Source organism: Lates calcarifer, linkage group LG7_1, assembly GCF_001640805.2.
Source record: "Lates calcarifer isolate ASB-BC8 linkage group LG7_1, TLL_Latcal_v3, whole genome shotgun sequence".
NCBI classification, from domain to species: Eukaryota; Metazoa; Chordata; class Actinopteri; family Centropomidae; genus Lates; species Lates calcarifer.
The window spans coordinates 5,784,020-6,072,377 of record NC_066839.1 but is presented as its reverse complement, the minus strand read 5'-3'; the positions used below and the strand labels follow the sequence as shown (position 1 = coordinate 6,072,377).

Genomic DNA, 288,358 nt, shown 5'->3' with positions numbered 1-288,358 from the left:
CAGTTAGTAAACAGCTTTATACCATACATGAGTGCCTCCAAAGGGCAGCAAAAGAGTTGGACATCCAGTGAGATATTTACTCTTGACTTGTAAGTTACATTATAGATTTTAAAGTGATATTTTATCATTGTTTTTCCCAGAAAGCTGGTTAGAATGGACCCTGTTCAAAACTTTCATCACGGAAACAGCTGCAAGGATTTGTGGCCAGAGGGTGGCCATTGCTTGTCATGGTGGCAACCCGAGAACCGGGTAGTGGACTCAGGCTTCTTTCTGAACTTGTAAAAACTGAGAAGCTTTTGTATTGTTGTGACACTACAAAGGTGTTGCTCCAATTAAATGATATACAATGACTTTTTTGGCCACTTGGGGGCAGCAGAATAAGCTGTAAACACAATGTTGACGTATTATCACCTTAGACTAGTTGATGTGGTGAATATGAGCAACATGAATTATGAATGTAAGTCCAATATTCACTCTCCTTTCTGTTTTTGTTTCCTAAAACTCCATCAAAATATCTCTAATATCTCTTTGCTGTGTTGTTTAACTGGTAAGATGGTGAGATACGATCCAGGAAGCCCAGTCCGAGTAACAGATTAATGTGCTCAAAGGTTCATCAGACTGCAAGATGCTCCAGAGCAGTTTGTAATACACAGACGACTCTGGAAAGTTACCATGGTGACAGCTATTTATACAGTGAGTTTATCAGAACTTTCCTGCTGTAAACACCTTAAGTGAGGTTGACGACAGCAGAGATACTGAACCTCAGGCATCCTTGAACATCATCTTGTGATGCTGTAGCATCTTGTTTCTTCTCAGCATTTCCTTCAGATGACGACAGGGGTCATCTTTATCTCAGGTGATGCTGCACACCGCAGTTGTGATATGCTGCAGGAAACCCTGTTTATTATCTTTGTGCAAGTTGGAAAATTCATCAGGAATCCATTTTCTTTGACCTTTGCCCTTATATTCACTTGTTTCCCACTAAGTCACTCTAATGGTTATACAGTCATGTCATCTAAAGATTGATTGATTTTGCGTCAGGACTGCGATTCTTAGAAGTTAAAGGAGCCGTTCCGGCCTGGTTCACTTTTATCACTAGAATGTCCTTGGCAATCCTCAGCCATTTCCAGCATCTCACGGCGGAGGTCCTAGAATGAGCAGCTTTGAAAGCATGCCAACAGAAGGTGGAAAATACTGTTGCATAACTCCTTGTTTTTCTTTGACCCTTAAAAAATGTAAATTGCAGCATTTCAGATATAAATTCATACACCACATTTTGGCTTATCTGTGTCTAAGTCCACACGAAGTGTGAGTCCTCTGCAAACAAACAAATGAGCTCAAAGACAGATGTCATGAGTCACCTCCCAGTTTTTAAGGTTTTGTTTTGAGACGAACTCACACATGCACACATCATGCAGCTTTGTTTTACGATGAACAGTAAAAAAAAAAAAAAAAAAAAAAAAAAGGCAAAAGCAGACCAACACATGTTCACCTTTGCAGATTTTTTTGCTGCCCACTGTCCAGAAAGCCTCACAAAATATTATGTGGTGCACATGTGGATTTTTACATCAATCCATGTACAGTATTTGTGTTTTAGAGATTGTCTGACCTTTGCTGAATTGTTTGAGAGCCCTATCTGTCTTTGCGAATGCTTGAATTTCGGCTTCATCCCCCCTGAGACTGATACTCTTGGGAATAGCCGAGGATCTCCAGCAGATGAAAAGCGTCATGCCCCTGTGGCGATGCTCAGACTGTCTGGCTCTGCCTTTGTCCCTCTGACTCACTGTCATCACACTCATCGAGCCTTTCCCTGATCCGCCATCCCTCTCCAAGCTTCTGTCTGGAGCCTTGCACAGCTAAGCTTTACTGGGGTTTGACTACATCTGGGTTGTCACCACTCGCCAAAGTAAAATACACTGGAATCCAGGCACTGACTTCCAGTTAACAATCCTCAAAGCTTTCCCACTACTTGAGCCAATAAACAAACAAAAATATGATCAAGAGTTTCGCGGGCAAGGCCAGAACTTTTCTCTTTAAGTCAAATATGATGCAGAATATTCTGGGGCTTTTATTCTTTTAACATGTCAGTTTTCAAACCGTGCTCCTGGAGATCCAGAGGAAACATGAAGTGTAGACAGTGTATAATCTGGGATGTCACGGTTCATGGAAATCTAAGTGAAATCTTGACATTTTTCTAAGATTTTCCACAAAGACTTTTCATCTTGACGCAGCTCTCCTCCATCATCTCGCCGTGGTGTTTTGAAGTGGAACTAACTGCCGGCGGCTGAAGCTGCAGTGGAAAAGCAGTGGTGCTGTTTGCAGAAGGACCTTCTCCTTTCTGGTTACAATTAAATGATTTATAATCTGGCCGCTCCTCTGCTGGGTGTCTGGGTTTCTTCTTCCTTTTCCCCTTTGCTCTCACGCCGACCACTGTAAAGTGGATGAGAGTGGATCTGTGTGTGTTCTTTGCCAGGTTGAAAAATTGTTTGTCAACTACACCAGGTCATTTCTAGTCAAAAGTATCTCTTCTAAAGGGATACATTAAAACAATGTACTCAGTGTGGCACAAGCAATGAACTCAGTCATGAAGAGAAGAAGAAACTACAGCCTCCCCCTGCTGCCTCATACTGCATCTCAAGAGGATCTATTGCGAGGGCAGTGTTTCCTCTTGCCAACACTTTTTTCAGTGCCTTTAATTTACTAAATAACTAAGGAATTATTTGTAATAACAGACATAAAAGCAATTGGACCAGAAAATAATAGTGACTGTGTAGTAATGCAAATCCGGATGTGAGTGCAGAAGAAACTATCTGGCTCATATTTGTTTTTCATTCCTGGATTTGAGTTATACTGACATCTTGGTGGTCTTTGTTGATTAGAAAGACCAAATGTTTTACAGTTGTCTTGGATGCTTTGTTACAGACAGCTTCACACATTCATATCCTGTCAGGAAGGACAGACGAGAGAGGCTTATCTCCTTCTGAAGGATGCAGGAATGTTGGGTTGAGACAGACGAGTCTGGAGCTGACAGTTGTCCTGACTGTGTTTGAAAGCTCCTGCTTCAGACTGAATATCATGCAGATATAGAGGCAGTGGTGTTGCATGCAAAGCCATTGGAAAGGTTGGATGAAAAGACACAGAAAAATGAAACAAAGATGTGTCCAAACAGTTTTTTTAAAACTTGATAGAGATAGTCTTTTTCTTTTTGTTGTCACACGCTCTTCTTCTGCATTTCCCGACTTACATAATTCTTAGTTTACCTCTTGTGCCAATCCTGAGGGTCATACAGTACATTTACTTAACTGCTCCAGTGTATCCATTAAAAGAATTCAGAGCTTTACAGACCAGATTTGTGACAAGAAAAAGAAAAGATCAGGAGTTTCTGGAAAGTTTTGAGTCAGAGTCTGAGCTGTATCACAAACCACATTACTGTTGTTTACAGTGTTGGTTAGTTTCAAGCTACAACTTTAATGTCAGACGGCAATGATGATGTAATAATTTAAAGGTGCTATATGTACATTTTTGTTATCTCTACATAGCCAATGTCAGCATTAACAACTGTTTACATATCAGTCTAGAAGAAGCTTCATTCTTCATTCACCAAGAGCTGTTTCCAGCAGTAGAAAGCAACGCCAGTGTTAGCTCTTGTTTTGCTTCTATTTCTGTCCCTTCTTTTCTTCTACTGAAGTTACCATGCTAACCAGCAAGCCCTGGCCTGGTGAGCCACTGTAGTGTCCAGTCTGCCCTCAGTCCAACATGAGAGGACATATTCTAACCTTTGTCTTGTAGATACACAATGGCTGAAGCTGTTAATGCTAAAATTGGTTATTTAGTGACATAAACTTACATATAGCACCTTTAAGTTTTGGGCTGTAGACCAATAAATTGTGAAAATTAATGCAGTCACTTCCTCTCTGTTCTTGTGGTAAGGCTGAGCCTTGCTCTTGATGACAGTACCACCATACAAGGGCACTTAAATTGGACATTTACTTTAATTTTACACCATTGCTTTATTGTGCATTGAATGCGCTATGAATTTGTGCTGTGAATGAACTGAATGGTAAGTATAAGGAACACATGTTTCATCTTAGCTAATTTTGATAATGGAATGTCAACATCCTTTGCAAAATTTAATCAGCAAACGTGTACGTCTGTGTTGATTTTTGCATTGAGTTACAACCTGTCAATCACAGTCTTATACCAACAATGTTGAGGTCAGCAGCAGGAAAAGGGGGGTCATGTAGGTGACCTGCTATCTTAGATGCACATTTTAGGAGTCTAGCTTCCATGCATTTTTTCCATAGGCCACAGTTCAGCTGCGTAGTCAACTAATTCTACTATTTAGCCGAGACGGAAGCACTCTTCCCTGATCATTGCCAGAGTGCAGAGTACTTAGAGACTGATAAGACATACTTTCTCACTATCAGATGCAGCCTAATTGCTCGGAGGTTATTATTGTGTCTACTTTGTCAGAGCATACCACTGCTGATTTACCCTAGCAGCTTCGCCCCAGATATTTTGTCCCAGAACTGCCATAACATTAAAAAGCAGGATGATGGGATAGAAATGTCCTCAAATTGTACATTCTCATGGTCAATATTATGGTGGAAGTACAATTTTCATGTCTGGGTATCATAAAAAATTGGGTTAAATTTCACATTTTCATACCTTAATGTCTATTCCATGATTGTGATATTTGTTCTTGAGGATGTCCAAATCCACCTTGGCCTGGTTCTGTCAATTAGGATTAAAATGGTATGGAAAAGATTCCAAAGGAAGTAAAGATGCTGTGGCTCAAAACTGGGTGAAATTCCCTTAAGCATGCTGAAGTGTTGTTACATAATAGGCCTAATGCATCACAGGAGCTGGAGAAAATCACTGTATTACTGCCCAGATTGGACAAGTATGCCTTTGATCCAGGGAGGCTGCCTCTGAGAGAAAAATAGGGGCTCCGGGCACAGTCAGCACTTCATCTGATCCGCCTGTTATTATAAAACACTTGAGACTTCCTCTGCAGAGATATTCACTTACACTTTCATGATTAATATTCATTTTGTAACAATGCAGTACATCAAGGCAACTCAAAATGTAAAATACAGTTTCATTTTTTAATTCCATAACCAGATTAGGACTGTTAAATGGCCGACCAGAAAGAGCTGTGTAAAACTAATCCAAAAGTCTGCTTTTCTGTTAAAGGGATTTATCATTTGTGATGTATGGAAGCATAAATTATTTCTAAAGAAGAGGGATTAAGTTCCTCTGAAACCTGTCATGATTGAGCCTGTACACGTATGTTTGGCATGACAGACTATGCTGGTGGTCTGGTTCATAAAAACTCATTAAAACCATTCATATAGACCTGAAATAAATCTGCATTCTCAGAGGGTCTCTCCCACACTGACTGTAGGTACCAGCATACACAACACTTCTTTATTATTGATTAGTCCATCCTTGTTAAACTAAGTACTGTTGTTGATTAATCTTGTGAAAAGGGAAGAAATGGCCATAAAATGTCAGAAAATAGTGACGGCTGCAGGGAAAGTAATGAACGTTTTTGAAAAAAGTCTCTGATGTGATGGTGATGTTGGTTCCAGAGACCAAACCAGACCAGACCAGGCCATGGTGGATTGCGTTACAGCTTTATGACTCCACCAGTCTGCTCCTAGTGACTCTCAGCAGGTTCTGCTGCAACTTAAATCTCCGCCTTTCTATCTCTGCCTCACCACTAGACTCAAACATGGGTCATACATGTGCTTTTGCTGATAGTCAGTCTCACCCTCAGTAACAGACTGAGCTGTTGCGGTACTCCCTGTTCTCCTTGCATAGAACAGAAGGAAGGAAGAAGTAAACTTGGAGCAGCTGCCCTGCTGGCTGGGTCTCCCTCATAAATGAGATTTGGAATCTCAATAAAATTGTACCTGGTTACATAAAAGAATGCTACAGCTTGATAGTGATATAAAGAAAGTTATATTAATTATTTAGTGGGGATTTTCTGCATAACATCTGTGTTTCATCTTATTCATCTTAAACCAAAGTATGGCTAAATATCATGGACCTTAAAGACACGAGACTCATGAATGGAAATTTAGTTGAAATTAGCCAAAGTCTGCCCTTTAACGGTCAGTGCGTATGTTTTCGTACTGCCCCATGGCACAAAATGATGATGTCTGCAGAGGGTTGTTAACATATAATTGCACTTAGCTTGATGCCAAGTATTACTCATAATGCATACATACATTACTTGAAAATGTTTCTGCAGAGATGAAGTGAATAATTCTGACATTCGTTTACATTTAAAACTAATTAAGACAAACGTACCAAATATGGACGGACATTTACCACGTTTCATTATCCTATAATAAAATACTCTGGTGTGTGTGTGTTCATACATGTGTGAGTGTGAATTTCAAAATGGATCAAACTGACGCAATTCTTTCCACAACCACATGGATCCAAAATGTCAGGGTCATCACACGCTCTCCGATGGGGGGCCACAGCAGAACAGAGAGTCCATCTCCCTGTCACACAGCGGACCTTGTGGAGGATGTAGTGAGCCATACATGTGGAAACATGATCATCATTTTGTGTTCAATTATTCTTGGGACAGCCTGAGCTAACAGCTAACATCTGGGAAAGCCATAACACACAGTGCAAACGCTGCCAGCTAGCAGCATAAAAAGATAGTAGTAGTTACTGATACATTACTGATGGAGGTCAGAGGTCAGGATCTGTCTGTACAGAGAGGGAAAGTTACTCTGTGCGTTCATGTTTTAACTAACAGATGTCGCTGGTGAACCTTTTTATCTATATTTCCAACTGAGCTGCTCCACTGTAACTGTAGTTTAAAAAAAAAATGAAAAAAAGGCAGCCAGTCTTGCAATAGGGGGAAACCCTTTGTTGTCTATGAGGAGGCTTAAGTCAGGCTTTCACTAGAGAGGAAATCAAAATGACTGATTTGTGACTTTCTGATGGATTTTGTTTTTCCTTCTTTTCAACTCTGGAGCTCGGTCAGAGCCTGTTCATATCACCCACTTCTATAACTTACTCTTGACCAGACATGTGGATGTGCAGGCCCCTGGAGCAACACTGGGCCCCTCTTGTTTTCACTTTGCTTCATAGTGGTGAACATGTTACATAATTTTTTCCATGTGGAAACTTATATCTGGCAAATTTGCAGATCATCAGCTATTTAAACAAAATCCACTTCCCATTGCATCCAAAGGTTGGACAACTTTAATGTGATTTTCCTTTGTAAAGTTCTGGACCATTTGCTCCTGATTTGATGCTTTCTAACACCTCCTGTTCCCACTCTCTCTACTGTTCATACTGTTTATGATGTACAGTTAAAGTATTTTTCTCTGGACTGTGGAGAAAAACTCTGGAGAGAGGGAGGCATGCCATTATTGTTTAAACAATAAAATTGCTTGTATAATTCTCAGCATGCAACAACAAATTGCCAAAATTGTACCTGGATTGAGGCTTGAAAGATGTTTTGTTAAACCAAATTAAGGTGTACTAAAATAGATTTGTGTGTTTATTGTTACCGTGCCATTGCTGTAAATATCCCCCGGATGACACAACTCGCTGTTAAAACACTTTATTACCTCTATTATTAAGTATCAGTTTTTTCATTCTGGATTTTATTTACTTTTTCTCTCAGCTGCAGCTGTCGTGTACAAATGTTCCTTCATGGATGTCACAAACAGTCTTAGGAAAAAGGAACAATCTTATTTTAGTTTGAGACTCACATACCATGTGTTATTTAGCCTTTGTTTTCCAAAAGTGTTTGTTTTTTGAGCAGATCCTCACGCGATGTGCCTGCACATCTGGCTGTTGTGCATGCCACTGTTCTGCTGCCTTTTGGCAATGTTCACATGACTGGAGTTTTTTTTTTTTATGACCAAACCAGCATGCTTTGTAGTTCTGCCGTTACACTGTTATGAAGTGATAATGAGATGGTTAAATATTTTGAAATTGGGGTTAATTCCCACCATAAATACGTCTTGGTTTGCCCAGGAACAATTTACTTTTACTGATAGCAGCACAGAGCAGAAATAAAACACTCAGATATTTGGTAAAACTGGGGAAAAAAATTGTAGAAAGTTTACATTTTGTATTTCCAACATATAATAGATTCTTCAGGATCTCCTGGAAAGTTTTTTTTTTTTTTTTTCGGCAAAAGTGCGTAAAAAGTGAGATCCTTTATACGTCATAGTGTTATTTGCAGGTTTACAAGAGGTACCACTGCAGTTGTGGTGGCTTGTCTACTTACAACTCTCAGATTGGTCTACATAGGCACACAATTACATTAACATGTGTTTTAAATCATTTATTAAAGGGGCTATTTGTACATTTCCTTTGCTGTCGAATGTGGTTTCTTGCTGGGAGCGGGTGGCGGTGATGGTCACTCGCCAAGAACTTAGAGTTTACAAGAGGTTAGAATACACCCTCTGAGCAATCCATTAATATAAAATCAAACTTTAAAAATCATGGATATGTGAAGATTCAAGATATTACAAATCATAAAATGTATTAGCTGTTAAAGCCAGTAAGAGAAGGAAGTACAGTCAGTCACTTCACTGCCTGCCATGGGTGAAGCGTGCACTTTTGGTACCACATAACACAGTGCTTCCAGTCTTCCGCAGGCCTGTCCTCCATCCTCATTTCTTTGTGTCATCACCCTCCATCTGGTAGATTCTCTCTGAAAAACAGCCTCAGGTGAAATGGCTCATGGTGCATGTGCCAGACAAGGATGCCTTGGATTACAGGCAGCTGCTGCGTAGAAGCCTACTGAGTGTCTGATCTGGACTGAGCTGAGGGGGAGGAGGAGGAAAGCAAAGGGCATTTGATGGAAGAGCATAAATCCTGTTTTGTAATAGACATCTTTGGCTTGAGATCAAATGGCATCTTTAAAAGCTTTGAAATTTATGGCTTAGAAATGTTGCAGTGGTCAAATGGTATTAGGGCTTAATCTTGTTATTTGGACATACAGCCATGTAGGGGAAGGTCTTTTTGTTTTAATGTCCAGATGAAAAGCTTTCACGAATGCCATTCAATCAAATTAAGTAATCTCTTTGGACATTAAAGCTTCACTAATCAGTATTTTCTATATTTATGATGGATTACAAGACTATGTAGTGAAAAACCACACAGGAAATGATCATCCAGCTCTGCTGAGCTTTTAAGCCTCTTTTAACTCATTGTTTTGGTTCTACAGGCTGCAAACACCTCTCTTGTTAACTCCATTTCCATCAGCAGCAGTGGTTGTTTTCAGCAACTGCATGCTCACCAGACAACAGACAAACCTGGTTGACAACTATTTAGTGAGCTAGAGGAGCAGTTAGCAGCTTGAGATCCAGATCTAGGTGTTGATGGAGACCAGAATTGAGCTAAAAGGAGCGTTAAGAGTGTTGGACTTACATTTACTCAGTTGAAGGAAGACTCTAAAGGAGCCACTACAGCCTTGAGGGTGATGGTCACATGACAGATGGAGGTAACTGAAGATGTCAGGAGGCTACTTTATGGTGGTTTACCAGTTAGTTGTGTGGAGACCTTTTCAGCTTGAAAAAGGTGAAGAAGAGCATAACACAACTGTCCTCTTAAGCATCATTTCATTATAAGATACTTTATGGTTTGTGTGTTACAGTTTTACTAACACAGAATTAAGAATGTGTGGGTCTGTTGCACAGTAACTGTTCAAGACGTCTGCCTCACGAAATATCAGGTAATGGAGACCGCACAGCTCAATGCTGCTGTAATAAAAGACAAGATGCCATCATTTTCTATACTAGTTTGATTATAGATGTATCCATTGCAACATCATGTCAACCACTGTAAAAATAATATATAATAACAGCATGCAGAGCCAGTAGCAGTCAGCCAGCAGTAAACATGCAAACAGATTAGCCTGCTAGCGGTAGTGCTAGCCCCTTGCAGATTATAAGGACTACACTGACGTTTTGTACCAATGCCTTGCTGGATATTGTACAAAAGATCAAACTGCCAGAGTGTCATTGCAGCCCCTTAGTTTCCCTTCCTTTCGATCCCTAAACGTTTCAGGTACATTGCGTCCGGACCTTCAGAGAAAACACTGACTTCATTACCTTAGAAACCAGGCAAACACACCTATTTCCCCATGCTGAGATAATTGGCTGTGGGTTTTTGCTGTATGAAGCCCAAAGCAAGGAAACTGCCACGCTGCTACCCAACATCTGACAGAGTTGGGTTTGTTTGGCGGTGCGGTGGGTGGCCAGGAAGAGCAGACCTGAGCTCTGGAGCATGTGTTCGGATGAGAGCACTGCCAAGCAACACAGGCAGGAGATAAGAGCGTATGTCCAGTGTTTAAACAGCGAGCATGAGATCACAAAGAGCACTTAAACCTGCAGTATGCTCTGTTTTGCTTTTCAGTTAATCAGTTTGACTTCATTTGGGTAGCCTGGTCGGTTGTTGTTTTAGTTTCAGTAGCCTCATTGATATGAGTGGGGAGGACAGAGAAATAGTGTCTGTGAATGTCTGTTTTCATATTTGTGCTTGTAGTATAACAACATATGTTCTCTGTGTTTGTGCTGTAGTAACATACAGGTATATCTGTCCGTTTCACATTCTGTATGTCATCAAATTGGATTTCCACTAGCTCGTCTCTGCTGCGTGAGAATGCAAAGGACTGTTTTCTTTTTTACGATCGTCCGGCAAGGCCACGCAGAAGTTGGCAGCACCCTTAAAATCCTCTCCCTCTCTCTCTCTCTCTCCCCTCTTTCTCTTTCTCTTTCTCACCCGTTTGGTCCGGTTTCCACTCAGCGCACTTGGCCGCCCCTCACTGACAAGGCGATGGAAAGGTCCACGCGGACAGACTCTTGAGATTGTCAGCGACTGTCAGAGCGAAAGGAAACAAGCGCTGTTTTATACGTCTCTGGCCCAAACGTGGCTCCACTTACTGTCAGGAGAATTTCCTCAGCGCGCGTGATGAATTCAAGGAGGATCAGTCGACTCGCTCGCGAGGATGGAGGAGGCCCGTCTCGACTGCTGCTACCAAAACAGTTCTCCTCACCCCGGAGAAGAGGGAGATCAAAGGCACAAGGAGAAAGGAGGAGCAGACTGCCCTCCCGCTTACTGAGTAAATGCAGGGAGTTCTACAGTATCTCTCTGAAGGGATGATTAGATTGTGGAGGACCCCATCAACTGTGTAAACACAAGTCACCATAGTGACCTGTGAAGAATCCTCTCCACACAGTGTGAGTGTTTTTGTGAGACTCGAGTTGTTTGTCAGATGGTTTGAGAATAGGGATTTTGTAGGCGTTTAGCAGTTTGTTGAACTTGACAGTTAAAGTCCAAAGTGTGTTTTGCTTATTGTTGCTTCCTTCACTGTGCAGAATGATGTATGTGCAGAGTTTGACACTAGAAGGATGTTTCCACATTCATCTCCTGTTTGATTTTTTTACAAGGCTATTGAACCTTTTTAGTGGAAAACTAATATCAGGCACAAATGCTTATTTAATGTCTTAAACCATCTCTGGAGGGAGATCTTTAACCTTTGTTGATGACAAGACAATCTGTGCTGTTCAGTTCAGATCAGGTCAGATCAGATCAGATCTTAATTGTTCCAGAAGAGGAAATTATTTTCACAGAAAGGAAAAAAAAAAACACAAACATGAATCAAAACACAATAAGACAATTGAAGACATTCAAAGTGCTATTACTTTGCACACAATTCAGAATAAAATAAAGGGTGAATAATGTAAGCAGTCAAAACAGCAACAAGAAGATTTAAGATAAGATATTATAAGCATTATATAGTCTGGGAACCCAAGTGCAGAAAACAAAGACAGAAGAACCGAGGGTTATTTATTAACTGGTTGGTCGTCGAGGCAGGGAATGAGCTGAGCAGAGCAGAATGGATGGTTTGAAGGGGGACAGGGGATGAGAGATGAGGAACAAGGGCTGGGGCAGGAGGACAGAGGAAGCAGAGCTTAGCAGGCTGGGGTCTTTGCAGAGGGGGACCCAGAGAGAGTGAGTCCAGTGAGGGCTTCAGGGGAGGCAGGAGTCAGACCAGGGAGTGCTGCACAAAGAGGGAGACAAGTATTAGCAAAAGGCTAACGCTAGGAATCTGCTGAATAACTAGACCTGACCTGTTGTGCACCTGTTTCCTCTCCTGATTCAAGCACACACAAGACAAGAAACAGAAAATGATAGAGGGAGTCAGAGCGAGTGGTGGCAGAGGTGGACAACCGGACAAGCAACATCTTCTTAGAAAACTCTGATGATATTGACATCAGCTTATGTCAATTTTTCACTTGGATATGATGAGCAGGTTCTTGATAACTGTAGCAACTAACTCTTTCCTCCAATTTCTTATAAATAGAAACTGCACAGGCATTTCTTGAAAATATTCTTGTAACTTCCAGCTAAATACCAGAACATTTTAGGAAAGTTTCAAGGAAATTCCCTGGAAAATACGGGATCTGTAAAATAAAACGTTTCAATGCAGTGAGGAGAATAAAAAATGAATTTAGTTGTAAATATCTGTGAAACAATGATTGAAAACAGAAAAAAGGTCTTGGTGATTTTTACTTGTGTTGACAGCGTCTGCCAGGCAGCATGAAGCACATTTGCTGGATTTACTGCACACTCAAGAGGATGTTTTTGTTGTCCGAACCAAGCCTGATTTGCTTATTATGACCAAAGTCAGATGGCTGGAAAAGAAGCTGACTGAGGCTGTTTACCGTGTTTGTTCCAGTCTCCATGTCTTTATGTGTTTTATGGGTGTGAATAATTTGTGTGTGTGTGTGTTTATGTTTGTTGTGGGTGTGCGCTCAAGATCCGAAAACATGATTCAGACCAGTTATTTAGCTCGTTTAATGGGAAAAGATTTTGACCGAGTGGAATTTATTCGGCTTTGGCATGGTCACTTAAGTTTTACTTTCTAACACTTTGTCACAACACTCAATATTTTACCACAGCCAGAGTTTAATTAACACAAACTACAGCTTCAGTAGAAGTCAAAACTGGGAAACAATCAATCATCAAGTGAAGCCAAGAAATTCATTTTGCCCCTTAATTCCTGTATGAAACCCTTAGTCATTGCCCCAGCTTTATCTCCTGACAGACTTGATTTAAGGTTTGACATGTGTGTGTGTGTGTTTGTGGCATGTTTCGACGTAACACAGCATAAACAGGAAATGTTGGTTTCTTGCCACGTGGAGATGATTGGCAGAGAAACTGATCCTTCTCAAGCTGACGAGAGCTGCTAACTGTTAGCAGATATTCAGTCTATAAACACCAAGTTAAATACATAACACTGCGATAATAAATGTCAATGAAGCAGCCAAACAGGCACATCCAAAGTCACAGCAAAAAGCAAAACATCTTACTTTTTTCTGTTCTAATAAATTATAAGGAAGTAATATTTCATGACATTCAGACAACTGCATATTCAGTTAAATTTTATACTATACAAGTCAAAAATGCACTTTTTTTCTGTGATTGAAACACAATTAAGTGAAAACAAACAAAGATCATGCAGTGGTTTGACAGATGTATTTACTGGAACAATTATCCATGAAATATACTGCGTTTTGTTCAAAGAAAGTGAAATAAGCTCCCATGTGAAAAATCTGATGAAATAAGGATGCAATTTATAATTCTGCTTTGTTTGAAATACAGAGAACTGAATAATCATCATTAAACACTGATGGCTCCCATGACTAAACAAAGAAAATAGCTCAGTGCAGGAAAAGTCAAACATCATCAGCAGAACCCTGACAACAAGGAGAGAGGTAACAGTGCTAATCACAGTGTGACTGAAATGATACAATGGAAATGTGAAGTACAGCAATGGACACTTGGAACCAAATCGGATACTTTAATCTAACTTGAAACCACAGCTCTAATCAATATTTTTATCATAACAATGCGTTAAATGATGTATTATGTGAAAGTGGGCACCTGATGGTGATGAATTATCACCTGACTCTATGGTTCTCCTCAGATCTACTGAATGTTTTAGCATCTTTCAGCCCATGTTTTGTTTTTCTGGCCTGTAATCTCACTGATTCAGTTCACTCTGAGCAAACCAGCAACAAACAACAAAGCTGGTGACTAGCTGGTGAACATAGTGGAGCATTTAACAGCTTACGAAGCAGATTTCCATCAGGACACTGTGGAAACAAAACCAGAGCTAAAAGAGAGTGAACATTGGACTTGTGTTCATCAGGTGGCCAAGAACACAACTCCAAATAAATGCTAAGGTTCCTAATTGATGCTAAAATGTTCACCATATCAACTTCAGTTGCTGATAATGTGTCAGTAGTGTATTCACAGCTTGTTGCTCTGTCACTCTGCCAAGTGGTCTAAAAAATCAGTCATACTTTTTGTTCCATGGAGTGAGTTCAGGCCACCCATTCACCTGCCCACCCTTCAGAGCTTGGCTTTCCAGTTGCAATCAACATTCACATTAAATATGACTATGAACAAAGGAAAGATATGAGAGCTGACTACAGTCATTAACAGTATTAATTTATCATTAAAAGGTCTAACACTGTGCGTCAGTAATTTGCTATTAGGGTGGATTTAGAGAGACATTCTTATGTTGAAGGTTTTTCCTCTGAAAAAAAAAAAAAAAACACTAGTTAGCTTGCTGGCTTTGGTTGCTCTGATCATTAATGTGATTACCATTCACACCTCTGCCAGTTGTAAAATGAGCTTCGCCTGTGTTTATATAACAAGTTCATCTGTAGCTTTCCTTCGAGGACGACCTTGGCATTTATTTCAGACAAGGGCAGCCACATGTGGAGGTTTTTGTGTGGAAATGTGTTGCAATAGCTCTGCAGTAGTGATTATAGGATCTGGAGAAAACATGGTATTTTTTAATTTTCTGTGTGGTACTGAATGCTAATACGATTGTGTTTTTTAACTGTGGTTGAGTTATATAAATTGTAGTGGCTCAAAGAAATAAGCCAAAGGGACCTTTTTCCAAGAGTTCTCATCTTATTGCATTACATTTAAATGTCATTTTATTTGAGTCAGGCAGAAATGGAAATGATTTCCTCTTTTACTGTGTGTTTTCCTTCCATTCGCTTTCTCCAAACGATATTAGGAGATCCAGTGCATGAAGCCAAGCTTTTGCATTAGGTCTCTAACTTTGTGGATAGCTTGATAAAACACTGATGAAGTAACACCCAGAACCCCCCCACCCCGTGACCTCTATTTTTCTTTCTAAATACAGTTTATCTTTGTGTAACTGTATGTTGGTGTGAGAACATTTGCTCTCAACACAGGAGTTGCTTCTATTCACAGGGTCCCCTGTGTATTTCCTGGTATGTATGGCTGGCTCAGCTCAAAGCCAACATCCCCCAGACACAGTGATGTCACTGATTAGTCTGTTAATCAGTGTTCAGACCATTTGATCCTCCTGTGAGGTTTTTCCAAGGCTGAGGCATTCATATCACCTAGACTAGAGTTTTGTGTTTTTCTTCTTCTTCTTGGACTCCCTGATAAGGAAACCCAAGAGACGCTGTACTTACCGGTATTTGTTCTTCTCTGTTATTGGGGCTATAACTGAGATATTTCCAATATGGATAAATATCTGCTTCTTAAGGCCATCACAAGAGTCAAACCCCATCCAAGTCCAAGGACACATTTTCAAATTTCTTTTGTCCAATCAACAGTCCATGGCCCAAGATATGTGCAGTATCATATCATCAAGAGTTTCTGCACTCAAATGATGTTACTTGATGATTGCTTAAATCGTTGTAGATTAATTTTCTGTTGATAAACTTATAAATTCAGCTGCACTCTGTCCAACTAACTGCTCAAAACCCAGTAAATCTTCATGTTTTAGAGGGTTGAGCAGCAAATGTTTGGCATTTGTGCTTGATAAATGACATAGTATGTTACTGTCTATGTGACAAATTCAATATCATTATTTTTCTCATTCATAAGAAATAGAAAATCATGTGTAAGCCCTGCTCCTTTATCATGCAAGAAAGAAATCAGTTAACGTTATTGTGCTTTTTGTGATGGCTACTGTGAAGTACAGAGATGACAACTCAACACAGGAGGACATCTGGGTATGTGCAGAACACATTAATGGGAAAAAGTATCATGAAAGTATGAAGCCACAGAAACCGCAGGGTCTGAATGGAGACTTTATAGACGAGCATATAAAATGTGTCTAATGTGTTAAATGCATTGGAGCAGACTGTCAGCCGATTGCATTTATTACAGGCTCACTTGCAGAATCAGCACATCTGACTTCCCAGTTACACTGAGGCAAAGCGACACCGAGATGTTCCCCTAACATTACGTCCAAAATGCTGTAATTCATATAACAGCCAGTAGCCTAGTGTTGTAACATTTCATAGATCCAATTCTGGCAATTCAAACCGCAAGTGGAGAAAGCAGCACCATGTTTCTCTCCTCCTTTCCAGTCTAGTTTATCACCTTACAACCCTTCCGTTATGAGATGATCTTGTGACACCTTCAGGGTGGTCCAACCCCCAGGTTGGGAACCTCTGCATCATTACACTATTCTGCATTTTTCTGGACCCCCCTCATATTCTGTTGCTGATAGCACAAGAGATGTGCTTCATATCATTCTCTGCAGATAAAATTTCAAAAGCAGCAAATGTCATTTTCAAGTTATTCAATAGATTGCGGGTGATGAGGAGGCAACAGTCTGAGTAATGGCATTTATGCACAGTGTCAGCATATCATACCAGAGACCTAGGGCTGATACAAAAACTCTCCAGTGGTTACCCTTGAGAATGACGCAGTGGCCAGGGAGTTGCAGATCAGATCCCTTCTACACCTCATACTGAATGAGAACAGTTGTGGTGTATGTGTACCATCACGTAACATGGTGCTGATTCTGGGGAATTCACACTCTGAGGTGAAAAAAATGGTGGAGTGGTCTTTTAAATGACCCATGTACCAGTGCCTCTGTATAATCCCACTCCTGTGCCCACAAAAACAAGCACAGGAAAGTCTAATTCTGTTTAGTAGTAAACAAAATGTAGGATCGTGTTTTAACTTGGCGTCGGGAAAGGTCAGATTCCAGGCCCACTGACCTGTGAGCACCCGCTGCCAGCTGCTAATCAGCCCCGGCCGAACCAGCTCACGGCAGCTTCGAGGGCCAGCACATCAACGGCGATGGGAAGCAAGGTTTCCACCACGTTCTGTCTAAACGCTTTCAGATGAAAAAGTCCCTGACGTAGGCAGGCTTGAGCAAACGCCAATTAGGCTGTATTCATGGCTCATGAGCGTTTTCCATCTGCCTGGAGTCGGCCACTCTGAGAGTTCAAATTCTTTATCTTCTGACAGGCTTTTTTTTTCCCACCCACAGTGAGTTTGTTGAGGTTTTCTCCTGACCCCATGTGAAATAAAGCTTTTGTTTTGGGCTGAATGTGTGGACTATCAGGATTGGAATGATAAATGATAAATATTCCTCGGTCCTTTTTGTTTCCACAAACAAATCAAGTCTTGAATATGGTCTGAGTTGTTGTTTATCAGTCTTGAGAAAGTACATCTTGTGTCTCTTGAACATTTTAATTAAGTCAATCAAATAGCAACTGTGATAGATTATAGAGGAAGGAAGCATGGTTAGAGCCTTGGACAGATTATTTGTGTTCTTGTGACTCAGCATGATTCTTGGATCCTAAAGATATATGCAGATTGTCAGGTTTTTGCATGGTAATTTTACATGTCTTCTGCCACGTCAGTGATTAGTGTTGACAGGATAATTAATGATAATTGGGATCATCACTCAGGGTACTCTCACTTCAAAACAAAAACAGTCTGTTCCGAAACAACACAGGGAGTGTGGAGAGCAGCAGCAAGGATCGCTGCCAGAGGGAACAATAGTCACTTTGTGTTTCTGGTTTAGCCTACCCAGCCTCACTGTGTTCCTGTGATCACCTCCTGTTTGTGGGCATTCCTAGCATACTGCAAGTCTGAACTTGACAGGATAGGACATTGGGATTACACGAGAGTTTGCATAATATATCTTTTTGATATTAACGTTGAATGAAGTGGGTGCTAGAGATGCCTATCCCACTGACAATCAGGACGCTGAAATTACCCTGTCCGTCTTAAAATGGTAGTCAACAGAGAAAAACAATTGGCTAATGACATCTAGAAATGTTTAGATAGAAATCCTATCACTTCTTTCTTTTACTGAAGTTAGCATGCTAACTAGCTAGCCCCGGATCGTTGATCTTGTATCACTAGTAACTCATTGGGGCATCCTGTTTGTCTCTTATCTTGTAAACGCAATGATGGCTGAAGCTCGTAAACAGCTGATAATGCTAATATTGCGATAGCAAAAACTTGCATACAGGGCTTGTATTTTAAGCATTATGCATCATTATGTAGCTGCAGTCAAGGAGGAAGCTCATCCTATCTGAGGAGGAAAACATGAGAGCACAGATATCACATATGTACAGTAATTGCAAGGGGGAAATATCAACCTGATACAGTATATCTGTAAAAACAAACAAAAAAAGCCTCTGTCTGGCCCAGCTGTGACATAACTGATGTCTTCCTCTCAGAGGATGACACTGACACTGCTCTCATTCCTCAGCACAGTTAACTGGATGTTTGGAAAACCCCTCCTGCCCATATAAGGACAGAGCCAGCTGCCAAAAAAAGGAGCTGTCCGTTTTCCCATGGAGGTCGCTCAGCTGAGACGGCATTCACCCAGAGGAACTTGAGTGACCCCCGCTGTCTTTGTCTTTGTTGCTGCAGAGGATGACTGTGCTGTTTTCTTTACACTGTCACAGAGTTGTACAGTCTTACTGTAATTTAGCTAGAGCTGTTTGGACTGAAATTAGGTGATGACAAGGACAGAGATGGAGGGAAAGATGTCTATTCTATTTTTAGCAACGGCCCTACTGCATGTTGGTGTGTTGGGTGGTCCACCACTGTGCTTCAGACTGACATTTCGCAACACCTTCTGGGTGGATTGTCGTGACATTTTGTACAGATATTCATCCCCAGATTCCCAGAGGATGAATCCTACTTATTTTTATGATGCCTTGTCATGTTTGCCACAAATTTCAATTTTCTCCATTACGTTGGTTTATGACAACAGCAACAGAGAACATGGTAAACATTTCACCTACTGTTGTATAAAGAAATCACTATTATCACCATTGAAAATAAGCTGGGATTTTGCAAAACTGTTGCCTTTTCTCTGTGTTTTGTGACAAATCAAATCTCACTCAAATTTAACTTTTCTCAAGCGATTCTACTTGGTGCTGGAGTGATTTTCAACATTTCAGTTGACAGGGCAGTTAAAACTCTGGGTCTTGCAGCACCGCTAGAGTTTAACTTTTTCTCCCTTTAGCAATGACTCAGTCCATAAAACACTCAGGAGCCAATTTCTGTGTAACACAAACCCTCATATATTTACTGTTTGAGGTTAACCTGCCAAACTGGATGTACAGTATACATACAGTACGTACAGTAAGTCCAAACTCAGCAGGAATCACACTGAAGCTGCCATTAATGTAAACATTGTGTAGAGCTGAAGTTTATGATGAATAATAATTGTGTTTATTTACATGCATCAGGCGTCTTCTCTGGAAAAGCCATAAAATGTGTGGCTGCCTTATTTGGCCTCCTGCTCTCAGGTTAGTGGGTTTCTGTTGACAGAAAGTGCCGACGCACGACCGAGATAAAGTTTAACAAAGCTGAGAAAACACGTGGTTGCAGGTGAACCCCACGCAGCGTTTGTCCACCATGTCACTGTTTCTGTTTCAGCGGGGGTTCACATTCCTGACTGCTGATTCAGACACAAGAATTGATACTCGAAACAGTTATTTCCACACTGGCACGCAGCGTGTCATATTTGGCATGAGCAGTATTTTCCCTGTGATACAGCAGTCAAACAACGCTACCTCAGGCGTGTAACCAGCTTAACTCTTGGGAAATGATTACACTGATGGCTGTCTGGAACTCTCCTTTTACTGTTTTACTCTCATGTCTGTAAACGAAATGATTCCTATTAACGAAAGCATCGAAATCTGACCACTCACATGCTTGGTTGAAGAGACACATGTAGCCAAATCCAAGATAAATCTATAGAAAACTGACTTTCAAGTCCAGATAATTGCTTTACTGATTTTATTTTCTTGTAATATTCAGCGAGTTGGACCGAGATCAGAACTACAATATAAATGAATTCATTGTTTGCTTTCCTGGAATACCATATTAATACTTTTCTGGGAAGAGGCACTTTATCATTCACAGCCACATCACATCCAAATGAATTGAAACAGTCACTTAGGATTCTGGTCTTTGGATTCATTTGGCAAATGACAGTGTCCCAGTGTGCAGGCCTCTCGTCCTCTGATATACCATTTAAAGCAACATTATGCAACTATTTTACCTTAGATTAACAGCTTCAAAATCATTTTGATGGTACAGTGACTTGTAATAGGGAGAACGGCGCCTCATTTATTCACACTCCTCGCCTGAATGCCTCCTAACTTGGGTTGATCAGGAACAATCTCCTAACGATCTAAAAATAAAACACTAAAAAGTCATTTAAAAGACAATACAAACAGAAACAAAAGCAAAAACAGGCAAATATATAGTTAAAGAATAAAAAAGAGGTTACTTAAATGTCTCCTATGACCTGAGGGGTCTGGATGCTTCATAACGTTCAGTTAAATCAGAGATGTATTAGGCCTGAGACCATTTGCTGCTTTATATTTTTATATTTTAAAACCTCTCCTATATGACACACATGAAGCCAGTGCAGTGATTTAAGGACTATTGCAATGTGCTCCACTTTCTAGGAACAAGAGACTTTGTTTCAGAGAAAGAAAAATACACCAGAACCAAACAAAAACAGCCCAAGACCACTTCAGTCTTATTTTTTTTAGCAGTTTGAATTATGAGGGGATTTTTCATTTACAAGCACTAGTCGAAAACAGCAGGAGAAACAGTGTTTTGTCTGATCCTCATGCTTATCAGAGCCACGTGATGTGCCCTCTTCTGCAGGTTCACTCCCACACCGTACACGTACATAAAACGTGCAGTGATTTACAGTCTCCCTGTGGCTATCACTATCCTCGTTTTCGGCTGCCCGGAGGTCCATCCACTACAGGTAAATTCCAGGAAACCGGGAGTCTATATGAACTCCATATTGGTTTTTATTAGCAGTAAAGCCTTTAACAGTCCTCCCAGACAGACCACTGCTTCAGCAGATCCTCTAGTCTATTTAAGTCAGGAAATAAAATGGTGGACTGATGATGGGGACACACAATGTGACTTTGATGACGCTCTTATGGATTTTGCTGAGGGTGAAGAGTTTGTAAATGTGGACTGACTGCCAGGTAACCATATAATACATGCCTGAGAGATGATGAGGTAATGTCATCTTCAGTATGTGGCCCACTTTAGCATGACGCCAGCGAGGTTTATGAGAACGATTCAAATAAAACCTTTTGAAAAGGTGGTTTTGGAACACCATTGGCCTTAGTTACACCACGTGAGACGTAGCCAGAGCATTTTATTTGACAAATACTGTATAAAACCACCAAATCTGGCAAATTTAATGCCAGACTAATGATTTAATGGCAACTTTTGGGAATATTTTAGTGAGAAGATTTCTGAAGCCAAGCTGGATTTTTAGTTTCATACCTCACATCACTAGTTTCACAACTCCGTAGAGGAGTGCTCCTCACCCCTGCTAAGTGATCCGTCATCTCATTTACAAATGAGAGTAAGTATTTCTGGTCATAAAGGGACACTCATGCGGTTTAAGCTTGCCCACTCAACTCCACCCGGCCCCTCTCGGCCCTGACAGCTTTTTTCCTTTCCACTGTGGGCAGGGTCACCTACAGTGCCTCCCGTGTTCTCTGCCCTTTGAAGCAATATTTTGATGGGGGACAGGGTGTTTTCCGTGTGTTAAACATTTCAAAGCCAGGGTGGCAGAAGCGATCAAAGCAATATCTGTTGGCATATGACTCCTGCTCCCTCCAGTCTCTCTCCTCAGCCTCGTAAACCTGAGAGGAAGATGTTTTGGTCAGACGCTTAATACCTTTCTTCCGCCTTTGTTTTCAGTGGCTGTAGCCTGATCCAATGTTGATGAGACAATGGTGGTGACACCTACTCACCCTGCTGCTGTCTTTTGATAGTAAAGTCACGGCTTTCCTGAGGAATCTGACCAGGCAGGGTTGTCTATCCTCGTCTTTGAACACGCAGCAGGTTCCCATTTGGAAGACTTGGGGGGAAACAAGTGGGTGTTGGGAAGAGGGAGAGCCCTTAACTTTATGAGGCCCACTCCTCATCCTATTGTTTTACAAAGACAGAGAGTAGTGGGGTATAATTTAGGACATGCAGAGGCAGAACAGATGCATGGAAATCCTCAAGCCTAAAAATGTTTGAACCCTGACATGTGGGGTGGGGATGGGGGGGTGAAAGGATGGGAAGAATTTATTGCTCAAAGAGAGATACAGGGAAGATCACTGCAGACTGGCTATTATAGTTGAGGAGGATGTCATGAGTGCACACTTCATAAATTCTCTGCAGAGATAAAGTATGCAAACCACCAGAGTTCCTGCATTTATCTCCATCTCAACATCCTAATATCTCTTTTTATCTAGAAATACGCTTAGACCATGATTTAGGAGTCATTTTTCTACCATTGTCAAACCCTAAGGGTGTCTATTTAGATTTTAATGGACTGATGTAGTCCTGTACTCCCATAACTCTAAAGAAATAGTTAGACATTTTTGGAAATAAGCTTATTTGTGTTACATTAGTTAGATAAGAGGATGTCTGTACTCTTAGTTCAGCATAGAGAACAAGAACAGGGAACAGCTAACTGCCTGCAAAGCTAACAAAATCTACCTTAAGCTCACTAATTATGCTTTTTACATCTAGTTTGTTCAAGCTATAAAACAACTGGATAGATCTGTAAAAAAGACTCTCTGGCAACCTCACAGTCAATCTTGTCTAACTCTTAGTAAGAAAGATAATAATAATATTTTTCGGAATGTCCAACATTTCCTTTGAATTTTCTTTCTCCTTTTTGCCACTTGGGGGCACCAGAACAAGCTGCAAACATAACAATGACCTATTATCTCCTTAAAAAGTCCTGTATGATTAATATGCTAGCAAACAGTTTAGTAGTATTTCTGGCCATCTGATAAATATTCACTCCCTTTTTAAAGCTCTGTTTTGGCTTCTAACAATTCCTAAGGGAAATAGCTGGCTCTTAAGCTGATAAATGCTCCACTATGCTCACCAGCTAGATGCTAAGTGTGTCCATCTGCGATGCTGGGCAGGTAGCATACAGAGCTTTTTCATTGGAAACAGCTGGATGGAAATGAAACTGATGACAGCAGTGAGAGTGAACCAAACAGTAATACTCGAGAGCTGTAAAGGTAAAACAGTGAGCTGAAAGATGCTAAAACGCTTTGTTGAGCTGAGGGAACTGCAGAGTTGGGTCGTAATACGGCTTTAAGTCTTTTTTAGTTGCATTATTGTTTTAATTATAAACAATACTGGTTTACATATTGGATTTACTGTTGACAATTGTTCGACCTCCAGAGAAACTCTCTGTACAGCTGTGTGCTTTCAGAGGATCTTGTAATTTTACTTCCAATTTTCCAATCAGAGCTCAAACCACAGCTTTTATGTAATCTAAACATCAACATTTTTGTACCTTTTCCGAAACACATTCATTCTTAAAAGCCCCCGTAAACTGCCTCGCAAATGTGTTCAGCTTTCACATGTCACCTTTGACCCTGCAGATGAGATAAAAATGAGAGAAAGTCTGCTCTCCTCCGCTGTTGGACAACGCATCCTCCATCAACAGAATCCCACAAGGACGGGTAGAAAACGTTCTCCAGAAAGGAGCGAGCCTCCAGGACGAGCAAAATCTCCTCACACAAAAACACTTTTTGAGTGTGAGAGTGAAAACAACTGGTGAAAGAAGGCTTAGTTTTGTCAGCCTTGCTGCATATGATAGAGGTTATCCACCGCTCCTCCCTCAGCAATAATTACCATCAATATGAAATTGATGAATAGACTCCAGATGTTGAATAAAACATTCCCAGCCTTCCCTGTGTGTTCGATTCACATGCAGGATTTTGCTGTTTTGCAACCTCTCGTTGTCATCCCCATTCACCGTCTCCTCCGCACAGGGACCGTCGTGCTCCTGCTTAGTCATAACAGAAGATCAGATGATGCTGCGCGAATTAGACCAATAACACATGGAGTCTGACATTTGGTGAAATTAGATGCTAGGGTGAAGTCAACACATTGGCCTTCTACTGCCTGAACACAAAGACCAAGGTAGAAAATGTTTTACAAACTAGTTAGGATCTCTCTGGGCTACTTGTATATTAAACCATTTAGGTATAAGAGAAATTGAAAATCCTTTACGAGCAAGAGGCTGTAACTAGAGAATTACATTTTTTTTTTTAAAGTTGTGAACGACTGACTTGAGTAATGAATTAAATGTGGTCTACAGTGAGCACTTGATGTATCTACTGTGCTGACTCATTCATGTACAGTGGATCAATCCAGACAGTATGTGTACCTTTACATTGCTCCAAACCACCTGAGTGAAACTTACTAAGTCTGAAATGTGGCTTGTTTGTATTTAGCATCCTGTCGATAAGGACAGAACGATCGTTGTGAAACGTGAAAACCTGCTTTGCGATCTTGACTGGAAATAGATGTTTACTTAAAACAGTTGCTGAAGGTTAGCAAAATACTTTCCACGAGCAGCAAAGAGAGGGTCCTGTCCATCTGAGCGGGAACGATACTGAGCCTGCGAAAGCGGATTTAACTTCCCAACACTGGGCCTGTGGAGGACAGAGATGATAGTGTGTGAATGAGGTTGATGCTGAAAAACATCTTACAGGCATCTGTCTCTAGTCTTAGATCCTATTAAATATAATAAGGCATTCATATACATACCTGTGTGCATTAATTAACTCTGTCCAACAAGAAAAAATTACTTTTTTAATTTCAAATGACTTGAGTGAAATGAAAACCTCCACAAAATTACAAATTCAACCCCTTTATCTGGCCCTGAGGGGACATACAGATTGTCCTATTGTATGTATGTATGGGATAATCCACAGAGCCATACAGTTACTGAAAAGTACTGCATGACATGGAGGCCAAGAGTAGGTTAGCCTACATTATTTTATACGGCCGCAATGTTTTTAGTGGATTATCCCACATATACAAGGGCCACCTGCCAGCAAACAATCATGCAATATAATACATACTGTGTTATTTCTTAATATTTGGAGGCAATACATTCTTTACATTGAAATGTCGTCAACCTTATAATGAATATTTCTTTATTGCTCAAGAGCCTAGTAAGAGCAGAAATGAGTATCCTTCCAGCTATGAGTATTAATTTACAAGCAGTAATCTGAAAATAATGAATATCCTCCAGCAAATCAGAGCAGAATCCATCCATGCTAGTGGGATGTAGACTCCATGCTGATGTTACAGAGGGCAGTATATACATGATATGGTTTTGCCTTTTTATTAAAAAAGTGTCAGTCTTTCTTTGGCTAATCTCAGTCATCTGCTATCATTCAGCATCTTCTGAGCTCAGGGAGTTGCATCTGACACATGGATGATTTCAGTGTCTTTTACTGGGTAAGCAGACTGTTGGACTTTTTCTTTTCCCTTGAGCTAAGTGTCTTTCTCAGGAGGGGGGCGCAGAGAGTACCTCCCCTCATGGTGGTGTGTTTCCCTCAGTTTCCAAACCACTTCATTGGCACTTTTCACACAATGTAGAGTCAATCATAGAGTTTATTTATTTAATAACAGTCCATTTTTGACCAAATAGTTCCATGCTGAATGAACTCTTGAGATCTGAAATTAGGAGCTAAAAGTCCCTTTCATGATTTCCTGTTTGTGTTTCTACCACCATGATAAGAAATGACTCTGATAAAGGGTCTAAAAATAACCAGTGTTTGAAATGTAGTTTTCACAGGAAGTACACTGAGTATTCACTATTGCATATGTTTGAAAGGAGTCATGCAGAGGTGAAAAAGATTGAAAACTCTCTTTAATGTGTAACCACAATGAAGCAAAAAGCTATTTAGACGTTACCGGAAATATCCATACCTTGTCAATACCTGATATCAGCAACACAAAGTATTCATCTAATCTCTGAATGAAGCTGAACACAGATTGTATCAGCCACAAGGTCTAAGTTTGGCCACTCCGCAACGTTCAGCATCGGATCATCAGAAATTAACATTCTTTTGATACAAGGACTTTTGGCACCAGGAGCTAAGGCTCGGAGATAAATTTAGACAGTGGTTTGTCCAGGCAGTATACAGGTAAAGGTTTGTGTTTATCTGTAGAAATGAGCTGTAAGTGTTAGTTCAAAAAGCCTGAGGGAAGGTGGAAAAAGTACCTAACCTCACATGGGCAAATGAAGGCGTTTTGAGTTTGTTTTTTTCCGCGGTTGCCGACTGCTCTTCTGTTGCTTTTGTGGGAAAAACAGGGAGAGAAACTGTGAGTGATAAAGGAGAGCTGGAAGTCAGCGTGAGACGAAAATGAAACAGAGGAGCCAAAAAGAAAATGATAAAGACAGAGAGAGTGGGGAGAGTCAAGAAACAGCTATTTTTTATTTCGTAAGAGAGCTGTCAGTGCGGCCTGTAGTTGAGTCCTGCCTCAGCCAACCAAAGTATGTTTGGCTTTACACAAAGTATCTCTAAAACTAATAAATCAATCATCCTCTTTCACACTCTTCTTATGATACATCAATGCCGTTTCCCTCTCCAGGTACAGTGAGTGTGCAACTTTTCTGTTGCAGCTAACCAAACTAAACACAACCTCCCTGTATTCTGGTTTATTTGGCCTCACAGCCATCAACTCAGCGCCCACATCCAGCAGCAGTTCCTGTGCACTCTGCCAGCAGCCGACAGCCAGAGACATGCGTTCGTACAGTACTGTAGGTCCGGATGCTTGGCTCGGGCCTGAAAACCCCTCTGTGTCAGGACTACCTTCGTCGAATTTCAAATTCACCCCCCAAGTTCCCTCACCCAGAACCGGATCAGAACCTCTCTGTGGAGCCATAACGGTAGAGCCTGCAATGTTATCTATGGGAGGTCTTCCTGGGTGTTGGATCAGCACTGGGAAAGCAAGAGGCAAATTGAATTTCCATATGGATATGTGAGGTTTGACCTGCTTCCTGTGAGTGGCCTCACAGAAGTTCTCATTCACCATTTTGGAGGTTGAGCTGTGGTAAACAACTCTCCCGGCACAAACAGATCCTTTCAACAAGACATATCACTGGTCCTGTCCTCTCCCATTATCATCCCCTGATACTTTAAACAAATTGGCTCACACTCATCTGAAAGCATTTTTACTGGCTGAGATATGGTTTACTGTCCCTTATGTTTACAGACTTGACTTGTCTGCCACATTTTCATCTCACTCGTCATCTCTCTCTTCACTTCCTGCCTCCCACAGAGGCCAGCAGTCACTTTTTTGGCTACTGTGTCATATTTATTTCTTGCCACTGTGAAGGCAGCAGCCAGTTTTACAGATAAGTGATGTTTTCTGTGTTCACAGCCCGGGGCATGCTGAAGCTATCGACTTAAGTATTTTTCCTGTCGGGAAAATCAATAAAAGATAATAATGTTATGATGCTGAGCAATGCAACTGTTTGATCCTGTGGCCTGAAACAGAGCGAGTCAGATGTTGTGGCATGTCTTAAAGCCCCATATTTTACACTTTTCCAGTGTTTTATTTGAAGTTTTCATATCCAAAAGAAGATATATTTATGGTTTTAAATGCCAAAAACCATCTCAATATAGTTTTATATCTTCTCTCTCACGCTTCTCTCTGGAGGTCCAACAAGAACAGGGCATTTTCTGTCTGTCTCTGAGCCTCTCTTCTAATTGGCTTACTGTTTTCTGAGTGATGCACATCCAGGCCAACCACAGGTAACAGATACTGGTAAAACTCAAAGGTAAATGCAAATGGCCACAGCCACTGCTGATGAAAAAGCAGCCTGTGCTGAAATGGGCCGAACAGACGGTAAAATCACTAAAAGAAAAATGAACGTAAGCCACTGATCTCTGATATCACTATCTTTGGGAAGGCTGTGCAATGATATGTTGGCCTTGACATGTTTCTGTCTCTGTACATTTCTCCACGGTTTGAGTGTTTGGATACTTTCACAGTATTTATATAGCACCAAAACCTGATTTATAATAATAAAAAAAGACATGGAAATCACATGTTCTATAATATGGGACCTTTAATGTAATCCAGTACAGTGTGGTTGATTGGCAGAGTTAAGCACAGAAGCACAGAACTACATGGATGTTTCATGGCAGAGAAGAAACTTAAATATTGTAAAGAAAAATATTTCTCATCAATATGAATCATAGGCAATATATTGGTCCAAGCATTACTGTATAAGCTGCATCATTAGCACACTGACCACAGTGGTTATGAATGAGTCATTGAAACCTATGATGTAAGGCCTGGCTCTGATATATTGTATACACTGGATAGTTTGTACCCAAATTTGCTACCACTGCATCCTGGGAAAACATTCAGTCTAAACCAAGCATGCAGGGTGTTCACTGTGCATGAGTCAGCTGATCGGTTATGTTGAAGGATAAGGCAGGCAATATTCTGCATTCTTCAAGTCAATAAGTCCCAAGAAAAGTTTTAAAAAGAAACAAGACGACAGGTCAATCTCTCAGACCTTCTCTTCACTGTCTGTTTTTAGAGTTACAGTTTGTACAACTTTCATTAAGTCAAACTTCATTTTTGATTCTGTTTTTGGTTGGCAGTTTTTGCCATTCCATTGTTCTCGAACTCTGTAATTACCTCTCTGTACAGTAGTTTTCATTGCTATTGGCCAAGTCTGACATTCCCATACAGAATTCTAATTGGGCTCACACAAAATTAAGCAGTATTGACACTACTCACTGTTTTTTATTCACTCTCCTGCAGCAGTATCAGAGCTGAATACTGCTAATGCAAACCCAATTTAGCTTAATCCTTAATCCATGGTTATCTTTTACAATGATTGTTCACACCTCTAATTCAAGGTTACCAGCTCCTTTTATTGTGCTTTGCTGTTGTATGGAAAACTACTCACGCACGTGCAGCATGAAATTGGGTCACAGTTGAAATTATTTTTGACTGATTTTATTTTAAAAATGTGAGTTTGTTTGGTGGCACTGTATAAATTACACCAGTTGCCAGCCTTTAAATGTGCAGAGCATCTGGTGATTTTCTTACACTGTAACTTAAGTCGTAGTTTAATTATTTCAGTGGTGGGATTTCCACGAGTTAGAAGACCACACACGCAAAAGCTGCCTGGAGAAAGTAGACTTCGTCCACTAGTTCCTTCACATTTTAGCTGTGAATTTATCATTTAAATTTCTTTCCAGACCATTTGATCTGGACTTTCTCCATCTCTTCTTTAAAGTGGAGCATCAGAAACTCTACATTCCAAATGTTGGACAGAGTTATCAGTCACAAGTCCATCAACCACCGGCTGGTGAGGAATTTCTGTTCCAAAACAGAATAAAGCCCTGGAAAGTTCATTTTGAAATCCTGAAAACTCACAACCTGGTAAAGCACTTGTTATGAGTCATTGATATTGATCAACAACCCCGTTAAACATCCGCAGAAATATTGTGGTCATTTTGAGTTATGGGGCAATGAAACATATTTCTCCTTCCAGCAATCCATAATTGTGATTCAAATCAGTATCATCACACTCATCAGGTCTGTTGAAAAAGATCTGTGTGTATTAAATCGCTATCAAAAGAGCAGTTCGAGTCGCAGCCAAATTACCAAATCTTTATAAAATGTATGTGTGTTTTAGACATTTTATTCTTTGACTTGCTCTCTCTTCAAAGTGAAGAAGATTTAGAGCTGAGAGAGCGACTGAAAGTGACTTCATGCATGCAGGGCTTCGCCAGATAAAATAAATCACAGTCATCTCATACTTCGTCTTCACAGCGGCTCTGATGAAGATGCATTGATCTCCAGAGGATGATTCTGGGAGGAGAGGCAGATTGGTCTCCTCCAGTGATAAATTACTTTCTGGCAGATAGGAAGAGTCTTCTCTCGTCCATAAGACCGTTATCCCTTTTTTTTTTCAGTCTGAGAGACAGACTTTAATTCACATCACCATGAACACAAGCCTTGTGACACTTCTGGTAATACAGCAAATAAAGACTTGTCAGCAACTCTGAGAGACAAAAACCAAACTGAGGTCTGTTTGTGATAACATGTTGTACTGAGTCTTTGCAGGGAAAAGTGTTGCTAACACCTAAATTGTGATATAGTAGCATCCAGGACCAGCTTCCACACAGCAGGAGAATACTACACAGTGGATGTGGTGTTGTGAATGTGGCTATTTTTTATGTATCCTTCAACACCACAAAATTTGGCTTTGAATGTAATGCTGGACTTGTAGTAAGCTGGTTATACTGGCATGCTAACGTTAGCACAGATAAACATAGTGTTTAATTTATTCCTTACACTTTTGCTCATGAGTTTTATGTTTTCAAACAGCACTTCAGCATATGGAGAAATTCAGAGTTTGACAGGACTACTGGGCTTGGTTACAGTTGCTAAGCTATGATTGGACAATCAACTGTTTGGAGGAGGGTTTTTGCGAACGATCAATTCACCATGTGTGTCATCATGTACACCTGGGCCTGAGCGTACAGTAGCCACCCCTGTGTCCTGCAGTGAGGGTAATACAGGTCCACTGTGGCAGGATGTTGACCCCAGTCTCCTCCACCTACTTGCCCAGATGGACAGTTTGTCTCCTCTGCAGGTGTGCATCAGCCTCATAAAGAGATGTCTGTGTGCATCATGTTTGCCCTCTGCCCATTTCATCATTAAGGTATTGGGATGAGAAAATAAGCACTGTGGGGGGAAAGTGGCCGGCCTTCTAGGTTTACCAATTTATGAAGTAGCTTTCATGAGCGAGGGGGCCCCCGCGGCAGTTCCTGTTGAACACACGGCTGTCTGTTTGCAAAGGGAGACCTCACGGTCTGCCCATCCTGGCTTGTTGCCCCGTGTCCATGCACTACCCCCTCGCTTGTAACCCCTTATACATACCACTAACTGCACATTCACTCTTTTTTTGTCTCTCACGCCTCCCCACAGCCTTACAATCCCTTTAATTCTCCCTCATTCCCAATCTTTCGTCCGCCTTCACCCTCGTCTGGAATGTTTTTACACAGAGGGAAAATAAACCGCCATATACCAACGCCCGGCACTCAAATCTCCTCACATCTACTCCATTTAGAGTGTGATTCGGGCCTTTAGGGATGAAGAGGGGAGGCAAGGAAGAGCTCACGGCAGCTGACATGCAATTGTAAACTTAGCTGCCTTGGAAATGTTTACCTGGACATCCAGTGTCATACTTTCCTTGGGTGTTGCTGTTCCTCTCTCTGCGCCTGCAGAATGGTGCCTTTGTGAGTGAGAGTTCAGCGCTCTGTGCACCCTCCTGGCCCCTCAGCTAGTCTTTCAAGCAAATGCTTCATCATATCCCGGCACGAGAGGAATGGCTCTTACCTGGGCCCCCAAAAATCCACCTAACGACCATCACCTCTGCACATATTTTGTCTAAACTCTTAGGAAATGTGTTTTTAAATCATCCTAATCCACCTTGTCTTGGCTCAGTGTGTTCTCATGTGTTAAATTAAGAATAAGTGCTTTTCAATTGTATTTACCTGTCAGGCTACGCAGTGTAGATTTGCTTTGGCACCCACTGAGCAGGGTGTTTCTTTATACAGGACCGGCTTTCATGTGTTACATAATGAAATGACAGATGAAGGAGTGAAAGTATAGTCAGAAATGGAAAAAGGATTTATCGTTGCCAGAATAATTTCCACACCATATCCATTGAGTTGAAGTCACAAACGGTTCCAGAGGGGTTTTAGTATTTTTGTCACAAGCCTTTGGCTGCACCACTCTCTGTGGTTCACTTTGGATCCGTTCTCATCTCTGTTCTGCTTCCAGTTCTTGGAATGGCATATATAAATGTAAAACGTCAATGTAAATTTAGATGTTTTCATTTAACGTGTATTTTCACCATCTAATCAAAGCTGAAAAGGAAACCATGGGCAGGCTTTGAGCTGTGAATTTTTAGCAGAGGTCATGAGGTATTTGTAAAGATGGTTGGGGGTTTCCTGTGAGGTTGCTTTGGTGGTTTATCTTTTGTCTTGAATATAGTGCTGGTGTGCAAAGAAGAGACAATCAAAAAAACAGTATGAAAAACCATTTAAAATTCTTCATGGAGCAGTGTGAACTCTGTACCCAAAACCTGACATGGGTGTTTGGGTGTATTGTGAGGATATCGATGTCTATTTCCTCTCATACCAGTAATTGTGTTTCATGTTTACTTTGTCCCCAACTCTAATTTTATTATCATTTAGGAACAACACAACAAACCATAATCAGACTACCTGACAACCCCAAGTCCTTTATTCACCATTTGTTCTGCTCTGTTTTGGACTCCACCAGCTGTGAGAAAAATATCTGTCTCTTTAGCCGCTAATTGCGCCACTGTGTTCACCAGGTAGTCGCTAAATTCATAGCGGCCGTTGGGTGGTAGATTTATTAGAATTTCTTTGCTGAGAACAGCTGCTTGGAAATGATGCTGATGATAGTGATGAGAAGCTGCGGGTCATAAAAACAAAACAAAGAGCTGAAAGATACTAAAAATGCTAGGTAATACACCGTAAGAGCATTATTGCAAGTGACTCCTTAAACATTACACATTGATTTAATTGATTACAGCAGTTTCAAAGCTTCTCATGTACAATTTGTATGAGATTATAGCATCTTTCAAATCTCTCTGATGGTTTATCTTTTGGTTTTGGTCATCAACTGACGTGAAAATCACTGAGATTAATTGCAGCCCAGGTGGTAGAAACACAGAGAGAAACTCAAATCTCAGATTCTCGGTGCACATCATTAAAGTTGTTGAGATCCTCTGATAACTATCAGACTCTGACTGATGCTGGGGCCAGGGGCCTCAGGGTCCGCTAAGTCTTCAGGGGCCTTCAGGGGGCACAAAATGTCCCACAGGCCAGGACCAACTTGGGTCAGTTTACCATGAACCAGTACTACAGACCCAAGGCCCATCAGATAAGATGTTCCAGGACATTCCTGAGTAGCGGGCCCCCTCCTCCAGGGCCTGAGCAGGGATTCCTGTGGAGCGCTGGGGAAACAGCTCCCTCTGGAATGCTGGGATTTGATTGATCCATTGGAGGATCAGGCTAAATCCACAGGGGCTGATCTAGACTCCATTCCAGCTAGTCCTATGTCCAGATAACTTAAACTAACATTATGAGAGATTAATTGTTCTGTATCGTCAGCACTGTAACATTTAAGAATAGTTTATATTTGTTCCAGTGATGAAAATTTGTTGGTTATACTCTGATTCAATTGAACTTGGTCTTTTGAGAGCAGGCATGTCCCACAAATGACCAGTCAGTCGAACAGGACACTGATTTCTGTGTGGTTTGAGTTTCTGACTGCACCATTATTCATCCATGGCGTTTGTTGCTGTTCATGGTAACAAATCAGTTGTTCTGCTCGTCTCCTTTCTGTTTATTCCAAACAATCCACTGTTGCTGCAGCTGGGAATATAAAATGCATTACAAGGGCTGTGGCGGGACTCATCTTCAACCCACAAGTGGAAGTTGTGTTCAAGTGTCAATAAGGACACAGAAAGAGAGTCATGGTGCACATGTGTGGCTTTCCCTGTGTTATGTAAATAGTTGGTTGGAAGTAGTTGGAATAGTTGGAAACAGGAGGATGGACATCTAAAAGTAGATATTAACTTGGATTAAGTCTGCATAGTCCTAACTGAATAGTTTACTGTCTAGGAGGTGGACCAGCCATAACTGATAGACACACCGCTAGGTATTTATGTGTGTGTGCGTGTGTGTTTCTCTGTTTGTGAGAGAGCTGCAGAAACTACTTCAGTGTTGTCGCTGCAAACCGTTCCAGTCATTTGAGTGTAAATTATAAGTTGGTAATACTGCAAACATTAGACTGTAGTCAAATTGTTGGCAGGGAGGATGGTATTTTTTGTTGCTGGAGTAAAATCTGATTTATTGATTAATTCAGATGTGTGGTGTGCGCTCTCCTTGGTACTGAAATGATGTTGTTTTTGCCATTTGGCATGTGGATTACTGCCTTGCATGACCACTGCTTTCATGGTGGTAAACTAGTAGTAGTAGTAGTAGTTGTGGTGATCCTGATGTGGGTGTTTTATGAATCAGATTTGGCTGCTGCAGACTGACAGACAAATAACTCTTTCCTATTATCTGGAGACACTCTATATAACATTATACATATCAAAAATACATTCCTCTCTGTTCTTTTAAGTAGCTACTCCTTATATGTACTGTACATCTTTCCTGTGGCAGATTATTTAACCAGCAGACAGTGGAAGTTTAAAATAACAAATGTAAAAGATTTAATGTTCTGGATACAATTACTATTATGTAACGAGCAATAAAGAGTCAAATTTCTATAAAAATGCCACAGATTATTTTTGTTAGTGTCAGTGTCATCTGCCACAGACTACACAGTATGTCAATCTTCATTTTTGTTTTTTAAAAAAGTATCCTGTTGTGTTCAGATGTAACACATCCCATTATAAAAGCACCACTCAAACTTGTTCACTGATCTCCGTGTTACCGGCACACACTTACTGTACTGTCTGTACAGTGGCAGGGTCTTCCTCTGTCTGGATCAGCGAGTTCATACCATGTCTGCTGTCTACTGTCTGGCCTCTCCCTCTCCCACGAGCCCCAGGGTTTACAGTCTGCATAAAAGTATCTTTGTGATAGCAGGATGCGTGGAACAGACTGATACTGTGCTGTACTGGAGCTCCTGCAGTCTCAGTTCTGTCTATGTCTTTCTCCTCTCCTGCTTTCTGTTTTCTCTTCGTTTTAATCTTCATTTTCTCCCCCTCTTTTCCTCACTTTGCTGTATGTTGTTGCAGAGAAATGGCAGAGGTCCTTTAGAGCTCCCAGCAAACATTAAACTCTCCACTCACAGCAGAATCTTTGAGGAGTTGATGGTGCTGGAAAAGGTATTTTACCTCAGCACCTTCAACAGCTGGAGGGAGACAGGCATGCAAACTGGTGTTTTTTTCCATCACATTTACTGGAAAATCCATAATTGCTGTAACAAACTGGGTGAAAGTAAATATTTAGTGCTACCAAAAGCAGTGACATTCACCTCCATCCTTCCGCAAACTGTCCTGTGCATGTCAGCTCAGCCTCAAACGCAGAGAAGCTCTTTGTGTTTCTTTGTCCAGCACATGCCACAGTTAAAACAAAGCACCACAGCATGTCCAGATCGATCACCTGTCATTTATGCAGAGTTTGTGGTTCAATTCCAGGCAACAGTTTTTGAGATCCAGATGCTGAGTCTGTGGCTGAGGCCTGTTACTTTGTCCAGGAGTGGAAATTAGCTTCAGCTTAGTTGTTTTCAGAACTGTGAAACCCTTCTTTTGTGATTAATAACAAAAGTAATGATTATTCTTATTATTATTATTATTATCTTTTTTTTATCAGTTCAAGTGAACACAAGAGATCATAGTACAGTAATCATAAAGCACAGGTAGCTAAACAGATAATATAAATCTGTCAGTCATCTATTAGACAAGTAAAATAAGCCAAACTAGAAAGCTAAGGGAAAAAAGATAAAAAGGGCCATAAAGTATAAATAAAATACCACATGAATGGGGTGGATGTTTTCCTATATAATGAGAAAGAATATTTTAACTCTGTTGTTTCTTTTTTATATCCATTAAAAAATGTGACCAAACTCCATAAAACTTCAGTATAGCTTATTTTCATTACTGATTAACCATTAAGTCAATAAATAATAGTTAAAAATACCATCACAAGTTCACAGACCTCAAGGATGCATCATCACATTTCTTGTTTAGTCCAAAAATATTTAATTTAAAAGGGAGAACATCAGCAAACAGCCTCTCAGTTTGAGAGGCCAGAACCAACAAGTATTTGGTATTCTCCCTCCATAAACGACTTAAACAGTTACTCATCAATTGTTGCCACAATTGCCCACAATTGTTGATGATAAATTTTCTTTCAGTCAACCAACAGCAGTAATTTTGATTCTGGATGTTTTCTGTTGAATTGGATGAGATCTGAGGAGTACTCATTTAACTTGACGTAAAACAAAACAAACTAATAAATGAAAACAGTCAGAGGATTTGGGAATGATTCCTAAAAGCACTAAATGTACCATGAAAGATCTTGAAACAGATACAACGTAAAAGTAAAAAATCCTGTATTTCACTCTCAGGCTTTGATTCATTTCAAATGGAACGCAGTGGGGAGTAGTACGTAATGTACTGTATGTGACTTCTGAAACATTCACTGTGCTGACATGCTTCACTTTAGAGATTTAGATGAATGTGTATGTGGGCTTTTCCAACAAAATGCCCAACTGAACAGACACGAGTGTAGCTTTCCTGCTGATGCCTGCATTAAGAATAATGGTACAGTCTTGCAGTAAATCAGTCAGATGAAGGCCAGGAGTTTTTCTGCACCTCTGCTTTGTTACCCAGTTCACAATGTTCAGGAGCTCTCAGGTGTTGAGGTTTTTGGAAGGCATATTTTTATACTCCAGCTGGTTGAAATCCTTTAATACTACACACAAGACTTGGTGAAAACCTGTCTGAGGTGGTTTATTTTCTTTGCCCACCAATAAAGCCCAAAACATCTGTAGACATAAATATCATTCTTTGTGAGTTAAGATTAGCATACTTGCACAAGACAGCATTTGGTGCAGTGGGAGGTTATTTTAAGTCAAAGGAAGTGGTATTGTTTCTTTTAAAAAAAAGAAAAGAAAAAGAAATGCTTGTGATATTTCTAGAAAGTCTCACACTAAGCTGAAACAGCCCGTTCCTGTTTGGTGAAACCGTGTGGTATTAGATGTGAAATTCAGATCAGCAGTGTCTCACCGCAAATTAACTTCACCTTGGATTTTATACATGGCTGCAAGCACTTTGTCTGTTTGTCTGAATGCCTAAATTTACAGTAAAATATTATCAAATGTAACTTATGCATGTAGTCAGACCCAAATAAGCAGCAGCATGTGTCTGTTTTACTTTTGCAGAGAAATGATGGAACCAGTGATAAGATAAAAACTAAATGTCATCTTGTTTTTGTGGGGGTGGTTGTGAAGACCTGAAATCGTTGTTGTTCACTTTCTTTTCAAACTTGCTCATTGCTGTTTCAGTTGACCCTTTGTGTTTTTCAATTGACTGTGTGCGCTGCACAGAAGATGTATTTTAACTTGAAAACTCAGTAATGGCTGAAGCTCTTGGTAAGTTAACAGCTGTTAATGTTAACACTAGCCATGTATCAATAGCAAAAACTTACATATAGCACCTTTAACGCTCAAAAAAAATTTCAACATTATTTTTACTACATGCCCTTCAGCATGTGGGGAAATCCAGAGCTTGCAGGCCTAACATGCCCTGTTATGATTCCTAAATTATGGACATGTCATATCATATTTTATTAAAACCAAACATTCACATAATGAAGACTTATGTTTGAATGTCAGAAAGCCATATGAGCATTATATAAATGCAGTAGGTTTCCATCAGATAAATCACAATTTCTGTAACTACTATGGCTGACAAACCATCCACTAATGTAAAAGAGTTAGTAATATCGCAGCAGCAACGCTAGTGTCTCATCATAAGAAACAAATTGGCCTTGTCTTTGCTTTGAGCTGCAGTTTACTTCACACATAAAACAAGGCACGAACGACGGAGGAGGCGGCGTGATCTGCTGTGTCTCCAAGTTCAGAGACGGAGAAAGTGCCAAAAACACTGAAGTTGCCAAAATACTTCTACTATGTCATCATAATCGCTAATATCCATTCATGTGTTGGAGGCTAAAACGTTACTTTTAACAGACGTTGATATAATTTAAGAGCAAATCCCTTCACAGTATCCAACAGGGAAATGGGAGAGTAGTCATGCATTTCAGGCAATTACTTTGATGGAAGATTTTCCACATTAATGCAAATGATACAGGATAGGACTGGATAGTGTAATATGAATACAGAGACCTTTCATATAAAGCTGCGGGACATCTTTGTGGATGGCTGCAAAAGGAGAGTACATATATTTACTTCAGCACCTGGAATCTCTGCAGTAAAAATTTAATCTAGAAATCAAGTGTATAAGAGAAGACAGAGCTTGGCTTTCTCCTCAGGCTAAACATCCATCTCTGCCAGTGCCATGTGGCCCTCGAGCATCAACAGCAGCTTTGTACGGGGAACCATGCAGCAAAATTGGCCCTTTGATTTGGTCTATTTCATGTGCAACGGCCTGTGCGCTGCAGGGTAGGTGTTCCAGAGTACATCAGTGCTTGGTGGCGTGACGTGCGGCGGTGGAAGGAACCTCGCTGCTGTCTGTGAAAGGTCAAAGTGCCTGTGAACAAGCTGAGCGACTGTCGAACAGCAGCAGCTGCTTGCGGCGTGACACGGCAGCATCAGCTGAGGCCAAGACTCAGAGGGGGTCAGATAACTGGAGGAGGAGGAGGAAGAGAAGGAGGGTGGAGACTCCTCTGGTAGAAGCCAAGTTAGCCTTCTCTTCATTGAGAAGGTCAGGTTTAGCATGTGACAGGCCTCTGTCTTGGCCACAGAGCAGCTTAATGCAACTGACATTAACCTTGAGTTAAAGATTTTGACCTCGTCAGCCTCTTATCCCTCAGCTAAGTGCTACCAGATGTTGATGAGTGTTAGATAATAGAGGTTATGGCCTCTTACATGATGTAATCTCACACCACATTAAACAATTAACACATGGGAGACCCTGTAGGGTGTGATCACAGTTAATATCATTTTAGTTCACGTGAACAGGAACCATAACATTTCCCACAGAAGCGACATCACAATGAAGGAAATTACCACTTTAACTAATAGCATAATGACTTTTACGTTCTTGTTAGCACACCTCCTGTTAGTGATCTTTATAAATTCCTTTGGTGGTCATTGCTCTGGGCTATTACACAAAAAAGTTGTTCCACTTGCACACATGCCACAGTGAGACCTTGAGTGTTTTACATTAAAGCAAAATATGTACTTACACAGCACAGGCACAGAAATGCACATTTTAAATGTATTTTCTCAGTGTATTGGTTTTCTAGGTGTTTGCTGATTGGTCTGCTTATATAAGACCTCTCTCTGAAGACCAAGGTGTTAATAGGTTTTTGACCAGTAACTCCTGGTCACCTCATGCACTCAGTCAACTGTTGACATTTTTACATTTTCAACCAGAGCTGACACTTAAACACAGAAACAGACCAATCTTAAACATTTGCTGTCACTTTACGTAACTGTGAATCAACCATTGCTTGTGTAAAACTGCATTTTATACTAAGATCTAGGCCAATATTTGAAACAAAATCCCTTTAAAAATCAAAATCAGATTAGTTCATTCTTTTATTCAGGTCACTGGTTCCTTGAGAGAGGTTGATACACTATCCCCATGTAATTATTGAACAATTAAATTAATAAATTGTGCAATGTAAACGTTGGTGGTCAAATAATTTGCACAACGTTGATTGGCCAGAGCCCACAAAGACCATTAAAGATCAAACTCAACCCAGTATTTTTGCCAAACTATATCAGGTTATATCAGTCTGACCCATGTAATAATTTATTTTTGTTGCAATCAGTGAAATCCAATCAGTCCTTTACCTCTGGAACCAAAATGAAGAGACCCACTCCACTTCATTTGAGTCGGGGCAGAGCAGACGATCACATCCTTGCGGTGTGGCACCGACCCAGTCCCTCACACCCTCTTCCTGCATACGGCATGAATAGCATATGAATTAGATTCTGTACATCTGAGGCACTTCTGTCTCAGATCTGGGTCAGCAGCATCGTTACTGTGGTTTATACAGTATCACTCTGTTGTATTTACTAACTGATGCTGGGCCAGGGCACATGTGCACTCACACGAAGGCACTGAAACACCCATAGTTCACGCCTCCGCATCACCAGGTCTGTAGGTGTACAGCACTAAGACCACCAGGGCTAAGAGTTCAAAACCTTGTCTAGCTCTATAAGTAGAGCACTGATAATGCTGATTCATGATTTAGTAAGATATGGATAGTATAATTTTTGACTTTTGATGCCAAATATCATGCATAGGACTGTAGGGTTCATTGGGTCAAAGCTTGCACTAAATGGTATCTGCCAGAACTCAGCTGCAAATATTTACCTGTCTGATTATCACAGCAGACGAAGCAATGTAGCGAATGATTGCAGCGTCTGTGCCTCTTGAATGATACAACACTTCTCTCTCCTTCGCACAGACACACTCAGTGACTCCTTCATTCGCTCACTCACACCCTAGAACTGTTTGGCACACGTCCCTCTGCCAGCTGACAACCACAGGCCTGTCTCGCAGCTCTCCCCAGCAGCCCTCTCCTCCTCCTCCTTCTCCTCCCCTTCCTCCTCCTCCTGCCTCCCTCCGAATGTGTTGACTTTACCCACTTTGTTTGGGAAGGAGGAAAAGAGAGCAGTGGGCCAGGGGGCCTCCAGAGAGAAAGAGAGAGAGACACACAACCCAGCCAAAGGCCTCAGTGAAGGAGCCTGAAGGCCAGCCTCTGTTCCCTGAACCCTCACCCTGACTGGAGAAGCACTGAGTGGACAGTGGACAAAAGAGAGGAGATGGAGTCTAATGGAAAAATGTTCATTTAACTTCCCAATGACAGGCACAAACACTGTTAATGGAGCAGCTTTCTCATGTACTCTCTGCTTGCATTCCAACATCAGTGATTTACAAGTTCTCGTTTAGCCTGAACCTACATTAACAACAACCTATAAGCAGAACATTGACATATTATCACCTCGTAAAGTTCATATGGCAAATGGCAGACATTAGCACTCATTTTGAGTTGTGTTTGTTACAAATGTACAGCAAGTGTAGTGTTTACTCTGGCTCTTTAGCAGCAAAAATGATCCACAATGTTCACCAGCTATTCATCAGGTTTATCAGTTTTTTTCACTGTCTGTAAATAAGGCTAAAGAGCAGTGAGACTATACCAAAACAGTGACGCTGTGGACCATAAAACCAAAACAATAACCTTAAAGACACTCAAACTATATAGTGTCCTCAAAAAGATGCACAATGGATCTATGCTACACACATGCGTAACACCACCAAATTTACTCTTTATACAAGCAAAACCTTGTTCCGTCTGAGTAGCTTGAAATATGCTGCAGTCACATAAAAATCTACACTTAGTGACTTTAAATCACAGTTTCTCAACTGTGACTATTTCAGCTTTCTCAGCACTGACCCCTCATTGTATTCAGTCCAGTGTTTGGGTCTGTCATGTTTGTTTTTCTACTCCTTCAACCTGACCACCTCCAAAGTCTGTTTTCAGAGCTCCAGGGGTTCAGTGCATGTGTGACATTTACACACTAACACACACTGAGGGGTCTGTTTTTTTGGAGGTGTAAATTGGGGGCGTACAGATGAGTGAAGTGAGTGGTCTTTGGTGTGTCTGTATGTCGGCTACCAGCTGGGGTTTTGTTTTGTTTTCTGATATTGCGCAGTGCCTTACGACACCCTGGTGTAAGGTTGTCTCCTCCGTCTTTTATCATGAACCTAAACAGTATGTGTGCATGTGAGTACGGCCTGCACACTCATTTAACATAGTCAGTACAAAGGCCACAGTGTTGTTGTCAGTCAAAGCTGTTTACAGTAAATCTGCACAGTTGTGTGTTAGTTTTCACACAGCGGTGAGAGCTGTGGCATCTCCATATGTTGAGAATATGCAGTAAGATGCTTTCAGTCATCCTTTGTATATGTGTTGCAAAACACTGTACACTGTGCTTTCAAAGTGAGTGGCCGTGGCTCAATCATAATATTTTGGCATGTTTATCTGTTATTTCAACAATGTACAGTAGGAAACAACTCTGTGATGTCCTTTATGGACTTGCTGTAACACAAAGTGCAAAGCTTTCAGAGTCCATATTTACAGCATGGTCCTTTAATTGTCATGCTGTGGTCTTCTGTGACTGTTCACTCTTTCACAGTGTTGGTAAAGGGGGAGGGGTCTTGGACGGCTGTGGCTCAGGAGGTAGCGTGGGTCACCCACTAATCAGAAGGTCAGCTGTTTCGATTCCCGGCTCCTCCAGTCAATGCTGAAGTATCCTTGGGCAAGATACTGAACCCCACGTTGCCCCCGATGTTTGTAACATTGGTGTGTGAACGTGCTAGAGCGCTTTGTAGTAGTGCAAGCGCTGTGTGAATGGGTGAATGTGACGCGTAGCGTAAAGCGCTTTGAGTGGTCAATACGACTAGAAAAGCGCTATATAAGTACAGTCCATTTATTTATTTCAGTGTTGACGACTGCTCATCTGCTATTGACAGCACAAAGACTGACCAACAAACACTGTTATCAGTCGGTCTCTGCTCCGTGGATGTGACTGTCCTCAACCAAACAGGAAATCTGTCAAAACTCCGAGAAGAGGATAAAGCTGAAGCAGGGGAAGGTAGAAGATAAAACAACAATAAAACAGTGAGAGGAGCTAAGAGATGAATCCATGAAAAGGATACAACATCGGACAGTGGAAAGTAAAGTTCAGGGAGAGGGAAAAAAGGCCATAATGTGTGCATCTGTATACTGTGTCTTTGTATATCTGTGCACATCTGTCACAGGGAGCAACAGAAAGTTGCACAGAGCCAGGTATGACAGGCTAGTACTACTCCTCCATCCTCAGCACAGCACTGCTCCTGTCAGAAGCCAAACCCAAAAACCACAGCCTCATTAAACGTTACATAACAGCTCAACAGATGCTCACTGTGACAGTCCTTTTACTGAGCTCTGCTGCTTCTCTAATAGACACTGATGGATGTCCCTGGATCACATGAGGCCCTCATGATGGAGCACATGTGGGGACTTCACCAAAACCTGGTGTGTCTCTGACGTCGCCACGTTTTCTCATTTCATTCAAATAAACCTACACTCTGCAACTTTAAATACCAAGAGGCTACAATATCTTTATATGAGGGAAATGATTATTAGATGGGAAGCCAACAGATACCTGATACTGAGCAGCTGAGGTGTGTCCTGTCCTGCCTGCCACATTGAAGGAAATGAGCCTTTTAAGTATCGAGCAGGAGCTGCAGATAAAATCCCAGTCCGCCGCTAAAAACACATGAGGTGGTGGGGTAAGGTATGATAGGGGGAGTTCACTTGGTTTCAGGCTTGCACACCTGCAAATGTAGCTCAGTAAGCATATAAAAGATGAATAGATGTTGATACAGTGTGAACCATCATGTAAACCATCTACAAATATAGATTCAACATAAAATGTGGAGGTTGTTCAAAGACACTATCCACATTATTTGTTTAGTTGGGATGTTTTTTCTGATATCAAAACATTTTCTTCAGCTGTTTTAATAAAGATGCAACCACTGCAGCTGAGTAGTGAAAGTCAGTGTGGAAGCTGCTACTCCTCTAATGGACAGTAAACGCTGATTCCAAGGAAACCAGATTGTACTGAAGAGAAAAGGTCCAATGTCCATCTTGGAAAAAGTTGGTTCTTTCTTCAAGGGTCCTGTAGTTAATTGACTTAAAGGAGGAGAGACTTTGCTACTCGAATATAGGAGGAAGACTACAAGAATTGTGAAAGATTACTGTTCAGTTAAAGGTGCTTTACTTAAGTTTTGGCTGTTGTTGCATAGCCTTAGCCATCATTGCATTTACAAGACAAGAGGTTGGAATATGTCCTCTTATTCACCCGTGGTATGATAAGGATATGATGGGTCTAGTTGGTTAGCATGCTAGCTTCAGTAGAAGAAAAGAAGATATAGAAATAGAAGCAAAACAACAGTAAACATTGGCGTTGCTTTCCACCACTGGAACCAGCTCTTGGCAAGTAAAGGAATGAAGTTTGATACTGAACTCACAACATTTCTTCTAGATTGGGAAGTAAACAGCTGTTAATGCTAAAACTGGCTATGAAGCAATAGCAGAAACATACATATAGCTCCTTTAAGCTCGAATAAATCCATGAGAAAAGTATATTTAGGAGATGTGTAGTCATGACAGTAGGTGAAGTAGAAGCAAGCTTATACTTTTAGATCCTCTTATTTTAAACCTTTAAAAGGAGCAACGGCTGTATTACAATAGTCTATGCATTTCCATTAGTGTTGTTGTAATGTACCTTGCAGCCACATGTGGCAGCACTGAACACAGTGCTGTTCAGCAACACCTCAATCAGTGAGCAAGGAAGAGATCCCAGGTCGGTTCTGAAATGATGTTTGTCTTACTTAACATCCATCTGGCATCTATTTTATTCCACCTGATAAGTCTGTAAGAATATTTCCTTTCCTGCTGTGAGTTTGTGTTTTAACACGTGTCCAGGTGAGCGTGCACGTGATTCTCTGCATCACGTACAGTACAGGTGGGTTACATTCATTCTTGAAAGGATATACCTGTGTTTGCCAGAGCAGGAAACCTAGATTTGACCACAAGGTCACTAGACAAGGTCTCTGAGGAGACCAAGTTCAGCTCAACAACAACAAAAAAAAAAAAGAAATATGCAGAGACCTGGCCCCCCTGTTTCTGTAGCCCCGGAGCATATCTGGTGGTAAAGGGGGTGGTGGCGGGGTATGTGAGGGAGTATCGGACCATAGCTGGCTGAGCGGTTCAGACAGAGAGGGGCATTGTATGAGTGGACTCACACAAACCAACACATCATCCGACACCCTCCTGCTCCCCACCTCATGCTGTACCTCAACGTCTGGCCTCTCTTCATTACACAAGATAACATTAATTCAATATTAAGTAAACTTGGAAATGAGGCCACATTTGATGCATTTCTCCGTCTTCCCTCTCAGTTTTCCATATTTAATGACCGTCTCTTTAAAAGCCTCCTCACATCCTGTCTTTAACTTTGCCCTAAACCTTCTGCTTGTATCCACTTTGCTCTGAGTCTCTATCACTTAACTCTCCCTTCTCCTCCATTAAAACAAACAGCTGCTTCCCCAGACCAGTGACCTGACTTGATGACACTATGATTTAACTGTAACCGATCACTTTAATTGGTTTTGGAAAATTTCTTTTCCTGTTTTGGAACACCTGAGCACAGAGAGAGAGAGAGAAAACGATCCACAGTTCAGACAGACTCCACAGCAAGTGGAATAACACTGAGCACTTACCTATTTGTTCAGTTCCATCAGTGAATTTAGACAGTTAAACTTTGATCCTTGGAAATTCAATATTGAGAATTTATGCAGCCCTTTACAACACTTGGGTTTGGACGGAGAGTCTTGCCTGCGGATTTTATATACAGAAGCTCCGGTGCCAGATGATGCAAGATGGCCGCCGCAAACCAGTGACAAAACTGTCTGGCCGATCCCGACAGGATTACATCACGTTGCCTGGCGATCCGTGGACCAGCTCGTGATGCTCAGCAGAATCAAAGAGCAGCAGTTATTTAAAATCTCATTGCAAAGCTCTGAGCCATGAGTTTGGCTTTCCTGGAATTAGTCGCTTAATTCGACCAGTATTGAAATTATCACAAGAAACTTGGCCATTGATGTCTGTTTCCCCACAAAACAGCTGTCAGTTGAAAACCCAACATCACTTGCGTCTGGAGGTCTGGGTATAAAAATGCAAAACGAAAATTCAATAATAAATAGCTTCAACAGAAACCATACACATCTGCAGAGAGTTATAAGATATTTTTTTCCTTTCATTCTGATGCAAATGACAAATATTTTCCAACCTGCCAATTCTGCTGAGATTCTGACGGACATGATTTAAAGACAAGTTGTTTATAATCACTCATTTGTATAACTAGGCCTGACATTGGTACTAGGAACTATGAATGACCTTTTTTATGCTCTCTTTTATCTAATTAATTAGCCTTTTCTCTCCCACATATGCAAATACACACACATTGCTCTCATTTTGCTGTTTTATTACCTAGTTTTCCAAAAAAAAAAAAAAAAAAAGAGCTCTTTGTTAAAGCAAAAATGATCAAAACCACATTTGATCTTCGAGGCAGGAGTCTTGGAGACAGATGAGGTTTGCTCGGATCTCAGTTGGATGTCTGACTTCAGATTGGTGCGGGGTAACTCTGAAGTATGAACAATAATTACTGCAGTGAGGTTGCAAAATCAACAGCAAGTGAGAAATTCCCTCAAGAATCCAAGAGCAATTTTAAGCCCTACGTCTGAAATTTCTGTGTAAGCAGGAAAGGTTTTACAGGTTTAATAACCAACAAAATACTTAGATTTCACATCTAATTAAGCTTATATAATACTCCATAAATGATTATACATAGAAGTACTGATCTATATTTGTCCTTCTTGGGTGTTTCTGTCAACATGAAACTGTAAACTTTGTGGCCTGACCACCGTGACTCAGCCTGGACACTCGCTGCTCACATTTCCTCATAAAAAACAGACTGTGAGGATCTTCTGTAAACCCTGGAGTAGATGGGGTGAAATATGTCAGATTTTCCACAATATTCTCTATCACAGTTTGCTCTGGTGTGTCGCGCTTTCAGGGCAAGGAGCCTCTGGACTGAAACAAGCTGCTCAGTGAGGAGGAATGCTCAGGCCTTCCCAGCAATCTCTCTGATGCCTTTTCCATTTGCATAAAACAATATTTGATTAGCAAATATCAAATGAAGCAAAACGAATGATGCATGCTAATGTAACATAAATTGCTTTTTTTTTTTAGCTACACTGTTACTTTATAACTGTACTGGGCTTTAGGAAGTCCCTTTAATTAATTCAGTTTAGTGGAAGGCTCATGCAATGTGTGGTCACAAGAGGTGGCAAAGAAAAATAACTGCAGATGTGAAGAATTTTGATTGATATGTGTGAAATTAAATGTTACTGCTGTAAAATAAGGAAAAAAAATCTTATTACTGAATGCTGCTCATAGAGCCAGTTGGACAGAAATAACCTCCTCCTCACCTTAACGGAGTAAGGAAAGTAACTCACCTAAAGAAGTATATTTGACAAGGGTCCTTTTAATTTATTTATTAAGAAACGTGTACAGATTTGAGAATTGTGTAATGTACTGAACGGGGACATTTTGCAGTTTAAGAAACAAACTTGTCAGTGCTCTCTAGTGGACAAACTATTTCAATGTTTTTCAATAGCGAAAAACATGTCATACAGAAAAAAACTCTTGTTCATGTTTGCCTCTTTGCCAGTGTTCCCAAACTAGTTAACAGCAACAAATTAAGTTAATCTCAGTACATAGTTTTCATCTGTATGAAAGGATGCAGTCACTGAGTATTACATAAACGACTAAACAAGAATGTTTACACAAGAAAAAAAAAAGCATCATGTCTGTGTGATCATCCAGGAGTTTTTAAGTGACTCTTTGATGCGCCGGCTGTGCAAATGTTACCAGCGCAGGTTGAATCTCTGATGGAAGGTAAACAGCTGAGAGCTGGCAAATAAGCAAAGCTTTGAGTTGATTTAAGCACAGACAGAGAAGATTAGACCTGCAGACAGAAAGGGATGAGGGAAGAGATGTCTTCTCAAAGGCCTCCTCAGTGGCACAGGGGTCCGGGTTCCTTCATGTGCTCCATATGAGGATCAGTCAATGTTTGTCTGAGAGGGTAACATACTACTTTTAAACAAAGTGAGCCACAGTGTCATATTGGTGGGTTTCAGTGGAAAAAATATCGTACAAAGGGGCAACTCTATTCTAAAAACAACTCTTAATGAAATCATCATACTAATTCAAGGTTCTTCTTTAAGTTAAGCTAGTTAATGGAGCAAGAAGATGACAGTGAAAGATTTAACAAAATCCTAAATAATCACAAAAGACTTGAGAAGACATAAGAGACTTGCTCCAGATCATATATAGATTTTACCCATTTTTTCTTTCTACATCCTGGTCTGTATTTTCAAAACATGATACAACAAACACAACAAAAACCTCCATGTTAGTAGTTCCCAGCTGATAATCACAGTGAATTGCCATGTTTTTGCATCTCATTCATTCAATTTAACATTGAGTTTTTTAGTTTTGAACCAACCAGTTAGGATGTATCAGGTCCATATTTCTATAGGTCATTTCACAACTACTTCAATAGTTGTTGTTTGCCACTATTTTGCAGGTGCAATAATTTAATTATACTGATATTTAAGCTCAAATTCTGTACAAATATATATGTGCAGTGGACTAATAAATCAGGTAAATGAAAAGTAAAGGATACTTTTATGACGATTGGGTGAGTTCTAAGCTCTGATTGGCCGACTTTTTGCCAGTCAATTCTGGCAGCACTGGTCTGAAACCAGGCTAGTTTCCAGTTTGTGTGAAGAGAACAAACGCTCTTCACAGCACGCTGCAGACCTTGCGGCTCCATCTGCCACCTTCACATTTTCCAGCATCACATGGCCTCTGAACTGTCGCCGTCGTCAGTTACATCATGTTTAATCATTGAAAAGGTCGACCTTTCATCGGCTCCCGGTCACGAGTCGATAACATGTACAGTACATGCCACATTCCTCCGGGCCTTACCTGGGTAATGTGATCCCCTGACTCCAAAATCCCGGCTCCATGAATGTCACTGATTAAGTTGTGTGTTTTCAACCCAGAGACCCATGGGGGCGAGAGTAACATGAGATCTGCCTCGCTGATTAGCGCCATGATAAGTCACTCTGAGCCCATTCCCCAGTATTATAAGAGTTTATCAGCAGAGCACTCTCATCCTCATGAGCAGCAGAGTAATTGTTAGACTGCAGTGCTGTTACTATGCAGTTTGTCTGATTTTGTATCTGTGAATGACAACTGTGGTCGTGTATGTGCATGAACATGTGTCATTTCTTTGCATGTGTGCAAGTTTGTGGCATTTAGCTGAGGCTACAATGAAGAACTGTCAGTGTGCACAATCATACTGTCACTCAATCTTAAGACAGTTAAAGAAAAATTTTAATTATTGTAATTAAGGGATGGACTTACAAGGAGGGATGATTGCACAGGGAGAAATCTGAAGGCTGTAAACAAACTCCTGAACTTGTTTATTGGTGACAAAAGAGGCCAAAATATCACGATACAGGTGTAACATTGCTGGATCCATCTTTGAAGTTTGACGTTTTAGTCTCGGAAAGCATTCTCGGAAAGCCTGGGATAGCTTGGTAATTCATTGCATTAATGGACAGAACCTAACAGTGGGGACCGGGGGGTCCAGAGGGCAAGAATTTGCTGGTGTTTAAGTCTTATGACTCTTACAATAATAACAGAGCAAAAAGGCTTAGTGACTGCTCAGGGCCAACAGGAATGTAGGACAGCTAAAGTGTGAAGGGAAGGGGAGAGTATGGGTGGGTCTGCCCCAATGTAATGTGTGTTGTAGCTTATCCTCTGAGTAGCATGTCTTCATTGATGAAGTCCTGAAATGTAGAATTACAGTATTAAAGTTTAATCACAACAGAATCCAAATTATCTTGAGAAATGTTCTTGCTACATTCAGTTTAACTGAGACCACAAAAGTATCCAGAGGGGATTTTTGTCACCAGTTGTTCGGTAGATGTGTTGTTTGGTTTGTCTGGACAGAGGAGGTTTACAGCACACGCTCACTACAACCTTCTACACATACACACACATAGGTGGTCTGTTTTCCTCCTCGGGTTTCTGGGGCTGAGAGATTAACTTCTGCTACAGTTCAGAGAGTCAGATGTTTGTTATTCTATACTCGGTCACCAACAGTGTGAAAACATGTCCCAGTAACTGAAACATGACAGAGTCTTTAGCAGTCAGGACCGGAAGATCTTTCCATGGAGCGATTAACTTTTGAAGATTTTGATGTTTGTGATTTTTAGCTGTGCAATTTCCCTTCATCCACCACATTCATTTCCTGTGGGCACAATGCAGCTAATTGACTATTATTATTATAACTGTGACGCCAAAGGTGCGATAGGCCTGCTGAAATAGTGAAAGTGCACTATTTCAGGGGACATTCCTGTGGGTCATATCAGAGGACACATTACATATATGGTCTCCCAGGTTGGAGGACTTGTTGTCTTAGATGGTTTGAAGATGATGATCCACTTGGGGTTGAACCCCAGTTTATCCATGGCTTTTCTGTGTGGAGTTGGCATGTTCTCCCTGTGCCTGTGTGGGTTATCTCTGTGTACTTTGACTTCCTCCCACAGTCTAAAGACATGCAGCTTAGGTTAATCAGTGACTCTAGCTGTGAGTGTGCACATGAATACTTGTTTGTCTCTATATGTCAGGCCTCTGATAGACATATATGACATCCTCTCCAGGGTGTACCCCACCTCTTGCCCAGTGTCAACTGGGATTGGCTCCAGCCCCCATGACCTTCAAAGGATAAGTGATAGAGCTAATGTGCCACTATAAAATGTTTAATACATGTTGCACCCATACACGTATAGCCTTACAACCTTTCTAATTCATCCTAGTCAAAGTTACAGCTGGTATGGTGGCTAGACTTCACACATGTATGTACTTGGATCAACTTGCAGTTCTACATCTCCACAGCTTATGTAGCATAAATCATGATTTTTCTGGTTCTTGAGCAGGAAACATCTGTATGTGTCCATATATTAATATGTGGATGCTGCACAAAACAGCTGTAATTTGCCACAGACCCCAGTTTGTTTTGAAATGTTTAAGGTTTGCATCAGGAGTATTATCTCTCAGCAGTATGTGCAGTGCACCGTGCCAACCATCACTCAACTGAACAGGTGGTATCAGTGCCAAGGCTGCATGATTGTAGTGTCTCATCAGGTCATTTGACCAAGAGGATGATCCAGCAGAAACTTGGCATTCTGCTTGTAAAGAATAAGGGTTTAAAGGAACGGCCAGGTGCTTTCATTACCTCAGCCTGACTCTCTTTCAGCTGACCTTTCCACCCGGTGTGACGGGAGCTCGGCATGCTGCAGAGAACGTGACCGGCGAGTGTTTTTTTCCTTCCTCTTCACATGGCCGTGTGTTGATGTGCTGAGTGTTATTCCAGCAGCACAGAGAGCCACGGGCGGGTTTCTCACATCTGCTCAGCATGTTGCTGTGTGCTCAGTTCCAGTCAGGAGGCTGTGCCGTCCTGTCTGACCAGTAGCTGCAGGTGACAGCGCACAGAAAAAAAAAAAAACAGTATAATGTGTTGGCGACCTGGTCAGCCGGTGAGGACGTAGTGTCGGCCCACACATGTTTAAATACTTTTTACTTTTTTTAATACTATTTTTCATCCGCACGCTTGCACGGCTTGAAACACCATCCAACACAAGTAAAGCTACAGTCTGTTCCTGATATTTCCATGTGGCTCATTGACAGAGCTGTTTACTTCTGCATGGGAAGTTGTAGCGTGCTCGGGTAGTTGTATTCACCGAGTCTGCCCCCTCTCCCCTCAGCTGTTTATTCCCTTTATCTTTGCCTTTTGGTACAAATTGTAGTCAGATATTTTTTGGTTAAGTGGTCCGTGATTCATGCTTTCTCCAGGTGTGTCTGATTAGTCCTCATTGAGAATTGAGGGGTGAGTGAGAGAGCAGTGGAAATCTTGTTATAGTCCAGCTGTGGACGGGTGGTACGGTGCTGAGAGAGAGCGCAGCAGCAACGAGGAGGAGGAGGCAGAGGACTGAGGAATGTCTGTGGGTCGTCATCCATCAAATTAATTTGGAGCCTCTAATGACACACAGATAATAATATGCAGAAGGTTAAATTAAGTGGAGTGACTGAATTTTGTCAGAATGTGTCAGAATGACAGCTGAGAATTTAAAGTGACACTTTTAGAAACTTTTCTTACCTGGAGTGCTTTCTTTTCATTATGGTTGTTTTTGGTAAGGCCTATCGCTGACACAATGAGTCAATTTAATAAAATTGGTTTAACCAGCAGAATCATCACTGATAGTCATTTATCATGGAAAGAACCTGAACACTTGCTAATCCCTACTCAAAACAGGAGAATTTCTTAGTTTTCTATGTGAGACATATTGAGACAGTACAAGCAATTTGAAGTTGTGATTGTGATACTGTAAATGATTTATTGATAAATCATAAAAGATTTGCCTCAACATTAACTACAACCAGTTCTGCTCGAGGTGCCATACAGAATGAATCTGAAAAACTCAACTCTTACAACTGAATGACAGAAAGTCAGTATCACTCAGAGGACTTAAAGTTAAGTTAAACAGTTGTTATGGCTGACACATCCAGCATTTATTAGGAGTCACATTTCTGGTTGACTAATTAGTGTACAATCAATATTCACCTATATCTCAATAACTCCTATGTCTGGGTTTTTAACTGCTAGCTCTACAACTTTCTTCACCAGCATGTTGCTAACCTTGTCAGTGTGTTTGGTCAGGTAGCATTCAGTCACAGTTAAGAGAAGATATTTATCTTGATTTTGATACATGTGGCTCTATTTTATAGCTTGAGTAAAGATGTTACACAAGAAAATTGTGTAATATCACATCTTGAAGGTATAAAACATTTTTGAGGCTATTCCCCAGACCCCCAAACAGCATCTTGGTCCTTAGCAGTAAAGAAAGCTGATTGGGAATGCTAGAATAGAATTTGATATACACGTGTGTTTTTCTTGTATTATAAAGTGATTTTCCGTCAGGTTGAAGAGTTGACAGACTGGTTGCTGACTCGCGGGGCAGTATATCAGCCTTCCTTGGCTCTAGTTTGGACATCAGTGTTTTGAATACCCGTGCAGTTTGAGACTACACTCAGCCAAAGAGATTAGCACCTGAACTTGCAAATGGTAGCTCCCTCCAGAGACCTGATGGAGCTGTCAGGCGAGGCACGTACCACCACCAGTGGGGAGGTATCCAGAAAGTAGCCAAATGGAAACTTTCTCCAACTGGCTTGCAGTGTTTTTCGAGGGAAACATGCACACTCACACACACTTAGACCACATGTGGAGGGGTGTAGTGTTTCATGGAGGTACCAGGCTCTGCTTAACATCTTAAGCCATTCAAACATGAATCTTTTTTATTGTTTTTACATCCCACTCCTCAGAGAAAATCAACCAGCTCTACACGACTGTCACGTAGAACATCACCAGTGTGGAGAGTCCTCTTTTCATGGTGATAAATGCACTTTTTATGGTGCAATAATTTGATTTGAGCAGATAAACTTTCTACATGTGACTTATTTTTGTGTTCTTGTCGCGACCAGTGGATGTTTTTATTTCTTTAAGGGTAACAAGCTTTATATTTTCTCATTGTTTCCAAGGACTCCCTTGGAAAAAGAGTAAAGTTAAATGATTTGTCAATCGAACAATTTATCAATCAACAAAAAATTAGTAAGCAAAATTTTTGAAAATTAATTCCAAGGAAGAAAACAATCATTTTCTTAGTCTAGCTTCTCTGAAATGAGGATTTGCTACATTTTTAAATTATTTTTATCATTAGAAACTGAATGTCTTTGGGTTTCAGACTATTGGTCCTACATAATAGACAAAGTTGTCACTTTGGGCTCTGGGAGATTGTGATGAGTATTTTTCAATATTTTGTAACCTCTAGACAATTATATGATAATACATTTTCATTTTTCCTATCCCTGTGAAATGCACTGTACTGTATAAATACAGTTTGCTGCTGCCCTGCCTTCATATATTTAAGCACAAAAGGGGCAAAAATTGCAAGAAGGGGGCAGAAATGCAAACCAGAAGACTCATGAATTTGGGAAAATATTTAAACAACTAATTGACAGTTAGTTAGAAGTTGCTACTACTTTGAGGTCAGCAGAACTAACATGAGAATGAGCTCTTATTAGAGGAGAGCACTGAATGTGAAATCTGAGTGTAAAATGCTACAAAAACAGACTACCTGCAAGAATCTGGTACTGCACCCTCTTCTTGTGTACAGGACCACCGTTGTACTGTATGTTCCCAGCTTTGGGCACATTGTGTGCAATATTCTCTGTGGTTTGTTTCATCCTGACCCTTAGTATTTGTAATTCAGTGTGTTTTTCCGTTGACAGAAGAGACTCTTCCCACCCTTTTGCTGCTTTATACCGTTGTGTGTTTGTGTCCATGGTTGCATGCATGCATGAATGCATACATCAGGATGTCATGATCATCCAAAGCCACATTAAAAGAGGAAAATCCAGACTGGCAAAGCAACAATAACCATCAGTGTCACACAGCCCAACACCCTCTTCCTGTCCTAATTTAAAAATTAAAGACTGTTTAGTGTAGTCAGTGGTGCAGATCACTCTTTCAGGGGACACTAGTAATGTTTATTCATCCGCACATACAGTCAGCAGTATATAACTGTGGAATATTGACTTCATTTCTAAATGCTGGGAATGGGACAACTAACCTCCTGTATGGGGCCACTCTCGCATGTCTCCTTTTGGACTGTAGGTTAGGGTGTTGGGATCCTGGGGTTACCAAAACAGGCAGCCGTCAGGCAGCAGCGAGGGAAGAGGTTAAGATGGAATTTACACTGCTCTTGTCAATCATTATAGAGCCTAAAGCAGCTGGAATCTATAAAGATATTGATGTTGATTATGTGAAATGCAGCAGCATTAAAGAAGTAAATGTTGCTTTGGACTTTAAACTCCAGAGTAGGGACACATGCGCGATGAAGTGTGTTGTTGTGTTTGAGATTCTAACAAGGCACATCATTTACTAGTGTCCTGCTGTTGTGACTCACAAACTGGTGAACTGATGTGGTGAATTTATGTGGTCTGCCACAGATTGGAAAAATTCTCCAACCTCTTGGATTAATAAAAACCCTTTCAAAGTATTTTTAACCAACTGACAAATGTATTGTGAAAAGCTGGAATGTAAGAGGTACAAACAAAAGTCATGCTCTTCTCAAAACAGCAGATCTCTCTAGAAGATGTCAAGAGGAAAACCGTACAGTATATTACCAAAAATCGGTCATACGGGACAAGAAGCAGAAGCAGTCAGACAATTGGTTGTAAGCGAGCTACAAAAAAGAGCTGCCGCTCTGTTTTCAAGGTGGAAATGGGAGTGAATGTACCTGTACCATTGCATAAGAAAACTATGAGTATGCACAGCTGCAGTAAGTACAATCAGTCAAGGTTGAACCAAGAAGTTGGTCTGTAAACTGTGAATGTGAATGTTTACAACTCGACAACTTGGGTTATAATTTTACAGTTCGCTTTGACTTTCTGATGTGAATACATTTGACTAGTGAGTGTAATGTTACTAAAAACAATAGAACCAATGACCAGAGTATGAGAATATAATCAAAGTTTATAATACATTTTACTTTTCCTTTAAGGTTGTCATTTCTTAAAGGTGCTATATGTAAGTTATTGCTATCGCTACATAGCCAACACTAGCGTTAACAGCTGTTTACTTACTAAGAGCTTCAGCCATCTCTGCAATACTACTTCTTCATCCTCTCATGTTGGACTGAGGGCAGACTGGACTCTACAATGACTCACTTTCACAAAGTGGTATTACAAGATGGGATGGGCCAGGGCTAGCTGGTTAGCATGCTAACTTTAGTAGAGGACAATAGGTGATAGAACATTGGCATTGCTTCCTACCACTGGAGACAGCTCTTTCTTTCCTCTAGATTGGTAAGTAAACAGCTGCTAATGCTAATGTTGGCTATGTAACGATAGCAAAATATACAAACAGCTCTCACTCTTTAATACTGTGTGCGTATATGTCCTGCCAAACTTACCATAGCCCCTCAACCAGCGCTACTTATGGCACTGTTAAAGACAAGATCAACCTGTAATCCAAATAGACCTGTCCCTTCCAGACATTCCTGTCTGATGTCCAGCACATAGATGCATCTATTTCCTGTCAATTTCATGCTCCAAACTACCAAAGTACAGAACATTTCCAAAGACCTCAAGCCAAGACATACATTCAACAAATTCAATCTATAAATCTGTGGCTGAAAAAATATAAATATGGGGAGAACTTCAGTGCGACCATATGTTCCATCCATGCTAAGAAATGTGGTTTGCAGCCTTCAGTGTGAGAGCACTTTATCATCATTTGGTCTGCGCACATGCTGTGAAGGTACACAAGTGTATTTTTACTGGCCAGACCTGAGTTTCACATCCTGAAATCAAAAGGTTATTGTGACTAATGTAGGCGTTTAATAATTTTACACTCTACAGCAGCTTTCAGGCAAGTACTCAAATGAGATGTATTATCATAGAATAATAAGCAGATATAGTGGAACACTTAAAGTGAAAATATGGAACATGTTAAAGTGAAAGAGGTTTGAAAGGCAGTCCAGGTTCAAAGGTGAAGTGTGAAGGGGGCAGCTGAGATTCAGGGTTACTATGTGAGCGTCAGCATGACTGTCATGGCCTAACGGAGGTTTGGCTTTGAGTTATTGCTTGCCAGGAGGTTCTCTCATGTCATGTTTTGATGTTGGGCTGTGGTGTAATTGAATTACTGAAAGCTTTGCCCTTTGTTCTGGTTGTAAATGATAAAGGAAGACATCAGCACAGCACATTTCACACAAGCCTCATTAATGGATTCTTATTCTTCCAAATTAAAAAAGTATGAATGCAGCCATCAGAGAGCCCACACCTTTTTAACAGCCCTTTAAATCAGATTTTCTAGTTGGATACATGTGCTTAAACCCCAGTTTGTAACATAACATTTAATGATGGCTTCCCACACAATCAAGAGCAAACAATTATAATTTTGTAATGCTTGTAAGACCCCTCCACACCCATGGTACACCCAACAAATGGTGTTTCCACTTACTGTGCCTGATTAGACCTCTTTACAGGACTCTGTGGGTGTTTACGGACTGTTCTTGATTGACATTTTCAACACTCTCTGGTTTGTCCTATTGTACCTCTTAGAACAATACTACTTACTACTTTTCACATATATCTCTATACAAAGGCATGGCTTCACTCTATTTAAACCCAGATCATTGGCTATTTGCCAATATCATGTGAAGGCCACAGAATTGCAGTGGGTACTAATAAACATAATGTATAACTTTTACATGGTTGACAACACCAAGAGAATAAGAGCTGGAGCAGATTAGTGGACAGAAAAATAACCAGCAACTATTTTGGCAATCAGTTAATTGTTTAAGTAATTTGTCAAGCAAAAATACCAAACATTCCTCCTTCCTATCCTCCTACTGTGAGGATTTACTGCTTTATGTGACAATAAACTGAATTTCTCACCTTAATAGCATGTGTGATTAACAGTTGCAGCCCTAAAATGAATATAGTTAAACATTCACTAATTGGCCACTTGAGGTCAGTGCAACAAGCTGCAATCACAACACTAGCTTATTACCACCTTATAAAACAGTATCTTATTTTAACATCCAGCAGACACCAAGGCAACATCATCATTCATTTGGATGCGTGTTTCTGTCTATCTGATGAATGTAAGTACAGTATTCACTCTTTTGGTTTGTTTGGTTTCTACCAACTCCTGTGGGAAACACAGATAGACAGCTGTGCTTGTCTATTGTTCGGTCATGAGTAAGTAGCATACAAACAGATTTTAGGGCTTTTTGCTGAGTGTTCCTGCTGGAAATGACTCATCTGAGAGCAGTGAGGGTGAATCAAAACTCTCAGCAAAAAGTTAAGTTGTGGGCTATAAAAGCAAAACATCAGCTGAAAGACACTAAAACTTTTCCTCAACAAAAAGTGTAAACGCATCTTAAACCACACTACCTGCTGTTGTTTGATAATCTAATAGAGATGCAACAGACATACCTGCTACCGTATGTGCCACCAGCACTTTATTTAAGCAGATATCCCTGCCCTTATCTCTACCTAACATGTGGCACATACCAGATGGAGCACAGTTATTCTTATTAGTACATACTGTAGAGTTTGGAACCATTAAATTCCTTGCATAGCTCCCACAAATGTAAGCCTGAAGTTGAGCTCAGACTAAAACAACACCCATGCTGGTGTATTGGGCCTTTAAAGGCACATTTTAAGCATGGGGTTCTTTTTAATTTGTCAACATATATGTAATGTGGAGATGCCAATGTGCAACTGATTGTGCCTGGGACCTGTATACAGTCAAATGAATAAGCATTTTACTTTGTCCATGTTTTTCCCACCAGTGCAGCTCAGAAGTGCATTGGTTGCTTAACCTCTGGCTATCTATTTGTATCCATCAAAGAACACATTTTAATGCAGGTATAAAGCCACATCTTTGCCATTTCAACTAGTTAGGTTCTTAGACTCTCAGAAAACCTGAGAGAGAGCACATCAGACCACCTTTTCCCTGCCATGTCTTGTGAAGCAGTGAGCCTCCTTTTTCACTCTGTACACTTTGTGACTTTCTTTACATAAGCCTTGTGGCTTCTTTGGGATAGAGACTTTGGCAACGCTACGTCTGAGTAAAAATCTTTGTGAGACCATCCAAGGTGGATTGAGCGACTGGATCCCACAGTGGCTGGCAGGAAACCCTTATGTCTAGACACCCAGTCAGATGTCCAGCAGCTACAGACACACACTGCCATCTAGTGTCGGAACTAGCTCTCAAAGGACGATGGGGTTCATACCTTCAGCATCTGTTTGCTGTAAAGGGCCACCTACATGGAGATCTGTATGTCCTGACTCACTACAACAAAAGGGATCTGCCACTCATCCAAACACAAATGAGAGGCTCAAATAAATCAGCACTTCAGCCTTAAATTGCAAACAAACTTGGCAGAAAACAGAACCAGACAGGCTGCATGATGAGTTACTCTTACAGGAAGAAATAAACATGCGACTTGTGCTTGTTGGCCTTCTGTGGATGTTTTGAAGCTGAGACACTCGATGAGTGTGTTTGGTTTCTTTATGAATGATTGTGGTAGGTCTAAATGTTCTGTACACCAGTGACTGTGGTGGTGAAAAGAACATATAAATCTGTCAGATAACCAAACAGTATTTGTTTTAACAAACATTTGTCCATTTGCAAATAAATTGGAGACAAACACTAATTATATGCAGATTTGTGGACAATTAAGTGTGCCAACTTCTTTTTCCCAAGCAATATCTCTTCTTTGTCACGAGGAAACAAAACTACAAGGGAGCGCTGCAATGTGCGAGATAACATCTGAATCTAAGCAACTTCAGCTTAGTGATTCGCTGAAGTCTCTGATTATTTGACAAAGTATGGAAACATTCCCACACTCAGCCATACAGCTGATGCGTGTTAGACATCGTTACTTCAATAAAATTACATCAGCATGTTTCCCGCTGGTCCTCCGTGGACGCGCTTGTGCTGCCTCATGAGACGAGGCACAGCACACATCAAAGGGTCTGCAGAGGATGGACTTCTGCAGAGGGTCAGCTGAAGTGCGGCTTTATTGGCTGGAAGAGTTATTAGACGGTTCCCTAGGGAACATCACCGTAAGACTGATGAGTCTGAACACATGCTTGGTTAGAGAAATTCTAAAACTCCAGCCTGGGCATCTGTCCTCAAATCATATGACAAGAATGCCGAAATCACTGCCATCTTTCCCTTCCTGAGATCTCTGCCATCCCTTTGATTTTATTTGGTTTGCCGTTTGTGGACGAGGACCCTGAATCCTTCATCATGGCAGAGAGCTGCTCTGAGAACAGAGATGCTGTGTATGAGGCACCTCTCAAAACAGTCTTATATAATGTCAACACAATTACCGACATTAAGCTCTGGTGGATACAAGTAAATTTAAGGGCAACAGGCCAGATCTTTTTCAACCCCTGATCTAAGGGGCTTTTATGAAGGGGTGGGGGCATGGAGGACAGGAAAAGACAAATTAGGGAACAAAGTTGATTGGTTTTAGCAAGTTAAGTAGCGTGTCCTCTTCCCTTCCTGATAAAAGAAAGTAGCAGATTAGTTTGCTTGTTTGTTGTGGGCCCCAAGGGAAGGAGCTCTGTGTGTTGCAGCTTGTTAATGTCCTCCACTGTTTCATACTTTGTGAAGTGCTTTATGTTGACTTTAGATCCTCATAGATGTGGCTATATAGGCAGGACTTTAAACTGCCAGTATGCTTTGTCAGATCTGCTTGTCGGATGGTTAAATAGCTTCAAAAATTGCATGTCCAAAGTATGCCTTTTGCATATCACCAGTGATTAATCAGAACAAAAATCAGGAATCTGATGGATAAGACCAGGCTGGATGTTCCCATTTATCAAGTTGGGAAGTTGTTCTTCTGACTTTGTTGTGTTTATTTTCTTTTAAGTTGTAATGTGGAAACAAGGTGGATGCTACAAAGAAGCTGCATTGTATTTTATTGTTCAAAACATTGATAGATGTTTCCAGTATTTGCATGACAACAAAGAGCAAAGTAAACAAACCAGGTGAGCCATAACATGAGATTCATTTCAAACATATAAACATTAATAATAAAAACCTCTGTGTTGGGCACTGATGAGATAAAGTCAATATGAATTAATTAATTAATTAATTTCTTACCATCAACTAAACATTTGTTTTCGTCCACCATGTTTCTGACGTCAACAATTCGGCAAGCTTCCCAGACTTTCCAAGTTGTTCTTCCAACTTAAGGGTTCGCTCGCAAGAATTTTACCAGTCGGGAACTAAACTAATTTTCTGATTATTCCAGCACCACATGAATGCACTATTAAATGCTGCCACAGGCCAAGTGAGTGCAATGTCACATTTTCAGTGCTGACAGTCACAATGGTAGTGAAAGGCCTAAAAGCACTACACCAACTTTTAAGGAGTACAAACTGTTGGTTACACTACCCAGTAACTGAAAGCATAGGAAGTCAGATGTGTGATCTTTCTGTAGAGTTTTATTCAGTTTGTCACATCACTTAGGTCACAGAGAGTGCTAATTAGCTAATCATTTTAGCTAATTTCAATAAGATAATCTCTATTCTGGTGGGTTTGTAAGCATTATTAGAATTAAATATCTATCCTGTATCATTACTGCCAAAACTTTCTCAATATGTTTCATTCATATTTCACTACAAACAAAACATTTTCTGCCATTACATGTCATGCTGCTTCTTAGCAATAAGCACATCCTGCTAAGAAAGACTTAGTCTTTCATGAGCATGAAGGGAATTTTTCCTGCGTCTCAGAAATTCCATCTTAAATTTTTTAACACCCACAGACTCTAACAAGCGCTCCGTTTTCATCTGGAGGAAACCTTGTCATATAAATCCTTCCTTGCTAATGTAAATCTCCTAATACTCTTACTGACTCTGTGGGTGGTTGCTTTTGTCTGAGTAAACCAGATTTACTGCTCAGTGTTTATCTCCAACTTGTTTCTGAGGGAGATGTTTACAAAAAGGCCCAAGGGACTGAAATTAACACAATCTGTGTCTCTCAAACTCTTTTGTGAGCTGATATATACAGCAGATAATCTCAACTCAACAATATACTGAGCACTGTAAAACAGATTTTAAATGAGCAGTGTCTTGTAGTTATCAGCATAGAAACATGTCACCCAATCAAGTGAATATCTCTGACATCTCTGTGTGGAGTCGGTCATAGAAGTTCACATCAGTATTTCTCTTGGGGCTGCACTAAATATGTATTTCAGTGTCACATTATTTTTACAACCTGCACTGATGCATAAATAAACAACTTCAAATGAACCATGAAGTATGAGTAATGTTTTGAATGTGCATATTAGAAATTACCTGTGGTTTGTGGATTTTAGAGCCTTTATCGTCTTGTACTTCTCTGAAATACAGAAGATATGCCCCGCTAACTTGCTGAGGGTTAAACCTAAATTGCGTTACTCAGTTACGATAATTAAATCTGCCTTATTTTTAAGCTAAAACATCTGTATGGTAATTTGTTTCAAAGCAAAACGATGCACTCTGTAATGGCTAACACGTGCTTAAGAGACTGCCCTGCTGCTAGATGTTGCAGAACCACTGGTGTGAAGTATACAAGGTTGCAGACACGATATGATGACCACCTGTACATCTGATGCAAACCACGACAGCCCTGAAATGTGTACAGTAATTTCACTTTAATTTTGGAGGCCAAAGTGGCATAAATGTACACAAACCCTGTTGCCCTGGATCGCTCTAAAGCTGCATCACTTCAAAACTTTTATGAAATAAAGGATTTCTCACATTACTCTGCCCCATATTGATATTCTGGGGTTATACAGGCATGTGTGCCTACATCTACATATACTGTGTACTTCTAACACTTGCACATACACAGTTTTGTTTCTATATGTCACACAATAAGTATACATATCTGTTGTGTTTGAACCTGATTTAAAAGCTGAACCAGCTAGAGTCCCCATTACATCTATTGTAGTCCCTCTTCCTGGTACAGTGTGTGCTTGTATTTTTCCTGTTAAATAAAGACATAAAGTTATTTAGTGTATTTGTTCAAGGTTTTCAAGACTTTTAAAATGGGCATGGTATTGTTCAGTCACTCTTTATTCAATTAATTACCCACCTTTTAAGTTGCCTGGGGTAAGTTATAGGCAACTGTGTGAGCACTACACACTTTCAGTCACCAGTAAGACAAGCACAGCTCTAAGAATCACTGTACATTTAGGAAGGTGTCTTATTTCCCACAGTTATAACCTGTATTTCACCTTTGTTACTGCACAACAATCTTGTTAACTAAAACAGATCTGTGTAACAAAAATAATGGCATGTTTGCAACTGAGAGTTTGAATTCCTATATGTATGCGTGGCCTCATTAAATGCTAACTCCAGACTGATCTGAGTCAGAGTACTTTTTGACGTGCCTGAAAAAGCAGTGCTGTTTTGATCCACAGCCTTCTATGGTGGTTTAAATGTGATTTAAATTCTTTAGACTACCACCGTACAACAAATGTAACAAAGATTTACCAAAATCCAATTATGCTTCCATCAAATGACTAGAACATTTTGTTTGGATGTTGGTCATATACACCATCAGCATGATGATTTGAATTTCTCTTACTTGGGTTTATTTTGATTTTGTAACTCCAAGAATTGGTATGTTTGGGTTGGTACGTGCAGCTGCACTCTGATTCTTGGACATGATAAACAGAAACAGCCATCAGGCATTTTCATTTTTGCGGCTGTCTGAGGAAAGAGACAGCCACAATTTCGAAGAAAGAAAGGAGAAAGGTACTGGCAGGTAACTGCCAAAATAAAGGAAACGCCAGCAAGCATTTTAATCAGGTTTTTGACTGCTGCGAGGTCCTTCAACGTACCTCGGCATGGATTCTACAAGTTTCTCAAGCATATTAACACCAAAATACTTTCTAGAGAAAATCCTGTCAGTAGTTTTGTTTGTAATTTTGGAATATGCTGTTTTCATTGCCACACCTGGATGCGGAAATTGAGTTGAGAAGTGGTGATGACGCCACCCATAGCAAGTATTTCACATTGTTTTCATTTTCATCCACCCTTTCAATTGCCACTTATGGCCTGTAGAGACAATATCATCCAGAGAAGATTCCACCTCAGGACAGAAACGCTTCACCATACGGTGCTGACGGCAATCACTCAGAATTGCTTTGTGTTTTTTGGCATTTATGTTGCCCACTAAGGGTTTCAGTGCACCCAAGACATGCCAGGAAATTTTCTTCCTTCGAAACATAACAGAGCAGCCACAACCACTCACTCAGCCTTGTGAAATGAAAGATATTGTGAAACGGATCTTGAAAGACAAAGTACAGGATCAAGGGTGTGCTACAGATATCTGTGATGATGGACAATGTTCACTCCATAAAGAACATGAATGAAATGAGTTGTATCTGCAGCAGGGGACTATGGTCGAGTCTCTTTAAAGCAACATTATGTAACCATTTTACCTTAAAATAACAGTTTCCAAATCATTTTGATGGTACACTGACTTGGGGAGAATGGTGCCTCTGTTATTCCCACTGGCTGCTTGAACGCCTGTTGTTGCACTGTGTAACTTTGGTGAGCGTGTACGATCTCCTGCTAACTGAGTGATAGCAGCTTAAACTGCCAGAGTCAGGCCCAACCATTACAAGAATAATGCTGAACTGTAGATCAGTTAAAAAGACTCAGAAGTTATTTAAAAACATCGTTCATGTCTGATATCCAGTGAGGAAACACTGAAAATATCAGTAATTTGGTGTGTTTGTTGACAGTGACTGCACTTCCAGCTCTGGAAGCTGGGGACCATGGGTCATATACACCATTCAGTCAAGTTTCAGTTCAGTGAGTGGGACTACACAGTTGGAGCTCTGCTCAAGTGATTGATAGGCTTTGTTTTCTGTTCATGAAAATTAGTGGCTCTGACTCCCAACCCGACAAAATGAATTGCCATTCACTTAGCTTTTGCTGAGCTCATTCCTATATTAATAGCACTTTCCACTGCTTTAATGTGACATTTAAACACTGTATGGATCTTTATTGGGTCTTCTTAAAAGCTTCTTTCAATTGATTGTCATTCACATTGTGTGACCAAGAGGGCTGGTTCCAAAATTTTCATCAAAATAAGAAAACTCTGGTATTTCTGTGTTTGTGTGTGTTGCTCATGCTTCAGCACACAGACAGCTGCAGATTAGCAACAGTCTGTCAGTAATCCATTTTGAGTGAGAGTGTGGCTGGGCAGGTGGGTCCTGTCAGAAGTCAGCAAGCTACAAATATCCATGCAAGTAAACCTGACTAAATATTTCCAAAACAAAATACCTCCGACAGCTGACAGAACTCATTTTTGAGAGACTGTGCTCAGACATATTTGTAAGCCTTAAATTGCCAGTTCCTATCCATGATTTAAATTCTGCTGCAGGAGAAAAGTTTGATGACCATAAACAATGACCAGATTCAGAGCTCAATTCATGAACAATTTGGTTCCAAGCAGAACAAAATAAATAAAACTCACATTTAAAGCAACATAATGCAACAATTGTACCTTAAAATAACAGCTTAAAAATCATTTTGATGGTACACTGACTTGTAAAAGGCTGAATGGTGCCTCTGTTATTCACACTGAGCACCTGTTCTTGTGCTGTATAACTTTGGTAAGCGGGTACGAGCTCCCACTAACTGGGTGATAGTTAGTGGCTTAAACTGCAGAAATCAGACCCAGCAATATCAAGAGTGATGCTTAACTGTATATCAGTTAAGAAGACCTAGAAGTAGATAAAAAACAGTGTACATTTCTGACTTCCAACAAAGAATTCAAAACGGCGTTTGGTCAGCAGATTCTCCGTTTATTGAATGGCTGTGAAGTGAAAACATGCAAAGAAAGAAAAAGTTCTGTATTATTTATCATCATTGTCTTGTTAAAGATATCAGAACGGGACAATATTATACTGACTGTAACAGATTTATATATAAGGGTTACTTAATGTGCAGTGTTTACATGTGGTCCTTCATGTATATTCATTGTCTTTTTGTCTTATATCTGCTGCAGGAAAAGCAAGAAAAAGAGTTAAAAACCAGACCACATCAGAGGTCAGAGGCTGAAACAGGAAAACATTACAGAACCAGACAGTATGTTGTCTCGGCTCCTTATTTAATCTGTTGTGTAACGTGTGTGTCTGTTTCCTTTCTTAAGGAAAATTGCTCAGGGTGTTGTGTTGTGACCAAAGGACCAGATCATTCAATTGTGAGACACAAAAAAAAGGTGGATGATCTGTATGGAAAAACCTTGTCAGCAGCAGACATTCAACCTTGTGTGTGCGTCTCAATAAACAACAGGTGTGTGGTTGCACAGTGTGGTAACCTCAGGCCAACTTTACATAAATAAAATGTAAATATAGCTCATGATAAAAATGTAAAAATTTACCAGAATTTCCTGCAGCTACACTTATTGAGAGCACTGAAAGCAGAAAGCTCACGTGTTTGCAAACAGTTGTTTTTCAGGATTTTGACAGAACCTATCTTTTCTGAAGAGTTTTTTTTTTTTTTTTTTTTAAGAAGAAACTTGAGTAAGAAATTAAAAAGGTAAAAGACAATAAGGTGGCTGGTTATATAATTTTGATAATTCAGAAATAGGCTTGATGTAAGTTTTTAAGAGTTTTAAGAGTCTGAAAATCTGATAAAACTGTATGTGTTGAATTCTGTTGTGTCTAGGACACAAAAATAAAACAAACCTCATTCATTTAACATATTTGACCAACAGCAAGATACACAAATTTGAAAAATATAATCTCTTTAAAGTATTTATAGAGAACTGTAGAAATGTTTTATGCTTTTTAGTTTTGTGTCTATAATGCAGAACCTTCAGGAGGTGTCTTTTCAGTTCCAAACTCACACTGCAACATAACATCAAGCCAATGTTGCAAAGACCAGAAGGATTCCTGCAACAGATGGTCTGGCCCCCACAGAGCCCTGATCTCAACATCATGGAGTCAGTCTAGGATTACATGAGGAGACATGAGGTACTTTAGTGCATAAAACATTTGCACAGTGCTAAGTATAATACTATGTATTGATTTAATTTCTTATTGATATATTCCATCGTTTATATATTTAATTTTCTCTTTGTTAATTTATTAACTAAGTCATTTATTCATTTGTTTTATTATATAATTATGACCTGCACAGCCCTCAATAGTCCTCATATCTCACCTCAGTGTTAATCAGTTTTCACTGATAAAAACACAAATTCATACTCAGAGAGAAGCCAAAGCATGGCACTCATTTAGACACTAGGTGGCGCCATGGCACACTACGACTTTAATTTTCGTAATGTCCAGCAGTCGTCGCTAAAACTCAGCTTTTCTTTGCCAAAATCAATCCCACAATCCTCGCTCTCACACCGGCGGTGTATTCATTTGAATGGTGAAACTCTGAAACGCTAGCAAACCTGCACAGAGAGGAGTTAACGCTTCAGTTCAACCAGTTTGTCACGTTTTGGATTTACACACCCGGGGAGACCTCAAGGCACTTCACAAAATGAGTCGGTTGGTATTGAACTTTAGAGTTTAACTACTGTCTGAGCTGCCACCCGTGAAACCATATGTTCCTAGTTGGCAGCTAGCTAACTAGCTAGGTAGCTAGCTTCCACTAGCGGCCCAGCTAGTTACTCACTCCGTCTCCGTGTATCCCTGATAGTTGAGCTAAGAGCTAACAGTTAGAGCTAACTGTAGGAATATGAGCTAACTTTAGCCACGAACCGTAACGAAATGCAGTGTTGCGCTCATCCAAACCTCGGATGTCTCATTTATAGCAGCAAAGAAACCATACAACCTTCATTTTAATCCACATATAGTGACCTTTGTGACTTTTGTTGCACCTCAGCTAGCTGACGTTAATGTTTAGTATCGCAGCAGCCAACGCCTTCTTAACAAAAACTAGCGTTTTAGTCTTGTTCATCTCATTTGAATGTTTGTTTTTAGTCTTTGTTAACCTCACTGCTGCATTTTAGATCACATGCTTCACCCAGCAAGTCCGACTGAAACTTATTAGGCCACGAAGATACTCTGACTTGTTGCAACTTATGAAATATAGATCTTTTTTTTCACACCAATGATTGTACCACACTTGTTTGTCCAACAGTGTCCCTTATTATGGCAGCTGGTGAGCATGTCTGGGATCGGAAAGTCTCTAAGGTCAACTGGAATGAATCCAATGGCTTTTTGTGACCCTGCCAGCACCTTTCTGCTGAAAAGAACATGAAGCAGGTATGGAGATGTGACAGCAAATACCATGACTTATTGTGTAAATAATTGTCCAGTTGTCTCTTAAATCCTGGTCACTGAGAAGTACAGTTCAGTGGTATTGTAGTAGTAGATATTGTAGTAGTGGCCTCATCCCCTATCCTTTTGTTTTAGGTGGATATTATAAATAAGGAAGAATTAGATAAAGACAGGTGAGTCTCTGATCCACATCTTGGGATTCATTTAATCATGATCACTCACTCACTATCTGTGTCCCACGGATCATCCCTCTTAGTCACTGGACCATTAATAAGGCACCTTTCCGTAACCATTATCACCGAGTCTGCGGCTTTGCATTATATGGTTTTCCAAAGCAAGACAGTTTTGCATCCGGTCCATCTTGATTTCCCTCTCAGCAGATTTCAAGTGCACTACGGAGTACACAGTCCCGGCACAGCGAAGCGATTGTCATCTTGCAAGAGGAAGGGTTGTCCACTGGTGGAGGTGGGCTTAAAGCTGCACCGCAAGGCATCAGATGTAGGCCGTGCCCGTGACCCCGGCATGGCCAACAAAGAAAATGAGCTGACGTGCTCCGATGATGTGCGGGGCATTCACTACAATGACAACTGCGGGCTCCCTGTGAACTCTGCAGAGGCCTCCAAGATGGCAGGGGCCAGCTCCAAGTACAGCGACTTTACTGAGGTGAGAGTCAGAGTTAAAGCTGTTACACCTTAGTGCTTTTCTGTCATAGTAAAAACTCAACTTTTTTCATTTTTTTACCGTTGCAGACTGAATTCCCTTTGTGCATTGTTTGTCTTTTTGTACAGCTATCAAAGGACCATGAGGCTATGACTCATGTCCTTTTTGGAAGAAACCTTCGACTAAAAGTGGCCCTAACACTATGGCGAAGAAATGCCAGTGAATTAGTGGCCTACCTAATAAGGTAATATTGACAAGTAGTATTGCATTTTGATGTTATACTCTTAAATTTTGACAACATACTTCATCTTTAATTATGTTTTTTCTTGGTTTCCCAGAATTCAAGACACAGGGGTGCTGCTTGACTGCTTACCTGTCTTAACAAACAAGTGAGTCTCATCTGATTTTTTTGATGTGTTTTCCCAATAAGAGCATGTAGCATCATAATCCAAATGTTGTTTTTGTGACATGACTTTCATGTATATGTAGATTAGGGTTAGGGTTAGGCAATAAGCCAAATTGATCAGTTAAGTTATCAACACTAGTTTCCTGGAGAGGGAAGTCCCTGTATGTTCCTCATGGCCTATGACCTATGATCTTTTAGTATTTAGGTAATAGATAATTAAAGAGAAGCTCACGCGCTGAAATCTGCTTCTCTTGATTGCAAACAAGCTAAAAGCAAAACCAATATTGCTGCTGTTTTTAACCTTAATTTTTATCCAGTGACTGTCGGAGGCTGAACTTACTCTACCCATGTGACCAGTGCACAGCTCTCTTGCTTATTTCTTCTTCTCATCTTTTGTGTCTCATCAGTCTTCAAACTGAAGCACCATGTTTGTCACTTGGCTGCTGCGTTGACCTCATGCCCCAAGTGAAAGTGATTCTTGCCAGTAAATACGAAGAGTAAGTGGCACAGAGGAATTGCGTACATGTTTACTGATCTCTATCTCTCTTTGACATTATATCTAGAAGAAGTGAGATTAAAGCGATTGGATTTGCTGTTTTATTCTTGAGGATGATGCACAACTCATCTAAGCTTTTCAACCTTTCTGATGAATAACTAATGAACTGAACTGAGAACTTATGAAACCTCTTTGATCAGTGGTGAAATGCCTTCAAGACTTTAACAGCAAAACCAGATGCCTTTGAGTTTGCAGTTCTAAATATTATATAGAATATATTTAACGTAATAATCTGATGTGTCTGCTTTTCACAGACACATAATGGTGGGTTTACACTGGGTTCAATCCGTCATCAGGAAATGGTGGCCAGAACTTTCAAAGAATGAGAAAAGACTGCGGGACAGTTGTTCAGAGGACAGGTGGGCACTGCATGCTTAAATACCATCTAAGACATGATCAAGGCTTAAAGGGTAGTTACAGCTATTTTCAACCATGGCCTCATTTTCCTAAATTTTGATTCTAAACAAATCTTTGTCATTGACTAACCTGTGCAACCAGTGGACAGTATTTCACTGGGTTAGAGGTAGAACTGAAACTCAAAACAGTTGCCACCAAAATGAGACACATCTAAATCTAAGTCAGTTAGTTGGAAGCATAACTTTCCTTTTAAAGCCTCATTCTGTTATGCAACCTGTTATCCTACCTCTGTCTGTGTTTCTTAGGAATGAAAGATGGCTTCAGATATGCTACTGTATTGATAATTAAGATTATTATTTACCCAACAAAAACTGCAACTAAATATTGCACTATGGCAAACGTACTTGACAGGTATTATAACTGAGTCTGTTGGCAGGTAAAGTAAATGTGTTACTCTGGAAGGAGTCAAGCTTGAGCAGCTTGCATCTTAGCTGTACTACTCCAGTACATGACTTTAAAATGTGATGATTTGAATGATTTTTGGTTTTCATTACTGGTACAAAAAAGACTACAAACATTGACTCATACAGTAGAAGATATTCATTAAACTCAAACATTTCTTTTTCTAGTCAGAGCTGATGGTGAAGTGCCACTGTGTTTACCATGCACTTGTTTTGAGTTGTTATCTGACTGCAGTTGTGGACTTGTAGCAGGGGCCAGGGGAGAGGGTGGTTTTGGGAGGGTCCTGTATACACCCACCACATGCTGCAATGGTAATGTTTGTATGTATGTGTTATTGCAGGAATATTGAAGTCATGAAGCAGCGGCTGAAGGACTTGTGGAAGGACGGAACCCGGTTATGTTTGGTTCCAGGATCTACAGGAGAACTGGCAAAGGTGAGAAGGGGTGTATTCATGATGTAGCAGCTGTAAAAGATTTGTTGAGAGTGGGAACATTACAGAAAAAAGGTCCTATATTTCTTCCTGTTAAGGACAAAACTAAATGAAAACAACTGCAGCTGAATGGGCATAACCTTGTAAAAGCTTTAAACACTGAACACTGTATCACATAGATATATATCTCTGAACTATTTTACCAGACTGCACAGGTGTTCCTACTGTTTAGTTTCTGCCCTCTGTTGATTTTGGGTGGACACGGCCCAGCCACTCCCATCCTAAAAAAACTTTAGTCCGCCATGAGATGAGAGTTTGTATTGTGTTTCATTTGTTTCCATCCACACATCCTGTTTCATGCTGAAATACAACAAAACACAAAAGAATATTATGATCAGAGCCAGTTCATGAGATCTCTGAAAGGAATTAAATTTAGTTTTAAGCAATAGATTGCAGAAAGCCAAATTAACATTGTTTAAATTCAAAGTTCACTGTGCAAATAATCCACTATGTTGTGTATAACAGAGTTAAGACTGAGAAATGTTTTTTCAGGGTCCTGTGATTTATTCATTGTTGATAATATGTAAAAACAAAGATTATTTTAACTCATACAGGATGCATCACTGGCTGTGACGACTAACGTGTTATCTTCACTTCATGTTGCAGGCCATAGAGGCTTATCTATCACAGCTGCCCTGACAGTTGTCAATGTAGCACTCTGAGGATGTGACCACTACTGCCTGGATCATGGCTGTGTTTGGAACTGATAATGATGCCAGAGAATTGGACTGGTTCATTCTGCCACTTAAACTCAAACCTCTTACTGGGACTGAACTTGATCATTCAGACAACTCCCTCAGTGAGAGCTGGAGACTCTTAAGGAGGGCTCTGAGAGCCTTTCTGCAAAAAAGAAAAAAAAAAAAAAAACAGCAAATGACTGCTTCACATTGAAGTGGACTGTCTTGTGAAGGGGCATGTTTAGTGGACCTCCATGAGACTGGGTGTTAACGTCGCTCTATGAAGTGCCAAGCTCTTTGTCTCTCACTACACCACTCTTTGCCATGGAATGCAAATGCACTTGTGGATGTAATGAATGCTCCGCTGTTTTGATGTTTTTTGCACCTGGGTTCTCCGGATTCAGGAACTTGAATCTGCAACAGTCTTAAGTTATTAGAGCTTGTTTTCATTTTGCCTCCTTATATGACATTTAACTGTATGATGTAAAATGTAAAAATAAGTGATTCTTTTAATCTTCTTTTAAATAAATTTGATAAAAATCAAAACTTGATTCTCTTATACTCTTTGTATTGTGTTTTATTGAGGTAATGTAGAATAAGAATGGGTTGTTATTTTGCAGGTGAAATTAAGCCTGTCAAGTGAGGTTCAAACAAATGTTTAGATATTCAGATGATTATTGCTTCAAATTTTGGTAAATAAAAGTTATGACATAGCATGCATTTAAGTAAACATATTTAATTGCTTTTCCCAAGTTGCTTAATAAGCATTTCAAAGTAGCCAAACAAGTTTTTCACCTATTCTTGTTTGCATTGGGTGTACTTTTTTGTCAAAACTTTATTAATCAATCACAAGTTTCCTGTTTTTCTTAAGATCCAAAAAGTAAATTAAACAGGGAATTCTTAAAGTCTTAAATTTCATTCACAACGGTCTTGAATGTTTTTGCTTGCTTTGTGTAGATCCTAACATTCATTACAACTTGATTATATGTGGTTGTGGGCTCTCAGGGGTAAATATACATCCATAAACTACAAGAGAAACCAGTGCAATAGACATTTGACTTTGTCATCCCCTGCAGAAACCCTGTTAAAGTAAACTAAGACAAAAAGGACCAGAGCAAGACGAGAATGCCACAATAACATTTAACTACGAATAAACTCTTTTCAAGGTGTCACTTCAGAGATTATCATACGTTTATATAGAATAATATTTCTAAAAAAAAACAACAAAATCATAACATTTGCAATAAAATTAAAATTATGTTGTTTACATTGAAAATAAAGTATGTAAAGTAGGACTTTTTGTTCAACAGTCCAACAGTTCAACAGTCGTCAAGTGTTATTGTTCGTTTGTACAATAAAGTTTTTTTTTTTTTGAAGTGACGTCGTTTTCCGCAGAGACAGCTGATGCGCCCAGTCCTCCGCTCCTTCTCCAAACTGCCCTCGAATACATGTTGACGCACGTATAGTTAGACCGACTTTTGATTTAGTAAAGATAGACAATATGTTGCACAGCGAGAGGATATCACTGTTGTGGGTTTTCGTGCAGGCTGCGGTCGTCGTGGCGTGGTGTTTCACTGACATGGAAACGGGGCCTGGCGCAGGTGTATCGACACAGCCGAACGGCGATCGCTTCAAAATCGAGGGAAGAGCGATAGTTCCGGGAGTGAAAACACAAGACTGGGTCTCCACGGCCAGAGTCCTTGTGGAAGGTGAAGAATACGTGGGGTTTTTGAGGTAAGAAACGGCCAACGGTTACATCTGCTAACTAGCTAGCCTGTTAACGAGGCTAGGTAGCATTAGCCTAGCCAGCTAGCCTAAACGGCTGCTGCCGTTGGCAGATGGCAGGTCCTGACTGTCCTAGCTAATTCACAGCTTAATAATAGTGGCTGTAATTCATGCCATCTGTTACAACGGCACGGCTGTTTCTTCATTACCGACCTGCCACTGAATTTAGCTTTTAATTCCACAATAAACGCAGGCCTCTTCGCTCGTGGTGTATCCAAAACAAACCTCGACTACAGGGAACATGACTGTTGTTGCTGCTAAACAATCTCTGATGTAGAGATACTGTGTAGAGGTACAGTCAGATTCATACTACCTGAATCATATATGGCGTAAAGTTCAAAGTTATCACCCAATGATGGAAATTGTTTGATTTTATCTGGCAAATACACAACGGCCATTCAAAATACTTAAAACAAAAACAGGAAGAGGAACAAACAAGCTGTACTTTAGATGTCAGATAATTGGGTACACCTCAGACTTCAGAAACACTGGATCCTAAACCTCTTTTTACTCTATTCAGTACCCTGTCCAAACTTGTTAGGGTTGGTCATCTTTTCTGTGGAAGTGCTTTAATATTTTACCCAGGTAAAAACAAAATGTGCAGCCGTACATGAGCACTGACAGGTCTGGAAAATAAAATATTGTAAATAATCTTGTTGCATTGTCTTGTTACAGAACTGATGGAAGTTTTGCAGTGAATGACGTCCCGTCAGGATCTTACGTTGTGGAAGTTGTCACCCCAACCTTTAGATTTGAACCAGTGCGTGTTGATATCACATCCAAGGGCAAAATGAGGTAAGATCTGTGTTTTCAGAGGCCAAAAACAGCACATGCACATGTTTCATGTTGAGTCAGCCTTGTATATTCTTCAGTGTGCTGTCAATTTAACCACATGTCATTTCACAGGGCACGTCTTGTGAACTACATCAAGACTTCAGAAGTAATTCGTCAGCCGTATCCTCTCCAGATCAGGGCTAGCGGCGCTCACAGCTATTTCATGAAGAGGGAGACCTGGGGCTGGACAGACTTCCTTATGAACCCAATGGTAAAAACACTGATGGAGTAATATAAAGATCATATTTCCAATGCTCTATATATTGTGTGTATGTGCACAACCTCTCTTTGAGTTTTTTCTGTCATGCCATCTAACAAATAACCAAACACCACTATAATTTAATGAGCCAAGGTATTTGATGTGAAATGTAATATTCAGTCTAACTATGCTGTTACACACTGGCAAAGAAGAGTATGCAAAAACTTTTTTTTTTCCTAAAAGGAAGTCAAGAATCATTCATATGTAATTAATTGAGTAGTTTGCTGTTGAGTATAGTTTTCCTTCACTTCAGAATCCAGACTGTATAGATGCTAATGTTAAAGATGAACTAACTACTTCTGATTCTCTTGGTTAAATGTAATGTGCTTGTTGTTCATGCAGGTTATGATGATGGTTCTGCCTCTGCTCATCATTGTTTTGCTGCCCAAAGTGGTCAACACCAATGACCCAGAGATGAGAAAGGTAAAGAATCCTTAAAAGCCCAAAGTGTTACTTATAAATATGGTTTGTACGTTGAGTTCATCATGCAGCTTTGCATCTTTGAATTGCATTCAATCCATTCTGATGAGTTCAAGAAGGGTTTATCAAGAGGCACTAGATAGCACAAGTTCCTTTGAACTTCATGACACCCTGTCCTTGTCTTATGTTGAAGTGTGAACAAGCTGTGAGATAGATTTTTAAAAACTGGTGATGATTTTGTTTCACTGCTGTCTTTACAGGAAATGGAGCAGTCCATGAACATGCTGAACCCCAACCCTGAGCTTCCAGACGTCTCTGAGCTCATGACCAAGCTCTTCTCTGGCTCCAAGGGCTCCAGTAAGGCAGGTGGCAGCAGCAAGGGCACCAGGCCGGCTGCCAAGAGGAGGTAGTACTACACTGTACACCTGTCTCCTCAGTCTGCCTAAAGAAGCACGAGTTATGCTGTGGAAGCAAGATTTTTAAGTGTCATTTTTTCTCTCCGGGTCTATTGTACAGTTTTCTTTATTAATAGATGTTTTGAGCACATCATGATTTCTATTATGCTATTGGAAACTGAGCAAAAATAAGATTTTTTTTCATACTGCACTGATAGAAATTTCTTAAACTCTGCAAAAGCTGTAATTCTTCATTTGCTCTATACTTTGTACAAGTGGCTCTACTACCCATCAGTCTTTTCTGTGCTAACCCTCTGGTGTGCATTTTTTCCACTGCTGCTAATTCCACTACCTGAAAGAGAACATATATACATACTCAGAGATTTTCTTGTTTTTTGGACTTCAGTAATACGACTGTGAATGAAGATTAATTGAATTTTAAGACTGATAAATTCTTATTTAAAAGCTTAGATAAATAAATTGCAATGGTTATATAACAACATTTGTTTTTATTTCATCTTATTTGTTTGAAAGTGAGCACATGGCCTTCTCATTTTTTGAATTATTGTGTGGCATACCGCATGGCCAGAATTCATATACTGTACATAGTATGTGCCTAAGTTGTATAAATTAAAATGATAATTACTGGCAGGTCAAAGAGTGATAGAGCTGTGTGGTTGCTTTCAAGATCTCTTAGAGTGTAACTGGCTTTACTTTTAATAAAGCAGACAGTAAAGTCCATATTAAAGTCACAATAACATGTGTCTGTGATAAATGTCCTGAATCACTGCTGGTTGCTGACAGACCTAGGGTTGCAGAGAGGTGGAAGGTTTCTGGTAAATTTCTGGAACCTTTTTGAAGAAGTTCTCCATGGGGAGTTAAACTGGGAAATTTTTGAAATATTTAATATCAACTGGAATAGGAATTAATGGGAAATTGTGGGAATTAACTGGAAATTTGGGGTAATTTATACAAACTGTATCATATATAAACATTTTCCTTAGTCATAAGCAGACATGGGTGCAAACTGAGGTACATTTTTAAAATGACATTTTTGGCTTTAAGCGATTCTTTAACTGAATAACAAGAAAAACAGTGTTGAATAAAATAAACATATGCAAAAAACAAAAAAGTCCCATTCTAAATGTAAAATGAAAGCATCTGCATTAAATCTGGTTGTTTTAACCAAGATAATGCTGTAAGATTTTTTTTTTTAAACTAAACTGCAATTTGGCAAATTTTCCAGTTTATTCCTGTTAATTCCCGTTAACTCCCATGGAAAGTTTCCAACTATGAAAATTCCTGAAATGTTGCAACTCTAGATAGAAAATATAAAATAATGAATGACTGATCATCATTATAACTCAATATCCACTGGCTAGCTTTCTTTTCCAGAGCTTTCGGCCACGTTACATTTTCTTTACCAGCTGTGTGTTTGCTCAGTTGTCATGGAGATGGATCTGTTTTCTTCCCAGCTCAGGTACTGAGTTACTGTTAATGCTGCTATATCGCAACACCCCTTAATACCAACATTCACAGCTCATTCATGAGTTTTTAATGGTGCAGGCCTGTGGCTCAGAGGAATATCATCAGTTCATTGTTGGTTTTGGTCTTTTCATGGGATTTGTTGACAATAAGAAAATACATGATGTCACCAGGCTTTATCCTTTAATAATGGAGTTGCATCAGATTGTTGTAATGCAAAATGGCTGCACTAACATGGAGTCTTGGGACCAAAGACACCTCTGATGTCCTCTGGGAAGTCTCAAGCTCTGTCCTCTACTTAGCAACAATCATCATGCTGTCTCCGTGTTATCCATGGCACGTTAGTTTAACTAGTCAACCGTTGGAGCGGGTGATCACTTGCTCAAAAGTACAAACCAAACCAGATCAGATTCAACATATTTGATGTTGACGAACGTATAATTCTGCCTTTGAAATTTGTATTCCACTGTTCATATCAGTACACAGACTCACTTTCACAAAAACTGCACGGACAATGAGCACAGATTCATTCACAAAGTACTTTTGCCTCTGAGCAGAACAAAAGGCACAGAGTTCAGGGAGATAACATTTGACATTACATCTTAAACAACATAAAAGTGCAGTAATTTACAACAGCATCACTCATCCATCAGAGAGACGTGGTGGTAGTCAGGCTGCAAATACCATTTTTTCTTTCTTTTTTTCACAATAATATGAATATTGACAGGAATAGAGTGTGTGAGCCATAAACAACCTCACATGTCATATTACCACTGTGAAACTAATGCAGTAGATGCACAGAAATGTACAGGTTAGCCCTTGATCACAAGATCAAATGTTGATAGCAAGAGCCAGAAAACAGAAGAAAAAACATTCACTAAACACTGATATATATATATTTATACTAAGTAATTTACATTTACAGTGTGTGAATAGAAACAGTGATATGTGTTCTTTATACTCTAAATGATTTTCAATGTGTAAGCCTACATTAAGTTCTTTATATACAGTGCAAGTGAGCATTAGAGTAAAGGAGAATTAGATGAGGTTTAAAGGACAGGTTCAGACATTTTCCTCACATGCTCATACAATATGTGCATTAAAAGTATGTTGTTACTCATCCCTGTGATGATTCTTGCTGGCCACATTCACTCCTGTGTAAGAGTTAAGGGACAAAATCAACAGTCCTTGCTCTGTGCAAAAATGCAGTTTGAAGTTGCATTTTGTTTTGGGTTCCTAAAAATTGTCCTGTGAGAGCCAGCTGGCTTAAATGTTTTGTATGGTCAAAGCTAGAAGGGTTATTTTGAGAGAATGGACACCTACGTCCCCTCCTTGTTTTAAAAAGGAGCTCAATGATGTGGTTTCCTGTCTTTATTTGGAACAAGTTAGGTGTTCTACATCTGACTCCTACTGTAAATGTGTTAAGAAGAGGGGTGCCTTTATTGATTTTATCAGGAGGCAAATGGTCGACTGCAGCTAAGAGGTGGATGTTGATGTACAGTGTGTGCCCCTCTTGTGTGTGGCTTATTGTAAAGTTTATTTGAACTGCACTACTTTTAAATCATATTTGCAGATTGTGACAGCATACAGACAACTCCAGCCTGTATGGATGTTTCCATCATGGCGGCTGTGGACTTTGGATAGGCCTCAACAGCCAAAACAAGTGAGTGTGTTGCAAAGTTATGTCTTTTTGATGGCAAATTCCCTCTTTGAGTTACTATCCTTAAACTACTCAATGACAAAACATCCTGAAATGTACAACAAAGATGTCAAGTTGTTGAATGTATATGACTGAGCTTATATAACAACATGTAGCAGAAATGTGTATATTAGGAAAGTGCTAGCACAGATGTGAAGAGGTTTTTGAAGGATGTAACTGATTACCTCTCATCTGTGTGTGGGATTTTTGTTGTTTTTTTATAATGAACATTTTATTGAAGATTTTAACAAGTTAACAAAGACAGACACAGATCATTTCGCTAACTAGGAGACCTATCAGAAATAAACACACACATACAGATCACTCAGAAAACAGCTTGAGAATGTGAGGAAAAAGCAAACATCAATACAGCTGTGCTTCTGGCAGTAAAATAGTGGCAGTAAAAAAGAATGGTTACAACAAAGAAGACGGAGCTTCTGAAAGTATTTACCCCCTTTGGAAACTTATTTTATGACTGTAATAAACTGAAATCACTTTGTAGAAATCTGTTCTCACATTGACATTAAAGGGTGTATTTCCATTGATTCTTTTTATATGGACTGAATGAAGCAAGCCGCTTATACCCTCATGGTAAACAAAGTGAATCGTGGATATGCATTAAGACATAATTAGAAACGAGAAAGAACAAAGGACAAATACAATATATAGGAAGCAGGGTATGGACGTTTTTCCTTGCCAAGCTCTAACCCCTGTATTTCTGTTATTGTATATACTGTGTGTGTTTAATGCTTAGATATATTGATGTTAAGTTCTGTTGTACATATCATGGTGTGTCACTTACTGTCTGCAGAAATCATAAAAATAGACGCCTCATTAACTTTGGCTTATTTTTAAAATGCATTGTTGCAGAGAACAAGGACTGAAGGTCTGATCTCTTACACTGGAGTCATGTTAGGGAAGGGGTCTCTGCATGGTCAGAGTGGAGAGGAGTGATCACAGCAACCAGTAACTCTTTTAATGCAGAGAATGTATAGGCATGCAAGTATTGTACTGAAAGAGAACTCTAAGGATTTGGCGTTGAATTATTTTTAAATTGTTGGACTCAGAATGAGCAATTGAAAAAAAAGGATCAAAATCAATACAGCAGAACCAAAGATATCTCTTATTTTATTTTTAAACTTGTAGTCTTCAGATCCAATCAACACTGACTCATGGGACATCACCTGAGGCAGTTTATCAGACTTCACTCTTCACTCACATAAACGTAAACGTACTTTGTCGATGGATTTCCCCTTCAAAAAATAGACTTGATATAATCTGAACCTGTCCTTTGACCTTTAACCTTTGTAAGAATGGGTAGCCACCTTCACTGGGTTTCTATTCTGTAATAATCTGGAGCAGCAGTTTAAAGTGCTGCATCGGGCTCAGCACATTTACCACCAACATGTACTTTAACACTAAAATCACATGCAGCGCTTCATGCTGAAGATGACCACTGACTACAGTATATATATCAAGAAAATCCACCTGTCGGCAAAAGTCTGCTCTGATATTTCAGAACCACGTCAAGTCATTTTATTGTTGACGTTTGGGTTTTGTCCACACCAGTACAGCTTGTCCTCCCCTCTCCTCCTCCTCCTCCACTGGCAGAGCAGCAGCATGCGGAAGGTCTTCTGGAAGGTCTTGTTGCAGAGGGCGTAGCACATGGGGTTGATGGTGCTGTTGACGTAGCACAGCCAGTAGCCCAGGTGCCAGAGGGACGTGGGGATGCACTCGGTGCAGAAGGTGGAGATGAGCACCATGATGTTGTACGGCGTCCACGTGAGGATGAAAGCCAGAAGGATGGCACTGAGAGTCTGCGCCGCCTTCTTCTCCTTCACCAGCACCATCCTCTTCCTCTTGGTGATCTGGTTCTTCAGGACGGGGTCCATGGGTTTGGAGGTGGTGGAGGAGGAGGAGGGGGATGGGTTTTTGGCAGGCTGCTCCGCCTCAGACGGGCAGGGTGCTGCAGGTGCAGGATTGCCGTTTTTACCCTTCGAGCCAGGTTTGAACTTATAAGAGATGCACTTTTTGCTGCTCTTCTTTTGAGGAGTGGAAAAATACCGGTCTTCTGTGTAGTCAGTCACCTGCCCGTTCTTATTACTTTGTCCACTGCTTTGCTCTTTGAAAGATCCCTGTGGGGTTTCTATTGAAACGTGATGCTCCTCCTCCTCAGACGAGGTGTAGCTGTTAAAGGAAGTGATCTGGTCTGTTTTCACCCACACCTCGTCTGACCTGGTGGTCGTCTTTGTGACGTTACTTTGGTTAGATGAGGACCAGGAGGCCTGACTCCGGTCTCTCCTCTCTCTGGTGAAATGAAAGCAGGAGTGAATTATAGTTTTCTGTGGTGTAGTCCCCTCTGGAACATTTTCTGTTGCGAGCCCTTGCAGCTCTGCCAGATCTTTGGTCCGTTTCTGCGTCTCCTTGTAGATCCTGCAGTACAGGATGGTCATAACAGAGACTGGGATGTAGAAAGCAGCGATGGCTGTTCCAAATGTGATCACAGGCTCAGTTAAAAACTGGATCTGGCACTGATCCAGAGGCACTTCTCTCTTTCCTACGAAGTACTGCCAGCACAGAATGGGTGGTGCCCACAGGACAAAAGACACCAGCCATGCTAGGCCTATCATGATGGCAGCTCTCCTTGGAGTCCTCTTTGCCCTGTAGGTCAGCGGCCTCGTGATGGAGAAGTACCTGTCAAAGCTGATGACGAGTAAGTTCATAACAGAGGCATTACTGGCTACGTAATCCACTGCAAGCCAGAGATCACATGCTAGGTTCCCCAAGGACCAGTAACCCATCAGTATATAAGTGGTGTACAAGTTCATGGACAGCACTCCTATGATGAGGTCGGCGAATGCTAAACTCAGCAGGTAGTAGTTGTTTACAGTCTTCAGCTGGCTGTTCACTTTGAAAGACAGCATCACCAGCACGTTACCAACCACAGTTATCAAGCTGACAATGGCCGACACTGTGGCGATGGTTATAACCTCCCAAAGGCTGTGAGGGGCAGCGTGGACATGTGATGTGTTGCCAAAAGTGGTGTTATTCATGGTGCTGTCTGTGCTGTTGGTGTCAGGTTAGTTTGAAGTGCCCCTCTGTGGCTCCATGTAGAATGAGCTGTTTTCCTGAAATGACAAGAAAAACAGTAACACGACTTTTTTTTTCCTCCAATAGAAATAGTTGGTAACTTATTTGTATCAGCTTGTGTTACCACAGAAACCACAGCAATTATACTGAAATTTTAAATGCAACTGTCTTGTAGAGCCACATCAACTCATATAATTATGAACTGTTGAAAACCAGTGATACATTTTTATTTAAAATATTTTATTTTTTTATTTCTACTCCAGGTGTAATGTGAATTTATATTTTGTTCAATATTGGTTGTTTTTTTTTTAAGTTTTGTTCTTGTTTTTCATCAAAATAATGACCTAAAATATGGACAATGAAATCTCAAACGTAAAACTGATCGTTAGACCCGGAACCACTCTATTGCCATTTTATCGTAGGACATCATTCAATGTTGCACCCCGTCCACAATATTACAGTGTCACATTCTAAACTGTCCGGCCACAGTAGACAGTAATGGAGGGTAGACCGAGCAGAGGCAGAGGAGGCAGTTGGAAAAGAGGTGGCCGGGGTGGACATGACAGTGACAGCTTTAGCGGTGAACACCGGGGCAGAGGCCGAGGAGGCCACCACCGTGGCCGGGGCAAAAGAGACCACCACCGCGGGCGTGGACGCGGGGGAAGCGCCCATGGATCGGAATTCCGTTACCAGATGAGAGAGCATGGGGTTTGTATTGTATTTATCCCGCCCTGCCAAACTGCATTGAAAACATAGTGAATAGCAGTAGTTCTCCTCGCTGCGGAAACGCACACATTCTGGGAAGATGATTTAAAACTAAGCCGTAATTCCTCTTTACTTCGGCCTAATTAGCTTTGATTCAGCGCAGCTGTCACCCGGTGGTGCTGCTAATTTGCACCAAAATACTCTGCAGAGAGTGCAGAGGTTTGGTACAGGGCGCTGTGAAAACCTTCAGATAGTCATATTTTGTTTTAAATAAAGGTATGCTTCGTGGACAATCTGAAAACTAACTTTCGGCTGAGTAAAACAGTTACAAAATGGGCATTATGTCATCATGGTTACATACACACCTCTCCACTGTACATGCATTACGCACACAATGATCCTCTGTCATCATGTGTAGAGTTAAATTGAACAAAATGAAACCTTAATGGAGTGTCATCACTGTGATCAAGCACATGAAATGTCTCCCACAGCACTTTAACGTTGTCATTGGACATTCTGGGCCTTGGATATGACACTAGAGGGTTCAGCTTAATTTCCATTGAGGTGTTCAGTCAATTGATGCTCCTGCCATGGTAACTACAGAATTAGAGGGGAAACAATAGGGGCTCTGTGATTGCAATCATAAAAATCTCCTTTGGTTCATAGGAGCTCCTTGATTGCAATCATAAAAATCTCCTTTGGTGCATCTGTACCTACCATGTGGTCGTTGATGATATTGTTGGAGGAAAAAAAAAGCACCGTAGTGTTTCGACATGGCACCAGAAAAAGCCACAGCTTTATCAGTCTGACACATCTCACGTTTCCATGACAACATTATTGAAAGGTTTTTTTTGTCCAGCTATGTGACAAAACAGGAAGAAATCTGTGACTCAGACAAATTTAATGAGTCTGGTTTTGGCACAGACGTCTGTTCTTTGTCATACAGTGGGCCATGCCTTTTACCTTGACCCTTTTGTTAGACTTAGATACCAATCATGAGTAACAGCTATGTTTTAATGACCACTTTACAAAATGCTCTTTGAATTGGACTCTGTGGAGCACCGTCAGTGGAAATGTTATTTTTGTCATGGGTAAGTCTGAGTCATAGTGCAAAGCATGTAGTTTAGGCTTTTTGAAATGAGTAAAAAAATGAAAAGTCCAAATTGGACATTGGATGGGATTTTGCTTGCAACCTGAAACGACTACAGAATGACCAGTATGAATTTAATATAACTTGAGTTGCGTGTTGGTCATTGTTCGTCTCCCCATGTTGTCCTCTAGGATCAAGATGAAGGAAACAACTTTGAGGAGGAAGATGACAGGAGGGAGGTTTTCTCCAGGAGGAAACTGGAGTCAAACTGGGATCGTTACAAAGAGTCGGAGAGACCGGAGCCTGATGATGACATGCCGACTCAGAGAGGAACTGATTACCACGTCCTGCTGGAGTCAGCAGGTAAGATGTGGGCCCTGAAAAGCTGGGCCAGAGTTTGTGTTTGGTTTGCCAATTTCAACTTGTAGTGCTCAGTCGTCTCTCTCAAGGAGTCAGGTGTTTGAGCTTTCCAAAACAATTTAATATTCCTGTAATGCTGACTTTTCTGGGCTTAGATTTGTGTACATGAAGGTGGAGGCATCCTGGTAGGACTTTGACAAATAATTCAGTTGAGGATTGAATTTTTGGACTTCAGTCAGTTTCTGGGATAGTGGCACAGTAAGCACGACAGAGATAAAGCCAATTTTCCTTAAAAGCTTAAATGAAAACTGGATTTTTTGTTTAACCAGAAACATCGCCATATATCACTACCAGACTCCATTGACAAAAACAGTAATTTTACTGAGCAGAACATGAGAGCTGCTGGAATACCACTGCTGCAGTCTGTTTTTTGTGTTATTGTGTGACTTTCAGTGATGGAATAAATAATCAGATCCTTTACTGAAGTAAAAATACTACACAATGGCACTTATAATGGCAATCCAAGCCTGTCAGTGGCAAAAACACAAGCATTTTAGATTCAAAGATTTTTGTTCTTATCAATCATTTACACCCAAAAACATGGGAAAATAAGGCCTAGGTTAACAAATACAATACAGTAACAAATTCTTAGTGTGTTTTTCCCATTTTCTATCACTGAACTAAATGAGCTGTGTATAGCAAGTGTATATGTTTTTGTGTTGACGTTTAATTTGTGTGTAGCCTCAGTGAAAATACACCCTGTGTCAAATACTCTGCTGAGTCTGATTGTGTTTCTGAAGTTGTCTCTGTATCCTAATTAGTTAAAAGGAAATGTCTGTCGTCTTAAGGGACTTTAATTGCTCTGTATGGACACTGCTGTCAGATGGCTGCATGGAAGATACTTGTTTGTCTTTGTTTGCTTATTTCAGCCTCAGTGGCCAGTGTTTGGCCCCCTGGGTTCTCCACAGTTTCACCCCCCACCCCCTCCCCTGTGTCTGTTGATATTTTTTTCCCAAAGGAGCACGAGTAAGAGAGCTCAGTGTGTCTTATTAGAGGAGAGCTTGAGACTTCTTCAAATGCAGGACTGAGTCTCAGGAAACAGCCCTGATGTTGGACTGTCACACTTCGCTCCTGCCTCAAGTTGAGTTAAATAAGGCAGAGGGTTAGTCCCCAAATCTGTCAACTGTGCTGTGTGTGCTGCCAGAATCTTTAAATATGACAGTTAGGGAAGCAGTCTGATTTTAGCAGCTCCCACGTGTGCAGTAATTTAGCCAAAGTAACTGGTGTGTGTGTTTAAACAGCTATAGCCATTGGCTCTCCAGAAGTTGCTAAGGAGTAACTCCTCTCTAGATTTTAGGAGGTGGTGAAACATAGTTTCACTGGCCTCTGTGGGCTGAAACCTATAAACAAGTCCAGGTTGTAGGCGGAAGTAAACAAGCCGCCATCACTGAGGCGGCATCTCACTTGTTAACCAGCACAGTAACACTGTAATGTGTGGAAGCTCTTAAGTGCTCATGCCAGTAAATCTATCGAGGAGGCTGCATAGAGCCTGTTAGCTGGATTATAACATGAAAAATGTAAACCTTTGATCAAACTTCAGTCCTGTTTTAATTAACAGACAGCTCAGTGTCCTCTGAGCTGTGCTGGTGTCACCTAAGCTGACAATAAACTTCAACTTCCACAAGCTCGTGCTCCATGAAATCAGTTTGACTTTCATAAATCTCCACTAAATCCTCATGTTCACTCTCCGAGCGGCATGCTGACAAAGGACAGACCAGGGACCAATAAAGACAGAGCGGTCCGCTACACGGGGCAGATGGTGATCCGCCTCCCCACTTATCTCTTCCCAGCTCTGAGCTCTTATGTTTTCCTGGCCGACGTTCTACTTTACTGAACTACTTTAGAAACCATCTAAAATAGTTCAGTTTCAGTGAGCAGCTTCTCTTGTGTGATTTTTAACAACATCTCAAGTTGCCAGCAGACTGAGTGTACTGAGAAATAAACCTCAGCGAACGCTGCGATCATGACCTCAAACTTCCCTCTGCGCTCAGACTTTCATGGTATATTTCGCTCTGGTTTTAATGGACTTTATTTGTGTCATCTATTTCTATGCACAGAGGCATCATGCACCCCTTGTGGTTTGGAAGTTAAGAATTTAAGGCTGTCTTCTGTATTTATGCCACTCTCCGGCTGGATTTTGCACCGTGTCTGTCAACTTCGACGGAGGTGACGTACTCCTCCCCAAAAACTATGAGATGCCGGGGCTCGGGAGATGCCGCACGAAGGAGGTGTTACATGGTCTGTGGAGAAGTGTGATTGGTGGGTTTAGGCTGCTTGTGTTTTCTTCTGATGCCGTCAGAGATTACTGATTCTGAATCTGATTCTGACACCTCGAGGAATGATGGAACACCTCGATATAGGAAGCACAAATCTCGCTTCGCTTTGTTTCCCTGTCACCCAGGTCTCCTCTCATCATGACTGAGTAGGTTTCATAACCTAACTGCTGCAGGTAGTAGAGCACTTCACTGTATCAACAGTCTACACCAAACAGCTTTGGTGTGGACATCTAAAAAGATAATCTAGTATCATTGGGATTTTAAAAACCAACAGGATGTGATTAAGATGCCATTACACCAACACACTGGCCTTGCAATGAACAAAAGTCAATCTGTAATGCTGAGAGTGAGTTTCCCTTTTTACAGCAGAGGCATACAAATGAACTGAAAAGCATTTAAAAAAAGATTTTACTTTCGATTCACATTTTAGGTATTTATTTTCAATCCAATTTTGTTTTGGTAAATTAGTTCTTTTAAAGGCCTGTCGCAGGAATTTATGTTTGAGAAAACAGTTTAATTCACTCTAACAACATTACAGTTTCTATCATGAAGGTAAAACTAGCTAAAGCATCGTCTATTAGCAACTTATGCCTGAAAAATTGGTTTAATTATCAGCCTTAAATTAAAATCTGCATTCATCGAGCCATGAGTTATGCATTGCTGATGGATGTGAGGAGTAAAGGGGCCATATTTGGACCAAAACTCAAATTCGACATGCTATTAAATACCGGCTATATGAATTTATGAAGCCCTTTTTAACTCAGGATGAGTGTTTTTCGAGCAGTAAACTGTGTTTGTATGATTGTTTTTTTCTCACGCCATTAGAGAGTTAGAGAGTGCTGAAGCGCCGTGTTGTCTCTCCTGTTCTCTTGTAGTGTAAATGCCAAAGGTGCTCTTGTGAGTTGTTTGACTCCTATCTCTCGTCTCTGTGTTTTGCCCACATTGTCAGATTAGTCATGCCGCACAGCAAGAGGCTGCCGCTCTCCAGAGGATACTTAATTGTACGTGGGAGGCGATGCTTTCAAGAGTCGTTTTTCTGGCCAATTAAGGTAGCCATGAAATGAGGAATTTGCCACAGAAACCTCCCTTTTCCTCTTGTTGAAAGTTGTTACAGAATACTTCTTATTGTGGAGCTTATGTCACCATCACTTTTTGTATCCAAGGTGTTGAAGTATTCTGCTTGTTTTATTGGCAAGATTGATCAGAAGTACGCACGGATGTTATGTATTTCAGGACCAAAACGGCCCTCAGCAGTGTTTCTCAACCTTTTGTATCTTGCAATTCTTATGAGATTTAAAATCCCAGAGCAGAGAGGTCAGGAGCAGAGCTGTACCTGCAGTGTGGTGGAGGTGGCAGGCGTGAGCTGAGCTGATTTTTACAGCGTTTCAATCAAACGGACACAATGTTTTTCCAATGCCACACAGCAGCATGTCTGATACTCTGAACTACAAGGATGCTGCCTGTCATAACAGCACACTTCATCTGATAATGTTGCCATCCAGTGATTTCAGAGCTGAGCACATGTGAACAGCCCAAAACAAAACTGTGTAAATATATATCTGAGTGGGTGGTGATTGTTTTTGTCTGACCTGACATTTAGGGGCAGAAAGCCTGAAAGCTTTGCAAAACAGACACTGTGCACCTTTTGAAAGAAGATATATAGAGCTGAAAAAATCAAATACTTGATTGAAAATGAATCTGTAACTGTTTTTACCCAGGTAAGCCAAAATGAGAAAAGTCCACTTGTTCCAGCCTCTGTTTTAGGTGATAATAAACCAAATATTTTTACATTTTGGACTCAAATAAGGGACTAAAATATGTCATCTTACACATTTATCACTGTTTTCTGACCATTTATAGACAAAATAATTATCAATCAATTGAGAAACCAGTGATTGAAGTTAGAATAATAAGAATAATCATTAGATACAGCACTGAGATCTTCCTACTAAACATTAAATTCATAAGCAACACTTCACCCTTGCTCAGTTTAGTGCATGCTGCGGTTCTGTCACACTAACGTTAATTGGTCTGATATGACCAGTAGCTTATGGCGGCTGATAATAGCTTGTATTAGCAGCTTTTGCAGTCTAACTGACATTACTGAGTCAGTGTGTGACTAATGTACTTGTTCTGCTACTGTTACACTATATTTGGGCAGTTAACATGACAGTGTTCTCACTTGTGCTATTTGGCAGAAGTTAACTGAGTTTGGCTATAAATAATATGACAAACACAGATTCCCACATTGGTTTTTACACTGTGGTAAATTTCTGTAAATAAATGAGACAGCTTCAGTCTTTAATGTTACACTTTACATTGTGTGTTAATTGGGTCAGATTTGTGTTGGGCTGTTTTACAGGGAATTACTTTATAGCAAAGCAGGTTGAGTGTGTCGTCCTTCTAGGAGGAAAAAAACAAGAGCTAAAGCTTTGAGTTTCTGACAGTGACAGAGGGTGGAAGGAAGCCTGACAGGATATACTGCTGCATCACTAGCTCTTCTTTCTGCTCAGGAGAGTGGAAATACCCCTTTCAACACCTTTAACACAGCACCTTTTTTTCAGCTATTAAAATGTAAAAACGAAGTGGAAAATAAAATGACTCTTCGGTAACTACCAGTCTACCGTGACAGAGAGAAACACCTCTAACAAAGCTCCCTTTTCTGACTTGTTAAAGCTCCTTTTGCTTCACATCTTCGAGTGCCAGTTCTAACAGATGGAGAGATGCAGTGATTGTTTTAATAAAATGGTTTCATTGCAGGCCAGGTTACTGAGGCTTCAAATACCAGTTTTATAAATATAGTTCCCAATGAGGCACAATCCACAGCTGTCAAGCTGTTGTAAAACACGGTCTCAAACAGTCAGTGGAGGTCTTCATGTGGTTTGTTAGTACGCGACTGAAGAAGTGAAGGGAGGAGCACCTGTAACCAGAGCTGCTATTCATCTGAAATCGTTATTTCATCTTCATCTCGATCAGAAATGTGATCACATGATGTGAAATATGAATACATTTATCATATAGTCTAAACAGCATTCTTCAAAGTGCTCAGAAAACATTGGAGAGAACATTTACATTTACATAACACCTTGGCAAACCTTATCTTACAGATGAAAATAATGTAATATGAACAAAATCTTCAGGACAACTACTAAACAGACCATTAGGTGAGATTGTTTTGTCAAGATTTGAAATGATACCAATCAAAATTTGGGTTAAGATTTTAACAATTGAAATCTGTTGAGGGACTTGAACCAAAGGGGGGTGGATTGATTCAGCAGTATATAACATAATTTAAATGAGTCTCACCTTTACCAGCTGCCACATTAAAGTGATTCTAACACATTAGATATGATCCAGTCATATAATATTGGCCAATTCTGTATAATGAGTACTTTTACTTCTGGTACTTTAAGTGTATGTTGATGCTAATGCTGTACTTTTACCTCTGACAGAGTATTTCCACACTGTAATGTGCTGGTTTTACTTATATAAAACATCTGAGTGCTTCCTCCACCACTGGCACTGTAATAGTGCTACAGTCCATATGTCCCATACTTTTCATTTATACATTAACTGAGGCTTCCCTGTGCAGAACCTGGCACTGTTGTTTATATAACCTCCATTTGTAAAACTTCACATTGTTTATATTTCATTTTGACTTTTTCTTCTGTTTAATGTATCTATATGAGTCTGCTGCTGCAGTGACTCAGCCTCCCCACAGACTGTTACAGGTTCATCCTATCTTTGCATGTATGTAAGTAAATGTGCAAAACTTACATCTAAATGGGAAATTTAACCCCAAGATTAACATAGGCTTTGTAGCTTATCAGTGAATTCAGTCTATTTAGATATGTATAATTGAATCGCTGGGACATACAGTGGCTGACTTTCTGTTTGCAAAAGCCCTATTGAAAGCTCTACTGTACTCGGTGTGATCAGGAAAGATGGAGCCTGACAGGGAAATTATGTAAACAGACTGTTTGATTTGAATTGAAGGTCGTGTTGATTTCTGTTGTTTTGTGGCCTCATGGACAGCTATTATGTAGCCACACCGCTTGTCCAAACATCCCAAGTGCTTTTAGCATTCATGTGTTTTGATTGACCCTGATTACACGTACTATTACATTCAATGCTAAGACTCACTGTGTCTGGAGGAAGCAAGGACGCAGCAGACCTTTTTTATAACTGTGGCTTCCAGGCTAAGGCTACTTTTCAAGCGTGAAACCTTGGCGCTTTTGATACTCAAAATATTTCAAGAACCAGTTAATTTGAAACTGCTTTTGCGCGTAAAGGTTTCTCATCACCTTGAGAATTTCAGTAGTCGCAAACCAGGGAGGAATCTTTGGTGAAAGGTGTATTGATTGAATTAAAACGCACCAAGTTGCCTTCGAGCCTGAAGGAATGAATTGCTGTCGACTGTTTTGTAACCCAGAGGCGATTTTATTTTGTCAGGTCTCGTCTCAGTCCTCACATTGTTGGGGGTTGATTGTGCTGTTGCTAGGGATAATGCGCACATGGTGCAATTCCCTTGTTCTGAGAGTGTGTCAGTGTGCCTGTAAGACTGAAGGGGGGTGAGGGTGGGGGGTTGATGGGCAGTTATTTACATCCCAACATGGTCATCTATCTGTACACATTAACACAGGGATCAATCCTCCTCCCCCGCAGCCGTAGTTTGCCAAGGCTGCTAATGGGCACCTATCAAGCCTCAATCATAATGAGACAAAAGGAAATCACATTAGAGCCTCAGTGATTCGGCTAACTAGATTGACAAACACAAGGACGTTTTCCTAACTGAGACGAATAGTCCCAATCATGCCATTAATTTGTATGTTCCTGTGTTGTTATGGATACTTGATTAGCCACGTAGACTGGAGGAGACTGGCGTCAAAGCAGAGGAATGAGGCAGGTCATGTACCGTCCGGTCGGCAGGAATAGGAAACAAAGCATCGCAGGTGCTTGGTTTGTTTCCCTTTGCGATTGCTGATGTGCGATTAAGCCAGTGGGGGATGGCGCGAGGCTAAATAAAGCAGCAGGTGGATCACAGACACTTCACTGAAATCATCCCACAGAACAGTCTACCCACTTTCATCCTTATATACCTGTGCCATTGTTTGACTGTCTGTATGTAGGTTCAGCTTAGGGCTGTAGTTATTTTCATCATCAGTTAAACTGCAGATGAACTTTTCTGTTAATTAAGTTGATAAAATGTCAGAAAATATTCAAAAGATGGACCTCATGTTTCCCAGTTTTAATTCTTGTTTTCTCAGACTTAAAGTCCAAAACCCCAAAATATTCAATTTACAGATGGAAAAAGAGAAAAGCAGCAAATCCTCACATTAGAGAAGCTGGAACTAATGAATATTTGACATTTTTCACTTGAAAAATGACCTAAAGCAGTTTCTTGATTATCAAAATTATAGCTGCAGCCACCAGATTTGACCATTATTGATTATTTTTTTCTGTTCAGCGATTAATTGATTTTTTCCAGAGCTCAGGCTAAAACCTTCGTATTGACTTGTTGTGTCCAATTTACAGTCTAAATCCCAATTATATCCAGTTGACTATAGAGCTCCAACAACTCTTTGAATAATCAATTGAACCAATATTAGTTGGCAACTATACTGGTAATTGATTAACCAAAAATACCAAACATTTGATGGTTCCATGTCTTCAAATGGCTTTTTCTGCTCTTACATTGAAGTAAACTGAATATTTTGGTTTTTGACAAACAAAGCAAGACATTTGATGACGTGATCTTGTTGATTTATAGGATAATTGGCAAATGAATCGCTAATGAAAATAATTGTTAGTTGCCGCAGTTTAAAGAAGCTGGAACAAGTGAATTTTTGGTGTTTTTTACTCAAAATCTTTGCTGATTAATTAATTACAGTCAGCTAATTGTGTAGTTTCACCTCTAGTTCAATTTAAAACTTGTTTGGATGAAGCTCCTGGTGTTTATACCTGTGTGTTGGGATGCCAGTCATGTGACTTGTCATCCCCACGATTTTTTAACGATACCTTTAAATCAAATCATCTTAACTCCTTGCATCTTCCACCATTTCCTGAGTAAGAAAATAAACACACACAACCATAGTGAAACATATTCAAGATTCAGGTTCAGTTTGATAGCCTTGGTTGGGTGTGAAAAGCCACTATTTTAGATCCACGCTGTACAAAATGTGCTATAAAGTTCAGAGTCTGAATTATAAAAGCTCTGGTGACAACTGATGATCCACAGCACTTGTTCCATGATTCATTAATATAATAACTCTGCTCGGCTGCATTTACAATTCAGTAATCAAAATTTTATAATGCTAGAATTTATAATATGACTTTACTGAACAGTAAGTAGGGTCAGTTGACAGCTGCTCCCGTGAACTGTTTAATTTCCTGCCATAGTATCTGCATCAAACAGAATACATACTCACCCTGTATGGCTCTGATAAAACACGATCCTCCAGCACTAAATGGGCGATTGGCCAGGTCTTTGATTCGTTGTTTTTCCTTTACTCCTTCTTCAGTCTGGCAGACTTCTGTCAGTTTCTTCTCCCTGTGTCTTTCTCAGCTTTGTGCGTCTTCCCTCTCGCTCTCTCTCACAGCTTCACACCTTCCCTCTCTCCGCTCTGTCTTCCCCTCCCCTGCTCCCTCTCGCTGACTTTTTCCCTCTGCGCTCCTCTCTCCAACGAGGTGAAAAACACACTTGTCAAATACAGGTAGGTCATCACACCGTGTCTCATCCTCACCAGTTGCTAAGTACGCGGCACTTTGTTGCAAACAAGTTTTTCAGCATCGTCGTGTGGCTGTGAGCTGTGGCTCCAGTCCAGTCCAGTCTTCTTTCTGAGACAAGATGGTAAAGGCAACAGCTGTTCAGTGTCAGTGTCCATGTGACAGAGCAGCTTAGGTGCCTCGATGGAGCTGTTCAGACCTTTTTCACAGAAGGGTGAATTACTGGAAACGGCTCCTCGTCCTCCTCAGTGATAATCAAGTGATGATCTCGTCAGAGCTTTTCCTTTTTCACGGACGGCAGCGACGTGAGCTCAGTGTCTTCTGACAAATCAAAGAAGGCAGCAAAAGTTGCAGTTTCTCACTTTGTCTGCAAAGTTTGAGCAACTCCACTGGCAGGGAAAGCGAAGTAAAGCAGCTTTGATCCTCAAGGCTGCACAGGCTGAATGACTTTTTGTCTCCTACCGGGCTCTTGCTGCGGATGAAAAGGCTGCTCGGATGCACGCTGCGCTAACATCCTCACCAACACGCGGATTCAACCGTGAGCCACTATTAGGAGAAATTCCCACATGGCCGGAAGCCTCATTCTGTATCGGAGCACTGAGCAACATGTAAGAGGAGGAGGCAGAGGTGAGGAGGTGGAAGAGGTGGAAGAGTAGGATGAAGCAGAGAGGGAAAGAGGGGGGTGGTGGTGGTGGTGGGGTGGAGCCAGAGGAGGAGCCGATGTGGGTGTCAGCAGCAGTTCAGAAGGAGCCGAGTGTTTGCCTTTGCTTTGCTTACAGCTGTATGTCTTCATCAGAGAGGAAGTGCATTCATACAACTCCTGGCTCCTCAAACAGCCTCACATGTCCCACTTCACAATGATCTGGTTGGTTAATCCCCGTCACGTCCGACCGTGCACCCTCTTTTAAAAAAAACAGAAAAAGAAAAAAGCAGGGCGAGCGACTGTCGTGATTGGCAGAGTTTTTAAACCGCTTTCAGTTTGCCAGGCAATCTCAGCTCCCTCTGTCTGCCATGCTTTTCAGTGTGTTTCTTTTGCTGTGACCTTCCCTGCACAGATAAGCTTGTTGCTGTAGTTGCAAGTATAGAGGGGGGCTAACAGAAATTATTTTTGTTTCTTTCATGAGGAGCTGGCTTTGTGAGCTGAGATGTAATTTCTTTCAATGGAGAGCTTAGAGGAAGGACGTGTATTAAGAGGATATGCATAGTTTGTTATAGCTTTTTGTATCTGCAGGTCTTCAAAAGGCTTGAATTTTCTCAACAAAAAAAGACCTTGACCATGGGGTGTTATAAAAAGTCTTAAAGCCTTAAACTTTTTCTTTACCTGCCGCAGACAGGGATGTCAGATATAAAACATTTTTAGATTTAATTGACGGCCATGAGGGAGACATTTTTAAACAATATTGTGATTGTTGCAGCAGTAGAGTGTGTTCCTGACACTAGTTCAGTTCTGTTTAGTTTCAGTCAGAACCATCAGACCTGTAGCTGTTTCCATCTTTTCAGGAGGCAAAATTACTTCTGTGTCTTCATCCTCCCCAGAGTGTCGTGGCATTAGTAAGGAGCTGTGAGTATGAATATCAGTGTGAGAGTGAGGAGGATCATGTAAATGATCAATAACAAGATTTGATCTACTATTGATGAGAGGCTAGTCAAGGATAATAACCCTTTAAAGCCTCCAGAAAATTCTGATCATGCTTCAAACCAATAATTTTTACTGTTTGTTGTGTTTGGTTAAGAGCACCTTTTAGTCTCTCGTTGATTAAAGCAGAGCAAACATATTCAGACAGGATGTGATTTGGCAGCGTTAGAAGTCTCAACACTTTAAAAAGCTCATCTGTTTCCTGCTCGTTGCTGTATTCAGGAGCAGCTGCTCATATCAATAAGCAGTGTCCACTCCAGTGGAGAGGAGCCTGGTGACTGCTGTTGACGCAATGAGACTAACACATTGTCACATGTTGTTGACTTGTAAAGACGTGAAGCTTCGTACAGGTGAGCAGCAATGACGAAGACGTTAATTTGTGAAGTTATTTATAAACGTTACTACCAGTCATCTGCAGAGCAATATTTAGAGCAGGTGTCATCATATTTTCTTTATACTTTAGCTTTAAGGTGATGACCAGATGGAGCTTGTGCTGTTTCTACAAGTTTCTGACGCTGGTGGCGATTGATCAGAGTGACACTGGTGTTGAAATAAGGATTACTAATCTTTTGTTCAGCAACATGCATCTAGCAAAGCCATTTCCACTGCTTACCTTCAGCTCACTGTGACCTCCTCTCTCCATCACAGTGAATGAAACAACTTAGGTGAAGTCGAGGCTGTAGAAGTTACAATATCTCTCAAACTTAACTAAAACCAAGGACAGATGAAGATGGCAGGGTTGCAGCAGAAACTTGCGTGGAAGCCTGGTATTTATTTATTTAATCAACCTGTGTACAACTGTACTGAATTGTGATGATACTGGGCTTATACTGTTGATTGTAATGTGTGAAAATACAAATGTGCGGCAACTAATGCAGACAGACTCAACTGGTTTGCCACAACAAGCTGATAAAGATTTTTCACTTGACACTATGGAGGGAATCTTCAAACAAGGCAGATATGCTGGTTTGTGTTTCACCAACTTTGTCTCATTTATATACTGTATTAATAATTCTAATTAAATTACAATGTGAGCATCAGTCTTAATTTATTTTTCTCTATTTCAGTCTCTCCAAACACTATAGTAGAAATACCTATCTCTTACAGTGTAATTAGTGTATAATGGAACAGTATGCATACATAAAATCAGTGTTTTCACCTCAATAAAGGTATTAGCCTTGGTAATTGTTGCCACTTTACATGGTTATCATATTGGAAGATTTGGTGACCCATTGCTCATCGTCTTCCGGCTCCAGCAGCCTCCAGGAGGACACATTGAAGCCTCCACCATTTGTCTGTCTCCCTCAGAAAACACATCTTGCTTGAGCATCCTGAAGGAACCACAGCTGTTTCATCCTCACTTTGTGATTGAACCGGCTGAGTAGACCGGGTGCTGCACGTTTCTTTGAAGCAGTTTTTCTTTCATGTGAATATGTCACGCATGTTCCCGGAGACCACTAAGCCACAGGCTAGCTATTGATTATTAGAAGAATGCAATACAAAGGATATGAGGAATTTCAAATGTGTCCCGCAGGGAGTTCATATAATGAGGCGCACAGATATACGGCGATCGCTCGATTTCCCATAGATTGGGCACATCACGGGCTTCCACCTACACAGTTGGCCCCTTTGACTGCAGCGCTGTTACACGGTGCTCTTAGCCATCACTGTGAATGGAGGTTCCTGTAGGCTTAAGTGATTGATTGGATAACAACACGAACAGTGTTTATTGATGTGGCATGAAGAACAAATACTCAGTTTCTGAAAACAGAGTGGATTTATTTTCCAAGTGGAGCCATTTGTATTTTTATCATTCAAAAGAGAGAAAGGGAAAAAAAGTGAGTTTGTTATTGTGATGTGAGATACCCCCTCCCCATCTCTCTGATGGAGGTAACAGAAGTCAGCAAAATTGTCCACGATGCAGCAGGTTGCCAGGATTCACCCTGAGATGCTGGAGGCTTTCAATAATTTTGCGCACTCCTCAACTTCCTGCCCGTATGCCAAGGCTAGACAGTCAGTGATGAGCACAGTGGGATATAGGGTCATATGATTGGATGATAATTTCGCCTGTCAACAATTGGTTGGGTTTTTTGGGGTGATTTGTTTTGCTTATTTAATGGTCTGCCTCATTGAGAATTCAACTCGGTAAATAATTGACCTATAAAGCAGTGTGTGCTAATAGAAACTGGCAGTTGGAATTGAGCCACAGGTTTTTCACAAAACAGGGAAGTAACTAAATGACAATTAAGCTGTTCGATTGGTGTTAAGAAGCAACATTGATTCATATGTTATATTTTAGAACCAAAAAACCAAAAACTGTATGTGCAGTTGTGCAACCTGATGATTTAATAACATATGTTATCCTGCCTGTTTGTTCGTTTAGAAGCTGCAAACCTTCATCTGGTGCCATTGGGCTCTTTTAAAAAAAAATGGTGTCAGACAGCTGTTCAGTCAGTTCTGTCTTTATTTGCGCAAATTTATTGGCAATTGGCTCGTTGTTGGACCAACGATGGCACAGTTGGAAAATGTTAATATCTTGTCCAACCCTACTGGGACCTGACCATTCCAAATTGAGAGAAACAGGTGGTATATTCAGTGAAATCCAGGTCACTTTAAAGCTCAAATTATTGATACTGTGAGTGATCATTGATTTTTGTCCACATGCGATATATAATTGTGTCAATGCTACGCTGTCAAATAACCTCTAAAACCCCAAAGCTCAGCCAATTATTTGAAAACAGCGTGGTTTAGAAAGAAAAACCATATTAGTCATTTAATAGTGTGATTCTCTGCCTCAATTAAAGATAATTGCTTTGTGTGCTTCACACCTCCCACACCGTGTTGCTTGCCTTGTGGTAAATAACAGTAGCAGTGCTGATAATAAAAGAACATAACGCATTTCCACCCCAACATGTAGCTTCCAGAAGTGTTTGATTGTCATCTTCCTTCCGCCTGAACGTTTTTTGCACCCAGTGTCAACCAAGGCCGCTCATTAGCTGAGAATAACCAAACGTAACAGTGCCATCAGTCAAATGGTATTGAAACAAATAACCAAACAGTGAGCTCCCAATTCTCTGTAAACAGGCACTGTACATTAAAGACCAAGTTGACCCTTGCTTCAAATAACATTTGGATGTGCTATAACAGCTTTATCCCACTTCTGTAATATTCCCTCCAGTGTAGCTAATACATCAAACAGTAGTTTATAATAATAATCAATAGCATTTGATAGACAGATTGTTTTTTGTTATGGTGGAGCCTTGAACTTGGGTCAGATTTGAGAGTATCTCTCGTTCGTCCCAGGTCCCTAAGAGCCTGCCTTTAAATATGAATGTGACCTCAGTCTGCAAATGGGAGGAAGAAGATGAACGAGTCCAACTGAAACGCAGGCAAAATTGACTGTGGGGCATTTGTGCCTCACAGCGTCTTTGTCTAGACCCTCTTGTGGTAAAATGTCCTCCAATGGAAAGAGGTAGCCACTTAGATTTATTTAGCTGCTCTTGTTTTTATTGTCTGGGTTGTCATTTACCATACACTACTACTATATATTGCTGTTTACTTGGTCATTTATTCATTGACCCAGACTTTTTGACCTCTCTGTGGCTGCTGAGTGTCTGTGAGTGCGATGTGGGTGTGTAGATAGTAGATAAAGTTGTCAATAGCTCATGAATACACTGATGCATCTAATGCTTCACTGAATCAAAATGAAACGGTTCTTCACACCAGGGTTGAATAGATTTGAAACTCTCAATTGACATCTTCTTGGTGTGGTCTTCAAATGGCATCCATCGGTTAGAGACGTCAATATCACACAGGTGCAGCATATGTGTCTCCGGTTCTTGTTAATATGAGGATGTGTCAGTAAAATATTGCCTCCCTGCAGGCTTATTGACTCAAGCTGTTGATTTTCATGATGCAGACTCTCTGCATGTGTAATTCAAGAGAAGCTGGATCTCCTCCAAGTTGTTGACCAACCGTCATTTTCTGTGATTGCAGCATTTCAGTCGAACAGTTTGGGCCATCTGTGCACAGTTTTGTATTCTGTTGTATTCTGGTCTATTGGCCAATGATACTCGCTGTTATTAGCTTATCATTGATTTATACGTATATATATCAACCCCAAGTTAAAACAGTGCATGGGAATGCCTTGATGGGATTGTGTTTCTTTTGGTACCTGTGAGACAATATGATACAATCCAGATAGTCCGGCTGGCGAATACTTCATCAGGACTAGCTCATGCGTTGTGTTGTCTGACGACTTCAGAAGTCAAAAGTGTACTTGTTGTGAATGGTCACACTCAAGGGCGGGGTGAAAAGCTGGAGACTTGATACTGTTTTAAAACAGGGACACATTCCAAAGCTATTGGACAATCTGATGAGCATTTCTGATGGCTCACACTGTCTGCTTTACAGAACCATAAGTTTGAAAGCTTGTCCGACTCTGCACAGTCATGTTGCAAAGTCATCTACCTTATTTTATACACCGTGATTTCCAGATGGTGTTTTGCACTGCAGTCCTGCAAAAGCTGAGCCAGATTGTTTGCTGGAAGCCTGCATGTTCTGCCAGATCTGTCTGTGTTCATACCCCCGGTACATCGACGGAGCTGTCTTATTCAGCTAAATGGGGAGATTTTTGTATTAGTATTGCACTAACTTAGAAACTGCGTGTTGCCACCAGAGAGCACTGGCAATTTTTGTAACTGTTCTGTGCCGAACATGTTTTATGAACAAATATAAAGCAATCTTTAAAAAAATTCTGTTCTGTTTGATGTTATTAAGTAAATTATATCTTTTAAATTCTTAAATATCTGTGTCTAAAAAATCCAGTATAGTGTGGTTGTAGTTGTTTTATCAAAGTTTGTATCGACACAATTAGTCTAACACAGTTTAAGAAATCAGAAAATAATTTCAAGTCATTGTTGAAGCAGATTTATGAGAGGAATTTTAGGTTTGAGCCTAAAAATGTGAGGATGTGCTGATTTTTTCCCTGTTTTAAACTCATTGTAAATTCAGTATCTATAGGTTTTAGATTGTTGTTTGTGCTATTTTAATACATTAGTATGTGAGATCTGGGAATTTATGATTTAAGCAACAGATTGATTGATCGTGAAAAAAACAGGACACACCAGAAGGCTTGGACACGGCATTTGCTCACTGACTATAAGCAGCAGCCTCGCCGGTAGAAATAACTCTTATTCACAGTCTTTGTGTAGCCACAGTGAATGATCCTGGATATGTCTTGTAAGTGTGTCTTTATAGAGTGCAGGTGGCGGTGTGTGTTTTGTGTCCATATCATGATTCAGTCAGACAGTTATGAGTGTCTTCTGATGAATTTACCACGAGAACAGAGGAACTTGGGATTTCTGGAGTGAATTTATCAAACAGGGTGGCTGGTCTGGATATCTTGTTTGGATTTTAGTGCTGCGGTGTCTGTCACATTTCATCCGCTAGAAGTGTTCAAAGGATTGAAACGTTCATGCATTCTGGCAGTTAGTTTGGTGCTTATTTAAGGCGATCCACAGGTCTTTATTTAGCTGCCTGTGGGTGCATTGTTCTTATCTTCCGGTGGCCTTTGAGTGCCTCCTTGTAAAAAGAGAGGAACACTGGTAATGCTTTGCCTGTGAGAAACAATCTGCGTACTTCAGAAATTCACATTTTCCCAACAATTTGGTGAATAAATTGCACGAGTTTATCAGTTAGTTATCTCAGTAAAGTGGCTAAACATCTAAAATATTCTGTATGTTCCTGGTGCATAGGCTGCATTTTTAACACCGTAGCTGTTTACTCATCTACTCAGCTAACCCTTAATAGCTGAGGCTCTTTGCATCATTTTAATGAGAGACTCAGATGTCCCGGCACTCGCAGACTGATGCTCATGTCAGCCACAGGGACCTGTACTAGGAGGGATGCATGTGAGGCTAAAGCACAATCTCATTCTCACCTGATTAGCCAGCTGTTTAGCCTCCCTGTTGCCTCTTTGTTCTTGCTAGAGCTAGAGAGAATGGAGACAGCTGTTGTTCTATAACATTGTTTGTTTGACATAAAGGAGTGGTTATAGGCCCTCTAGCTGTAAAATTAATGTTTGTATTGATTAGTGTTTAAAGATTAAATTTACTGCATGGTGTGTCCCTCAGCCTCCTGTCTCATTGTCACTGTTACACACAGGGGAGTGTTTGGTCAGTCCTGTTTGCCATTTAATGTGTCACACAGATCAGTTTGTGCTGCATCTAATTGTCACTTAATTTACTTGTCACTGCTGTCGTGTCAGGTTTGTTTTCTGCCCACCAGCTGTCCAAACCAACCAACTGAGAATGAAGCTGTTTCTATCAGTTGTTATGATGTAACAGACCAGACATTTCCAGTTGATTAAGTTAATGTTTTGGTATTTTTAGTGTTTGATACAGTGGATGTTGTAATAGTTGGTGGACAATCTTGGTCCTGGAGTGAAATATTTTGTTTTTTCATAAAAATTTGCACAGTTGGTCATTCATGATCCCCAGAGGATCAATCCCACTGCTCTGTTGATCACCTGACTTGTCATCTAGTTCCTCAGTAACATGATGGATTGCCATGAAATTTGGTGAACACATTCGTTCAGCCTCAGGGTGAATTGTTAGAACTTTGCTGATCCTTTGACTTTTCATGTTGCACCATCATCTGGTCAGAATTTCGTTTGTCCAATACTTTGGTTTATGACCAAATTCCTGCAAAAACTAATGATCTTCGCATCAGCCTCAGCTGTAGTTTCTGTAGACCATTAGCCCTGTTTTACACCAGAATTTAAGACATTTTAAAATGAAACAAATCTGTACAGATTGGTCCACATTAAGAGCACATCTAAAAGTATTCACCCCCTTTTTCTTCCTACAACACATCCACAGGAAGTCATAACAGGTGCAGGCAGTTGTTTTTAGAAGATGAATAATAAGATGAGTGTACTCAGGATGTGACAAGTGATTTTTAAGCTCAAGTAAGAGGGGCCAGATTTACACACCATGACTCTGTATAACAGGGAGACAATTTCATCTGAGCAAATACACTCAATTGTCAGTTTATTAAGTGGTTAAATCTGATGTGGTCTAATACAACAATAAATCCTCCCTTCATGAAATTATAATGTTCATTTTAAGAGAGGTAGTGATTAAACTGTGTGGTCATTTTAGAGGAGTAGTTTATTGTGCTGTTGAACTGTATTGTGGACAAAATAATACAAACACCAAACAACATAATGCAGTACAATTCAGCAGCACCACAAAATGCTGCCTCCAAAATGACCAAAAGCTCATCATTATAACCCTCATGAAGGCAGGATTTATTGTATTAGACTGCATTAGCTTCAGGTATGTGTACCTAATAAACTGCCAACTGAGATTCAGTTGCTTACCTAAAATGGAATTTCAACACTTAGCTATATAAACAAACATTATAAACTAAATAAAGATACCAGCACATTACAGCCCCTTAGCTTCATACATCAGTGTAAATGAGCTGCCAGCCTGTGAGGGAAATCATTTCTAATTTCTAATAATTTCTATATTTTTCTATGGATTTTTGCTTGTGGGCACATTTTAGAGCATTTAACATTTTGAGTTTTACTGTTATGTCAGTGTTACTTTATATTTTCCTCAGATGCAGACTTACAATGATTTTGGATTGTTCAAATTCTCCTCTGATACTTTTATACTGTGCTGCAGTACTGAGTATTACAGTAGAATATTCTTGTTCATTAGAGGACTGATTCAGTACAACTGCATATTTCTATTTGACGCTTCTGATCACAGCAACCGTTTATTTCATCAAAAAACATGGAAAACATCATCTACTGGTAGATAACAACTACTTGCAAAGAGCTTAAAGTGCCAATTACAGCAAACATCGATATCAGATTGAATATGATTGATTAGATCCCAGGTAGGAAGTATATGAGCTGCAGCCTCTTACCTCCAAACAAGCTGCACACCAGTAAAACACATGCCTAATGAGAAGGAGGCCTCGAGTGGATTGCAGCTCTTCTGATATGACTTTGACATAAACACAGCTTCACACAATCACCATTAAAAGTTAAGAGTAAATAGCTTCGGCCCTCTTCATTGTCTCGCCTGGTTTGCTTGGGATTTTAATTGCAATTAGCGCAGACAGTGATTTATCGACGCGTAGTGGGTTTCAGCACCGTGTCGTGTTAGGCTAATTGGTTTGGTTAAAAAGCCGTGACAAGGAGCATGCTGGAGGCACTGCAGTTCTCAGAAAGAGGATCGGCTTCACATAACGCAACACCAAGTTTCTCTGAACTGTCTTTCTTCCATGTTTCCTCGTTTTCTTTGCCGTTCCTTGCCTCATTCCTTCCATCTTTCCCTCAGCCTTTTTCCATCCTGTCCCCCCTCTTAGCGCCACCAAACACTTATCAGATGGGATTTGTCATGATAGTAATAACACTCGATTGCTCTTCAGTTTTCTATGAGCCGCCTTGGCTCCATCTCCTTTCTTATCAAGAGAGGATCTGAGAGGACAGCCGGTTTAGAAGAGAAGTAATCATTCACTGATCACTCGCTATTACTCTACTGGCAAATGGAGGAGGAAGAGAGAGCGGGGAATGTGTGTATTCCTCTTCCAGTCACATAAAATGTCAACATTTCACCGTAGGTGTTAGTGGAGACTGAGCAGTGGTGCTGTTGCTCCTTACATGTCCCTCCTGTTTCTGTTCAGCCAGTCACTGCTGCTCCAAGAAAGCAGGCTAATCAAGGTTAAATCCAGACCGCAGCCTCGTAACAGGAGACTGGGTCTGTGCAGTGAGCTGTATACCGAAGGTGTGGCCCCAGTCAACAAGGGTGTGCATCTGTGATGTTTGTGGTCTGTGTGGCTCTTGTCTGCACAGCAACCGACAGGGTAACAGCGGCATGCTCTGGCAAACAGGGCCACACACACACACACACACAGCAACACAACGCAGGAGACTAATAGGATTATTTATATATATATATATATATATATACTCTGTATTCACTGTTACTGAATGTTTCAGCACTTCAGTTCAGTCCTCAATTTTTGAGTTCGTTCGGTTCAGTTTTGTTTTTGGTAGGGCAGAATAATCGAATGTTTCCACATTGCTAACTCAATCATGATTGGACCAAAATAGTCACATGACACGCAGTTGGAAGAAAGTAAAATAGGTCTAATGTAAGACTGGGCGATAAAACAATAACAGTTATTATTGCAATGTAATTTTTTATCTCAATATAATTTTATATTGTAATAAAACGATAACAATAATTATCGCGATATAATTTTATATATAGCTATCAGAATGGACTACTGTCTGTATAAATGTGGTTAAAAGTATGGTTGTGTGTAATATTTGCAGAATACATAGTTTGTCATTCACATGTGTCATAGTGTCAACTATGAAATGAAAAATTAGTTTTGTGATGACAGCTCAACAGGCTGCACCTGCATTAGTGGCAGCAGGTTGGGGTGGATGGGGGCTTTACATTGCGATTCTGTTGTCTTGCATTGCCTCACAAGATCATGGACTTTTGTGTTGTGGTTTTGGTCTTGGTTTCAGAATCATCACACTCCTAAAATTGCAAATTGCAAAACACGCTGGAGACCACCTTTTCAAGTGTATCTGGACTGTATTCTGACATTTTATGGACTGAAAGATAAATCTATTTGTTGAGAAAATAATTGGGCAGATTAATCAATAAGTAAAAACTAAAATACTTATTGATTGACTTCATGTTGCCGGTAGGAAGGCACTGTTAGGACTAGTGGTGTAACGACTCTGAAACCGAGACTGAAAACTGCACAGTATTGTATTGTGATGTGGAAAGGTGTAACCATGATGTTCAGCCTCCTGAGATCTATAAATATTACATATTACTTGTATTTTATCTTCTTCCAAATGCATTTGTCACATGATTGTTTTGGTCCAATCATGGTCAAGTAATCACACCTGTGCTAAAAGATAGACTAGTTTAATTAGCTCAAGATGAATAATAACCCTCATTCATCATCAGCAGTGTGGAAATATTTTGATTATCTCTCCTTACAAGAACAAACAAAAAAAACTGTGGATTAGTTACACTCATAGTTAGGACATCACTTTGTTGCTCTCCTCATACAGTTTATATGCATTTCCTCGATCCCTCGCCCCTCTCACAGCGAGGTGATACAGATCCATCGTGTCTTATCTCCATCCTGACTCGGTGCCAGCGCTCGCAGAGTCTCACAGAGCAGGACGGAGGAGAAGAAGGGGTGAGGATGAACAGCGGCGGGGTGAGAGCAGAGAGGGGGGATGAGTGGAGCAGGGAAAGTGCAGAGCGGAACAGAGAGGCAGGAGCGAGGCCAGCGAGGAGCGTGCACAACACATCCCAGATATGAAAGATGAGAGCGGGACTCGGCATTAGCGAGCCATAGATAGCTCAGCGAAGCCGGGGTTGCAAGCAAAAAGCCACATTTGTTAATATGGGGTTCAGCCAGCAAGATGTCAAGAGACAGGATACCACATTATACAGAAGTTACACAATGCCAGCCGAGCCACTTAGCGCACAGCATGAGTAATGCACTGTTTATTCATTGTCGAATAACTCACAGAGGTTTACCGGCCCCAACTGCCACTGACGCACTTTCATTTCACTATGAATTGATCTTTAATCAGATGTGTACAGTGAGGTTGGGGCCTTTACTGGCAGGCGGCATCGTCACAGCATAATTCAACAGAATTCCTACACAGGACAGGAAAAGTTTATCTGATTGTTTCCAGGTGACCTCGAGGAGTTTAGGATTGAGGGAAAAGTATGGGAAAATTTACTGTTGATGCTCGATAAACATGTCACTACATATCGCCTGTAGCTGTGGGTCTTTCAGGCTGAAGAGATAAGTCGATAAATTGATTAAATCAGATAAATCAGTGATGGATTCTGACCCTCTGAGGGGGCCCACCCCTCAGTTTTAGAGCCGCTGATCTAGAACATCAATCGACAGATTAATTGTAAAATGCAGCTCAAGCTGATGTGGAGTGTGTATAATATTAAGCATTAGCTAGGAGCCACAGCTAACAAATATTTTCATTATTGATCAATCTTCAGTTTATTTTCTCAGTGAATATAAATATCTTGTGTTATCCAGATAACCGAGCTAAACCCAAACGTTAAACGATATAATCCAGAGAAAAGCAGCAGATGTTCACATTGGAGAAAGAAATGTTTGGTGTTTTTGGCTTAAAAATGACAGAAAATAATGTATCAATGTAGCTGCTGATTCATTTTCTATCTACTGCGCAGTGTTGTAGTCGAGTCTCTAAACCTCAAGTCTCAAGTCTGAAGAATCCAGGTCGAGTCTTGGTGTTAAGTGGTGCTGACGGTTCGCACATGAGTCTGCACATAGGCTGGTGAACACACGTGCCTGCCTGTTCACAAAACTGAATGTTCAGTATCTAATGCCAAATTATTATGGCCTATCTCAATGTCTGAATGTAGTCAGTGCTCCAGTCCGAGTCCAGGTCTGAGTCAGTACTTTAATGCTGCAATCAACTTATCAGCTCATTGTTTCAGGACCAGCTCAATCTTCAACTCCTGTCAAGGAATTCAATCTCTTGCATGAGCATAGCCCAAGGACTGGTGTTTATTTAGCAGTTTGATTCAGATGCACATGAGAAACCGCAGGGCCCTGTTTTTTTCACACAGCCTGGTCCACAGATCTTCTGTAGATGTAAAACTATGCACTTAAAACAGTGTCAGCCAAGAGCAGAGAGGGGATTTAAGTCTCAGATCTGTTTGGACGAGCAGGAATGAAGAGTCTGCTTTGCTCTCTCCTTTCATTTTTCTTCATTCCCCTCTCACTCTCTGACTTCTTTCTCCTCTTCACACACACACACACACACACACACCCCTCCTCCAATCCTCTCTCTTCTCTTTCCGTCGTGGAGGTTTGACAGAAGTTTCTCTCATCCTCACTGGCAGCTGTTGCCATGGTTGTGTCAGCGCCTCCGAACTACCTGGGATGGTATTTCCACGGACGTAGATCGGGATGACACCGGGCTCTGAGGTGTAGGAGGGAGGCAGTTCACAGGTGTCAGCAGTTCTGTCTGTTAGGAGACTGGCTGAAGGAGACAGAGGAGGAGGAGGAGGAGGAGGAGGAGGATTAGAGTTTGGGAAGATATTAAACAGAGAGGAGCAGGAGCCGGAAACAGAGTGAAAATGAGAGAGGCAGGCCGGGGTGGGGGTTTGCTGGAGTCACTTTTAAGGGGTAATTTCTCCTCTGTGCAGATTTCTCATTTTCCCTTTTAACTGAGATTTGGTTCAATTTTAGATCCACGAACAACAACAACAACAAAATGATGGGAATGAACCGAGGCACCCCGGGGAAGTCGAACACTGAATCCTGAGCTGTTCCGTTAACACTGGAGTGGACATAATAACAAGTGAATGACATGATTATACAGGTTTTCCTGCTCTTCATGATGAATCACAAATTATGGCCCTAAGTGAGAAAGAGAGGCTTGAACGCATCTTTCTCTGTTTCCATAAGAGACGAGGAAAAGTTTGTTTAGCTAATATGCAGTCAGTTAATTGAACAAAACCAGGTGACATGCAGTGAGTCTGCGTCTGTGAGGTCTGAGGTCTGGGGTCCCTGCTCCCACTCGGCAATCCAACTTGTATGTGGCTTGTCAAAAGTATTCTCGGCTGGATCTTGTGTTCTGATGGTTTGGGGTGAACCAAGGGGCCACAAGATAATTTTGAGCGACTGTAATTGAATTAATAAGATGAGAAATAAGATATAAATAATATAAATAAGATTATTTTGAATAACTTTTCTCCACTCTTTGCTTTTTATTGTGAAACACTGCACAATTTTGCCTCCTCAGGTCTCTAAAGCAGAGCTACAATATATTATCTTTATTGACATTTTAGATTAAACTGCTTATTATTTTCTAATGAGGGTAGATTAAGCCTAAAAATGTGAAAAATGTCCACAGTCCAAGAGAAATCAGCGTCTTGTTTTATCCAACCAACAGTCCAGAAACCAAAGATTTCAGTTTATGATGCATGACAACAAATAAAAGAATCAAATTCTCACATTTTAAGAAGCTGAAACCATCAAATCTTAGAATGATTAATCAATTGTGGATATGTAGATATGATATTGGCTGAAAATAATGCATTAATTAGCTTTATTAGTCAACTAATAGGCATAGATAGTGATGTTTAATGATCACAGTAGGACGTGAGGCAGCTGGTTTGGGTTTTGTTTGTTAGTTTGTCGTATCACTTCAGTCTTTTCAGAGCTTTCCTGTTGCTGTTTAGGAGACAATGTTAAGATCTGCTTAAGATACTAGCAGCCGTGAATCAGGTTTGAGATTTGGTTTTCGATTTCCCTGTCCACCAAATCCAGGTTTTATGCACCCAGATCGTTTCCTGTGAGGGTAAAAAAAAAAAATCAGTCGATCGTACCGATAGCAGACGCACACGTGGATCAACACACAGGCATCCACCCCCTCAGCCGTCACATAAAGCTGACATTCCCATTCCCTCCTCTTATCCGTCTGCCTCGCAGTCATTGTAACCTCCATAATGCCCCTATTCATAAATCATCTTTTCTCTGCCTGTTTGACAGCAGGGACTCGGCCTGCAGACAAAAAGCCCTCCTGCAGCCTCTCCTTTTTGACCCCCTTCACTTCCCGTACGGCCAAGCAATCAAGGACAACTGCAGATGGTGTGGAGTGTCCCACCTGAAAGGCTGAGGTTTCTGTCATATAATTCACAGAGGGCAGTGAGAGGCTGCGACTGACTGCAGCTCCTCTGTCAGGTCTCCCACTGACCGTCCATCTGTGTGTGGCAGACTGACCACAGTCTGATGTTTGTACAAAAGTCAGTGTTGTCCTCGCTGCTGCTACACCTGATTAATGTTCAAGATCAGTGTGCTTTGATCCAAGCCAGACGGAATAATGCATACAGTATCTCTCCAGCGTATAATTTTATAATTTCATACCTTGTTGCTTTGTTTGGTTTATTTTCCTCTGCTGCAGGGCACGTAGTGACGACCTTTTTTCTAAAGCTCCAGGCAGCCAAGCACTTCTAATTTCTGAAATTCACAGAATTGCTTATATACAGAAAGACTTAACTGAGCGAGAATCTCTGAAAGTAGAGTCCGTTTTTTCATTCATGAGTGAATTTTTCACATGAACAGAACAAGAAGTAACAGGCTGAACACAAAATGAAGGAATTTCTAATGCCGCTGAAAACTACAGGTGGCTGTGAGGTTCAATAACCAGCATAAATATAACATAAATGAATATTTCCAGATTACCAGGCAGATCTATTATTTATGAGTTTAGAGTCATAGAGAATAAAAATTAAGACACAATCTTGTAGTTTTATCTTAAAAACTCAAACATAATTAGTGAGAAAAATGAAAACACTTTCTCTATTTCACTTATAATTAGTAACAAGTTGGCTTTCTTGGAAATATTAGAGTAATTTACATTCAAATACCAGCTAATTATAATGTCATCTTTAGATTTCTACAGGCTAAAAAAAAGTTTTTAACAATAAGCTGATTAATAGATGAGTCGATCAAAAGAAATAATTAGTCGAGAACTGTTTTGATCAGTCATTAAAGTAATCTGTGATGTTTTGAATAATTGGGGGAAGAGGTAGTAATCTGAGGGGACCAAATCAGGTGAACAGGGCGGGTGGTGCTTTTTAAGAGTAAAGTTGGTTCCCCACGTTCTCTCCACGACATCATGTTGTATTCAAGAAGTTTTAGCCTCCATGTTTGAACATGGTCTTTCTCTGCCACATCTAAAAATATTCAACCACCCTGTTATTCCACCCAAAATTATACACTCCTATTAGATTGTGGAGAAAACCACATCCACAAAATGATGTGAGCTCTCTGAATGGTGCTTCACATCTGACACAGTGTCCTTGTCGAACAGAGAGTGAGGAGTCTGCACCTCAATCACACAACTCAGAGTTTTATCTGGACACTTTCCTCATTTGTTCATCGGTTTCCATTCTCTCCAGGATTTTGTTTGTGCTCATCAATAACACGACCTCAGTCTCTTTGTAGCCACAAGAGCCCTCAGCCGGTTGATGTTTTGGAAGCAGAGCGGCGTCACATGTTAGCGCTGCTTTAGCTCTCGCACTGATCAACAGTTTACACAAAGCTATTGACTGCCTTCCAGAGAAACGCTGCTTCACCGTTTGAGACATGTTAGGTGTGAAGGCCTCTCGCTCGGCTTACAAGAGTCGTCTTTGTACTTAAGAGAAATGAATAAACCGAAGAGGATAAGTGTTGTTTTGATGTGGACTAAAACAGATGGTTGCGGTTACTAACAGTTCTGGAGGGAGTTGACTGCAGCAGTTTTATGTCAAACTCTGTTTCTGTGTCTCTTTCTCAGGGGATTCCTTCACTCAATTCCGGTTTTCAGAAGAAAAAGACTGGGAGATGGACTCATTTACAGCCAGTCAGGTAAATCTATACTCTGCCCAATCTGCAGCTCTCTGCATTGTTTCTTTGTCTTTCAGGGATTTAACCAACTTTGTCAAGCAGGCGTTATGTATGTTGGCTGGCCCGTCCACCACTTACATCCAGGCTGAAATATCTCAAACTGTTGGATGGATTGACGTTAAAATTTGTACAGACGGCCATTAAAGACAGAGGATGACTTCTAATGACTTAAGTGATCCCCTGAATTCTGCTTTTAGCACCACCAGTGGGTCAAAGTTTTCATCCATCCCGTGAAATATCAATGGTTGTTTCAGTCCTAACAATGGACTTGGCAAGGACTTGACTCCACTTGGCAACCAGGCGAGTGACCCCCCCCCCGGCAGGACAATGCTCCCACCACGCCTCAAAAACTGCTCAGAAATGACTTGGGAACACGACAAAGAGCCCAAGGTGTTGACCTGGCCTCCAAACTCCTCCAGATCCCAGTGTAGCGGAGCATCTCTGGGATGTGCCGGAACAAACCAGATCCATGGAGGCCCCACCCGCAACCCACAGGACCCAAAGGATCCACTGCCTCGACGGGTCAGAGCTGTTTGGGCGCCACAAGGAGGATGATCACTGTATCTTTAGAGGCGGTTTTTTCCTCAGCCAGATCCCCACTTTGCACTTACATGCACCAAACTCTCTACTTTTTTATTCCAATCTATATTCTGAAGGTTTTTACAGAGGAGTTTGTTCAAGTATCATTCTCAGCCTGAATCATCTAACCTTTTATTCCTAAAAACAAATCTTTTTTTATGGCTGTTGACAGTATTCTCTGATTTATGGAGTGATAAACAGAGCCCAGATGCCCAAAATCCCCCACTGTAATGTTCAGATTAGTTCATATTTAATTAGATAATGCCTCATTTGCACATTGAAACATAACATTTGGGAAAACTTGCAATAAAAAAAATAATTGTCTTGATGCAAGTTAGGAGCTGGGGAAGTCTCTTGGTGATATCAGTTAAAATTCTTACTCTCTTCACCTGGAGTGTCTTGCCTCAAGTAGCATTCCTCCTCACATAACCTGTAATACAGAATGTAAAGATGCTTGGAATTTATCATCTTTCATCCTGACTCCACCAGCACTCGTCTGTGTCTGTGGATATGAAGCAGTGCAACAAACAGTCAGATTATATAAGGCTTCCTGACCTCTTGCTATTTCTTGTGTACAGTCAGAGCTGCATTGTTTTGTTTCTCTTATGTGCAAGTACAGACAAGTACTGACCTGCTTTAAGTAGGGTACTTTTAACAGTTACAAAAGATTTTGCCATGTTACTCAGAGGTTTTCACACCCCAGTGGTTAGATTTCATATCCTGATAAAAATCCAGAGCGATTTAAATGTTGCTGTGATGTAAAGTTTTGAGTATTACTCTCATCTTAAATCTGCAAACATCTGAAACAGCTGCTTTAACACTTTGTTCTGTTGTTTCCTCTGCAGATGTCGGCTGTGTTTGTGGACCTCCCAGCTCTGGCTCAGAGCCTTCAGCAGATTCCTCTCCATCAGAGACTCAACCTGGAGGCTGAGCTGGTTCAGGTAAGATTTCTGCACCCTGATAACTCCTTCTCCACCAAATTAGCTCTGGTACAATGAGAAATCACTGTGAGATCAATTATGTCAATTATACGGTGGCCCTGAGGATCAAAACACAACATTTCAGACTGTTGACTGCGTGTGACTGGACAGAGACCAAGTAACAAAAGTGAGCGGATTAAGATGCACCCTGCAAAAATTTTTTTTGTTAACCAGCGTTAGTTTTAATGTTATGAAGTCGCTTAAAGAAACGGTTAGCCACATTAGTGACATTACCATTAAGGAAGTGCTGCACACGTGAGCAATCAGTGTATCCGACTCTGCTCCAGCCAACTGCAGGTGATGTTTGCAAGTCATTCTTGATATTATTTCTCTTGCTTTTCTTCCTTACTGACAGGTTTTGTTCTCGATTAAAGCCTCTCAGTATTTCTCACTAACTCTTCCAATATAGAGAATCACTTCCAGGCCTCCAGCTGCTACAGACTTAGGATCTGTCCGATCACAAACAAGTCAAAGTTGATGGTATTTGGTGCTTGGTAAACACTAATTTTGGACTGTGGTTGCATGTTTGTCATGTTTTAAAGCTTATTGTCATTTTTTACTCTAATCCTGATGTTTTAGGTCTCTACACCAGTAGAGCTCCCCACAGTCGCCGTCACACCTAAACAGGAAGTGCCCAAACCGTCCACATTCACTCTACCGTCCACAACTTTAAAAGGTCTCAGTGCCAACCAGAAAGTCCCAGTGGTTACAAACCCAGTGTCCAGCTCAAACTCGAAGTCTTCCTCAGATGTTGCAGAGCCGCCGGTGGATGACGATGGTGATGAAGAGCTGGACCAGCTGCTCGGTTTACAAAAACCAGCCCCCAGTGTTACAGATGAGGAAAGTGCCCGTCCAGAGAAAGGTGAGTGTGTTCTCCCTGCATGTTGGTGATGCTACATACCAATCGTCACTGTGGGTTCAAATAGAAATCTTTCCTAAAACTTGGTATTTTTGTTTTCCAAACTCTTTTTTGGAGTTGTTTCACCACCACCCACAATTTCCTGCTGTGAGCAGCTCCTTTGTACATTGTGTCAGATAATGGTATCTAACAGTTGAGCCAGAAATCAGCCATATTTGTTATGCATGCTGTCTGGTTTGAGTGTACTTCATTGTGTCACTTTTCCAGCGAGAACACACTTTGTGCTAAAAACCTGCTCAGAATTCGTGTGGAGTATGGATAAGGGACACCGCTGCAGTTCTCCTCAGCGCTTATCTGCAGAGAGTTGGATGAGAAAATTTTCATACTGATTCGCTAAAAATGAAGCTACAGCTAGCTGCCAATTAGTCTTTTCATCTTCTAGTAAGATATAGGAATTAATTAACTTAAATCAATCTGTAAGTCAAATGAGAAGCTTGATAAATGTGAAGCTACAGCTGCTTAGAGCCAATAAATAGTCATGCACATAATCCTCTGTTATCGTTTATACACCTCAATTATTGTATGAATTAAACAAGATATAATATGTTAATTAATGAGCTTTAGGGTCACTGGTAGGCAGATTTTAATCCCTTTAGACAGAGCCAGACCAACTGTTTCCTCAGTTTCCAGTCTTGGCTGACTGACAGGTTGCTGACTGTAGCTTCATATTGAACTGACACACATGATCTCCATCTTCTCATCGAACTCTCTCTGCCACAAAACTAATAACATTTCCCAAAACACAAAACTTTTGCTTTAAAATACACCAAATTCATTTAATAATCACTTAAAGGATACATCTGGTAGTTTCAAACCTGGGCCTTGTTTAGTTTTTTTTCCCCCACTACCAGACTCATTGACAAAAACTGTTTTTACTGAGCAGAACACAGGAGCTGCTGGAATATCACTGCATAGATTTGTTTGTTTGTTTGTGTTATTGTGTGGTACCTTTTATTATCTAAAGGATCTGAATACTTCTTCCACCACTCAAAGTCACACAATAACACAAACAAACCAACCGATTGTAGCTGTGTTATTCTACAACTCCCATGCTCTGCTCAGTAAAATTACTGTTTTTGTCAATGGAGTCTGGCAGAGATGTTTTTAGTTAAACAAAACCAAAAACTCTTTCATAAAAAAGTTTATCTCTGTAGGAATCCTATCCATAATGTTGTCAGTCTGAGCATTTTAGTGGATTTGTTTTTTCATGGACAATTGCAGCAGCTGTTTGCAGTTGCTGGGTTCCTGTTCTTCACTGATTCCAAAGATTTTTGTCCCTATCAATCATTCACACCCGAAAGCAAATATATCATAAGGCCCAGTTTAAGAAATACTGGAGTTATTCCTTAAGATTTTAAGCATGAAGTTCATTCAAAACTTGTGACGGTACGAGTCAAGATCCTCTTTTTTTTGACTTTTTAATTTGCAGAGTGTGAGGAAATAAAGGAGGTGACACTGGAGGTGACAGAAGAGAAGATGGAGGAGGTGAAAGACAAAGATGTCACACCTCCAAAGCCTGCCTCCGTCAAGCAGGAAATGACAGAGGAGGATCTGGAGGACTGGCTCGACAGCATGATCTCCTGACCGCTGATGATGAAGGACAGAGGTTTGTGAAGGAAACTGGACTTTAAAAAAAAAATCACGGCTATAATCAAAGCTAATTACTAAGTACACATGCTAAATGACTTCATAGTGGGACTTTTTTTGTGTAGTTTCTGGTGCTGAAAAAGAGACAATATGTTCAGAGGTGCAGAGATGGGACAGAACGTCTTGAACGTTGTGTCACAATGTTCCCTCTGCACTTCAGGCTTCAGAGAAAGAATTTTCTGTTCCCTGCAAGATTGTGAAAGTTACACACCGCAGGTAGTGTATGCCGCCAGAGGGATCCCCCGCTGCCGAAAGGGACAGACGAATAGCGAAACAGGTCACTGACAACACATTTGGTTTATTGCGTCAATTAGTTTATTAATTTCCTCCCCCTCGTTAAAAGAAATGCCGTTTACCAAAGCTACTACATACATACAAATGGCCATACAATAGCAGTTAACCATCTTGTCGTCAATAAATCCCTGAACCAAGTTTTTTGTTTTTTCAGTTTCCTCTTGTTGTGTGGTTCTACTGTGGAAAGGAGTGCAGGCGGGCAGGACACCACAGCTTAGGAACAAAACTAAACTAAGCAACATTTACACAAGGGTCATCTAGATTTTATACAACAAATGTTTCTCTCGCTCTTTTTTTTTTTTTAATTCAAAAGCCACAAAACTAGCTTGAGCTAAATCTGCTTGTAACTAATCCAGAACTAGAGCACTGCTTGTGTCAGGAGGGACAAAAATGATTAATTAATTTTTTTTGCATAGTTTCTCTTTAAGGCACGTCGGCTCTTGATAAATACCTAAAGTGAGTCGTCTCTGGTCCTGGAAGAACCATCCTCACTTCATCAGACAGATTAGAACCAGCTTTGAAAGGCAGATCAGGTCTCACTCATTTCATCTGATGTTTTTAACTGGGTCAATACTAGCAGCACACATCCATTCAGTTGGTTTGATAAGTGACACTAACATCCTGGCGTTGGATCTAGAAAATGTGCATATTCAGACATTCAGTTGTCATGCTGTAACCCTCCACGCGTATCAAATGTCTACACACAACAAATTGTGCAACAGGTTGGGGTTAAGCAAGTGAAAAGGCAATGTGAATAAGAATCAAAAGAAGGATTTGCATAAAAGAGGCGTCGTGGCAAGTGACTGTTGTTCGGTAACAAGGAAGAGGACTTGGATGCACAAACGTCCACTCATCATCAGTCGTAAGTCTTAAAAGATTTTCTTTCAGTGATCTTTTACGAGTATTTAATTTCAAAATGAATGATTTTCTCTTCTCTTCTTCGCAGTTTTCGACAACATGGCAGCAGAGACAGTCCAGAGAGTGTTCAGGTTTTGTTAACAGGGTGAAGTCAAGTTCATCGTCTCTTTCAGATAAAAGGGAAATCCAGAGAGTGATGGGGTGTTTGGGGCGCTAGACGAGGCTGCCCTTCCCCAACTCTCTAACCCAGCTGGTCCTCATATTGCTTACGGAAGCAGTCTCCAGTTGGGAAGAAGTCCCAGCATCTCTCCTGGTACATCTTCCACACATATGACTCCTGGAGGAAGAAAGGAACAGAGTTCGTCAGCCCTTGCTGGTGAGTAAATGAAGTTTTTAAGTATCAGTTCACAGACGTTTCCCTCTGAAGAGTTCTGCTTTACATCTAGTGCAGATAGTTTCTGTATTATTTACTCAGGTTTTGAAATATCCGTCTCCGAAGTCTCCTCTTCAGTACATTTCATTGAAAAATGTAATTTAAAATTCTAACTGCAACATCTCAGTAATCCACACAACATACCATCAAGATTGTTGTTTGTTTTCTATGGGACTATTTTTCAGTAGAAAGTAGTTAAGAGTTAGAATTACTGCCTCATGGTTGTATGCCTCTGCCAGCCAGTCCAAATGCAGTTAATTTGCATGTCAGTATGGCCAAAATTGTGTTTTGTTTTGTGGCTCTGACCTTTGACCTCTAAATTCAGTTCATCCTTGAATCCATGTGAACGTTTGTGACAAATTTGAAGAAATGACATCAAGGCCTTACTGAGATATTGCATTCACGGTTGGTCAAAGATCATGGTCACTTTTTCTGCCATTATAAAAGAATTCACACACCAATTAACTGCAGTTATACTGGCTGGCGGAGACAAACAAGGGTGAGGAGGGAACCCTGGTAATTTAATGTAATTCTGTAGTTTATTAGTGAAGCCTAACCCTAACCCTAGACACGTAAAACCACAACTTTCTGCATGGCTAGATTCAACCAAATTACATCAAGTGACCCTGTAATATAGCTTCAGTAGCTTTTAGGGTTATGATGAATTTATACTCAATCAAACTTAAGTGCTCCAAGAAAAAAAAAAAAAAAAAAAGACAAAGGATTTTTAAAAAAAAATGATCAAATATAAGAACCAATTTCACAGAAATACTGTGATGAATAAAAACATCTTTGGTTAATTTCATGCCATGTGGATCCAGATGTACAATGTAAGATCCATATGGCTTGTTTATATTTTCTAAAGAAACAATAATTAGCTGTAGAGGAGTAAATCTTTGTGACTTTATCTCAACCAGCAGCTGATTTTTTTTTTTTGCAGCCTGAAGGAACTCCAGAGAACAGTTTTCTTTTTCTTCAGATATATTTGTGACATAAGAACAGTGCATGCACATCAAATAAAAAACAACTTGAATCTCAGGTGCACGACAATAACAAGTTAATATGAAAAAAGTCAAAGGAAGCCCACGCATTGCTTCTTCCTCCAGCTAAGCTGCACTTATGCAACATATCAAGTGGGTTGAAATGTTGCACAAGTAAAACCAACCAAACTTAGAGCCAATGTGCAGGTTTGTTTCTTTGCTTTCTTGAGACTGATCAGACATAATTGTGCAGCTTAAAATGCAACTGAGAGGAAAGTTGAAGCTCAAGTATATTTTTTGAAATTCCTGTCACATACCTGACCCGTGTGTTCAGTCTCGTCCTTGTTAATCAGGTACATCAGGAAGAACCTGCACATGGGAGCACAGGAGTGGTGTGACAGAAGTTCATGTTGTAAATCAGGCAACACTTCTTGGTGAGTTTGGTCATTTTCTACTCACAGGTAGTTAGCCAGGTTGTGCTCTTGTAAGGTGTGGGTTTCAAACCCGTGAGGCGTCCGATCAAAGTAGTCGTTGCCGATGCCACAGATGAAGCATTTGGTCTGAAAGGAAAAGAATAAGAGGGGATGTTTACATATTGATATGGAGTTACAGTTGCTCAAAACACTGATTTATTCTTGCTGTATTTAGTTTGGTTTAACACCTGTAGTTTGGTTACTTGGATTGGGATTAGGGATGGGCATCTGAAGAAATTTCCTTGATTGATTACCGATCAATTTTCGATTAATCATTATTTTTTTATACTGAAAATGCCTATGGTAGAAAATAGAAATTATAGTCCAACAACAATCAACAAAGCCTTTTAAGTAGAACTAATGGAGTCAAACCCATTAAATTAACAAAACAAAACTGAGGCGCTGGTCATAAAAACATGTCTTTTAGACACAGTACAAAAAAGTTATCAATCATATCAAATGTTAATTTAAAAAATAATATAATATTTGGCTATTTAGTGCAGATAGTTTGAACAGAAATGTCAAGAGGCAGTAAAGTAACTCCAGCCTGCTCGCTATCGATTAAATTCCATGTGATTAACAAAATTCTTAGCAATTAATAATCGATAAGATTAATTATGCCCATCTCTAGTTTTGGGACCAGGTAAAAGAAACTGATATTGATGCTCACATTGACTGTTACAGTCTTAGCATAGCATTATAGAGGAAGATAAGGTGTGTTTGCTAAGTTGACCTCACTTTTAAGTGAGGAACTGCCGAAATGCACAGAGCAGGACACTAACACACTGTTAACTTTTCACTTCCTGATGTGTCATGGAAAATCCAAATACACATTACCATTGTAACCAAATTATTTGCATTAATAAAGACAGTACTGTGCAAAAGTTTAAGGCACTTTTACCAGGCTCAGACGGCACAATATTTCTGTCCAATATTACAGTCACTGTGTCAGATTAGGAGATTACAGAGTCATAAATTCTTGTCGTGACTTGGCTGTGAGCTATGACAGACTACACGTTGGTCCCTGACCAGCTCATTGTCTTCATGCCCCATCAGGAAGTAGGTACAAAGGACCGACTTCAGGGAAGAACTTTTGCACAGAACTGTGTGTTGGAAATGGATTCAATTGTAGTTTAACTTTCTGTATTAAAATCCTGTGTTTAGAGTCTGTCTGGAATCAAACCAAGATGCTTCTTTTCTTAGGCTAAAATTCTCTAGTTTCCACCCCACCCTGGCTGGATCAGAGTCTTACCTCCATGTCCTCCTTCACCTGCTCCTGCTGGTCTCTCAGCTCACCAAAGGCATCAATGATCAAACCTGAAAGAGGGTGCAACACGTGAGTACTTGAGACCCTATTATACAACTGAAAAGCTGATACAGAATACATGAGGAGACTGATCTATGTGGAGACTCATTTCCTTATCTAATTTCTGTTGTAAACCACCCAGGATAAATGACTGTGTACCCTGAATGATGGCCAGCAGGATGACGATGACGAAGAAGAAGAAGGTGATGTCAAACAGGATGCGGTAGAGCTCATAGGGGTCTCCAGCTGGGTCCTCCAGCTCGTCTCCGATACCTCCTCCAGCTCTCACACCAACGTACATGTGGAACAAGTAGCACTGTGAAGAGAGACGAGGTAAAGTTACTTAAAGCTTCACAGTCATCTCACACATTTCTTTTAAGCTGAAATGATGAGCAGGGCATTAGAGGAAGCTACATCTTATTCTGTGGTAACCAAGGATGGAAAATGAAAATGGAAAGTTTCTTTTCCATTTGTTTCAGACAAAATTGAAAAATTACTCTGGAGGATTTCGAGTGAGTTCAGCCATCTTTTGTTTGAAAAGGTTAAAAAGTACAGAGCCTGAAGAAGCAAAGAATGTGTTTTGTAAAAGTCAAGAAAAATGTCTGCACTCCCAAAAATCTCTAGGCAAAGACAAAAATGAATTTAATAAACTAGTTAGCACAATATCTTCTGTATAGAGGAAGTTAATAGTTGGAGAAAGAATTTATGATGATAAAGGCCTGTAGGATAAAATATTTCATCCATTCAACATAAAAGCCTCAGAATCTCTTTCAGCTCTAATCATCACAAAAAGGCAAGAATTTCCTATTTTTCCTCATTTCTCTTAGATTAACAGATGTCAGATGTGGTGAGGCATACCGTCATCATATCATCACACTTCATGTCTGGCTCGTCCTCATCCTCGCTCTTATTGTAGAACTTCCTGAAGAAGTTAAAGGCCACCACAGTGTAGAGATAGACGACCACAGCCAGCAGACCCACAGTCAGCACAAGCTGGAACGCAGAGAGAAGCCATTAAAGTCAGGTACTTACATGACTCTGAAACATTTTATTTGACCTTTATTTATTCCCACTGACAATTTGAGCTGAGAGCTGAGGAGACAGCAGCCTCTTCGGAAGTGCAGATGATTGTGCCTCGTCTTGTTTAAATGTAGATTTTGAGGGTAGTTTTTGCAGAACTGAATCAACGTCTGTGTTTTTTTTTCCCATAGGGAAAGTGGTTCACACAAGAGCTGCAATATTTTCAAAGGCCTCTCCAGCTGAATCGAGGATTTCAGGGCAGCTTTTATCAGTATTCAATGACTCTTGAGACCTTCAGGAAATCAAATTCACGTCATCCCAGAACGTCTTCACGCCCCATCCATGCACTGCAATTTACTTTGTTATTCTACAGTTTTATATATGCTCCCTGTCTGTTGCATTCACTGTCAGAAAGATGGTCTAAGCCAGTTTTTTTAATAGCATTTTTACCATTTATTCACTACATTTTGCTATCTATTTGAACGCTTTATTCATTTATCAGTTTCATCTATTAATGCAAAACATTTAGATAACTGTTAAAACTTCCCTACTTGTTTCCTACCTTACCTACTTAAGTCACAGCCTGTTGTGTTTCAGATGTTGACTCATCATTTGGATATATATTTTTTACTTTTTTTAAATTAGTTTACCTTTTTTACAATCTCTCCAAGTACCCCTGGCAACTACAACAAATGCCCCTCGGGACATGAGTGTTACTGGTTTAAACTACTCTTTTGCCTCTTCTGACATTTATCACAACATAACAACAGCACAAATCCACAGAACTAGATACATGTTACTTCAAACTGTGAATGACTCACTCTATTACAGTGGCACAGCCTCTAGAATAAAACTGAAAATCCAGCTGCCTTTGTCTCTTTATTTGCATTTAATGACTGACTCATGACTGTTTATTTCTACATATCCTGTGACCTGGATCACTGACTCTTTATAGACATCCTTTGTCTCTATTTCAAAGCCCCATCCTTTTTTTCAGACATTAATTTCTTGATTGAATTATGCTGGTGTTCAGTATGAATCATGGTGTAAGTTGTTCAACTATCACAGACCAAATGTAGATGCAGATTATTTACAGAAAAGAAGCATCTATTTGTGAGATGAAATCCTAGAATCACAGTTTATCAAGACAGTAGCTCATGACTTACATGTAAACTTGTAGCAATTAAAACCTACTCTGCCTTACTTAACTGTGGTGTGAATTTCTTATTTATACTCTGGCTCCCCCTGCTGGTTGAACTGCTTACCTGCTTTCCGTTGTGAGTGACAGAAGACAGGATGGTGCGAAGGGTCTTGAAGCCCATAGCGATGTCCAGCAGATGAGCAGCAAAGAAGAAGTTGTTGAAGTGTCCAAAGATGGACATGGTGGTGTACCAGATCAGATACAGGAAGGACTGTAAGAACAGGAAGCCACTCAGTAATGACATCTGAAAATTTGCACTTTTGCATAAACAAAATGTTGTTATATAGTTTGCCATAATAACCCTATTAACTAAAACCCTTGATCGCAAGTACAACAGTAGCATCACAGCAGTGTGAATACAAAGTGGTTTTAGCAACACATTAAATAAACTTACATTGTCAGTCAAAACCACGCCCAGTTTCCAGATGTGGTACTTTGTATCGATGGAGCTCAGCCTGTCAATGAGAAAAAAACATGTTGCTGACATGCAAACATAAAAATAAACATCTATTGATACAGAGGATGATTAGTTGGTTTTCTATAAATCTAGTGTGTTCAGTCTGGAGTAAGAGCAGATATTTCTGTCCGTCTTTTGTGTTAATTATTGGTAAAATGTGGGGCTGCTGGATTGTAATGTGTCTAAACTCAAGGATGAACTTTTATTCCTGAATCCAGCAGCTTCAGTTTTTACATGTTTGAATCAGGTAATGCTCAAACATTCGGGCCTGAGCCAAGCCCTAATTGAAAAGTCTTTTGAGTACAATTTTAACAATCCTAATCAAGCCATCAGAACCTGTTCTTGGCCAGCCACTCCCTGCCTGCATATACTGTACATATACACCTCCTTCTATACAGACACCCAATGTTGTATAAACAAAGACTTTCACTATTCGTGTTCACATCCATATTGGAGTATGGTCAGCCCTTAAGAAGGGGAAGAAGCAAGGACTGAGTTCTCACCAGGAGAGCAGAGAGGCTTCCTTCTCTACAGTCTCCACTGTGGGGTCAAAGTCGAGAGCGCTCTTATCCAGGCCTAAGAGCTCAGCGATGCGTTCAGCTCCATACAGGTCACCGTATTTGTTGATCACCTACACAAACACACAGGGAACAGTAAAGGTCAGCCTCACCACTTTGTTTCAAAATGTCCTAGTCTATTTTTAGAGAAGGTATAGCAACTGTGAAAAAATATAATGTTAAGGCAGTGTTTTTTTTAAGGTTGATGCATGAAGCAGAGCTGAATTTTACTGCCCTTTCACTGCGGACTACCTCAGAGAATGTATATATTAAACACTCCTCTGTACGGATGGAACAAAATCTCATCAAATCATATAGTCATAAAGTATTCCTGACATGACTAACTAGGGATTCTGATTCACAGATAAAATATTAGTACTTATTTAGTTATATTTTTGTGTGTAAGGCTGATCAGCTGTAACTACTTTGTCAGCTTTGATGGATCCTACTGACTCTCATCATGTTTGCGTTCATCAATACAGGTCAATACTTTACAAATACTGTGTCAAGATACTCACCTTGCGCTTGATAAACTTGTCCCAGTAGTTGCTAGGGGAAAGACCTGTAACAGAACGTAGAAGTGGGACTTAGTTCAGCTGTAAAAACTATAAAAATTATTTGATAAGAGACACAGATTAGTCAACTCTTCTGGCCTCATCAACAACAAAGTTTAGATATAATGTGTTTCAGAGTTTTTGTACTGTACAGCTGCTACTTGAACTTCATCTAATGACTTTTCATTACTGATTGATCTATATTTCTTCTTTTTTTAATAAATATCTATAAATATCTGCTATGGCATCTCTGAGAAAGACTGCACACTGATCTGAAAACAAACCAACACAAACAGTGCAGATGAATTAGTGAGCAGCCAGTTTCTGTTTTTGTTAAAGGATCCAGGTAACTCATTAATGACTGTGAGACTCGTGTAAATGTGAGCGACTCACGGGGTATTGATGACGAGTCGATCCCACTGGCCCTTGATGTCATCGTCAGACGGCTGCTCTGTGATGTAGAGACCGTCAAACTCAAGCTTCCTGGCAATCTCCTTCTCCCTCTTGAACACCACCAGAGGAACCTAAGAGCACAACATTAAGACGGACAATTCAAACTGTAACTTTACTTACTCAGCTAAGTGAACACAGGCTGTTAAAGCAGTAACAGTACCATAAATACACTCACCTTCAGACAGTAGTACCCGACCAAACAGAGGAGCGAGATGACGGTGTGGAATATAGCCAAGAAGCGCAGCGTTGGTAACATGTAGCCAGTGCTCTCCTGAAGCACAAACTCATCCATGTCAAAGAGTGTGTCCTCGTCATCCTCCTCGTCGCCACCCCAGCGGTTTTCATCGGGAATTTCTTCATCAGCTTCTTCAGTGACCTACAGAGCAAAATATATCATGTATACAATGAAACATCTGTGCCATTTGGAGTCTTTTTGTACCTTCCCATTAAACATTTCTTACACTTTCTGTCCCTCAGATTCCCTAAAACATCTTCCAGGGTTGTTAGTTACCATTACATTGAAATCTGCTATGACATAGCAATGAACAGAAAATCAGACTAAATCAAACTGCTTAAGCATCACACAGCTTCAGAAGAACTGCAGCCATTTTTCATGAAATTAGTTGAATGAAAACAAAAAGTTGACATTTAAGGTCTGGTCAGATGAATACTCTTTTTTTAATTGATATAAATGTTAAAACATCTGAGAAGTCTGACGAGGTTTTGTAGAAACACAAGTTTATATCAGTGAGAGAGAAGCTGTGTTTTTGTATTGCTGATAAGCAGATACTGTATCAGTAAAATTTTAAAACATATTTCTCATAGTAGCCTGTTGCTATTGAGAGTAGAGGGATTAATGCATACATTTCACATGATCACATGATGCAGATACTGTTATATGATGACATAAGCAACTAATGACTTAATCATGACATTAAAAGAAAGCTTGTGTTTGGGCTTTGGTTTACAGCTGCAAGTAACAATAATTTTCATTACTCTTTTTTTTTAATGACTGATTAATCCATTTGTCTATCAACTGCCAGAAAATAGTGAAAATAGTGAATGGATGAAATAATTTCCCACAGACCAAATTGAAGTCTTCGACTGTCTTGCTCTGTCAACAAAGAAATTCAGTTTACTATCATGTATGACAAGAAAAGGATCAAATCCCCCATTTTAGATGCTAAAAAAGGAAATGTTCTGCACTTTTGCTTGGAAAAATGTCTGAAAATGATCAATATGACAATCAAAATAGTTGCTGATGAATTTTCTGTTGATCAGCCAATTGATTAATCTTTTAGTTACAGATTTACCTTGTAGAAGAGCAGGATGAAATTGATGGCAAAACACACAAACAGAGCCAGGAAACGCAGGTTGTAGAAGTTACGAGCCAGATAGTTCTGTAAGGAGAATAAGACACCCACAGAAATTACACTGAGGAATTTGTCTCCAGCAAAGCCACAAACAATTCAGCTGACAGAACAGTGTCAGGGCTCACCAGCATCTTGGTGACGTAGATGTCCAACGCAGCAAAGATATTGGACATGAAGGCAGGCGCCGGCTCTTTGTGCTGGTTCGATCTGGCCTTGGGCTTCTCCTCGGTCACTGGCTCCTTAGCCTCCTCCTCCTTTGGCTTATCCTCCTTCTCCTGGTTCTCTGTGCTGTATTAGTCAAAACAGTTTTTACCTTACAGTTTTTTTTTTATCCTGTTTGATTTATTTTTTTTTTTTTAACACGGTTTCACTCACTCTGCTTTTTCTGGTTCGCTCTCAGGGGTTTCAACGGGCTTGGCAGCAGCTTTCTGCATGAGTTAAATATATCAGTGAGCTGAGAGACTGGCAGTGATGAAAGGAAAACAGATACCTACAGAGTTAAAAATCATTAATCACACAGTTAGTGAATTTTGACTGCAAACCTTTTTGTGATCAGTAGAAGATGTTTCTCCACTCAGCTCAGAAACATCACCCAGGCCGGGCTCCACGTGTTTCCCTCCTTCCTTTTTCGGCGCCGATAGCAGCTCCAACATCATGTCCATCTCTACCATGTCCCCTGCTGGCGCCATGGCTGTATCCAAGCTTCCCGATGACTCTATGGCCTCCACTTTCTCTCCTTCTATCACATCTCCGATGGATGCCGAACTGAGTTGGGTCAGGCATGTTTCCAAGGATGTCTGTCACCTTCATGTTCTTGGCACCCTCAACCAGGCCGCCGCCAAACATGGAGGACCAGATGACGTGGAAGAAACCAAAGATGAGGCTGTAGATTCCCTTGAAGAAGCCAGTAAAGAGCATCCAGAAGAAGGAGAAGAAGCCTGTGATAATCTCCCTGACACTCAGTTTCTTTATTTTCTTGAACTGCTTGCGTACAGTTTTTCACAGAGAAAATATTGCGAACATTCGCAATTTTCTTCTTGACCGAGGAGCATGCAGTGGTGAAGGCAGAGGCCGACTCCGAGGCCCCTCCCTCCTCTCCAGCTAGGTCGTCCAGGATGCTGTGTACATCCTCCTCTTCCTCCTCCTCGGGTTGTTCGACCACGTCCGGCTCAGAGATCTGCGAGGCCAGCTGCATCTCAAAGATGGTGTCCTCACAGAAATTCACAAACATTTCCATCTTCTCACTCTCTCCGCCCTCATTGACCACATCAAAGATGAACTGACGCTTGGACTCTTTGACCTGCGGCTTCTCCCACTGCTCGCGGCTTGACTCACTGATCTCAAAGTAAACCCTCTCGATGCGCTTCGCACTGCCCATGATTTCAATACGACCCAGGTAAGGTTCAAAGTAGCTGAGCACACTCTCCGCCAGATCCAAGAAGGTGCCGAGTCGGGAGTCGTGTGGCATGTGTTCGGACAGGTTGGTCAGCAGCACTGCCACGTTGAAGCCGATATCTTTGGCTGGCTCGTGGAATCGCTCCACAAACTCCTTGTAATTAAACATGTCATTCTCATCGGCCTCCGCGCACTGAGAGCAGGAAATCGATCTCAGACTGGGTGTACTGCTTCTGACTCTCCATGGACTTCTGGAACTCCTTCTTTGAAATAATGCCTTTGCACTCGGGGTCGTACTCCCTGAAGTTGTCCGAGGTCGTCAGATCCTTCAATTTGAGGAACATATCGAAGAATTTGAGGATCATCTCCACGTTGTTAGAAGACTCCACCAGAGTGTCAACCATCTGCTTTCCAATCGTTCCATTTACAACATTACCTGAGGAGCGAGCAACAGCCATTTACAAACACAAAAGGCATCATGTACTCAAAATCATAAACATGTAGCAGTGTCATCTCAGATGTGTCAACATATTGATTTTGACCATGTTTCTTGTAATTTCTTCGTCATGTCTGAATGGCAGCTTCAGGCTCTTACCCTCTAGCAGAGACAGCATCATGACAATCATGTCCTTCTGTAAATCCATCAGCTCCTTCAACAGCTCAATCTGACTGGAATCCTAAAAGGATATAAGAGGAGAGATAAGAGATGTTTTCTTAAATCTTTATTCTGCGACACAAAGTTGTTTACATACCTGTTCATTGGTAATTGCAAGAGTATTATCAAATAAAGGCACTTTAGTAGTCTGGTAAAATCTAATGGTTAGCTTGTGTAGTCACATAAAGCACTTAGATGTTTTTTAATATTTGGGAGTTTCAAAAAATCTGATAAGATATATCTTATTTCTATAAATTGATTGAAACAATGGCTCAGTTCTAAATTAATATTTGTGACATGAGACAGGTTTCAATTAACATAGTTGCTCTACTGTTTATCTCTATATCTGTTCTTTAGTTGTTGTAAAAATATGCTGCAGAAGTACAAAAAATGCAGGGTTTAGTGTACCTGAGAAAGCTTCATCTGCATGTTGGCAAATACATGCAAGAAGCCCACTACTGCATCCCACAGTCTGCTGTGAGCCAGACTCTGCTGGTTCCCAATACATGGGCCCTGAAAGAGGACACGCAAAGGGGGGGGGGGGGGGGGCACGTAAAATATTTATGAAAGTAATAAATGAAAGTAAAAGTTTTTACATTGCTGACTGAGGCTCATCTTCTTACCTGAATATACTCAGTGAGTGAGTTGAATATCTGCTTGGCTACAGATAAAGCTTTGGAGAAGTTGACTTTTCCAGTCTCGTCAATGACATCTTTGCCAGAGTAGTACCAGTAGAAGTCACTGATGGATTCCTACAGAGGTGGGTCACATTAGTAAACTGATGAAATAAACAATGAATAACAGTGTGAATAATTACAGTGACCATGATGGTGATAATGATAATAAAGATGGAGGCAGTCTACATTTCTGTGACTTAACATGTGAGTTTTACACACCTGAAGGCGGAGCAGATAGTCAACAGTGCTGATAATGATGTTAACTGTGGTTGTGTTTCCAGTTTGGGTTCGCAGGAAGTTCTGGAAATCTGACAGAAACAAATATATTTTTTAGTATTTTTCTCATCCTTTCAAACTCTAATGATCCATTGTTGTCTCTTATTAAACAGTGTACAAAATAAATTTAACCAAACAATAAGATGCTCCTGCTTTTGATGAAAATGAATGACTTTAAAAAACACATGAATGTGACCTCACCTCCATTGTGCCCCTCACACAGAAGTTGCAAAAATCGGAAAAGATCTTTAGTAAACTCATCATTCTGTAGCACCTTGGAGCCTTGAGAGAGAAGACATCTTGGTGAAAACAGTTGAAATCCTCACACAGAGTAATTTAAGTCCTTATTGACTCTATATGAGGAGGTCTAAATAATATGTGAAACCTCCCTCAAAAGCAATCAATATGAGGCAAGCAGGACAGGATTCATGTTCAAAACATTTTTGTAGTCCAGTGCCTTTAGATTGCAGGTTCAAAACTGAATCCAAAGTGCTTTATTTTTGAAACAATGCTCTTACATTAAACAACAGTGAAACACTAGGACATTTCCATAAGCTGGAGGAAGTTTGATAACTTTCACATGCAGGCCGGGAATGGGCCTGTTGTAGGATATCATTTCAGAAACAAAAGCAGTAGACAGCTGTGGTTACAGAATTCGCTTAGAAAGAAATCAACTAGATAATCCAGTCAACAGGTCTATACAAAATGAGCAAAAGTACATTTCTGTGAGCAGATAAATCCATGTGAAAGTTAAGACATCTGTATGGAAACCAGCTTTGTGAAATAGGCCCCAAGTCCAAAGCAAGACAAAGCTTTGCTTAGGCTGTGGAAGAGTCCACGAACCTTCAGTCAAACCCTTGGGAGGTGGCACTGATAGCCTTAGAACGCAAATTTTGAGCATCAGTAATAGGATTTGCATTAGTAAATGTTAACATGAAGGGAATGGGAACAAATATCACACAAACGGACAGGCATTGGATTCTGAAGATCCACTTTCGGTGTACACTCTAACAGTCGGCATGCACAGTGTGTCCCTACAGACATCTGGGCATGGGGGGAGGAAAAGGGGCTTGGTACCAAATAAAGCAGGGAGTATGGACCACAGATATGGAGAAGACATTCAAGGTGGAAGCATAGCCATATCAGGATGATCTAAATTTGCTATTTACCCCGCTCAGTGTGGACTGCCATCGATGGGTTTTTAAAATGACAGGAAGGAGACAATACACGAAGACATAAGCAAAAAGAGAGGACATTGAGTTACAATACGAAGAAGATATGAATATATTGGCTACGACTGAAAAACAAAGTCATGCAGTTAAAAAAAAAAAAAAAAAACAGTTTTAGACGAGGGGGGAAAATCATAGGCCTGGGCTGTGTCTATGTTGCATCTAACGAGATGAGCATCAAATAAGAATTCAGTTATGGTGAAAAATTCATAACATTAACAGAGACACGAGTAGTAACAGTGATTTGTTAAACACAGAACTCAGTGGAAATGTTTAGCAGAGGGCTGAATGATGAAGAGACGGACATAATTTGATGTGAAAAGCATAAGGTGAGAGTGTCTGTGTTGTCAGTTGGAGAAAGACAGAGGCGCTGGTTTTAATGCTGGACCATGTCATCTGTGACTGCATGTTTTATATTTTGACTCTACAGATGATTGGACACCTACCTCAATGCCCAAAATATCAAGTTGACAGAGGGAAAGTTTACAGTTTGCTAAATCCCTGGAATACATGCTTGATAGCTCAGCTCATTCCTGCTTTGTTGACTAAAAAAGACGACATTAAGAGACACCACACTGATGACTTAAGTGACTTCAAGACCGTAGCACAAGCAGCAAACTACTTTTTAAAATCAAAATTCACATTAATAGCAATGTAATTTTGATTGATTTAACTATGAAGGCCATACAGAAACTACTAATTAGGAACTAGCATTTCTTTTAATGGACACTGGGGTTATGCAGTTGTCATGGTTCAGCATTAGCTCAGTGAAGGGAAAAGGGGTAGAATATATTGTTGTTCTGTGATCAAGAGTAAAATCAGGTGCTTCCACAGGCAAGTACTGAACTTCAAGACAAACTTGTGTCAAAAAAAGTGGAGCTTAGAAGTCTAAGAAGAGAAAACAGGATATATAGAATATCACAATACGTGTCTAATAAGATATCTCTTCACTTACTTGAACCTTCCTCTGTCACCATGCCAAGTCCTTCTGCTTTGTTCTGCCTCTCAAATGCATTCAAGTCCAGGACGCTAAAGAGAGAAATTCATGGGTGAAATAAAAGCGCTTGATGTCTGCACTGATTTCCTGTTGTTGCAGCAGAGAGACAGAAATATCACAGTACCTGCAAGACTGCATTAGTCCTGAGAGACTCTTGAAAAAGCCTGCATCTCTTTTCTCTTTCAGGTAATCAAGCATTTTCTGTCATAAAAGAGAAGCATTAAAAATTCTCCTGTAACAAACCACAATGCTATACCAGCCAGTGAACATTCTGATATTTGGAGAGAGGAATTAGAGGGACAAATAAAATTATTAAGCTGACCTGCTGAACTTGCACGTTGCCTCCATTTAGGATGGAGATTCCCAGTTTGAGGGTGCAAGTCACCATGGGGCCTAAACGACCTGATGGCAGAGGAACAATGTTATGTTAAATTCAGGACACAGAGAACATGGGAGACAGGAGCAAGTCTGACTCATACAAAAGATTAAATCCCTGCAACAATTCAGTGGGCTCTGCAAAAATAAACTGAAGATTGGCTTTTTGTGACATTTATTGTTTATTCAGTGTCTCCCACAGCATTTTATTCTTGTCAGTAATTAAATGCATTTACACCTCATATACAGCTGAAACTCCCTAGTCAACACCAGAAAATTGGGTGGCTTATCAGCAGAAGGAATTCTCATAGAATTAGGTCGTCAAGGGAAAAAAATATTCACCAAAAAATAAAAGAGCTAATTACTAAAATTTTAAAAATGTAATGTTGTAAGTGGCTGTGGACCAAGAAAAACCTCCATGACAGGATTAGTGCCGGGTGTCCAACATTACATTAAGGGCTGATTCCCCTTAAACTCCCCTGAAAATATTGAGCAGGTCATGCCTAATAAAGATAATAGTAGATAAGTGTTAATTGGCTGTGTAGCACAAATGATCAGTTGGTGATTACCTTTACTGGCGCTGATCATCTGCAGCACCATCTCTGCAGCCCCACGGGCGTGCAGCCTCGCCTGCTGATACAGGATCTTCTGCTTTTCCATCTCTTTTTCCTGAAAAACAACACACACACACACAGACACACACACACACAGTAATTAGAAAAAGGGACATTTCCAACAATTGCTACCAAGGATTATGAATGAACAGGAGTACCTCAAATGTCTTTTCTTTCCCTTCCTCCTCTTCTTCCTCCTCATCCTCTGCACAGCTCTGGAGAGGCAAGGGTCAACATTCAAAGTTTCATTTAATTGTGGAAAGTTTGACCAGGTTTATTTATTAATAAACAGAACTTAGAAGTCCACTACCTTTGCCATCATGTCTGCATACGCAATATACAAAGGATCTTCTTCCAAGTAACTGAAAAAAAGTTAAGTCAAGTCACACTGAATAACTGTTTGTATATTGTTGTTAACATGCACACTCACTGTAACAGACTCGCTCTTATGCTCAGTGATTTAACCCTCTCACCTTCTCTCTGTCAGAGCGTTGTGGCTGAAGTGGAGGATGAGCTGATGGAGAGGGTCGGGCTGGATCTCAGCCACCTCCTCTTCCTCCTCCTCCACAATCTTCATGGGGGTTTTCTGCAGGAATCCACAGGGGTGAACAGTTAGCCCTGCCCAAATCTCATGTGATCACACTGTTCATCCCAACACAGCTTCAACTCAGCAACATGTTTCTTTATCTTCACAAACTCACGGACAATTGTGCCCATTCACACCTTTGTCGAAAACACTGAAATGGGTCATTAACACTCAACTAGCACCGACATGCATGTGAGTTTTTGTCATGTCCCGGTGATCCGTGGAGATGACAGGACGTGGAAGTTAAAGAGTGATGATGATGAACGGTGTTGGAACCAGTTCTCAAATACATGCATGTTACAGCAAACAGATGCAAGCAGTAAGCCATTTGGTGATATGACTTTGAACATGAAGAATGATCCTGACAGTAAAGGAGCCTGACATTGAGGGACTATCACAGCTACACAAATCTCCAAGAGTCCAAACTAATCTGACAGAGTTGTAGAATAAAACTGACAGTAAAGATAATCTTCTTCCCAACAAGAACAGTAAATAAGATAGTGGTGCCACACTAGCTATAGCTGTCCTTTAATCTTGTTCAATGGCACAGTTTCAGTGTCTTGATGAATTTGCTGCACATCTGAATACAAAGATCTAACATGAAATGTGGTCTTCACATGACTACGCGAGCATGCCACTGACGTCACGGCCACAAAACGTACTGTAACGTCACCTTCACACTCACACTACAGACTTACAGAGTACAGCGAAAAGACAACTGATGGGTTGGATCCAGATCTGACAGCCAAACAGCTAGTGACAGTCTCCTACTGTAGTGAAAGGCCCTCCTTACCACTGCTGTCAGAAAGGCATAGCCTGCTTTTCTAGAGCTGTGAGCGCCGGAGCTGGCCCTGTGTCTCCTGAGTTGGTCATGCAGCCTCTGACCCCTGACGGATCTCTGTTTGAAGGGTTTTGCGCGCCTAGAGCGGGGGCCCCTGGGTGCTTTGGGCGAGGTCCCCACCCGGGCGCGCTCCCAAGACTCGACAGGCGCGGAGCTAAAGAAGCATTCGGCAGACAGGACTGGCAGAGGGGTGCCAACGCAGGGCACGCGGGGCGAGGGCAAGGCGAGCCCAGTACTTACTGCCAGATCCTGAACTAGCTTCTCCTCAAAGGAGTACTCCTCTGCCTCTATCCAAAGTCTCTGATAGGCCGGGATGAAGAGGTTGATAGCGCGATGCCTGGGGAGGGGGGAGGTGAGGGGAGGTGGGGAGGAATGGAGGGGAGTGGGGAGGGAGGTACAGTGGCATTAGGGCGGGTTCTGGTGAGTTTTTGGAGGAGACAGGAAGGAGAGATGTAGGGGGGAGGAAGGGGTTACAGGAAGTGCATTTCAGGCAGGGTGGTGATTGGTCAATGTGGGACCCACTGGCTCTTCTGACTGGTCACATTTGGCAGCTGCAGTTACTTCCATTGGGTTTGTAAAAATCATTAGAGGAGCATGCACACTTTAGGGGGGGATGTGCAGTTTTCCAACACATCAGTGGATCAGTGAAATAGCTTATCTTTTTTCCTTGTAATTATTAGTTTAACACATATTTTCCTTCACAGAGATGAGTTGTAAAACTGCACAACCTTTGGCAAAATGTCAGATAAAAAACAAATCTTTAAATCACCAATAATAGCAGGAAGCAAAATGACATAAAGCAACTTTTTTATATCTTACTGTAACCAAACATAATGTTTTAAAACAACTAGTCAACTTATCAAAGTCAGGATTGTGTTAAATAGATTTCTCTCTTTCTTCTTCTTTCCTTTCTTCATTCCTTCCTTCAGGGTTCACCTGAAATGAAACAGAGGCCTGCAGCTCGCAGTGCGTTTCCACTTTTCCAAATAAGTTTGTTTCCATCAATTCTTGGGCTCACTCTAGCTGACCAATCAGAATCAACAGTGCAGAAACAACTGGTTGCTAGGCAGAGATCGGTCCACAGCCTGGTGGATGAAGGGGGGGTTTGAACAGATGAAGCATTCGCCCCGTAGTTTCACTTTACCGTCAGCAGGGAGAACAGGCGGTCAAAGCTGGAGGCTTTGAACGCCCTTTCCAGCCAAACCTCCCGATAGCCATTCAGGAAGTAATTATTATTTTTGTATCTGAGGGAGGATGAGGTAGTGTTATGCAAAAAAAACAACACAGAGGAGAGAATGTCATTAGGGAGGTGATGAGGGGTTTACACGGGCACACAATCAAGAAAAAATGCCCCCCCCCCCAACGACTACTTGGTGATTGCTTGTTATGTACAGTTAGATTGAGACAAAGCAAATGTCTTAACTGGGCTGTTTAAAAAGTTAATGTCAATATTTTTAATAATTGACATTGTGTATCAGTTCTAGAGGTGTGACTGAGTAAAAAAAAAAAAAAAAAAAAGACTCACCGGGGTAGATTGTAGAGTGGAGCCATACGGAAACAAGCCACCACAGCACGCTTACGCTGTTTGGACAGCAGCTTCTGCCACACACACTTCTTATTCCTCAGAGGCTGCTCCACCTTAGAGACAAGGAAATGAAGCAAAGTTGGGATCAGGAGAGTATTTACAATTAAGATGCTTTATGTGGCATTTTATCAAGATAATGCATTAGAGACCGTGGTAAGGTATTACCTTGGTACTACATAAAAGACTACAACTAACAATTATTGTCATTAGTCACTAATCTGTTGGTCACTTTTGGATTTTGTTGATAAGTTCATGTCAGAATGTTGTGTCACAATAGCCCGGACATTTTTGACCAAAAGTCTAAAACCTCAAAATGTTCAACTCAGAGTGACATACAACAACAGGAGGAAGAAGCTGCAAATCTTCACATTTGAGCTGGAACTGGCTAATTAATTCATCACCCCTCAAGCTATGGCTCTGTGTCACCAACAACAGGCATTTGCCATAATTAGAGAAAGTGCTGCCTTCTGTGTTGTAGTAGTACCACATTATTGTTTAGTATATTTTTCATGTTAAATGATAAATCATTAATGAGACATTTAAATGAAAGCTGTGTTTATACCTGCTCCAGGTGGAAAACTGCAGCAGAGATGCTCTGGACTCGGTCCACTGTGTGTTCTGGGTTTGCAGGTTCCTCGCTCTTCACCACCACATTCTTGTACAGGTTCAGCTGCCACTGAACCGCTGGGTCGTCAGACTGCGGCACAATAAACAATCCAATCAATAAATAAGCTACAGAAAAGTATACTTTACAGTGCCTATAAATCTATTGTTACTTTCACTGTTCTTGCTGCACAGAACATGATCTCACCTTGTCCTGGAGATGGAGATTCTGACGCAGATGCTCCTTCACCTCCTCATCTGTGTCTTTCTATGAAGGGAAGAGCATTCATTGTAACACAGTTATATTGCAGTGCAGTGCTAAAATACTGTTAAAAAGTAAAAGAAGCCATCACAACTATTTGTCATATCTACTGCACCAAAAAAGAAACTTTAAGTTGGCAAAGGTGTTCAGTTTGCATCATTAATTTTTTCTCTTTATGGATAACACCTAACATGAAGAAGTGGAAGCTGAGGTCTCTGTAATGCAAATCTGGTCAATTAAGAAATAGCTTCCAAAATAAAAGTATCTCTGATAGAAGATTAGAAACGCTGCACTCTAAGAACCTTAATAATGCACTTTAATAGAGCCTCAACTTCCAACTTCATTAAAACTATCTCACTATCAGTGAATCAAATTGAAGACTTAGAGTAACTTAAGATAAGCCTGAATATTAGGACACGCAAGAGAAAAACTATGTGTACATGTTGGACCTCCTGCATTTAAAAAGTTACCCAAATGTAACTTTCTACCAGGTCATATTTCGTCAGCTTACCAGACTGTAGCGTATCTTGGCCAAAGAGATGAGCTCCTGGTCGCCTGGGGTGCACATGTTGAGGCCGATGGGCAGCATCTTCTTCAAGGCAGCGACAATCAGAGAGGTCTGGATGGAGTAGTATTCACCACGACGCCGCTTGTGTTTCCTCTCCTGGTCCCCACCTGACTACAGAGAGGCAAAATAAAAAGTTTATTCTACTATATTATCACTGTTATTTAGTGAGTACAAAGAGTCCAGGTCCTCCTTGATGCTTTATGGAAAAGTTCTGCCTCTACCAACATTTTCTAGCGCTGTCGTCTGTAGTTAAATTAAGAATTGTTTACTTCCAAAATTAAGTAATCACATCCTCTGTTTTTGATCATTCACTTCAGAATGATGCTGTTTTGTTTTTTCCAGTTTTTACTGAGAAGCATTTTGACAATTCAACTTTTTTCTTTAATCCAAATTCAGTATTTTTGGATTTAAAATAACACAACAGGCACTATTGTCTATGATAAAACTGTGCGGTCAGGTTTCGGGAAATGTGTTTCACCTTCAAAACACTGATCAAGATGAATCACATAATAGGGACCCAACTGCTTCAACATAAATCAGTTAACAAGCAGAATCTTCCAGGATCAAGAGCTGAGGAGGTTTTTCTTTCACTGTGAGTGATTGTGTCAAAACACCACGAGAGAGCTTATAAATAAGCTGTCCGGCTCTGCCAAAACAAATAAACAACAAAGTCAGCCAGTGACAGCTAGTTGAGCAGCTGCTGGACCAAACCCTGTCAAACATCCAGATATATGACCTGACTTTACTATGACAAACATCTACATGAAATGTCACATGTCATAAACCCTGGATGTTGAGGGGAAGTTAAAGAGGTGTGAACTCATACAGTTGATTTGTAGAACATCTCGCATCTGCATGATCAACTTGTTCAGCCCTGATTAAAAACACAGGAGGAAGTGCTTAGGAGGACTTTTCCTTTCATTAGCAGAGTCTCTGAAATATAGTACCAGTGTGCATTTCCAAAGTGCTGATGTTGTGAAGGGGAGAGCAGGAGAGAAGTGAGTGAAGTCCAAATTAAACCCAGAGAGGACTGAGATGTACTCTGCTCCATCTCCTGGGTTCATTACACCAGAGGATGGATTTCGTCCAGAATGAAGAGGTCCATTTCTGAAGGGAAGGAGTTATTCTTGGGAGGCCAGTGAGTGAACTCTGCTTTACTGAGTAAATTTCAAGTCTAAAAGGAGTCCAACCATTAGATCAATAAAAATAACTTCATTAACTTCAACGTTTCTTAGCTGGGTAATGACATTTCTGGTTTGTAGTAATTAATTTCTGGCCCATATGAAGTTAAAACAGACAGAAGATTCCTCAAGGGGAAAAAAATCTCATTGACTTTCATTTAAGTGATTTCTTGCATGAATCTTTTATTTATTTTCATTACTATTTTACTTATCTTACTTCATCTTCCTAACTGTGTGTTGTGCAACTGTAACAAAGCAATTTCCCTGCAGGGATCAATAAATCAATGATTCTGATATGATTTATCAGCCTTAGTCTTGTTAGTAGGAGACATTCATTGTTAGTTTTTGTCTTTTTTGTAGGATTTACTGTCAACAGAAAAAACTGAAAACACTTCAAATTTTGTAATTTTGCACCCACCTACATCCTGCGGATTATCCCATATCTTTACCTTGGACATCTTTGTCTTGCCTTCTCCAGTCAGGAAGCCCAAATTGTTGATCTCATTCTGAACCACAAAGTTTTGCTCCTCACGTTTAAAGTTCTGCATTAAGAGGACAAAGAAAAAAGGTAAATAAACCCTCACGACTAATATCCTCCCATTGAACGGCATATTGTGATATAAATAAACAGTGAAACTGACATGGGACTTGCACCAGAGGATGAAGATCTCAGCCACCATCCTGAAGAGCTCAGTGGAGCCTGCATCAGGCTCCTTCAACCACCTGGACCTGGAGTGGAGGAAAAACATCTTGGTTACATATGTAAATCTCAGCATTTCACATATCATATGTAAGCATTCGTTCTTTAAAACCAGCCTACATCTATTGCATAGACACTGTAAATATCCAATAATACAGAGAGAAACTAAAGGCAAGGCAGCAAAAAACAGAAAATCTTTCTGGTTTAGCTGCTATAAAAACTCATTCACATTAAGTGAGTATGTCTGTCGTACCTGTTGTTATCCACATAACGGATGAGCATGGGGTAGAAGGCGTAGAGGTCCCTGCAGAGCACAGCAAACTCATCCAGGATGAGCAGCTCGGCCTCCTGGTTGTCACCTTTACTGTCGGCCTTCAGCTGCTCCTCTTCAGCCACAACCTACATTTGCAGCACATCAACAGCTTATCTTTGGCAATCGGTTCATCAGATTAAATGTCCTCACACACGACCCCTTCCAACCCCAGGGTGATAATCCCATATCTGCGCCCTCTTTCAGCAAGTGGAACAAAGGTATTTTAACTCTCTCAGACCAGCTCCACTGATGACTGACAGCTTCATATATACTCTCTACAGGTTCAGCAGCTATTAATGGTGTCAGCGAAAATGAAGCCTAACCACAGGTGTCGCTGAGTAGCAGATCCACTGTCAAAACTGTAAGAATCTGTACAGTATATTTTAAGCTCTCACCTTCACTGTCTTCTTCTTTAGTTTGTCCAGTGTGGGCAGGAAGTGGGTTCTCAGCAGATCTGGTCCAGCCTTAGAGATGATTGGCTGAGAGTAGACTGGAGACAAGAGAGAAGAAAAATATGTTCTCGATAGAGAGACTGATGCTTTCAATAATAAATGAGGTGTCGGGAAGGGTTTGCACCCAGGATTTAAAAAACACAGACACCAAAGTTTTCCCTGTGTCCGCAGAGATAAGTGGCTCTGGCGTCAAACTGTCACAACTATCAAACTACATTCATCACTTAGTTTCACTCTAAGTTTTCAACTTACTTTTTCAGGATCAGCACTTTTGTTTTCACCCGTCTCTCCAAATGCAGTAGTTCTAATATAGGACACGGCGTGAATTTTTCCCTTGTCTAATTTCCTTGTTTGTACATGTGTAAGAAGCACAATATTCAAATGTGGTTTTAAGAAGTCAAAGTGTGCCTTGGGCTATGTGCCCCCTCAGCAGCCAATTATGTAATTGGGCTTCTCTTGAACTCCCACTGAGGAGTGTGCACTGAAAATTTATTATTTTTAGTTTTCCACGTGGGTTTCCTCATTTAAAAGAGATTTCATTATCATGCTCAAGTGTTTCCTTGACCTTATATATGACTCTTTCCTTATTTATGTTTTTCAAAAGAGAAAAGGGGATGAAAAGAGCAGCTTCTACCTCTGTGTAGAAAGACAGCACCTCATGCAATGTACATGTACATTCCTGGAATTTGTAAAATCTTCTGATATTGACTAACATCCCCAGAGAACTCAATACAATCCCTGACTTTGTAAGTCTGAGAAAAACACAATTTGACCAACGAGAACCCTGACACCAATTAATCGGCTTTGAGCCTGCCGCTGACCTGCAATCCTCTTCATCCAGGGTGCGTCATCAATGCCCAGGTTGTTGTTGAGGATCCTGAGGATATTTCCCAGGATGCTGCTGAGGTGCTCGGAGGTCACCATGGTGCAGCACTGAGCACCTGAGGGTGAATTCTCTGGACCTTTCTCCCACCAGTAGGAGAGGTAGTTACACAGCATGGGAAGGATCACCTCAATGACCTGCAGGATAGAATAGGAAATCAAGATTGTGTTATGTTTGACAATTTATAGTCACATCTATTGAATAGAAGAGGTCATTAGGTCTGAATGTATTCATACCATGATATATCCCAGATTCATGTGCACATATTACGTGTTAACTATACTAGATTTTAAAAAGTAAGGTCAAATCTGATGGAGCAGAGGCTGAGATAATAAAAAAACACTCGATCCTGCACTTCCAACGATATAACTCAATAGCAGCTAATGTAGTAAACCATTTTGTAGGTCTGAACACTTCAGAAATGCAGCAGTCTGTATACATTCAAATATCCCATCAACCCTTCAGACCTGTGGCATGTCACTGTAGCGAGCACCAGACTCCGAGACATCATTGACATCTTTTAGGAGTCTGTCGAGACGAGGCATCTCTGGACACATCTCCTCCACCGTGTCCGGCATACTGAGAACTAGAAAAGAAAAACACCAGTTATCATGATTTAGACACAAAGACAAACTGTTTCTAGGGAAGAAAGATCAGGTGGAAACTCACTGGCTCTCTCTCTGGGGGTCTTGGTGTTGAAGACAGAGAGTGGGTTGTGGGCATTAAGGTGGGGCTCCAGGAAAGCTACAGGCATAGCTCCCACCAAGGTCGCCAGGCTCTCCCCCAGAGCAGGAAGATGCCTGAAAAAATAAGGAATATATGTTTGTACATATATATATATATACATATGTATAGGAAAAAATAAGCTGACCAGTAAAGAACTGTTGCAACATACAACATTAAAAGTCCTCAAACACTTTGTTCTTCTGTTTGGAAAGAGCTCTGTAGTCCCAGATGCCAGGTGTTGGCAAGCAAACATTTTGAGGTTAGTGCGAGGACAGTCTTCAACACTCAGTCTTCCTCTGCCACTGAACTTCCAGTACACAGAACATTTGCTGGGGTTCACATGGTATCAGGATAAATTTAGACCAGACGGCTGAGCTAAGGCTGTGGTCAAACTTGTTCGCTGGTTATTTTATAGCTTGAGTCGACTCAAGGTGAGAACATTTCACTTCCACAACATTTTTGGGAGGATTTACGACCGCGCAACAGCCAGTTAGGGAATAATTGCACATAATAGTGGTTTTAATGAAAGCCATTTCACAGTACTCACTGTTTCTGTTCTGTCCTCTTCCCTGAGCCAGGAAATATTTTTCTTTTATTAGATTTCCGTTAATATATATATACAGCTGTTGTCTAGTCTGGCCAAAGTCCAAACCTCTGTCTTCATTTTGTTAACACATAATGTTTCACATAAAATGTGGCATACATATCAGTGGAGGGTTTACTAGAGGACATGAGCTACTATAAATCATCCTGAAAGTCCTGAGTCTATTTGTCACAAACAAGAGTTAATGAAAAAGCTGAGCAGCCATTTTCTAATTAACTGTGACAAGCGTGATGTAGTTTATGTATTGCTATTTCACAGTTCTTTTATACTAATTAACTCATGGAGCATGGAAATGACAGCAAGTATTCATCATTACCAGGGATTCTTAAACTTAATGGTCAGACGTTCAGTGTTGCCCATTGTTGCTGCAAAGTTTAAGAGACATTTGACCTCCCACCTCTCTACAAAGATGTTCTTCCCAGTCCCCAGGGAGTAGAAACAGGTCAGGATTCGGTAGCAGGAGAGCTGCACATCATCCACTGAAACAAACAAACAAAACCTTGAAATATTCATCTTTTTCCAATCAAAATCATGTGGTTATAATCAAAACTGAAAAATGACAGAAAGAGAAAGACAAAATCATAAGTTTATCATTATTGAAAATGGCAGGCATATCTGTACTGTGGAAATGTGGGAACTGCATGGACTTGGATGGCCTTAATTCAATACTCCACCTCCTTTGTTTCTTTTTTTTTCATTTAATTTCATTCCATTTTATTTTCTTAGACAACAATGTAGTGTGACTATGGCATGAGTGACTAAATGAAAAGATTTTCATTAATCAGAGAGATCAGTAGAAGTGAGTTTTTGTTTTATAAAAGTTGTGGTTAATGTTTGTGTTTTTGTAAATCAAAATTAATAATAACAAATGGCATATGTGCGTGGAAATATGAACTCACACAGCAGGTCCACTCCAAATTCGTGTGTCCTGATGTGTTCAAACAGGGCGGTGAGGATGGGCAGCAGGGCCACAGTCACATAGTTGATGCTCTGGCTGACACTCTTCATCTGGGCACGGGACTGCATGAATTTCCCCAGTTTCAGCATCTCCAGCAGCTTCTCCAAATCCTCTGCTGCGTTCTCAAAGAAAGTCCTGAACCCAGCTTTGACCAGCTCTGCACCAGACTTCATCACCGTTCTGAGAAAAAGGAGTGAGCATGAAAGAGTCACTACGTGTGCAAAAATCTGATTTAAATTTGTAAAATGTAATTTCTACTTGATTAAGTACTAATGACTGTTCCTTACCTAGTGTCAAGTGAGTGAGTGAGGATGTGCAGACAGCTCACCATCATCGCTGAGTCACTCCCTGTGAGAGAGACATTTACTGTAGATATATAAAGAGATTCAAAGCAAAGAGGCACACAAACACACAGACAGAGGCAATGCCAACCTTACCAAAGAGAGAAATCCTGTGTCTGACAAGAGCTGCCAGCTTACAGAACAGGCTGGAACAGAAAGTAAGAAAAGTATTGAACAAAAAGCTCCAGAGAGAACAAAGAAGAGCTGAAAAAAGATAAAGCACAAGGAAGGAAAAGTTCTTTTTATGCAGTCTTCATAGAGATAAAAGGGAGGATGTTACATACAGCAAGAAAACCATCTGACCAGCAAAAAACGTGACAGTGGAAAAGCTAATGACAGAGATTACGCATTGCTTTTGCACGGTACCTGGTGACCATCTCCTTCTCTTTGTTGGAGGCACAGCCGCAGCTGCTCAGGTTCTTACTGGGTGTGGACAGGAAGTAGAGACAGTGGTTCTTAAAGGTTTGATCTATCAAGGGAAGCAACACCTGGAAAGAGGAAAAGCAGCTATGAGTGTAAAGGATATTCATCAAGATTTCAGTGTCTAATTTGCAAGTAGTGTTGATGGACTTTCAGACCTTGGCAAAGAATTTAATTTCCTGGTCATGAGGTGATTTGTCCGTCTTCCCACTGGTGGCCATAGCCTCTGGATTAACAGGAAAGTTGAGCGGCAAGGTCAGTGTCATGGAAGACTATTAATCAATGTACTCAGTGTACATTCTCAGTCTATCTGTGTTTAAAATGACACAGACTCACCAAGGTGAGCAATAAACTCCTGGGCAGAGTCAATATATTTTAGCAGCCTCTTGAGGAACTTGAAAGCAAAACGCTTCTCCATGGATGATGAGTCCTGCTCCATGTCCTTCAGACCTCTGTGGGATTAAAGGATCACAAATGACAACTCTTTCTCTCTATCACATTACCAACAGTAAAGCCAATGTCAATCCATGTGAAATCAATGCTAATTTCAAGGTTTTTTCTATCGCTATATAGCCAATGTTAACATTAACAGCTGTTTACTTTCCAGTATAGAAGATATGTTGTGAGTTTGGCATCAAACTTCATTACTTTACTTGCTAAGACCAAGACACCAATGGTAACACTTCTTTTGCTTCTATCATTTTTCTTCTACTGAAGTTAACATGCTAACTAGCTAGCCCTGGCCTGTCCCATCTCATATTACCACTTCCTGATAGTGAATCACTGTAGCGTCCAGTCTGAAGAAGTAGCTCTGCCCAGAGGATGTATTCTAACCTCTTGTCTTGTAAACGCAATGGCTGAAGCTCTTGGTAAGTAAACAGCTGTTAATGCTAATGTTAGCTAGTGATAGCAAAAACTTACATATAGCACCTTTAAGGAGATGCTGTAAATAAATAGATAAAATAATGATTCAATTCTGCCCTAAACATATAGTTTTGTATTTTTTTCTAAACTGCTTTGTGCTTTTGCAACATATAACATTATTTTATTTTTTACTTATTCTACCATAAAGGACACATGGGAATGAAAGGAGACCTTGTGATGGCATAGCCACTGATCTGCAGAAACTTGAAGAGCTCCTGGGCCTTTTCTCTGTCTCTGTACTTCTCTTTAGCTGTCAGGGTGTCATAGGGAACCAGCAGTGGGTGGGTCCCTCCTCCTGGTAAATCAAATTGAATGTAAAACACATACAAATTTATTGAAATCACTAGTCAGAATTACTGTGGCATAAATGTTTCACTTTTCCAGGGTGAGGTGAAGTGCTGAAGTGCGTTTTAAAACCGTCCATTTGCATACCTTTGCTAATGAGTTCAGTTTTCTTCTTCTTGGCCCAGATGTTGTGGTAATTTTCTGCAACCACTTCTACCATCCCCTGCAGACAAATTCACGATGAAAATTTCACCAGATTTGAATGTTTTCATACTAGTTTTGCATTTCAGACTGACAGAGCATAAACTAAAAAGAGTCAAATGAAAACCAACCTGTAACTCTCTAGACAAAGTGACATTATGCAGGTCCATCGGAGCAGGGCTGAATCCACTAACCTACAAAGTCAGAGAGAGAAAATCTAAGCATAGACCAGATCCAAAATTGAAAGGACAAAATTTCTCAGATTGTTAGACATATTAATATATTAGAGCTTTTGCAACACACACTGGAAGGAGAAGTGATCTACCATAAAATAAAATCACATAAGTATATTTAGTAATAAACATATATTTTTAACAAATTGTGAAGGCAGTTGACTTGTCCAATTTTAGCACAGACATCCTGATTTTTGAAAAAATACTCCGCAGTATCCTTGTTGAGTTGAAACTGCAGCAGCTACTTCTCAGTTCCTTATAACAGCAATACTTTTCAGTATTTATGAGGCCAAAGTTATTACAGATTTAAAAAATTATATTTCTATGATAAATGAAGCTAGAAGTTTAAGTGGTACCATTATTGATCCAAGCCATTTGCCTTGTTGCTTTGTGTGTATTATTCTTACAGGGAAGGGAGTGGTCATCCCATTTATTCTTTTTTAATGGAGTCCCATTATAAATTATCTCTGCTAAACACAGCACCAAAACACCACAACAAAAACTGAGGCTGATTAACACAGAGGACAAAAACAACCTAAAAAAAAGGAGAAGCTTGTGAATTATGTCGGTTAGTGAAACAGTAAATAAGTATTACAAAGAAAACATTTGTGACCTAGTATTGTCAACTAATTCAGATGACAAGTATTGTCACAGTAAGTTGAGCATGGATCAAGATGTTACCTCTGAGATCTTTCGTTGCTTTTCGCTCTCTCGTTGTTGGAACATGGCTTCTCCCTCCTTGGTCCTCTCAATGTTCCAGCCCATAGCCAACATGCTCTTCAATGACTCCCTCACTGGCCAGCGGTATGTTTCTCTCTCCTACATATTGAACACACAAACACACACACATTTGACAGTAAAAGCTGATCAAGCCAGTATTTCTTGCATTAAAAGATGTATTTAACTTGTATATAATATACATTCAGCAGTAAGAGGTTGTTTCTCTCCTAGTAGCAGCAGCAGCTGCATGTGTAGCAGTGTGCATGTACCTTCTCACTCAGAGCCTTGTAAGGTTTCAGCAGTGGATGGGTTTTTCCCTGCTCATCCACACTGTCTCCCTGTTTCCATCCTGCTGACACCTGCAACAACAGTTTATCACAGGTCATGTGGCAGGGTGCATTTCAGGTAAACAAAAGCAATCGTATAAGGACCAATATACTGTGAGAGAAGTTATAAATTTGTAGCATTTAATACTGACACTTCCACCTGCATTAGGGAGATATCATTCACCAAATGTCAGCATGAGTGAGGAAGACAAAAAGACCACAGTGGGACCAACCTTCTCTGAGGACCACTTGTCATGGGAATGCTCTGCATATTTGTTGGCAATGTACTCAAGTTTTTCAGGAAGTGAGATACTGCAAAGTAGAGAAAATGGTTAAACATTTATTACTATTACAAAGTCATTTTACCTGTATATTGATCAGATAAAAGCTTTGTTTTGATCTGTAGACAAACACTCCAGGAAAAGACACAGAATTTAATTAAATAGCAGGTTTTTTTTTTCACTGGCAAGCGAGTGTATCAGGTTTAAATGTTTGATTAGTTGCAACATTGACGCCTTTTAATCTTCTTGTCTCTCAGAAAGTCAGTGTATTTTCAGAACACTCACTTGGCAGTGTTGATGGGTTTGGGATCAAAGTTGCCTTGTGCATCCACCGATGCCTGTTTCTCCAGTGTTGCCCCGAGACTGACATCCACAAAGTCGGGAGGCAGGGCTCCAGCGATGGCACACAGGCATGACTTGGCCATTTTGAAAAGTTCAGCATCATACTTCTACACAAGAGACAGATAGAGCAGAGGGGAGGGTTACAAACTGGCTTTCTCACTATTTTCTCATTCATTTTTCCATTTTTGGGGGGGTCATGTCTGCTTAGATTATTAGATGGATAGACTGAGCAGAGCAAAGCCAGGGAAAGAAAAAGAAAAGGAGGGAAAATGAGAGACAGAAAGCTGGAAAAGTCTGCACCCAGCGAGGGCCTGTCACAGCCTGATAAATGATTCATCTGTTTTGGCTTCGCCTCAGCTGCACTGCTCACAAGCACTTCATTGAGCTTTCACTTCACTACCTCTGACTACCAAGAACTTTTCTCTCAGGAGAGCCACGGTCAAGTGTTGAAAAGTTAGAATTTTCAGAAAACAGAATATAAAAAACAGCAGGAAACAGAGAAAAGCTTTATGAGAGCAAACACCACTAGACTACTAAACATTTTGTTAGGCAACAGAGAGGGATGTTGGGAAAATATTGCTTTGTCTTCTGACAATTGAAATGTATAGATGGAAATGGAGTAAGAGGAAGAACAGATACATAAAATACAGAGAGGTATGACAGCCATCCAAAACGAAGTTATTTCTTGGTCCTTGGACATACTGTCAACTTCAGAAATACTTTCTGGTCGTACCTTGTGAGAAAGGGAGTCAAAGATTCCCCAGAACAGTTTCTTGGTGAGGAGGAGCTCCTCCTCGGAGGCTGTGCCAAAGGCGCCCATACCAGACGGCAGACAGTAGTACTTCCAGTTCTGCTCATAGTGGTTGGTCAGCAGCTAGAGATCAGAGATACAGGACAATGTAAGGATTCAGGTTAAAATTATTTAACATTGTTGGAATATGACGAGAGAGCGCTCTTTTTGAAAGAAAAACAAGTATGATCTACTGTTTCATAGCAAAATTAACATTATGTTGTATATTATATCTTTATAGGGCAAAATACAGAATGCCAAATTTAAGACATGCTCGAGTGGAAGGAGGTAATAATCATATTTCTGAGTGTTCAACACAGGAAATTAGGAAGATGAATGGATTGTGGGATACAAGATGTCTCTGTGATTGTTTTGATTATCCTATACTACTCTCCACAAAATAAATCAAACAATAATGAGAAGAAACTGCATCCAGTGTCTCACCCTGAGAGGTATCTTGCAATATTCAGTGAGCATGGGAACATCGAACACCAGTCGTCTAAGCAGCTGCTGCATCATGGAGGGGCGAAGATGCCTTTGAAATAGTTGAAGAATTGCATTATTTCAACAAAGGAATATAGATTCCAATAGTAGAGAATGTGTAGGCATGATAAATAACAATACAGTGCAATACAGGTCACTGATCCAAGTCTCAACTGTGCTGTAAATCAGGTTGAGCACCTGAGTAGAAAGGTACAAGTGCTCATAGTCAAGTTCCACTAGAGGAAAACTTTCTTTAATAAGACCCTTAGTATGTAGCAGACATACTGTATGCACCAAGCTGCATGATTCAGGGTCAAATGAGGTCAAACTCTGTCAAAGACTCTGTCAAACATTACGTGGTTTAAATCCTTAATTAGCCTGTCAATACAGAATGATGTTGCTGGGGCTAAATGTGGAACATACAGAGCTAAACTGACAATATGGCAATTGTACAAATAGTATGACACACAATACACATCCATGTGCCATAATAAAAAGATGCAGGTGTAATTAATTCAACAAAATAAACACATTGAAAAAGAACCTGCTTTCAGTGCGGAAATGCATTGAAGACAAAAACTCTGAAGCAGCTTATTGAGTCTAAATTGCAAAAGCTTGTTTAAATTAGCCCCTAAATAATATTGACCTTAAACTAGATTATTTAAGTCTTTGTTTCCTGTAGGTTGTGATTTTCGGTGAACAGACCCACATGCTCTAGCAAAGTGGAAAAAGAGGGCTGTTCAATATGTGTCGCACCAAAGCCTGAGACAAGCCATTTGACAGCAGCATTGTCTGAAAAATAACAGGGTGCAGTCTCTGTGCACCTCCCCTCTGATATTTTCACTCAGACAAAGCCTGACAGGCCTTACTTGCAGATAGCCAGCAGACAGTCCTCAATGGCGTCCCTTTGGGCTTTGGTGAGTGAGCGGCCTTTGGACAGACGGTAGATAGTCTGCAGCGTGGAGTCGATCAGCTGTGCGTAGTGCTCCGTGCTGGCAAAGAGAGCGGCGCAGCGGGTCAGCAGAGGCAGCAGGGCCGAGCCGATGTACCTGTTCATGGCCAATGCCGTCTCCGTGGTGCTCAGTGCCTCCTGTGAGACAGAGAACAACACATGTAGCTGAGGGATGCAGAAGCATTGTGTAGTCTCCACATGTCGAGATTAATAGAAAGCTGGAGTGAATACAGGCTCCTGGCTATAGTGAGAAGAAATATTATGTGGCTCTCAGGTGGAGAAAAAAATGATTCTCCCCGATGTCACATTTGGGAGCTGTTTTAAAAAGGGCACTGGCTGAGTAGAAACAGCCTTTGAAAAGATCTCTGTATGATCTTACATGTAAATATATATTTTTGTGTGTGACAGGTGATGTTGATGGTAATGCTGCAGTTTACCTCCTGTATGCAAATTAAGCTGCAAGAGGTAAACAGTCTGACAGAAACTCCTGCTGAAAAAAATGACTGATGGCCTAATGCAAACACAATGACTTTGAAAGCCGTCGTTATTGAAGAGTGTAAGGAATTACAACTTTGCATATATCAAATTAACAAAACCAACCAAATGGTGATCAGCTACAGGTGCTAACTTCAGATTTAACTTTGGTTCAAAAATGGACATTTTCAACTACTAACTTTGATTTTAATTTAGGGATGACAAATAGAGAATATGTGAACACAAACCTTAGACTTCCTCAAGATGCTGAAGTTTTCTTGTGAATAAAATGGATGTTTAGATTAGTTAGTTCAGTGTTGCAACTGACATCCATTTTTGTTAGCTGGGGGCTAACAGGAGACCTCTAAGTAAAAGTCACCTCTAAAAATCAGATAAATGGAATAAAGCAAGTCTACCACCACAAACCCAATATGTCCACTGCACATCTATCATCATGACAGTCTGTGACCCTATCTGAAGGCTTTACACGATGTCAAAGATAATCCAGTTTTAAACCAATTCAGCTGTGATTACTTTTTCTGAGGAGAAAATGGTGAATTATTCTCGGTGGTGAGTCTCACTTTGCTGCAGGGAGTATTACATCCCTAAATACAAGTCAAACATGACACCTGAATACTGATCGTATTACTGAGTCTCGTGAGGATGAGCAGATGTTTAATGTTTCCAACCTGATGATTTTAACAATAATTATGTTACTGCTTTTGCCAACTCTGAGGCAGTCACAACAAGGCTTTGTACTGACTGTAGTACTGCGTAATCAGTGATTATCTGCTTCTGTCACAATTGGAAACCTAAACTGTATGTGCACTGAGACAATTACTAAATGACAAAAACAGAATTTCAGTATCAGAGATAGAGAGGATGATTCAAGATTACACCTGCTAGCAGCTAGCACTTTTACTTTGTGAAGCTACAGACTAAAAAGACTAGAATTTCCTCTTTTAAGAAACAGACACAGGTGTATTGGTGGCTGGTGAGTAATGAAATGGGAGTTTGAAAGGGAGGGCTAGTTAGGGAAACGTGGTCAAAGTTATTTAGGACTCACAGTATCCAGAGATGCCGAGGCTCGCAGGTCAGGCAGGAAGCCAACCTCCAACATCTGGAGCAGGAAGCTCTGGTCCTCGATGCCGTACACTCTGTCCAGGAAGAGCACCATGGGGGCCTTGTGGTCCGGGCAGAAACAGGCTGACATGTCGGGCTCTGTCACTGTGCCATCTGAAGGTTAAACACATTTTAAGGGGACAAAGTTTCAGGTTTATGTGTCATTCTTAGAAAAAGACACCCTTTGGAAGACTAAGAGAAGGATTTGAATACAAGGAAATTTGACGTTACAGACTATTAACAGGCATTAAAGGACTTGCAAGACGAGGATGTTCAACAGTAGGATTCAGAAGGAAGAAGGGAGAGAGGGACAAAGGGAGACAAAAGAGCTAAACTAACCACAGTTCATCTTTAAAAACAGTATTGAATGATGCATGATTTATGAGCAAGAGGTGTACAAACACAAGGGACTGGCTGTAAGAGTGTATTTAAGGTAAAAGTAATTCCAGGCATGATAAGCTGTTGAAACTTTTACAAAAGCAAAATCATTAACTCATTTAAGACACAGCTTGCTATTTTATTAGAAAATGTCACAAAGAAAATTGAACATGAGGTTAATCTTCTGGTGCTGCTGAGTATTTATTTATTTATTTATTTATTTATTTTGGTAAGATGAAGTACAAATACATTTTAGAGAAAAGCACAAACACTTTGCAGGCATGATATTCACTTCCACAGTGAGAAGTGAACAGATTTTTACTCCTGAACGATGCCAACTGGTCAGACACGGTCATTTGAAATGATATACATCCATCTGGCAGAGCTGAGATGACTCAAAAAGTGCAGAGATATGAAATCATTTTAGTTGCTTTGATGACAGCGTGACACACTGTACCAGCAAAATCTACTTTTTTTTTTCTTATTTCAAGACTGTAAAATAATGTAGCGTGCTGGTTCAGCAGGCAGCAGAGGATATCTGTTTCTGACATACTGTAGCTTGTGTTTGTATAAAGAGTTTAAATTAAAATGTTTTATCAGAGTTCTGTGTTTGAGTGCAGCTTCAGCCTTGAATCCAGACCAAACACAATTTTTCTGTCTCAGGTGAATGATTTTCTGTCTCATCTTGGCTTCTGTTAAAAGATTTTTTTTTTTCCCCCAACAGTACCCTGAACATTGTCAGAAATAACTTTGCTGTTTTTGTAGCTCTGCCTGGATCAACTCCATTTATTTTCTGCTGTGCAACCATCATCATTTGCATGCATGACTTCAGGTAGCACACAAATAAAAACAGTAACCTCAAAAGGCTGTACCTTTATTAACCACAGGCATTTTAAGGGGGATGCTGATGATGCCAACCAGGTCTGTAGTGGGAACCAGAGAGCGCAGGATGGCTCTGATACGCAGCGCCTCGCCTTTACCCGCATTGATAAGCTGTAACAGATAAAAGCAGAGACAGATTCAACATTAACCTCATTATTTCATTCAGGTTCATTCAAACACCTTTATTATTGTAAAGTAAAGATGCATGATAACATGAGAGTAGGGTCCTGTTCACACCCTGGCATTAATATTAACAGTTAAGATCTCATCTCCCTGTTACATAGGCCAATGTACATCATTTCTGTTCCCAAAGACCAACTGTGGTAACCAGTGGGAGGCAGCAATGTACTTCTCATACCTAGTCTGCCGGAAATTAAAAGAGCAAGACATCAAAACACTACAGATTGGGTCTATTCCTCCGTTGGTTGCGCAGGCAGTCCTTCAGTGTGGCCCAGGACACATTTGCGTACACACTGCTAAACAACTGACCACCTCTGAATATGTTCTGATTGGGTTCCCTGACACCTGTACGTAGATCTGTCCACTAGTGATCAGATCACTTCAGACGTATGTTAATGCCAGTTATGAACAGGGCCTATGTCTGCGCCTGCTGAAGACAAATTTAGTAGACTAAAATGTAAAAATTTAAAAGCGTAACAGCTGTCATAAAGTGTAACTAGTTTATTCTGTGTGTTGACTTACTACTCCAAAAAGAAAAGGACTGTTGCAGTCAACTTCATTATACATTTACCTATAACAATGATCAAAGACTAAAATAACACTTGTCTTAACAGGAAGGAACTCTGGGATACAAATCATGAAGTTACAATTTCTATTCGTTTTTAAATGTGATTTAAAATTCTTAAAACTCACATGCATCTCTGGAGCGCAGCGTCCCAGCAGATCAATAAGAGCTGAGTAGAAGGACATGATGGCGTTGCCCATGTGGATAATCTCTTCTTCTTCCTCACCAGACCTGAGATGCACAGACGCAAACATTAATCCATCAGTGTAATAAAATGAATTATCAGGAACTGTAACACACAGATTCTACAAGGCAATTCAAGAATAAAATAGGCAGCAGAGGAGCAGTGGGCAATTTTGTGAACATTTATAACAATGTTTTTGGCAGAATACATGATCTCCTTACAGGCCACTGATGATATTGATTTTGACCGGCTTCCCAATTTCTCTCCTCACTTCAGGCAATAATACCCCCTCCTCCCGCCCCCCCCATTAAAATGCAGCCAGTGTATTACATCCTTTGCATACTAATGCGTGCAGGCAGGGACCAACACTTTCTACAAACTGGCCACAGCTTCGATCACTGTCGCAGCTGCTTTACTCTTTTCTTTCACGCCTCTGAACAGACAAGTACCTCGGTGTGATGTCTTTTAGTTAAACTTTTGTCTTAAATTCAAATTAAAATGTCTCACATTCTATATTCAAGACTTATGGTAATGGCTGAATTAATTCTATATTTTTTTCCCCATTGCTTGAAAGGAATTTTATAAAAATGAGCACAAACAGGGGATAGTCTTATCCTGCACAAGTATAAACCACAAAAAAACCTTTATACTGATAGGGCACTATTAAAGAATGAAAGAGTGTAATAACTAAGAACAATGCTGGTTTAGCAGTGCTCAGAAACACACTGGAAAATCTAATTAAAAGTAACAACTCACACAAAGACACAGATAATGGGAGACTTTATCAGTGCTGACTGCTTTCTAGCCACTCAGCGGGTTTTTAGTGTCTCATAATGATCTAAACGCTGATTCAGAAGGTTCTGAACCCTGCCAAGAACAGGAACTGGTGTGGATTCTTACCCAGTAGTGACTCCAGTGGGGGTCTTTGGCAAGTCCAGAGCAGGATCCTCAGAGATCTTGATGGCCTCCTTCATGGCAGCCAGCAGACCCTGGCCTCCCTCTCCCCTCAGGGCGGGGCCGAAACACTCTGGGCGCCTGATCAGCAGCTTCACCACCACATTGGCATTTTCCTCCACACTCTCACCTGGTGTACAAATGCAGCAGGCGAAGGCACAGGCATTTATAAGGAGATGATTACATTATCCATAAAGGGACAGGTCAGAGTAAGCTGGAGGTTGGAAACACCTGAACATGGTGTCCAGAGCTTTCCAAAAGAGCCACTTTATATTTTTATTCAGGGAGAGCCAACTAACATTTCCACTTGGACATATCCTAGTCTTGGCAGCTGAGCAGCTTCACCATTTCTGGTAAAGGCTGAAGGTGGAGAGAAGACCACTAACTCACAACTCCATCACTGCGGCCAGAGTTTGCTGGCAGATTCTGGGATTTCATCCAATCCTATAACTTTAATAACCGTGTCACTCACATCGCCCAACATGCCACACACACACACAAACACATGGGCTGTACACTCACATCACAAAATCAAATTCACACAGATAATGTGCACCTCGGGTTTCTAGCATTTTGTAAAGCTAAAACGATTCTTGCTTTGTGCCATAAAGCCCCCACTGGGTCAGTGGTATAAAATGTAAACTGCAGCAATATTACCTTTCTTTTGTTTGTTGATTATTTTACTATTTTTTGAAGTTTAAAGTTTAAAGTTTACCCTCACAGGTACCAAGTAAAGCTTTTATTGTCTGCCAACACATTTTGTTTTACAGTCAACATTTCTTGCCAAAAACAAACATTTTCTGCCTCATAAAATATTTACAAGAACTTACTCTGAAAGTTTTTAATGCTGTAGTTTACATTTCATCTCATCTTTATTGCCAAATTGCCACCACAAACACTAACTACTGTCACTGACACATGAACAATATGATACAAACAAAACATTCACCTGCTCAGTAATGTCACTCTATAGCACCACTAAGTCCGTCAGGTATCTTTAAAGGGCAAAGTTTACGGCATCTACTCCACATGCTCAGTATGAAAGTCGACATACCGTTGCAGAATACGGCGAACCTCAGGAAGGACAGGTAACGCTCTCCCTCTATGGGGTTCCAGCCGAGGTCTGGGTAACCCTTAGCAACCAGAATGGCACAGCTCTGAAGACCGCAACCTGCCAGGTAAGTCACCACCTACACACACACACACACACAAAGACACAGATACAATTCTGTTTCACTCTCGGGTATTATAATGGCACACTCTGTCTTTTTGACTGTCAGTGTCAGTAGGGGTGACAAGTTGAAAGCATTTGCTGAGGTAGTTCATTCAACTGGCACTAAGTCTTTCATTCTTTGCATTTTTCCCTGAAAAGAAATTTGGTGACACAAGGTTTCTATTTCTACCTGACATACTTTCACCGCAAGTCAGTGATGAAAAGTTTTAATAAGAAATCAACTCAGTTTGTAAAAACACAAAGGAATGCTGATCGTTTTGCACCTCAGACTGACAGAATATACTCAACATAATGTGAAAATTGTAACATGTATATGACGATTATAATACCAGAAAGACTAACTTCATCTCACTGTCTTGGTATTTTCTGACTAGTAGGCTGCTTCAGTACTCTTTATTATAAAAATAAAACTAAATGGACTCTATCTGGTTCTCTCCTCTCAGCATGTTCAATGTAATATGATTCAATTTCACAATTTTACAGGGCCTGGAATAGTATTTAACTCTAAACTAAGTCGATCATATGACAGATTCCTCTGCAACAACAACAAATGCCTTGAGGTCAGCTTTAATAAACAGAATAAACACTGGCTGGTAATCTAATCAGCATGAAACCACTGGTCACAGAGCTGTATGACTAAGCTAAGTAAGTAATAATAGTTGCTGTAATTTTATCTAAGCTGTGTTATTACAGGTTTTTGTGAGAAATCTTACTCCTGTCTGTTTCCTAATGCCCTCCAAAGTCATTTTAGTTGCAGTGAGTGATGTGTTTCACTGTTGTGCTGTGTAACAAACCTTCTCCAGATCAGGCTCCTCCAGGGCCAAAGCCAGGCCGTTATTGTCCATCACTGAAGATGCTGCCACATCCAGTGGAGTGGAGCCCCGCATGGCTTCAGAGGCTGAAGACACACACACATACAGTGTCACCAGTTAAGCCAAAAGCCAAATTATTCTAAACAACAGGGGGCAGTGTATCTATATACATTATCAGTTAAGAATCTCTAATCTCTGTCTATTAGTCAACTCAGAATTAGCAGGAGGTGTTAAAGTTGATGAGACTAGTTCATGTCTACAGCTGACCTTTAAACAAAGGCTGATTTCTTCTTACAAATGAAATCCAGATATTTAAAGAAAGACTTTTCTTTATATATCACTCAAATATATAAGTGTTTTGTTAAAGGGGAAAGAAATATCATTTTCAATAGACACGGCAAACTCAAATAATAATATGAAGTTTTACTAAAAATTTGAGAAACTATTAAAAAAACTTCAACTTCATACAAATGATGCACATAATGTTTCAGCAATGAACTGTATCAGTTTTAATGGACAACTGTGACTCCTGTTGACTACATGAGGAATATTAATATATATATTTTTTTAAATAAGCTCTTATTTAAAAAGCCTAAGTTAATCGATCCTCTGTGACTCAATGTGCACAAACACTCCCTCCCTACATCACTGGTTACATTCCCATTGGGTTGTTACTCTCAAAATAATTTTGTCCAATGGTATGAGGCAATTTAGTTAAAAAATATAATTAATTGCCTTCTAATTATAACTACATCCTTCACACAGGGAAACTTTGCCATTAGCACCAAAATAAACAAACATTCACCCAGAGAAAACACAAGGCACAAGAACCCAACACGTTCACACTGGTGCAGGTGATTTATGAGTAAACAAATATCAAATACTTCACGAGAGTGGTGTGTTTGAATTCATCTGTTCTCTGCAGACCATGTGAATCTCTCTTCTTTCACAGGCAGGTGCTTTAGCAGCACCCAGAGCCCAGTGACTCATCCTTCCCTGCATGACTAAATAACCCCCTGTCCCCCCAATTTTCCTCCCTCCCCATGCTGCCATTCTTCTTCTCCATCAGCTGCCTCCTCCTTTGCCCTCTCATTCTCAAACTGATACCCTGGCATTTTGAATTACAGGCCGTTATTTTTCCTTCGCAGGCTGCTTGTCATAATGTGGGTGATAAGTTTGTGTCTGCACTTCAATTAGTGAAAAACTCCTCCAGGAAGTGGCACCTATTGGTTTTATTTTGCATCATTTCGGGAGCAGCAGGAGCAGGCAATTTTTCATATTTCTTACAGTGTGGCACACACTTGGGAAGGAATTTCAAAATGTCAAGGTATCCCTATAAATACTCCCCTCAATATTTCTCTCTTGCTCTATACCTCTGCAACTTTTTGTCAGCATCTCATCTTCCCCTTTTGAAAAGCCAACCTGTCATCTATTTCCTGAGTTTCTTCTGCTCATTCCTCATATTTACATTTGTTTGTGCATTTTTAAACCTCTTCCTTTGAGCAAAAGAAAAAAAGCTGTAAGTTAACTGTCAACAGATACCAGGAGTTCATCAAATCTTACCCAGTCCAACGCTGCTGTTCTCCAGCAAGTAGCTCAGGTGGTCAAACATGGCTTTCTGGTTCTGGCGGCTAATACGACAGAAGTAGCACAAGAAACGACAACAGCTGGCCACCATCTTGGGGAAGGCAATCTCCTGTGGATGAAGAAATGAAACTCTTAAATATTCCCTTCAACAATCGAAACACAAAATATATGAGCCATTCTAAAGCTGCTGGGAGAGACAAGAGTATATTTTTTAAGATGATATCAAGCGTTACCCCGAGGAAACGGTCGCGGGAGCTCGGTCAGATTTTAATCTATTTTGATATGTCTTGAGGATGCAGAGCCTTATACTGTATGTTTGGCCTAGGAAAAATCTTAAAGTGGAGTCAATAAATAAAATGTATTTTCGGTTCAGAACACAACAACTGGAAAATCATTTCACCTTTAGCATCTAATACCATTACCTCTCTGTAATCCTCATTTTTGTAAGCTCCACTGTGAGTTCATTTTAAGGTTCAGTCTGAGCATAAATCTGAGATAAATATATTTGTCCATGCCACAGATCAAACTAAATTGCCAGAGGAATGGATAGATACCAGAGAGAAGGGAATCACATTCATTTTTCCACTTCAAAAAGAAAATTCATCACGGTTTTGAAAACCAAAGCAATTTCACCTTATGGATGTGTTAAGGTCTGGTAAGAAGATTCTCTGTATTAATACTACCTGTGTGTTAATATTTTATTAAAGGATAACTCCTGTATTTTTGAACTGGGGCCTTTGGAATTGGTGCAGTATTGAACAAGAACAGTGTACCCAGCCACCTACAGAGATAGACTGTTTTATTCAAGAGTAGGATCCTTTTGGTTTAACCAGAAACATCGCTACATATTGCTACCAGACTTCATTGACAAAAACATTAATTTTACTGAACAGAACACAAGAGTTTCTGGAATACTGCTGCTTCTGTTGGTTAGTTTGTGACTTTCAGTGGTGGAAGAAGAATTTAGATCCTTTAAATAAGTAGCACACATTAACTAACAAACTAACTGAGGCAGCGATATTCCAGAAACTCATGTGTTCTACTCTGTAAAATTACTTTTTTTTGTCTATGGAGTCTGGTAGTCACAAACAGCAAGGCTTCTGATTTGGATTGAAAAATAGCAAATATGTTTGGAGAGTTTTTTTCATTCTATGTTTTAATGTTATTCCTTGAGCCTAATTTTTTAAAGCATTATTATTGATTGTGTGATAAAAAGTCATAACTAGCAAATCCATAACCCAAATGAATCATGGTTTGACATTATACAGTACCATGCGATGAGTAAGACAACATTAAAGATAATCAACGGGAGTAAATATCGCAAACCTGATATACATTTACAAGCTGTGGTGCTGCCACTTTATATGGCCACAGTAAGTGAACTGCACATATCAAGTGGCAGTAAACTGGTCTGGAATTTATGTCTGAGACTGCGTGATCAGACTGCCAGAGTCAGATGTGAAGGCCTGAATGTCTCCCTGAGGTCTGTCTGTCTAAGCTTCAATTCATGCTTGGCACTGGCCGTGGCATTAAATCACAACCATCTCTTCCAGCTTCTGTCAGCACTGCCCAAAAAGGACAGGCTTCAGAGGCCTCCCTCTCACCCCTCTCATGCCCTCCTACGCCTAGTTTACTCCTCTGCCCTCTCCATTACCCTTGTGGTTTTTCTGGGTATTAGGTTGTTGCTCTTGGCTTACCTCAACCTCTTAGGGTAAACTTTGCAGCTTAAAAAGTTCAGCCCGTGTCAGGACACACATAAAATAACAAATAAAAATTACAATAATTTGCTGGTTCCAGCTACTAAAATGTTAAGATTTCCTGCTTCTCTTTGATTTATGACTGTGAACTGAATCTCTGGTACCTGGTCAGACAAAACAAGAAATTTAAAGATGTCACCTTGGGCTCTGGGAAATTCAGACATTTTAATGATGAAGAAATTAATCAAGAAAAAAATCTGCAGATTCAGAGACATAATAATAATTAGTGGCAGCCTATTTAATATTGGCCAGAGTACAGCTGACTTGAATTACTAATGAATTAAAAACTGAGCACAATGAAACAGGTACTTTTCTTACCAATCAGTAACACTGAGTACCACACACTCCACCCTCCACAAACATAGGTACTTGCATGTAAAACAGGCAATAAAAATAAAATAAAACAAGGTACAGTGCTAGTGTGTAGCAGCTTTTGCAGCACTGGGTTGTACTGACTAAGCTATGAAATGTTGTCACACTAACCTGTGACTTGTCTCCTCCCAGCACATTGACCATGACCTCCATAACAGTCTCATGCATGCCCAGGACTCTCATCAGGTTGGGGTGTTGGTAGAAAACCTTATTGTTCATGATGTCGCTGGGAACACAAGTAAGTGATTTATGAAGGTCGTGGTATATTGCACACACCAAGGACAAATGGGTGATAAAAAAAACTCTGCAATGATCATATTTTTACGTTAACATTTAGATTGCTATAAGAGAAACTTACAGAGACAGATGTCACTGCTTTTATTGCAAGATATTTACTTTACCCGAGTCCATCAATCATGAGTTTCTCCTCCTCTTTTCCCATGCGCACTGACAGCAGAGACCTGATTTGACCCAGAGATGCTAGCAGGTTAATAGCATCCTGCACGGACGCAGCACTGATGGTGTAGGATTTCTTCATGGCCCGGAGCAGCTCCCCAATGCCGTCATACTGTCTCCTCAGCAGGCTGAACATCACTCTGACCAGCTCTGGGTCCTGGATGTGAGACTCCTGGGCCCAGCTGGTTATGGTCTGGGAGATCAGCTCCTTCAGGTTGGCTGGAAAAGGGAGAATTCAATATCCAGGGAGAAAATTAGTGCTGCTTTTCTGTCAGAGGCTAATGGTGGCACCACACTTGACCACCACTAAATAAACAATGTGTCCCTGTGTGTATTGGATTGTTTGGGCACCACTTCTACAAAATAAATAGCCGAGAAAGTGGTGTTGTGCTGCCACTGGATTTCATACCAATTATAACTCTAAAAATGTATTTGTCACTTATTTTTTGTCCTTCCAAACAGACAGATCTGACAGAGGAAAAGGTGAAAAGTAACAGGAAAAAGTCAGCTCATCATTCAACACTGAATGTTTTGATCTGAAGCCTCAGGGTAGTTTGTTAGCCATCAGTAGGGCTGTGATTTTTAGATTTTTACATGTCAGGCATTTAGCAAACACTGTAATCTGAAATTACATGTGGAGTATGAAAAGGCAGAGGAGGCTAAAATTATTACAAGGTGGCAGAATAAAGGCAGACATTTCCTGTGACCCAGAGGTAGACTATTTCTTTCTTTGTGGCAGGGGGAAAAGGCCGGGTTGTGCTTCTGCTTTTCTAATTTGAAGAAATTAGCTTATCTTTAACTTTTATGTTTTAATATGTGCTGATGATGTTCTCATTTACCCAAGGAAATTTTTCAGATCAATTAACAGTGCACTTTGAAGCAGTATCTGATTGGCTTGACATCTTAAGCCACTGTGTATGCATAACCTGTGATTATAAAAACCATGAATATTTTACTTAACAGAAAAAATGAAATTAGTATCTGGGTCACAGTAGGAGGATTATAGTTATGGCTGTTATGGTTTTTATACAGTGTACACATGTGGAACAGCAATTTGTGGATGTTGAATGTAAAATGAGGCTGAAAATATCCAAGTCTACATTCACTCTGTTGTGTTAACAGGCTAATTGTTTGTATTGTCCCCCCTCCTCCTAACAAGGCACAACAAAATGGAATCAATAATTCTCCTCTGCCGCAGTGTCTAATAATGACTCACCAACACTAACAACATTCACTCATCATTCAGCTAATTGCGTTTCTAAAATGTTGGCATTACAAGATAATGATTTTTCAAGTAAAATGCAGCTACTTAGCCATTATTACTCTCAAACCTTTTCTTCATTTTTCATCACTTCTTAAAGATTATGGTATAACTGACTTTTGCTTTTTATTCCAGAAGGTGTACCTTGGAAGAAAATGTCTGCAACTGTTTCCAGAGACTGCTGAGAAACAGCTGTGTTCAACAAGACAGCTATATAGAGGCAGATGAAAATTAAACTGCAACTCAAGAGGGGGAGATTTTTTTTTTTTTTTTTTTTTGTTCATTTGTTTTTTTAAAAAGCTGTAAATTCTGTGTGAGCCTTTGAAACGTCATTTTACGGTCTCATCAAACTTTAATCTTACAGATGACATGCAACAATAAAACAAGGCACAACTACAGAGGAACTCAGTGACCTGGAGTGATAAATGTAGGCTGTAGCTAAATGCTGCGCCTCTCCAAATGATAACATTGTTATTCCAAAGCTATCGCTGAACTTTGAGTGTTTAAGTCAAACAGTCCAACATCTGTAGCAAACAAAGGGTCAGATTCAAACAGAATCCTAATGAGAGACGAGACAGATACGAAGAGAGGGAGCAAGAGCGGGAGCCAGCTGCCAGCTGCCTGGAAGGTGAATATGTCTCGCAGATTCACATCTGCTCTGCATCGTCTCAAACAGTGGCTCACATGGGAGTCATCACAAAAAACTACCCTGTCTGCAGACTAATCTGCAAATGACTAGTCGATACAGAGTCATTTATAACAAGTTTTAAGTTTCGTAGCTGCTCCAAACTATTGGCTGTACTGATAACTGTTCGACAAATTATCAAAGCTTATTTGTTTCTGTTCCATTTTCAAAATATATTCAACCTGGCACCACAGTACAGCTGCAGTGTCTCGCTTGTTGTGAGTTCATCACTTATAATAATCCTGTCTCTAAACAAATTAGTACCTTATAAATTCTATCAAGATGGAGTCAGTGTTTGAAGTGGGGCACCCTGATATAGGAGTAAATAAAACGACCTCCATTACAGAATTCAATCATGCATCCCAATATCAATTTAGATTTGTTGTTATAACATCTGGTATTTAAATAGCGGACGAGACCTACTCAAAAGCAGAGACTGTTATCAGCAGACAGAATGTGGAGCTGCTCTGAATGAACAGCAGTCAATGAACAACAGTTGCATTAGTTTTTATGTAATTTCACTAATAACTCTGAAAATGTTAAATTAGATCATCCTGCCCCGGGGCTCTTTAACAGCCCACAAAGCTCCATGTTGTGCAGTCTATTGAAATTCATTGTTTGTTTCTGTGGCTTTGGGAACAAACCATGTTTATTTTAAGCAACATTTTCATTGTCAAAAATTAATAAGCAGTTTCAGTGGGGAATTAGTCATCTCTCTATGTTTTCATACTAAAACTATGAATTTCATTCCAAAGTCTGGGACATCTTCAGTCAGTATTCAGATGAACAGATCAGACATTAATATAACAAAAATGGCAGCACAATACGCTGAGAGAAGAGCAGCTTATTTCCTCACACATCATTTAATATACCCACTTCAATATGACTTTAATATGATGTAGGAAAGGTGATGCATGTCTATCAGAGTCATTTTGAATCAAATCATCTGTCCACTTAGAGAGCTTTTCAATAATGCAGGCTGGGTGTGGGAGGCTGGAGTAAGGCATTAAAATTTATAGCAGAGTCTCTTGCAGAGGCTGTCCATTAGTCTTCTATTATTTGGTACAGAACATAACCATGCTTTCAGCAAAGGGCAGCAGAGTAAAGAATATTGAAACCACTGACCCCAAGCTCAAGCAAAGAACTTGTTAAACTTGTAGCCAGGCAGTGTCTCATGTCCTATATCATTTATGATGAAGAAATCTGTACTTATTTTTAGGTTTTGCGATAACAACGTGATGCTTAATGACAAAAGTGATACATCAAGGAAAGGTAAATGATTTGTGTTATGGCTTCCTGCCTTTGATCAAACCCTCATATAATAAAAAATATTGATTTGATGACATGCAACTACCCTGAAATCTGGCGTAAATGGGACAGCACCAACATAAAAGTTGAACCGATGAAAGTTAAGACTTCTCCCACTGCTACATGCTGTGCTGTGTGAAATCAGGATTTTTTTACTAGGTGTCAGTTCAACAGAGTTTACAAAACGGAGTTCGATGCAACTTTTTCTTTCCTTTTATAAAATGTTCAGCATGGTTGAAAATGTGTGAAATGTTGAATGCTCTCATGTGGGTTGACCATGAACATGTATGTCACCTTCTGTCCAGCTATCACCATTGTGAAGTGAGTTATAAACTGAATATATTCATCTGGCTCCATGCCATTATTCCTTGTTTGAAATTCCATCAAATTATGCTTTCAGGTTACTAAGCCATTTTCCTCTTTGCCTTTTAAAGTTACTTACTGGGATCAGCCTGTTCTGTCTCTGTGGGCTCCTCCTCTGTCTTCTGAGGTGGACCCTTGATCTTGTAGAGCAGAGCAAGGAGACGGCCTTTTATCGAAGTGTCCTGCTCTTCCTCTTCCTCCTCCACTGGAATTCCTGCAAGGGGAAACACTTTTCTGTCAGACACTCAGAAGTTCAACATTTTGTATCAAGTGTTTAATGTGCGCAGAAAGAGAGGCACTGGCCTTCAAGAGCATCTGTATTAAAAGGAGCTAAATGCAGTATGTTTAGACACCAAGTATGTTGTGTTTTATTATTTCTGATAGGATCAGGCCATGGTCACTGTGACTGGTAGAATACATTTTACTGTAGGGATATGACAAGTGCTTGTGCTTTTAAAATGCTTTTTTTTTTTTTTTCTTGGTCAAAGGTCAAGAGGAAACATGTTGAATATTTTTACCACAGTGCAGTCGCAATTCTTCATGGAAGGAGTTGAGTTCATCCTGGATCTCCTCGGGACAGGGGCAGTCCTCCCCTGCACTGAAATTCAACAGGATGTTGATCTGCAGGAAAGAGAGGGGAAAAAAAACTGATAAGATTAGAAGAGCTGAGACTGGGGAAGGGAATAGAAAAAAATGTTTTGGAAAGCATGAGGGACAATAATCACTGTTTTACACAAGTGTGGGAAAGAATGAATAAAAGAAGGATGGGAAAGCAGAGTGTAGGGGAAAGACAGAAAGGACAGCAGCATTATTATTCAGAGACACACTCAGCAGCAGGATTACTCATGTGGTCTCCTGTAGCGAACGCTTACATGGGCTTTTCTGATCGTGTCTGTCTGATTAGTGCAGACAGACACAGACTGATGTGTTTCTCATCAAGTCTAGTGGCAAGCACATATCAAAACTTTTCAAGTGATTCTTGATCACATAGAAATTTTACTGATTAAGTATTCTAGATAGACACAAATCTGCTGTGTGTCACCAGCTAACTATAAAACACTAAATATAAATGAGATGCTTCTTCAGGCTAAGCAAATGTGACGGCCAGTTTAGGTTATTCTGATGTCTATTTCTGTCACTGCTTTTTAATAAACCATGGGAGGAACATACAGTGATATTGGAGAATGTTGCCTACATTATGTACACCTGCTGCTGACCATTAATACTTATTTTTCAGGGAAGTGTAGCTGTGGGTTTGTGCTTACCTGCAAACTTTTGCAACTCTAGAGGAAATGCAATTATGAGCAAAAGCTGTACAGTCATGCAGATCTCAACTTTCTGCTGTGTGGTGTGCAAAAGCTCTACTCGCCACATAAACAAGTGATCTGCACACAAACTGAAAATAAACTTAAAGAAACTTTCTGGCTACTGGGCAGGAAGAATGATTTTGTACCTCTTTCTGTCTCTGAGACACACTGAAAAGAGAAATGGGTGTTAAACGGAGCCCACTCATTAGGAACAATGATCTGAGCCCCTGGCACTTCAGTGTGCTGGCACAGTTGTTAAACACTGAGCTGAAAAACACTGAAAGCATGCGGCGGACAGGAAGGGCACAACTGAGGTCTGTTCATGCGCTTTAGTTTGTGTTATATTGAGCCACTAAGCAGCAAGATCCAATACTTTATCACAGATTCTCAATAAATATTTCAACTGCTTCTATCTGTGCTTTGTATATTTTAAACAGCAGAGAGCAGGAGACTAAGCCCTTTAAAAGTAGGAATCCATTGACTTTGAAGTGTTTTCATCATCAAATGGAAAAATAATAAAACAAATGAGAGTTGGTCCAACCATTCCTTGTATGTCTGCATACACACAACATACTGGGCCAGGTCAATATATCAGCTGATATTAGCTTACTGCAGATATAGCCAGTCAGTGTTTATCTCAGCTGTTAAGCAGCAAGACACCATAGGACAAAAACACCAAATGAGATTTGAGGTTTGAGGAGATCTGTATCAAGATTGTTGTGTATATTATCCATGTATGTTTTAAAAAATACTATTAACCAATGTATTGTTATTGGATTTTTAAAATGTTAATATCATTGTCAGTCTCAAACTCCAATGATCCATCGTGTGTGAACCTGCTGTAATTCTATTTGAAACATGGATCCAAATAAACAATAAGGGTCCCGCAGTTCCTATCTGTCCCTGGACTGACCGTTGCCCGCATGGCATAGCACAAAGAAACCTGAGTCTGACCTCTTTAGAGTAAAGGGGCCAATTGCTTCTACATCTGCTGTGAGAGCGAGTAAAGCCTCAGGGGGATATTTTGGTCTGAAAGGTTCAGATAGCACAGACTGCTCTGTCTGGTGGTTTGATTTACGTTTCCTAGCAGCATCCACTCTGTGCTCCGTTCAAACTGATATTTTTGGACATTTAGCTGGTTTGACTTTGTACTTGTTTGTGTTTTCATGTTCTGTTTCCTTTGACAACCTGCACTGAGGTATTTAAAGGCTGACCTGTGAATTACTAGATTGATGCTGTTTCTGCACTCTTTCACGGTGCATCGTGACCTGTAAAATTACTTCAAATTAAAAAAAACAAAACAACAACAGTTGAACACAGCATACTGTTAATTTCCCCTTTGGGTGTAATAACAATTTTCTACTCTTAAAAGCCCGCTGTCTAACTCTCACTGCACAGCTGACTCTCCCCAAGTTCAATTTAGCCTCACATATGGCCCAATTTACCCTTTGGTATACCAACTGAAAACTAAAAGGCACTACAACAAAATCCCATGTTCCAGTCTCTGCTGCTGACTCTGTTCCAGTCAAGGTCAAAGTTTTTTTCAACCCCAAGGCCTAAACTGTTCATTCTGGGGTTCTGTTCCAGTATAACACCTTTAACAACCTTGAACATAAATTACATCTCAAACAGGTTGTAAACAATTTTTCTCATACGCCTTTCGGTCCACTGCAGTGCTGTACCTGCTCTTGAGGGGGGGAACGAAACTCTTTGGTTTTCTTGGCAGTGACGGCAGCGGACATGTTGAGCGCCAGCATCAGCTCGTTGTAGCGGAACTTCTGGTTGTACTGCAGCTTGGAAACGAAGCTGTCGGAGAACGAGACGATGGACTCGATGCGGTGCTTCAGCTCGCAGTCGCAGAAGTAGTGCAGCAGTTCGCACATCTGGAAAGAACAGAGATGAGATTAATTCGGGAAGAATGTATAATGTAGTTATCTCTTTGTGTGGTTTTAGAATGACGATTATTCTCACATAAACTAATTTGAAGTTTTCAAACAAGCTTAAAGCAGAGAAAAAAACTTTCATATTATTGCAATTTCCATGAGATTATCTACCTCCATCTCTATCATGCAAGTATTAAAATTGTTGTTTAATCAAGTTTTAATGTTTACAACACTGTGAACTTTTTCTCATTGATAGGAGCATTAGTATTCAATCACTGTCTTCCTTTGAAGACACTTCCCAGTGAGAGATAAATCATAAAAGCTCTGAACTGCTGACAAACGAGGAGCTAGTGTACCAAATCGAAGGCAGGCAAATAAGATGGGTAAAATTTAGATTTAATTAAAACCTTGGCAGTTAATTGATGGGACTACACCATTGTTTTCACTCTCACTTTTAAAATCACTATAATGTGTGCAAATATTTCCAAGATTTTTTTTAATCACCTGGCGTTTGACGGACTCGGGCAGCGACTTCTCCAGCAGACCTTTAGCTGGCGATTTACTCTCCTTTGTCTCTTCTTCTCCTGCCTCCACAGCTTTCTCTTCGTTCTTGCTCACCTCCTCCTTCTCCCTCGCCGCGGCCACCTCATCCCCTTTGCCTTCCTCACCCTCCTTGGCCTCTCCGAACACATTGGGGTCGATCAGGAAGGAGAATCAGCCTCACTTCCTCGCTGGTCAGGACTCCCATGATCAACAGCGTTCCAATCAGCTTCAGAATGGGGACGAACTGGTACTCGACGCTCCCGCCCACAGGGTCTCGGATGTGCGTGCCTCCGCCCTGCACGGCCTCGGTGAGCATGCTGATGGCTTTCTCTTTCAAGATGCCCAGAGGGATCTGGGGGCTATAGAGGTACTGCTGGCGTTTGGTGTTGATGATGCCGACTGGGGAGAAGTTGACCCGAGGTTTGAGGGAGGTGCTCAGGCCGACGCCAGGCAGCGAGTGCCGCTTGGACTCGTCTGGGAACAGCTTGATGGAGCGCGTCTCATCGGTCACGGGGATGATGAACTCGTTGTTCATCATTAGGCGAGCCTCCTTCGCTGTCTCAAGATGGATGCTGGCAGCGAGAAGGAGAATCGGTTCAATCATTAGATACATATCAGGATATAAACAGGTTTTAGGTTTTAGGTTTAAAAATAACATTCCCTAAGTGGTATAAATGTGTTATGAGATTTCTGCAGCCCGACAGCACAAAATTACCATAATATCTGTGGGAATTGACAGGGATACCCATGACTCAGCAGGTGCCGGACAAGCTGCTTAGATGCTGAGTTCTCATATATTTTGTGGTCCACAATCGCTATCCGCCCACAGAGACGTTAACATCCTCCACTTAAAATTGCATTTTCAATGATAATTGAGGTTATAGCGCTATGTATTCAAAGTAACAGGTGACATTCATAATGTATGATTTAGCCCAGTTATGTCTATCTGTGGTTAAGCTGAAAATTTATTGGCATTATGTAAAGAAGAGATTCAATTACAGTGGATGTGTGTGGGTAATAGAGGTACCTCACAGAGGCATTCTTAATATTTATATGACAAATTTACTTTGTGGTCTTGGGTGCCTCTCCATCACCTTAACAGTAAACGGTGATGGAGTTGACATTGTAATCATTTTATCATAGATCATCATTAGATTATCTGATGAGCAAAAATATTACCAACCTTCTTCTTCTTTCCATGCATGAAAGTGGAGGTTGTCAAATATTAACACTTGCAGCACTGTAAACTTTAACTTTTTATCATTTCAAGACAACATTTAAAGACTGTCTGATTATATTAATTCAAAACAAGCAACCATTAGTGAAACTAGCACACCTCATGAGGACATTGTAGAAGCCCTCTCTGAGCATGCCAGAGAGGTACTGGTTGTCGATGGTGTAGAGGAGCTGAGACTGGTCCAAGTGACTGCAGAGGGCGTGAGCCACACGGGTGTTTCCCAGGGCGCAGAGGGCGCAGTACAGCTTCAGAGTGTGGTAGTGGAACTTCCTCAGGTCTTCGTGCTCAGATAACTCCAGGATGTCCAAACACCTGGAAGAAAAGACAGGGAAAAAACAGGATAATGGAGACGCAACACTGCAGCAGTAACACATTAGCTTATCATCAGACTATAGCTTTTACACCATGGTAGCTATCCCTTTTAATATCTCCCTCTGCATTTTGCCATTGTGGCAATGCTGCAGATCACTGATCACTGAGCAGTGAATGCGATATTTTAAAATCACAATCAACAGCAATCGCTAAATCTTTACTACATTAATTTTGAGGTAACAATATTCAACTAATTACAACATATAACCAGACCACAAATAAATACAATCACGCATCACATTGTTTTATATTTTGTGTAACACAGGTCAGATTTCATATTTGCAACTGGAAGCAGGAGCGTTTACGGGAAATTAATATTGACAACACTTGCACTTACAGCACCATGGAGACTAGTAATCATCTTAATGTTTGTGTTGCATAATGTAATTAATTACCAAGATATTCAATGGATTGCTTTCCATTTAATAATGTGCATGGGATGTCCAAACCACTGGTTCATCATAATTATAAAAGCAGCGAGGCAGCACTCATGGATCCCATTGTGCTGACGATGACTTTTTTCTAGACAATGTGAGGACAGTCTAACAGTGTAGGGCAGAACTAGACAAATGTCATTTACTACAGGTTTGTGTTTGTATATTATAAACTCAAAGCCAACAGCACACCTGTTCTCCTCAGGTATATGAACAGCCATCATCTGCAGTGGTTCCAGACACTGGACCACCCAGCCGTGCCTCTCGCTGACCCGAGCCGTCTCCACGTTGAGGAAGGTGTTGGGCATCCGGCTCCACATCACAGCCACGATGGTCTGCACATCCAGTCGCGGTGGGCACTGCGGCACCGGGTTCCTGTGCTCGCTCTTGAATATGGCAGATGAGAGCGGCATGGCGTCCTGGGAACAGGGGAAGAGTAGAGAGAAAAGATAATATTAATTCAAGGAAAACAATACTAATGTGCAGATGGAATAAACATCTTAAGTGATTTAAATCTGTGGATCCATGAGCAGAATAATAAAGAGTTTAACGTCATTAATATTTCATTCACAGTTATTATACCCACATCATCCAAAGTAGTTTATACATAAAACAAAATGCTTTTTGATCACGGTTTAATTCTACCTATTACTGTTCCCACTGCAAATGGAGCTTAATAGTGAATTAATGATTGCAAAAAACCTCCTCTATGGGTCACTGAGTCAAAATGAGGCTCTGCTAACCAGTATGTGACTACTGAGGATGAGTGACATTCAAAATTGAAAATAAAAAAAGAATTAGGCTGAGATATTAATCATTGTGAGGGAGGCGAAGTGTATGGCTGTGACGGTGGTGTAAGTTAAGAGAGAGTGATTAAAACTATGTAAAATTTGTTCTGCACTACTATCCACTACATAATTAGGAAACAAACAAACCTTGATCTTGACGAATTCAAACTGGAAGAGGTTTGCACTGGTGGGGTGTACAAACACAGCTGGGAAGAGCTTGGTATTTGGCTCCACCTGAAAATAAACAAAGCTAAGTTATCCACATCACGTACATACTCAATCTAGTCTATGTTCACAGTCGATTCATAGGATTTTAAAATGCACCAAAAGCAAACAAAAGTGCTGCAACACTACATGATGGAGATTAACAGTCTGATCTGTCCTGAACCGAACCCTCAGTGAAATCTAAAATCTGTGATAATTGTTATAGTCTTTAAAGCAGCCCTGATACCAAAATTGGCAAATTCAACAAATGTCAGAAGGCATTTAACCTCTAAGCCCGTAGATTAGCTGGTGTTTTAAATGCCAGCTCAATGAGCATTAAGAGGTGGATTGATGACAACCATCAGAGACAAAAGATAAATACAAAGAGAGGAAAAAAACAACAAGCGCTTTGATGCGGTAACAGGACAAGAAGCTTTTCATTGGAGTAAAAGCCTCTCGATCCTCTCAGAGGGCTTCCCCCTTTAAAAATGCCAATTCACGACTAAATCAAGGAGCGAAAAGAAGAGAGGAAGGGAGACAATAGAAGAACAAGACTTGGTTGATAGAGGCTTCTCAAGGAATCATTTCGACATCTGGTCAGGTATTTGATATAATGCACCAAAAACCTGAAATCAACGAGGTGAGACAAAGACTACTGAGCAGATGTCTCGCTTTGTTATGACTATGGTATTGAAATCAGATGAGAATTCAGCTGTATAATTTCCTCATTGTTTTTCTGCAGGTGTAATTTACTGCATTGCAAATTTGTTTACGTTACCTGCGAGGAAGACAGAAAGGAAGATCTTTTGAGTGCGTGCCAGCAATAACAAATACGGCTGAGTGTCACCTTTCCAAAAGCAACAAAAACACTCAAAAGTCCTCAGTCTCTGTTGGTGAAAGGGCTCAGTGTTGCATAGAAGTAAACTAATCTTTTTCTCTTTTGCTCTTCAGATGGATTGAAAAACAAAAACTGTATGCCATCTTACAGCAGGCAGTCATAATGGCATACAATAATAACATGCACATACTTAAGTTTATGAGCCAGGCTGTCCTTGTCCCCCCTCCTGTGCTCTATGGTTCTTATTTACCTGATATGTTGTGGGCAGCTCCTTTCCATTGGCAGTGAAGGAGACGAGGCCAGAGGCCAGGTCGATCAGACAGCCGATCTCCAGGTCAGAGTTGTTGCGACCGGAGGAAGACGGGCCGACTGCATCTGCTCCACACACCATGTAGCAGTTACTCCTCTGGACGCTGCAGCAGAACAAGCAGAGAATAAGCTCAGCATGTGAAAACACACAGGAAAACAAAGACAACTGGAAAAAATAAAGAAGTCATGCATGATATCTTTTCATTATGTGCCATGTTGATCGATCTGTGTTGACTTTTGACTCTTGTCTCATTCATATTCATTCTGAGGCACAGAGGCTCCCGTCTCCATTTACTCCCCTGAATACTGAAGGAGGATGGAAACAGCCGATAAGTCAACATGTCTCTGGCTCTTCAGCTGAAGAAACTGTGTCGTTCCAAGGTCAAATTATGGCCTCTAGGAAATTCACCACATTTATAAAACTCTGTACATAGTAATTTTTTTATTGTTACTTATTATTTATTGGATGTTTGATTTGAAATGATTTTAATGATAATCATGCAGGTATTAATTGAGCTGGTTGAGCCAGGTAACCTGAACTCTTGGTTTGAACCATTGGTTAATAATAATAACTGTCAGCTGGGACTAGCTCCAGGAGGAGGAGGAGGAAGAAGATGAGAATGAGGAGGAAGAGAAGGAGGAGGGGAATGATGAGAAAGAGAAGAACCGAGGAGGAGGAGAAGGAGAAGTGGTAGTATTTTGTCTTTTCTTGTAGTAGTTTTTGTGTTTCCAAAATGGATTCTCTCACAACAAAACCACAGAACCATTAATACATGTCTCACAATATTACATTCTGTTGCAACACCCAGCACTATCCCGCTATAATGAGTCAGCTTAATAAGTTTTACTCCAAACTCTGCCTTAAGCATACTAACACAACAAAAGAAGTGTTGTAGTGAGATAGCAAAAAGTAATGAAAGGGAATGGAAAAAGTATTGTGAGAAAAAGTATCACGAAGAAATGGATTTCTGAAAACACATATCTCACCGTGTGCTTAGGGACTCGGTACAAAATATGATTCACACTGTGGCCTTTCAACAGTATTATATGACCTCCCCTAAATCACTGTAAGGTGGCACATATTTGAAATTCCCTGGTATTCCCTGATTTACTCAGAGAACTGAGCAAACCTGCTGACCCCCCTCCCAGTCTCTCTAAATTTCATTTGCACTCCAGGTGTGAGAAAAGCAGGGAGCTTGCCTCTCATGGACTCGGCCCCTCTCATCTCCCAGGGTGACGGTGACTGTTCGCGTCTTGCTGAGGCTGAAGTTCTTGCTGTAGTAGTGGTAGTCTGGTGTGACCCAGCCCACCCACACTGAGGCAGGGTCCTGTCCGGCAAACACTCTCACTGAGTGGTAGTACTGGGGACACAAAAGGACACAGAGTACAACAGACTACACTTGCTGAACAGAGAGCAGCCATTCATAACAATATTTTTTGGTTGTCATGCGTGTCTTTGAAAATTTGGGTTGATTTACAGTTGTGATGCTTCCATAGTCAACAGTTCCATCTTCTTTTGGAGGATGGCTGCAGAAACAAAAACACAATTGGAGGTTTTGAGAGCAACAAAATGATCTTGGAAAAAACCCATCTTCATTTCTTTCTGTGTATTGCAGCTCCCAGACAAAGCAAATAAGTCCAAATTGTGACTAAATGATCAAATTCATCAATCTGACAGAGCAGCCATTGTTCAAGAAAACAATACCACTGCTGTTCCTTCACAATTACATTTTCATTTGTATCACTCCCCTTGTTGTTACAATGCAGCGCTGATGTCTGACCTGAGTTTCAGTGACTCGTCCAGTAACTTGTCTGCAGAGTAGAACTCTACGGGCATGCTCAGTCTGCAGTAGACCATGTCGTTGTTGCTGTTCTGGGTGCCAAACGTCTTGTGGGTGACCTTGAGGCAAGGAGGGCTGTCCACCGTTCCATCAATCCTTGTCACCTGAGGAATTAAGTCAGTCAGAGAGGGGACCAAAGGAAGGAGTGAACACACAACACCAGTGCGTTCCTCAGCCCAAGCTGCAATGTTCATTACAGCTATGTTTGCATGTATAGATTAAGCTGGCAGCTAGCCATACAGCTATGGGCTAAATCATGTCTCTTTGGGCTGCAGAGGAACTTGAATGGGGGATGAGACAGAGATGGGTATGACACACAATAGGTCCCTTGCTGGAATCGCACCACGGTTGTTGCAGTGAAACAGTATGCACCTTAACTAGGCTGGACACAAGCGAACACCCCCAGATTATTTTGGTAACATGCCGCCTTGATAAGAAGTGAGTGAGAATCCTCAATCCACAAAATAATAATAACAGAAATACTTCTTTACCTCAATATGCATGTGGTCCTTGGGTACGTTGAAAAAGGTGGGCAGGCGCTTGCTGAACCACATGGTGATCTCTCTGTTCATGTTGACAGCAAAGGGCTCAAAGCCTTCCTGGAGACCACACATGGTGTAGTACTTAAAAGTGCTGGCGTCCTTGCCCAGGTTCATACGGCCGATCTGAGACATCCCCAGACTGCACACAGGGATGAAACCTGGAGAAGGTACAGGACATCCCTGGGTTTGTCACTTGGCAGGAAATGAACTGCAAATATCATGCACATGTTCTTCAAACAAAATACAGGTTTTCTCTAAAGTATGAAATACATGTGAAACTGTCGATAACTTACTAGGTTCCTCTCCGAACAAAACTGGAACACCTTTCTCTGCACTTTTAATTAAAGTAATGCTACTCTACTCTAACAACATTATCTGTTTGCCCTCAAGAGCTACCTTTAAGAAGCTTGGTGACTTTACAGAGTACTTTCAGTGACTTGTCATGTATGTGAGCAGAGTTTGCAAACTGTCTATACAGCAGAATCCATAACACATCAACCATAACAATTCATTTTAATGACTTAACTGTATTCCTATGTGACTGTATCCCCTGTCTTGTCCTGAAGGATGATTCATTTACAGAGTAATGGGCCAATGCCACAATGGACTTCATTAAATTGCAACATCATTAGCATTTTGTACTGTATCTTTTTTTTTTTTTCCTTTGCCTCATGCTTACTGACAAACAAACCCAGTCATACCTCTGGAGACACTGGAGGAAACACATGCAGAATAAATGAATGAATTAACACTAAAGTTCACTGGAGTATGAAGCCCTCACCGTCCTCTGTCTCAAAGTCAGCGAAGCAAAGCTCAGAGCCCTTGTTGGTGATCAGGAGCTCTCCGTTCAGGGTAAAAATCATGGACTTGTCCTCCATATTGATCATGCAACCGACCACGTCGCCCTTCTTCCAAGGATGTCCAAAGTAGCGGCTGCCTGCGTGCATACGTCGACCCTTAAGAAATAAAGAGAAACAAATAACTTTCAACTTTCAAATAACTTACTGTTAGTCATCTTAACAAGTAAATAAAGGACAGAATATGTTTTACCCTGTATCCATCAAAGACGAAGGCTTGGTCATCCACTCCCAGCTCCACATCAGGTCTGCAGCCCGGTCTGGCCCAGCCGACCCTCATATCACCTCCACTCAGGGCCTCAAACTCAAAGTACCACTTCCCTGTTTTCACTGCATATGTCTGCTCCACACGGAAGAAGCGAATGGTCTCGATGCTCTGATCATCCACCACATGGACGGCTATGGCCAGGGAGAGACAGAGGAAAATTTGGCTTTAATGTGATGGATACACATACACCAATAATTCCAACATTGCTCAAGTTATACAATGACTGAGCCTAATAACTCTTAGTAGGCTGATTTTCAGATTGAAAAAAATATGTGAAAATATTCTTCTTTTCTTCTTTTTACCTTTATTTAACCAGGAAGTCCCTTGAGGGACTATCTACAATCTCTTTTTCGAGGGAGATTCTTTGCACTCACTATGAGATACTTCAGTGTAGTAATTAATATCATACTATAATATAATATTAATTCTGGTCAGTTTAGGGTTAACACTGAATTTGATGTTGGGGTTGAGCTTACTCCTGCACATCAGAGAAGTACTCACCCCCCCCAAACAACAACAACCACATAATGTTAAGTGCAGATAATAAGGTTTCATTGACCAAAGGCATCGACAGCCAGAATATATAAAACCTAACACTGAACATTTTTTATTATATTTTATATTTCATATTGGTAATGTTTGTGTGGCAGCGGTGTCAGCAGCAGGGTCTTACATTCCTGGTCTGGGGGGTCAATGTCATATCCATATCCAACCATGGTCCTGATGGCCTCTCTCAAACTGTCTCTGTTAGACTTCTTAGTACGTTCGTCAAGTAAAGCATATGGCACCAGGCGAGGATTACGCCTGCTCTTCAAATCCTACAGAAAATAACAATACAAGAAAGGAAATATTTAAGTAGAAGATAGACAGGTATTTAGGTACAAGCAATAAATAATAATTGAAGTACAGTAATCTATCAGAGGTTTTCAACATTGTAACTGTTGTAATGAATCACTTTATCACTAAAAAAAACTCTAGCCAGCTCCTTTCTCAGTGAGAAAAATAATAACTTGTACCTGCTGGATGCCATAGGTCCATCCTTGTTTAATTCTGTCTTTGGCCCACACGTTGTGTGCATTCTCGGCCAGTTTATCAACTAGAACCTCCTGACCTGCAGTCAGTTTCACATCAGAGAGGTCCAGTGGCGCAGGCTTATATCCATTAGACATCATGTAGCTGCAGAAGACATAACATGACAACAGCAAAGCATAAAGATAACAGCACAGCATCCCATTACTTCAACAAGAACTGCACCATTTTTGTATTTAAATCTTAGATATTTTATGCTACAGGTAGAAAATTCTTATGATGAAATAAACTTAAAGCAAGATGCTGTACTCTTTGGGTAGCTTGATTTTCTTCAGATCGTCCTCAGCGTGAACATTGACCTGGGCAACATGGCATCCCAGTGCCAACAGGGTCCTGGGGACAGAAGAGAAACATGACACAGAAGGAGAAATAAAGACATTACAGATATCAGTACTCAAGCCCCATTACACTTTGTTAGATGACTGTTTCAGCCTTACACCAGCAAAATCCATCAAGAGACAGCCACATTTTTAACACAGCTCATTAGACACTGATAAATCTCAGTCGATCAATACAGTAACACTCTGAATAGCAGTCAGTCTTGGCTGTATGGATCCAGTGCGGTTGGGGCCCCAGCGGTATGTAATTGACAAACTGCATACTCGATTGAAGCTCACTGTAACAGGAGGTCGCTTTATTGAGCTAAGCCAAATGTTTTTACAGTGAGATGACTCAGTAGTTGGCTCAAATAAGCGCTGGACCCAAGATTTCTAAAAAATCAATACTGGACTTCACTCAGAAGATGCAAGTCATTACGAACTCTGCTTTAATCTTGGCCTTAATCTGCTCTCGCACAGCATTCAGCAGAGAGCAGCAGCAAATCCATGAATAGGTAATTGGATTATTTAGCGAACTGCCTGGCCTTACTTAAGTGTTTCACTAGACATCTGCAGGTTGTAGTTCCTTTCAGTTTCAGGCAGCTTGGCGAAATCCACAAGGCAAGGGTGCTGCCTCTTGTTGTCATCACGAACCTGGAGAGAAAGCAGTGGGTGTCATTACTGCATGTTCCATCTCACAACAAAGACTGGGCTCCTTTTCTTTCTCTTCTAAGCTTGTCTATCCATGACTGTTACGGATTTAAAAGGCAAAAATGCCCCAAAGGTAAATATGATTAAGCGTGGCTCGACATTCAGAAAATGAAAATACTGGACAGCAGCCCGAATTACTCTACAGTGGACCTTGGCAGATACGTTTTGTTTTGTTTTCCACTTGGATTAATTCGAGCCTCAGGTGATGATTTTTTAATGAAACAGAGATAAACCTGAATCAGCTCAGGGAGGAGAGCCGCAGTGGCAAGAGGCTCAGCTGTCTGAGATAGAGTTGACTGAAGGAAATTTACTGCTGCGCCTGGACTCTCAACAAGACGCTGCCAGTGACTCTTTCTCTGATAATGCAGTAATGCTCTGATCTGCTGTTGACAAGGTTGACTAAAGGTATATGCAATATACAGTAAGGCCAAGCACTCAGACGCAAAACAATGAAGCTATACTTTATTATCCAACTTTATTATCATCCTGTCTGCCAAGTATCTGCTTCTTGTCCAAAAAGGCTTCGGTCTTGGATTCAATACAATGTGACTTTGAGCTCAATCAGGCTTGTTACAGCAAAATTAAATACCAAACAGCTGTTTGGACCTTTTGTTGTCCTTAATAAACTATACGACCTGGGTTATCCACCCACCCCCCACCCCTCTTAGTGGAGCTCTCTCCCAGTCTTAATTAATGTGGATGTCGCGCTCTTGGAGGGTGAGACATTCATTAAGTTTGTTAAACGGCCACTGTGGCAACGGCCTCAGTGGGAAATGATTCTGTGATAACCACTACAGTACAAAAGAGGCAGCGTGTGTGATCAGACTTCTAATGGTCTGCCTGTTCTGCAGTGAACAGGTGGAGAGACTGACAGTGAAATAATGGGAGGGAGATAGAGAGCAACAGCAGAGACAGGAGGGATTTAAACATCCTTAGATGTACTGGATGCTAGAGCTGAACAATCAATTGAAATATTTTTAAAACTGCAATTTGGCCAAGTGCAATATCCAAATTTCAGGAGGTGCAATTTTTTGATAAAGGTAAAATGTGTCACAACATACCATGATAAATGAAGCACTGTGGTGTTAAAAAGATGCCCCAGCCTATAAATTATATTCTTCTGATGTAACAACAAACATCACATCATCAGTTTTATATTTTCTTTTTCGGTGAAAATGAAATTTAAAAATTCCTACTAAAATCATGAAGAAGTAGGTGAAACATTAAAAAGAATAATCCAAAAGTTAATGTGTATTCTGGATTTTAAAAATATAACTTGCAGAACAGAAAATCTACTTAGGTGCATAATCATCAGCTTATGTACATTTGTTTTCCAAGTTTCTCTATGCTTTCTGTGCATGTTGCAAGAGGACATTGTTTACTGTAAAGTCTGCTTAACAGTGATTTCTTACAGCTGAAAACACAACAACTTTGGTTTAAACTGAACTGCACCTTTGAGAGAAACCAAGCAAGCACAAGACAAATAAGACAACTTATTTCCTTTGCTTCTATCCTTCTTTTCATATATATATATATATATATATATATATATATGTGTGTGTGTGTGTGTGTGTGTGTGTGTGTGTGTGTGTGTGTAAGGGAAAGGGAGGTTAGAAAGCCCTTAACATGCATTTTACTGGAGTGGCCTGGAGTTGACCTTTGTCACTAACCATTTCCAAATACACCCCGGGTGTTTTTGCGCGTTCAAAGTGATGATGTAGTGTAGCAGATTTACCTTGCCATAGGTCCAGCCCAGTTCAATCTTGTTCATCCCCCACAGTTCGTGAATGTTTTCTGCCAGCTTGTCCCGGACGTTGTCCAGGTGAGGGGGAAGAACAATCTGCAGAGAGAGAGGAGAGAAACAGATGGTACAGTTCGATGATAAAAAAAAAAAAAAAAAAGCCAATGGGCCAACAAATGAAAACAGTTTTTTTTTCTCCTGACTGTGCAGTTGTTACATTCCTGGGGATTTGGCTTTGTTAAACTGATGTAGAAAGTCTGCACCTTGTCTGCATTCATGCCTCACTGAATATTATATAACAGGTGTGTAACACAAACTGAATTAATCTCATATGAGAAATTCCCCAGACCTCCTGATGGCTTATACATAACAAGATATATTCTCTTGTCAAACTACTCTTAAAGGAGGAGCAGCACACCAGCAGTACTGCTGAATTATAGAGCAACATTAATGCTGGCTGTGACTGGCAAATGATAAAACTTACAAGTCCCTTATAGTATAGTCAGAGACCATATAATTTATTACAATCAATCTTTTTATGGTGCATTCAGAATATTCATTCATACCTCCATTTACCTCTACAATTATCTAAATTCAACTTGCTTGGCTACATCCTTACTTTACCTCTTAATGAGCTGCATCAGTATCAATGGTACTATCCTCACCTGGGTGGTGTCAACAGGAGTGGGGATGAAAGGAAGCCTGAGAGAGGAACTGGGTGGTTCCCAGCAGGTCACGGACCCCCTCGTGGTCTCTCTTGTACTCCTTCACAGGCTCTACATGCATCTTCTCTTTGGGCAACAGCGCCTCGTAGCATGGAGAGTAACCAGCAGGTGGCAGGAACTTGAAATCTCCATGGCGTCCACCCAACAGGAAACGCACCCTAGGGTGAGGAGTTATGTAACGCTGTGTCATGTTACATAATTAACTTCACCGTGGGTATTTAAAGCGTTTCTTTTTACTTACTTTTTCAATAAACTTTGAAACAGCACTTTTATTTCTATTCTATTTCAACAAACCCAAAGGCAGGGATTATCTACCTTCTTATGGTGACATAAATCTTTCTTTCACAAAATCATTTTGTACTTTATAATCTGATTAAAGTTGTAAAAGATAGGGGGAGGTTTTAATGGAAAGATAACTTTTCTTCTGATTTTTTTTCCCTAAGGGTTGTTTTTTTTTGCCTCATAATGATCACTGACAGGAGGTCAGTTCAGTAACCTTTTAATTTAACACTATATCACTGTCTGATATCTGAAGCAACAAAGGCTGACAAACTGTAATTGCATCTCAACACTGCTGCAAAAAATAAAAATGAGAATCTCAGTGGGGAACGCTTCTTCATCTTGTTTCCCCAATTATAAATGCAGAGCCTTACTTGACACCTGCAGAGAAGCTGACGACGGGGAAGAAGAATCCGTCTGTGTTGAAGTCCTCAAACATGCCCTGGACAGGCTGCCCGTTGATCCTGAAGGACATGCTGGGAGCTCCCAAATCCAGACAGCAGCTGACCACATCGTCTGAGTTCAGCAGGTGCTGGTTAATGGAGGCCACTGCCCTCGGGATTCGGCCTAGACAACACCGGGTAGAAACATAGAGGGAGGATGGATGGCTTTTACAGCTGCAAAGTCATTGTGAATGTAGGGCAGGATGATGGGCGAGGAGAGGGGAACAGAGAGGTGGAGAGATGGGTGGTGAGTGCTTTAAAAGGGATGACATGAAATGGATAAAGGGAAGTGATGGGTCTTTTAGTAGATTTAGAAAGGTAAGGGGGTTTAAATAGGTGTTATGTTTTTAGGGTGAGAGCAAAGAAGAGGGGGCATTCCAAGGACTTAAAGCCCTGAAGCACCAAGCAGACAGTTGGCTACATGAACACACACTACTGACTGGTTATTTCCGCTTATGCAGGTGAAGAACATATGTGTGTCCAATCAACTAGCCTTCATCAATAGGCTCCACGGTGTGTTTAAGTGCAACTCAAAGAGGTAGGCATATGAATCAAAATCCTTAGGAAAGGTACAAAGTGTGAAGAAGTGAAGGAGGAGAGAGGGAACTACTCAAAGAGGTGTGTCAGTTGGGAGGTTGGATGGTGGCATTTTAAATCAATGTCAGTGCTGTGACTTGTCCTTCGCTATGTGGAAAATGAAAAAAGTAACCTAGAGAGTGAACAAAGTCCTTTCAATCCATGAGACTTTTTTTCTAACAAATAATTCTTTACAAATCTTTACAAATAATATCTGGGAAAGTAGTTTTGCTACATAGGAAACATTAAAAAAAGGATCAAAAAGTTTACACTTTACACGTGTCTCTAGTATTAATGCCCAGAAATATTAACTAAGTAAGACCAACTAAAACCATACAATCACAGGTAAATCACAACACACCAACTCAGTGAAAAGATGTCTCCATAGACTTCCTATTTCAGTCATCTTCATATAAGATCAGCCAGTAGTAAAACATTAAGCTGAGGTGCCTACCTGACCAGAGGTGAAGTCCATCAAAGGAATAGGAGTATAGGTCATCCCCGACACCGTTGCCTCCCCACCCCTCTCCTCCACCAGGGTACGGAGCGTAGCCTTTAGTGTTGGCCCAGCCCACCCTCAGGTGGGTCGGCTCTCCGGTGACAAAGTGGTCCACCTGGTCGATCACCAGCTCGAAATACCACTTCTTGTACTGAGCTGAACCTTCAGCCATACCCAGGAAGATGTTTGGTCTTATACTGGAGGAGAAAACAGGAGGAGGAAGAAGTGGGAAGCAGTAAATAAAAGTAGTAGCAGATAAAAAGGAAGTAGTCTTTCTGAGAATTTAATTATCAGGGTATTTCTGTTGAACCTAAAAAGGCACACTTTCTTATTTAGCTCCAAATGGTGGCCCCACATTTCCTCCTAACATTAAATGAATGCTGGGAGAATATTTAGGCATTTTTTTTGGCTGCAATAAGACTCCAACATTTTGAGTAAAATCATCAAGAGGCTGTATCAACACTCTCATTCTTTACCTCTGAACATCATTGACCAGTCGAGTCTGAAGCAGCAGGTCCCTTCTGGGAAGCAGGTTGTCACAGATCAGATTCTGATTGGCTCTCACTGCCACCCCATTACAAACACAGAGGGAGCACAACACATCTAGAATCTGACAGAGAGACGGGAAAAGACATGGATAGCAGGTACTGTTTTCTTACATTCAGAGCTACTCAGTCTGATTATCTGTAAGCTTCGGTGCTTGTAGCACAGGAAAAAAGTACTCTCAAGTCAACAGGGCTGTAGACTTCCACCTGCCACTCATGATCAACAGCTGTTGTTTACGAGGATGCCCTTTCATGCCCAGTACAATTTACAGAGTAAATATTAAGAGTCTGTGACATTTAATGCTGCATGTAAAACACATGGCTGGAATGTCAACAAACACAAGACAGACATTCAATATGAGGCCACAGCCATGACAAAGATTTACATAAACTGTTTGCAGAGTTCCAGTTTTTTAGCTCGACTTCTGCTCAACAGTGACTGAAGTTTTATGAACTGATATGTAAATTCTTTCTCAGGCTCTAAGGTCTGTGTGGTGGGTTTAGCTTTGTTGTTGTCACCCAGCAGGAGGGGGAGAAAAAGGATTTGGAGGCTTAGATAAAGGCTGATGTCTCCCACTATGGGCTTTGCAGTCAAATTCTGTTTTGTCTAATGGGATTGCACTTGAATTTATAATAAACTCAAATGGGGATAAAAAGTAAAACTTTCACTCAAGCAGGCATGAGAATTAGACAAGAAAACCTCATTAAACTCACTGCATTTTACAGAACACATTCACATGTAACAATATTGCAGAAATCACAAAAGTCACAGGTCGCTTTTTTCACAAAGATATTTGTTTTTATTTTACAGCTGGGTACCACATATTTTGTTTTACCAAGAAAAACCTCCTTTCCTCACCAAAATATGGCAGGTAGTTAGCACTTTATTTCTGTTGGTTCCACACATTTTTTTTCCTAATGACTGATAGCAACCTGCTAACATAGCATGCTAACACAGTACATATAGTATGTTACCATACTATATGTAGACTATGAATAGTAGCCTATGAATAATAGAAAGTCACTTATTATGTTAGCTTAATGCAATCTGCTAGTGTTAGCAGGCAAACAACCTGCACTTATTAACATGTATGTATGTTAACATATTAACTGTATTAATGACATGTAGCCAAGACTAATGAAAGTATGAAAACACTTTTACCACTGAGGACAGCGTTAGCAAGTTGTGTCTCTACTCTCATTCATTTCACAAGTTGTTTCTCTGCTTGTTTTCAGGCTAACTGGATGTTAGTAGTCTTGTTGACAATGGCAGTATCAAACTACATTACAATAAAATACCTCTTAAGTGTTCATAACAGGGATCACAGTTAATAACCATGTAAAATGAAACATACAGTTTGCTATTATTTAGGCTACTATGCTAATATTTCTGCCCACCTTGTGGTTGCGTCCATGCTTGTAGAGCAAAGAGATGATGGATTTAATGTGCCCTCTCTGGATGATGTTCAGAGCCTCTGGGCTTTCTACCAAGATACAGTGGAGGACTTCCAGGATTCCTAAGAGGTTGCACAAAATATTTATTATCAGAACGAATGTTGTTTCCCAAGCTTTCAACACAGGATCAGAAAAGAAATGAATTTCCCATGATACCTGATGAAGACTCCAGTCTCTCCAGTTTACTGACCAACCAGTCCAAGTTGCGGGAAAACTGGGTGCAGTTGTTCCTGTTCCCACGAATCAGTGCGGCTAAACAAAGGACAAAAAGGTTTTACAATGATTAATGAGAGTACACACAAGGTTTAGCAAAGACTTGAATGATTATGGTTCAAGGTGTAAAATTAGATCCAGTCATCTGACTGGTGGATGGATGGATGCTGCGGGCAGTTTAACTTCTAATGAAAAATAATCCACCATTTCCCTGTGAACATAAAGTCACAGTCTGACATCTTTGGTCCACAAGTAGATATTAAAATTCATTAAATCTCTGAGACCACCTGACACCTGACTGTGATGAAGTCTTTCTGATAGAAAACACACATGAAAGACTTTGAAGCTACAGTGAAGACAGGAGCTCTATGCTCTATAAAAAGTAAAGGTGTGTTCCCTCGTGCCCTTTCTGTGCCACCGTGGTGACATTAAGAAGTCTCTGTATTACTTTAATGCCTCATTTTTCACCATTTGGATTCAGGGACACTAGACTGATAATGCCCATGAAACAATTTAACAGCACTTTGTGCCAAAGGAATACAGATGGGTGTCTAATCTCTTTTAATTCTGCCTTTTCACGAAAGCTATCTTTCAATACGAACACGTGGGCAGAGCCACACCACAAGGCAGGGGCATAGGTGTTCACTGTGAATGATGTGAATGTGAAATTAAAAGTCAGAGACAGAGAGGAGAACCTCAGGCTACACAGACTACAGACTTCAAATTGTGGTTACATTAGCATACACTGCCTTAAGTAATAGAGAAGCTAGAGCTTTAAATAATAATAATTCTTGCAATGCATTAACGAAGGCAAGCAATTGTGAAAAGAGTTTGGGTTTTTGAATCCAAGCAACTTAACACTCCCTGAAAAACATGATTTACCTGACCTCCTGTGGTTGAACTTCTCACCTTGCAGCAATGATGGACAGGTGTACTACAGGACCTGTGACTTCACATTTACAGGTGCAAAAAAGCTCACTTCTAATCATACCCAGGGGTGTGGCCACTGCTGTTTGCAAGGTCAAGATTGAAATTTAAATGTCAGTTCTTACTAATCATACACACATTATCTCTGATACAGAACAGCTATGTGGAATTCCATATATTTAAAAACTTGTAACTGGTTTTAATTTTAACAATTTAAATTTAGCATTCATGCAGTGATTTGGAAAGAGGTAAATTTGAGCAAAACCAATGACTGGTCCACAATGAATGAATTTGATGTCCGTGTCCTAATCATTAAATAGGTAAGCTGACCACCTGGATAGTTAATTAACACTAAACAACTACTATGTGCTTTACTTTAAGACAGGTCAGCAGAGTTATTACAGAGAGCAGAGGAGGTCAGGACAAACAAGACCGCTGCACTATTCATCATGGAAAGCCCGCTTCACCAGACTGCCTTCGTATCCTTGGGGGGTGACCCCTCCATGGGGAAGGCTAGAGTGTACTCCGAGGAGTGTGTTTGTGGGTTTGGAGCGTGTGCATGTAATGTGTGTGCATGTGGGAGTACATGCTGGGGAGGTGATGATGAATATAAGGGCAGTCAAGGTGAGCCGAGGGGAAGCTGTTGATGGGAAAGCTCCAATGACAGCAAAACAAACTACCCAAGAAAAACTTGTCCAAAATAAAACTTTTCAGGGTCAAAACTGTTAGTGTTTATGACTCAACACAGGCCCCAGGAGAACAGGATAATGCCAGCACCTGTGATGGCTGGCATTTTGTTAATGACGCCATCATTTCTTCAAATATTCATCTAATGTATTCACACTGCTTTCAGAGAAGGATTTGACTTATATGGAAGGAAGGGCAGGCTGCACAAGAAGAATACAAGAGGCGTTCAGTGTTTGCTTCCCTCTCTGCTCCTTTGTCACTAATAATAAGAAATAAATCTCAAGTAATGCAGTCACCAGCTGTGAACTCCAGATGTGCCATACAGAAAACGAGGAGTGGAGGGAGATTATGGAGGAGAAGAGGAAGGAGGAGAGGAAAACAGGCAAGATAAGATGTGTGAAGGAGGAGGATGTAGTGAAGACACTAAGGGAAGATTAATACTGCATGTCTAACCAGGGTCAACAGCTGACAGCGCTGACAGAAGATGTGGATATTTCATGGGATCCATTGCTCAGGCCTGCTTACCCAGAAGCTCATAGAGGAGGTTGAGAATGTCCTTCCAGGCGGCGCCCGCCTCCTCCCCAGCCACCTCTCCAAAGTGGGCAGCACTGTTGTACAGGTTCATTCGGTCGATGCATTTGGACAAGAGGGCCAGCATACCCTGAGAAAAAAAAGTAATGTTATTGATTTGAAGAAGCATACTGCTTTTTTATGACAAAATGCAAAATTCTTTTTATAAATCTCTCATCTAGGTGATGTTAAAAAACTGAAAATACTTGAAATTGGAATTTGGATTGGAAGTAGCACATTCCAATGAAGATAATGTAGGAAACAACATTTTAAGAGATTATGAGTTGTAAAACAGGCTCCCAGTTTATTTGATTACTTATATTCTCTTGGGTCACCCCAACACTAAGATTAAAAAATAAGATCTTCATTACCCAAGGGACACTAGACAAACACTTTTTATTTATCCAGAGAAGAGTCTCATTGTGATGCAGCTGGGCTGATCAAGGATATTTGCTGTATATCATTCCCCGTCTCTTCACTCACTTCCTGCCATCTGTTTTCTGTACTGTCAAAAATCTCTAATAAAAGGTAAGACATGTGCATTCATTTGGAAGCTATAGAATTAAAGAAGCTCAGTAACCTCCATCAAAAGCAGTCTTAACACAAGTGTAGAGTACTGTATAACATTAAAGTTCTCCACTGTCATCTTGATATATCAAAACTAAAACTGCTTCAGTGGGTAAAAGAAGTATCTGTTGGTTTATCATGGATTTAAATTATCTTCACGTAGCAACTTAAAAATCAACATGAGCTTGATGCCTCTACTGTGTCCACTCTCACCTCTTCTTTGAAGAGGTCTTGACGTTTGATGAGTGAACGGAGAAGACACTGTTTCTCCTCGTGCTCCAACTCTGAGTCAGGCTGTTTGAAGTACTCAATCAAATCGTTCAGTGTCTGCAGCACCTCTTCAACGTACCCGGCCACCGTGGAGTCTCCCTCTGTAATGTTGTCCAAAGCCCTGGATCGCAAGGACAGGCAAGATCAAGAGGGAGAAGCTGGTAAAACTTGAACAGACCCAGCACAAATTAACTTTGTTCAAATGTTTTGTCTCGGCGTCATTACTTGATAAAGTTGGTGAAGAGAAACGTGGTGTTGCGGATGATGCGTGCGGCCCGAGACTCCTCATGCTGACAGCGCTGCAGGATCAACCCATCGTCCATGTGGCCCTCAGAATGGAGGCAGGCCTAGACCAGGAAACACAAATACACATTTTACTATTAACGAAGGAATCACACACTCCAACAACAACAGGATTGTTTTTACAGCAACTAAAGCTGAATACCTGGTCATCATTGCTCCCTGATTGTAAAGTTTTAGGACTCTATATGATATTGACCCCGTAGCTACATCTATAAGAAAAGTCATTTTAGCATGTAATGGATAAGTGTGAAGAGTGAGTCTCCTGTAGCTTGGGTGTCTGCACAACCACAGCTCAGTGAAACCTGACTCGCTGTAATCGGACAGCATAATCAAAACGAGCGAGGGGGAAGAGAAGATTGAAGTGTGGACTAAGCATCACCTCCAACACGTCAGGTGCATTGGCATGTGGCCAAGGCTGCAGGGACTGCCTGGCACCAGCATGAGGTGGCGTTCCATGTCCCTGGAGGCGTGCCCAGTGATGAGCAGTGTTCGTGTGCCGCACTAATCCCCCCTCCGTCTCACCCAAAACTAACTGTCACCCCCCACGTGGCCCATTATCACGCTTAAATGCGTTGCTACATTATGTGCGCTGGATGGGCGGGTGACAGGGAAGAGGAGTTGTGTCAAGGATATCAAGGGTAGACAATGTTTTTAAGTAGAGAGAGAGAGCGAGAGAGAACTATTGACCTGGCAGGTGTTTAAATGGAAATAAGCAGTAACTCACTGGTCTGACTGGGTGCAATTTACTAGCATGCACACAGGCTTCGAGGTGTTATAGAGAAGCAATGGCAGGCATTCAGGATAAGTTAACATATGACAGATATGACATACATAGTTACAACAGCGCAGTGATTGACTCATAATTATACAACAATGTGAAACTGTAACCCAGAAAACCAGGGTTGCAATATTTCAGATTAAGAGTATTTTCCAATATCAATGTCCTACACATCAGAATATGTAATGCAAAATCACATGTAATTAAAATCAATGTAATTAGACTCTTTTGTCTAATTACTTTGTCTGATGTACATCTATAACTTTGTCAGTTTTTAGTTACAATTTGACATTACCTTTATATTTACTGCTCTTTATTCATACTCTGTTATTATACTTTAACATTATACTATGTCATACTGCTGTTTATTCAAGTATATATACATCACAGCAAGTAAGAATAATACATAATGAAGGGGACTACTGTGTATGTATTAGCCTGTAGTTCTTAGGTGAGCTATGAAGTAGGAAGGAAAGAAGTATCTGAGAACAAAAACTACTTCTGTATTCATGAGAGAATATGGATGACGGATTCATTTTCTATTTTTCCAAACAGATGACAGTGTAACGTTCACGATGCTTAGTGAAAATTGTTCCCAATGTACAAAAAGGATTGTCTCTACGTTATGGTACAAACCTAAATGATGAAAAACAACTACAGTTTAGTGCCTTTTGTGAAGCAGACTTCAACCAAGACTTTCTGTATGGATGATTTTGTTTGTAGAGGTTGGAACAGAATGGAAAGTTTTTTGGGAATAATTCTGTAAATATAAGTTCTGAAACAATTCATTGTTATGTCAAGTCTGGAATCAGTATAATATGGTCAGTAAAATGTGAGTTTCGAAAGAAAAGTTTCATCGTATTTACCCGTCTCTTCAGGGGTCCAAGGCGAGACGATTTGGCATCAGGTGCCTGGTAAGACAGCCAAAGTCCTGTATCCATATGCATGATGAAGCAGACAGAGTCACCATACTTGATCTCTGGCACTCCCATGCCATCGATGTCTCTCTTTGGGCCTGAGTCACCCTTTTCCTACAGCGTTCACATTGAGAGACACATAATCACATTAGCAAACGCATACGCGCAGAAAGGTGGCACATACATACACACACAGTCACACAGGCATAGAAATATGACAAATGAAGATATATTGTGATTAGATGGTAATCAGAGAGGCAGGTTGAGGAGAGTGCATTCATTGGCCTGCCGGGAGGTTGCCACTGGCCTCATTAGCTCTGCTACAATTCTGGCTCAGCAGAGATGGAGCGATGCAGCTGATTGCAGTCGACAGGAAGTAGCGGGGAACATATTAATGCCAATGTTCAACATGGCAAAGCAATGACCTTTTTAGATACAGGAGCCGACTGCCACTGGTTTGTGTGTGCAGTGGGTGGAAGGAGAGGGTTTCTATCTACTACAGTATATTTATTTTTCTGAAGAAACATGAATCCCCGGTAATCCTAAAAAGCCTGTGGGTCCTGCAGGAATAGTGATCACTGAGGGCAATTACACTTTGTTGTCAGGCGTGGGATGGATTGGAAAATTAAAGCCTCTGAAGTGGACAGCACTCAGGAGGATTTTACACTGTACCTATTGTAGATAAAAGGATATCTACAGGGACACAATGGTGCTCTGTGAAGGTGACTCACGGCATTGTGCCGTTTATGTGGCCGTAGCCATTCCAGGAGAGGATGATAATGTAGGAGTACTTATGCAATAAACAGTAAATCCAGGAAATGAGCTATAGATGTTTCACAAATTTAAGCTAGATCCCCAAAGGTGTGGGAGATTCAACACAATAATGTGTACATGAAGGCATTAGCCTATTGTATTGGGACATATCATAGCTCTACCTTTGATAGAAAAATGATTTAGGTAGAACTGAAAACTGTTCAAATAGGAAATGACTGCATTATTTAGCTTCAAATTTAGCATCAAATTAAAGTGCGACCCACAATCTTCTTGTACATGTACACTGAAACTGCACAATTTACACACAAACCCAACATTTCTGAGCATCAGTGAAATACCTATTTTCAGTCTGAATTTCAAGTAAGCCATGTGCTCCTTTCTCAGAGTTATTTTTAGAAGCGAGAATTTATTTTTGGAACACCCTATTAAAACAGAGGGACTGAAAGCATCCTCGGAGTGAGAGAGCGAGTTCAAAACAAAGCATGGGATAAAAAGGAAGGGTGACTGAGGGAGAAGGAGTAAGCAACAGCAAATGAAAGAATACAAAGTATGTATCCCTGAAAATCCCTACATGCTTTACAGTAAATCTTAATACTGTACTGGTGATGGTAAATCTCCCTTGGCTTTCTAATTGAAGATGGCTACAACCCAGCCAGCTGCAATTAGGCCAGTCGACAACATGAATGTTTGCGCCAGCATTTACAGTCCTGTCTACTCAGCAGCTGTGAAAAGGTTAGTTTATTGTGGCAAGCCATGAGAGCATTGAGAGCTTACAGACTGATCTCCGGGATCTTTGATGAAGTAGTCAGGGGAGGATATTTTCAATCTTCTTTTAATGAGACAAGTTGACTAAGAACATTTATTTAGCCAGATAGATAGTGTAAATGCCTTGCTCATAAGGCACAGAGTTAGCTGTAAAAACAGAATAATTAATTTATGTTTGTATGGAGTTAGGAGACACCGACCTTGGAGATCCTGAAGCAGAAGGCAGTGGACTTGGTGTCGGATTTGTCCCTGTCCTGCAGGACCAGTCCACGGTCCTCGGTCAGGGCCAGGTAATGGCCAGTTGAGAGGTGACGTAGTCTGAAGGGCTGGCCCCACCGGATGTGGCTACCGCTCCAGCTAAACACAAAGAACTGGCGTCACAAAACATAGATACAACACAATATCATCTGACTTTTTAATACAGATTTCTGTCAGAAATGTTCATATTCATATTCTGTCCTCAGACTGACTGAAACAGAGCTGCTCTGGAGTAGGGCCAGGAAACCTCAATACTTTTTGGTACTGAGTGGAATGTTTTTGTAGCTCAATACTCAAGTATCAAATGCTGACACCAAATGTGTCATCAGATTTGTAGTCAGACCAAAGCTGCTGCTTAGGCACATTCTTCTAGGGCTGCTTACATGTATCAACATTCAATATTTGATAACTTTTTGCTTATTTTGTAATAAATAATAATAATTTTCCTAATAAGATATCAAAATTGCACCATTTTGGCACCAAGAGTCAGTTATCATATTCATTTTTTAAAGATTTAACAACACTCAGCTATACTCTAGAAGCTGCTTTGTTTAATTAATGACTGGAGCCAAATAACAACTTCTCTTGCAAACTTAGTTATCCATGCTCACCATGCTACACAGACACTTCCAAAATCATGAACGCTGACTTTTTGAATGAAAGAAAAATGGCGTACATTCACTTACAAATGGACCAGAATTCCTTCTTTTCTATTTCAAATAATTTGCACACCAGATTATATCACCTTATTAGAATATTTTCAAAATGTCCGTCAAACATATCTGCATGTGAGGTGAGTACACCAACTGAGAAATATATGAAGTATGTTTTTCTTATTGTCAGTGAAGCTGAACTCTCTACATGGATGACGCAGCGTACTGTAGATGTGCTACAGTTCAAAATTCCTCCCTAAGCCGAAAAGGAGAAGACATGCCTTAATAGATGCACCTGCGTCATTTCAAAGTGCACGGACTCTGACAGACAGTCCCACTGAGAGCTGGCAGATGATGTGACTGAGGGGGGAAATTGCGTGGGTGTCCAGTCAAAGACAGGAAAGAGAGGAAGAAGAGAGAGGGTGATAGACACAGAGAGAGAAGTAGATTGAAAGGGAGGGTAAACAGAACCTCACTTTCTAGAGGACTCAACTGCCAACTAATTGGTAGTGACAGCTCAGAGCAGAGGGATGTGAGGTTTGTTTTAACCTACAGTACAGTAGCTGTGACATCCATACATAAAGAACCAATTCTTTTTATTCTTCCTGAAGAGATGCCAATCAAACAAGACAACTCTTTCGTGTACCTCTGAGAGAAATCTATGTCAAGCTTTTATGTTATTTACTTTACTGACTGTATTTTTATTCAGTATGCAGACGTGTGTGTTCTAGTCTGATCTCACCTGATCCTGAGAGGCTCCACTCTCCACAGTGAGCGGGCCCTAGACGCTCCCTTACCCGCCTCGTAGTTGACTATCCTGGAAGCAAAAAGACAGAGGAGGAGGTTGCTGTTATTTCTGACTCTTTCAAGTCACACTGGGAATAAAATAACTTGAAGAGTTCCTGCTACTGTTACAGCTCTGGCAGAGGGAGTACCAATAATGTTCATTAAATCTCACTGCTAAGGCATTTTAATGGTGATGGTTTGCATGGTTGATTCAAGTCTTGCAGAATAGCAAAACATAGATCTATCAATAAACTTTAAAGTATTCATTTATTTTTATATATTTATTTTTTGTGATACAAATTCTGGAAGAAGAAAATATCCACAGAGGGAGGTTATAGGCCGTTTTCCTCCTACTCCTCTTCACACAGTTATTTACACTCACATACAGGAGATATGAGTCTCACTGTCACTATGCAGTTTCACAGTCACAGCTTTGGGAAGTGCCTTAATCAGCACTTGTACGGCTGAGTGACTGTTGCAGAAAAGGACAGTGTTTCTCAGTTATCACCGACAAAACTACTTTCTCAACCGTTAGTATCAGAGATTTTAAATCCAGACTCTATAGTCACAAGACAACCTTATTTATCTACTAACCTCTGCTCCTCCTCACTCTTGTCTGCTCCAGGGATGGTCAAGCTCTCATCATGTCCATGACAAAGACGCATCACATGTCCACCAATCAAAAACCCTAATAGGACAAAAACAAAATAGGTTTACCAGATATTTGTTTTCCTCTTTGATTATGCAGAAGTTCTCTATTGTGGTCGTGTGGTCTATTTTCAGAGACTAACCAAGACTACAACATAAAGATATTTATTTATTTATAAGTGTGAGTTTCTGAGCCTTGGTTGCATTTGGTTGTACAGAACCATACTATTTGAAAACTATTTTAAAATGCGTTGAAATGTCCTTGACATAAATTGGATTAGAGACAGTTGCTATATCTTTGCTGTCATCACTGCTGTTGCTGTGAACTTGCCTACAGCCATGTTGCTTGAAGAGCAGGTAGGCTGGACGTTCCACAGAGTTTGCATGAAGGATGCGTCCACCTGGAAGTTGCCATTGGAGATAGAGAGGTGCTGCAAGAGAGAAAAAGTATTAGACAGAAGGATGGAGACTGCCAGTAAAACAGTTGTGTTAGCAAGAGGGAAAACATAGACAAACACTGAGATTCAGCGATTCTGCATCGAGGAGGGAGATGTCCCAGTGTTGGGATTTGAAGAGAGATTAAAACAACTTTGTGTCTCTCCACTGGAGCTGCAGTGTTATAACACTGTGGGCTAAAAACCCCTGCGCTGCATCACTGTTTCTCTATGCAGCAATGTCCAGATAATATTCTACAATAATTCCTTCCAGCAGAAACACTTGGAGCGGCTCCCAATTCCCTACAGGAAAGATTCAGAGGCGAGTGGAGGCTAGATTATATCCTGGCATCCAGTTGCATCCTCACAAGAGCTGATGTGTTGATTGGCAAAAATATGTAAATGTGGTGCATCCCTTTCCATCTCACTGAATTCCCCTGAAAACAATGCAATTTTACATCATTGTTGAGCCAACTACAACCATCATTTAAGTGTTTTATTATTCAGTCTTGGTGTTTCAAAAATGCACAATATACCATGCATTTCTGTGCAATCCAGTGTGTGGATTATAACTATATAAAGTCACATTTTTTGTGCACTAGCTCCCCACAATAAGATATTTTTTTTATTGCCCTGACATTTGAACACCAAGCTCTAACACTAGATGCAGAGCAAAGGGAAACTGCTGACACAATTCAGCCTAACTGGACACAAAGACACAAAGCAACAAACCAGCCTCTGTCCTAAAAAAGACTGCGTCACAAGTTCTGATTGTCCACAGTAATGGAGCGCTGATTGCTTTTGCCTGAATTTCTGATGTGTTCCATTCTTCAAAAGCGGAGTTTCTGTCGGGCTGAATCAGGTGAAGATTTCCCATCGGAGGAGATGAAAGTCTGGCTCTTTGCCAGTTTTGCTTTAATTGCACACTTCCCTCCCTGAAGGGCCGGAGCAGCCACTAGAAGCCAGCGCTGCTCACTCTCCTATGCCTTGCACGTCTCTGTCCCTCCCTTTTGCCATTTCTCTCTCTCGGCCTCTTCTTCATCCTCTCACTCTCCCTCTCGAAATCCCCCTCTCCTCTCTCTTTACCAAATAAGTTAATTGAGGTCGTGTGTATAGCTCTGCATAAGGGAGACAGCATTAACTCTAAGCTCATCAGTCTGATGGATGCATTCCCTAAAAATTATTTTTAAAAAGAAAATGCACAGGAGGGCTTTACAGGTAATCAGATTTCCATTACAGATAGCAGTGTAAAGTTCTAAAGTTTTCCCCTTCAATTGCCTTGTCACTCTGAAGTTGGCTGGAGTGAGACGGGTATCAGAGCTATCCGACAGCTATGAAACTTTCCAAAGTGCCTTTTGAAAGAGACAGTGAATCAGAGCAGATAACTCCAGCTATGTGGGGCGAATAATCTCCAAAAAACAACCCTCTCTTTTTGCATTTGGCGCGCAGAGGCAGGCATTTTTGTTCTGACATGAAAACATTTGGCAGTCCCCAAAAACAATAGCATCTCAATTAAGTAAGATCTGACAGGGAAACCAGACAAAGGAAAATGAGGGAAGATGGAGTGTGAATCAAAAACAAGAGATTGTATCTGATGTATCAAGACTGTCTGGAAAACAGTAAATATTCATGAGAAAAACCTCTTATCTAGGAAGTGCAAAACTGAAAGGAGGCCTGCTGATTTAATGAGATTGTTTGAGCTGCAATTAACCCATCATCTTTTAAAACTGTGTCTCCTTCCTGTTGTGTGATGGTGTGTTTAAGACAGATCATGCTCAAATGTAACACAGCCTCCTTTTTTCTGAAGAGGAGTTACCATGGGAGATGGCACAGAAATCAAAATGAATAACTGACCACAATTTATAACCATCTGAATTATTTACAGCAAACTGATAAATCACAAGCTAAAGATGACTAGGATGTGTTTATGATACATAAAGAAAAATAAATACGATTTTGCAGATAATTAGTCATTTCATATTGGAAATAAACATGAGGCAACTTTATTCTGAATTCTTGATAAAGCTTTGTTGTATATACTTTTGGACATTTATATTATTATATATAACCTTTGATTGCTTTAGCTTTATGATTAACAGTGGGGGTTTTCCCCGCTCCTACTTATTGTAGCTGTAATTGTTGACCTGGTTAGTAAGCTGCTGCTACAACTGCAGGGGTAAATAACGTTTCACTGAAGTGAATTGATAGAATTCTAACAAAATAAATTATACTTCTTCTATTCAAAAAAGTGCAGCAGAGTCTCAATGTCTCTGAAAAACAAGTAGTACAGGTTAAGAATAAACAAAAAAATACTTCTTTAAACCTTCTAATTTTCCTCTCAGTTACAGGTCAGTGTGAAAACGTCTACTGTATTCAGAAGCCATCGGACTTGACCTACCAGGTATCTCTCTGTTGACACGCTGACGAGAATCAGGTCGTCTCCAATGCGAACTTTCTCTCCCTCAGATCTCTGCTTGGATGCAGGGTGGATGGTCCACCAACAGGCTTCTCCTGTTGACACAAACACATGAAAAGATTATTCATTAATTAGTGATGAAGTGGGAAAATATCTATTGGCCGACACAGCCATACATGTGCCAGTTTAGACAGTCTGCTGTTAAACTGACTGTCTATTCTGAGCAGCAAAAAGCTTCTGAGAAAGTACTGGTGGAGTAGCTCAAGTATTATTTCTACTTGATAACTGTCCTGAAGCATTCCTGTAGTTTAAATGTCAATTGTAGCATCACTGTACACAGGCTGTATTTCTCCCATGGGTACTCATTCCATCTCAAGGTTAGGTTGACCTGAAATGGCTATTCAAGAAGAATGACTTAATTTAAAAACAGCAAAAAGCCAAGTGAACTCTGTAAAGTGCCCTGTTAGTCATACTGTACCGATTGAATCTTCTTGTAGTCCGACATCAAATGACAGCTTGTCTGTCAGAGACCTTGACGTCTTCAAACAGGTCAAATACTGGTGTGAGAAAAATAAATGAGTTAAGTCAAAGGAAACGCTACAACAAACTGTGAGTGGAAATCAGCTCCTGTTCAAATATGTAATTGCTTTTCTTAATTGTAAATTTCATCAGATTGCATTGTTGATACTCACCATACCACTGAAGGAGTGGCGTAGGAGGATGGCGTGACCGTAGAGCAGGGTCCGGTGTCCGCCCCCCTGACCCGCCTGCAGGGAAATACACAGGTATGAGATTATAATCACGTCCTAGCATCAATTCTGATGACTTCTGGACCCGGTCAGGTAAACTGCATGAATCTGAATGGATCATTCTGCTTTGGACCTCCATTCCAAGTGCAAGCAATAGAACAGACAATTGAAGAGGAAGAGGAACACAAAAAAACTACACACTCAGACAAAGCAACAAACACAAACATGTACAGTACTGCACTCATTAGACAGCTTGCCCATTCTTGTGACAAACAAGAATAACTCTGACATACGGTTGCAAAATGCCTGAGGAAATGTGAGGAAACAGAGGAGCAACAAGGAATGAAGATGAGACTTTTTTTCTTCATCACTGTGGTGAATAAAGAAAGTACTTACCTTTTTAATCAACCTCTGGCAGCAGAAGAAAAAAAAGAAAAGATACCATAAAGCAGTGACATCTAAACCATCTCTGTGACAGCAACTTCTACTTGGGTTTTGGTATTGTGAGCTGACTTACAACAGTAATGGAGTCATTTCACTCTCAAATCAGTTGAGTGTGAGACAAAACTCAAAGGGTCTAATACATTTCTGCTAGTTTTTCTGAAAGTTTTGTTTATATTCAGTTTAAACACACTCTGTTCTCCCCTACACTTAACTTAGAGTGTCCAGACCACCTAATTTGACTGGTGGTAAACAACATTTAAACTCCAAACAAACAGACACAGCTGTGACCAAGCCCATACTATGCTAACCACTGTGCTGCACTCTGCAGTGTTTATCCAACAAGCAATACATGGAGGCTATCCTCTTTCTTGCCCAGTTGTCAGCATTAATTTGTGTGTTTGCTTGTGGAGGTCACATTTAAACTGACCTAAAGGGAACTCCCAACTGTCCCCTGAATATGACCCCAGGCTAACTCTCTCTTGGCTACCAAATCTCTCCCAGATGGCTTGTATAAGACAGACAAAAAAGGAAACGGGGGGTTCGATCAAAAGAAAAATGGGAAGAGTATCCAGCAACAGCTGGGAGTGAGGGGGGGGGCACGGAGAGAGAGCCAGCCTGTATTTCAGGCCCGCTGTCATGCTGACACATCACTGCCAGGAACTGTGACCTTTGGTTTGTTGCCCCTCCCGTTGTAAGTACTGTATCCTGAACAGCTTGAAGTGCATTTGTGTTAGACACAGAGAAGTTTGTGTAGATGCGTCTGTATGAAAACATATGTATTAGCAGAGGAGGTGTAAGTTGTATTTTTAGTCTACTCTGTCATGAAGACATAGCTATACACCAAAATATATCAAGTGCCGTGGTATACAGTTAGCTTTACACTCCATGCTAACACTCAAGAATACATTGTGCTATCTAACATTAGAGTACCACCAAAGTTAAATACAGAAAATTCAATAGAATTAACTTTTTAATTTTAACTTTACTAGCTCTAATGCAGATCACCATAACCCTCGATGGCTTAGATAATCAAGTGGAGTTTATGTGCACCTAGCCAGCTAAAAAGGAAGTAAACGTATTTCAGTTTATACAAATTACAGTCTCATAAGTGACCATGAAACACCTCTCTAATCTCTAATTTCAACATAACGTCGACAGAATAACTGTCACAAAGGTTGACTTTATTGTTGGACTGTTGAATTAGACTGACTAAATAAACGACCATAAAATAACACAAAAATAACGGACAACTAATGGAGTTCAACCAGATGCAACAACACCTCCTCACATTTCTGGCAGCATTTCTTCAACAAACTATGCGCCATCTTGGAATTTAAGAGTTGTATTTTAACTCCGGAATTTCATCCTTTCTGTTTTCTTAACTTAATTTACAGCCGCCGAACACAGACGTGGATTCCCCCGAACTGTCATACTTAAGTTCAGCTGCGCCTTGGTAGGTTTGGGTTTTTTTAAATTTGGCCAGTGTGAAATACTTGAACGCTGGTGGCTAGCTTCGGTACGTTAGACACGTCTTCCTCTATCAACGGGTACTGTAACTATAGCAACATCTGCGACCTCAGGATCTCATGCTACAGTCGTTTGCTATCCATTTTTATTTATCTATTTTTACCTGTTTTCCAGTCGCAGGTAGCGAAAGTGTTCATGATAACAATAATACTATTTCCACAGGTGCCCTAGGTGCCCCAGATGCCACCACTACAATCGTAGCCACTGTTGCCAATTTTGATTGGCAGAAAGCGGCCCAATCAGTGCCTTGAACCGAGAACGTAACCAATCGTCGTAAAAGCGGAAGTTTTAAAAAATATATATATAAATTACATGCTTTTGGCGTTTTACCTCTGTTACGTTGAAACCTAAAATATTATCCACCTACTTGAATAGACTATAATAAATTGATTCTACTAAGAAATATAATTTTAAAAAGTATACATGTAGGCTAATGTTGCTATGGACTTGAGTTACGCTAGAAGCGGCAACAGGAACACCGTTTTTATAGCCTTTCTTTTTTACATTTTGTAGAATTACGTACGCCGAATTCGCTATTAGTACTTCATCTTTGCTGTGTACCCATGGATATACTGACAACTATCACCGGATAACTTTGTTACCGAAGAAAACTTCAAAACCCGATGATTCTCAGGCAAGTTCTGCAGTAATAAGTAGCGTGTTTTTTTCAAGCAGTGGCTGTGATGTTTGTTAGTAGTTTTAAAAAGATGTGTGTTATGTCACAGTGGCCAATATATGTCTGTGGTAAACGGTTTTAAAGTAGTCTACCTTGCCTCCATGATGAGCTGTACCTCAGCCAGTTTTGTCTCTGTAAACCACCCTAATGAAGTAAGAAGTCAGAATTTACTCGCGTATTTGATAAATGATTGATGGTGATCGCAGATTATATTATTGACATATTTTCTGTTAATAGTTTTAACAGTCAAACTGCTCCCAACACGTGGATTATTTTGGTGTCATTGTACCAGTCACTTATATGAACCACTCTCCTAAACACTTACTTCATTTCTGTGCCTTCTTGGCTTTACAAGTCTTTACCCGTGTCTGCTGTCTCTTTGCCAGAGCCATTACATCAAACCATGACTAAGTAATTTACCTAAATGTTCACTTCATATCAATAGCTTATCTTATATGGACCAGCCTGAGCATGGGAAATAGCACACTAATCAGTTTTTCAAGGCCATGGAGGAGAGATTAATTCCAGACTCATTTGCTAAGTACCATCTGATGTATTGATTCTCATGTACATATTCAATGACCTGTCCTTCAAATCATCTGGATAATGAGACAGAGATCGTGCACCATTTGCTTTATATTAACTTTATGACAGTCAATCATGATATAGTGTGACACACACTGTGATGTGTAATATGTGACAGTTGCAGACAAACAAAAAACAAAACAAAGAAACCACATACCAAAACCACATACTGAAAGTTAAAACCACAGATGAGAAAGAAATGAAACAAAGTGTGGTGTGTTGGCAGTCCAGTGTATGAGGCACTGAGTAAAATCGTCTTTGAATCATCTTCCAACACGCTTTGCTCAACACCGGTGCATGATGAACACTCTGAAATCAAAACTGATTTCAGGACATTTCCTCGTGTCAATACCCTTAAATTTAACTGATGTTAGAGACCAAACCCAGAGAAAACAGAGCAGCACACCCAAACCACAAAGTGAGTTTTCTGCCAACGTGTGGGTTTTCAGATCCTTTCTTTTAGACTCAGTAAACCAGATAAATTATGAGAGCTCATTTCTACCTTTGGGTAACTAACATTTGATTATATGTATGCATTTTTACTTAAGCATGTATTTTATCGCATTAAAAGCAAAAAAAAAGGTTTAATTAATGCGTTAAAGCAAATGAGAAGCAGGCTCTATCACTTGAAAGTGCTTGCACACTTGCACATAAAGTAGTCTTCAAAGAGGTCAGGCAAAACATTTGACTTATGTGCACAAGGTGACAGCACCAATGGATGTCTATTTCAAGATTGTCATAAGTTAAAGTTCAGAGACGTCTGACAGGTTAAATGATTGTCCCCAGACTGGTTGTGGGAAAGAGAAAATTTGGAGCTCTGTTGAGGTGAAAGCTTAATTTACTACCCTGAGGGAGTCTACACAGAAATAAATGTCTTTTAATATCCATTTGCACAAGATGTGGTGAGGTGGAAAAATTGAAATGTATTGCCATTAGCTTAATATCTCCCTACAATGTATTACCTGTCGTTCCCTTATAAACTAAATGCTGTACAAGCTATAAACGCAGCTTTTATGACAATCAAGAAATAGGCGTCACTTCAAGTGAAGGTGCCGAAAGTTAAACCCTTCCGTTGGGCAGTCTGGACATTTGTCATGCACAGTGACAACATGATGGATGAATGAACTGATGGACCTACCCATTTTTCATGGTCGGCACTCTAGTAACACACAAATACAAATGAAAAGAATGTGTTATTGGGATGTATGGCAGTCAATTACACAAATCTGAGAGCAACAATAGAGAGAAATGGGCCCGTATACTGCGGAAAGGGAAGAGGAGGATGATTTATTAGCCTTGCTACCAGAGAGTTTGTATTCTAGCCAACATCATGTTGTCTTGCCAAACAAGGCCAGCCAACAATGTTGCACTGTTGAGCACAAAACAAATCTGCTACCGAGGCTAATAACAATGCGGGCCTGATTCTCCAGCGGAGAGGACCCAAGCGGTATACAAAATAAGACACTTAAAGAACCATCTGTGCCAGAGGGCTATGTTGTGCATGAAAGTACAGTGGTAGCTAGAGCAGCACAGCACATCAATTTGGGCTATCTTGCGTTTAGTGTTGTGGGATTTTTGTACTCAATTTATCTTGCAAACAGTGCCTTAATGCTGTGTGGTGCTCGCGTTTCTCTAATAGCCACATCTGTACTGCACAATGAGTCATGCTACCATAGCTTTGTCATCTCTGTTCCAAGAATACTAATGGTCCTAAGTATTATAATACTAGGAATGCTTTCAAAATCAGCATAGACCATGCATATCCAAAAGGAACAGTGATGGAAAAAAAATGAAAAGAAAAAAACTCCACCAATAAGAAGCAGTTCCTTGTCTGTGGTGGTTTGTTCATAAATTTAATCACAGGATGTATTTGAGAATTAGGCGCTGTTTTCTCTTTGTTTTTCCCAAAACAGATTATGTGGAGAAGGCTGATGCCATCTCCTCCCATCTCCTGACCTCTCCCTTTGGCTCCATAGCTACAAGTGTTGCATGATGAGATTAAATGACACATGAAATGACTGTGTTAGAGCGCAGCAGCACGACTGAATATGAGCATCTGATAGCGGTTTACAGAGCACACGTGCCCCACCAGGAGTGCTTCACTGCCATCGTTGACGCCCCCATGGCACTGCAGAGAGTCTGCCCGATCAAGGATTACTTACCTGCTCTAATAAACATGCCAAGTGAGCTGGAGCAGGGGCCGGGACGGGACGGGAGGGGAAGGGTCGGGGCTTGCACGCTGTTTAGCGTAAATCAAGAGAGCGCAGGGCGAGGACAGAGAGGAGGCTGTGGATGCAGCAGAGCACTCACAGATAATTTCCCCCTCCCTTTCTTTGATCCCCAACAGTCTTTCATTATCAGAGCCTTCTGATCTCTTTTTGCAAAACAGGGACGTGTTACAGGGAATGAAAAGAGACAGCTTCTATTTAGAATTCAATTACAGTTCTTGGTGTTAAAGTAGTTCAGAGTATTGCTAGGTGTGGCCTGTCTACTTGGACCAAATGCTGCTGGGATTCGATCCAACCTACTTATTGATTTCTAACATTGTCAGTTACACATTATTGATAAAGGATGCATGTTTCTGGTTGTTAAATTCGTACAGAATGCATTTGAATATTTAGACATTACACTTGCTACAGTAATACAGTTTTTTGACCTTCTATATTTAAAGACATAAAAGCTCACTTGCCGGACCGTGAACCACCCCTCCTCCCACCCTAAAGTGGGGATTCCTTTTTTTTAAAAAAAACTTTATTTTACACTTTGTTTTTGTAGTTAGCTCATTTTAATGATATTATCTTTGTAATGTGACAAGTTACTGTTTAGGGCAAGCAAAGAAGTAAAGTGCCCAAGTTAAGAAACTATTGAGATCAGATTTTTAAAGTGTTTAAATTAAAAATTAGTGATTTGAATAATCTATTTTTGCAGATTCATGATACACTTGTGTACCTTGAATGAACTTGTCTTCAAGTTGGGAAAACGTGGGACCAAGACCAAGCTACTGTATTAGAGCCAGCAGGTACTCCCAAGTTATTGTCAGCATCAAATTTTGTTAGTTGCTTTTCTTGAACAGTAAATGTCAATGAACAGCTCCAGCTGTGCTAGATCTACATTTGATTTCCCGATGTATTTCCCAAAGGAGTTTGAAGTATTGCTTTTGTATTTAAAGGTTGTATTCATGAGAAACCTGACAGCATTTGACTGTATCATGGCTGGACTTGACCTCAGTTTGGTGGCCTCAAAAAATCCCTAAAATATTTTCCAATCAGGCCAGTTTTCAGTATTTGAAGCCTCCTTAAACAGATTCAGTGCATGTGCTTCCAGTACTTTGACTGCTCTGCCAGTGAGGCAGTTCAAGTTCATTCAATAAATATCCCTTCCAATAAATTATTGTAACCTGAAAACAGTTGAAAATAATATTTATGCATTATACTCATCTTAGATTATAGTGCACCTAAAAGACAAAATCACAGAGATAGAGAATGAAAGCTGAACAAAAAACAAAAAACTCAAGGGCATTTTGTGCTAGCAGCAGACAACAGATTGATTTGTGTACACAAGAGTGCATTTGTGTGTATGTGATGTGTATGTAAAAACAGGGAGAGGTTGGGGGTATCAGTGGGAAGGACGGAGGTACTTACCCCTTCGCTGTTCTGCCCAGTGTTAGCCAGCATCTCCTGCAGGGCCCGCACTGACAGGGACTGCTCCAACACAAAGTTACAAATACACAGGTCTGGAGGAACATACTGCAGGGTAGAGGGAAAGGAGAGGAGGACAAGGGAAGGGGAGACAGGGGAGAAACAGTTTGAAGTTGAAGAGGCAATGACAGGCTGCTTTAAGCAAAAACAGTCTCCTCTCCTGGGTACAAAAACAATGCACCAGGAGTTTATTCTCCTTGAAATTCCTTGACTGTATTTTTGCCACCCAGCAGCTGCACCCAACTTCCCTGATCTACAGCACTCTGACTTCTGAGAGGAAAATGCCAGATAGGACTAGAGACAAACTTAATAACAAACCTTCCAAGAACTTGAGACTGAAGAGTTCAGAGCAAAAACGTTTTTAGAATTGTATAAACATATTTTCTGATTCTCGCTGACATTGTGAAAGTTGAGTATCGAAGCAGTTTGATGGACTGTGACGTGCAGGCGGTGACCTAAATAAAAACTGCACTGTCACCCTAAAGTAACTCCCAACTGAAGCCTATGACGGCTCAGTAAATAAATATATAATTGTATATTTTTGGAAAGAACTTCTTGAACTGACATCAGAAAGATATTTAAACTCTAATTTACCAAATCTATAAGCAGACCAGCTGAGCTAGACGTTTCCTTAACTTAAATTTTAGTGCCACACAGGTTTGTATCCGTATTGTTTGCAGGGATCTTTTTATCCTTATGTATCTTAAAGGAATGAAACTGAATATACTTAATGTTTTATCTGCATTCTCATATTTAGTAAATGTTTCCAGCAGTAATTGGTCAAAAAATTCTTTGCAGGCCGTGATCTGAGACAAGAGACCAAGTGAAATGATTAAACTGCTCAGTGAGCAGTGGTGCTCATAAATAATTCTGATGACTTCCAACTTCTTTGCCATCCCGGTGTGTTGCTAACGAGTGGCTGGGGATTATGGGGAGGGCTGTCAAAAGGTGTGCAGCCCACGGCTGCAGTGACCAATAATTAGTTTGGCTGGGCCTCATTCCTCAGCACACAGGGTTGTCTGGCTCTCTGCTATAAGAGGATGAAGATTTGTCTTCCTCTTTTCAGCAGACTGTGTTTGTCTGCAAACTTTCACTGCATTGCTGTTAAAATACAATAAATGTAGGAACAACTGATGATAATGAAAATTATTCAGTGATCAGGGATTGTCCACGACATGGAACAGTGGATATATAAGGGTATATGTTACTGGAAGACAAGAGCAATGCAAAGAGATGAAACTGAAGAATACGAGTACAGTATATATTGAACCATCATTTGGTAGTTTCTGGGGAACTGTTCATTAACTGCACCTGCTTATCAAAGTGTAAAAAAATTATTTACTTCCTGATATGCTAGATGGCAGTGTTGATTAACATTACACCACTGACATCACATGTAAACAAACAAATTAGCCATAGCCCAGTTTCACACCTTCATATCCATTCATACCCCTACCCTGATATTTTTAAATGATTCTAATATTATTTAGGACATACTCAGTACTGTTTATCTCCCATTTCATAACAATAGCCAGTGTTAACCACATAACACACATCACTATGCATCTCTCCCAAACACAGACAAGGATGAGAGATGATTTAAGGTGCTGGGTGCCAGCCCTGACTCGGTAACACAACCGGCTGACCTTTGAACTCTGCAGTGAAGTGAGAAATGTGAGCAGAGGGGAGGGCTGCTGGGTGATAATGAGGATGGCGCTGCTCTGTAACTCAACACAAACATGCATGGGAGCCTCCAGCACCACTTGGTGTGTGTGTGTGTGTGTGTGTGAGAGAGAGAGAGTGTTAATGTACGGCTCTGTGTGAACTGCCTGAGCAAAAATGCTGTCACCTCTGATACTCATCATTTAATTGCATTTAGATCCAGATAAGATGTTGCCATTGATCAAAAAAATCCAAGAACTATCATGGAAAAAGACACTTTGTAGCATGCTAGCTGCCCCAAAATCTGGTTATGTCACCACAGAAGTTGAGAAAGGTTAAGTTGAATATTCACTTTTTCCTTCAAGAGGACGCTACATGACATGACACAGCTCCACCTGTGGTGTCATACGACCTTCTACAGTGATAACTCACAACCTGCTGCAGACCTTACACCTCTTATGAATTATTCACCGCCAATTTCCCAATTATCATAATTCTTTCAGGGCTGGGCAGACATGCTGAACATTCTGCCATGTCTGGGAATAGTAGAGATTGTCTCAGTGTTCACACTGACCTTTAAAAAGTTTTTTTTTTTTCCATACTCCACAGGGAGCTTGAGACAATACAATGACATAAGCTGAAAAAATGAGTAAAATGATCCTTCAAAAGATCAAATAATAATAATTTAACTACCTAGATTATCACATCATATTGAGGCTATTCGAAGGAGATCAAATAACCTGAAATAAATTCATTCTTCCATTCTCTCAAGGTCATCTACTGTTGTAAATCCTATCAACTTCCTTTTGTTCCCAGACAAAAGACATGCAAGCAGACATGAATGAAAAGAATTATCATATAAAAGGATCAGTCTGGTGATATTCCAAATTTTTCTTATTGTCAACAAAATTCATGAAAAGACCAAAATAGGATCCATCACCAAGTAATGTAAGACCAGTATGTATTCATGACCTATTCTGAAGGATTTACAGCTACAGGAACCATCAAATGTAGGGCCAAGAGCTGAAGACATAATAGGCAAGTTGGAAAGTATTGTGAGACTGGTAACACTTTGGTAGTTTCAGTCTTTTCATGGAATATTTTAACGGTCAAAAGAACATGAAATATCGCCAGCCTTGTCCTTTTATACAATCAAAACCTCAACAGAAATAATCAAAACAATATGTTTAATATAAATAGAAAGAAAGAATGACAAAACAACAATAATGGAAGCTTACAATGTGCTGTTGTAGTGTATAATATGTGGAACATTCATCTTAACTCTGGCTCAGAACTCTTCTTTAATTGGACCCAATGACCCCCTGTTTCACTTCACTTATTTCTCTCTACCTCCAGCAGCGGCAGACAGCCAGGTTTCATTAGAGTCTGGGAAATGAGGTGTCAACACCTGAGATCAGCCGGCAGATGACAGCCCCTCCCCTCATGCCAAACCACAGCCGCCAACCCCCCGACACTCGGCCACATTTCACACCCAAGGAGGCCCGGAGCATTGTCGCCGGTATCAAGGTGAGAGGAGAGAGAGGTGTTTGAGAAGGGCAGCCCGTAGAGCTCTGCAGGCGCTGCCCTCTAACTGAACAACAGTTCCAGGTGGGTGAGCAAAAACATGCCCTCACATCCCCAAATTTTACTCAGTCTTTATTGCTCAGTGGCCCAATTAAATCAGGCTTTACTTGATATGCACAGCTCATAAAAACATCAGAACCTGGCAGTGGAGAGTTTAACAGTTGTGGTCACGTGATTATCACTCTGACACCATGAACTAAGTGTGAAGCCAAAATTAAAACAGTAAGCACATCATCAGTATGCATATATATGCAGCATTGTCTGTCCCACATACTTCTGCATTACTGACTGGCAGTGCACTTGCTCTCCCCATTGAAATGTCACTGAAAATGTTGTGACTAATGATGCACATAATGATATACAACAATTATGCTCCCTATTAAGAAAGATATTCTCTAGAGCCAAAATGATCTGCTTCATTTCAACATGTCTTTTCTTTTGAAGACCGTACAGTACATCCTGTCAAAAAGAAGTTTAATGAGATGTGTAGTGGAGTGCTGACAGTTCTGTTGTGTTGCTACAACACCACAGACAGCAAGTAGCAAATTTACATCGGCTCAGTTACAATGACAAATTTCACTCTTCTAACAACAAAGTGACAAAAGTGGTCAAAATCACTCTCTATAAATCATGTTTGTTGTTGTTTTGGCCTGTCTGGGCTCAGTGACCACCACTGGGATGCACCAGTGCAGAAACAAGTGCAATATCCCTAACTGACCTCGTAAACAATGTCAGTTGTGTTTGTTGGGGTTGTGGCCAAGCTGGACGCACCACAGCAAGAAGTGACCGATCACTGCAGCAGTGAGGCTGTGTTTTTCCTCTGCACCACCAAGGCACCCATTTTGAGATTTTTTAAAAAATCTAATTAGCTGCAGTTTACACCACAGGGCCTGCACAGAATCTGCGGTTTCTAAGTCATCGCCGTTATTTGACAGGACAGCTCATCTCAGTAAGTTCGGGTGGAAGGGAAAGAGGATAAACAGATGGGTTTCAGTGAAAGAAATCACAAGTGTCTCTTTGATTTACACTCTCATCAGGAAGAGAGACTGCCAAAGAGCAAAACTGGACTGCAGACTTTATTTGGATGCTACATTTTCTGCATCTATTTAACTATAGACATTTTTAGGTCCAAATTTAATTGTTCAAGGATCCGATTACTGGGAAATGTAATTAATTTTTTGAGGGGACACACAAACATAACACATACTAATACTGCACAGCTCCAACTTTTTGTGTTTTCATCAGAATGAACATCATCCTCCATCCCTGTTCATCTTTTGGACAATGAATGAGACCACATGTTTAGCTTTCACAAAATGTCTGAATATTCATATCTGGGTCAGTTTCAAGAAGTTGAGTAAGCTGCACTTAGTTAATTACAGGAATGTCTCCGCTGGATATGATACTGGCTGTTTCAAATCCTCATTTCATCATCTTATCAGAGAAAGCAGCTTTCTTTAATCAGCATGGTGGGTGTCCACTAACACACTCCCAGCCAGGGGTACTTAAACCATATGGGGTGCTTCTGTAGTTGCCAGGGGCACATGGAAAGACCGTGAAGAAGCTCATCTAGTTTGAATTTTTTTTTTAATCCACATATTGAGTCATTTGTGACACCTGAACACCACATGTTGCAATCAAGAGTCCATTACTAGTTACCAAGTGAGCAGAGAAGTTGAAATAGTTAGCTAAAAGTAGTTAAATGGCTGAAATATTTAGCTAAAAGTAATGGATAAGCAGCTCAATTAGTTAGCTAAATGTAGGGATAAATGTTTGAAATAATTAGCTAAAGTGAATAAAGAGTTCAAACAGCTATAACAGATTAATGTAAGGCTAACTGGTTGAAGTAGTCAGTTAAAAAATAAATGCTTGACATTGTTAGCTAAAAGCAGTGGATAAACAGGTCAGTTAGTTAGCTAGAGATAAGGATAAATGAACTAAAAGAACAAAATGTAATGGATAAATGTTGTCCAGCTTCTGCCACTTCAAATAATAATGCAAATCAGACTGAACAGACTGTATAGAAAATCATTTCTTCATAACATATACAGCAGTTTCAAAATATCTAATTTTAAGCAAAGATGTGTGTGCCATCCTCACCTTAGCTTCCGACGTGGATTCCAGGTAACATAGACGGTTTCCGAGTCCCTCTGCGGCCAGGCAGAACTTGCGATGCTCCTTCTGGATGGTGGCCACACTCTGGAGCACCACCTCATCATCCTGCCCGAGGGAGAGAGGAGCATTAAAGCTAAAAATATTCAACCGTGACCATCCAAAATAAACAAGATGGGACAAAAAGAAAATAATTTATATTGGCTCAATTTTGTTGCTTCCTTTGCCTCCTTGTTTTGGAATCCATATATACTCCAGTTCAGGTTTTTAAACTGACACCCAGATATGCACCTTTAACCCACAAAGGTCAACGCTGCCAGTGAAACTTAAGATAAAAGCAGCATTAAAGAAAAACCCTTAAAGTTCGTGTTATAGGGTGAGGGCCAACTGGGTAGTCTCAAAATCAATGATCACATTAAAGTGTGAATGTGCCAAGAGGAGCAAGATCCATCACAGTAAAAAGAAAAACTGACTATAGCACAAGAATAAGGGTAGTGGTTTTTCTATTTTTGTCATGTATTGATTAAGTGAAATAACACCTCCTAAGACATTTCTATTTCAAGAGCGTGTTGTGGAAATCAAATAAAAAAGTGCATATTGCAACAAAGATGTAGCAGATATACTGAGAATGAAAGGAAAACACAAGGAAACATCTTGTTGTCAAAAAAGAACTAACAACCATTTCAGCAGCAAATAGAAAACAACAAAAACTACATTAATCATTAGCTGTGAGGCCAATCCAGGTTTGAGTAATATTTCTAAACCTGTTACGCACACTTTGGTATCTCTGTGGGAGAGAGGAAGACCTCGATTCAATCAGCACAACCAATAAATGAACATCTGTATCTGTCAGGGTGGAGAGGGTCGGGCTCTAGTTGGCAACACACACAGAAATATTGATTTGTTTGTGTGTGCGAGTGTGTAGTGTGTAGTGTGCGTGTGCGTGTGCGGTGTGTGCATGTCTCCTGCCAGCTCACGTCCCACACTAATCTGAGCTGATGGTTGCCATGGTTCTGGCTCCCACCTCCTTCACAGCAGTATTAATTCAATAGATTTAGATACAGGCTGCACAGCACCCACAGACTCAGGAGGCAAGATAACAGACCCTGACAATATTTCAACAAAGACATTGTGAAACAAAACTAGAAAATTTAGTGTGATCACTAAGTAAAGGCCCCTGTGTGAAAAAATAATTTAAGAGTTTCTCAGTGTGTAGCCCATTATACTGTTGGACGTTTTTCTGCATTAAAAAGCACTCACTGCCGTCTATTGTAAAGAATTGAAAACAAGAGAAAATGTCTCTTGAGCAGAATCCAGGACAATTTTCTGGGAATTAGGACTTACAGTATTTTTCTGTTCTTTCAGAAGACGTCAAAGTTCAGACACTGTAGGAGGACTAAAGCCATTCTCTTTGTTCCATAGTCCTAAGATGTTCCACTTTGTGTTGGCGTTGCACCACAAATTAGATCCTCAGTCTTTCCTTTTTCTTTTTTCTTAAATGTGGGAGGTGTTCAAAATCAAAAAGGGTACTGAATGGACTTTCTTCTCCCACAATAACACACTTTGAATCAATTAACCAAGCAATAGGAAGCTGTTCTTGTGAAATTTTGCACAAAACATTATTAGTTGGAGGCCAGCACAAATCAACAACTGCTGACCCTTGTAATTAAAGTGCATAAGAACTGAGTACTTGATGTTATACTGTATTATGCCCTTAGTAAATGAAAGTTTAACAGCCTCTAACAGATGAAGTCGTTTCTACTTTAGAGATGTAATCAATACCCCAGAGAAAAACTGCCTAAAGAGAAAAACATGGCTGAAATTGATGAACAAACAAATGAAGGTTAAAGGAGCATGTAGCATTTAATACAGCAGCTAATTAGTACTGAAGCTAATTAGAGCAAATCCAATGAAAAAGTCAAGGGTCTTGAATATTTGGGGTGGACCAACAACCTTTTTTAAAGATGTAGTAGGCTATATTTTGGTCAGTTTGTGTTGCGGGGCAATAAAAATCTATCAGCACTTTCAATAAATAAAATGAAGCACAGTGGAGTTAAATGTCACGGTGAACTAAATGAGGGGCCGAGCTGGCACAACAGTCCATACCAGCAGCGCTTTAAATACCCCACGACCCGACTTTTGAGCTTCAGGGAGGTGATTACTGATAGCAGAAAGCATCAGTGTTGGCTCAGAATCACATCGCTTTAGCTTTCCTGGTAGTTGTGTGGTGGTAGGAAACATAGCTTGTTGTTTCAGGGCTAAGGATGGGGAAACTCAATATGGCCACAGGATGACCGTAGACTTGTCACCTCTTTAAAATCGAGTAAATACACTGCTTTCTTTTCAGCTGTTTGGAATTCTGGTGGCCTTATGAAACCAGCGGGGCTTCACACCATTACTTTACTGACATACTACATCTATGTGTGTATGCAGCTTAAGTCTTAAGAGCAGGCTAACGGGAGATTATTAACACAAAATCATGCTTTTAAAACACAAAATGCCAATTTACAAAACGTCTTAAAATTAAATCTAAAATTTGACTCTCCAGTGCTACACTACAAGCTACACTCTGTTGCAAGTTTAGCTAACTGCAAGCTAAGTCTAGCTAGCTCTGATGCACCAGTCCTGCAATAAACCCTGAAAGTTTTAATGTTCACCATTTGTTGAAACTGTTTTAGAGAGGTGTTTATTCAACCAATATGAAGGCTGTAGTTTGTGGTGCTCTTGAACTGTATTGTGTTATACTGACAATGTTCTGTTATTTTGTCCACCAAACTAATCAACACAACTCTGAAACAGTTTGAACAAATACTGAACATTATAACCTCTGTGAATGTGTGGATTTATTGCAGGACTGTTGTATGACAAACATACCAGTTGTTCCTAATAAACTTCCAACTAAGCGTATGTTCATGCACACTTGAATTCAGAATTGGCCAACCACACTGAGAGGCCCAGATGCACAAAAATTGATATTTTTTAACACTTTTTTTTTTCCTTTAGTGCAGCCTCAGAACCAGAAGCGGTCAGGGTTGCACTGGGGATCAAAACACTACATAGACTGGATGCCATCCAGTCATCTGAGCGGTGTGAGGCAGTGGGAGGAAGAGCAGAATGGACGATAATGCCAACATCGTTCTAAATAAATACAGCCACAGGAGACACTGTTTATGGGACGGTTTGATGTCAAGAGTGGATGCATGGCTGCATTCTCTCATAAAAATCCAATCGCTATGATCAGATCTCCAAAAGTAATGAAATGGCCATGTCTACCCACGGCCAAGTCACTCTCTTAAGACACTTTCTGACGCTCTCTGCACCCCTGACTTGATCCCTAGCCAGAGAATCTGGTGAATCTGAGGCAAAGTGATCCCCGCAGCAGCAGTGCGACCATCTGCTAGACAGCTAAAGAGCAGCATCAGTACTATGTATAGGGTCCTGGCCTGTGGCAGGAGGAGGTAAGTGAGGGTTGGGTGGCTGCTTTACCCCAGCTTCCAAGTGTAGAGCAGGAACATGACCCTGCCCCTCTCCCAATCCAACCCCACCCATCCTTGCCACCCCTCGATATCCCTCTGCTCGATCCTGCAACCCCAACACCTCTCAATTCTAACAAACCGAGAACATTTTCCCAATCCAGACTTTTTCCTTGAACGACCATTGGCACTGCTGCATGTAACCCTGCTCCTCAAAGGAACTGCTCCTTCACATTTCCCCACTCCTGCTTCCCTTCCTCTCCCTCTGCTTCGTTCACCAAGCAGTCGGCCTCTGTGCGCCTTAACAGACAGCGACAGGTGCGTCGGTGTGTGTGCGGCCCGATGCATCCACCAGTCGAAACCCGAGAACTCCCGATGCTCCAGCATGCCAAATAAACTCGCACAACTCACCCGGCGCTGCCACCAATGTGAACTTGAGAAAAGGTGAATCTGTTCAATCCCTCAGTGCTGCTATTTTGACACGCATGCTTTGCACATGCTCAGTGGAGATCAACAGGCGAGCTTTGGGAAGGAATAAAAGGGGGTTTAAAAACTGAAGGGAATAAAGTAAATTCCAGCACGTTTGCCTCCTTGTTCACACTGTCTCAGTGTGTAGTCTATCTAAATTGCTCTGACTGCTCATGGGTTGTATTTCTCATAAATGTCAGGCAGGGTGCTAAGTGCAGGTTGAGCTACATGTTTTTAGTGAAGCTTAGCTTAGCAACATGGAGAGCAAAGTAGATACAGTGTAGATGTGTGAGAAGTATAACCTGATAAGCTTGATAAGGGCTGATGTTGGTGCTTATCGGAGCGCAGAGATTCGAAGGCCAAAATGGTGCCTGTATCCCAGGACTGTGGAATTATAATTTTTTAAAATCCCAAGATAACAAGTAACACAGATCTAAACACCCTTGCACTCATAAGTGATCTGTCAAACACAAGCACCTGACTATAAATAATTAAGTAATTATTCACAAAGTTTCAACCTAATGGTAAATTTTTAAAACCTTGTATAGCCCAAGGAAATGGGAGCAATGGGAGCAGTGTCAAAAAATGATTAAAAGGCAAAGGAGAGCCTGACAAAGTGCAGTGACAGTGAAAAATAGAACTTGACGCTGAAACAGAAACAGATGAGGATGTAAACAAGAAACAGAGAGAGAGAGAGGAGGAGGAATGAGAAACGGACTTTTTAGCAACTGCCAACTGAGTGTATTTCAGATGTCAGGATGCCCTGAGGAGGGGGAGTAATCTCAGGGTGTATTTAAGGTTAATGGTTGAGCTACACCAGGTGTGTTGTTGATCTGTCCGTTACTCAAATCTGATACTTAAAATCAGTCAGTACAGTCAGCTGCAGCTACTGCTACTTCACACAATGATGCAAAAGACCCCTTTGTTTACATCCTAGATCTGCATTGATGCCTGATTGGTTCCATAATTAAGATAAACTCAAGACTCTGAGATTAAACAAATAGTCCAGGTATGTACAAATCTATTCACTGAAACCCCTCAAAAAAGCAGAGCCAGTAGACTGTGTACTGCTCAGGTCTGTACTGTTTTCACTGCAAGTTTCATTAGGTGGTTTCACGGCTCCCTAGGCCACATTGATCCATATCGTTTGGTGACAGGAAAGACAATTAGACCTATAACCTCCGTGAAAAGTTTGGAACAAGCACAAGTCTTTGTTTCCATCATAAATAATAGTGTTCCAGGTAGCAGCTGTCTCTACAGTTTTTCAATATGATCACAAAGATTGCAGGATTATGTTAATTAATAAATTAGAGCTGCAACAATTAGGTGATTCATTGATTAAGGGATCATCTGAAAATTAATGTGGTAATTAGTTTGTTTTGACCTCTGTGATTGAAAATGAAATGTCTTTGTGTGACTTTTTCATTGTGTGACTGATGGTCATAAAATTTCAAAGGACATTTTTCACAATTTAGAAAATCATTAATTGTTAAAATTAGCCACTTGATAAATGACACTAAGACAGGTGACCTTACAAGTTAAAAAAAAAACACCTTTCTTTCTGAACATTAAACACTAATGACCACTGAAATGAGTGCTTTGTAAAAAGCTTAAATTTCTCGATTGCATAATAAAGTTTTCCACAGATAACAGGTTTTTTTTTGTTCATTCTTCACAGTCTTCCATTCAGCCATTAACTTAAACTCAAACAACAGTACATAAAGTAACAGGCACTGGGGTCAGGATTCAGACAGATAGAGAGATAATGTCCTTTCACTACAAAGTTTAAGCCTCCACAGAAGTCGACACCTGCACACTAACAATTCATAATCTTCTGAACTCCGGGTGTAAGCAGGGATGGAAAGCTTTTTAAGCTTTGCTGTAATCCCATCAGGTTAACATCTGGATGTCTATATGGTGTTCACTGCAGTTGCTTATTGTATTGTCATTACATGGTCACCCCTCATTGTGTAACAGGTGACTCCTGCTGTAGCTCCTCTCATTTCTCCTCTATCCAACTCAAGACCACTGTCCTCTCCACACTGTTATTACAGCTTGCTAGCTTGTAATTTGTTTGTCATTAGACAAGTTAGTAAAGTGCAGGGCAATACTCGAAGGTTCTATGTGTTATTTTCATCTGCAATACTTCTATTAAAAAAATTATAATACAATATCTTGAATGTAAAAAAATGTAGTTTTTCTGCAGGCCTCAGAGAATCCTCAAAGACATTTTGCAAAAGATCTTTATATATATATATATATATATATATATATAAAGTATACCAGAAATATCTCTGATCTGCAAACTGAAATTTGTCAGTTAAGGTTGATTTGACATTATCCTATCACTGTGAGACATCATGCGCAGACATATGAGCATACATAATGTGTGTAGGTGTTCATATGAAAGTGTGTGCACATATCTGAGACAACATCATGGTTCAAAATGAATAATGCAGCGCACATCTGAGCTCTATATTTAAAAAAATGAAATAAAATTCCATAGTCAAGCAAGTTTTGCCCCGCAGTACTCTGCCATGCATCACAGACTCCAAGATTTATATGGTGTTCTTATAACAAATTGGATTTTCTTGGCTTAGTTTGTATGCATATTGCTTTAGAGCGGCTTCAAATAATAGAGGCCTCCATGCGTGCAAGGCCGAGGCGTCCAGCTCAGCAGAAGTGCTGAGAAATGGGGCCCCTCTGGTCAGGGACGGAGCTGGCGACTCTCTAAAGTCCATCATCCTGTCTGATGAGACAGAGCGGACACAGGCAAGATGTAGTGGGGTGTGAAGAGGAAGAGAGGAGTGTGTGTGTGTGTGTGTGTGGCTGTGGGGTGACAGACAGAGAAGTGCAGAGATCAGGTGAAGTGAAGACATTCACCTGAGGCAAACTTAAGCCTTCTTTTCTCCCTCTAAGCTCTCAGCTCCTGACCCAGGCCAACAGTTGTTTTACCCTCCATCCAGTCAGTGCTGCATGTCCAGTTTGGATGCACACTTAAGATGATTTTAGCTCTAATGCTACAAAATCCTCGGCAGGCATTAGCATGACAAGGCAAACACTTTTTCCTCAGAATGGATTTCACAGAGGTCAAATTTTCATTTCTCAGACAGACTGAATAGCTATGGGTCAATAAGGGACCTGAGACAAGGTAAATTCAATGAGCATTTAACAGCTTTGCAATACATCAGTAGCGGTCTGTGACAAGGTAAACCTCCCTCTCTACAAGAACTGGAAATAGTTTCCACATCCATCAAGCTACAAGATGTCATCTCTAGATGCAGCTGTCATGCTTGGATGCACACAGCAAATAGAAAATGGTGTTTCCAGGATGTCGACGGGCTTACTGAAAAACTAACAACGAGTGAATTGTTAGCAAAATGACACATAGATTCATATTTTCCTAAAATGAAACATCTTTAAACCCTGTCCTGTCAGAAAATAATTTAAATGGGACCAGTAATACAAACAATAAATCAGTAATCGTGAAAAACTGGGTGTGGAAGTGATTGAGTGCTTGATCCTCCCTCATTGTTACTATGAGTTGCCCTTGAGCAAGGCACACAGCACCAGTGCTGTTCTGTGACCATATGAATTTAACACTTAAAGCCCCCTCAAAAACATGGCTTCAAATCTTAAAGCAGATATATTTTCATCTTAACAATTTATCAAATGACTATGTGAAAACAACATGACTTTGAAAGGAATCACTTGTAGTGATAAGCCTATACTAAAGTACCACCTGAATCTGCAGTGTCCTCTCTGCTAGTTAGAGATGAGCTAGTGAACACAGTGGAGCATTTAGCAGGTATATAGCCAGATGTTGACCTCAGAAGTTGGTGGAGACCAAAAGCAAAGCTAAAAGAGCAGGAATATTGGACTTACGATGACCAGATGGACACAAACACGACTCCAAATGGATGAACGACATTGTTTCTCTGCAGCTACCAAATGTTTCGTTCTATCATGGAATTATTGAGGCCACTATATAATGGATTAATTTACACACGCAGACTTTGGTGGAGGATATATGTAGAGCAATACATTGCAAATAGAGAGTGATTCTGGACACAGCCAGTGACCAAACAACCCAGCAAGTGAAATCAAATTAAGAGAAAAGAACAGAGAAACAGAAATCTCTCATGTGAAACAACCAATTTTGTTAGAACTTAAACTTAACTAAAATACCATGGTCATGCAGGTTTACTTTACTCATAGTAAGAAGCTAATTGAGAAAATACATTTCCAGGGCCTTTAAAAGGAGACCAATAAGGGCTACAAGCAATGCTAATTGGTTTCAAGAAGAAAACCATAATGGCCAAAGAGCTGACAACAAAATGAACCATGTTGGCATTAAATGAAAATGAACCGAGTGACCTGAGGGACGCTAAGAGGCTCACAGTCTGCACCTTTTTCAGTCCTCAGTTGATTAATGAAGGTAATTATTTGGGTTGAGAGTCCATTCACACTGATGCTGCTGCTCCTCCTGAGATTCTAACTCTACTAACTCTGCCTGGACCTTCACAGCAACACACCACACAATGTGCCCTACTGGAACTAAAATTAAAGATACAAGTTAAATGCATTTGTATTTTTGGTTATGATATGAAAACTGACACACACAGTATGAAATGATATTGTTGAGTAAGTGCATTTTAGAGCCAGTGACTCAAACAAGGTATTGATTATGATTGTGTAATGCATCTATAATCAAATCCGTTTCATTCTTTGCATTTGTGAGATGGCAGAAACATGTCAATAACCTATATTCTTAATATTGCTAACATATTATTTTACAGTTAACCAGTTCTCCATATTGATATGTAGTATTTTAGGAATGAACGCTTACATAAGAACTGCAGGTAAAGACAAACCTGAGGCTGAGTGTCTAGTCCTACCTCCTTCATAATTTATGTGGATCTCAGAAGCTTTACAACACCAGTTCAAGGTTGAAGACAGAATAATGCAAAGATAAGACACCCTATTTCTACAGACAGACGCAACCAGAGATGAATAAAGCTTTCCCTTTAATAACAACATTTTATATTGTTCCAATTAATTATCAAGTTCATGTTGATTTTAGTCTAAGATAAACAGTACCATATTTACTAACAAGTTCTTAATCTTCCTCTAACACAGCGTATTAAAAGCTTTTCAGAAATCCTAAAATAAATTCATACATTTTAATGTGACTCCAAAGGAGCTCACCTCAGATTAAATATTCAAATAATGTCAGAAATGTCAGCTCAGATGATCAATTAGTGTTACTTAACTAAACAGGGTCAAAAGCCTCATATCTAATTCACAAGTGAAAAGCAATGAAGCACAGATTGTGATGCTGGGTGCCGCCACCTGTACATGTCAAGGTTGTGTAAATGATGAGGATGGCGGCAGCCTCGCTGTCCTTCAATACTGATGACTGAAAGAGCCGGAGCTGCCAGAGAACACTCTGTTGCATTGCCGTCACAGCCTGCTCAATCAATACAGAGGAAATCCTTCCCATTCAATTTAGATCAAGCTGCAGGAGGTTCACCTGAGGCTGCAGGACAGTGCTACCTCTTCTCTCGCTCTCTGTTTCTCTGTCCAACTCTTAACTGAAGAGGGAAACTTTGCAAGGGCATCAACTAGTTCAATATAGTAAATGCTGCACGCTAGAGTGATGACTCGATGACTCACAGAGGGTATAGATTTCCTATTCACAAAGAAATTACGAGCTCATGATGCTCCTTACTTGTGATTATTCCAGGTCCTGTCTGCATATAGTCAGCACAGTTGAGATAATCTGAGCTCATTTTCCAACAATCAGAAGAAGCCATTCATTCATTCTTCTACAGTAAAACTCTGGGAGACATGCAGTGTCATCAGGATGATATACTGTACCATTAATCAAACATATTGAACATTACCAAGAGGTTAGTTGTCACTGGAGATTATGTAATACAATTGAAACATCTATTAAAGGGACTTTGATGTGAAATTGTTTGGTCAACTGCTGTTAACAAGGACAAGAATGAACTTTTAAGTTGAACCTTTAAGCCAAATTGGAAGATAAATCATTTAGTGTTCACTGATCAGGCAAAAAAAGAAATTAAAAGTCCACAAGTTCACGATAACTTGGCTAACTCTCTCTGATCAAAATGATCAAAAGCCCAAGAACAGATGCTAAATGGAACTTAGGTCTTTTTGTTTATATTAAAAATGTCAATTCTGGCTCCTAGTACAAGAACAGATACTAACCTTCAAATGAGTGTCAAATGATTCCACTCCAAAATTGACTCCACTCTTGCCATACCCTGCCAACCATTCAGCCAATTATATCAGTGACACTTAACCAAACCTACTATCAACACAACAATCAATTCAAGACCATAAGCTTACACCCTTCAACCCCTTAGCACTGTTTGAAGATCCAAACCTCAAAATGTACCGGGTTCTACTACATTGATTTTTTAAAATCAGTTTATTGCAACACTTGTCAGTCCTGACACTGACACTGTCCATTACTTTGACATATTAAGCTTTAGAAAATGCTGTATATTACTGTGTGGTATCAAGCATTTGATTTCTAAATGCTACTTTATCCCCATAAAAATGGTGTTAAAGTGTCATTGGTCTTGTGCTGCCCCAACTCAAGTACTGCCCATGGTGTGGTTTAGTGCCAGGGGAGCAGAGCTGTATGTGCTGTGGAAGCATCATCTTTAAAAAGGCTAAATTTAAACCCCCAGAGTCCTCGCCTTGGTATGCAGAAGGCTTCCAGAACAACATAAACTCCAAATAAGCCCAGAGGGGCCACTGGTGGACTGCAAGTCTTGATCACCTGGTTTTAAAGGCGTAACTGTAGCTCACCTGGACAACGCAGTTTCAGATAAACTTATACTCGCCAGCTATGAATATAGTATCTCAAAAAAGTCCATCATATATATTTTTTTAAAGTCTAAAGTGAGGGTTAGCTTAACTACACCCCACTTTGTAATTAAAGCTACGCCTGATGATCTTTACAGCATGTGTTGTATAACAGAGGAAGATTTACCACTCAGAATCCTTCATGTCAGAATGAATGGATACTTGATTTCAGTCTGAGATATCTAATTTTTGGCTTGAAACACTTTTTTTGTTTTGCAGGCTAGACAACTCCACTGCTAGATTTCATCAGCAACAGCTAGCTAGCTAATTAAGCTAGCATTAGCGCCATAAAGGAATAGTTACAAACACTGTCTCTAGCTGATTTTCTAGTGTTTTTTGCTCTACCTTTTAAAAAAACAATATACATCAAAATCTATTGAAGGGCTCCTAATATACACTTGATGGCTACATATGTGATAATATGCTAAAAGACTGAGACTAAAGCTGCATGTTCTGAGCAAAAGTCAGCACCCCGACATATTAATAATCCAAGACACTGAAATAAAAAAATAGCATTTCTGTTGCAGGGTAGATGTAGTTAGTCCCAGTATTATGAGTGCGTAAAACAAGGCAAAAGATCAGATCATATTTCATTTTAATATCATCGTGTTTGGCCCCTTAACTGACACACTAGGAAGCCAAGCCATAAAGGCTTTTTGGATGAGGATTAACCAAAGTCTTTGGCAAATGCAACAGTATCTCAGGCAACTCTTTAGATGCTGAATATCATTCCTAATAGTATCCCATACCTATTCTGCTTGTGGAGCAAATCCAGAACTTGACCAACCTGCTATGCCTAGTTAAGGTTTCTATGGGGGTTATTAGACACAGTCATCCAGTTACTGATACCAACACACACCAGTGTCATTTCAGTTACGAAGAAACTTAATATTTCTTCTTTGTTAAGCATAATATCATTGTTTCACACAGCAGCACAATCAATACACCAGATAAAACAGGTGACTGCACATCCTTATCTGATGCCACTGCAATTAAGAGTTCTCATTATGCTGCAGCAAACTGAGCAAATTTCTTGCATATTTTGTGATTCCTGCATAAATCATATCCAGGACAATGTTGTTTGCATCTCCAGCGTCCTGTGTGGTACAAGCCAAAGCTTTATTTTTCGGAGTATAAACCCTGCAGCATTTGCTTGGCACCATAATAAATACTTGATTGTTACTGCTGCACCTGTACTGACGAATGACAGTAAACAAACCCAAACTTGATCTTCATCTTGAGCAGTGACAATGCCACACCATTCCTGTCATTTTAATTCCAAATTAAATCTCTGGAGAGTTAATGAGCTGTCCAAGTAAAATCATTCCTAATCAGTGAGCACAGAATTTACATGTATTGTGAGTTTTTTTGCCACAGGTGATAAAAGTTGATGTTAAATTTAAACTTGTTCATCTCCCAAAACATAAAATGAGCTTCAGTGTGGGCCTATATAGTTACAGAGGGGACTGCTGTCTTCACATTGCAGTAGAAGCATAAGCTTTTCCTCCTCTCAGTCGCTTCTCATTGCTGTTTTCTTTGACAGAGAAGCTCTCATCGCTGCCAGTTTTACCAACGTTACACATCAACAGCAAGGAGTGTCCACACTGAAACTGAATCACAATGTCTGGACCTCTGTCACCACCTGACAGCAGTATCATATACCAGAATCATTTAATTAAAAATGAACTACTGACCAATTAAAACTCATTTTCACAGATTATTTCTATTGAATACTTAACTTTGAAAAGCACAGACAACTAGCTGAAAAAAACAGCTGCAAACTCAACCACAAATATAAGCATAATTTCCTTTCAAACCTCAAACAAAATGTCCATAAAAGATGCCATAAACATAGTTGCTGACAAAATCAATTAAACAGTTTTGACACAAGAGACACATGCGCAAAAGACGGTTGTACACAAGCTTATTCCATAATGTTCAACAGATTGTAATATAGTGTATTTCAATTAGCACCCTTATTTTAGGCCTCCCTGCGGGAGCATGTTTCTCTCACCACTGAGGTTTGATAACAAGGCCCTGTGGACCCTCAGGGGAAGCCCCCCACTCAAATCGCTGTTGTCATCAGATAAGCAGGATGCCATTGTGACAGTAGAATCTGAGAGGCATCGGTCAGCATTTCACTGGCATCACAAATAGTAGGAGCTGTTAAGTACACAGTCCTGCTAACCTCTAACAACCAGCCAAGCCCTCAGGGGTTTACATATACATTAATAATACTGCATATGTCAACATCTTGAAGCCATGAGAGAGGAATATTCAGCTGCACCAAATGGACTCAATGGAAAAGCAAAAAAAGGAAAACTACACCTAACTGAATGTTGCTAAAGGACTATACCAGCATCTTTTAGTTCCTCCATGGATCACCTCACCCATTTTACAAATGAGGATTAGTTTCACTCATCATGAGAAGGCTGTGGTGGGAGCTTTCTAAAGTTTGAGAAAATAATCTGGATGATATCATCTCAATTTTGACCTGATGCTATTTTTTTATCACAAAGCCAGCATTATTAGCTAGCTGTGTGGAGTCCGAAGATGTGGGTGTTTACCAGGCAACAAGGGTCTAATGACAGAAGCTATCAAGTTGCACTGTGGGAAATGTAGGATCCAGGGTTCTGAGGGTGTGGCTCACACTATAGGGACTAAAAGACAGAATATCTTGCCCTCTGCTGTTTTGATTTTGTACAGTTTGTCTCTCACAAACCCTCCAACTTTACAGGAGTGGTATACTACTAAATCAACAGTGTACCCAGGCAAATTCTGTCCCATGCAGCCGTTGGTTTCCATGTCTTTTCTGTCAAATTAAAATTAATGGGAATTTCTTGAAACTTAGTGTGGTAATGACCTCAACGCAACAGTTAACCTTTGATGAAAAACAATGCAGGCTTGATGTCCACTGTGATGGACTGATGAACCCAACAAGCATAAAGGTGGTGCACCTCCTTTTCTTTTTTAGGTGTTTTTGTTAATATGTCTCTTTGCCAATGTTCAGCTCAGTCATGAAATCCCATGTTACTCAATGTTCTTGTACTGTCTGCAGTGACAGTAGAGGAATCTTTATGTCTATCACTTACACAACTCAAGCATGTGTGAACAATATAGAACAGAAATTAAATCACACTTCCTAAATCACAGCAACATAGTTTGCAAAATGGTTGATTTTGATGTACAGCAGAAGTCATTTCCAGTAAAAGGAAAAACCACTGGTATAGTCCATTGAGTAATACAAAACCTCATTCTAGGCAGCAACAGATTCCACCCAGCTATATCATAAAGTCTCTGTAAAAACAACAAACAAACAGGTGTAACATGAGAAAAGTTCATCTGTGGTGATTGAGGGAGGTGGCTCAGAGATCTCCAGGGGTCCATGACAGGACTCAAGGTTTTCAATTACACCAGAAATGATGCCTATTAGAGGATTCAATTTAAATGTTACTCAGTTATAGTCTTTCATCTTCCCCTGTCTCTCAGGGTAAAAATACAAGTCTTATTGAAAAGTATGTGGCATAAAACCAGGCAGGTATCCCTGCTGTGCTGCCTGAGTCATAACTGAGCCTTATTGCTCCTCATGCAACACCTGGGCCACAAAGCTTCCTGAGGCAAGAGAGAAGAATATGTGCGCGGTCAAGCAATCGCGATAGACATTCCCACCACACCAACATACAAGCTGTCATATCATTTACAAGGATAACTACTGTGCATAACCACATAAAGCAGGGACGCCGTAAGCAATCTGCGTCAAACAACTAAAATAGTAATCACCGAGGGTGGCTTGCGTGTGAGTGAGCACAACTTATTGAAAGTCCTCTCCCCGGGGAGGAGAATACATCTATAAAAAGTAGAAAAGAAACAGCAGTGGTTGATTATGTAGAAGAGGTTGGACAAAATAAATGTTTTTTGCACAAGGCGTCTCTGAGAGAAAAAAAAACAGATCAGAAAGCGATGAAGGGTGGAAAATGAGGGGAGGGCTTGTGTTATGAAATGGCAAGGGAGTGTTAAGTCATATCTGCCCTTGCACCTGCAGACTGGAGTCTCATTGAGATTCCCCACATCAAGAGTCCTGTCGACAGGTGCGCCGTGGCCGTAGGGTGCAGCGTGCAACCTGCGGCAACTTCCCAACAAAAAATCATCGTTCATGCAGAAGCAAAGCCAGAATTAACCAGAAAACTTCCACAATAATCCAACTTGGATCGGTGGTTTAGTTAATTGACGAGCTGTCTGCTGCCTCTGAAAGCGTTAATTGGCGACTGGAAACTGAAGTATACACGAAACAGCTGAGCCCGCAACCGATGAAATTATCTTTACTTACAGTTCTCAAGAACTGGATCTCATCTTCCCCTTCTCCGCCCTCAGCCATGGCTGTGAAGGAGCCTGCTCAGACTCTGGAAGCCACCACTGACTGCCGGCAGAAACGCGATGCTGTGCCTCTCAAGCCGATATTAGCATAGAGCTCATCCACAGCCATATAGGGCAGCCCGGCCGAGCCCCCCACCCCTCCCTCTCCTCTCCTCTCCTCTCCCACCTACCTACCCCCCTCATCCACCCTCCCTCTCTCCCTCCCTCCTCTGCGCGCCCCGACGCCAGCAGCAGCAGCAGCAGCAGTGCGGACCAGCGGACGGATGGAGCCGGGGCGGCAGAGGACGAGCTCCCGGTGGTGGTGATGCTGTTGGCAGCTGCTACTCTGCTGAGGATGATGATGATGCTCAAAAGCTAAACTACCACTACTTTTGAGATGTTTGCGGTGAAGCCCCCTTCTGCCACTTGAGTCAGCAGTTTTGAGGACTCCCTGTTCTGACAATGACGCACGGTGGTCAGAAGGTAGACTTCAATGGCAGCAGTGGGGCTGAATGTAAAGTTATAAACGGCTCTGTCTCTCTGTCTGCAACCACAGTGCTCCCCCACGTCACCCTCCCTCACCCATGCATACACCAGACACTTCACCCTGGTGTCAAAAATCTGCAGACACATATAATTTTAAATCACAGAAATCATCTGTTCGGTTTTAATCGTGGGAGGCAAAACAACCTTCACATCCTCATGCTACAGGCTTGTTGATTGTTTGCTTATTAGGCACATTTCCTGTTTCCTATCGCATATTTCCTTCCTGTGTTTGCATACATGCTCCTTTATCCTGCCTACTCCCTTGCTTTTATTTGCTCATTCATGAGTGGAAGTGGTGAGTAGTTCAGCTGCAGTTGCATCAACATGCAGCAGTTGTCATTTGGGATTAAGGAAAAGAACTAAAGCTTGTTGCTGAGAATAAGTAATTTTCACCTGCCTGTTCACACTGACTGTTGATTTAAGTTCATTTAAGCATTTGTAAGATTCTAAAAAATGACGTTCCAAAAAAATCTCTTTTGAGAAAGGTGATAGTCTCCAGAATCAAATCTCATAATATTAGGATTGTATCGAGGTAATCTGGATGTAGAATATTCCATTCACACACAAATGTCAGTAAAGTCAATACTTGTACAGTCTACATGTGCATAAAATCTTCAGTAAAGTGTAGCTTTGGAAAAGAGGTGCTCCTGACTTCAAATATTATCCTTGACCATCCAAATTACCCAGCTGTCTTGTATCTACCTCTACTGTCAGTTCCTATTTTATAGCTTAGTATAGTCTTCCAGGAACACTAACGAACCAAGTGACATCTATAGGCTTTGAAAACGACCTCACAGAGGTTAAATAACTGAAGAAGCCTCTTGAGTAAGAGGTGAAACGTCTAGTATCCTCACCAAAGTGCAGATGCCCTCGATTCAACCCTTCTTGTGTAGCGAATGACCTGATGACTGAGAATCTTCACAGATCTTACAGGTGGCAAACCTGTTAAACATTAGTCAGGTGTCTGTATGTACACTTCATGTGGTCTCATTCACTGACTAGGAGGCAGATGAGACAAGCCGACAGCAATTTTTAATAGAGGGGGATCATGTTTGCTGTCATACTAGATGTCATTGCTGACATCTAGTGGTCAGCTCGTGCATTTTCAGTGCAGCTACTGCAGAATATTGAGTATCAGCTGTACTGTATGCCCAGCTTTGTTTGAAATTACGTGCACAGTTCTTGTGGTTAATCAACTGAAATGCCTTAATAATATCAGCTAATAAGACCTTTTCAAAATTATATTGGTGTCCGTTAAGTGTCACATGAGCTGCCACAATAAATATCATAGCATAAATGCCCTTTAATCAACACTGCAGACCTGTTTCAGTAGCAGTTTACTGAATAATCTCAGAGATGTAATTGTTGTGGTTTCAGTGACATTAACAGCTGTTTGTTTTCTTTAAACTTCTGTAATCCATCACAGACAGCTGGCCAGTGGGTCAGATTAGCTCTGTGCACGCACTGACCAGTGTGAAGCTCAGCATGAAGCACAGCTGACCTAAATAGAGTTCATGGTCAGCGTATGGCAGGAGGGCAGATGTGACTTACACGATCCAGGTTAACGTATAGATTAGCCCTTGAGATGAACCCACAGTCTCAACTCTCAAGGAACAACACAGTTACTTCATGTTTATCCCAAGACAGTGGTGGAATGTAACATTACGTAAGTACATTTACTCAAGAGCTGTATTTAGGAGGTATTTGTACTTTACTTGAGTATTCTGCTGTATGATGAGAACTTTTACTTTTGATACTTTATGCACTTTTTCCTGATTGTACTGTATTTTTACTGGTGTAAGTTTGAATGCAGGGCTTTTACTGACATTGTGTTGTTACTAATACTTGTGTAAAGGATGCACCAACATAATGGTCATCAATCATAATGATGAATTATTTAAATTCAAGATGGATCACAGTGACCAGAGGCACCATTAGACCATTATAAAGCAATTATGGCAGCTTAGGGCACCCAAAAAGAAAAGAATATTTCGTTATCCAAAAGCAAAGAGTGCAATTTTTAACTCTTACTTTTGTAAGACAGTTGACTTCAAAAATCTGCCTTCATGCGTGATAGTGTTTTTTTTTCTTTTTTCGATATAATAATTATTAAATAAAGGACCTTAAGTGATGCCCATTGTGTGTTTGTTCAGTTATAGATTGATGTCAAGAAGATTACAGATATAAGTCCAAATCCTCATTGAGCCTTCCGTCTGCTTGTTTATGCGCTCCCCTCAGTACCTGTTAGCCCTCAAGGGATTAAGTGGGTGTGATCTTTACCTTGATGAGCCAATAGGAAATCGTTCGAATTTCCGGTGACAGCGGTGATTGGACGACGTTCTTGTCTGTCACGTCAGTGGGCGGGCGGTTGTTTTTCTGTCACCTGAATGTAACCGCATGTGCAACAGAGCAACGACCCCGTGCTGCATGGAGGGATGCGACATTTATGAGTGAGTGAATGTTTAAAATACACGTGTGTCTTTTGTTATTTCTTGTACAGTTGTCAAACTTTATAATTAATTAGAATATTAATTAAAAAAAACATTGTTGATGAGTTGAAGTAGATTTTTTGAGTGATTTCAATTATTTTTTGTAGTTAGACTATATTGTTTATCTTATAGAATCAAAATAAAGTAAGTCATAAACAGTATTAATATAAGTTTTTTTAATATAAGTTTGTAATCCAGGTTCAGGAGTAACAGAAGACCTTTTCATGTGTTTCCCATAAACTGATTTGATTGAAACTGATATTCCGTGAAATTACCTTATAGTTACATAACTTGTAAACAGGCCCATGACATTTGTATGTGTAGTATGTTATCTTTGCACAACAACAAACAGATTATTATCCATTAAATGTCAAAATGGCTACTGCAATTCCAAGACTCAAACTGGCATATTCAAATTAAATTTTCCTAAACCTCAAGGTGATGTCTTCAGATCTGTTTGTATCAAGAGACTAAAACCTGGAACTATTTGGTTTACAATCACACAAGAAGAGGAAAAGTAGGTAGTATTCAGGTTTGAGAACCTAAGACAAGTTTTGGGCTTGTTTTGCTTGAAAAAGTAAACCTAATTTAATACTAATTACTCAGGTTTGTCTACTTATATTACCCCTTGAGAGAAGCAACACATCATTTTGCTTTATGTTTGTCCTCTGTGGATATGGATGGAGAGACAAACTTAAATCTGAGCGATCTTCAAGTGGATACAAGCAAGCTTGTTTAAAACATGTGACTTAAACTTTTTTTCCTTTCTGTGTCAGGATTCATGTGGTCAGCCAGTGGTGACTGAGATTTCAGAGGTTTAAACACTCTAAAGGATCCATTCATGCTGTAAAAGAACCATCACTTGCTTTATCTTTGGTAATCAAATAACATCATGGAGAGCACTCACACCATCTTACGCCTCTACACCACTATCCGCGAGAGGAGCTGTGTGAGTCCATCCTTCTCCCTCTGCAGGGGCCCACCTTCCCCCTCTAAAGCCCCTCTCAGCTTCCAGGGAAGACTACCCCCTAACTGTGAGGAGGAGGGTCCAGCTGAAACAGCGAAGCAGGGTCAAGCAGACAAATTTGGCCTTACAGACTTTAAAGAAACCCTCAAAGCGTTGGATGATTCCTCTGAGATCCGCTGGCTGACAGAGCTGTTGCCATTGTGTTCGGAGTGCCAGGCGTTCATGAGTATGGGAAACCAACAGGGTACGAAACTTAAGACGAACTTTCATAGTCATGCAGAGAGTCTGTATGCTTTACCAAAATCCCCTAGAATACAGATCCCTCGGAAGAGGAGGAGACGTGCAGAGAAGCTAGTGAACAGCGGCAACCTTCATTATAACGTCAAGATGACACCCAGGACTCCTTGGGTGCCTTTGAAGTCAAGGAGGCTGACAAAGCTTCAGATAACGAGCTCTCCTACATTTGGGGAGTGTGATTCAGAGGAGGACAGGCCGATCATGTGCACTCCTGCAGCCAGGAGAAAGAGAGTTACAGGGAAAGAAAGGACGGATAAAAGAGCTTCAACAGAGGTGTTAAAGCCAGCGTGGAGAGAGAAGCTGCCTGATGCTTCGTCTGCAAATTTTCCTTTATCTTGCAGCAAAAAGGGCCCTTTCTCTCACAGAAAAGATTTACCTGTAAGGGATGAATGTGCTCTTGCTGACTCAGACACTGACCTTTCTGAATATGACAATGAGACATACTCAATGTATATCTCTCAGTCTAGTCTTGACCCGACTAGGAAGACGGAGGAAAGTACCAGGAATTCAGCAAAACCTCAGATCAACCAGAAACTTAAGAACAAGAAGGCAGAAGTTGGGGAGGTGAAGTCTCCTCAGCGGTGGTTTGAAGAGTTGGGGAAGAGGGCTGCAGCTCAGAGAGTAATTGGCAAAATTGAGGAAGTTGAAGGAATCATAAGAAGGGTGAGTCTCACCAGTTCTGACTTGATCAAAGAAGGTAGTGAAGGCGACAATGAACATCAGTTTATCCCAGATGGATGTGTTGGTGAGGATCAGCTACAGAGATGCAGGCCTGAACTCAGCACAGATTCCCAAATGGAGACCCAGAACAAGGGGTGCGATGCAGACAAGCCTCTGCTGGTTGAAGAACTCCGTGTCCTGGGAGAAGCTCTGAGCCAGAGCCTCCATCAGGCCTTGAGGATGGAGGAAACAAAAGCAGAGATTGAAGCCTTCACAGAGGACAAACAGACTTTTCATGATCAGAACCCAATGAGATCAGAAAGGAGTCCTCTGAATCCCCGATCCTATCCTTATTACTTCTTTGACATTTCTTCACGCTCTCTTCCAGCTGGTGGAGAAACCTCCCCCATACCCTCACTGCCTCTGTCCACAGTCCTGGATGTCTCTCCAAGAGCATCTAGCAGCTTTGAAGGCATGTCCCCGATTCTGTCGCCCTTGTTCTCATCTACTCTGTCCAGCCCCAGGCCCAGCCGATACTTTCTGCCTCTCAACCAGACTGATTGGCATGAAGGAGACTTCTCTGGGAATCAAGAAGAGTGGACAAACTCAGTAGAAAGCAGTTTCTTCTCTCAAGGGTCTGGAGGCTGTGGAAGCACCACCACAGAAGAGGACTGGATGAATAGTAAAAGGAAGCTGGCGTGGACGAACCTTGGGCTTAGTGAGGAGAATCAAATGCAGACATGCAGGTGCAATGAGACGGAGGCCAGCCAAGATAATCTGCTCTCTTCAGGTAAAAATACCAATCGTGCTTTTATAACAACAGTAAATGAGTCATATTATAAACATCTATCGAGTTTCAGTGGTGTCACATTTAACATTTCCTTGAAACCAGGTAGTGTCCAGTGTATTGAGTTAAAAAGCAACATTTGACTGTATTTTATACCAACAGGATGTTACATTACATTTTGTCTACCGTCACAGAAGAGCTTATAAAATATTTTAATGGATTTTGTAGCATAGCTGACACACTGAGGATGGTTTACAGATGCAGATGTGCCTCCGCCATGTTAATCATGCTATATGTGCTTCATGGTGATTTAGCATATGGTGGATTAAGGAGGACAAAACGCCTTCAGAGAGTTTTCAGCAGAGTACCACTGTGGAAACTGGGTGTGTGTGTGTGTGGTGTATTTGCACACATAACAGCATGACATTGACTTTCAGTGGTTGGTTAGTGAAGTGAACAGGAGAGGAAGAGCAGACGGCTTTTAGAGGTGGTACATGCTGAGTCCTGACTGTCAGATTTACACATTGATTAAGACGCTCAGATTTTAAAGCTCTGACCTCAGGCTGGTGGTGTCTGGTTTCATCCAATGCTGTAGTCTCCTTTGGGTCAATGAGCACTCACACAGACAGACACACACTCACCACAGCAGCTGAATTTGATCCAAAGGATGTGTGGTAGGCTGTAAATAATAACCCCATACTGACTTTACATACCACTCTGTCTGAGTGTGTGTGCGTGCGTTTGCTCAGGCGTGAAGTACTTGAGCGCCTGATGTGGATACCCTCATAGCCCTGGATTGGCACTGACCTGAGACGACCAGTTTCCCTTCAAAGAACAGAAATAGTGTTACTGTCTGAGTGTGTGTGTGTGTGTGGTCACATGTCCCACTGTAGACTATGGGTCAGAGACTTGTAATGAGAATTAACCACATTTGATTTCTTTGTAGATAATTGCAGACATTAAACACCAAACTGGACCAGTCAATTATTTAGCGTTACTGTACTTTAGTTGCACATAACTTGCTATGCCACCTATTTAATGGTACTTTGTTAAGATTACTAGGTTGAATGATGAAGATCAGACTTACAGATGGATGGACAAGCAGACAGGCTCCCAGCAGCATCTGGACAATCTGACAGCTATAAAAGGCTGGTAGAAGTACTAGGGACCAGGTGAAGGAAATGAGGAAGAGGTGAACAGGGAAGCTCAGGTGATTGGGAATGGAAAACAGGTGAGCAGGTGGAAATGGAGACAGGAAAAAAGTCTGGGGACATCTGGTGGGTGGATGAAGTATGACAGATGACTGTACTGGAGGGAACAGCGAGCCCATGAAAAGAGAACTGACTAATTTATTTTTCAGCCCAGTACATTTCTAAACATTGGGTGAAATATTATCAGATCATTTTGTTATGAGCCTCATAAATCCAGGCTACAGTACATTATAAAGAAATGTTGTTGCTCTGGTGGTAACTTCCATAAACACAGCAATTCAGATGAAAAATAAGTTCTCCTCAAAAAAGTGTTGATTATATGGTTCAGTCTTTCTGTTCTGATTTGATTCTGCTTTCCAAAGATACCCGATATTTCAGGCTGGAATTTGATTTTGAGGAAGTTCAATCTAATTATGCCTTATTGGATATATTGTTGCAGCAGATGATATTCAATACAGTATATATATGATTGTGTCAGACAGTGTAGAATAAAATTATTTGAACGCCTTTGTAGCTACTACAGGGGAAATAAAAAGGGAAAACTATGTATGAGGGAATTAAACTGTAACTCGTGTACTTGCTGATAATTGCAGCAGAATCTGTCTTTCACTCAGGTCACTGGAGTCTGATGAGTCTTCCTCACTTTGAGGCTGTGCTGCAGGACGCCCGGCTATCCCAAATAGGATAACTTCTCTGAGCTTTGTGAAATACAACAAATCTTCAGAGGATGATGATTAGAGTGAGAGGAAGAGAGACAATCACACCCCTCTGTGGGTTATTCTCTTAAGCCAGTGTTCTGTTCAGTGTGGTCAAACCAAGGACAGATAACACATTTCCATAAGCTGGTAAATCTGGCTCTGAGAGTGGTTATGATGTGTCCGCTAGAAGTTACACAACTGTTGTCTCTGTTGGGGCTCTTATCTGAAACAATACTGACAGATTGACTGTAGAATAGTTTACTAAAGCAGACACACCGTCCTCCCTTCAAGGATGAGTTGCCTTTCACACCAAATCTGGTATTAGCTCAACCCCAGTGGGAACTTCACCTCAACTTCTAGCAACTCAGGAAGCGAGGAGGATAGAAAATGAAATACAGTTTACCCAGTTAAAACAAGTTCTTTGTGATAATTATAATGACAAATGACAATGTCACAAAACCTCTCATTGTATCATCTGCAGTCTGTCCTCTAAACTCTAATAGTTTTTCAATTAGCATATTTGGCAGTAGGTGTCACCATTGCAGCAGTATACATCAATCACTCACCCTACATCTAATGTTGGTATAACAATATATGAAATCAGTAAGCATGATAATGATTAGAGGAATTATTTTGTAGTATCTACAATATAAGGTTTAGATATGTGTGTTTTTACTTTAAAGGTAATTGACAAATTAAAAAAAACTTAACCACATGTGCTTGAAAAATTAAAAATTATTTAGAAATTGAGGAATTCTGGATACTGGAAAACTAATGGTGGTGTAATCTGAGGCCTAACAGAGAGTGTGATTAAAGGAAAGAAGCAGGAGCATCCAAAAATCTGCAACAGGATCTGGTAGCAGAATACACTCAGTGTTACTGCACAGTGTTTTGATCAGTCATAGATCTTTATCAGGCAAACAGCCACGAGCATCACATTATATGCATATTAAAAGTGATCACAACAAGCAACAGGTGTCAACTGAGTGCTTGTATTCAGAGGACAATAAAGTAATCATCCACCCTCAGGTGACAACAACTGGAGAGCAAAGCAATATGATAAAACAGTCAGTAATAGACAGCCAGTCTAACATTTGACAACCAGAATATTATAATATATTATAAGTTTTTTTAAATTCTATTATATTTATTAGTTATTTTTGTCTTCTTTTTTTTTTTTTACCACAAATTTCATGGTCACCTCATAGTGACCCTATAGCATAACACACAAGATTTCAGTTTCTTTAAAGACGAGTTTACAGTCACAGCCTTGAACAGCTGTCACATGTGGAAAGCATTTAATGGTCTACCTCCATATTAAAAGGAAAAAAAATGTCTTCCTCAGAGGCAGCATGCACCTCATACTATGACACTATGACACTGAAATGCAGCACATTTAGTGTTTAGTGTCTCTTTAGTCTGTTTGTATTTCCATCTATACACTGCATGTGTTCCTGTTAAATATTTGACATGCTTTACTGTAAACACAGAGCGGCAGGAGTACTGCTAACACTGCCAGCCCAATATCATAACAAACTTTGTGCTGGACTGACCTTAGAAGACCTATTTGTATGTTTCTGCTATTGTTACACAGCTAACATTAGCATCAACAGCTGTGTACTCACCAGTCTAGAAGAAATGTTGTGAGTTCAGCATCAAATTTGTTTCTGGTTGTATCTGTTTACTCACCAAGAGCACTAATATACTAATGTTTTACTTCTGGTTCTATCACTTCTTTTCTTCTACTGAAGTTTGGATGCTAACCAGCTAGCCCCAGTCAGGCCAGCCTGTCTCATCACTTTCCGATAGCAACTCACTGTAGCATCCAGACTGCACTGAAGAAATAGCGCTGTTCAGAGGACATATTATATACTCTTATATCATATAGGAAAATGTTAATCAGTGTCATTAAAGAAACAGAGTTCAGCCTCTGATTCTTATCTGATTGTGACCTGACTCTCTTTTCCTCTAGATGAAGCTCTTCGGAGACAGGAGGAGATCTGGCAGCAGGAGGTGGAAGAGTCTCTCTCCTTCTGCAGGTCATTTAATCATCCATCAAGACCGAAACACGTCGACTTTTTACGCATCACTGCTCCTGAAGATGACATCATTGACTCACCTGCACCCACACCTCTCCCAGTGGGGTTTAGGGTGAGTAGCACTGTCTAGACTTGTGGGTTTAAAATATTTACCACCATGACCCTACAGGTCTGCGGTTTTCATTTCATCTTCTGCGGAATTTCCTCCAGCAGGTAAAGACCTGCAGGTCACATGAATTTAAGGCTCCAAAATGGCTACAAGTGGATGAATTCTGGCTGAAAAAACAACTAAATAATTGAATTTAAACATTGTATTTTGCAAGAAAAAAAGTTTTAATCAAATGCACCTTTACCATGTTCCTAATTACAACAACAACACTCTTTTATAATCAGCACTGGAAACCACATTTAAATATCTGAATCTAGTTTCCTTCATTTCAACCATGTTGCATCATAGCAACATTGACCTACATGTATTGTACATTACAGCTGAGTCTTTGCGTCACAGTCTTCAGTGGTCAGACAGCGGCCTCACAGCTCTGGTACAGTGCGACAAAGGGTGCTGTGTTCCCTGCGGTTATATAACAGAAGGGATTTAATGCAGTTCTGTAGGTGCATTGTATGATGAATGGTATCTGCATTATTGCTGTTTTTTCTAGTGCTTTTTCCCTGTTTTTCTGTGTGTTCTTGCATAATAACAAACAGTAAACAGATGAAAGCTGAGGATTAATAGTGACCCCTAATTAAAAGAATGATTAAAAAGATACTTCTTTAATTTCTTTACTTCCATTTTAGATCCATATTTTCATGGCATTAAGATAGAACGTAGCCTCACCAGATTTCAAGTTTCAATTTGAAGTTTAAGCACCATTTCAGACAAATTTATGAACTTTCCCAGCTTTAAATCAAAGAGGATCAGTTACAAAACCAATCAATTGACATTATAAACAGAATCTTCATGTTGACAAGTTAACAAACACTTCCTAAACACATTCACATGTTTTGTATATGAGATAAAAATGTGGAACAAATTTGAAAGAAGAAAAGTCAAAGCGGAACTCAGGTGAGAAATTAGAGAGTATGTTTGGGTCCTTATCCATTAAATACAGGCCATTTTCAACACAGTATCATATCCTGGTGATATATAAATCAGCACATATTATATTTCTGCTGCCTAATGTTGGACACAGGCCAGCATGTTTGTTCAGGAGTTGTGTGTGTTCTGGGTCTAAAGCTATTTCATGGGATTATCTGGATTCGTTCTTATTACATAAACACAGCTCACATAAAGGCCACAGTGTCCCCTCCTCAGTGCTTTATTAGCATTCATAAGATTAAGTGTAGCCACTTAAGGCTCCACTCCAGGGTACAGACTTGTCTCAGAGAACAATGATTTTCAGAGAAAGTTACACAATGCAATGACAAGCAGTAAAAATATTATCACTAATGTGATCTGTCACTTACCTGCTGGATGTGATAACATGAGAGCAAACAAGGGTGGAACCTGAGCACTAAGAATAACACCAGTAGCGAGTGAAAGAGGAAGTTTAGAGTCTCAAATATTTTCTATTCAGGAATCTATAAAAAACAGTGGACAAAGGCTTCTCAACTCTAACCCTAATCCGTTTTTATTATTCCTAATTTAAATTAATAATCAATAATAATACATATTTTTTATTGACAATATTCTTCCTGCTTTACTTTAAAAAATCTGTTTACATATTGATTTATTTTTATATCATTTTTACTTCTTTTGTCAGATTTAATTATCAAATGCTTTTATATTTATCTGCATCATGAGCTTGACACAATGTGTGTCAGGTTTAATATCATGACACAATAGGTACCTTTATTTTGAAAATTTTCTTTGTTTTTCTCATTAGTTCTTTTTTATTTCTACCATTTCTACATCTTTTTATAACCAAATTTTCCCTTCTTTAGTATAAATCTTTGTTGCCAGCTTGTATGTGATGTTATTTATAACTTAAGTAAGGTTTTTATTTGTTTATTTGTTAACTGTAGGCACAAAAACAAAGGACAAAGCACGCCTGGTTGTGTGTAAATCAAGTTTCATTTACAAAGGTAATTCTGTGTGATTTAAAATATTAAGCTAATAGCATTGTCAATAAACCAAGTACTTTTATTTTGACAACTGAAAATCAGACAGTCCTCCTCCTATATCAATAGTGTGTGTTAGATTTAATGTGAGCTGATTAACAGTATGGTGTAGGTGGGGTTAGACCTAAGACGTCCAGATTAGCTGGGTGTTGCTCAGTGCCTGCAGGGGAGCAGAGAGACCTCCCTGTCACTGTGGATTTACAGGCCAAAACGTTTAACAAGTGATCCCTGGCAGGCCTATTTACCCTCCGTCAGCTCTGGGTGTGGTGTCCCTCCATCTGTTCTGGGTGGCTTCCTTTGCCTTACGGCTCACGGATCTGTCAGGGTGTTGTCAGAAGCAGTGGCTGAGGAGGCCATCTGCTCCCAATTACACCGTGACAATCTGCAGGACGTCGTCCAAGATGCTGCTCGGTAAACTATTACAGCAGGTTTAGCAGAGCAAGAGGGAAAAGGAGGCAGAGTTTTGGAAGCTGAAGCCTGGACTTGGATCTGACTTTTACTGTAACGGAGGTTGAGCTGAGTCACTCCAGCCAGCGGAGCCATGGAGCCAGCCTTGGAAACCTTCACTTTTCCATTACTTTGTGGATTTCTCTCCTGTCATTGGCCACGCTGAGTGACTAACAGCCTTCCACTTTTAGGTTTGGAAAATTAGTGCTCTGGTAAAACATGAAGGAGCTGTTGAAACAGTGAAAGGATACATTTATTTCTTTTCAGCAAACTGGAGCGGAAACAGGTCGGATTTTCAGAAATAATAATATGACTTTTGTTGACTTGCATTCATCTATTGATAATAAGTAGAAGCTGCATGATCCTGGAACCAGCTAGACAAATTACTGCATGCCCTACAGATGCCAAAACACCCATTACACCTTTTCAGACTGCGTTTTTCTGATGCAAGATAACACAATGTTGCACTTAAGTCTCAGAAATGAACAGTATAAACAGCAACCACAATGTTGATGTTGGAAAAGCCTCTCAGAACGTCCTGCTCCCTCTGTTCTGGATAACTTTACCACTTTAACAAACAACTGTGACTTGTAAAAAATGGAGGAGCAAAAAGCCATTCTGAAATTTTTCAGGACCTTTTCAGATGAGCAAAATGAGGATATATTGCCAGAAGAACTAAGTATTAACCTAAAGAAAAATGGGGATGTGAACTTTAAAGATGCTCTTGAGCATTCTAGAGATTCCTTATTTTATGTTATATTGCCTCATGAAGGAGAGAAGATGACCCTTAACTCTGTGAGACTTGTAACTGTGAGAGAAGAAGGAAATGACTCAGACAAAACAGAGGAGGAGAGGAATAATTTGAACCTAGCGGAGCAGCAAAGTAAGGCTGTAAATGTCTCAGAGAAACAGATCATTGCAACGAATCAAGACCAGAATAAGATGCCAGAAGAACACTGGGACAAAGAGAACTCACTGGATGAATGTGCCTTGAACGCATCTCTGCAGCCAGAATGTAAACACATCTCAACTGACTGCACAAATACAGATGGTGATTGTGTTTCAGCAAACAGTGTCAAACAGGATGACACTGAGGACGACGAACAGGACGTCAAAAAACCCTCTGAAAATGGGAAAATTGCAGATTCCCAGGAAGATTTTGTCACAAGTGCTCACAATTCTGATTCTGATTTTGACCCTGCAAAAGCCTCTAAAACCAAACGTGTTGTGATAACAGTGAGTCGGACAGGACCCGCAGTTGAAGAAGAGGCTGAGCTGACACTAGAGGGAGCTGAAGAGCAAACATCCTGCTCTAAAGATGGTGATGGAGAGGAGGTTGAAGGTGCAGAGGAGGACAACAAAGAAGAAGATCTGTTTCTAGACTTCTCCACTCAGCTCCAACAACATCCTGGCAGCCCAACAGATAAATCACCAATTATTTCCATCACACCAGCCAACAACCCTCCACCTGGATCCATTTTCAGCAGAGCCACCTTCTCCCCGGCCTCCCCCACGGACAAGCAGATCCAGCTCCCAGCCCTCTTCAGCGGCCTCAGAGTCCTGAGGAAGGGGGTGGTCGGGCCCGAGCACGACACCGTGGCCCAGATCAAACCTCCGTCACAGGGAGCAAAGAGGGCCATCTTCCCAGAGAAGCAGGGAGACGCGAAGGTTCAGGGGAGTTTCCTGGACCAGATCTCCCAGTTTCTCAATCGGGAAAAGAAAGGAGACGAGAAAGAGGAGAAGACTGGGATGGTAGCCGAAGGAGACCAGGATGAAACCATGAATGGGAATGAAGAAAGTCAAGAGAGTTCAGAGAAGGAAGACCTCGATGCTTCAGGCTCGTTTGATTCTGCAAAATCTCCGGTGTCCAGCGCAGAGGCAGCATTCGATGCCTTCAAGGCGTTTTTCACCCCAAAGCCTTTGAAGAAGGACCCAGCAGATAAGGTGGACCTCGAGGCAGTGAGGAAGAAGATAAGAACTGAAAAAGATGTGTTAAGAGCCATTTTTGACAGAAACTCCAATAAGACACCAGAGAAGAAAGAGTCATCTGATGAAAGAGTATGCATCATGTTATCGAAAGGGAACATCAAACCATACATTATATATTATTATCAGAATGATTCATTAAAATATTTCACTCAGTTTTTCCTGTCAAAGAAAAATGACCTTTTTATTTTAAATTATTTTCAGACTGTCAAAGTGGAAGAAGTCGACAGTAGTTACTGGAATTATGTAAATATTTTGATATATACAGGTTGTGTTTTAGAAGTAAAAAATCACTGTTATCATCCTCTTTTCTCTCTAGTCTGAGGCTTCCACTCCAGGAGAGGGAGAAGAACGAACTCCTGGTCGACTACAAGCTGTCTGGCCTCCACTCAAGGAGGAAAAAGTTGGGCTCAAGTATACAGAAGCAGGTACTGGCTACTTTTCTAACCTGTACCTGTCATGAAATAAACCCTAAAATGTGTTCTAAAATGAATGTACTCAGTGACTCACAGTAGATATCACCACCTAAAAAGATAAAATGAAAATCCACACAGAAATACGTCATTATGTTAAACACTGTAATCTCAATATTTAAGACAGATGTTAATTTGAGATGAAGCAGTAGAGAGAGAGAGAGGAGTGTTTGCTCTGGTGGAAGTGATATCAATCTCCACTGCTAAAGAAAACACAACTCCACCCTGTGTGTGTCCACAGCCAAGACTCCACCTGCACCTCCTGTGGAGGCATCTACTAGACTTGTTTTACATGTCACACTGACTGTTGTTCATTTGTTCTTTTGACAAAGTGGTTCTGAATCTTGAGGAGACTTTTATGGTTAAAGCCACTTTATGTTTAAAATTCAAAAATGTTCAGCTCTGGTGCCCCCTAGTGGTAACACTGTGACAGAGCGCAATGCATGAGATGTGATAAAGGAGGAGGCAATAATCACATAAATAATGAAAAAACAAATCATATTCTAGTGTTATTACCATTTTTACTTATATATCCAAATATTACAAATTTATATGCTGTACAGTCTGTACAGTATACAACACCCTCTGTTTGTGGAGCTTTGATTCAGATAAGGAAAAACACCTGTGAGTGTAGTGGCCAACATTTTTGGCTTAAAATAAGTCTTCATTTTTGTAAAACTGTGTGAAATTGTGAAATTAGCATCAGACTGCATGTCTACACATTCTGAATTAAATCCTAAAAAACAGTGGTCTGTGCACAGTTTTAACTGGCATAAGAATTTCATGGGTTGGCAACTATGTCATCAAACATGAGCTATTTAAATGCCATTTTTTTTCTTAAAGAAACAAATGGTCAAAAATAGAGGAAAAAAATATACTACTCACCCAGTATCAGGCTTCACTGAGGTACAGGAGCCAAAAAATATATATCAAAGTCAATGAAAAGAGCATCCATACACTCAAATCTGTAGATTTTCTTTTTTTTTTTTTAAATGCGGTATGAACAAGTAACAAGTGAATGCAGCAGTATAGAGGGCTGAAAGAAGATCACTTGATTATCCTTAATGTAGAACACTTGTGTCAGTTGTAGAACCTGTGTAGCTAAACATAAAGGGAATTGTAGTCCTAGATATCGTGGACTACAAGTTAAAGACACTGTCTGAAACAGTAAAGGAACACTAAATACATTGAATTATTAATTAGTTGTTAGTTTGATTTGAAGAAGGACTCTGACTGAAACTCGCACATTACAATGTTGTATACACACAAATATACTTTATACTACATCATTCAATACAGCCAGTGTCTGTGTGTTCCTGTTCCTTGCCTTGTTTTGTTTTTAACCCAGTCTGTCCTAAACAGCAACAGTCCATCCTCAAACACCCCACAGTCTCCCATAGTAGTAAAACACAAATTTGATTTGTTCTGTAAAATAAGTTCCAGTTCTCAAGTGTTTCTCTGTTGTTGTAATTTGTCCGTCTGTGGCTCGTACTCAGCCACATCGTTAGTGTACCTATCAGGGTAGAGAAAGCGCTCTGGGGCACCACAGCTGTAACGATGAGCATCTGTTATGGTGCAGGAAAGAACACAAAGCTATTGTAAAAATGTCTCTCTCTCTCTTTTTCTGTTGTTTCCTCTCAGAGCACCAGGCTGCTCTGCTGCAGCTGAAGAGAGAATGCAAAGAGGAGCTGGAGAAGTTACAGGTCAGTGTGAAGGATAAAGGTGAAGTGTTGAGCCATGGTATAGTGCCAGGTGTTGCCTGATCTATATACTTTTATGGTGTTTTTATGCTTTTATATTCTTTCTTGTTTGTGTTTGATGAGAATATTGATACTGCTCTCAACTCTACATTTATCAGCACCAAACTGAAGCGTAAAAACAATTTTTGTATCAATTAAACAACCTTTAATTAATGAGTTTTAGAGGTGCTGATGGGCATATATTGTTATCTTTGGAAAAGCCAGGCTAGGTGTTTCCACTGTTTCCAGAACCAAGAATCATGTGATGTGCTACTAATTTAAAAAAAAGTAGAGGTAGTGTTCAGTCGCTACATTTTCAATTAATTATTCCCAGAAAATTAGCAGGGCACTGGAGGTTTCAACGTGCAAAATTGTTAAATTGATCAGCAGATAAGCAAACAAATTCAACTTACTGTGTATGACAAGTATATTTTCCAATAATACACTGATGATGACTGAACATTTACTTGGGTTTAAATTCCTATTTTCCCTATAATTAATACCAATGTACATAGTAACTTATTGGGCTTATTATTCTGAAAATAATCCAGCCCAGCAGACATGCAAAATAAAACCAAAAATGTATTTTCTTACACAGCGGACAGATTTTTTTCCCTGATTGGCAGAAGAGTCTTTGAGGATTCTGGAAAAAACTACATTTAGTGATCAGCAGGAATCTAAATTTCATAAAAATGGATGCTTAGCTCTGTGCCTCAGAAGTAAGTTATGAAGTCTAACCAGCATTATTTTCAGGAGGACTATGGTCAGGAACTCTCCAGACTACGGGTGGAGAACGAGGACAATGTCGCCCGGCTGGAGTTCACCCTGGCTGAGCTGCAGGCCAAACTCTCCCAGGCTGGGATGCACCGTCGAGGGGAACTCAGAGACGTCGCCGTGTCCACTGGAGATGACTGTTTACAGAAATCTTTCCGCACCGTCTGCATCCAGACGGACAGAGAGACCTTCGTCAAAACTCCAGAGGACGGAGAGGGGGCGGGGAGGACCTGTACGAGTCCTCAGCAGCAGAGGGTGACTCCCAAAAAGCTGGACCTGGCGTCTATCAGCCTCAGTCTGGCTGGTCAGAGGGACGATACAGTATCCACTGTCCCTCCATCCCAAACACCTCCACCTACCACGCTACCTCCTCAACCTCCAGCTGCCTTTCAGACAGCGTTAACAGACAATCTCCCTCCTCCTCCTCCTCCTCCACCACCACCACCTCCACCGTGTTTATCATCTCCCCCAAACCACATGCTGCCATCAAATGGCCCTCCACCACCTCCACCCCTCCACCATGACAGCTAGCTCCTCCACCCCACCTCCTCCAGCCATGACAGGCTTAGCTCCTCCACCCCCACCTCCTCCAGCCATGCCAGGCTTAGCTCCCCCACCCCCTCCTCCTCCAGGTGGAGGGTTCTTATTGGATAAACCTCCCAGGAAACCGGCAGTGGAACCCTCTCAACCCATGAAGCCTCTTTACTGGACCAGAATCCAGATCCAGGACAACAAGTACGCACATATAAAATCAACAAAATGATGCGTCTTTGTAAAGCAGATTAGATTAAAACAGGGTCTGAAATAAACTGATACTTTCCTCTCCCTTTAGCAACAACACACTGTGGAACATTTTAGAGGAACCAAATATAATAAACACCAGTGAGTTTGAGGATCTCTTCGCCAAAACCACCAAACAGACCAAGAGGAAGCCGCTGTCCGAGGCTTATGAGAAGAAAGCCAAAGCCAGGAAGGTAACATGGAAAATGAACAATATTTTCTTAAGCAGCAGATTCTTATCAGAGAAGAAAGAGGTGGTGAAGTGCTGGAGATTGCAATGTGACTATTGTCCACTAGAGGGGGTTAACGCCATTGTGTTAGAGATGCCAGATCATCACAGGAATATACACAATTATTAGATTAAAAAAGGTATTTTGAAGGTCAAAGAGATCAAAGAATCAGAATATTTCAGCTCATGTCTCCTCTCAGCATCTGTTAAACACAAAGGCAGTTCAAAAGTACACAAACATGTTAAAACATGTAAGAGACAAAAGACAAAAAAGGAATATAAAGGTTCAACCATGAGCAACTGACTGACCACTCTGGTCACTAATACAAGAAGAGCTAATGCATCAGGGTGAAGGCTAATGTGACCTTGGTTTGTTCTGCTCCATCTCCTCACAATAGACTCTCTGTTAATGACTCACTAATGGTTTCCAGTGGCAAGGTGGTCATGGTAACTCTGTGTGTGTGTCTGTGTGTGCTTTAGCTCATTAAGCTGCTGGATGGTAAGCGCTCTCAGGCTGTGGGCATCCTCATATCAAGCCTCCACCTGGAGATGAAAGATATTCAGCAAGGTGAGTTACAGAGCGCTTCATTCACTCAGCTGTGTCGCCAGGAAACAGCCTCAGTAAAAGTTCATTTACTGTCAGGCAGTGATAATTAAGAGTGGCTGTCTCAGGACATAATGTATGATACAATATAGTAAAATAACACACACAAATTCATATGTATTTGTCTTTTAGCAATAAAAGATACAGATGAATTAAATATAATATCTAAACTAACCGTGTTCCCTGTCTGGTCTGGGAGTTTGAACCTGCAGCCGTCATCTGTAAACATTCAGATCACCGCAGCTCCCTGAACATCACCCTTGTTTAACTTTAACCCCGGTATCACACTCAACTTACCCTGTATTTCACTCTGAATATGAGCTGCTGGTGAATTTAAAGCAGGATTAAAGGCTAAAACACTCACCACAATGTCAGCAGGACAGTTACAGAGAGACAATCTGCATTGCTAATCCCAAACATCCAAATCTTTGTAGCAAACAGCAGACTGTGTTTCCTAGTGATAGGAATGTGTTGGTGCTCTTTGTTCATCTGCAGTTTTCTGTTTGATCTCTTTACTTCTAACTTGTTTTTTCCAATAAACCAGAACCAGGAACTTCAAAGAGCCATTAAAGGACTTAAACTAATATCTATTGTGGATTAGAGCCTGAAGGTTTAATCTGTGCTCTGTTATCATCTCATTTCAAGCTGTACTGACTGTGGATCACTCTGTGGTGGACCTGGAGACCATTGAAGCGCTATATGACAACGTATGTATTACAGCACATGTTACTGCGCTTTAACTACAAGAGCAATCGCACAATTATGAACCTGTAATTGACATTTTATTGCCAATGTGTCAGAGAGCTCAGCCCGAGGAGCTGGAGAGGATCAAGAAACACTACGAGACGTCAGAGGAAGAGGAGGTTAAACTTCTCGACAAACCCGAACAGTCAGTACCTCCTCTGATAACAGAAATGTCTGTGCTTGTTTTGACAAATATCTGACGTTCTTACTGTGTTTAGCCTCTGTTAGCAGCTTATTGTTCATGTGGTCGTCCTCCAGGTTCCTGTATGAGCTGTCTCAGATCCCAGACTTCGCAGGAAGAGCTCACTGCATCATCTTCCAGTCAGCGTTCATCGATGGGATCGCGTCCATCCAACGCAAGCTCAACACAGTCTCCTCTGTCTGTAAGGTAAGAAAAGCAAACCCACTCAGAGCCTCCATTATGCTCTTTAAATAGGGCGAGATGTGGAATATGAAGCGCCGCTGAGTGAACACCTGTCCACAACCTGAAAAAGCCGATGACCCTTCATTTGTTTTCCGTTTTGAGGCTCTGCTGGAGAGCGACAGTGTGAGGGAGGTGATTGGACTGGTGCTGGCTCTGGGGAACCACATGAACGGAGGCAACAGGACCAGAGGACAGGCTGACGGCTTTGGCCTGGAGATCCTCCCTAAACTCAAGGACGTCAAGAGCCGGGTAAGGATGCTGCCGCACAGCCTTTCATCGTGCTTTAAGTTCAGCTAAATTGAGTTTTCTTCCACAAATGCAGCACAGAAAGCTTGCTGAAGTTCTTGCCTGTTGGCCTGGAGCAGAGAGCAAGTCAAAATGCTAAGGATGGTCACAGCAGAGTAACCTATCCCAGGTAATTAAAAACCAACAGTAGCTGGAGGTGCTCTCTACCTCCTCTTTCTGTTACCACTGCCATGAGTAAATAAGAGCAGAGGACTGTAGTTATATCAGTCAGCTCTCAGGTGGGAATTTGTGACACACTTAAGTCGAATGTGCACTCGCAAACTTTAACTTAAACTTAAAAAGAAGGAATTAAATGAGTGTATGGCTGCTTATTTGTGAGTTCAGTGGGTCTTTGATTCGGGCTGTAGCACCTTAGAAAATGCACTATAAAGGCAAGAAGTAGTAGTAGTTGTTAGAGACGGAAACAGGGTCAGTAGGAGAAACATACACTTATCTGACCTGTGTACCTCAGAAAAGTATTACCTCAAACTGAGACAGGCTTGATGTTTCTTTTTTTTTTTTTCCAGGACAATCGTATCAGCCTGGTCGACTATGTGGTGTCATGCTACCTGCACAAGGTGGACAAGGTATTTATTCATTTATTTTCATAATTTCTGACAGTACGTCATCTTAGTCCCTGATATAACAGCGATGTTTTGTTGTTGTGTCCCACCAGAACGCCGGCACAGACAAGAGCAGGTTCCCCCTCCCTGAACCTCAGGACGTCTTCCTGGCAGCACAGGTCAAGTTTGAGGACCTCGACAGAGACCTGAGACAGCTCGGACGAGATCTAACAAGTACGTAATGTCAGCGCTGCAAACTTTATCTCCTCCAGCTCCTGTTCTCTGAATACTTGTTTAAAAACCCCTCCAGAGGAATAAATACCAACACTCTCGGTTCATAATATCACTATAGATGGTTACACACATTCTCCCCCGTCCCCCAAAAAAAAACGTTAGCTCCGCTCCGAGCAGACAGACATCCATGTGACTGGGTGACCGGAATAGTCTCTCTCCTTGTGGTCATTTTGTTGTGTGTTTTTGTTTGAAAACCTCAGCCAGCCTGTGTAACTCTATCGCTGTGATTTCGCGTTGCTCTCGAGAGGTTCCCACAGACCAGACCCAAAACCTCGGCCCAGTCTGGCATCGTTTTTCCCTCAGACACCCTCCAAACCCCCCACACACCCCACCCATCCTCCTCCCAACAACTCACCACCCTGGTTTCCCATCACGGGGCCCCAGCCATTCAGGAACCGTTTATACTTAGGGCTAAAGGCCTGCTTCTTTGACCAGACTCGAGCTAGCTGAAGCACCAGAACAAAAGATTTCCTCTCGTCTCTCTTATCCCTCTCGCCTGTTCTCTTCTCTCCCTAAGTGTGCCCATATGACGCCATTTGGCATGCCAGCCAGTCAAACCAGACAAGTCACGTTGAGGACAATGCTGACATGTATATGATTGTGACAGAGAGCATTGTTGTATCCTTAAGTATACATGTGTTTTTGCCCGTGTCGTGCTCTGTATGTGCGTGTACTCAGAGACTAGCAGGAGTCTTGCTGCTGATACTGGCCTGGCGCCTTTCAGATCCAGCTTCTAATCCTCGTGCCCATCAGATCTCCCATCGTTGTGCCTTTGTGCCCCTGTCGCCAGCACAGGGAGACCATAGCTTCCCACTTATGTAATCTCCAGACCTTCCAGTATCTGCAGCATCTCTGCACGGACCTCTGCAGAGATGCGCGGATACTTAACCTGCTCGTCTGTATCACCTGGGCTCCAGTGTGGCCCCCAGATGTGTGCCACAGATAGCTTTCTTTACCTCTCAACACAGCTTTGGCTTATCGGGCCGTCTACCCAAACCACCGTGCAATCTGGATCGCCCGTCGCAGGTTCCTTTTGTTCTGCCTGTTTGAACCGCCCTCATGCCTGGTTTGAAGCTCTGCTGCTGTCGTTCTTCACTCTCCCTTTGTTTTCTGTTCGCTTGGTATGAAATGTTTCCCAACACAGTCAAAAGGAAGACAAGTCATCCATGTTGACTTATGAGGGAAGGAGACTGTAAAGACTGTTACGTAAAAAAAAAAAAAAAAGCTTATTCACTGTGAAAAGTTTAAAGTTCATCCAAATTAGTTTTACTGCATTATAATGATATGAAGCATACTGAGCTGTGTCTTTATGACACTATACAATTAACATTTAACTTCTAGAAACAACAAAAGATATTTTTTATTTGTCCAGGTTTTGAAAAATCTGAAACGTTTCAGGCAGACAATACTGATATTTGAGAGTTTTAATCTATCAGCACAATATAATAAGGCATTCTCTAAATGTGTTTTTAGCCATGTTAGCAGCATGACTCTTTCTCATAATTTCTCAACAGCTCTTGGATGGATTGCTATGATCATATTCTTTTCACAATTTGATTGTAATAACTTAAACATTAAGCCTAGGACACTGTACAGCCTCACAAAGCTGTTAGCATGGCTGTAAACCAACCCTTTAAAAACTACGCTGACTTTTTCTGTCAAGACGTTATTAACTAGCCCTCGAGTTAGATTTCTTTTCTTATGTTTTTTGGGGCAATTTTTATTATCTGCTATTTCATATGGTTTATATGCATCACCTCTGCTTGTATGCTTTTGCTTCTTTTATTTCCATGATCATATATAATCTAAGGCTGCAGTAGGTTTCAGAATTAGTAAAAGAAATCTGTAATTGGCTTAAATGAAGAGCTTTCATTATTTTTTCACATTTCTTGGCACATTCTTCTATTCCATTGTGAAATATGGGTTATGAAGACATAGTGTTTTAATCCTGGAGACTTTCTGCTCACTCTGTGCTCTTTGGTTTCTTTGATAGATTAACTGCATGTCATTGTGGAGTAATGCTGTGATTTATGAGGCGACCAATCCAAACACACCATCACCAAAACCTTCAAATCTCTTTAAGAAAGCATTTATCCCCCAAATCACTGCCTCCACACTCCTCGTCGGCCAGCTCTGTTTATGTGAAGCTCTGTAACCCTCTTCAGTCTGAAATAAGCAAACTTTCGTCAGGCACAAAAGGCAGACAAAAGTAAAAAAGGCTCGCCACACAATGCAGAGGGAGATACCCGCCTCCACAGTTTACACAAATCCCGAATGAAAACAGTATTCTTTTGTAATCTTATCTGGGAGATGTTGATCGAGCGTCGGGGGCTTTGGTGGGGGGGGGGGGGGGGGGTCACAGGGACTCGGCTCCCTCTGCAGCCTCTATTATGACTGGCTCCGCAGACTGGCTCCTCTGATCCACTGATTGGACGCAGAGCAACGTGGAGCCACAGACTGGCAGAGGAAGAGAGAGAGGGAGCAGAGTTAGCAGTCGCCATCTCTGGGTGAATCTCAATAAGTGATATGTGGAGAGGAAGTCGTGCTGATAACCTGCTGCTCGGGCACAGGTGGAGCTGGTTTAACCCAGAACTCTCTGTTCTCTCCCTGGACTAGTTATGAAGTTAAACTCCAGATATCATCAGCAGGACAGAGGAGAGGTTTATTCCCAAACTTAACACTTTCTAGGAGCCATTCTTAGCACACAAACGTGATGAATTAAAAATCTAGGACTGAAATTTAAAGGTAACGTGATATGATTTGATATGTCAACATGTCTTGTTTCTTATGGTGCTACTGAAGCATAAAATTGCCTCTTTCTGGTTTAAAATCCTCTTTGAGAGAGCAGGGAGTTTCTTTTAAGAGGCACTAGCATATCCATAAACTGTCCATCTCACTTTTCTCTGTAAAAATGAGACAGCAGTGTGCACTTTTTAGACCTCTGTGACTTCCGCACTGTATTTTCCAGGTATCAAAGTATCAGTCCACCAGATTAAATACAGTGTTAATATAGCTGTCAATATCTTATGTCAAATTATTACAAAAAAACAAAGAAGTCAGAGTCCTCATCTCCACCTTCTAAGTCCGAATACAGCCGATGTTTGAGTCTGAGTCCAAGCTGATTGATTTGAGTTGATTCTCTCTTTCAGGATGTGAGAAAGATGTACAGAGGGTTTGCTCCGACTCTCCTGAAGAACACCTGCAGCCGTTCAAAGACAAGATGGAGGCTTTTGTTCTTAGTGGTGAGCAGTAAAATCTAAATAAACAGGCGAGATCTGTCGACAGTAACACTTCAATCCCAGGTCCTGAAAAAAAGGACAAATTTTACAAAGACCTCTGAAACTGTTGTTATGGCCATACTGAAGATTTATTACTCTCTGAATTCAGATATTTTGTTTCAGATTTCTAAAATCTATTTAAGAACCTGTTGATCCAAAGTCAGTTTAGTTGTATGCTTCTTCACTTTCTCTCTCCATCATCCTCCTCTAAATTATCCCACAGTCTGTAGTAGTCAGACAGATGTACTCTTCCTCATACTGGCCTGAAAATGTCCCTTTTTTCTTTCTCATGGAGCGTCTTTGGTGTCTGTGCGTGTGTGTGTGTGTGAGAGAGAGAGAGAGAGAGGGAGATAGGGTGGATTCAGAGTAAAGACTAGACACTCAGATAAGGATCAGATAGATTTGGCAATGACTGAGAGACTCCTGCCTGAGACACACAGACGCACTGGGCCTTCTCTCTCAGAGACTCTTTCATTGCAACAAAATATTCTTTCAACCGACCGAGGCACTGATTTTTATATCACAACCCATTTCAACTGAACTCCAGAGACATCCAGGCCCAGCATTTGAAATGCCAAAGATTCATTTAAGATCCTAAAATGTCCTTTTTGTTTTAAGTCAAGGTGACAGATCAAAGCTTCACAAGCAAAACCCCCCAAATGTCTCTTAAACAGCAGGGAGACTACAGCCTGTCCACACAACTATGGACCTGTTTAAGTTACCTTTCAGACACACTGGACTGTGTGCATCTTAGGACAGGATTTCTGCCACACAGAATGTTTTTTCAAACATGTGAAGCTAGTCTGACATGTTTTCTTCCTTTTAGAACACAGTAGGTTTAAAATAAAACATGTTTTAAGATGTTTTTACGACTGTACTGAACTAAATAACACAATATTAGAATAGAATGTCTCTTCAAAATATGAATCATAAATGGGTCTAAGTTGCACTGGAATTAATTAAAATGATCTTTTCTGCTTTGAGAAAAATCTGATTTTCCAGTGGATTTGTTGTTCTGGGCATTTATTTCTGGGGTCTAGAGCAGAATCCCTCAACATTACAGGGAGACAGACACAGGTAGCAGGTTGCAATTAGAAAGTGGCAGCAAGAATGGCTCCATTGTTGAACAACTGACTGTGTAATTGCTGTTTTGAAGAAGATAAATGGTTGTCTGGCTCCATTAAACAAGGTCGTCATCATTGTATAAGAGGTTTTCATTGTGTCTTTACAAGTATTTACATCAACAGACTCTACATAGATCTTAGGACTCTTTAAAATATAGTGTCTGACTACAACTAAACTATTTCCTCGTTTCTTTTCAGCACGAAAGGAGCATGCAGAAGCTTCCTATCAGCTGATGACTGTGCAAAAGAGGTCAGAGACTTGAATCATTCTGACATTTTGAAATTTAACACATGATATCTGGAATTAAGATCTCGGCAGCAAAGGCTTGATAGATGGAAAAAAATTTGGAATCTAATTTTAACACATTTTCGCATCCCTGGAAAAGCAGAAACAGGAAGCAGCAGCCATGAACGAGTCTTGGATCAGGCTGTTGTATTAATATTTCTTTGGTATTTAATATTTTACGAGCTGCTGACTCTCCACATCCTGAAAAGTCATCAAATCCTGCTTTTCCGAACCTCATAATCGTTCATTATTATGTCAGTTTTTTTGACTTCTCTCTTTCTCTGATACTTGCTGCTCAGTTTTCAGGACTTGGTTCTGTACTTTGGACTGAGGCCTAAGACAGGAGAGAAGGAGGTGACCGCTGGTCATTTCTTCATGCTCTGGTTCGAGTTTTGTGCCGACTTCAAAGCCAGGTGGAAGAAGGAGAACAAGAACATCTCTAAAGAGAGGTAAGCGATGACTGTGTACATCCACTCAGCACTTTATTAGGAACACCTCTACACCTGCTTATTCGTGCTGTTATCCAATCAGCCAATCATGTGGCAGCAAGGCAGTGCACAAAATCATGCAGATACAAGTCAGGAGAGGCAGCATGAATGTGCAGCTGACATATCTGCAGAAATTATGTTACGCAATCACGTCAACATGGTCGACTGTTTGCTGTTGCAGGTTAAAGGAAGCTCAGCTGTCAGTGAAGAGAATCACAGGAGAGAAGAAAGTGGAAACGAGAAAGATCAACCCCAACAGCCTGGTAAGACGGGGACTTTATTTGCCCTGGGGTAAAAACACATCAGCAGGCGACGCCTTGAACAAACAATCCAGCATGTTCAGAGTCTAAAGTAGCACTTTAATTCAGGGTAGTGCCAAGTCCACGTACTTTATTCAGACAGCATGAACTACAACACCATTTTCTGTTGTGCTGCTTTGGAAGATTTGGTTTTAAGAAAGGAAAAAGTTCTCTGCAGTGATCTTGTTTCTCTAATACTGATCATATTTCACTCCCAACAGAAAGAACGACTGCGTCAGAAAGAAGCCAACATGTCTTCAACATGAGAGGGAGTGTAACATGTCGAACATCAGGGTCACTTCAGTCAAACACAGCCACCTCCTCCTGGTTTGGTTTCATGTTTCTAATATGAAACCAAACCAACATTTCCTCTGTAAACTTTTCAGATTTTTTTTACAGACTCCATTCGCCCATTATTCTTACATTTCCATGAAATACTTGCAAGTCATCAGCTGACAGCTTTATGTTATATAATTTACTTCCTGAAATCGTATTTGAATTTAAAAGATTGAAACAATCTTTTGTGCAATATGTAGACATCAGAGCTTCAGCTGTGTATAGATTCTTATGTTGCATTGATTCTGACATGTGTAGTCTACAATCTTACGCAATATTTTTCCACAAATAAAATCACTGATCAGAAAAATGGGGGATGATGTAATAGCTCGAAAAATGTTTTATTTACAAGCAACATTACAATACATGATACACAAATAACAATAAAATGAAGTGGCATTTAGCAGTGCAGGTTGTAAAAAATAAAAATAAAAAATTATACTTTTATATCATGAAAGCTTTCGACTCAACATCCCACACAGTGGAAACAATAACACCATCCAAGTCCTTTGAAGATGTGTCCTCTTATGGTCGCACACATCCATCAGCCTGTATTTATCTGACATTATGAATAGAATTTAGCTTAAACCTAATCTGTCTTTGGCACTGAGGGTCACCAGTTTAACTAAAACTCTAAACTTTGGCAAAGTCCTTGCATCTAAAACCATCTGACAACAAAACCTCTAATACTCACAAAAAGACTTTCTGGAAATAAGAGACAAGATATTGGTTCAGTGTGAGAAATTATTAATTGCAGGTAGAGGGACTATGACTCCTGAATCTGTCAGCAGAATTAGTGGTATATTGCTGAACATCCTCTCTCCATTATAACCAGACAAGGCTCAGGTAAGTTCCTCACCACTTTGTCGAGGCAACTTTCCCTTTTTTTTATTCTTGCAAAGCTGCACAGAATATTTATCAGCCCGCGCGCGTTGGTTTCCGTCTAATCCGTATCTATGGTCGTGCAGCGGCACTGCTTCACGCGCTGCACCCGTTTTTTCCTGCTGTTCGGCGTTTGTCCCGGGCAGAACAGGGTGTACGTGACGGTGCTGAAGGTTTTGGGTTTGCAGGCGGAGCAGGACTCGAAGGCGCTCCCGTCCTGGTAAATGTGCCGCGGGATGTAGAAGGAGTTGCACTGCCCGTAGCAAAAGCGGTTGATGATGGTGCGGCTCAGGCAGCCCTCCTCGCGGATGGTCTGCTTGAGCGGCTGCGTCTTGCACCAGTCCAGCCGCAGGTACCGACGCTCCGTGACGTGCAGCGCCTCCTGACTGGACTCCAGCACTTCGTCGGTTGAGGTGACCGGCCCCGGCCCGCGGGAAATGAGTCCACCGATGGGGGGTTGCAGACATCTCTCCGATTCGTTTGGGTTGTATTTGTTCGGGTGCGGTAAAGCGCTTTGAAAGGTCACGGCATCTGTACTGAACAGCGAGCTGAGCTGCAGCGACAGAACTAACGCAGAGAGCAGCACTGATGGAGTCCTCATTATTGAAGCTGAAAGGAAAACAAAATATAAATCAGTCATAGATGGAGAGCTTTTACGCACATCTTTTACGCATGTATTACGCACAATAATGTCCACCCAAAAAACACCATCTGAACACGATCATTAAATAAAACTAAATCAGAGAAGAAAAAAAAAAAGCTACCTGTTGTTTATTCAAGCTCCTCGCAAGAAAACTTTATCCAGTCAGGCAGTTAACAGCATGTGTTTCCTCTTCAGGTCCTGCGTCCTCTGCAGTGGCTTTATGAGTGACACACTGAGGGGTTTTCTAAACTGTCTTGAGTTTCAGAGCTTGAGCAGAACACGCCTCCCCCCAAACCCTGATCCTCACTTTATCTGTCTGAAAAGAGGGGGCAAAAAATCCTCCTCCAAACTTTTGTTGATGCAGATAAATCGTTTATTTGACTTTACAGAACAAAAACAGAACATAAACATACTGTATCTGGTAAGATGAAGTGACCCGAGAGAGATTCCTGCTCCTGTGGAGACTCACATTTACGGCAATACAGTGAAGTGAACAGACACCAGTCAGAATAACCTCTAAAATATTTGCCCATGCTACAGTGAAGTGGTTCGCAATCATCCCTTACATGATAAAGCAAAGCTACAATTTCTAATTAACTTCTTAAGAAAATGATCAGCAGTGAATCTTGGCTTCACAACACAGAGGTGATTAACTGCTCATATCAAGATGTACAAAAATTAAACACTAAACTGATCCCTTTATAGTCATAAATAATAATTTTCTTATTAAACATTCCCCCTCATCTTTATACAACTTATTATAATGCAGTTGTAGATATAGTGTACTGTCAGGTAAGTATTTAACACCATATATTCTAGTATTCTGAGTTTTATGGAGTATGATGTGACTTATATGCTCCTCAATACTAGAAAAAGTAAAGAGTTGGTGTAAAAGTGAACCAGAGAGTCACTTTTCTTTTATAAATGACATCAATCATGATATTCAGCTTCCTCCTGAAGTTAATACTGTGCTGTGTAGTTGGTCTGACAGTTTATAGTTTCTGTATAGCAGTTTGTGCTCAAAGATATCTTGAGTTGGAGGGGATGTATTTTCGCTCAAAGACGATCATTCATTCTCAATCTTTAAAAGTTTTGATTTTCAGAAACAGCAAGTAAGTTGGATTTTGTGTTGAGATTTTTTGAGAGATACTGAATTGACAATTTTGATAATTGATTTATCATTTAAGTCATTTTTCAGCAAAAATTCATTCATACCAGCTTCTCAAATATGAATATTTCCTGCTATTCCCAGTTTTCTATGATCATAAACTCAACATTTTAGGGGTTATGGTCATAAAACAAAGCATTTACTGGGTTTTTTACATAATTTCTTGTCATTTTATAGACTGAACAAGTTAATTGTTAGTCACTGATAGTGAAAGTAATTGTTGGTTACAACCATACAGTGTTCCTATTGTAGAATAATATCACAACTTTAAAACAGATGCGTACGATCGAGTCCCTCCTTAAGACCAAACCCAGAAAATGGAGGATCAGTGACTGTTGATACTGTATTTGAGTGGTACACATTTCTCTGTAAATAAAGACCGATATAACAAGATCTGGGCTAATGTGTTTCCCAGTAGTCACTGTGTGTTGACCAAAATGCTTAAATATGTAGTGTTAAAAACTTATCTTTAATATTACAGTGAGAGTTGCAGGTGCAGGACTTTAGGTTAAGGATTTGGTGGTAGCAGAGACGGATGGCGCTTCCTCCTCCTCCTCTTCCTCAGCAAAGTGAGGAACAGATTTCTTGGCGACCACATTGTTGAGCCTCTGGCCCATTAAATATGGGTTGACACTCTGTAAACAGGAGAACAGAAGTATGAGTGCAGATACTGTGAACACGGAGACTTAAAAAAGGAACAAAATGTGAGGAAAAACAGAGTTTTATCCAAAAAACCCTGAGTGAGACTCTTCCAGAAAATATCAATTCACATCTCGATCAGTGAGTTTAAGAGTACATCGGTCCCTCCGGGGGTAAATCTCAGTGTTGGTGATGTGGTTTCTAAGACATAATCCTACACAGGAAAAAGGGAAAAGACAACCAAGAAACACTATACCCTTTTTCTTCTCTTCGGTCCTCCCTTCAGTTTCTGGTACAAAAGTTCCTTGTTCTGAGAGGAAACGCAGAAAAAACAGTTTTCAGACATTAAATCATGGATCTGTTGTGTTTTTACAGCCAGTCCCTTTGTTCCCTAAATTACAGTCAAATTGCCTGACTGTCGCTTCAGGGAATAAAAACACTCAAAAAGAGGAGGTTGACTTCTCCAAACCAGACCTTCGAAAACACAAGCTGAAGAGTGAATTCATGCAAATTACAAACAAGTTTTGTTTGATCTTTTAAATGGTAAAAGTCTTGTCTTCATTTTATGTTTAATGCTGTTACCAGCATGAGTAGACCAGAAGAAAGTAAAGCTGTGAACACTGCTGCTGCTGCGCTGCATGTTTCCAACTAGAGCAGGACAAGATGAAAGAGAATCTCTTTGGTTGTACAGCGCTCTGAGGGTTGTACTGACAATTTCTGATGGTTTCTAGCTGCTGCTCCCATTCAGTTTGAATGCCTGATGGTACTTTTCTTTGAACAAAAGCATCTGCCAAATGAATGTAATGTAAAATAATTTCATATTAATACTGCAGGAGTCATGCTGTACATAGTTTAAATCAGTACATGTGAACCTGATGTAGGTGTCTGAGGTTTTCCAATGGCTAAAAGCGAGTGTACTTGATTAACAGGTGAGGCAAGCTGGAGATCTAGATGTAAATAAAGTATCTGAGCATTTGACAGTCAGTTTATCATTAAGCTTTAGCTTTATCAGTCCTGCTCTGTACTCACCCACTTTGCCAGAGCTGGGTAGTCGTGCTCTGGGTCAAATAGGTGCTGGTGTTTCTGAAACTCTCTGCTGAACTCGGCTGTGTCCGGAGCGTTTTCCAAACACCCGTCTGCTGCTGTAACATGTGAGACGGCGTGGACAGAAAAGACAGAGGATGCATCGACCTTAGGGAAGGAAATGGATCTGTGGCAGCAATATTCGCCCTGATTTCAGTTTCAAAGTGCAGGTAAGCTGGAAGTTATTCACTTTAGTCATTAGTCTGTTAAAAAATGATGTGCTTAGAACCAGAGTTTGCACCTGTCTTTCCCAGGGGACAGGGGTTTGGAGGGTCTGGGTATCCGTGGTCATCACTGAAGTCTTTGGGAACATTGTCTCCCGTCAACTCAGCCACAATGTTTGGGATGTTTCCATAAGGGCCGAGGTGCTGCAGCCCCTCATGAGCACCACCTTGTGGAGGAAAAGAAGCACTACAGTCATAACAAATACAACCGAACAGCACAGTCAGCTACAGTAGGAGGAGCACTAGGACATTAACAGACATCCTGCATTTATTTTCCATGTCACAATAGCATTTGAAGGGAATATGTTTTATCAGCAGTAATTATGTTGATGGTATCACTTGAAATTAACATTTGACTGTGTGGAAAATAAAATAGAACTAAGGCTGTGGGAGGTCTAGAAAGTATAAGAACACTGCACTGAAACAGAACTGAAACTGAACCACACACAACACGTTTTAAACCCATTTTAGGTTTAACACAACATGAGGTAACAGAAGCATTAATAAATATTAGGCACAGTATTGTTGCAGAAACCAGAACGTTCCTAACCATATGAAAAATGAAAAGAAATGATGATCACTCCCTGGCCTATCGTCAGTGCCTCTGAGCATCAGAGTCAGAGTGAGAGGAAAAAGGAAAACAAGTCAGTACAGAAAATGTCTGTAACTGGGAATTTACATTAGCATTTTCCCCTCCTTGCTTTTTGTTTGTGTAATTACATGCAGCAGTAGGCCTAAGACTTGATATTTAATTGAACCGAATATACTTATGTTTGTTGCTCTTGAACAGTGTGGAATCATTGGAGTCACGAACACTTGTGGAAACACAAGACAGTGCTTTGGATTTTTAAATCAGAATAAGAGAGGAAAGGAGAACATTTTAATTTAAAAGTGTACCTTTTATAAATCCACCCCACACCCCACCCCAGACTCACCCTGTATGCTCTGAGGCCCGACGATGTTGGTGGCCTGGTGTGCGGGATACTCCACCCTGGGCCGAGCGATGCCCAGCTGCTCCATGACGCCGTGCAGGAGGCGCTGGATGTCGGCCTCGGACACCTGGTCCGCCGTGCGGGTGATGCGGGCTGGAGCCCTGCCGAGCTGGAGCCACAGGAGGAGGCCGAGCAACGAAAACCGCACCGCCGAGCCCATTTCTGTCATCTGCCGAGAGACACACACACATCAGACTGTACCCTACAAAGGCGTGTGATCATGTGCAAACACAGCTGTATTTTACTGTCAGACACCCGAGGGTGTAATTAGATGATAAATGATAATGACGGACGTTCTCATATGATCTGCCATTATAGAGTATAGATGATAGAAACCACAAAAGCCATCACCTATAAACGGAATAAAGCTTTGGTGAGCTACTATGTAAACACAGCCATTGTGGCAGATGTAAATAACCTATAAATAGCCTACGTGATTTATCTATGGGACAGAAAAACACCATCATTTACAATAAAAGCTGCGTTTAATGACATTTATCTGATGATATGTTTGATTTTATTCCTAGAAAACATCACAAATGATCAGAACAGGGATTTCAGCGTAATGTTTCTTACCGTGATGATGATGATGATGATGGTGGTGGTGGTGGTGGTGGTGGGACCTGCCAACGGCACGACGCTTGTGTCAAGCTGGCCATACAGCACATTTCCGGTTTCCAAAATAAAATGTTATCCCACGAACACGATGGGAAAAAAACGATAGAAATTTCCTCCACGCCACGTTTGAACTAAATCCAAGCTGATTCCACTTAAGTTCAACCTTATTATAGATTGTTTGCATTTTGTTGTTTTAAAAATGATCGGCCTCACAGATTTGCCTCCATGAGACTTTTTAAAATTTTATTTTGAAGGAAAGCACTGAGTTTCCGGTGTTGTCGTCGATGTCTATTACGCAACCTTGCGGGAGAACGCGATCCGCCTCGCTTCACGGTTCAGATGCAGTTGCTAGGAAACCGAAAATCCTCTTTTCTCATTGGCCGTAGTGGCAATTACTTGTACAACAGCAGCAGCACTGAGTGTACTGAGAGGAAGCAGAGGTTAGAAACAAACAGATACGCTTCTCCTCAATCATCTCAAACTATCCTGTTATTAAATTATTTTTTTCCAGTGTTAAATGAATACAGAGAGAAACCTTAAGTCCTATCTACATATTTCCCCTCCATGTTTATCTGTTTCTTTTCTTTTTTACTTTAATTGTGACTCTGAAATGCTTAAAAAGTCTTAATCATGTAGGCCAGAAAATTAGCTAAAGATGAAGTGATGCTATACGTCACACACCTTATGTATGTGACATGTACAGGTAGGAGATCTGCATGAGAGAAAAATGAAATATTTATTCAGTTGATATAAAAGTATGGTAACTCCATACAATAACCTGCTGTGAAATAAATAGTCAAATATATAAATCTATTAAAATGTAGAATGTTAAAATACAGTCTAAGTGACCTGATCTAAGACACTAAACCACACTGAGCCGCCTTCTAAATATAAACTGGGCCATCAGAGGTCATAACCTAAAGTGCTGAATAAACACGAGACAACCAACATGGCTACCTCTTAATACTTTGAATACTAGAGTGATGAACGTCTTCTCCAGGGTGTGAGCTGCAGTTTCCCCACGCCAGTGATCACGGGCGAGCCGTCTGCATCCTGTCCTCTGGTGAATCTGGGGACAAAGAGGGACAAACACACAATAAAAAAACATCAGATTGTGTGTGTTAGATTAGAGATGTTGTATTTTTAACATCTAATTTATTGCCATAAAGTAATCTTGTGAGCTTCTATCCTTTTATAATTTACCGTCTTAGTCTCTCTTGCGGTGTCTTCCATGTCTCTCTGCTAACAGCACCATCCTCTAAATCTGCTGCAGGTCTGAAGTCTTGTAAAGTAAAATATTTAATTCAGTTACATTTGCTGCCATGTTAATTTAAAACTCCCTCTTCCATTACAGACAGTTTCTTTCTTCATTTTGTGTTTACCTGCACAGGGCATACACGTCCTGAACAGCAGGACACTGGGGAAGGTCTCCAAACCGAGGCTTCTCCTCAGGGTCGGTCTGCCTCCTGATGTGGACTCTTGGCTCTGCTCAGACACAGCAGGCATGACCTTTGGTGTGACCTTTGACCTCCCCTGAATCCAGGACACAGTCTTCGCAGGCCGCATCACTACATATTTGAGAAAATAAATTAAAGAAGAGGAGGAGGTTAACACACTTCCTTTTGCAGTGATTAGAGATGAAGTTCGTCCTTTTTTTTTTTTTTTTTTTACCTTTGAAACTGTGTCTCTTTCTCTGTCCTGTCTTTGAATGGGCTTGTTTCGGAAAATGGAAGCTCATCAGAAAGTCCATACTGTCCATTACTGCCTTAGGAATCACACCTGGTGAATATAACGAAGGTCATAACTTAGCAGATGAATTTAATTAAAGCACAGGGTCGACACAGACTGACTGGTTTGTTACCGAATAAATGAGGATTTTCGATGAAGGTGCGCAGGACGAGAACTCTGAGCTCCAGTCGTCTCTCGGACATCTCGGTCTTGTTAGGAGGAGGTAAAAGACATGGAACGAAGACCGTGGCGAGGTTGGAGCTGGTCATCAAGTTTTCAGTGCATCTGGCAGCAGAACACAGAATGAGGAGAATGAACACATGAAGAGCAGGAGGTGAAGCGACGCCAATGACCATGACAATCGTACCTCTGGGAGACTTTGCAGAGGAAGTTGAAGAGGTAATGCAGACAGGAGGAGTTTCTGGCCGGTAACAGGCAGGACAGCAGCTGGAGGGCTGACGTCCTGTCCCGCTCGTCCGACAGCGCCTGGGCCTTGAGCAGAGCTGCGTGGAGCTCTGAGGGAAACAGCGGCTCCGGCAGCTCCCTGCAGAACTGTTTGATGAGAGTGGCCACGTCGTAGGGGAGGGCTGCAGATAGACAACCCTCTCCTCTATTCAGCTTGGCCTGAAACAGACACAAGACGTGTAGAGTCACTCACAAATTATCTAGATTAAAAAGTCATGTATGTAGCATAAGAGGAATTGTTATTCACTCAAACCACCAGATCAAACTACTGCTCCAATAAACATTATAACTTAACAAAAAAAGTTCAAATCTTACCCTGAGGACCTTAATGCGAGGAAGAGAGCCTGGTTTTCTGAACAGGCCCACAGTCCCAGCACGCTCCAGAAGAAATGAGCAAGCATCCACCAAAAAACTGAGACACACATTAACACAAATTAGTGGTTTATCTCTGACATTTCCTCCTACATGTTTTACAAACTTGCTGTTTCCACTCACCAGGGGACGAGTCCAAACTCAGGGATGTATCTCCTGGGTAAATTTTCCAGAGGAACACCAAAGATCTTGGCGCCACCGATGGACAACCTGTCCTTTTTCTTCTCCAAGCTCTTCACAGTTATCCCATAAAGGACTTGAAGGTGAAACCGAATCACGTTACAGTCCGTGATCTTCATGATTTAAATAAAACTCAAAGATGCAAAAAGTTACGTAGTTCAAAAGACTTTCACTGACACCAGAACCTGTTAGAGTCACTGATGAATGAAGGAGGACGGCTTGATTACACTCATCCATATCACCTGTGGCACAGGAGGTGGGTACTGAAGGAAGAGTGGTGCATTCAGGTGACAGGGGGAAGGTGGTAAATATGATGGTTGAGTAGACTTCATGAAGAACCATGTTAACAGCAGCCACTAAATCAGTAGTCACATCAAAAAACAACTTTTGCAAAAACAGTCACCTCAGTAGATAAATCTGCAGAGAGATGAGAGATTTTCCTTTTGTGCAGTTCAGAGTTCATTACAGATGTCATGTTCACATACAAACAGTATTGAAATTAAGCCAGTTTTATGTGGATTTAGTCATCTAAATCATGGTGTCCTGAGGCTGTAAATAAGTTTTCTTCGCCTTCAACTACACACTTTTGTTTGGAGGTATGTTGTATTAAGGGGAGATTAAACTTTATATAAGTGTATACTTAGAAACAGTTATCCTGGCTCTGTCAGAAAGTACCAGAATCTATGTATCATCCCCTCTTAAGTATATTAATTAAATTAACACATCTACTTCCTCTATCTAATTTGTTTAATCCAAACAAACCCTCAGTAAGAAAGCGAACAATGATTTCTAAAATGTCAAACTAAATTAAATTAAAGTCATTTGGGTGCTGCCATTTTGGGTCATGTTTCAAACTGGATGTTGAAAGAATGGAAATGGCCTGCTTACTCCCTGTGTACCAACACAGACTCCAACACTACAGATTACTGTTAAAAGCAACTATTTTTATTACAACAGTACATGTATATACAGCAAAAGGCACAGTAGAAATACAGATACGGAGAGAGAGCTGGTGTGGTTGGTGTTGGGGTTTCTGGTGCTGGTTGGAGATTTAGAAGCACTTCCTGTGGACGATGGAGGGGCCTGCCTCGTCGTACTCCTGCTTGCTGATCCACATCTGCTGGAAGGTGGACAGAGAGGCCAGGATGGAGCCGCCGATCCAGACGGAGTATTTCCTCTCAGGGGGAGCGATGATCTAGAGGGAGAGGGGAAGAGGAGGAGCAGAGGTTGGAGGTTGGAACACTTTTAAATGAATTTAACCAAGTCAGTGTCAGCTGGTGTGTCAGGGGCCTCACCTTGATCTTCATGGTGCTGGGGGCCAGGGCAGTGATCTCCTTCTGCATACGGTCAGCAATACCAGGGTACATGGTGGTACCGCCGGACAGGACGTTGTTGGCGTACAGGTCCTTACGGATGTCAATGTCGCACTTCATGATGCTGTTGTAGGCAGTCTCATGGATACCAGCAGACTCCATACCTGGGCAGGTGAGACAAGACAAGGTGAGTGTTCATGACTTCTGACAGTGACTGTGCTAATATGGATATAATTACAGATGTGTATTGTAGAAATTCATCTATTTATATAGCACCTTTCAAAACAAAGTTAAAAAGTGCTTTAGAGTAAAACAGAAACATTCTCTGTTTATTTACCGGCCCACACATACAGTACAGGGTTTGCAAATATAAATATGGGGAATTAAAGTAAGTGTTTCTGTAAAAATTAGTTTTGAGAGGAAGATTTTAAAGTGTAACTGCACTTGACTATTATTAATATTATCCTGAAATTGTAAAAATTATGATGCTTTTCTGAGTCTTTACTGGAGCAGGAAGTAAACTCTCTTTAACCACTAGGTGGAGTAAACAGACACGTGCTGCTTCACTTCCACTCTCTGAAACTTGATCACTTATAAATATGACTTGCAGAATGAGCGGCGTTCACACGGAGTAACCCTGTCCACTCAGCTGTCATGACTCACCGATGAAGGAAGGCTGGAACAGGGTCTCGGGGCAGCGGAAACGCTCGTTGCCGATGGTGATGACCTGACCGTCGGGCAGCTCGTAGCTCTTCTCCAGGGAGGAGGAGGAGGCGGCGGTGGCCATCTCGTTCTCGAAGTCCAGGGCGACGTAGCACAGCTTCTCCTTGATGTCGCGCACGATCTCACGCTCAGCTGGAGGGAGGAAAGTTTCACAGTTTAGTCAGTTTTACCTGTAACTTTGTATTTATACACCATATTATTCTACTTTTTCATTGCCCATAACTGGCAGTTAAAGTTGCACTGGCCACTGTTCAGCAAAAGCTACACAGTATACAAAGTCAAAGGTAAAGTATGTCTTCCACTCCATGTTTCCAGTTGGTTGTTGGGGACTTCTAAAGGTTTTCTTACCAGTGGTGACGAAGGAGTAGCCACGCTCAGTCAGGATCTTCATCAGGTAGTCAGTCAGGTCGCGACCGGCCAGATCCAGACGCATGATGGCGTGGGGCAGAGCGTAACCCTCATAGATGGGCACGTTGTGGGTCACACCATCACCAGAGTCCAGCACAATACCTGCCCAGGAAGAAAACAGCAGTTTGTCAGAAAACAACGTGTAAACTGTGCGTTAACTTTATCAGCCTGCGGTGTTGGACGGTGAAGGAGGACTCACCAGTGGTACGACCAGAGGCGTACAGGGACAGCACAGCCTGGATGGCCACATACATGGCGGGGACGTTGAAGGTCTCAAACATGATCTGGGTCATCTTCTCCCTGTTTGCCTTGGGGTTCAGGGGGGCCTCAGTCAGCAGGGTGGGGTGCTCCTCTGGGGCCACACGGAGCTCAGTTGTAGAAGGTGTGGTGCCAGATCTGTAAAATCCAGGACAGGGATGAAACATTTCACAACATTTTTTCAAATATATAAATATGGTTATGTATATACAGTATCTCCAAATCTCACCTTCTCCATGTCGTCCCAGTTGGTGATGATGCCGTGCTCGATGGGGTACTTCAGAGTCAGGATACCCCTCTTGCTCTGGGCCTCGTCTCCCACGTAGCTGTCCTTCTGACCCATACCCACCATCACACCCTGAGAACGAAACAGACGCATCTCAGAATCTCAAAAACAACATAGAGCCTGCGATAAAGCTACAAAACTCAAGTCTTTCAGAAACTCATGGCTCCTTCAGGATCCCTACCTGGTGACGGGGGCGTCCAACAATGGATGGGAAGACAGCACGGGGGGCGTCATCACCGGCAAACCCAGCCTTGACCAGGCCAGAGCCGTTGTCGCACACCAGGGCGGTGGTCTCGTCGTCGTCGCACATGTTTGGTCTTTTATGGGATGGCCTTCTATACGAGACAGAAGATGGAAACACAGGAAACAAAATATTAGTTTGTTTAATGCTCTCTTCAAGGTTTCAGTCGTTCTCTGTGAGATTAAGATGATAATTTGGAGGGAAATAAGACCTTTGTTATGTTTAAATGTGTAACATTTCCATTTGAAGTCTACATGGAGGATGATATCATGTGAAAAAACAAAGCCACGCAACGCTGAGAAGCAATGTAGCACTATGTTCAGTATGAAGACACCTCTGAGTGCTCTAATCTCTTCTCTGAGTGTCACAGCTGCCCAAAAAGCCAAAATGGGACATGGCTCGATCCCTCCTCCTTACCACCCCCCCAAAAAACACACACTCACAGGTCTATTTTCAGCCTTGGGACCCTTGTCAACCCCCCCACCTCCTCCCCCCTGCCCCCACAACCCCTTCTCTGTATCTGGTCGTTAAGCTGGAGCCAGTTAACAGCTGAGGCGGCGTGTCTTTTGACAAGTGGCCTGGGTCTCTCCTCAGCTGTCGCCACTATAGAGGACTCCTCTGTTTGGAGCCAGACCATGTGCTCTGATCCTTCCAGGATCTCTGGCCACAGCTTGCATCCCAAGTGGCAACATCCCACCCCCCAGATCCAAACAGGCTTCCCCACTCAAATCAACATCTGTAGCATTTAGCATACCGATTTCAGGGAGATCAGCCTCGACGCTGTGGATGAGGCCCATGAAATGGGAAAATTGAACAAATGCATCATTGCAATGAGAGTTTATCTGGCAGCTTGAAATGAGCCAGCTGTCTGAACTCTGATGTGTCAGGCTAGTACTGTTTAACATCAATGCCAGTCGTTGCAGGGTTCCTCTGGGACTAGAAACTCAAATTGACTTAGAGCATATCTTATTATTAACTAAATTCAACTTTCATACATATAAATATTCTACAGTAATTCTAGGATAGTACAACAGGAAAATGACTGAAAACTGTATCAAAGGCTTTCCACCCTGAATTTAAATAGCTGCTTCTTATTTTATTTTTTAAATTTCTATCTATCCTTTGTTTAACCAAGAAATCCTCAGTTAGACTTTCTTCAGGAGTCTCCTGGCAGAGAAAGGCAGACTAGACTTGAATTAGTTTCAGTGGAGAATTTTAGATGTCCACAACGCTGTAAATGTCACTGCAGAGGCTTTTTCATCTCTGCTGAGGACAATATTTTGCGTGACACACTCAATCGAGTGTTTACATTTTTCTGTGTGTATTGGTATTAGCCTTTCAGTTAGACAAGCTTCCTCAGGTTGTGTCTGAGTCAGAGCTGCATTCCTGCCACTGCACAATAAGCATCCCATCCTTGCAGCCTAAACCTCAGAGTGTTTCCTTATCTGAGGAGTGCAGGTCACTGTTAATGAACCCAGATGACATGTCCATATATTGCAATAATCTCTGAGCACTGAACAACACAGCTTTCCTTTTTCTGTCTTTCTACTTGTCCACTTTTCTCCCTCTCTTATTCTCAGATTTCATCCTCCTCCCAACAACAAATCACCTACTCTGATCACACAAACACAAACAACTCCCAACTGTAAAAAAGAAATATAGATATATCCATGTTGCAGCAGAAATCTGTCCTACAGCAGCAGGGTCTACTCATCCTCCCTATCTCCTACGCTCCACACACCAAACAGCTGAAAACACAGCAACAAGGCTGCAGAGGGGACTCACCAAGTTGTAACCACAAGACTGGAATTTCCACCGGGACAAAGGGCGAGGGTGCAAAGGGGTCCTTAAATATGTCCCGGTGTCCTGAGGCTGGGGGGCCAGTGGGCGGGCTCAGGAGTTCATACAAGCCCAAATTAAGTGCTGCTCAGCAAAATGACTCAGTAAAGTGGATCCCGTGTCAGGGACTGCCACCAAACTGGAGAAGAGTTGCCTTGGAGATGAGAGGTAACAGACAGAAGTAAGAAGTAGTGGGAAGTTTAGTGAAGACATTTGCCTGGATTGATCATCAATGGTTGAGAAATGGGTTATATGACAAATATTTGTAAATATATTTACAGTTTTAATGTGACCCAGGAGCTCTCTGATATCCTCAGATTGCAATAATGATCCTTGACACAAATCTTAATTGTACTGTACGTGCCAAATTACTACACTACCAGTATGTTAATGGTATATTAGTTGTCAAATGATTCATGTGTATTCTTAAAACAATCAAATTAGGACCTTTATATCAACCTATGCCCTTTGAATTTAAAGCTATAGAGTTTAAGACAGTTCATTGCCTTTAAATTCAGATTCCTGCTTCATACACAGCAGCATCTTTCTTCCACTCATACTTTGTGGAGCTGCCCTTCAGGTCCCTAAGGATGTGCTAATATGACTAAGCTTAAACAGGGCACTGGGTGATCGGAGGGTGCGATGGTAATCTGAGATCTTGTCAGAGCAATCTGGTTAAGGAGCCGTCTATGGGGACCTGCCTGAGTGGGTCTGCTAGTGTCGTGGCATGTGTGAAGAGGGAGGGAAGGAGGAGGGCCAGCTGAGAGGCAATATCGTAAGAGTCAGAGGGGGTGGGTGGGAGGTAGCTAAGGCCAGCGTCCAGACCTCCAGCAGACGACAGATCCCTGGGATGGCCTGTGCAGGGAACGACGAGCGACCGTTCTCGGCTCTGATTGGCTCCAGTCTCTCCTTTTAGGGGAATGGTGTGTAACAGGTGCCAGAGGCTGGAAGGCCGAGGGTAGAACGACGAGAGCTCAGGCTCCTTATTCGTCACCTCGCACTGCCCCCACAGCACCTACATCCCCCCATGCTGGAGCCCTATCAGGCCACTGAGAGTGCAGTAAGAATGTAAATACCCCCACACCATCACACTTTGAAATATTCCATTTGTAGCCATGTGGTGCTGTGATGTACCTTGGAGAGAGACGCTACTAACCTACTTGTCTATTTCTATTCCAAGCTTTTACATAACACAGACCTGAGTTACCTTCACATCATGTATCTTAATTTGATAATATTTAATTTAGAATCTATCCTTAATGGGTTTTGGATACCATTAAGTGTGTGTTCGATTGGCCCAATGAAAGCAAGCGAAATACACATGGGACAAGCCTGTGTTGGTGTTGGACAGGCAACTCATGCATTATGTGTGTCATATCTGAAATCAGTGTCTGGCCACAGTAAAGCTTCTATATATACTTTTTTTACAGCAGCAGCAGTAGAGATAGTGAGCCAACACAGCTCTTATGGTTTCCTCTGAGTCATATAATCAGCATCTCCATTTCCTTGTTATTAGTCATTATAGCTTGAATTATTGAGTGTGGTTTTTTTTTCTAGCCATACTTGGTGATGCTCTGAATACACAGTTTTCACACCATTCACCTTCCATGTTTGGTAGCATTTACACCAAAGCAAACAAACACTGGACTAAAACGCCCGGTAGGTGTTAAAATTGTTGCCATGTTCAGGAAAAGAACAACTTCTGCACATTGTTGAGCACTAAAGTATGAGGCACAGACATCATCGTGAAACTGGTGCTGTGTTTTGTCAACAGCTCCCTTTGAGTCAAAGAGGCACTTTTTGGCAGAGTGCTATCTTTACCACCAGGTCTTTATCAGGATAAAGCAGATTAAATGGGTCATGGTTTTAAGGGACATTCGTCCTTATAAGGGCATGTAGGAAGCACACGGTTTGTCTGTCTTGACAGCTGCCCCCTCTCCACCTCCCCCCCTCAATCTCTCCAACACACACCATACACACACATGCACACACTTCAGCAGCTGTTAGCAACAACTGCTTCTTTACAGTCAGTCGCACTTAAACAGTGTTTTGTTTACAGTTTGCATGTTTTTGCAGAGGCACAAGACTGGAGTTGCATGAAAGAAAAACCTACACAAGAACTGGTGCATCTTCTGCCACATTTCTGCAAAGATGTTGGATAATATCTGTTGCTGAGAGACACTTGTGCAAAAGATGAAGAAATTACAAGCTGTTTAAAATATTTCTCAAATTTGTGGGTTAGATAATTTGCCTGTTTAGGACGTCAAATCTGCTGCAATGAACGTGATCACTCTCAGTTAGATTACTATACAATGACTAATTTTCATACTGTAAAACATATAGACATGTTACTTTAATTTTCTACAAACATGATCCCATGCTATGTTTTCTTACATGACAGCAGATGACTGCTTATATCAAAACTCTGTCACCGCAGAGGAGTGAATTATGGAAAACAGCCCCTGACAATGAACAATATCCTATTCTCAGTGCTGCAGTGCTGCTCTTGGCACCAACTGCCGTTATCGTAATGTGCCACATGCCTGCTGTAAACAGCTGACGGCTCAGCAGTGTTTGACAAACTGCATGTTGCTAGACATGTTAATCAGAACAATCACATCAGCAGCTATTTTGTAATTGTGATCTATTATACATGAGGTTAAGAAAGGAGATTGGATGTGACAGCAGAGATATAAAGTTCCATAACAAGTCCAAATGTTGTCATCACCTAAAAATATTATTCTAAGAACCTGACCGATACCAGCTTTTTGTGACCAATACCAATGTTGATATTGGAGAATTTAAAAATCTGATATCTGCTTATTCATTTTTTAAGAATATAAAAGCAAAACATAAACATTTTTCATAAGGATCCCTTAAATTTGGTTATTAAAGAAAGGTGACATGAATGAAGCTCAGCTTTTTTTTTTTTTAAGCAACTAGTCAATTTAAATTTAGGGGTTTACTATACATGGCAAGAACCGACCAATCACCCACAGAGTAGCTCTCTTCAGTATCTCTGTGCTTTGAATATATGACAGGGTGTGTTTTACTGAGTGCTGAGACCTGTGCAGAGCAGACACCATCAAGTACTGAGAGCAGTTTCTCAGATAATGTCAGCTCTATAAATATATGGGGTGCTTTGAAAGTTTCCATGTCAGCGCTCCATTGTCCTGTGCCATGAAGGGATCTACAGGCCCACAGGTGTGTGTGGTCTGTGTGATCTGTTTGTGTGTGAGAGGACATTACATTATAATTAGCATCAGAGGAATGTGATTGCGACAGCATGCACAAAAAAGTACAAGAGATATAGCAAGACCACATATGTGGTATATTGCCCTGTCTCTTGTCTTGCTATGTATCTCTTAAGGCTCTACATTGTTATTTAGAGGTAAAATAAATACTGTAAATCTGCAGTAATTATAACCCTGAATTCACTTTTAATCAACTCCAATTAAAGAACAGCTATCAAAATATAGATAGGATGGATGGTAGCCTGAAAGTTAATAAACTTGTCAACAAAATTATTTAAAAAAAAAAAAAAAAAAAAAGCATAAATAAACAAAGACTTTCCTCAGTTTGAAAACACCACCAAGACCAGAATGCTCTGGCACTAAAATGTACATAAAGTGTACCTGAACAGTGATTAAATATATAATTTATAACAGATCCAACCCATTCAACTGTTCCTTACATCTGTGCAACAAATATGAATGGGATATGTAACGTTCCATTCCTACGTATTCTCAACAGAGCATTTCATTGGCTGCGCCGTAGCAACCGGAATGAGTCCATAGCAACAGGTAATGAACAAGTTCTTTTTGACAACAATGTAGCTAGACTGCTAGTTAAAGCGGTAAAATACGTTTTAGCAATAGAGTTATAACGGCAAGAGCTCAAAGTATTAGTAAGAATAAATTGTAACCTTTTTAAAATGGGGGACAAAAAGACTGGTCCCAAGCGTATTTTTGTCAACGACGTCGACAAGTATTCCTCCAGACACATCGCCAAGGTAAAGAAAGAATAAGTATGTGCTGTAGCGTACGTAGATGACCTCTACTGTAATTTGTCTGACCTATTTCAACAGTTTTTATCGACATGCGTATCCGGAGATAGCTCCGAAGATGCCGAGGCAGAGGAGACTTCAGCCTCCCCCCAAGGTGAGCCTGCTTTCCAGATAGTGGGAACTGTATCCCCCTCCTCCAAAGACGAAAAGATAAGCTTTCTGCTGGAACAATATACGGTGAGTCAGACATTAAATAAAACTATAAAGTAAAACACTGCAATTCTTGAGTTGTTTACACTTTACACCTACTCCACTTCATTTAAAAGGCAAATAATGTACTTTTTTTTTAACCTTTTATCTGACAGCTAAAGTTACTTTGCAGATTAGGTTTTTTCATACTTTCATTCATTATTACATTCAACTACTCAATAGTAGTTAGACTGTATCTACATTGACCAAACACATGCGATTAAAATGCTGCCTAAATTAGTAATCAGTAATCTAATAATTAAATATATATATATAATAACATACAGTAAGATTGTTAAAAGAACATTCTACATAATCAGTACTTTTACTTATGTATCGCCACAAATGCTATCTAAGGATATCATTACTTGTTTCGCTTAACAGCTTTAAATTACGTCTATTTCTGAGTGAAGTAAAAGACAATGCATGCAATCTTTGATAGTCACCAACTCGAGATGAGCTTCTTGAACATCTGCTGGAGTGTGATGTGGTCGTGTACAACATCTCCGAAAATGCAACACAAGAAGAGGTTGAAGAGGCAACATGGGCAATTACAGGTAAGAGGTCTTATAACTTGGTGGACTGTCTTAATTATACTTTGATCTCCCACAGTTAAAAGAGATTGCATAATTCCCTATAATCCAATAATGTGGCTAATTTTTTATTTTATTTTTTTTAAACAAACAGCCCTTCATGCTGAGTTGGAAAACTTCAAGTCTCGGAAAATGTTCATCTTAGTCTCGACAGTGATGACCTGGGCCATGACCAAGCCACAGAATCCGGTGAGCCTGGAGAAAATTAAGGCGAGCTTTCGTGTCGTTTTGTACATAAAAAACCCAACCAGCGTGATTATAATTTCTCTCTTCAGGAGGAACCAGATGTTCTGCTGACGGAAGAAGAGTTCAGAAGAAGAAGGCCTCATCCCAGTTTCAGAAACCACAACAATCTGGAGAAACTTGTGCTCAAACTGGGTAGAGGGGTGAGTAGATTATAGCGATGAAAATCTCAATGCCTTCTAAAAAATATTCCAATACCACAGTAGCAATTTAAGGCATTCTAATATTTTAGTGCAGTCTCAATGTCATAATTAGCTGTAAAAGTCTGTGACCCACACTGATTCAGCTGATTTCACAATTTTACAGAAGAAGACCAAACTCAACGGTTACGTTTTGGGTTGTGGTCTTCAGTATGGCAAGGGGGAGAACCTCTTTCACTACTTCTTCAAGGTAGATATAAACATATTATTAATAATATGCCACAATATACTGTATGTTTGTGTTTAGCATGCATGCATTAAAATGTGCAATCGTCATTTTTATCATCAACAGGTGTCTTGGCTGATGCAGTTTCCAGGAGTTCCTGTATTTGGACAGGGAACAAATCACATCCCTATGATTCATGTCTATGACCTTGCAGGGTAATTTTTTAATTAACTGTACTTCTACATAATATCTGTGTGTTCAGAGATGAACTGACTGTTCCTTTTACAGAGTGATCCAAAACATCATTGAACACAGGCCAAAGTCAAAGTACATCCTTGCTGTCGATGATTCCAAGAACACTTTGGAGGATATTGTAAAGGTAACCTTAGTATAATCAAGAGTGCAGAACGTACTGTAAAGAAAATGGTTCACTCTACTCAATCTCATCCACTGCGAACTACAAAGACAAAATGACAAAAAAAGAAAGAAAAAAAGGTGCAAAAGTGATACAAAAATCTCTCTCTTAATCCAGATGATAAGTGAAACACTTGGGCCGGGAAAAATTAACAAATTACCACAGCAGGAAGCCATCACCATGAGGGCTTTTAAGGTAAAGCATGTATTTTTTCTTATTTCAAATGAGTTAGAATGTAGTCTGGACTTTTACTGTTGTTTATCTCAATTATTACATGCCCAGTTGATGTTTGTGACTGTGATCAAATGTGTCCCGAAGTGAGAATCCAGCCAATTGAGCTGTAAAGTACAGAGCAAATACTTAATGGGAAATAGCTGGAAGGCTAATGATGCAAACTCCTTCTTCTGTTGAAATACCTGACCATGTTTTAACCTAGTATATCTGCTTTACACCTTCTAAACTTTACTATCTGACATAGTTAAAGCAGTGTTAGACATATATCTACTACTTCTACTTCTGTCTCTTAGTATCTGAATTGTTTCCACAGGCTCAAAGAAACCACCGGCTTTTGCATATTTGGTTTGTAAATTTCGCTATAAAACAAACTGCACTGTTAATCCTTGAGGTTTATGTCTGTTATTTTAGCCAGAGGAGCTGGAGTACCTGAATATCAACCTCCGCATGGACGCTTTCATCATAAAAGATTCCTTTCAGCCTCACATGGACGTCTGAGTCTGGGATGGTTGAGAACATGGAGAGAATTGTGGAGGAATACAAAGACACCAGACAGCTACTTGTGAGAAAATCTCAACTGTATTTGGTCTTGGCTCCTATTAGCCACACTGAAAGAGAAGAGTGTTCACGAGATCTCATTGCTTAGATGGCAGGAAATATTTAAATACAATTTGCTCAACAGTATACCTGTCAGTACAGTAGAGTAGTCAACAGTACACCTTAACTAAGTGTAAAAGACTATTTTGATACCAGATAAAAGCTGCCACGATTCATTCATGAACCAGATTTTCCTTTTTTCTATTTGTAGCCCATCAGAATCTGCGTGGTTGGACCTCCATCTGTGGGTAAAACCACTGTTTCAGAGAAGCTCTGCAATCACTACCAGATACACCACATCAAGATCAAAGAGGTCATTAAGGAAAAGATTACACAACTGGTCAGTACGAGCCAAGAATTTCATTAGTAGCCTTTTCCTCTCGCTGGCGTCTAAAGGAAGTATACTGCCCTCTTGTGGAAGTTGATGTAATGAGCATGCAGATGCAAATAAGTGTCGATGGTGCAAAATACACATTGTTTGTTCATTTGTCATGTTTCTGCCTGTTTGTTACAGAAAAGGATAGTGGATGGAGATGACCCTGAAGAAGATGTCAGTGAAGAGCTGATAGCTGCTGCGCACACACAACTGGACGATATTAACAAAAGCATGGAAATGAATGCAGGTTAGTTATTAAAGCACAGGAGTGCTACCAGTCTCTCTCAGAGCCTGTTACTGAATAAATACCACATTGTGGTTTCAGTTTGCTTTGGACTGGACAATGTCATTTGACGCAGAGAAACCTCATAACAAATCAACCAGAAACCGGCCTGATGTACAGATTTGTTCATTAGAAACAGTATTTTTTCTTTTAGCCAGAATTGCTCTCCCCTATTTTCAGACTTTCAGAGACTATGTGTGATTTGATGAAGCTGTTTTTTTAGGATTGTTTATAGATTGATATTGCATACACTAGATACTGGAGGGCCTTTCAGTTTCTTAACTTTGACTCCATCAGGTCGACTGGCTGACCATCTAGTGTTTGACATTTTGCAAGAAAAGCTGAATTCAAAGCCATGTAGGAACCAAGGATTTGTTCTGGATGGCTTCCCTAAGGCCTACGAACAAGCAAAGATGATTTTCTTGGGTAAGTGTCACCCATTAATTTAATTACTGTATCAGTCTCAGTAATACTTATTGCCCTAATGTGTATGGTGTGCTCTTACTGTTCAGACGAGGAAACAGAGAACCAGGACCTGATGGTTAAAGCACCTGTGTACAACAAGAAGATCACTCCAGGTTAATGAACTTCATCTTAATTATGTTGTTTCAGAACTCATCTAAACTTCCCTGACTAACGCACTAAACTATTACTCCTGTTGTATGTTTTGCAGAGCATGTTATTGCTTTGGAAGCATCTGATGATTTCCTGACAAAAAGAGTACAAGGACTTCCAGAGAGTGTAGCAGAGAAAATGCGTTACACCCAGGATCAGTTTCTACCCCGCCTCATGAGATACAGACAGCGCTGCACTGCTGAGGAAACCCTGCTGGACTACTTCGACGAACTAGAGATTCACCCAGAACACATCGGTACTGTTGTCAGTCATATCGAACATGTCAGGGGACGACTGCAGAGTGCATGAATGACAAACCATAAACAGAGTATTGAACGATATTTCAGATCTAGCAAATGAAATTGTAGGTGAGAATAGGGCCTTGTATTTGAACCATGGCTGAGATTTTTACAATAAGCATGTCCTGTTCCTCTCCAGAGGTCACTACAGATGATCCAGAATACACAGATGTTATGAGCAAGATCACGGAGATGGTGGGGGTTCCCAAGAACTATGGCCTGAGTCCAGAGGAGCAGGAGGAGGAGGACAGAAAGAAAGAAGAAGAGAGGAAGCAGAAAGTGGTTGCAGAGGCTGCTGAGAGGAAACGCAGGAACGAGGCTGCACTGGCTGAGATGGCTGCTCAGTATGAGGAGTGGGTAAGAGGATCACATTACATGGCACTTTCCAGTAAACGTCTTGGAAATTATTAAAAATATTACAAACCCCCCAAAATACTAAAAGAAACTTCTGGGGGAAGCTGGTTTTAATAAAATGTTGATTATTATGGAAGCAAATAGGTATATATGATGTAACCATTAATTCAACTCATTTATCGTCTATTAGCAGAAGAATTTGTCAGAGGTGAAAAGACAGGAGCACGAGCTGCTGGAAGCTCACTCTCTCCCTCTGAGAAACTACCTGATGAAGTATGTGATGCCCTCGCTCACTGAGGCCATGTTAGAGTGCTGCAAGATCAAACCAGACGACCCCGTCGATTTCCTGGTACTGCTCAGTATTTTACTCCCATTCTGCTGTAGCTGATATTGAACAGAACTGTCTTTACTGAACATCAGTGAACTGATACAGCAGTTGTGTTTTGTTTTTGCAGGCTGAACATCTTCTGCGGAACAACCAACAAGATTAAAAATCAATTTCAGAAGGAGATGATGGAACACATATATTCATTCTACAGTAATTAACATAGTCAAACGATAACAGTACCGGACGTGGTAATGTGAAATGATCTGAGTGAACCATCAGTGTTACAGGCTACAATAAATATGAGAATGTTTGATTAGAAAGCTGTAAAAATTTTGTTTCTGATCCCGTCATTTCAGCAGTTGATCTGTTTGTTAATATCACAGATACCCTTCATAAAACCTCGGACAGGTCCATGCTTGTGTTTTTGTTGTCATATACACGTTTGCCCAGGGCAGAGAGTGGCTGGCTTTCAAGATCTTTCTTTATAAAAACACCAATGAAACACTAACATGTTTCTGCAGTGAGTCATAACTCAGTGAGTCAGTGAGTTATCTACACACTAGGGGAACCAGCATGTATAATCCCTATAATCCCTATAATTCCTTTGAGTTGACAAGTTGTGGGAATAAATCTGTTATCGTTGTGTTGTTAAATGGTCAAATAACTGAAACTGCTCACGGACTTCTCAGCTTCCTATAAGTCATCAGATCTGCATTGTTGTCTTGATTTCCTACAGCCAGGTCAGAGGTCAAACGCAACATTGGAGACTCCACTTGATAAACTAAAGAGCTAAAAAACAAAGTGTCCTGCTGGAAGAGGATTAAAACTGGTCAGAGTGATTTTCCAAACAACCAAAAATCACCTAAAATCACGATAACGCAGGAATAAAATACTTAAAAGAGGCTGGAGCACCGGGGTCATAACTACAAGAGCCAAAGTGGAAAATGACAGTCGGGAAAGCAGGTTGCTGCACAGTGTGGAAAACAAAACTATGAAAAGTTTCACCCAGAAAAATGGCTGCATTAGTGTCTGCATCACACTCTCTTTCAAGAGGGATTACATTATTATTATTTAGCTTAAATGAACTAAAACTACCTACAACACGCTGAATGCCCGAACAAAACAGGAGAGACCTACACTTCACAGGTATACTGTGATGTGGCAAACTGTATACACATTTTAAACACACTTTCAACACTAAAGACTACACTATGTATTAAAACTACACTAAATTCACTTAGTATAAGAGTTGGCTCAGTGTTTGTGAGCGATGTCTGTAGTTTAGCCAGGTTTCCAGTCATTACCGATCAGTCCTCCATCTGGTCTGTGACTCAGCTCCCACTGTGCTGTACAGTCAGCATTTACTGGAAGAAGCAGCCGACACTGGTCTAAATCCAACAAAGATGTAAACACAGTGATTTTCACAGGGACTTTCACATTGTGCAAAGCTTTTTGTTTGCAGGTGATAAAGTAAAGATGGTTTCTTCATTCTTTAAACTTAGACCACACAAAGAGAAGCTGATATCTGTTGCTGCACACTGCCTGATCCAAGATTCAAGATATGATTGTGGCACTTGATAGTAATTCTGCATGGGTAAATTAGGGCAACAAGTCTATTGTAGTTTACTCTTTCAACACTAGATGGTGCAGGGATTCTGTCTAGAAACCTCGCAGAGTAAGTGAGACAAGTGCTTGGACTGAAGTGTCCTAGTGTCTTGAGACATTAAATAAATTCAAATGCATCTGTGCAAAATAATTTAGTCTGGCTGCAGAGACATTCTTTGTTCTAATATATTGTCATAAAATGCACCATAAAATAAGAATGTGTCGCTCCAGTTTCTTGTGGCTCATTAAAGTTAGAACTGGTGTCTGGAGTTTGCTTTGTAGTTTGTTTGTGACTGAAGAACCACCTAAAGAGAAGCTGTCTGCAAGCTCACTTACAGTATATGGAACATAAATCATTGAGAAAATAGAAAAACTTTACCACAATAAACCATTACAGCTGCACTGTAAAACTATAATTACTCCTATAGTTTAACAATTGCAGTATTGCCTTTGTTATCCATACTGTGAAACCACAGCTAGTTTGTGGTCAAATTTACAGTAACTTCCTTGAAATAGTGCATATTCAAGCTCATCTGTACAGAACTTAAATACTGATTTTTTTTTTTTTTCTTAGAGTAAGGTGACACTGGACTGTAAAATAGAAGTGTTGCCAGGCTCTCAGAAAATGAAAATAATTGTTGGTTGCTGCCAGTACTTATAGTTCTTGCCTGAGGTTTTCACACAGAGAAATGGAAGCAGACTAGATTTTGATGCAGAGTTCCGCTACAACACAAGGGTTACAAGATGGAGGATCTATTCATTTATCAAGTTATGTAGACCAAAATGATATGGAGTAAATCTAGTTGAGAACCTGTGTGGGCTTTGTTTAGTTGGTAATCCAGACATTTTATGATTGTTTATGGTTTACAACAGTTATTGTATTGTTAAAGAGAAAGGAAATTTACAAGAGACTAACCTGAACTCCGTTATGACTACAAAACTTGGATTGCTGATAATTTAATCCTGCATTAGGTGGATTTTGGCCACTTGGGGGCAGTGTAGCAATCTATAACCATAACATTAAATATACTGACACATAATATTGACATATGACTAAGATGTTAATGTATCAAGATGGAGGAACAAGATGGAGCACACAGCTGGGATGGCACAATAGATGATATGACAGAGCAGCTACAGAGCAGGTTTAACTGGTGGGGAGCTGAGGGAACTGGGAGCATGTGTGCAGGTGATGGTAAAAGGTGGGAACAGACTGAAGACACATGGACAGAGACTTTCTGATATGACAACAGATATTGGAGACACACAGACCAACTACAGCACCTAAAAAGTGCCGTAATGTTACGAACTAGCTGTTACTATTCTTTGTATCTGAGACCAATATTTTAGTCGAGAGTATTCAGGCTGATGTTGATCTGAAAGTCTAAAAAAATATATGTTTATATGTTGTTATGCCTGTCACTACAAAAAAACCTTTGATAAATCTCTCTTTAAAAAAGCAGTAATTATTACACTAATGCCTGCTCATTATCCTATGTTTGTGTGGTCAAAATTGCATTATTGCAACAGTGAGGGAGTAGTAAAATATTGGCGAGGGACACTGTAATTTGCAGAAGGGCAAAAGGTCGAACCAATCAGCCACAATGAAAGTGTTGGCAGTGACTGTGAGAGCCGGAGTGGTCTGGCAGAATGAGCTACTCCCCCTGCAGGGAGCAGGTCCAGCTCTGTCACTGACGTTTAATTTCATATTAACGGGGGGGAAACAGCGAGATGTCCTGCCAAACACCCACGGTTCCCATAATTCATGTCTTCAATGCATGTATGGGTCATTTAGGTTTTTACTGGCCCCCAAAGTCAGCCAGCCCCTTCCTCATTTCCAGTATTTTACAGCTGTAAAACGAGGATATTATTCTGCCTATTAAGACTTATTTTCCCATTATGCACTGGAGCAAGTTGGACGTTACAAAACATTAGAAGAAGCAGGCACCATTAAACAGCTGTATCCCAAAGCAAAGACTGACATCCTCAAGTGGTAAACTCCACCCATCTGGCACCACAAAAAACGCTACAAGAAATGCTGAGAATTTGCTGTAAATAGCTGACACTGTATTTGTATCTGTGTGGAAAACATGAATCATCATCCCAGATGGTCTGGCTGCTTCATCTGTACTCTACCTCTACTTCTCACCTGCTCCAAAGCTTTTCAGGATTAATACTGTAACACCACCACAGGGTGCTCCTACTATACTGCTACATGCATAAATACAACCAATATTACCTCTACCAACTGTCCATTATTATTTGTATTCGACTGTCCTCTTCTAGTTATGAGAATGCTGCAGGTCAATGTTCCCTTTATGAATGTAGGAGGTTGTTAAACTCACATGGTCACATAGAAACATTACAACAGAGAACATCTGGAATATAAACAGAGGTGGGTGAACATGCAAGAATATTAAATTAACCACAATTCAACATGTGATTCAACACATAATAAAGTGAGAATGAATGCATATTTACTTGGGTTTAAATTGAGCTTTTCTTTCCTGGAAAGAAATGATTGGTAACAAATTTTGTTTCCAAGAAACTCCTTTGAAGAAGGAATAAAAGAAAGTGAGGAAATATTCAGGGATTGTGGCTCTGTAGGATGAAGTGCTAATGAAGGCTTTGGATCCACACACATCACACCTGAACCAAAGATTTACATTATATAAAGGCAACTGAGCAGCCAATGAATCTCATATAATACAGTTTCTTTTACTAATATTATGTATAGCGACACCCTCAGCAACAAGAGTAAATAAATAAGAAAAAACCTTTAGTAATGGTCTCTAAACCCTTCACCGGTGACAGCCAGAGGTCACTGTCTGGTTTAGCATCGTGGCCACTCTCCAGTGGAAAACCTCTAATCCAGGATGCCAGAAATAGTAAACCAGTGAAGACTTTCACCTGAACAAGCGAGGAAGAAAGGTCTCATTCTGTGGTGAAGGGCGTCGGCTCCACCGGCTGAAATACAGAACATTTACGGTAGAAATAGTCCTCTTTCCCTGACCTTATTTAACTGCCTGTTTTACTTAAGTCATCTTTATACTGAGCACTTTTCCTTCTGCGTACTACATCATATTATCCTCTCTCAAGTATTTTGCATTTTCTGTCCTTGTCAACTCTGCCTATGTTGTCACCCTCTCCATACTGCAGTCCATCCTCCACCTACAACATAAGAGACACAGGACTTCTATTTACTCCTATAACACAGTAAAATCACCCATGGTGCCAAATGGTCTGCACACAGCTAGTGTGTGTGTGTGTGTGTGTGTGTGTGTGTGTGTGTGTAGGGGAGAGTCAGAGTGAGGTCTGTGGTTGTCTCAGTAAGTTCGTGTTGTTTTATTCACAATAACCTCTACCACCCATGCAGTCGTCCCTCTCTCTCTCTCTCTCTCCTCTCACTCTCCTCTCTCCTCTCACACACACACACACACACAATGGAAATAGCATGCACTACCCCCATGGTGGTCACCCCAACATCTGCTGGTGGTTCAAAATGTCAGAGAAGGACCACACACACACACACACACACACACGCACACACACACACACATGCCATGGCCTTAAGTGGACAGGTATGTGCAGTGAACCATCTCAGTGTCTTTTATTGCGATAACACACACACACACACACACACACGAATGCCATGGATACCACAAGTAGTTCTGCATATCTTGTCTTCACACTTGAGGTTAGAAATCACTCATTCCGACCCCATGTGTTGGCCAGATTGACCGACCTCACACCAGCACATGGTGTCACATGCTCCTACACACACACACACACATACACACACACACACACTTTACCAATCTATGTTCAACAGCAGTGTTTGCTTTTGTTGGATAATGAAACTGACATAGCAGCCTAAAGTGTGTGTGTATGTGTGTGTGTGTCTGCATACAGACATGCTTCACTGTGCGTGCGAGCCAGTCACCCATGCGGAGTCCGAGGGGTCAACCCTCATTTGTTTCAACCAACACGATGTATCTGTGTGTTTCTGGTGAAGATGTGGTTTCTCCAGTTTTCCATATGATGTTGTCCACAACAAGTCAGATTAAAGGTCTGCAACCAGGCAACAACAACAGTTACTGTAATACCTTGTAAACAGCCCAGGAGACGACACAATGTCACGGAACATCACCAGACATGATAATTGTCTAAAGACCATCTGCTTTGAAATTTTTACTTTGAATCCTCACAGTGGTCTGAGAGAGAAGCTTTAGAGAAGAAGCACACAAACCTTTAAGGGGAACTCATCTGGTTTTACACATGAAACATTGTTTATAGCTTCAATTATACTCTTTGAGGATGTGCACGTGGAAGTGCAGTTGTCCTTAGAAAATTCCACTTGGAGTCCGCATGGAAAAGCGGATGCACACACAGTCAGTGCCCTTGTAGCATAGCAAGCGCGCAGACTAACAAATGGACGTCTGCAAGGAGCCTGGCACACACCGTCTGATGACAAAAATTTACATCATGTGGACACTAGTGGATCCTCGCTACTTGCAGATGTAGAAAGTATAAAACAAGTTTAAAGATGCTGGGTTGTGCTACTGAGATGTCTTTTGAGGCAGCATTTCTTAGGGATGAAGACAAGTGAAAAAAAAAAATTGGAGTTGGAGTGGAGTTTGAAAAAAATTAAGTTTAAGTTTCATCTTAAGGCTAACAGCTCGAGACTACATTAGCAGCTACTAGCATAACACAGGTAAATCTCAGACCTAACTGTCAGCCGTTCAGTTGCATTATGGGTAATGTAGGCAACCAGGTTTTGACAAGGAAGAATTTGATCCTTTTCTTTCCCATTGTAAGACTGACAGTGATATACGAGGGGGCTTCAAAAAGTTTGTGGAAAAAGGACAGTTGGAAAAAAAGTTATGATGTTTATTTTTGTGTTGTAACATGTATTTGAACGTTCATGTTAGAACATGTTACATCACCTTAGTACAAGAATGTACAGGTGCATTGAGATCAAAATCCCTGCATATGATTTTTATCTATGTACTTTTTCCACAAACTTTTTGAAGGCCCCTCGTAAATGTGCAATGCTAAATTGGTGGAATACTCTACTACTATAATACTACTACTACTACTAAGTCTTTTTTAAGACTATAATTACTGTAAAGCAACACGCAGTACACCACAAGAACACAAATTCTTGCATGTTTCCTGCATTACAGCAGAACCAACACATGAAACTTCAGCTGAGATGTGCCCCTGCACTAAAACCTGATAAACTGGGCTATAAAATAATTCATGGTCAATGAACCCTTCTTTATTCAACCTTTTGCTTGTTGGTTTGGGCCAAGTTTTTAAACACATTATCACTCTCTTGCTCACAAAAATCAAACATTTTTAAAACAATCTTACAGTAATGAGGATGATGGGCTGTGACTGGGCCAGAATCAGTAAATACCACTGATTTTATCTCCCTACTGTCAACACACATGTAGCTAAGTCCAAACAGTCAGGATTATCAAATCATTCCCATGACTGGTTCAACAAACAAAGTGTCACACAGTGTCTTAAAGAGGATATAATAATAAAACAGATTTAGTGAGGGGCTTGTAAGGCTCATAACACTTAACCACTACATCTTTGGTTCAAATCATTGTTGCACATCACATCTACACTATCAGGAAAAATAAAAACTGAGAAATAAGTCTCATCTTCCTTGTGTAAAACAAACTTCTGGGTACCTATTCCCTGTCAGTTAATACAGGTTTAATACAGAAAAGCTACTTAGAGGAATTACTATTTCCTCCAGTATCTTGGTGTTGAGTAAGAATCTTATAGTTTAAACAGCTGAAACAAAAACAAACCGTCCTCTAGGTTCCCATTAAAATTTCATAAATGTTGTATTTTTGTTATAATTAGAAGTTAATCAGTTCTCTGCAGTGGCTGAGCCTGATCAGTTAAGTTTACTCACTTTAATTCCAATTATTTTTTGTTCCCATTTTATCTCAAGTTTACGATCAGACGACCGAGTTATTAAGAATGTAGAGCTAACACATGCCAGGTGATGTTCTGCGATTAAGTTCTGCATGTGCGCTCCTGCTGTTCAATCTGGCTGGCGCCTGTGTTTGTGTGTGTTTGTGACTTTTGCATAACATAGTTATGGATTTACTGTCAGAGCGTTGGGGGATGTTGTGCATGAAACTGCTCTGACACCCCTCCCTCCCCCGTTCAATTCACCCATTGTCAAATTAAATGCGTGATGAAAATACGGGAAACTAATGAGACCAAGGCGGAGATGTTTTCACGAAGACCAGATTTACCTTTAATCTGTTGTTTCCTCTTGCAAACTATATGTTGCTGCAGCATTTCAAGCCCCAACAGTGGTAGAAAAACAAGACAAAAATCAATTTCACTGGCAAAAACTGACTGTAACAGACAACTTTTTTATTTTCTGACTTGATGTTTTTCAGAATTGGAAATCTGATAAACACAGACCGACCACAAATTGCCTTCATTTCCAAAAAGAAAATGATTCCCTATGTGGTTTTGTGTTTTTATCAGCAAGTTAGCATTGTGTACTTCCACCATCATAGCTAAAATGACAGTTGGTCATTAATCTATCATTTCTTTTTGACAGTGTAATAAAGCCTGTATGGGTCAGGCAGGGGCTGAAAACCATGGCCAACATTTCCTTTAATCCTCCTGCAGCATCAGTTGGAGTAGAGGAAGTGTCAGCAGTTTAACTCACAACTTCTCCAGGGTAAACAGGTCCGCTCAATCAATCACAGATACAAATATCTGAACAGTTTCCAAATCCTAATGGGAGCCAGGTCCTGCCGAGTCTGTAAGAGGAATGTTTGGACAGCAAGGACGGAGTTCAAATATGAGGGAAAATGTGACGTGTGACACAACACAGAAAGAATTTCCTGCAGAAAAAGGGGTCACTTTGGCTTCTCATTAGCCATTCTGTACAGTAGATTTTCAGTGGATATCCATCATCCTGAGGAATAAAAAGGGTCTTGAGCTCTTGAGAGCCGAGAGGACTCAGGATGAAATGCCCCTAAAACCATCACCCAAATAAGAGGGATCTGACTACACTCAAGAGGACCAGCTTGTGTCTTTTTTTCCTGTGTTTACATGAGTGTGTGCATAAGAATGTGTTGTGTAGGTGGGTGGTTGCGTGAGCGTGCATGTTTGTGACATTATAAACATCCCATAATTATCTCTGATTGCCTTGGGGACCCCTGACTCCCACAAACCCACAGTCATACAGCTGCTATCATCGACATTTGGGGCCCTGTCGCATTTACAGCTTCGCCATATTCTGCTCCCCATGGAAATAATTATCCATGTTAAAATGGATTTGTTTACATTAAAAAAGACCCGTTTGTCACATCTCACTGAGTCTGCTTTGCACCCAAAACTACTGTTTTCCTAATACTGCTATTCATCATCGGTATAAATGTGTAATATGTTTAAACTGTGCAGTAAATACTGTCCTGACACCAACACACAGCAAACATCACATCTGGTTCTACTATAGATTATATAAGTCACTGCACACAAATAAACACACACACCAACACATGAATTCTTTCACAAGCAAAAACCCACATGCTGATAATGCCAGTGTGAAACAAAACCCAACTTTACAGTTTCAGTTGCAACTATTTAACAGCACATGAAAGACAAACTGCCACAGCAACGCTACTAATGCTAACACACAAACTAACAGATACTCCCAGAGGACGGTAGTGTAGCTGCTAAATTAAAAACACTATATTTAATACAATCAATCAATTAATAAACTACTGTGCCAAGGCCAAATCCTACATGGTCTGCCTAGCTCTTATGCCCCATCTCACAGTGTTAAGGAAAGCCCCTTTAACCGGATCCATGCACAAATTCAGTCTCATTCTTCTTTTTCTTCCCTGACCCATTCCCCATCCCTCCACCAAGTTTGGTGCAAGTTAGTTAAGAATTAAAGCTTCCTCTCTTCTTTTTTCAACGTCATTTTAAATGAAACTATCAATGAAGAGAACTGTGATGGTGTCAGAAAGAAATCTTCACTCCTCCTGGCTTTTAGCCCTTGTATATTCACCTTATCACCCTCCCAGCTGGAATAATGTTTTAAAATAGCAATGACGGTAATAGAAATCTAATTGAGTTTGTTATTATTATCTAATTTTCAAGCTCTAACTTGTTGCGAAAGATGTGAGGTGATGAAAGTATTTGATCAGATCTCTGTGACCACACAAGGTCGGCACAGTGTGTTAGAAAGTGTGTTCCTGACTCTGTCTGGTTCAGGGCTGCTGCTTGATAAATTACACTGAACTCTGAAAGACTCATTACATCACATTATAAATTCTGTTTTTCTGGCTTTTCTTATTTTCTACATGTGCAAATGAAACCAAGGGCAGTATTACAGTATGGAGGAACACAGATGTGAGGCAGGGTATGGAGCCTGGTTGCACAACACAAAGGGGAGGTTATTTAAATATGTAATGGCCTACATCCCTCCTCTGACATAGCTGCTGAGACTCAGTTGATATAGAACAGAGCAGGGAGACAGAGCAGACTGAGAGCAGGGAAATGTGTCTGAAAGCAGCAGTTTCCACTTGGAGCAGCTGGACTTCTGTTATTCTAAACACAGGGAGGGAAATGAAGAGAGGATTTTATACTGCAGCTCCTCCCAAAAACACAAAATGAAGGTTAACCAAGGGTCTGACTGTGTGTCTGTACAGGGTCATGTGTTGGGTGCAGCTTTTTAAAGAAACATACCATGTTTTACCCTAGATTAAGCTGTCGATGTAGCTATTAAATCACATCAAAAATTATTATATTTTCAAAGTTTCCTCACTGAATATCAGAGATAAACTCTGGTTTTTAATGACTTCTGAGTCTTTTTTAACTGATCTACAGTTCAGCATTACTCTTTTACTTGCTGGGCCTGATTCCAGCAGTTTAAGCAGCTCACCATCAGTCAGTTAGACGGAGACCATATCCATTTACCAAAGTTACATAGAACAAGAACAGGTGTTCAGGGCGTAGGAGTAGAGTAGAGTAGGAATGACAGAGGCTCCATTTTCCCTATTACAAGTCAGTGTACCTTCAAAATGATTTTAAAGCTGTTATTCTGGGGTAAAATATTGTTTTAATATCAACAACAACTCTATTGGAAACTCATGACTTGCTATTGACGTGATTATTATCTACAGTGACAATGAATGCATTAACAGGACTTGGAAACACAAACTTGAAGCCAAACATGATGGACCAATAAGAACATTTCTATTGCTAAAAACTGGCATGAGATGATGAAATATGACAGTTTTGTTTCTTCTTGCATAATCACAATACGACCAGAAATCCCTGATGTGTGGTATATCTGTGCCGAATTGTCTTTGACCATTCACTGATGAGGACCAGAGTTTGCAAACTGTCAGAAGTTTTTTGTGGCTAAAATGAGGAACATTTAGAGATGATGGCAAAGTAGAATAGAAATATGTTTTTATTTCAGTAACCAAATTACTGGTTTTTAATGTTGAGAAACTGTCATGACCTCGTCTTCTCGGTTTCCACAGCTGCCTTCCATGTGGGTCCTGCATGACTCGTACGCAATTTGGCCTGTTTTACCAAACAGGAAAAAGCAATGAGAGAAAACCCACCATGCCACAACAAGACCACCATCATGTTGCTGCTTGATTTGCAATGATGATGACATCCAGGACCCAGAGTTTTAGCTATTGAATTCATTCTGGTTATTTGGCAAAGCTGGAGAAAAAAAGACGGCAAACGTAGCTCATAAACAAAAACATTTCCGATTGCAAAAGAGGGGATCAGAAGACCAACTTCCACCTTAATGACAAAATCCCATGAGTTTACAGAAAAGTAGCCATTCCACAGATAAACCAAACACTACTGGGGAATTTGATCCACCCTTAAACCTATTTGTGGAGCTGTTGATCCAGAATTGGAAGAGAGTTCTGCAAAACGAAGCCCCGGATTGTTGGACTGTTTATTTTGCTGTTTGTGAAAACACAGCAAACTGAAATAACACAGTTAATCACAGTTTGTTATGATATTCTGTCTACAACTGCAGTCTTTTGTTCATAAGAGAAACATTTTTATGTGTACTTGTAAGTCCGCTGCACAGATGTTGTGTAATGTTGTGTAACTGATTTATGCTTCTGAGGCACCACTCATTACAATTTGTCGCCAAGCTTCAGTAACTAGAAAGAAGCATTTTATTGAAATTAGCCAAAATGAATTAAGCATTTTAAAAACTGAACCAGTTCATACAACCCAATACGACACGCTGGATCAATGTGGCAGAATTAAAACAAAGGAAAACAAATCAGCCGATGTTCTCCAGCCAGCGACTGCAGACTAATCTTCCTCAATTGGCTGCGGATTCACTCCAAACTCCAAACACGTGGTTATGATAATAAAAAGACCTCATTTTTCCTCCTCTGCCGCCATGTAAAGCAAACAAACTTATAATACTTTAATTTAGTCTCTCTGTATTAAATGTTAAGTTACTTATTGAAATAACTTGACTTCAGAGGAGTGTCTGGAGGAAGCTGTTTTTCAGGAGAGTCATTTTTCCTCTGATGGAGGGAAACAGACCTGGAGAGAGGATTAGGAATTGGGCTGGTGCTCAAGGTAAACAGGTGTGTGACGTGAAAACTGCAAGTCTGTACTTTCATGTGTATGATGCATGTTTTTTTGGCATTTATGTTGGGTTTTTATTTAACCACCTCTGCATCAGATCAACGCAATCTCACCACACAGATGCATATATGAATGGTATTTTCTATGTATGGAGGACTCTGTAAAACAGACATTAAACATGTGAAATCTGGCAAAAGTAAAGAGACCTGACCAAAGCAGCAGCTCTCAAGCAGGGAGGCTTCCCACCACTGAGGTTTCAGTGTTGTGTGGCGTGTGGCAGTGAGCCAGGAAACACTGGTGCTTCTTGCTTCTGCTGCATTTTCACAATTCTGTGAGACATTAAGCGACAGTGGGAATGTCTGTTAACTATAAACTGTGATTAATCATAGCATTTACATTGAAGTAGTTATCTAGCATTTACTTTTAATCACAAATTCTTCACACACTTCCCCTCTAAGGTATCTTGTATAATAGCTCACCTGATGCCATCTGGATAATGACCTGAAGTCCTCGATCCTCCAGTGTTGATGAGTCTGCGGCGATCCAGTTTGCGATAGCATTAGTTAGCTTAGCTGTTGACGCGCGCGGCTACATCCTGTCTCAGTGCTAGCATCTTTGCTAACATCGTACGCCCGAAGACGGTACTTCAGGCTCGTTGCGCTTCAGTGGAAATACAGTTCATCGCTGCACCGTGTACACACAACTTTAGTTTTATCTAAACCACAATTTCGTTTTTTAAAACGAACATTTCCGGTAAGCACAGCAGTGGATGTCTCCTCGATCATCGCGCTAGCTGCGTTAGCCTCGACTGTCACCTTTGACCCCGAGCGGTAAACACTCGCGCTGGAATTATGGGAGGAAGTTGTACTCAAACTTGGTGACATGGTTAATTTGCGTTAGTAGAAATAATATTTTTCACGAGTGTTAACGTGTTAATGTAAACAGATCTAATTCAAACACATGATTTTAAGGACTAGATAAATTTTTTTAAACATACACATAATTTCTTTCTGAGAGTTTGATGAGAGGATTGATGCCAGTATAACATCTGTGTAATATGGGGCATAGACTGGATATAATATTAGTATTATTATAATAGTGTTATATACAGCCTATGGTATGGGGCTAGAGCATGGAGCATAGTTTAGCTTAGCATAAAGACTGGAAATAGTGGGAAACTGCTATCCTTGCTTTCTTCAAAGTGTGCCCACCATCATCTCTTAAGTTTCACTAATCAACGTGTATCTCTCTAATTCACACACAAACAGAAATGTAAACTCTAGGGTTATGGTTAGTAGGCTGGGTTAATTGCTAATTAAGCCCTAAAGCCTATTTAAAGCACAATCTTCTCATCTAACTCAAAGCAAATAAGCAAGTTTCCCAAAATACTGAACCATCCTTTATAAACAATAAGTTGACCTGCCCTCCTGTGATCTCATGTAGCTCTAACATGATAAAACAATGATCAAACCCACTCCTTTTTCCTAACTTCAAGGAGAAATTTGTGGGGTACCTCAGCAGAGACTGCTTCTCCATTATCTGTCATGACTCTGCAGACGCTCTCGTGCCTCGAGCCTGCAGCTCTCCCACCCTCCTCGCCGCAGTCTCTGCCAACAGAAATACTGCCTCCAGCTGGATGACTCTGGGGGTTCAAAAGGTCTGTGCAGGCCTCTCTTTAAGTTCCAGGGCAGAACTGCTTGTAGCTTTAGACAATATACACCCTCATAAAATGACAATGAAGAAACCACCACTGTGCTGTTAGCCTCGACTTCGATAATGGCAACCATCCATTTAAGAATCACTTGAATACAACATCCATTTATTCACACTTGTCAGGTGACTAACAATTTGTAAATGAAAAAAAAAAAACTTATAACAATCTATTTATTTTCAGAGCTCCTTGCTGACTCACTGTGCACATTACAGCAGGTGTGATCCCTGTCTTCGCACATATACAGAATAATTGTTACCTGAGCCAAAGTGAAAGGCCAAGTGTGTTTTTACAGCTGTCTACGTAATGAGCTCTTTGGGGGCCTGTCAAGTCAACGGTTAGCTAACGTCTCAAATTGTGTGTGTATATGTGCATATATGTATGTGTGTGTGTTGGTGCAGGTTAGGTAATGTCTCCCTGTGCCACCTCCTACTGCAAGCAGATTTAATGTCATTATGACTGAAATTACACAACCTGACCTGGGAATTAAAGTGACAGAGGGCTGTTAGAAAGCATTAAATAAAAGGGGAATATATAGAGAATATATATAATTTTTGTCTGTGTTGAACGTGTTTGAGTTTCCCCATGGAGATCAGTAAACTTTAATTTCATCTAAAAGGAAGGAATCTCCATTACAGAGTTGTTAAATTATGACTGGCACAGACATTACAAAGGCGAAGGGTTCAATCGCCAGAGCTGTCGATCTTAATAAAAATGTAATGAGTTATGACTATTAAGTCTAAACATGTCCATCAAAAGCCATTACTAAGGCCATATATCTTTGTAGGGGCTGTGAGAAGCCTTTGAAGTGACACTGGTTTGCTTTTTGTTGATGTAGCTCAGTAAAATAATCATATATTATTTCATAAATCATTGCAGCAATACATACAGGTTTCACAGGGAAGTCAGTTGGCTGAAAATGTCCACCATTATCCCCACATTTAAAGGTGCTATATGTAGGTTTTTGCCATTACTACGTAGCTAACATTAGCATTAACATCTGTTTGCTATCAGTCTAGTGCAAATTCAGCATTGAACTTCATCCCTTTACTTGCCAAGAGCTGTCTCCAACAGTGAAAAGCAACGCCAATGTTAACTGTTCAAGCTCTTGGTAAGTAAACAGATGTTAATGTGAATGTTGGTTATGTAGCGGTGTCCAACTATGTCTCAGCCAGACTCGAAGGCAAAGTAAAAAGCTGGCTGTAATAGTTTAAAAGCAACATTTCCTCTAAGCTCTTAAAGCTAACATAGGCTAAGCTGTAGCAAAAACTTACTTATAGCATCTTTAAATATGGAGCTAATGGTGTACATTTTCTTCTGCTAGAAGGCATACATAGTGCTGCACTTGTCTAGCCTGAGACAGAGGTCCATACACTCCCACTCTTGCCTCTGCATAGCTGGATGATCACATCAAGTAGGTGTGATTATTAGTTTGCCAAAAGTCACAGTTATTGTCAGAAATTCATCTTTTTACTGTCACATCAGGACGGTGTGCATGGAGGGGGGTTTATGAAGCCATGCAACCATCCGACAAGCACTTCTGATGACGTGTTCTGGCATCGGGGAATCACCAAAGTCAGTGTGATTCATCGTCTGCTAACCATGAAGTGTTTGATGCCAATCCGTTTAGTAGATGCAGATGAAGCAAAGTAAAGTTTGGGGATCACCAAAGTCATTCTGGACCACACTGGTGGACTGACGGACCAACATTTCCAATCCAACTGTCTAAACAAAAACCCTCTGTGATGAAATCTGAATTATAGTCTGAGGCAGGGTTATTTGTTAATTGAAGACACCCAACACCAAAATCACATTTTATCCATGTGCGGGCATGACATCAGATTACTGAGTCAGCAGAAAGCGTTGCTCCTGTGGGGCACATTAGGCAACAAACCATTGCTCTGTTACAGAACATCACAGCTACTCAATCCACTTCACAGCCCATCAGCCCTGAAGTGTTCATGTGGAGAGAGGGAGAGTGTTACATCCCATCATTAATGACTTACAGAAACAGGTAATAACAGGTAAATTATGAAGTTAGAGCTCTCGCCCTGTTGCTAAGCCCTGTGGGGACACATGTATGTACAAAACGGTGAAATATATTTCACCTGAAGAAGTTGGACCTGGCAGAGGTTGCTGAAAGCACATCTGGCTGCAGGGTTTATGCTGGCTGGACCTGGTGTTTTTCACCACAGCTATAGCACACCATGCCCTCCCCTCACACTTCACACTTGACTTCCTTTAACATAGCAAAGAGCTGCTCTCTGTCCATGTTGGAGATTTTTTTTATGTTAACTAACTTCATTCCCTGCTGCTGTTTTACAAAAGTAAAGGCTGCAGTTTTTCTGGATGACACCATAGAGGTTTTTATCTGTCAGTTACTCTTGATGAACGTTTTGTGGTGTGTTTTGTTAAGGCAGTGTGTTTACAGGAGTCTAGGATTAGAGATGCTGAGCCACTATAATAGGTAGAAAAACAATAATTAAACTCCTCCAAAAAATCCCCCTCCGGTGACCTCTGGTGATATTAAAGTTCTCAAATATACCTTGCAAGTAAGCGTGCGGTGTACAGGGCAAACCAAAATTAACGAGTGATTCCTGCCAGTTTAAACAGGCCTCGGTCCCCTGCCCCTGTTCCCATATTACTCAAGTGAACCTCAGTTTGATTGTGGCTGACTGACAATCTGAAACACAAACCACTGTTGTTGTTACTGATTTGAAGGTCCAGATGCTGCTGACAAACCCACTCTGGGTTTATGGGGAACTATCAGAGTGATAATCATCTAAATTCATTGAACTGTCATAGTGAGGCATTTGCAGTATTTCTGTGACATTTTACACATCCAGAAGACACAGATTGACATTAGAGACTCTCTTCTTTGCAGCAAATGCCTCAAAACAACATCTGTTTAAGTTCAAGTGACAGAGCCTCCCAGCAGCTGCAGTAATTATAATGGGAGTAAAGAAGGAAAACAGAGTGACAAGGTTCGGGCAGGGAGGAGGTCAGGGTAGAAGAATGGTTCAACAAAACTTTAACACAGGAGAGTTTCCTGTTTCTCCCTGGTGCTATCCTCACTAGACTGACTCCCTGTTAAATTTAGGACTGAATTCAAAACCCTACAGGTTCAGGACCAGTGGTGACTGAGTGGTTGTGTGTTTTAAATCTCACCTCAAGACCTACATTTTCTCCAAGGTGTTTCTCATTTGTCATTTTTATATTTTCATTTGCACTCTTTTAAGTACTTTGTAACCTTGGTTTTAAAAAGTGGTACTTAAATAAAGATTTAGTTACTTACTTTACATACTATTATAGCTACTACTGCAATGTTAAATGAGTTTCATACCAGCCATTTTTAGAACTGTCTGAAACTAATGTGTTGCTATGGTAACATTCTGTTTGTGTGCATGGAGAGAGCTGATGAGGATCAAAAAATATTTAAATATCACCAGTCATTGGTTATATTTATGGGGTCCCTTCCTTCTCTTTCTTACTCAGTCT

The 288,358-nt window shown here is 40.6% G+C and overlaps 11 protein-coding genes and 1 long non-coding RNA gene across 13 annotated transcripts; 6 read left to right on the top strand and 6 right to left on the bottom strand.

The window, feature by feature from the left end:
* Positions 1–66,633: 66,633 nt before the first annotated feature.
* katnbl1 (katanin p80 subunit B-like 1) lies at positions 66,634–71,703 on the top strand. Of its 2 annotated transcripts, none has more exons than XM_018682549.2 (10): positions 66,634–66,808; positions 67,404–67,528; positions 67,679–67,716; positions 67,921–68,206; positions 68,332–68,447; positions 68,542–68,592; positions 69,017–69,106; positions 69,420–69,524; positions 70,325–70,418; positions 71,082–71,703. In XM_018682549.2, exons 2-10 carry the CDS (start codon positions 67,520–67,522, stop codon positions 71,112–71,114), a joined length of 822 nt encoding a protein of 273 aa, XP_018538065.1. In that variant the 5' UTR covers positions 66,634–66,808; positions 67,404–67,519; the 3' UTR covers positions 71,115–71,703. The 2 variants fall into 2 exon arrangements, with proteins under 2 accessions (XP_018538065.1, XP_018538066.1); XM_018682550.2 differs by having other exon boundaries at positions 66,635–66,808; positions 67,924–68,206.
* Positions 71,704–72,514: 811 nt separating this feature from the next.
* emc7b (ER membrane protein complex subunit 7b) lies at positions 72,515–75,345 on the top strand. Its single transcript, XM_018682551.2, has 5 exons — positions 72,515–72,886; positions 73,613–73,732; positions 73,844–73,982; positions 74,373–74,453; positions 74,711–75,345. Exons 1-5 carry the CDS (start codon positions 72,654–72,656, stop codon positions 74,858–74,860), a joined length of 723 nt encoding a protein of 240 aa, XP_018538067.1. The 5' UTR covers positions 72,515–72,653; the 3' UTR covers positions 74,861–75,345.
* Positions 74,986–93,701, bottom strand: chrm5b (cholinergic receptor, muscarinic 5b). The gene is made up of 2 exons (XM_018682546.2): positions 92,039–93,701; positions 74,986–81,157 (listed from the first exon to the last, which is right to left on the bottom strand). The coding sequence occupies exon 2, from the start codon at positions 81,080–81,082 to the stop codon at positions 79,556–79,558; it is 1,527 nt and encodes a 508-aa protein (XP_018538062.1). The 5' UTR covers positions 81,083–81,157; positions 92,039–93,701; the 3' UTR covers positions 74,986–79,555.
* Positions 81,567–114,039, top strand: aven (apoptosis, caspase activation inhibitor). The gene is made up of 6 exons (XM_018682547.2): positions 81,567–81,827; positions 83,106–83,277; positions 109,373–109,443; positions 110,907–111,002; positions 111,621–111,903; positions 113,390–114,039. The coding sequence occupies exons 1-6, from the start codon at positions 81,618–81,620 to the stop codon at positions 113,542–113,544; spliced, it is 987 nt and encodes a 328-aa protein (XP_018538063.1). The 5' UTR covers positions 81,567–81,617; the 3' UTR covers positions 113,545–114,039.
* Positions 113,900–221,047, bottom strand: ryr3 (ryanodine receptor 3). Its single transcript, XM_051071777.1, is given in 112 exon segments — positions 113,900–115,096; positions 116,490–116,541; positions 116,632–116,732; positions 117,898–117,962; positions 118,111–118,267; positions 118,810–118,944; positions 120,237–120,383; positions 120,567–120,627; positions 121,133–121,260; positions 121,705–121,740; positions 121,742–121,748; positions 122,134–122,264; positions 122,369–122,569; positions 123,507–123,593; positions 123,692–123,854; positions 123,942–123,994; positions 124,109–124,318; positions 124,320–124,559; positions 124,561–125,154; positions 125,156–125,397; positions 125,557–125,638; positions 126,025–126,129; positions 126,240–126,368; positions 126,513–126,601; positions 126,771–126,851; positions 127,739–127,753; positions 128,754–128,827; positions 128,920–128,996; positions 129,118–129,197; positions 129,740–129,839; positions 129,943–129,999; positions 130,095–130,146; positions 130,258–130,370; positions 131,452–131,548; positions 132,737–132,849; positions 133,359–133,493; positions 133,608–133,667; positions 134,173–134,340; positions 135,860–135,952; positions 136,052–136,139; positions 136,364–136,509; positions 136,819–136,913; positions 137,697–137,895; positions 138,226–138,344; positions 138,428–138,558; positions 139,486–139,567; positions 139,988–140,226; positions 140,334–140,394; positions 140,484–140,533; positions 140,754–140,875; positions 140,966–141,033; positions 141,144–141,259; positions 141,903–142,026; positions 142,164–142,239; positions 142,349–142,411; positions 143,132–143,269; positions 143,440–143,529; positions 143,730–143,808; positions 144,063–144,226; positions 144,853–144,993; positions 145,354–145,444; positions 146,262–146,482; positions 147,885–148,054; positions 149,191–149,311; positions 150,074–150,176; positions 151,030–151,213; positions 152,138–152,273; positions 153,112–153,215; positions 154,693–154,825; positions 156,957–157,071; positions 157,247–157,520; positions 160,998–161,132; positions 161,437–161,539; positions 163,908–164,108; positions 164,613–164,813; positions 164,815–165,223; positions 165,988–166,200; positions 166,887–167,113; positions 167,630–167,716; positions 168,775–168,937; positions 170,034–170,194; positions 170,312–170,360; positions 170,615–170,778; positions 171,166–171,374; positions 171,998–172,172; positions 172,267–172,472; positions 173,015–173,159; positions 173,358–173,517; positions 173,680–173,763; positions 174,298–174,401; positions 176,194–176,298; positions 176,865–176,894; positions 176,896–177,082; positions 177,578–177,770; positions 178,677–178,918; positions 179,198–179,331; positions 180,665–180,783; positions 180,878–180,973; positions 183,074–183,209; positions 183,899–184,076; positions 184,181–184,302; positions 185,903–186,067; positions 187,693–187,849; positions 189,146–189,220; positions 189,784–189,877; positions 190,169–190,268; positions 192,670–192,782; positions 193,166–193,244; positions 193,380–193,454; positions 200,310–200,414; positions 205,713–205,832; positions 220,896–221,047. Coding segments are annotated over 112 exon segments (14,538 nt in total). The 5' UTR covers positions 220,944–221,047; the 3' UTR covers positions 113,900–115,000.
* Positions 114,994–119,835, top strand: LOC108887254 (uncharacterized). Its single transcript, XR_001961587.2, has 6 exons — positions 114,994–115,135; positions 116,507–116,606; positions 117,849–117,981; positions 118,094–118,284; positions 118,779–118,975; positions 119,163–119,835. It is a non-coding gene; the product is annotated as an uncharacterized LOC108887254 (long non-coding RNA).
* An 11,672-nt stretch (positions 221,048–232,719) lies between the features above and the next one.
* fmn1 (formin 1) lies at positions 232,720–248,207 on the top strand. Its single transcript, XM_018682541.2, is given in 18 exon segments — positions 232,720–235,238; positions 235,486–235,594; positions 237,281–237,342; positions 238,132–238,667; positions 238,669–238,887; positions 238,985–239,126; positions 239,642–239,729; positions 240,411–240,472; positions 240,566–240,654; positions 240,768–240,897; positions 241,036–241,182; positions 241,746–241,805; positions 241,895–242,015; positions 245,225–245,317; positions 246,676–246,727; positions 247,063–247,212; positions 247,433–247,514; positions 247,772–248,207. Coding segments are annotated over 18 exon segments (3,648 nt in total). The 5' UTR covers positions 232,720–233,777; the 3' UTR covers positions 247,817–248,207.
* A 78-nt stretch (positions 248,208–248,285) lies between these two features.
* Positions 248,286–249,690, bottom strand: grem1a (gremlin 1a, DAN family BMP antagonist). The gene is made up of 2 exons (XM_018682544.2): positions 249,533–249,690; positions 248,286–249,377 (listed from the first exon to the last, which is right to left on the bottom strand). The coding sequence occupies exon 2, from the start codon at positions 249,367–249,369 to the stop codon at positions 248,830–248,832; it is 540 nt and encodes a 179-aa protein (XP_018538060.1). The 5' UTR covers positions 249,370–249,377; positions 249,533–249,690; the 3' UTR covers positions 248,286–248,829.
* A 71-nt stretch (positions 249,691–249,761) lies between these two features.
* LOC108887247 (neuroendocrine protein 7B2) lies at positions 249,762–254,167 on the bottom strand. Its single transcript, XM_018682543.2, has 6 exons — positions 254,094–254,167; positions 253,461–253,686; positions 252,543–252,692; positions 252,248–252,360; positions 251,475–251,528; positions 249,762–251,214 (listed from the first exon to the last, which is right to left on the bottom strand). The coding sequence occupies exons 2-6, from the start codon at positions 253,684–253,686 to the stop codon at positions 251,083–251,085; spliced, it is 675 nt and encodes a 224-aa protein (XP_018538059.1). The 5' UTR covers positions 254,094–254,167; the 3' UTR covers positions 249,762–251,082.
* A 685-nt stretch (positions 254,168–254,852) lies between these two features.
* On the bottom strand, positions 254,853–257,130 carry LOC108887245 (rho GTPase-activating protein 11A). Its single transcript, XM_018682540.2, has 8 exons — positions 256,824–257,130; positions 256,644–256,740; positions 256,231–256,487; positions 255,997–256,148; positions 255,807–255,914; positions 255,518–255,703; positions 255,339–255,417; positions 254,853–255,204 (listed from the first exon to the last, which is right to left on the bottom strand). The coding sequence occupies exons 1-8, from the start codon at positions 256,997–256,999 to the stop codon at positions 255,111–255,113; spliced, it is 1,149 nt and encodes a 382-aa protein (XP_018538056.1). The 5' UTR covers positions 257,000–257,130; the 3' UTR covers positions 254,853–255,110.
* Positions 257,131–257,803: 673 nt separating this feature from the next.
* Positions 257,804–262,011, bottom strand: actc1a (actin alpha cardiac muscle 1a). Its single transcript, XM_018682539.2, is given in 9 exon segments — positions 257,804–258,075; positions 258,176–258,357; positions 258,857–259,048; positions 259,265–259,426; positions 259,524–259,695; positions 259,697–259,720; positions 259,812–259,940; positions 260,050–260,203; positions 261,895–262,011. Coding segments are annotated over 8 exon segments (1,134 nt in total). The 5' UTR covers positions 260,179–260,203; positions 261,895–262,011; the 3' UTR covers positions 257,804–257,931.
* A 3,684-nt stretch (positions 262,012–265,695) lies between these two features.
* Positions 265,696–271,804, top strand: LOC108887242 (adenylate kinase 7-like). Its single transcript, XM_018682538.2, is given in 19 exon segments — positions 265,696–265,960; positions 266,036–266,191; positions 266,646–266,760; positions 266,891–266,985; positions 267,072–267,182; positions 267,346–267,429; positions 267,532–267,620; positions 267,694–267,784; positions 267,938–268,015; positions 268,466–268,549; positions 268,551–268,616; positions 268,863–268,991; positions 269,166–269,274; positions 269,608–269,736; positions 269,823–269,888; positions 269,984–270,181; positions 270,364–270,581; positions 270,769–270,927; positions 271,034–271,804. Coding segments are annotated over 19 exon segments (2,091 nt in total). The 5' UTR covers positions 265,696–265,882; the 3' UTR covers positions 271,070–271,804.
* The last annotated feature ends 16,554 nt before the right edge of the window (positions 271,805–288,358 follow it).

Coding starts and splice junctions, on each gene's coding strand:
- katnbl1 (XM_018682549.2), top strand. Junction 68,207..68,331: donor AGTACAGCGACTTTACTGAG/GTGAGAGTCAGA, acceptor CTTTTTGTACAG/CTATCAAAGGACCATGAGGC. Junction 68,593..69,016: donor TTACCTGTCTTAACAAACAA/GTGAGTCTCATC, acceptor GTGTCTCATCAG/TCTTCAAACTGAAGCACCAT.
- emc7b (XM_018682551.2), top strand. CDS start 72,654: ATGTTGCACAGCGAGAGGATATCACTGTTGTGGGTTTTCGTGCAGGCT. Junction 73,983..74,372: donor ACTTCCTTATGAACCCAATG/GTAAAAACACTG, acceptor TTGTTCATGCAG/GTTATGATGATGGTTCTGCC. Junction 74,454..74,710: donor ATGACCCAGAGATGAGAAAG/GTAAAGAATCCT, acceptor CTGTCTTTACAG/GAAATGGAGCAGTCCATGAA.
- chrm5b (XM_018682546.2), bottom strand. CDS start 81,082: ATGAATAACACCACTTTTGGCAACACATCACATGTCCACGCTGCCCCT.
- aven (XM_018682547.2), top strand. CDS start 81,618: ATGGAGGGTAGACCGAGCAGAGGCAGAGGAGGCAGTTGGAAAAGAGGT. Junction 83,278..109,372: donor CGTCCTGCTGGAGTCAGCAG/GTAAGATGTGGG, acceptor TCTCTTTCTCAG/GGGATTCCTTCACTCAATTC. Junction 111,003..111,620: donor TGGAGGCTGAGCTGGTTCAG/GTAAGATTTCTG, acceptor CTGATGTTTTAG/GTCTCTACACCAGTAGAGCT.
- grem1a (XM_018682544.2), bottom strand. CDS start 249,369: ATGAGGACTCCATCAGTGCTGCTCTCTGCGTTAGTTCTGTCGCTGCAG.
- LOC108887247 (XM_018682543.2), bottom strand. CDS start 253,686: ATGACAGAAATGGGCTCGGCGGTGCGGTTTTCGTTGCTCGGCCTCCTC. Junction 252,693..253,460: donor CGGGCCTCAGAGCATACAGG/GTGAGTCTGGGG, acceptor TTCCTCCACAAG/GTGGTGCTCATGAGGGGCTG. Junction 251,529..252,247: donor ACCCAGCTCTGGCAAAGTGG/GTGAGTACAGAG, acceptor GTTTCCTCTCAG/AACAAGGAACTTTTGTACCA.
- LOC108887245 (XM_018682540.2), bottom strand. CDS start 256,999: ATGAAGATCACGGACTGTAACGTGATTCGGTTTCACCTTCAAGTCCTT. Junction 255,915..255,996: donor CGAAAATCCTCATTTATTCG/GTAACAAACCAG, acceptor TATATTCACCAG/GTGTGATTCCTAAGGCAGTA. Junction 255,418..255,517: donor GACGTGTATGCCCTGTGCAG/GTAAACACAAAA, acceptor TTACTTTACAAG/ACTTCAGACCTGCAGCAGAT.